At 45.6% G+C, this 288,358-nt stretch overlaps 5 protein-coding genes, 2 long non-coding RNA genes and 1 other non-coding gene across 11 annotated transcripts; 5 read left to right on the top strand and 3 right to left on the bottom strand.

Moving 5' to 3' along the window:
* Nucleotides 1-9,361: 9,361 nt before the first annotated feature.
* Nucleotides 9,362-31,265, bottom strand: LOC119397639 (glyoxylate reductase/hydroxypyruvate reductase). Its single transcript, XM_037665066.2, has 9 exons — nucleotides 30,984-31,265; nucleotides 30,786-30,916; nucleotides 30,638-30,710; nucleotides 30,450-30,566; nucleotides 26,320-26,414; nucleotides 21,013-21,090; nucleotides 18,498-18,657; nucleotides 14,372-14,502; nucleotides 9,362-9,535 (listed from the first exon to the last, which is right to left on the bottom strand). Exons 1-9 carry the CDS (start codon nucleotides 31,160-31,162, stop codon nucleotides 9,417-9,419), a joined length of 1,083 nt encoding a protein of 360 aa, XP_037520994.1. The 5' UTR covers nucleotides 31,163-31,265; the 3' UTR covers nucleotides 9,362-9,416.
* A 217-nt stretch (nucleotides 31,266-31,482) lies between these two features.
* LOC119397629 (ring canal kelch homolog) lies at nucleotides 31,483-69,174 on the top strand. Its single transcript, XM_037665059.2, has 10 exons — nucleotides 31,483-31,711; nucleotides 31,819-31,947; nucleotides 33,646-33,871; nucleotides 34,978-35,153; nucleotides 37,697-37,793; nucleotides 42,362-42,628; nucleotides 48,382-48,597; nucleotides 60,880-61,081; nucleotides 66,861-67,130; nucleotides 67,698-69,174. The coding sequence occupies exons 1-10, from the start codon at nucleotides 31,659-31,661 to the stop codon at nucleotides 67,868-67,870; spliced, it is 1,809 nt and encodes a 602-aa protein (XP_037520987.1). The 5' UTR covers nucleotides 31,483-31,658; the 3' UTR covers nucleotides 67,871-69,174.
* A 3,766-nt stretch (nucleotides 69,175-72,940) lies between these two features.
* Nucleotides 72,941-73,013, top strand: Trnac-gca (transfer RNA cysteine (anticodon GCA)). Its single transcript has one exon. It is a non-coding gene; the product is annotated as a tRNA-Cys (tRNA).
* A 1,593-nt stretch (nucleotides 73,014-74,606) lies between these two features.
* Nucleotides 74,607-104,969, bottom strand: LOC119397600 (uncharacterized). 3 transcript variants are annotated; one of them, XM_049416403.1, is made up of 7 exons: nucleotides 104,864-104,969; nucleotides 104,306-104,437; nucleotides 104,133-104,228; nucleotides 102,964-103,177; nucleotides 82,954-84,039; nucleotides 78,947-79,260; nucleotides 74,607-77,543 (listed from the first exon to the last, which is right to left on the bottom strand). In XM_049416403.1, the coding sequence occupies exons 1-6, from the start codon at nucleotides 104,879-104,881 to the stop codon at nucleotides 78,980-78,982; spliced, it is 1,827 nt and encodes a 608-aa protein (XP_049272360.1). In that variant the 5' UTR covers nucleotides 104,882-104,969; the 3' UTR covers nucleotides 74,607-77,543; nucleotides 78,947-78,979. The 3 variants fall into 3 exon arrangements, with proteins under 3 accessions (XP_049272360.1, XP_049272367.1, XP_037520978.1); XM_049416410.1 differs by having other exon boundaries at nucleotides 74,607-77,540; XM_037665050.2 differs by having other exon boundaries at nucleotides 74,607-79,260.
* Nucleotides 104,970-110,629: 5,660 nt separating this feature from the next.
* Nucleotides 110,630-265,192, top strand: LOC119397588 (maternal embryonic leucine zipper kinase). Its single transcript, XM_037665016.2, has 15 exons — nucleotides 110,630-110,925; nucleotides 111,035-111,120; nucleotides 111,191-111,307; nucleotides 113,143-113,286; nucleotides 121,550-121,618; nucleotides 130,548-130,640; nucleotides 132,283-132,381; nucleotides 132,897-133,064; nucleotides 141,072-141,158; nucleotides 149,760-149,864; nucleotides 157,714-158,017; nucleotides 180,076-180,148; nucleotides 213,064-213,328; nucleotides 217,157-217,263; nucleotides 263,388-265,192. The coding sequence occupies exons 1-15, from the start codon at nucleotides 110,859-110,861 to the stop codon at nucleotides 263,563-263,565; spliced, it is 1,962 nt and encodes a 653-aa protein (XP_037520944.1). The 5' UTR covers nucleotides 110,630-110,858; the 3' UTR covers nucleotides 263,566-265,192.
* On the top strand, nucleotides 143,925-149,409 carry LOC125758748 (uncharacterized). Of its 2 annotated transcripts, none has more exons than XR_007416385.1 (3): nucleotides 143,925-144,023; nucleotides 149,040-149,119; nucleotides 149,240-149,409. It is a non-coding gene; the product is annotated as an uncharacterized LOC125758748 (long non-coding RNA). The 2 variants fall into 2 exon arrangements; XR_007416384.1 differs by having other exon boundaries at nucleotides 149,040-149,159.
* A 2,365-nt stretch (nucleotides 265,193-267,557) lies between the features above and the next one.
* Nucleotides 267,558-268,497, bottom strand: LOC125757004 (uncharacterized). The gene is made up of 2 exons (XR_007414991.1): nucleotides 268,125-268,497; nucleotides 267,558-267,985 (listed from the first exon to the last, which is right to left on the bottom strand). It is a non-coding gene; the product is annotated as an uncharacterized LOC125757004 (long non-coding RNA).
* Nucleotides 268,498-273,512: 5,015 nt separating this feature from the next.
* LOC119379166 (uncharacterized) lies at nucleotides 273,513-274,534 on the top strand. Its single transcript, XM_037648371.1, has 3 exons — nucleotides 273,513-273,708; nucleotides 273,827-274,269; nucleotides 274,445-274,534. The coding sequence occupies exons 1-3, from the start codon at nucleotides 273,513-273,515 to the stop codon at nucleotides 274,532-274,534; spliced, it is 729 nt and encodes a 242-aa protein (XP_037504299.1).
* The last annotated feature ends 13,824 nt before the right edge of the window (nucleotides 274,535-288,358 follow it).

Raw genomic sequence — 288,358 nt, 5'->3', positions numbered from 1 at the left:
TAGGTTGAAGTGCCCGTCGCGTAAGTCTCACGCTCTCTTTGCGCGCTCATTGAAGACATAGATTTAGATTTATGTCTTCAATGAGTGTGCAAAGTGAACATGACAAATCTATCTGTCTCTATAGCAACTCGCGCCATCTGCAAGCGCTTTCTCTGCAATTACTCCACAAAAACTGCAGAAAAAAGAGCTTCAGTTGCTGTTCCTTTTTATTTTTTGCAATAAGATTCAGAAGAATTGGGCCAGAGAGCAAGCTATCTTTATACTTTGGTAAAAGTGAATTAGCCTGAGCAACAACATTAAAAAGTCATTATAGGGAATTTTATTGCAATCTAGGGTATTTTCGGGGGTCAATCTAGGGATGAAATGTTGAATTAGGTTGGCATCACTGGGCTCACAGTCTACTGTTGCTACTGCCTCGTATGTGCCAGTGCATCGTCTTGTTGCTTATTTTGCTCGTGTTCGTTTTTTGCCGCGCTGTTTCATCGTGTTGCCGCATGAACGCATCTCTCCTCACATTTGATAAACGTGTAGTATTCGTCGCCTGTAGTGTCAATCGCAACTTTCTTTGTATTTTATTCAACCCTCAGATTTTACTCGTTTCTTGTGTAAGTGCAGCACTGTAATATGCGCTGCTTATTTCCTGACTGGTTTTTAGTACCATTCTGTTTTACTCTTTAGCAAATAAATGTTGTTTACCAATGAAAGAGAGAGAGAATATATATTATAAGGCAGAGAGGGTGGCCTGAGCTAGTACGCCCCTGCCTGCTACTCTGCACCGAGGAAAACGCAACGGAGGAAAAAGAGTGATGAAGTACCATGATGGGGAGATGATTAGGTAATCCGTATATACATAACAAGACACGTTTGCTAGCGTAAAGAGGACAAGGATGCTAGCAATCATCTTTTATTATGCTGTATACCAACTAGCCCAACTGTCCGTATTATTGGGTATATACCATTTTCAGAATTGTTCAGCTATCTTTCCTGCGATGCAGTTAGCCCAATTAATGGCAGCTAGTCACCTCTTCAAACAGTGTTCAAGCGCGGTATGCTTGCGCTGCGACGCGGAAATGTAGACTCGGCTATCTTGACACGAACACTCATAATAGACAGCACGTGCAACTACGACCTCGTGTCCACTTGAAGCACGAAAGTTGCTGCCATTAGTTGAGAGAAAATGTAGCGCAGGAATACGCACTCGCGAATTGTGAAAAGGGTCTTATAGACTCTTTATGTAATCCGCAACTTTACGCGTCGGTTTACAGAACGTCCAGCATCCAGTGCATTACTATTGAAGAAGTGACCTTGTAGCATTTAGTAATACTGTGTGGTCGCATATTTAGGGAGAAATACAGCTTTCAGCTAGAGGCCCCCGTCTTCTGTTGTGACAAGAAAGGACACTCACGAAATTTATGTTCTAATGTCTGATACACTAGAAAGCGCTCACAGTTCAGGCTGTACGCACGATTGAAAAGGTGTGTGGCGCCGTGTGAAGGCAATGATCAGATGAAACCTGCGGAGTATACTGGCGCAGCCGCTGTTTATTCTAGCCGGGAGGCAGAAACTCATGTCACTATTTCCCGCAATTGCCTGTACCGATGGTCTGTTTCAGGCCAGTATGTTTCTGTGTAATCTCTGCATGGGTGACGTAAAGGAAAAGATGGCGTCCGTCCGCAATTATAGTATTATATAGGGCTTTCGCAATATCTAATCGACAAGCCGAGAAAAGTTGCCGTGCTTACGAGAGAAAGCGTATTATTTATTTCCTCTTTCTCCTCGTCTCTCTTTTACCTTTTTCGGGATTTTCTCACCCTCCGCCATATTGCATGTTTCAGCTGCGACTTTCCAATCAGTGTGGTCCCCGAACGCGTCTCCCGTTTTCCATGAGCTCGAGTAGGCAGGCTTGCGTTGACAAAATGCGTTGACTGCAGCTTTGTGGTAATATGTGCGCTCTTCATTCCCGAATTAATGCACGAAGCGCGCCGAACGTTACAATTACTTGTGAGAGAAGCGCATTCTGCCAACGAACGGTTTGCTCGCCTTCGGCGACAGCCGGTGTTTTCGCAATGGGTGACGTTTTCTTGTTGTTTTATTTGTACATGTTTAGCTTGTGTTCCACGAGCTACGCACTGCTGTATCGCGCGACTGAATTAACTATTTACTTCTTGTTCATTTGGATGCCCCTCAACAAAAAGAAAGCCCGTATTCCGGCACGATGAGTTGAAATAGCACTTTGTGCACTGCGTGCTCAAGTATTCATTCACATTTCTCATTCAGTTATCCATAAAATATACGACAGTTTATAGCTTTACTGAGGAAAGCTACGTGGCTGACAGCGCTTTAGCGCTACGGAGACGTTTAACACGCACACGCTTGTTTTTATTCCAGTAACAGTACACAAACGTAACTGTACAGCGCGGAAATTTCTTCGATTGATTACTTGCACAACAGTAATGGAACAAAGGCCTGGTTATTTCACGGGACCAAAGTACGCTTTTTCATACAACTAATGTCTGCTGCCTTCTGTCAATCTAAACAACGCAACACAAACGCTCAAGATAATTTAAAGAAAAAAAGATGTGGCTTCGCGTGAAATTACTACGACATAAATGTAAACTACGCCGTTTGGATTAATTTTGACCATCAGCGCTCTTTAAAGCGCACCTTAATCTAAGTACACGGGTGTTTTTGTATAAATTTCGCCACAAGTTAAAATTGCGCAAGGCAACTCAGTTTTGCGATTTCCGTGTCATTTCATTTTCTGTTCTTTTAGGGGACAATTTAAGTACCGAGACCCTACACAACTAAAACTCGTTGCGTAACGTATAAACAACATCTAACCACAACGCTCAAGTACATGCGAGCCTTTTTTACCACCGCGCCGCTAAAAGGCTATATTCACATGAGATTTAATACTTCTCATCTTTAGGGCAACGACAAGTGCACTTTGCAATGCTCTTGAACCACAGAGCGGCACCTACACTGATATGACTCTCGTGAACGGAGGGTACAACGACCACACACAACTCTCTAGACAAGTGCACTCTCTGATCTTATTACAGTACGTAAACAGCCGATCAAGGCCAAATGCTTATTTACATCATGTTAGGCATACGTACGAGCGGTTAAAGTTGTACTAAAGCAACGGAACAAACCGCCTTTTGAAGATCTGCATGACGTATGCGCACATGCAAACACAACGGGGCTAGCAGACGACGCACGGAGCAATCCACACTAGGCGCGGTTCAGCCAGAAGCCGCTAGGCGGCGACTCCACTCGATCTCGTGGCCATATTATAGGCCTCCCTGTCCCCACGTGGGAGCGGCCCGCGGTGCTTCTCAGGACCTCAGTAAAGTCAACAATGTCTGTCTGTCTTTCTAATGAACAGGAGCCAAACAGCCAGCTGTGGGGGCTGTTCTTACGACTTGGAGACATTTAATCAAGGCATGCCTTAAGAATCCATTTGCATTCGCTCCTATTCACAATTTGTCAATTCCCACAGAAACGAATACGTTACACCTGACATCCTGACATGACAGCCTTTTACCACCGTTGAACCTGCAGAATTTTTTGTGGAAAAAGATAGCTGCGTTACTTTCACGGGCATTGCTTAAAGGGGTCCTGAACCACTTTTCCCAATCATGCAAAGCCCTCAGTATTGAAGTTTATTGTCTCACGAATAGATTACCGCAAAAGTTTTTCGAATCCGTCAAGAACGAGCAGGGATTTGTCGCACGTTTTAAGCGCCCTCTCTCTTAATTCATCCCGACGAGCGCGCTGGAAGCTACACGGACAACGACGAGGTAGGGCCGACGCAGTCAGCTTCGAAGAGAGCGAGGGCGGGCCTCTACATGGCAGGGGCGTAGCCAGAAATTTTTTTCGGGGGGGGTTCAACCAAACTTTATGTATGTTCGTGCGTGCGTTTGTATGTGTGCATGCCTATATACGCAAGCAAAACTGAAAAATTTCGGGGGGGGTTTGAACCCCCCCCCCCCCCCCCCCCCCCCCTTGGCTACGCCCCTGCTACATGGAGAGGGTGCTCGAAAAAGTGGCAACTTCGCGCTCCGCTTGTAACTCTATGTGCCGCGTACGAGTACCAAATTTGCCTGGGCGTTTCATAGCAGTGACTGCTGTTCGTATGTTTGTATTTTTTTTTTCATCAGGCCCAGGGTCGGTTCAGGACCCCTTGGAAAAATTTGCCGTGGTTGAACGTCGAGCGATAGCTCGATTTTACTTGCTTTGGGAAAGGATGAGACCATTTGTTTGCAGCACGGTGTAAGAATATACTCAGGTGATGACACTCTTCCCCCAACGCATGGGAAACCGCAATCCGCGCGCGTCCAGATAATGTTCGGGTTCTTGACTTGCAGAGGGCGCTACGAAAAGCGGGGCAGTAGAGTTACTGTATATGCTACCTAAAGGTAGCATATACAGTAACTCTACGGGGCAGTAAAGCCCCTTGATGTTGCGGGGCAGTCGTCTCCATAGCAACGCGCATGCTGCTGATAACGTGCATCCGCCAAGCGGCGTCGAGGGGCGAAATCGAGAGAGCAACAAGAGAGGGAACGGCGAGAGCAGCGGCGATGACGCAGCACCACCGTGATTCGGCTACTCGCGGGCGCTCTCCGCCTCAAGCCATTAGATGGCGCACCGCTCAACGGACCGACGACCGAACATTTTCTGGCCGCTTAGGCGCGCGCAGTGTCAACACCTGAATATTCTTACACCGTGGTTTGCAGAGATATAGCTTCATTACACGTCTTCATTTAAGCAAGGACGACGAGAAGTTTACACGCTTTACTACACGTCGCGACAAGCGAGCGAACGTGTTGTACTACAACACACTGACAAGGCGCTGCTCGGCGCCGTCTGCGCTCTAGGCGCGAACGCGCAGTGAGCTTGGACCAGCGCCTCTGGGGGTCGCGGCACAACACTCACCTTGAGCCGCTGTTCGTTTTCGCAAACGCGCTGTACCATGCAGTGTTTCGCTGCAGCTTTATCGCAGGCGTGGACCTTGACTGAGTTTGAAGGCCAGATTCACGCAACGAGGAATTTTCTGGGTTGGAACCAGGTGGAGTAGGCCAAGGGCGTAGCCGTAAACCTTTCTTTCGAGAGGGGGGGGGGGGGGGGGGGGGAAGGCTCAATCATACTATATCTTCATGCGTGCGTTTGTACGTGTGCGTGTATATACACCCCCCCCCCCCCCCCGGCTACGCTAGTGAATAACCTTTAGAATAAAAGACTGTGTCATCAGAGCATACACCCAGACATGACCTTTCTTTTTCTCAAGACATCTTTTATTCTATTTTGCTTTTATTCATAGGAACATCACCTATGGAATTGTTGCTTCGGTAAGCACATACAGACATCAACCTCAACACAGCATGTTCAAGACCAGGCTATCCACATTGCCACTAGGACCTCTAAATAGGATGTGGACTACAGTCAACGTCAGATATTTCGGATTCCCAAGGGACCGCGAAATTGAATAAGAAATCGGGCAGCCCAAAAAAACAAATGCATGTTTCTTGCTTCTGTAGTTTTTTTTTTTAATCGCCACAGATATGTCCGGAACCAGGAAGACGTAAGGGTCTCTCTGGAGACAGGGCCGAGGATTGGTCGCAACCATGGTTGAACTATTAGCGAGTTCAAAACGGGTACTTATTAAACGGTTTTTACGGAGAGGAGACAGCAGGTGCACGCGTGTATTTTAACCCTTTGTTTCCCACATACAGTCTGCGCAGTGCCCGCAACCGAAAATGATATTTTCTGACAGCTTTCATTCAAAGTAATACCTGGAAAAAAACTTACAACAATACATATACATTTTATAAGATTTTAATTACTGCCACGTTTGTTGCAGTCAGGAATGAGGAGTTGAAAGTAGGGGACCATGCATTGAACTCTCAAGGGCTTTTAAGAGGCATGAGAGATATGAAAGTAGCTCATTTTTTTCTGTATAAACGCATAGGTAAGATGTGTTCTTCTCCACAGTCGATCTTGAGATTCTTCTTCACCAAGTGCCATTTTTTTTTTTTTGTTCATCTGAGTCAATGTAAGTTCACCTTCTTCATTCTCACTGTCTGTGGACCTTTCGCCATCCGTGCGTGGCAGTCTCTCCGGTGAAATATACTCTCCTTTGCAATCTGAGCCTTCCAAGTCTTCATCTTCGCTTCCGCTTGGATATTGAAAGAGAATTTCTTGTATTTGCTCGTCTGTCAGCTGTTGCCTCCATAAAGAAAATAACTTTTTAAAGCTTTGAGGTGCTCTAAAACTTCTTTTGCAGTAAATTAATGAAAAAGAAACAGAACTGCGACACGCTTTAAACTTCTGTACACTTTCTTGGCCTATCCAGAAGCTGGACTTCGTAGTCCTGAGTGCCACAAACGTGTATGCAAGCCTAAGCTGCACATACAGTAGACAATAACCAATGATATAAAAATACCACAAACTAAGCTCGTTCTGTAGGCTTCGGGAAAAAGAATATAGGCATTTATAACTAGATATTACAAGTAATAGGCAAAGAGGAGCATGAACAAGCCAGGAGCTCGCCGTCTTTCCCGGCCGCACATGATGTCCATGTTTGCAATTGAAGAAGCACTCAAGTGCGGTATCTGTAGCGGCATCTATCAAGCGTAAGTGAAAGCTTGGACTTCCAAGTTTGTGTCAGCAAGGAATCAGGGGCCCCTTAGTGAAATTTTGAGGCAAAAAAAATCAAACAAAACTGCCACAAATGTGGCACCTGGGATATAAAGAGTTAAGAAACGCACGCTATGTCTCGTGAAAGTCGGCCCTTCCGATTATTTATATGCTCTATTGCGTACCTCCTTTGCATTGCGACATTTGGGAACCGCTATGGCAATAAACCGAGAGAGAGAAAAAGGTCTTTACTGAAAGCAGAAAGATCAGCCAGCATATGTACCTGCGATCCTGAAGGGAGGAGGGGATCAGCACACAAGCGTGCTGGTTCGATGCCGCAAGATAATCAACCAAGCAGCAATGCTGTTTCGGACCTGCAATTGGAGCAGAAAGTCCGAAAGATCTGACGCCGAAGAGCCTCAGCGTCCAAAATTTCAGACTTCCTTATACAGTGACCTTATGGGGCATGTGGCGGTGCCGCAAAGCGTCCGAATTATTAGACATGTCCGAAAAATAGGTTATACATTGTACTTATACTGAAGATTTTCTCAATGTAGCAGGCCAGTTTACTTTTAGCTCTCTTTTTAAACAACTGAATATAACAGATCAGCTACACGATAAATTTACTGATGTTAAATTACAAACAAGAATCCTACAAGGTCTGCTATGAACAATTTTTACTATATACCTAGAGCTCAATATGCCAAACACCCTCTACCATATGGTCTGGAAATGAAACAAGAATACACAGACGACGATCATCCAATCACCAACAGAAGACCAATGGGAGGCCCAGCTGACAAGCCCACGTATTACGAACCAGCTACAGCTGGTGAACGGGGCTATGCCATCAGTCAATGTCCACAGCTACCTGGAATGACGTGGCTGTTAACCTCCGTGCATGCACAGCCTGGTCTACAAAATAATTTATCTCTCTACCTAGAGCACAGTAATCAGTCAAATGACATTGGCACACAAAAAAAAAACAACTGAAGTAATTTATCTAACCTTTTAAGGTATTCATGCCTTCCCTCCCTTAAATCAACCCTTAGAGCATTTTTTTTACAATAAATTTTTCTACACATATTTCCACTCAATTTTATAGTGCATTATGAGCAGCAATTGCACAGTTATGGAAACTTTTTTTGTGTCCTCATTTACAAGATTACCAATTACATTTCTACATTCTTACCGCGAAAGCATTATAGTATGCCCAATGAGGCAGAAAAACCAGCACCCATCAGGGGTCTGTTGGCGTTAATATCAGATTGCAAGAAAACTCGCATAACCAAGTGATGACATCGCAAGACTTTTAGCATCAACTTTGAAAAGTGAGTAGACCGATTTTCCAAACAAACTTGGCCTGCTCCCAAAATTGATTTGGCCCACCCTCAAAATTGTTTTTTCCCCAATTTATGCACATGACCAAGTGATTACACCATGTGACAATCATGTGACCAAGAAAGAAACTTAAGTTGCAAGGTCGCATGACTAGTGACGATGCCTTGCAACATGCGACGTAGAAATAGTCGACATGCCCAGACACGCCAGTTGTGCTGGAATGCTCAGTGTGTGTGTGTGCCCTGCACAGCTTTAACACTCAATACACATGAAGGTTTAAGTGCCTTGGTATCTTAGTACTTTCTGGACCTGTTCTGCTCAGTGATCTCCACTAATGCTAGTTTGCTGCTTCTATTGCACTAGGCATCTGTAATTTCTGCGAGGGGTACCAGTGCCATCTGATGCTGGGACCCTCTCCTGTATGGTAATGTGTGTATCACCAGTATTCTCTATTTCAAACACACAATTTTTTAATTAAAGAACAAACAGGACAGCCTTAGTGATAATATTGCAGATTAGTGTGCCATAGCAGGGAGCATGCAGGGTATTAAACCCACATAGATATGGAACCCACTGCAATGACATCCAAAAGCATAAAGTAGACTAGCAGAGCCATTTCACCTGCCTAGCAAGGAGGGAATCAATGCGAGTGTGTGTGTATGTAAGAATCATGACGTTAATTTGACACCATGCCATCATTTTCAAGAACCACTGTTCTGACAAGAGGACGTGTGTGCAGGAGTAGCAAAGTGAGCTTCAACTAGCAATGGAAGTGCCATAGTGGCAACCCAACCATATCTGCAAACATCATCCCAGATATGCCACGCATACTCCCTACAACGTTAGCCCAAGCAGGTAACTGCCATTGTTGACATTTGGCCTTAGCATCGAGAAGGTCCAGTTTCAGTGCAGCAGGTACGATTTTATTGGTGTCACCTTACATGGCCATGGCAGCATTCTTGGTTTAACATACCTATAGCTTAAGGTCACATGTCACTGCTGCAGTCTTTTCGTCAGTAATGGTCACAAGGGTCGAAGCATAACAAATTTTCAAAAATTAGCCAAATGGTACAAAAACCGGTTGGCCAGATCTGCCTGAGGACAGCAGAATTTACTAAGCTGTTTTGTTTCAATGAACCTAAAAATGTACATTTCATCAAATACCCTTAATTCTGTACCTTGCACTGTCCTCACTGCCGTATAGAAACTATCCTCGTGTTGTTCTTCACACTGCTAGGCGCACAAAATTGTGAGTACTAATACATCGCGTTTTTGCATTTTTGTTCCGCGCTCCTTGAAATAACAAGTTATAAAACCTTCCAGTGAAGTGCTGTAACATTTCAGGTGCCTTTGGCTAAAAGTTGTGGACCTTGCCATTTCATTTTCTTCTTAGACGGTCCAGAAATATACTTCCACGTTAACACGTTCTTGACAGTCTAGTTCACTGAAGCAGGCATTTGTAGACCATCAAGGGCGGCTAATATGTTCTGTGCTGTTAGAATGGCCATTGCAGTTCGGGTGTGAGTTGCTGCACTGCCAATGTGGGGTAGGATCACTGTAAATAAAGAAATTATACTGCAGTTTATTACAGCACCAATACATATAGCGTATTCAGCATGCGCACTGAATGCCAACACGAATAACACAGCTAAAGATATGCAATACGTGTATGACAGCTCTGCAGCTTGCAAGTTATTTTGCACGAACTAGGTACCGCATTTACCCGAATCTAACGTGCACCTGATTTTTGCGACCAAAAAACTTGAAGAATCCTTGAGCTTCGCTTTCAAGAGTAGAACGCAATAGCGCAATCGGACCCTGTTCACATAGCCTTCCCAATCGCTAGCCTGGCTTTGCTGCTCAGTGAAGACCTAAACCGTGCCGCAAGGAAAGTTAAAGTGCAGACGCCCTCTGGCTCTAATATCCCTGCATGCGGCATGATGAAACATGGCCACACGGTGGGGCAATGCCGTCTAAAAGTGTGCCCGTGGGCCTTTGCACCCTCTCGCGGGTGATAGTCAAGCCACTGAAGAACCACCAAAATGTGTGTACCACCAATGCTAAATGGTGTATATAAATAGCTTGGCGTTATAGAGTATGTATGCGTGGTAGCCGAGCAGCTAAACGCATCGCGCCATGGAGCGAGGGGTCGCAGGTTCGAATCCCCGGTCCCACTCGGACCAAAAATTTTTTATTATTTCTTTATTTGCAACTACCTCAAATTCTCACTCGCAGACAACGCAGATTTTTGGCTCACAACCAAAGACACCAACCCCGACACCCGAATTTCTGTGAAACAACCTCTATCACGTTAAAAAGAAAAGCTTCAAACCCTGATTCTAATGCACACATGACTTCAGTGAACAACCTTTTTATTAGGCCTGTACTTCATTCACTATCACTTTCAGATAGCTCCCATTCACTTTCGAATCACAGCATCTTGTCTTCAGTGCTGTCCATCACGTCTGAAACACAGTTCTTGAATGGCTTTACCAACATAGCCAATGGAAACCCAATCCAAGCTTCTGCCACCCACCTTGCCACTTCCTTGGTCGAGCCATGCTTTAGCCTGTTGCTGGCTGTGAACGTATGGCATCCATTCACCAGCGACTAATTAAAAAGCCCCCAAATCCTGTCCTTGACAAACTTATTTATACACACATCTGGTGGCTACAGCTGGAAAGTCATTCCGCCCAATATTACCACCAGGTAAGCTAAAAGCTTGTCTTTGACACACTGGTCCAAGTGGCACTTAAAGGCATCAAGGTAAACGCACCAAGAGGAGCCCTAAGCTAATGTCAGGCCTCTTGCACCACACACAGACTATCCAGTCAAGGACGAGACCGGTGCCTATCCAACTTTTCTCAATGGTGCACATTACAACACATCTGGGAAAGTTCACAGCCTTTGAGAGCGTCCAATTGTGGCCATCTGCTGTACAGGCCAGCATTGCCATTATGTGTGTCCTTTCGTGGTTGGCTGAAAGCACACGAGCTCATTAGGCCTTCGTCGACTTTACTGTTGCGGCAACTTCTGGCCCATGCCAGTCTGCCTTTGTGAAGCAAATCTCTTTAGCTTCATGAACCCGCTAATCCAATTGCGGCTGGCTTTAAACTGGCCTCTCAGAATGCCTCGACTCCTGGCGCGTTCAAAGAAGTATACATTCAGTGCCTCCGCGGTCATGGGCATGTGGTCCACCCGAAGCTTCCTGACAAAGTCAGCCAGCTCGCCTTTTCCTCCCCGTTCGCAGACCATGGTGGCCTTTACTGGATCTTTTACTGTCTGAAATAGACCATTTTAGTTTTTGCTAGATGCAATCGCAAGTCTCAGCTATGCCAAAATCATGAGCTGCAGCTTTGTTTTCACTCCCCTCTGTGCGCAAGATCACTTTCCACTTAAAGCTGTTCCCAAAGTGTAAACAGCACATCTTCATGGCCACTGCATCCACTTGCCTGGAAATTATCAAGCACGATAGCCTGCGAAGCGAATACACCGGTTGATGACATGGTAACAAAGGCAGCACTCTAAGCCACCAAATATTGCAGCTGCGGCTGCGAAAAATGAGGAGAAAATGTGCTACCACTGTAGAACATTCTTTCAAGAAAACCTAGCACTGCCCCTTGAAGCAAGAATTGCTTCCAGGAAAACCTAGCATACTGTGGTCTAACCTACAGTAATGCACTCACATTGAACATTGCACCGATCAGTTCTCATCACACCTCCCAATTTTTATAGTGTACCTCAAGGATCTAAATATGAGAACCATTCAAAACACGTAGGCACTTATGTGTCTAGTTGGCTGCTGCTTTTTGGCATTTGGAGGAATTGTGACGAGCCGGTACGTGGTTGTTGTTGCATTTCGCCCCCATCGAAATGCAGCCACCATGACCGGGAATCGAACCCGCGCCCTCGAGCTTAGCAGCGCGGCACGTTGCCAGCAACAAGTAAATTGCCACTGCTTTGTAGTGGCAATGCTGATGAGAATTTATGGTGTGGGTTTCGGTTTAGGTTTGTATTCGACTATAAAGTGCATGCTATTTTTGGACCTATTTTGCTGCAAAAAATGTGCACATTAGAACTGGGTAAATACGGCACATCACAATGGTTCTTCACAAATCTGGCTGCAAGGCAGGGCAATAAAACCTCCTTTGTTTTTTCTTTTGTCTGCTTAGCACATATGTGCGCATTTTAAAGTACCAGGCACTCTGTTGTACGTACACATACCGTATTTATTCAAATATAAGGTGAGGTTTTTTTTCGAAAACCATGGCCTCAAAGTCCACCCCTGCCTTATATTCAAGGTAAACATAAATAATTGCTTCAGTGCGGGGAAATGCATGCTATTATTTTCTTTACATGAAATATGTAAATAATTTCGAATATTTAACTTTGTAACACTATCACATGGAACTGGAACCAAATGGGTCATTGTCAGCAAAAAGGAAAAAAAAAAGGTGATCCGATGGCAGTTGCCTCCACAAAGTCAACAGCCAACAAGTCACAGGCTTAGAGATCAGCAACGGCACATCACACGATTTCATAAAAAAAGCCAAAAACAGCAAAAATCCAGTATGTTGCAATCCACAAGCCGAGTTCAATACAGCAGTCCCGCAGTTGCCGCAGTCGCTATCCGGCCACTTTCCCATATGCACTTGTCTTTTGTGTTTCCTTGCTGGTGTGCATGTAGACTCCCATGTCCTTTGTTCGGCGTGGCATTTGACTCCACTGGACTGTCTACGAGGACTTTTCCGTCATGACAGGTTACCATGGCAAGTTGTCATTACGATGCCGCATTCAAAAGAAAAGTGATTATCAAAGCCGAAGCTTTTGGCAACTGTACAGCAGGCTGGAAATATGGTGTCCCTGAAAACGATGTGTGTCGTTGGAGAAAGGAGAAGGAGGGCCTTTTTGCCTGCGCTGCGAAGCAAAAAGATTTCCGGGGACCGCGGAAGGGCATGTTTCTCGTAGTGGAGGCAAAACTGAGTGAATTTGTCAGAGAACCCATGAGCTGTGGCTTGGCTGTGACAACGTAAATGTTGTCACATGAGAGTTCACAGCAGATGGTGGCATCTCCAGATCACAGTTCAAGGCGAGCCAAGGTTGAGTTCAGAAACACATGAAGAGAGCCGGGTTCTCACTTAGATGGCGGACTTCTATTGCAAAAACTTCCCGCTGGCTACGAAGCAAAGCTGCTGTCTTTTCAACGCTACATCATTGGATTGCGAAGAGAGCGGAACTTCCTCCTCAGCCAGATCGGGAACATGGATGAAACCCCAATATTTTTTTACATGCCGTCAGCTCAAACGATGCACACAAAAGGTGATCGCAAAGTGCACATACGTAGCGCAGAGAGCGAAAAAGCGTGTATCACCGTTATGTTAGTATGCACCACCGACGGGCACAAGCTGCCGCCTCACGTAGTGCTAAAAAGAAAAACAATGCCCAAAAATGAAGATTTCCCCAAGGGTGTGCACATTTACTGTCAGGAAAGAGGCTGGATGGATGACTGAGGCACTCATCATCAATTGGATTAAGACTGTGTAGTGCCGCCATACCGGGGCACTGTTGACTCGTCAATGCTCATCCTCGATGCTTTTCGGGGACATCTGACTGAAGGGGTCGAGAAGAAGCTACACGAAGAAGCCACAGATCTGGATGTCATCCCTGGTGGCATGACAAGTCAGTTACAGCCACTGGATGTGTGTCTCAACAAGCCTTTCAAGGACCATTTGAGATGCCTCTACAATGAGTGGATAGCCTCCGATGATGCGGCCTTGACACCGTCAGGGCATTTGAAGCGTTCATTGCCGTCTGTGATGGATTGGTGGATAACTGACGCTTGGGCAGCTATACCCAAAGCAACGGTGGCAGCTTCTTTCAAGAAATGCTGCATTTCTAACTCACCGGACGGCACCGACAACAGTGAACTTTGGGCAGATGCATTTTGTGCACTTCAAAGGGGGGAATTCAAATTTTCTGGTGGGATCTTTCGCCTTATACAGTAAACTCTCAGTATGGAACTCCTATTAAATAGAACATATTTTCCTGGTCCATTCAGGTTCTGTTTAACGAGAGTCTACTCTATTAGTGTGCAAACTTTTTTTCTTTTTCGTGGGTCCTTCAACTCCCTCCTCGCCTTATACTAATCGTGACTGCCTTATATTCGAATAAATATGGTAATACAGCAGACTCTCACTAAATGGAACCTGAAGGGACAAAGAAAATGCGTTCTGTTTAACAGGAGTTCCGTTTACCGAGAGGTGAACAAGGGTGCAGAATTCAAGTACGAAACCAATCATATTACAGGAAGTTGTTCTATTTAAGCAGCAATTCGGTTTGTTTTCCATTTACTGAGAGTCTACTGTAATCTTGAGCAAAGCCATGCACTCACCACAATTTGGTAACTTTAACAGTGGATGATCTTTTGGGAGTGGCTCTGGTGTCATGACATCCAAGCCAGCAGATCGGATTATTCCAGAAGCCAGGGCTTCATAAAGTGCCTCCTGATCTACAACTTGGCCTCTTAAAAAATGGAAAAGAACATATGTCGTCACCAACACAAGTGAGCATATTCTACATGCACCAGCTTAAGGGACACTAAAGAGGAAAGTGATTTTTCTCATATTAGTACATAACAATTTCAGAATACCAAAAGCACCACTCTTACCACGAGAAGACACTTGGTAAGCAAGAAGACTCCCAGAAAGAAAATACAGGCCCTGACGTCGCTGCACCACCTCGCTGTGACATCATAGATTTTGACAGCCTCTGCTAGGGCCTATGAAGTCATTTTATAGGTGAAAAGTTGTCTACGCCGTGTTCCAAGGGACCCCAAGGTCTTAACATAGCTCAGAAAATTTCATTGAACCAATGTGGCCAAATTATGCAAAAGAATAGATTCGTGACATCACACTGACATTCACATGCTGAAGTTTCGGTGCGAAATTCAAAAACACAGCTTTGACCTTCATTTCCTCTGCTTTAACCTATGATAGAAAAATTAATGATAAGAGAGATCTGAAAGCATGATTCATCTGTATAAACGTTTCACTTTAGTGTCCCTTTAAGGCAGGTTAACACAGTTGCTCTGAAACATCTGTCATGTCCAAAACGTAAAATCCCTTATGTTACGTCACCTTAAAGGGGTACTGACACAAAATTTTGCGGCTGAGATAGCCTGCGGGATCGATTCTCGTGAACATGCATATATCATCTCCCAAATATGAATAGCAAACACAGCTTGGAAGGTAATTTATATGAATTTTGAAGTTTGCACTCCTGATCCAGCAATATAGTACGCCACATCTTGCAACACTGACATCATACAATGTGACCTGAAGGTGACCCCAAGCTTTCGCAACGTCACCACAGTGGCCGAGCTCCGAGATGCTCAGCTAAATCATGACATCACAGTTGCCACTGCGCTTTAGCTGTGCTTGCGTCAGCAGACTATTACTATTCGGCGGCTTCTCCAGAGTCCGTGCCCGCAGCGAACGTGTGGAAGCCTCAAGAAAGTCTTTACCACCAGGTGACGATGATGACAATGACGGCGAAGACATTGCGTTGCACATGCCGCATGCGAAAGAACGGGAGCAGACGATGCAGGCAGCGTAGAAGTGCGCCACATTTCTGTGTGCTTTTCACATGCTAGATAACGTTAGTTGCACACGGCGGCTTGTCGTTCTCGGAGCTCTCCCAAACCGAAACTGAGACTGGTCGGTAATAAAAACATGGCTGATCCCTCTGTCATAGGAATCGGTACATATAACACGAAAGTGAAACGTGTCTTCACTGATGTAGTTGAGCGTTTGTTGTGCATTCTTTTGCCCCAAGGGCGAAAGAATGAATGCTACAGCAACAAATTGTATTGTCACGCGAAGAACGGCAAGCAGCTCGAAACTTGCAACGCGCTGCTCAAGCAGAAAGGATGCACAGAACGAACATACACAGGATGAGAGCGAACTGTCACATTTGTAACTTATTTCTGCGTGAGCACCGCGCTCTTTTCGCAAAAGCGGCCGCTGCAGTGGGCCAAGTGACCTTCGTGCTCTCAACGCAAGACGTACGATTCACCGCGATCACGAGATAAGCGCACGCACGAGCGACCATGCCCTGTAAAGGCAGGCGCTCGTCGCAACGGCGGCGACTTTTAAAGCGCGCTCTTCGAGCCCTTCGCGCCATCTCGCTACTGATAACGAAAACACGCTGTAACACGGATCTCTGAGTATCGCCACCGGCAAATGGTGTATATAAATAGCTCGCCGTTAGCATTGCGAAGAGCGAGCCATCCGTGGCCGAATCGTTTCACGCTACGCGCTGCGGAGCGAGGGGTCGCAAGTTCGATTCCCAGTGATGGAACTTTTTCTTCTTGTTTTTTTCTTTGCCCACTGTTAGTCTTTATATTTTACAACGTCATATCCATGATGGAAATACGTCAGTGGAGCCGTGGTGGACCCCGGCATAAAACACTTTCGTGTTAAAAAAGACCATAATTAATTACCTGTCGCACACTGCAGCGAGCGGTGTGTCGTGTTATGACTAATAGGCCTCCAGCAACATATTGAAGCAAAAAAAAAAAAAACGACACGAAAATATTTGTGTCAGTACCCCTTTAAGTTTCAAGACTTCAGACTTTCAGTGAAAATCAAGAGACATTAAAAAATTTAAAGGAATTTGATGCCCCAAGCTGGTAATTTAGGGGCCACGAATATAAGTGGAGTCCTTCAACACTTCTTTACTGGTCGTGAAAGTCCCGCTGAGCTTCACCTTGGGGACAGATGCTGACACTAGTGGTGCAGACACTATTGACGGGATGTGGCTGTACAGGGGACATATGGAGATTGCAGGGGAACAAAATCGCACATTCTCTGTCGAGATAGTCAATGGCAAAGAGTCCAGTATAAGGAAGGTGAGGAACAAACAACCCACCATGGTAGCCGAGTAGCTGTGACACTGCACTGGTGAACGAGAGGTCGTCATGACCAGCATCAATTTTCCCGGCATTATTTGATAGGGGCAAAATGCAAAAACACTTAAGTACTACACTTGGGTACACTTTGAACAAACCCAAATGGTCAAATCTAATCCAGAGTTTGCCACTGCGGCATGCTTTATCCAGAGGGTGGTTCTGGCATGTAGATACCCTCCCCCCTCCATTAGAGATTTTAAAAGGTATTTAACTGTTAATAATGCAATACTACCGATGGCACACCAAATATTTAGTGTTGACCTTATATGGGCAGCTCATTAATGGGCAAAGTTTTACACATAGCAAGAGTGGCTCCATGCACAATTACGTGATCAGTTCAAATTAGAAAAAACTGAAGTTGTAGCAGTTGTACCGCTTCATACATAAAATTAGAAAAATAAATACCCCACACTTATATAAATTACCTACATGACTACCCACTGCAACGTTAGACACTGCAGCATTGTCCCTATATTCAAAACCCTTATAACTATTTTACATCTTCTATGAAACCATAATGAACATTGAAAAGTTTGTGAATAATGGGTTGCGCTAACTTTTTTTTTACTTTTCAGCAGCAGTAAAAGGGCTTTAATAAAAATGACACATCAGACCTGCATTAACACTGAAATGCACGTAACCTTTTTTTAACGTTAAGGTCTGAAGTAGAGCTGTGCGAGGCCACTGATGACGGTCTTACAAAATGCACATCTTGTTTTCACAATATCCCCATCAGACAAAGAAATAGCACCATTTATGTAACAGTAGATGTCAGATTGAAGATACCATAGTATGATTAGCCATGCTAGTGCTTTAACAAAAACTCAAGGAAATTATTTCATGAACAGTGCAGCATATTTTGCCAATCCTCCACATAAGGCAAATACACTGCACCCTTACTGGCACAGTAAGACTATAGCGTGGCTTACTAAAGCTTCCTTTACTTAAATTCTCATGAGAGAGTACAGAGTCTCACACAACTGAGAGAACTTGATTGTGTTGACTATATTAATGATTGTGTATGTGCATGCAATTAATTCAAAGATCTTCAAAATGCGCACTCAGAATGTGGCTGCTATATATCGGTCAAACGGGTGCAGAGCAAAGCTGATCTGCACCATATTAGGTACTTATGTAAATCATGATAATTGTTGGGTTTTTATGTGCTAAAACCATGATATCATTATGAGGCACACTGTAGATATGGGACTCCAGATTAATTTTGACAATCTGAGGTTCTTCAACATGGTCCTAAATCCAAACACACGGGTGTTTGGATCTAGGACCATGTTGCAATTTGCCCCCCCTTGAAAAGTGGATGTCATGGCCAGGAATGAAAACCGCACCCTCGAGATTAGCAGCACAATGACTTACATGCTAAGCTACCACGGCAGCTTACTTGCATAACTTAGCCAGACTGGGGAGCACGAGAGCAAGCATGCATTCCAGCTCCATTGTGCACATAGCAAACACTGTACATTGCAGCTACATGCTATAATAAGCTCATTGAACATAAAAATGGAGCCTATAATATTAAAACATGACATACCTGCTTATGTTGATAAATGAGGCTGTGCTCTTCATCATGCTGAAGGCCTCCTTGTGAAACATTCCTTTTGTTTCAGGTGTGAGGGCACAGCAGACTATTACATAGTCGGACTGTCTCAACAATTCCTCGAATGTTGTGAACTGAGCACCCATTGTCTCGGCTGCTCCAAAAGAGTGAGGGAAAAGGAAAGGGAAAAATTCTAACCAGACTGAGATGAAGTGTATTCATGAAATTTAATTGCTGTCAGAAGTGAAACACTACCACAGGAATGCCTTAACCCTTTGACACGCCTTGTACACAATTGTGTACACCACTCGTTTTTGCCATTTGTAATGACTAAGGGCTAAGAAAGAGCAAGATACATTGAGCTTTGGATGAAATGAACCTCCTGCATAATAAATTTGTCTTCATTGAACTTCATTTTGTAGTGTAATGTTGTATATGATCAGTTTGTTGAAGGCAGTACACTGTTCGACGTGCCCCTTCCGACGAGCCACGTCAAAAGTATATTTTTTCTTTTCTACAAAGGGACATACCCGAAAACGAATTTGCAACATATTTCTGGCGTATTATTCAGTCAATTAATGCGAAAACGGAGCACGAATGTCTTCACAATAAATAGATATTTAATTATAATTGAATTAGAATTAATTACTAAACACACATAAATGAACGCATTATGACATTTTTTTTTTGCAATAGAATATTGATTGCCTTGAAATAACGTTATGTCAATTTGACGCGTTGAGAGACAGTTCTTCATAGGTGGCGTCTGAAAGGGTTAAGATGAAGTGTGTTAACTAATATCCAATATCGTACCATAAAATTGCAGTGTTACATAGCACCTGCAATAACTACTGATATCCCAGCGGAAGTTCCCTTCAGATGAGATTGGCAAACACAGCAGATACACACCAAATTATAAGAGCATGGCAGCCGAACTGAGCATGACAGGTGTTGCACAACTCCAAGCAAACTACCGTACTCTTCAGCTAAACAGCAGCATCACTGTTAACCCTTTGAGGGTCGATTTTTTTCACAAAACACGTCCCTAAAATGTGTATTTGTTTTTACTGCTGAATTGAATTCTTCAGACGAATCTATTTAAGAAAAAAATTGTCTAAAATTATTTTCAGTGACCGTAAAGTGACAAAATATCATTTGGGTTGTTACAAGATAAATTCTAAACAAAAACCTATACAACTGTTAAAAAATTGTGGGTTGAAATAAACATCTGTGTAGTTCATAGGCGTACAGAAATAAGTGTGCGAAGTGGTGTTAAGTGGATACACAGGGGGAGAAAAGCCACTTTTGATCCAGTCAGTATCGTCTCACCGCGCACGCTTTTGAGATGTCACTTCCGCATCCACATCTGAGTTTTAACTCGTAACTCCCCATATGACGGGCTGACATTTACTGAATATGATTCTGATCCGGCAGTGGAACGGCGATTCGGAGGAATAGCCGCTAGACTCACTTGCGGCAAAGAAAGCGGCGCGCACTTCCATAGCGAAAGCAAACTGCGCAGGTGAGCGCACCAAAGGAAACTGTCTAGTTGTGAGCGCACCTGGAAAGCGAAAACAAGTAGGAAACCTATAATAATCCTTCATCTCATCACTAATGAGACGGAAGCGGATTTTGTGAGTCCCCAAAACAGAAAACACAACTACAGCGACACCGTTTGTGTCAGTCAGCGCCTGCGCGAAAACAGGCGCAATCGCGCCCCGGGGAGCAATAAACGAGAGAGTAACAAAATGGTCATCCTTTGAGAGATTCTAAAAAGGCGAGCCAACAGTCTTGCGGGCACAACAAGTGAGAACCAGCTGAAGAATGAAATCAAAACTAGCCGGCGCACCACTGCAATAAGGGAAAAAATTTCACGTATTCCCGCAGTGTGGCAGCACATGCCAAGCAAGAGAAATGATCAAAAAAGGCACACGTTTTAAACATACAGGCATGACATACATGTACGTCTTTGTGTTCTGGCTGTTAGCAGGTGATGTACATGTACGTCTTTGACCCTCAAAGGCTTAAGTGCTGTTAAACTCAACAGTAGCTAAAAGTAGCTGTGCAGCTGGAATATTAACTGCAGGTTCACTTGTTTCATGAAGGTTGCATGCATCAATGAATAAATTTTACTATCACACAAAGGCACATATATATACATGTTTGCGTATTTTGCACACATTACATGCCTCTACAGTCAACACCCCAGTACATCAACACCCAAAGCTTTACGCATATGTCAAAGAAAGAAAAAGAAAAAAATTTGCACTCAATTTTTTTTCTATTGTTAGTGCGAATTAAAAACAAAAAAATCTGCAGATATTTTATGTATTAAATTTCCACACAACGCTTTGCTACATACGAGCAAGAATGACAGATCCTACAAGCTGGGCGATAAGTGCAGCTTATTAAGAAGTATGTTAAACACCCTGAATTCAGAAATAAGTTGCGCCGTGAAAATCAAATTTTTAATATCTCACAAGCCTCACTGAACATTTGTTACACTTACCTGCTGCTTTGCGGGACCTTGAATAGTACAGAAACCGTGACACCTTAAATACCTTTAGCCTCTCGAGAATTCCAAGCCCTGAAACCAAAATTCCAACATTTATACAAATTTTCAGACCACAAAATGAAAAAGCTGTTTTAGAGAACGACATGTTGACATGAGCAGTTGTGACTAAGTGAAACATGCTGACATATTGCTTTGGCTCTACCTCCCTTACTGCCTTGTGTGTGCCATGAAAGACAACAAAATATGTGATACTGTTTGGTGCAGGCAGGGCTGCACCAAACAAGACATTGTTCAGGGAAGAAGCTACTCAAAAGCTACAGTACCTTCAAAAATTAAGTAATTTTTTCCTTTTTACTTGTTTTGTTAAATTAAGCTAGCCTAATTTATGAAAATAAATATAAAAGTTGAATTTAAACTGGCAAAAGCTTAAAATAGCATTTAAAGAGCACAAGGCGGCTGTTAGAAATGAGAGAGTGGGCAATGTCTCAAGTTCCCTGGCGGACACAAAGCAGCTGCTTGCCACTGCAGTTTTTGTGAGGAGTTCAGCAAAACTAACCTTGGGTGCACAAGCTCCCATGAAGCAAGAAATAACAAAAAAGCATGTCTTTGCTCTGCAAACAAACCTGTAATTTTAACTTTAAAATGTGTTTTTCTCAAGATGATACTCATAGCAACTTTACGAGTTTGGCCATCTTGTTCATGGTATTTCTGATGCTCGAATCTAGATAAAATATTTCCCGTATATTTTTTAAAGTATGAGAAGTGCCGCTATTTCCTTTAAATTTTGATATCACATATACTTACAACAAATTAAAAGTAACCGATTACTGGTGTCTGAGTATTATAAGACTTCCAAATTTTCCTTCATGAAAATGTTTTATATGCACTTTCCAGTAAGCTTTCGGAATTCTACAGTTGATGTGGAGGAACATGAGTTATTAAGGTGTGCAATTAAGGAAGTTTAGCGACATAAAAGGCTGAGCAAAACGACCTACATTTTGTACATTTACAGAATGAAAACTAGACAACTTACTACAAAACTGATTCAATTTTTTATATCAACATACAAAACTATGTAAACAGACAAGGGTTTTTTGCTCTAGATTATGTATTTTAAAAAAGTGTCTTCAAGTAGCATGGTTTTGTAGCACGAGTCATCAACAACTCCTCATGAAACCATGAGTATACAGTCAAATCTCGTTACAACGAACACCACATTAACGAACATTTCAAATTAACGAACTTTTAAGAAATCCCGTGCCGACTGCTTATAGTTTCAATGTAAAAATATTTCACTACTACGAACTTCAGAATAACGAACATTTCAGAATAACGATCGTTATTTAATTCCCGTGTAATCTTAACAACACCTCAGTACTGCGAACTTATATCCCGAAATGCGAGGATTCTTAGATTTCAGTGTATCGGTCATGGCAGTCGGAGCTGTAAGGTAGCAGACGACGCAGCGCGAAGAGCGGACGCCCTCGCGCTAAAACCTGAGATGGCACGGGAGGAGAAAGACGCGGGCGGAGAACTTTTTTTTTTTCCCCTTCGTTGCGGAGGCGACAACGCATCAGGTTTTGTAAAGGCCCAACCGCATGCATAGCACGCGAGTCGCGACTTTCGAGCGAAGGCGACTGCGACAAACGGGCTCCGTCGCGCTGCTCGATTGAAAACTATTGCGCGCACGCAGGCAAATTACGAAAAAGAATTACAGAGTAGATGAATGACAACATGCCAAATTTATTATTGTCTTGTTTGAGATAAAGATGCCATAAAAGCGTTTCGGGACTTCCTTTTTTCGCAATCTTATGTTTAACCGCGGCAGTAGTATCTGCTGTGATCCCATGGGGCGCCCGGAAGCGTACGCTGCCTACGCTACGTCGCACTTTGCAAACTGCATTATGTTGGGGTTAGTCCACGAGGCGCATCTCGACAACGTTTCCTCTTGCTGTCATAGAACGTTTAAGAAAAGCCGCAGCGCCTCACATCGTTGCTTCGCAGGGATAAGGGCTACCTCACACGACGGCGATGTTGACATTGCAGCAAGCTACCACCAATGCAGCAAGCTACCACCGAAACATCAAAACGAACCGTCGATCATAAATAACGACAAAATACGGCCGCTGCCTCGCTCTCCGCGTGAGATGGGGCTGTAAATAAGGTAGTCTATAACTTGCATTCCTTGAAGTACGCGCCGATTGGAAGCATCACGAGCAAATTGCAACCGAAGCAAGGGTCAGAGATGCTGCCATGTTGTTGGATATCGTCATGCTCACTTCCGGGCGACAAGCGATGTTTTCTGGCTTTCCAGAAACCTGGGATGCTATCGCGGAACGATTCTATTTCAGATTCCAATGCCTTTCGTGCTTTTCGCGCTTGGCCAGTGGTCAGAACGACGGTCCGTCCGCGTTATCAGCGCGATCAGCCAGCCGTGTGGAATCGGAAATAGCATCGTTTCGCGATTGCACCCCTGCGACAAGCGACGGCGATGGATGGCCCTCCGCGACAGCAAATCCTGTCGGCCGTCGCTAAAAACTCGCGTGCATGCAGTTGGGCCTTAAAGGATTGCAGCGATGACATGGACGACGATGTCACGGTAGCACCCGAAGATCGCGACGAGTCCGTGTCGGCCACAGATGCGTTGGACTACTTGAGGAAACTCCGCATATTCATAGAAAAAAGCGGAACAGCGACCGAAGCGGCGGATAAAAATGCGGACGGTCTAGAATCGTTGGTGACGCAGAGTTTGTGCTGCACCCGTCAAAAAAACGATCACGGACTATTTCAAATAAATGTGCCTTGTCTGACGTTCACGTGTGCATTGTTGTGAGAAACGAGTTCAAGGACGTACCGTTGCAAAGGTAGAACGTTTGCGTTACTGAAATTCTATTGTTATGGTAAATTTTTGGGCTTTCACTATAACGACCTTTCAGAATAACGAACATTTTTCCGCGGTCCCCTGAAGTTCGTTATACCGAGATTTCACTTATGAACACCAGTGAGATCTGTTTAATACAAGCTCTAAGCTAACATAGACGTCTCCCTATGGCCTCAAGAATACTATCCAACCATCTTGGGCATGGGAAATCTCATTTCTTATTACCTTCTACTTTAACTTGTATTCATTTTCACTCCACTGAACTGTTAGCGCATATGATATGACCAAAATAGGAGAGTTTTAATTTAAGGACCTCTGCTTCAAAAGATGCTAGCGTAGTAATTGTACTCAATACGAATGTTTCTTAACCCTTTGCGGTCCAAAACCTTTACCCACTTTCCGGCTCTAGCGGTCCGAAACTATTTCGCCAGTTTCTGGCGCCGCGAATAAAAACACAAGCTGTGGAAGAGAAACGCACAGGATATTTATTTTTGCTCCTGCATTCTGCAGGCAACTCTTTTAGTGATATTTGGGCAACGTATGATACCGCTCAAAGCATTCCCCTGTGTGCAGGCCAGGGTTATTACTGCAGGTTTCCACCGCCGCCGTCGTCGTCTTCGTCACTCACTTCTGTCGAATCACTGTCATCACTGTCTGGTGGAGGCACGTAATTCTCTTCCTCACTAAAGTCATCCTCGCTTTCGCTAAAAGCACCGCCGTAAAACGCACGCGGTGAAAACGTGGCCATGCTTCTCAGCGAACCGCGCGCGCGAGTGGGTACGCTCTAGGCCCCGTGCTGATCATAGTGCTGCACCCTAGTGTCAAAAAAGTAAAACCTCAACAAACAAAGCTCACGTATTCCTCAAGAGATGGCCCTTCATGTATACAAAAAATGCGCGCGACTCGCGGTGAGAAAACAGCAAAATTTAAACCACGAACACCCTTGTCGGGCGGGGCCCGACAGCGGACCGCAAAGGGTTAATATACCGTATTTTTTCACATATAACCCGCAACCAAAATTTCAACCCTACAAAAAGAAAAAAATTATGCATATAACCCACACTTCCACTTTTTAAGCACATATTGCAATTTTTTGATGTGGATTATATGCAAGAAAATACGGTATGTTGACACATTAGTTCGTTCCTCACACAGCTTCACTGAGGGGCAGGCAGAATTGGAGGTGTTTGCCTTGTAAATTCCAATCCCACCAATAGATCTCTATTTCGAATTTTCTCTAATAACATGTTGTACCTCTTTTCGGAGTTCTACAGAATACTTTATTGTAATGCTACAACAGTGTACATGGCCAGCGGGACTTGCACCAGATCAAGGCAACTACACTGTGCAATCAATTTTTTTCGTGCCACATTTATTTCATCACACCCCTCCAGTGGCTTCAAATCATAAATTGGGTTGTTGTAATGTTCTGCTATCTGAACAGTTGTTTCATATCTGTATATTGCTTACTGAATGGATTAACGTGTACAGTACTACAGAAGAAGACTTTATATACAATTATGCTGTTTAGTTCTTGCTTCTACGCATCAATACAAAGCAGTGCTCTTCTTGTGTTCTCTTGCATCCAACTGCACTGTTCGTTCCCCTTTGTTATGTGCTAACCAGCCCAGTCCAGCCCCCTTTGACATGGTACTAAACGTAGCTAACAATGTACAGGTACTTAAATATTTCAACACACTGAAAAGGTGGTGACATGAACAAAGGAGACGCTCATATCATCATCATCACAGTGACACAGGCATTGTGGGTTTGCAGTCATCCCTAGTGTGTGAATCAAATTAAGCAGTTGTAAGTTTGCTGAGATGGAAATTTGGGCTAGTTGGTCTTGCATGACAAGTGAACCACGGTGCAACTTCGAGAAGGGATGAACGAAGAAACCACACCGAACAGAAAAACAGCTATCCGAGTATTACGTTTCATTGTTTGTCCCTTGTCATAAATGCACTGTGGGTCACCTTTCACTCCCCATGTTCATGAAATGGTGCTGTAAAGTGTGCGGGTGTGAATTCGATTTCAGGCCACTGCAAATGCATTTTGATGGGGGCAAAATGCAAGAATGGCAGTACAGGACAAATAACCGATCATTAGTAAGAGTGACGGAATTGATACCAGGGGATGGGAAACACAGCCGATGACAGCAGAGAGTTAGGTGGTGCGATGAAATTAAGTAATTTGCAGGCGTAATGGAATCGGCTCACGCAGGACAGGGCAAGTCGGAGATCATTGGAAGGAGCCTTCGCCCTGCAGTGGTCGTAGGATAGATGATGACGATTCAATTACCTTCACACTTAATGTGAGCTATCCGGTTCATTACTTGCTAATAATTACTGACACTAACAGCTTATTGAAAATGTGCACCGGAAACAAACAAATGGCAGTAAACAGTGCACAAAACTTGCCTATGTTGCCCATGCCAACTATTCCAACAGTTGACCCTCTGATCTCCGAGCCACACATCCATGTTGGGCTCCATGCAGCCCTGCTCCACTCTCCACTACAAGGATAAAAAAAAAATTTGTTACACTACCATGTCAGTCAAAAGTGACAATAGCTACATGCTTTCACTGCCAATATGAATGAGCACATAAATATGTCAAAGAATTTTCTGCAGGTATGTATCACTTTATTTTAATGAAAGGATTCAATGAAGATGATAACATCCTATGAAAGTGAAATTGCAGACTGTCATAGATAATCGGTACATGGCATTAAAACTACTGCCTACAATCTAAATGTTCTTGCACATACTGTATCTGTACACAGGTCAGAGCTAAGCAGGCAGCAATAAATACAGAAATTTATGGTTATAATAATAATACAGGTGCCTAAGCTCAGACTATTTGGATCAAAGGTGGCAACACATTTCATGAAATAGGATTTCAGTGACCAAACTAAAATCACTGCTCTTAATATTGTTTAATGTGACATCCAGTTAATAGCTCGAAACTGAGTTTGCTCCTTTCCACTGTAACAGTGCAATGTCTTCTCCATTATCCCTTTAAAGCACAGTTATGTACTGTTGACAAATGCACCAAATTTCCAATGATTTATATAACAAGTCATTAGACATATTCTTGCAAAAAATTTGAAGTAGTACTATCTTGCTTTGTACGAATTCCAGTGAGCCATTATAATTATACAGTAATGACATATCTATTGTGCAGTAAATCATCTTGCGTTTTTGCGTAAAAAGAATCAAATCACTGACTCAAAGTGCGCGCACAATTTGCTTATCGGCTGCAAGCACTACGAGAGATGAGAAAGTTTTCCTTTCACCACTGCTGCTCTTAGAAGATATTCTCAGTGATGCTACCGAGGACTTCTGATTTGGAGCAATTTTTGGAGCTGCAAAATTTCCGTTTTGGAGCACTTTGGAGCAGCAAAATTTTCATCTTGGAGCACTTTGGAGCAGATAATTTTGCATCTGGGAGCACTTTGGAGCAGCGAATTTTACATCCTGGAGTGCAATACAGAAGCATATTGCATTAACATTCAAGCACCTGAGTATTATTATGGGGCTCTTATGAAGGCTAGAAATATTTCGATTCATTGCAAATCTCATGGAAAAAATCATCTCAGGAGCATAGGCGTGCGCACAGGGGGGGCAGCCCCCCCCCCCCAATCACCTAAGAGAGGGGGGGGGGGGGGCGCAAAATCTGCCCTGTACATTGACTCTTGCGATAGCAATTATATGGACACTCTCGGCGGATTTTTGCCGTCGCCGTTGCCGTAATTTTCCGTATAAAGTCCAAATTAATAACATCACCACGCGCATTCTAGCCGCGGGTGAAAGCTCGCGAGCGCTGGCGACGAACGCGGCTGAAGCGCAGATTAAACTAGCCGGCCGTCTGTCTTCGTCGCACGGACAGCGCATGAGATAACATCTTCCCGCGTGCGGGCCTGCCGTCGAGTGCTCATCGAACAGAGAGGAAACGCCCCGCCCGTCTTTCGTAAGGAGCATGAAGGGACACCAGGGGAGAGGAAGGGGGGAGGCGCATCGTTCGAAGGGCGCAGTCGCTTGCGCGCGCGCTATCTCGAGGCATCACAGGAGACGGCTCTTAAACTTGCTGTGCTCTCAACGCTTACTTCGCGTTTAGAGAACTCAGAGCAAGAAAACGCTTCGGTTCCTGGAGGGGACATATTCCCTTAAACCAGCGTTTTGTTGAGTTACGCGAGATCGGATCCAAATGAGTTAGCTGCTAGTCTTACTTCGTTTCACAACACAATTTTTTGGTATCGCATTCATTGCTTCGCTCTTAAGCGAAACTGAGTTTTTTTAACCGTTAGCTATTGACCCCCGAAAGCGAGGGGCGGTCGTGTAACATGGCGTAGCCGCTTCACTGTGGGCCGTCAGCGACGGGCGCCCGCTACTGACAGCTGCGCATTTGAGGCTGCTCCGACCAGGAGATATGATTTTACTAATGAGATGACATTTTTAAAAAAGCAAGCAAAAAATTCGAATTGGAACCCTAGCACGTGAGCTCGAAAGGGCAGGGCCTTTCGGGGGTATTTACCGCAGAGTGATTACAAACTCGGACGTGCTGGCGGAAGGAATTACGAAAAAGCTGTTCTCGATGAAGATCCATGGATAAAGTATATCTGAGGAAAAGTGTCAACGCGTTTCCACCGTTCGCGTGCTCTTCCATAAACGCGAAGCAAGGAAAATTCGATATTGTCCCATATATCTACTGCGAGCGATCCCAGATTTCATTCCGCGATGTCCGGAAACAGAAGTGCCAGACATTTTAGCGGCACTCATGTAGTTATTACTGAACATTGCTTTCCTGAACATTGCTTTCCTTACGTGCCGTGCGTCGCTTGAAACGAGCTATCAGCAGCGTTTCTGGAACTGACGACGTCCGCCGATGAATCGCCGTCGCACTTTCTCGCTACCGATAGGCCTAGACGTCACGAGCCCTTGCGGAGAGCGCGTTTTGCTGTCGAGCTGACTTGCAGAACAGCAGCTGCGTCGGCACCGTGCATGGCATCGTGGCTTACTCGGAACGCACGCGCGAGCGCCATTTATTCAGCGGAAGAATTCTTGGTCCATGATTGCGACTTTATTGGCAGCCCCAAGATCGAGCTGCACATGTTCTGACGCGCCGGCGGTGCGATTGCCGGTGACAGACGCCCCCAAACCCGAGACTTTGGCGCAGTTTGGCGCAAATTTCGTCGATATTATCAGGATGGCGCAGTAAATACAATTTGGCGCAGTTTGCGCAGGAGTGGAATCACTGTATTCTGGTAGAATATTCGACATGCCACTAAAATAACAATGGCAGAATACCAGTTTTTTTCATTTCCAGTCAACGACAATTCTTTTCCTGCAAGAATGCAATTTGAGCAGCCGTGCAATAAACATTTAACCCTTTAACTCCCAAGCCTGAGCTGTACTCATCATTGGAGGTTATACCAAAGTCGCCAATGAACAGTCACACTCCCTCGGCACAATGTGTACTCCTGTTAGTGCCAAAGACGAGTTATGGTCAGCAATTGGCTTCGGCTTCAATTTTGAACTCTAGAAGGTGGTAGAAGTCTGAAAAAAGAACATACTTTTGCACCTTTGCCGTGTGTTTAGCCTGGCGGCAGCAGTTTAAAACGGTGGCACGCATGAGGAGCTGTGGAGGTATCTCCAGATAAATAGCTGGTTCTTGGAGTAGTTCGATGGCAGCATTGCTAAATACATTAAATATGTCTCAGAGGGAGAGTCCGACTGCGAATACAAGACTGCTTCAGATGATGACAATGAACAGGGTCGTGTTTGTGACGGTACGAAGCAACATCTATGCACTTCACATTTTGTCACGGTCTGTCTGTACTAATATGGTGTATTTGCATACATTGTATGTAAATGGCATGCACTGAGAGAAAGCTCAACATAAAACAGTTTTATTTTAGTTATTCCTAACCAGTGAAGTCCTATTTCCAAAACCCGAATGAGAAAAAGGGTATGTCTACAGAAAAGATAGGGAAATATGGCACTTTTTGCTGTAAATACTTTCGGTGTTAAAACGGTTAAGTATTTCACAGTTATCATGGTCCACTAGAATGCATACTATTGCAATAAAAATAAATGCGAGCAGTGCAGCACCTACACGCTCTACTGTTCGAATTTCTTTTCACGCGCTCGTAACCCTGGCTGGTAATAAAAATACGCTAGAGTCATCTGTGGCTGTACTGTGGGCGATTCGAGCGTATTTTTATCACCAGCCAGGGTACAAGCGCTTCGAAAGAAATTCGAACAGTGAAGCGTGTAGGTGCCAAACTGTTGGCATTTCTTATTATTGCGACAAAGCAACATCCTATTACTTAAACTTTAAGGCAACAAAATGTCCAGCATCTTAAAATGAATTATGGAAATTTGATGCATTCATTGACAGTCCATAATAAATTGATCACGCCTGAGGGGATTATCTTGCACCCCTCATTTATTGGCTGTGTTTTAGCAACTGGCCCCTTCTTTAGTACCACTACATGCCTGCTGGCGCTACCTAGCAAAATTGGAACAGGAAAAAAAAAAATGTTGTACCTGCCTATTGCCTGATGAGCCTCGAACATTCGCCGAGCCGTTGCAAGCAAAAGACCGATTCCTAGCTCCGCTGTTGCGTCAGTTAACACATGAGGCGTGTTGCCGAGTGCGATTCGCCTGAAAGGAAGATACCCTTATGTCAGAAACTGCATACAACATAAAAACTGTGCGGGAATACTCAAGCCTACCTTTTTGTGCACTCAGCAACGTTGATGTGGTCATAACCAACTGACATTGTACCGATTGCCTTCAAGTTGGGGCCTGCGAGAAAAGTAATAGTTTAGCGCCGAAAGAGAATCAGGCAAGCACAAAATTTTAGCAAGCTGTGCATTTTACCAGCAGCATCCAACAATTCAGAGTCTACCTTCTCTGTAACCAAGCAAAACAGAGCGTCTTTGCCAGCAATCTTTCGCAGAAGAACCGGCCTAGGAATCGGCTGATCTTCATTCCACACCTCGACATCGCACCTGAAAGAAGATTTACTCGCAGTGTCAAATATGCAGTTAGAAATGCAGACAAAATCTGCAGCCTCACCTGTCAAAGAGAAGGTCCAGAGCTTCCTTGGCTACGTCGTGCCGTGTGACCAGCACAGCTGGCTTTTGCACGGGGCCCATACTTGATAGCCGCTGTCGGACCGCGTTGGTGAAAGTTGGAGGGTTGAAGGTCAAAAAGACACGCCGCACATTAAACAAGGGCTGGCAACGGTGCCACATTTGACGTCAAAAATGTCTCAAGGAAATGCGATAACTTCCCATATCATCGCAAACTGCACAAGTCACACGACTCACACGCTGCCTCTGGTCTGCTCTGGTTTCAACTCTACCATAAGCCGTGCGCGCTTCTCATTCCGCGACAAAAAATAGTAATGTAGCTACGATTTAGAATATAGTATGGAAAGACTTCGAATCAACAAAATTAACACATATATGTCGTAATTATAAGCTTAGAGCCTTGTAAGTGTTTTTATTGCCCCATAATGAATGAACATTTCTTTATTATTTACGCACGCGTATACATACAATTTTATGGACCGCGGTAACTTTTACGCCACCTACGTCGAAAGTTGCGGAACCTGACGCTAGACCACTCACCAAAACAAACTCTGCGTTCAGTTGCAGTCGGTTTTGCTTGTCAGCCGTCTTTGTAGCCTATTTGTGTATCGAACATGAACTTGAAACCTCTGTCGCTGGCACATTGAGTCTTCTCATCATGAACAATTCATCTTTCTATCAGGCATTGTCGTCTGAACTGGCTTCCGAAAGGTAAACGCTGGGACTCTCTTGTCAACCGCAGCTTCGTCACTTGACTGCTTGTTTTCTTGTGTTCGCTTACGAGGTGTGAACTGTGAGTATTCTTTCTTGCTTCACAGTACCATGCTGGAGTTCAAGCTCCAGAAGATTGACCTGGGCAGATCTCAGCATAGTTTGACGGAGCGACCCCCATACAGAAACCAGCACCACACTCAGAAGGCATTTGAGACCATGAATATATTGAGGAAGTAAGTCGTGCTACGACTGTAGTTCTCTTGTCGAGTCCTTTTCTTTTTTTTTCCTAGTATTTTCCCTCTTTATTATATTTTTGCCAACTTAATTGCATAGTTGAAAAAGAAAGAGGCCCGATTCTCGGTAATGGCTTCAAAGTTTATTGCCTATGCGCATGCAAAATTATGCAGCAGTGTTTAGTATAATTTAGGTAACTCTTTAGTGCTGTGCATGTGAACTGTCAGTTTCAGTGGAACGAAGCTTGAAAGTGCTATGCTACGTCTTTAAAAATGAGCTCTGTTACTGCAGTTGTTACTCCGTAAATAGTGTTTTGACGCATTAGACACGTGCTGTTGCATATTGCGTAGATAACCGAAATGATCTGTCGGTAGTTCTACACTATAAAGGAAAAGCTTCGTGTTCACTTTATGTCGTGGTTTCGAGCCAAGAACAAACAAAAGTAAAAACATATTATACAAGAGCGTTCTTTTTTTCGCTGATGACCACACCAAAACTGTGCAAGTACAGTACTATCTTAATTGCCTCGTAGTTAATGTGTTGAATGCGTCGTTTTTCTCACTCAACCAAAGTTAGCCTTGCTGATTGCTAGCAGACTTCTTGATTATTTGGGGTCACGTAAACATTTCTTATGTGCCACAGCTTTTGGATTACGTCAGTCTACATGTTTTACCAATAGACATCCCTCCGTCGAAGAGGAACTTCGCTAGCACCATTTTAACCCTGCTGCTCTAAAACGATGCACTAGAAATATAAAATTGAAGTGTTCAAAACCTGGAAAGAACAAAGTTTTCACTAAAACAAATTTTCTATTTATAAGCATAGATGGGTTTCACTGAACAGATTGCTTACATTGGTACCGTAATTTGGTCGAGTTGTCTGGCCTTTCCAAGCAGTGCTGTATTGCCTCGGATCTTAGCACTTTCCCAGTTTACGTAGCAGAGGTTGAAAAAAGGATTTTGCACGAGTTTAAGCACTCTCTGTATTCAATCATGGATGTTGGATGTTTCAGCTGATAATGTGTCAAGGTGTGCAAAAAGTGGGGCATTATCAAATAAGCCTGGTGGATCTGAAGATAAGTTATTGTGGGGCAACAGTGACAGCAGAAACAGAGACTTCAACAGTAGCACAAAGGGCTCCATATCAGGTGACATACTAAGAGAGTGGCTTTGAAAAGGACGTGGTAATGGCAAACAGTGATTTACCTTGTAAGCTAGCAACCTTTTGTTTGAAATGAATTGAGATTGTGTAGTTTTAAATTTCTCTTAGGAAAATATTTATTGTTGCATCATTATTGTACTTATTTAATTTGCTTTGATTTTAAATGCCATCTCACATAAGTTTTCATAAATGGAACAAAAAAAAGGGGGGGGAAAATGGGGCTTATATTCAAGGTAGCATGGCATGCATATAAAAAAAAATACACACTACACAGTTTGCAGTACATCATTGAATAGTAAATATTTACCTGTGGAAAAAAGCACTCACACACTTTTTGACTTTAGGCAGTCAAAAAAGTATTCCAGGATCAAATTGTCAACGTGAGAAAAAAACCATTTGTAAACATTTCCATGCTGCTACTAGCTGTAGCAGGCATTTTTTTAGCTGATTGTCTCATTTTAAATGTTGTAAAACTCTGTATCACTTCTTTCATTGATCCATGTCCTCACCATGTGTGCACTTTCTGGACTTCCCAGGCAGAACCTCCTGTGTGATGTAACTCTTGTGGCTGGTGCCACAGAGGTGTCTGCCCATAAGACGGTGCTAGCATCCTGCAGCCCCTATTTCTATGCCATGTTTACGGGCTTCACTGAGAGTAGAGCTAACAAGATCACGCTTCAGGGTCTGGATGGGACAGCACTGGCTCTGCTCATTGATTATGTCTACTCAGCCGAGATACAGGTCACTGAAGAGAATGTGCAGGTGAGTCTTTCCTGTCATGATCAAAGGTGCACTCTTTTATGGCTGTGTAGGAATCAGATGGTTGTCAATGAAGCTTGGAGTCAATTCCATGCTGTTGCAGCCACATTCCAATAAAGATGAAGTTCATAGTGAGGGTTTTGAGCATCTTTTGTAGCCTATGTGTTGCTATGAAATGTTGAAAGAGAACAGCAGCTAAATTTCAGTTTTAGTTGAATATTTCATGAATTAGTAGGATGTTCTTTTGCACTCAGTATGAGGTACAGTGTGCAAGCACTTTGGCTCATGCTAGCATCATAGTGAGTGCAACAGTAAACTGGTGAAGGAGGAGGGGGGTGGAGTGCCTACATCCTCACTACTTCCATTTTTTTTTCTTCTTCTTCTTTTAGTGTCAGAAACATTCAAACCAGGTGGCAGAATATTCACGACAAACCGTCACCGGTGAAATACAATAATCAATCAATCAAAATATTTATTTCTCCATGAGAAATATGAGGATGACGACAAAGAAGCCGCGACATTGCATCCTGACAAAACTCCTGAAACTTCATTTATTTACTCTGAAAGTACCTGCCTATGTAGTATATAAAAATGCAGCTCTGGTTTTTCTCTACACTGATATATTTTTTCTAGGTACACGCCTAGTTCTTGCTGTAGTAATTATCCCATGGCAGAGAGGTAATGGAGGTTTTAGTATGCTGTACCTTGTTCCTTGCTTTTTTTCCATCTGTGTGGTGTTTGTTCTCATGATATCAATGTACAAACTGCAGCTGCCTGTGATTTTCACAGCCCTTTAATTGATCGGCTGGGGTGATGGAACTTCTTTTCTAGTTTCGTTTACATTTGTTTACTTTTTACTGCAAAGGTGGCTCGTGGGCATTAAATTCTTTTATACATGGTTGCGTGTAAAGATTTGTACAATATTTTCCGTAATAGGCTTGAGGAAGCATCACCAGGTTTCAGAAATTTGTGTTTGCTGGTCTATGTGTTATATTTCAGATGTCACTTTATTTATTGAAATCTTACGTGTCTAGATGCGTCAATAAAATCATGCCTGACTAGCTTTGTAGAGTTAAAGCGTTAACTTGTGTTTTCATTTTTCTGGGCAGAGCCTGTTACCTGCTGCTAACTTGCTCCAGTTGAGCGATGTCCAAGAAGCCTGCTGCGAGTTTCTGCAAGCTCAGCTGCACCCATCGAACTGCCTCGGCATTCGGGCATTTGCAGACCTTCATGGGTGCCTTGACCTGCTGTCACACTGTGATTCCTATATTGAGCAGCACTTTGTGTAAGTTTGTAGGTTCCTGAATATATTGTTTTGAACTTACTGAGGCAGTAATCCTTGACGGCATATGTTTGTGCAGTTTGGGGTTTGAAAGTTGGAAGAAACAATGCACAAAATGCAGAACTGTTGCTGTTGTCCTTTCTTCATGCTGTTTCTTAGCCCATGCTAAGCTGGATTAGCTCACGTGTGCTTTGCTGGAGTTTGATAGGTTACTGCTGAGGACAAAAAGTCGAAGGTGCACTTAAGTCTCCTTGCGTGCATTGAATGTGAAAGCAGTGTGGAGCACATAAACTGAGCAGACTGGTGCATCTAGCGAGGCTGCGATGTGGTTGGGTGTGTCAACTAGTTTGACGACCATGTCACATTACGTCATCACTTGATCGTGTGACGACACAAAATTTCGATGGCAAGATAACTTGTAAGATAGATTTGTATAGATGCACGTACATAATCTACAAAATACCAATAATAAATATAGCCTAGAACATATTGAAAATCAATTTTAAAGTGTATGCCACGCAACTGAGCACAGAACAGAGCACCTTGTGATATCAGCATCAACCTGGTTGTAATGTAAACAACCAAAAACCACCTACATCACTAGTTTGTGTGGGCCACCATGCTCCTTGCTTTGGATGGGCGAATGGTAAATGTGAGGCTAGAAGCAAATTCGAAGCATATGGTGATTTAGTCGAATAATTTCGAATCAAATAGTTCAAATAGTATATGTCATATTTAAAGGAAAATGAGCATTTTTGTCATGACCCAACTTACACATTATTTTGAACACTTAGACCTAGGTTTGTGCGAATGTTACTTTTTTGGTTCAAAGCAAAATGGAAGCAACTTTGAATAGTAGCAGGATTTGAATATAGTAGTAGGGTTCAAGTTATAAGCGTTACAATGTGTTACGTTTTAAAATTTGCTATACTTATTGCATATAAGCCCATATAACATGCTTTTAAGCTTAAAAAAGAAATTATTCGAGGTGCAGGTACTATGTACATTTAACCTTGGAAGGTGGCCTCACGGCAGTGCTGATTTTCCCTGGGTAGGTGGTTTCACAGCATAACAGTGCCACGCTGCAGTGAAACCACCTTTTCAGGGGAGTTACATGCGGTAAAATTATGTCTATTCATTCATCTTGAATTCTAAGAAATTTCAAAAATTTTCTATTCGCGTCAAAGCGAATTCGAATACTGTAATATTATTAATAATATTCGTTCGAGTATTCGAAGCGCTCGAATATTCGCCCATGCCTACTTCTTGCATGTGGTCTCTGCCATAGTTGTCAACGTGGAGCTCACGCGCACAGTCACTGGGCACGGTTCATGTCACTATTTTGCGTGGTCACGTGGCCAGCAATGTTAAACAAAAAAAAAAGCTGGTCTCGCCTTTCTCAGCACTCCCTGAAAGCAAAAATGTGACTGGGCACTATAAAAACGCCTCCAAATAATTCACCATCACGCACTCAAGCAAATGGGGGTTTCCAGCCATCATAAGGGGCTCGTTAGCAACTTATTGCAACAGAAAAAAACGAGATGCAAAATTTTTGTGTCAGTGCTCTGGTCCTTACTTGGTCACGTTGCAGGTTGCACAGAAGCTGTTGCAGGCTGAGACTTGTAATTGGAAGCTGTGCTCTCAGGCTAAGGCTGCAGAATGGAAAGTTGGTCTAGTTGGAGTAATTGCATGATTGATGCAGTGCTAAAACACGAAGACTTAATAAAACAGAGTGCAGCGTCCCAGCGCTCGTCCTGTACACTCTGCTTTTTACGTCTTTGTGTTTTAGCACCGCATCTATCATCTCAGGCTAAGGTAGAATTCAGCTTTTTCAAAATCTGCAGTCTTGGGCACCTTTTTCACCAATGGCACTGTTCAAGAAAATTTTGTTTGTATTACAGCGCATATACTGTTGTTCTTTTCCCATGCCACTGGAGAAGATGGAAGCTTGCTTGCAAGATGTTTACAGTGTATATGTGCATGCACACACATGTTATGTTTGTTGAGCAGCCAGCCATCAGTGTTTAACTGGCAATTTTTTTTTACTTTATTTTTCCTTGGCCTTTGTATTCATTCGTAAATGACCTGTATAGAAGTACTAAGTGAAATGCATTGTGGTGTATCACATTCTGGTCTAGCACCTTGTTGGTGGAAGAGCTTGGTGCATTTAATTTACTATTGTGGATGCTCTCGGAGACACTCACAAACCCACCTTGAAGTAAGTAGGTGTCATTTTCTGGGAGCTGTAAGTTCTAGCAGAAGAACCTTATAATTAGCTAGTTGATTCATGATAAAGTAATTTGGGGTAAAGAAAATCTGGTTGGTAAAGGTTGTGTAAAGTTTGGTCGAAACCTGAGAACAGAACATGCTGATTTCACTTAAACAGAATATCACAAATATGAAAGCATGCGTATTAGATCATTCTGAATTGTGTGTTATGCATTTCGTGTCGTGAATATAAGACGTCAACTGTATAAGCCCTATCATTAATAAGATGCATGAAGTAGATAAAACTACAGCAACCTGCATGCCTTTTTATTTTACAGGGAAGTGACCGAGAATGAAGAATTTCTTGCCCTTCCTGCAAATCAAGTGGCTCATCTCATTTCTAGTGACAGGCTGTCAGTTCCTTCAGAGGAGCAGGTACGTGTTAGGTAGTTCAAGCGTCCCTGAAACATCTTACAAACACAAGACGACCTTAGTATTGTACTTTGTTGCCTTATGAATCTCCCGCTCAAAAACTGATTTTCAATTTGTCAAGTATAGGTGGAGATAGGTAGTTATTGCATGCAACGAGTGCTTCCTGGATCCCTCCTTTAGTCCACATGAGCACGCTGGAAGCTACACAGGAGAAGATGGCGAAGGGGCAAGGCTCTGCCCAAAGTTAAATTGTCGCATGTTATGGCTTTTGGCATTTTCTCTTGCTTTTTTCTTTGACAATGTTGGTTGCGATTTCTGGTCTATGCATATGCTGCGCTAGCATTTGGTAGCACCTTCTAGTGGCTCCAGTACCTACTCTACACAGCTGAAGAAGTGGCGCTCAGCTTTCATACTGGAATTTGAGCTCGCGCACTGCAGTTTGGCTGAGCTGCGTGCATACCTCATGCAGACCAGCTTTGTCCTGCCCTGGCTTCACTGACATTTAAGCACCAAATCCAGTTTGCGCATTTTGAAGCACTTTCAGTCAGCTAAATATGAAGAGGTGTCATCTAAGGTGTCTAGCTCATGAGGTGCACAGGAGAGATGTAGTGTGCACTGGCAAGCACATGTATAGTTTTGGTTTTGGAGGCAGCAGTAAGCATTAGTAAGCACTGTCATAGCAAGCTCAGTATGAAACAGGTAACCAAATCACACGCATAGTGTGAAAGAGCACACATATAGTGTGTCATGGTGCTGCCTCACGTGAGCTTAGGAGAAAATGAAATATAAAGCAGACAACTGTCATTCAAGAACACAAGAGCAAATGTGAAATACTTTTTCCGTCTTTTGGCATCTTTGTGTACTTTTCATTTTTCCAACTAAAAATGAGCAACAATGCTGTACTCAGAAGGTCCTCGCAATCGAGGAATCAGTCTAAACCTGTTGGCCTTGTTGCTGCGTAGCTGGTGATTAAGTTGCCAAGGAGAGAACATGTAATCTTTGGCCATTCTTTGCATGAAATGGTAAATTTCCTGCTCTATGAACTAAAATAATATTAGGCTCACATGTTCGCAGGTGCATCTATGAATAGGTAGCATTTGCTCAATGTGGTTTAAAAGTGTTGCAGGGCCCTTTTAAATGCAACATTTCATAGTGTTTTGTCATTGCATGATTTTTTTTTAAGTATCCAGAGGCTATGTTGGGTTTGGGTTACATATTATCCACCTTGGTGAATTATTGGTTAAAAGAGTTTTTGCTGTCCATGTTGATCAATTTAAAAGAGTTTTTGCTGTCCATGTTGATCAATTTAAAAGACCAAAGTTTCTCTTCCACTCGACCCTGTGGCCATAAGCAAATGCTGCAATCTATTGGCCTCAAAAATGCAGTGCTGCTGCTTATTTGTCATGAGTAGAGGCCCGATTTTTAGGCACTAAAAATTGCATTTTAGGCGCCAAAAATAGGCAGGCAAAACAACATTTTAGGCCTCCACCATCGTAAATAAAGGTACAATAAACTTTTATATAAATGCAAATAATTTCAAACAAAAATGTGCGCCATCTATGTCAACGACAGGAAAACAAAATAATGTTATTTTTTATGATGGCACAAAGCCGTCAGCAGTTGAACATAGCCGTGCAATTGTCCCATAAAACTGCTTGGCAAATGACGATCAATTTACTTAATTCTACAGGCACACTTTCACATTCATGTTAAAAAAAATTTGCTTACTCTTTGTGTTAGCGTTATACCGGGCTACCGTAGCCGTAAACTTGAGAGGCCAGATAGGTGGCTCCATCTGACAGGCATGAAAAATAATACTTGAAAGCTGGGAACATAACATTAATTTAAAGACAGGACTACTTTATGCCTGCCTTATGCAATTAAATTAAGACACAACAAGAACAGAAATAATAAATGTAACAGAGACAATGACTTATTAAGGGGGAACATGGGTCCTGAAATTTTTTTTTTAATTCTTTGTCGATTGAGATGAAACTTGCGGAGTTTATGCATATTTGTGTGCAGATTTCAAATATGCAATTATTTTTCTAGTATAACATGTAGTTTTTAAAATATCAAACATTTCATATGCTTTTTGGGAGCCCCAGTTTGCCTAAACTGAGAGAGTTACAAAGTAATTAGGCACATTAGAATCACTTGGAATGAGTACAGAGTGCAAGAAAACAAGAATGGATGTTCTAAGCCCATTTGAACAAAAGTTGTGGCATGTTGAATATTTGTGGCTGAAATCCCAGCTTGGAGTAGACTAATTTGGAATGTTCATCGTGCCATAACTTTTGTTCAAGTGGGTTTAGAACATCCATTCTTGTTTTCTTGCACTCTGTACTCATTGCAGGTCATTCTGGTGTGCTTAATTACTTTGTAACTCTCTCAGTTTAGGCAAACTGGGGCTCCCAAAATGGCACATGGAATTCAAAAACTACAGATTGTACTAGGAAACAAATTGCATATTTGAAATCAGCACACAAATATACATAAACTCAGCGAGTTTGATTGAAATTGGTAAAGAATTGTAAAAAAAGTTTTCAGGCGCAGTGTCCCCCCTTAAGGACTTAACATGTTCTTACATACGGACTTTAGGTATAACTCCGGCAGTTTTCGCATATACAATGACATTATCCGAATTGTACAGGCAAGACATCCTAATACTGCCAGATACACTTTCATCCATTTGAAATGGCCATGTGTGAAGAAATGCCATCTCTGTCCTGTCATTTCTTAAAATATGGGCCATGTTGTGGTTATCCAAGTATTCTCAGTTTATCTCTGTAATTGAGAGTAGAGTGGTTAGTACAGCTTAACACACACACTAACACATGCACCCAAAGACTGGCCTGTTGGTACAGTTAGATATAAAGTAGAAATCACTGTCACTTTGAACAAGTAAATGATTTTATGTGCTTGTAGGAGAGGTGATGGGGGTTCTGGCTCAGTGGCTAAGACTTTCTTGTGCTGAGTGCAAGGTCACAGGTTTCATTCTTGATAGAGGTGTGCGAATATTCGAAATTTCGAATATTTTTCGAATAGTGTTTGCTATTCTATTCGATTCGCACTGAAATTTTACTATTCGAACTATTCGAACTTCCCAAAAACAAATGCAGTCAACGTCCGGTTGAAAGTGACCCCTTCAGATTTTCAATATGCTTCACCTCATTACACTCTCGTACTGCGGCAAAGCTGCCTTTCAAGCTCCGTTACGGTCGAACTTAGCCAAGAGACAAAGTCCGGTAGGAACTTGGAAGTGGTCCCTAGATTTTCAATATGCTTCACCTCATCACACCCCCTATTGCGGCAAAGCTGCCTTTCAAGCTCTGTTACGGTCGAACTTAGGCAAGAGACAGTCAACGTCTGATTGGAAGTGGTCTTTAGATTTTCAATATGCTTCACCTCCTCACACCCCCGTATTGCGGCAAAGCTGCCTTTCAAGGTCCGTTACGGTCGAACTTAGCCAAGAGACGGTCAACGTCCGTTTGAAAGTGGTCCCTAAAATTTCAATATGCTTTACCTCATCACACCCCCGTATTGCAGCAAAGCTGCCTTTCAAGCTCCGCTACGGTCGCAAATGTATTAACTCAAGAAAACGCTGGTTCCAATATGGAGATGAAAGATGTGGCAGAGTTGGGGGCTCATTTAATGCTGTTTTGGACCTGAAATTTGGGCAGGAAGTCCGAAAAATCGGACGCCGAAGCTTTTTAGCATCCAAAATTTCAGATGTTCTTATATATCGACGTCTACGAGGCAGATTTGGAACTCCGGACTTGAAGGGAGCAGACCCTTGTCCGCCACATCAGTTGGCCTTCCACAGCAGTTGAAAGAGGAGGAGAGGCTGAGGAAATGGCATCTCTGCCTATCACGTGTAAAGTGTTGTCGGCAGCACTTTGGTTGCATCAAATCATGTACATAAATACAATTCGGCCTCTACATTGCCTCACTCTTGATAAGAAAGACAACTATGAAATATGACCCCACCAGCGCTTCATCAACCTAGCGAAAAGAAACACTTTCATGTTGCTATCTCACAAGAACATACTTAGGGATTCTCTGCAACTTTTTCTGTAATTTCACTTCGAATTATTCGAAAAATGTTTGAGAAATATTCGAAAATTATTTGAAATTATTCAGTTCGATTCGCACTCAATCTTTATTATTCGAATTCGCTTCGCACCCAAAATTTTGCTATTCGCACAGCTCTAATTCTTGACCATGGCAGCTAAATTTTGATGAGAATGAAGTGTAAAAATGCTTGTATACTTTGATAATGGTCAGTATTATTCCAGTGGCTTTTTTTTTAATGTATGAGAGGAGCACTTCTCATGGGAAGTTATGGTGAAACGAGAAAGGAGGTTTTCAAGTTGCATTATAGAGTACTTGAAGGAAAGAAGTGGAAATTTTAGAGCACTTGTAATTTAAGTTGTGAAATTTAAAGTCGGCCTTTTACAGCAGGTCAAGGAGGCAAAACCCGAATTCCCTTTACGTGTAGTGTTCTTTCCAGTGGGAGCACAATTTTCTCCACTATCAATACAGCTAGGCTTTTACTTTTACACTTCCAGGTCTTTGAGGCTGTGATGAACTGGGTGAACCAGGACTTGGCCAACCGAGAGTCACAGTTGGGCTCCCTGATGGAGCACGTGCGGCTCCCACTGCTATCTCAAGAGTATCTGGTGCAGCGTGTGGAGGAGGAGCCCTTACTGAAGGGAAACCTACCCTGCAAGGACTTTCTCATTGAGGCTATGAAGTACCATCTGTTGCGTGCTGATCAGAAAGCACTTTACGCTACACCACGTACCAAGCCTCGAACGCCTGTTGGACGGCCTAAGGTTACTACTGTCTTTTGCATGAATTTGATACTATGAGACCTGGGGAACAGTTTGAATGCTGTTAGATGAATCTGTCATTGTCAAATGTGCACAAATGTGGAATGTGATCAAAGAAGCCTGCAGCGTCTTTATGTTCCTTACAAAAATGTCGCTTGTAAACATGGAAAAACATCGTGAGTTGCCGTATGTACTTGTGCAATGAACTCATCCGCATAAAACCACACCCTCAATTTAGTTCTTCAATATTACCACTCTTAATGATTTCATCACCACTGGTCCCATGCAGTCAAGTGAACAAATGACCATGCTATAGTTTCTCAATTCATTTGCTCCAGCTGGTAATTAAAGTACAGTCGAACACGGATATATCGAACCCACATATATCGAATTTTCGGCTATATCGAACTCGTGAATTATCCCCTTGAAAATCCTTTGTAAAATTATAGAAATTCGCACGTTTATATCGAACGGTATTTTTACCCGCCATCGGATATATCGAACACCGCGTGAGCTGGAACGTGCGCTTCGGCACTCGCTGCACCCCGCGACCTTCGCGGCACCGCGCCTCCGCCGACACCCGAAACGCTCGAAAAACGCGACGGCTAGAGGGCTCGGACTGTACTCTTGTTGGGCGCGTTCTCCAACTTGAGGAACGACTTTTTTTTTTCTTTCTTTTTTTCTCTCTCTCTCTTTCTTATGGTTTCTCCGCGTTACCGTCGGCTCGGCGAGCAGGAACGAATGAGCCGGCAGCCTCCTCCTTTCGCCTTTTCTTTCTTTCTTTTTTGTTGCTGTTTTGGGAGTTTTGATCAGCCAACCACAGCCCGCGCCTTTCGTAATTGCTCAGCCAACCACAGCTCGCGCCTTTTGTACATCGCTGTCGCTGCTGCCCTCGCAGGTAGCCAGCCGGGTAGCCCGGATAGCCATTGCCGCCATCGCGACTGATTGTGAGCGCTTTGTTGGCGGAGTCCACTTCCGTGAGTTGTTGCATACCACCGCATTCCTCTTTTGCATGCGTGGTGTGCACGCTGTGCAAAGGCGCTGCGGACTGCTTGAATTGACGACTTCTCATGTAGCAATAGCCAGCGTCAAGAAGCACAAGAACCTTGACTTTGCGACGAAGTTGAATGCCATACAGCGTATTGAGGCGGGCGAAAAAAGTTCGACGGTGGCGGACGACATCGGGATACCACGGAGCACTATGAGCACCTTGTTGAAGAACAAGGTGGATATGAAGGCAAAGGCGGCGGAGCAGCGAACGCCGGGAGCCTGTCGTGTGCATGCTCCTGCCCACGGAAAAGTATAAAAGGCACTCTATGTCTGGTTTTTAGAAGTGCGCGCGAAGAACATTCCTGTGGATAGCCCAATGCTGATGGCAAAGGCCAACTAGTTTGCCGCCGCACTCGGTCAAGACGATTTCGCCGACAATACCGGGTGGCTTCACGGATTTAAGCAACGCTACAACATCGTCGGCAAAACCATCTCTGGCGAAAGCGAAACCGCAAGTAGCCAGGACATGAAGACGAACACAGTGGCCAACTGCTTCCGGAAGGCAGGCTTCGTGACGGCGGAACTTGCGGAAACCGGTGAAGACGGCGGCAACGAGCGCATAGACGACCCGTTTTGCAAGTTGTGGTCCCTCTTCCCTGCTGCCGTTCCACCCGAAGTGTCTGCGGACAATTTCGTGGAAGCGGACTGCTATGTTCAGGCTGTTGCGAGCCTCGCTGACGAGGACATGGTACCTGCGGTCACAGGGACCCAGGATGCCCAGGCCGACAGATCAAGTGACGAGGAAGATCGTCCGGACGAGGCGGCAGCTACACGCACGTACTCCGCCGCTGAAGTGGCGGCAGCGTTCGGCTTGATTCACCGTTGTTGCGGTGACGTGGAGGGAACCGGGCTATCGCACCTGGACAGCCTCGATAAGATCGAGGCCAGCGTCTTCATTTTCATTTCGAAGACGAAGAAGCAGGCCAAGATAAGCGATTTTTTTTCACGCAAATAAAACGTTCTGTTGCATCGTGTGTGCGGAATTAGTTGTCAATTCCTGAATGCCCCGATTGTAGGTGATCGTCCGCCACTGATAAGGTCTCGGGGCCTGTATTTTTTTATATCGAATTTTTCATATATCGAACTAATTCGCGATCCCCTTCGAGTTCGATATATCCGTGTTCGACTGTAGTGCATACCACCAAGAGGCTTTTCTCAACAGAAAAATGAATGCTGGCCGCTGCTATGCCATTGTGACAGCCACTTAGAACAACACGTAAATGGTTGCATCACAAAAAGTGACTGAACTGGTAAAGCGTATGTTAGCAAATCTTTCTATGCATACCTTTGCGCTATTAGGCGGTCGTACTGGTGGTCGTCATTATTCTAGGTTGTCTCACTCATTTGAAGTGATTGCTATTGGGGATACCATCACTTTAGGGAGTTTTCTTATGACTTGGCACCAAGCACTTGGGCATGTACAGCTGACAGCATTTCTGGCACGGTGTGAAAGTGTCTTGACACAGTGTCAAAAATGGTTTTGTCAGGTATTTTGACATGACCAGTACCAAGACAAATGAAATGACATGAAGGTGAATGTTGTGCCATAAGTGATCGCTTGAAAATGTCTTTGCTAAATAAATTTGCCCCTGCTCTTCAAGGTATGCCACAGCGGCAAAGTACACCAATCACATATGTTTAACACATTCACTGCATGTTTCTTATTGTGGTAGTGCTGTTTGTCTTCATGGCTCATCAAAGCATTAATTCCCGCTGTGCATGGGGTCTACCTAACCATGTGTTTCCAGTTTAACCATATCACAGTAGCCTGTTGCTTGCTTTCCTGCCTGCCTTTGCATTTCGCTCTGACTTATGTCAGCCAGTTTTAAGCCAAGGGCCATAGAGTGCAGGTGAGGATTGGGCTGTTAGAATGAATTTCAGTGTTGTCTGCAGTGCTGCTGATGTAAGGAGCAAGACAAGCTGCTTGCTGTGAATTGGATGCACGACACCTTTCGAGGACCTAAGATTGGAAGGCTGTCACTGTTTGCAAATACAGTATACTTCTGCAAATCGGTTCTGCGGAATCCTGCTAGGTGTCCAAAGGGTTATGAAAGGGATATTTGACAACCACCTGTTTGTAGCAGGAAGCCACAAGGAAATTCATATGGATTTCTCAGAAAGGAAGCTTCTTAGTTGCTGAAAAATTCATCCTGGTCCCCGGACCAGGACGAATTTTTCGGCACAGTAGCTTTGTCTTGGTTCGATGCATGTAGGCCGCATGCATGCCTTGAGAAATGCGTGGACACTATCTACGATTACATGACTAACGACCATGGTTTTATTGTGATAGCAATTATATGGACAGTCTCGGCTGATTTTTGCCGCCGCCGCCGTCATGCACTGCATATGTATATGTGTGTGTATATATATATATATATATATAAAAGCCACAAAGAAAAGGGAAGAAGGAGGCGGCCGGGGGAGTGGAGCGGGGGTTTGTATGTCTTGTGCTTTCCCCGCGATGTCCACACTGAAGTCACAGAACGTACGAAGGTCACTTTGCTCGCTGCAGCGGCCGCGTTTGCGAAAGGAGCGCGCTGTTTAAACAGAAATAAGTAACAACTGTGACAGTTTGTTCGCACTCATCCTGTGTGTACCTGTTCGTTCGCTTCGTGTGTCCTGCTTTATGTTTGAGCAGCACGCTTCAAGTGTCGAGCTGTGAAGCATGATAGTTCACGCTCGTCCTGTGTGCATTCTTTTCATGCATCCTTTGGGTTCGAGCGACGCGCTGGCAATTTCGAGCTGCTTTCCGTTCTTCGCATTACATTCCAATCTATTGCTATCACATTCATTGCTTCGCCGTTGCGGCGAAACTGTGACTTTTTTCCACAGCGATGCAGCACTTAGTAGTTTTGTTTTGATTTGGTGCAATGCGCACAGTGTCGCAAACATGGCAGAAGCTGTCGAGGATGAAGAGCAGTTCAACCATGGTCCGCACGCTGGCATCACATTCACTGGCTATATTCTCAAGGATGGACGATCTGCTGGCCAGCTCTCTGGCGAAAAAATTTTCACGTGCATGTGGGGGTTGTAGTAGTAATGAATGAATGAATAATAATATTTATCACAAAATAGCAATGAGGAGGAGTCCTCAGCCCAAGATGCCTTGAGCTAGCACATCTCTGATGAAGACACAGGCCCTCATCCTCGACCCATGGTGAAGAAAGCCATGACATGACAAAAAGTGCCGCTTGCATGCTGCTTTTATCCAAGATAAGAACAGTATGTGTGGATTCATTCAGTGAATAAAAGTGTTGATGTGTTTGGCATTTGTTTGTTTTCTTGATACCTTTGATAATTCGACATTCAGTTTTTCTGGTCCTGTAAAATTCAAATTAATGAGGTTTTGCAGTAGTACTTTATTTCAGGCAGTGTTGGTCTGTATTATTGTTTTGTGGAAGCATATTAATGGAATTCAGTGATAAGTTTTGGTATAATGGATGTACTGTTTCATGTATTATTTGTTTGAAAAGCAGGTTGTAGAAGTATTGGCCATAACGGCACACGATAAGCATATTCGTCAGTTTTTAAGCACTGCTTGCAGTGTGGTGTCAGTGTTGCACATGCTTCTGTTCAAGACATTAAAGTGGTTCAGTTTGGCGTTTTTACAGCCAACTCCGCTCCGAGTTGGCCCACTAAGATACAGTGGAGCAGCAGGCAATTTTCTCAGTATGCATTTTCTGTTGCATAGCAGACCTTTCACAGTTGCAGTGCCCATTGGCCAAGGCCAGCGTCGTGAAACAAAATAAGAAACCATTTTGTCACTCTTACAGATTAAAGGAAATGTGTATAAATAACTTGGTCATGAAGTATTTAGACGTGTCCTTATGATGCTTTACCGGTCGATTTCATTGAACGAAAAATAAAGCGTCAACTTGAAGATAGGCACGTGATGGTCGGTGAACATGCATTCCAAATCTATTCAAATCCAATTTGACACCAGCGCACTGGTGATGATTTTGTCAGCCATGCTGTCTTGTTTGTTTCACGTCGCTTTCCTTATGTGTGTGACACTTCACTGAGCACAAATCATCTATGCTAAAGCTTTTCATGGCTTCCGCTGTGCAGGTGATTGTGAAGCTGTGGTATAGCATGTGGGAAGCATGGTGCTTCTGGAGGCAACCATCTTAGAATAAGCGGAGTCTGTGCACGCATAAGAGGGGGCGCACGCATCAACCCCACCCTTGCTAGCGAAGACTGCAGCAACGCTCCGCTTAAACTGCATGGAATTGGAGCATGTCTCTCAGTCTGCTAGCCTGCTTCTGGCTAAGCAGAGGGCACATTTGTGCTCCCACTTCACTTAGCTGCTGAGTGAAGCGTAAAAATTCCAAACTAAAATACTCTTTTGTCTCATTAATCTTCACTGTCACAAAATGCCATTTCTGCAGCAGCAGTCACGCACGTCTGATGTGCTTTTAGCCATGAACCTCCAGGACTGGTCCGTGAAGTGGTAATACCAGTGGATTAGAAACTTATCGTTGCCTGTTAGCATTGCTGGTGGGCTTCATTGTGACCCACACTAAATGTCTGTACCTTAGAAAAAGTTAAACGAGGTCATTCACTTCAAGCGGTCAGTGTTATAACTCTTAAGGTGTTTTACCTGCATCAGCTTTCCATTTGTATACATGTCAAGCACTGTTGTGAATTCTCCGTGTGTTTGTCCGAAATGCTGTTCACAGTATTTTCCCTTTGGGTATTGTGTGCAGATGCTGCTTGTCGTGGGTGGCCAGGCACCCAAGGCCATTCGCAGTGTGGAGTGCCTGGACCTGCAGCGTGAGCGCTGGCTGCAGCTGGCTGAGCTCCCCAGCCGTCGATGCCGTGCAGGCCTAGCCCTTCTTGATGGACGTGTGTTCACAGTCGGTGGCTTTAATGGCTCACTACGTGTGCGCACAGTCGATATCTATGACCCTGCGAGAGATCAGGTGGGGACTCCTTCATCCACAGCATGTCACAAAGCAGTACAAACAAAGTGACCACGAGAAGAGCATTCAGGCCAGAGCAGGCACCTTAGTCAGTTGTCTTCAAAGGCCTTTTACCTGCTCCCGTACTCAGATGAAAACACACAAATGTGTGCATTCATCCACGCACATACCACACACAAACAGTTCTACGAATCCACTACCGACTTTCCTAATTATTACTGGACCTGCCACAGTGGCTTAGCAGCTATGGCGTTGCACTGTGAAGCACAAAGGCACAGGTTGGATTCTCAGCAACAGCGGGTACATTTCTGTAGGGGCAAAATGCAGAAACGCCCATGTACTTAAATTTAAATATTGCAGAGGCAGTTAAAACATAGCAAAACACTTTTGTCAGGTTAGTGGAAGCACAGCACATTGGGGAAAATGTCTTGGTTTCTGGCATGGAAATTGAAAGCTGACACCAAACTATTTAAGCGCACCTTGACCCTTACCCTACCTTGCTTTCTGGCCAGCAATGATACAAAAATGCAAACTTTTTTTTATTTGCCTAATTGAGTCTACGTATGTTCAAAGAACTGAAAAAAATAATGAGAGCACTTTATTAGCGAGATACACGGAAAAAAATTTTTTTAGAATATGCAAAGGATTGGCTACTCTGCATTGCACCATGGAGAGTGCGGAGGCTCTTTAGTCCTCTTTGCAGAAAGTGCCTCTTCAAAATTTAAATAATAATGCAAAGTGACGAGCGAGGCCATGAATAAAAAACCTTGGACGCCCTGGTGGCGTTTTGTTTACCTCCATAGGCGTCCACTGGTGATACGTCGGTCGAGGCACGGTCATGTTCTGAATCTGATGGTTCAGAGAAGATATACTGCTATGTGTAGTCGCAGCCACACTGAGAGTAGTGTTATGATCGGCCTGCCTGGCTTGGCGCCGCTTTGACGCATGAGACGTTGCAGTTAAGACTACCCTGATTTCTTCCGGGTCAGCGGTTCCAGAGATGCACCAAGAGCGGCGACAACACGAAAGTCGTTCGTCTAATTATCTCAGGTTGTCTGCGCCCCTCGTAAAACCCTTTGGGCACGCCTGACCGACTGACAGATTAGGAAGAGTTGTTGGCCGTCGAGGGGGGCTTGCTTTGTCGTCAAGGTGCCCCGGACAAAGGGCCCAGCATCTGGGAACCGTCTGCGGATGCATTTCCCACGTTCTCCGTGGCGCCTTGGTGCCGCTGTTTCCACAATTCGTGGTCTGCCTGGCGCCGCATACCCATCACTGCAACAGTCTACGAAATTGACTTCCACGTAAGACTCAACGTCTTCGTGCTGTGCCGTGTAGTGCGCGGTGGGCAGTGTTTTTCCCTCGCCATGGGATGAACGGGACGTGCCTCTTTCTCCTTTCGTGGGTTGGGAGGGAGGCGGCGTTTCACCTTCCCCTTTTGGGGGCGGAGGTGAAGATGGAAATTTTCATTGGACTGTCCTGGCCTCCATTGTTTTTTCCTACAGGGAACCCTGGGAAGGCCAGGACATAAAATGCGAGCGCTGATGCGCTCCCGACAAGCTCTCACAAGTTCTCTCAAGCTCTCACGAGCTCCGAGAAGCTCCCAGAAGCTCGAGAGCTTCTATGATGCTAACCCCATTATGTAGCAACACGCTACCTGTAAAATAATGTAATAAACGTTACTGTTAACAGCTCCGGGCTCCTCTCCTTGACATCTCCCCGGGTCTCTGGCTGGCTCCGGTCCTCTGGGCAGAACCCTGATTACATCAACTGGATGGCAGCGGTGTGATGCTGCTGACAACTGGAACACATCATCTGGTTAGCAGCAACGGGATGACCCATGCTTGACTCGGGCCTCAACGATATGGTGAGTGCTTGACTTTCTTTGAGTTTTGCCAGGTTTCAGCTTTTGAAGTTTTCTAAATCTGTGTGTAATCTTCTGTGCGTATAGGCTTCGTTGTACCGCTACCATACGTCACAGCTATTCACCATTTTAGTTTTCATGTTCTAAAACTGGCAGTGTTTTACCGTGCGTCTAGGCTTCGCTTGTTCGCTACCTAACGTCACGGCGGGTAGAAAGTCCTCACTCGTGAAGACCATGGAGTTGGTAAAGAAGCTAGAGAGACCAGACCTCTTACTACTGTGTGAAGAGCTGGGAATTAAGGTTGGGAGAGAAGAGAGAAAGCCGCAACTGATTAGGGCAATTCAGGAATGCGGTGCGGAGGATGACGAAATTGAGGAGTGCCGGGAAGAAGTAGAAAAAAGGCAAAAAGAGGCTGAGAAAACCAAAAAGTGGGCCGAGGAAAACGAAAAAAGGGCTGCGGAAGAACGTAGGAGGAGGTCGGTAAAGGCGGTAGACCTTTTGCAGCCGTTCGAAGTCTGCTTAGACATCGCACTTTTTCTTGTTAATTTTGAACGGGCATGCGAGTATGCCAGAATCCCCCTCGAAAGTTGGCCACGAGAATTGCTAACACTTCTCCCGCGCGAGGCCGCCGCTGTAATAGCTAGACTCAGCAGAAAGGATGCTGAAGCGTATGAGAAGGTCAAAGAGGCGCTGTGTGGCAATCGTCGCTTGTCACCAAAAGCATTCCGACAGCGTTTTAGGCATACGCGCAAAGCTAGGGAATCAGACGAGACCACAGCCGTAGCGAGTAGCTCAAAAGAAAAAGAAAAGCAGAAGGCGTTTGAGGCTAGAAAGCCGGTCATTTGCCGCTGTTGCCAGGAGCCTGGTCACCTTTCGTTCGCCTGCCGAAAGCCCAGGAACGTTCTCTCGTTGGTGGATAGCAGCGAAATTAAAGGAGCAGAGAGCGCTAAAGATCCACAGGTCGATAGCCAGGTAGAGATTGTGGGATCGTTCGGACTACCCGTTACTGAGGCTGCCGGGTCACAAAACCTGCCCAAGCATTATCCCTCTTCGAATGACTCGGATATGCTTCTGAGAAAGGGCCTTTGTTTTGGTGACCATACGGCTGAATCTCCAACGAGTCCCACAGCTTGTAAGTCTGCTCCGGAGATTAAGAGCAGCGAGATTCAGGAAATCTTAAATGCTGCTGATCCACGGGTAGAAAGCCACGACCAACGCTCGGGTGGCGGGAAAGAAGCGATAGTTGAAGAGGACAATGCAGTTACGAACAGCTCATTGGTATGCGAGTTGCCTTCTAAAGGAGTAAGTAGCGGCATTGTTCTAGAGAGCGTTGGGCTGTCCGCCAGTCTAGCGACTGTAGGAGAGGATGAATTGCAAGACAGTCATCAACATTGTGCACGCGAGGCAGCTGGCGAGGGTTGTGACGATGGCGATGTTTGTCAGAGGCGGACAAAAAGCTCCAGAATCGGCACCAAGAAGCGTGCCAAACGGAGAAAGCGTCCGAAGGACGGAAAAGCGCCAAAGGTCGTGACACGTTTGAAGAAAGGCTTCAAACGTCGGAGCGAAATCGCGAGAAAGGTGCCGTTGTCATCTCTGACAGGTGTGTATCGCATGCGTCCGACGGCTCGTAAGTCCACTCCTGAAAGGAAAAGCGCAGCGCATTGTACGCGGAAGCGGTCGGAGGATGCATTGATAGGCAAGCATCGAGACTGTGTGCGCGAGGCAGCTGACGAGCATGTTGATGCTGATGAACATCGGAGGGAGATGAAAGTCTCCAAAGTCGGCACCAAGAAGCGTGCAAAACGGAGAAAGCCTCCGAAAGACAGAAAGGCAGCGAAGATCGTGACGCGTTTGAGAAAGGGCTTCAAACGTCGGCGCAAAAAGGCGAGAAAGGTGCGATTGTCATCATTGACAGGTTTCTACCACATGTGTCCGAGCCGTCGAAAGAAAAAGAAAAGAGAAGCGCATGGTTCCCAGAAAGGGTCGGAGGGCAAAGGAGCTTCCCATTCTTCCTTTCACAGAACGTTGAAACAGGTGCGACACCCCGAGGTCGGTGACCTTCGCGAGGTGGCAGGAGGCGACAAAGACATGGAGGAATGTAGTGAGGTTCGACGCATGCGTATCGTACACCCCGCTTGACGAGAAAAGCCTTTTGGGGGCGACCACCGCAAGTGCCGCTTGAAAAGTTGTTGAGGACAGCTGTTAGTTTTCATGGAATGTCGGCTAAGGATTAGTCGAAAAGATTATTTTTGTTTGTTGATTTTAGTTAGGAATTAGTTTTCCTTGTAGTGTCCGCGACTCTTGACGCTTTAGTTCAGCTAGTATTGAACTTTGTTTTCTTTGGCGCTCTATGGTTGTTTTTTTTTTGTTAACCGATATGCATTCTGCAGTCAGCTATCCAAAGGTTAGTGACACGCATCAGAGCGAGTTAAGGGCTTAAGAGATGGGTGCCCTGAATAGGATTATGACAGCTGACTTCAAAGAGTGTTTCTGGCGTTTCCGTTCCTTGCCATGCGTGTAAGTCAGAGTGTCCCACGTGTTGGATAGCGGAACCATAGGAGTTAAGCTGGAAGCTTGCGAGAGGGATAGACTAAGCTAGGCTTTGTGCGAGTTTTTGCAGAGCCGCGCGAAAATTATTTTTGTTTGTTTATTGTTCTTTCCGCGTGCGTTCTGTGTAGGAGCGAATAGGGAAGCGTGAGTCGCTTGGTTATTTGTAAGAATTGTCGTCGCAAAAGCTGAGGTTTGTTGTTTGGACCACGATGTTGGGCAAGTGTCAGTAACGCTGTTGACCCGGCCGTGCCTTTCCAGTTTAACACCAAAGCTTTAGACACATTTTATTTGTATTTTGAGTTCGTGACATGTAATTAGTGTATTGTGTAAATCACTCCCTTTCGTTATTGTATCGCCCGTAGCACCTGCGTGCCTTAGAGGATGTGGCTTTCTCTGGAAACGATACAAATTGTTAGGCTATTGATTTTGTTCATGTTTAGTGTGTCTGTGTTTCTTATGGCTTTTGTTATTTGATCCATGATTTTCACGAGTGAGCGCACCAATTGTAAATTTCTAGGGAGTTTTACCAAAACTGTAACCTGGCATTTCTCGAGGTCAGTTGAGTGCTCTATGTTTGTTGTGCCTCGGGTCTTGCGTGGTTCGTTTCTGGCGTTTGCTGGCCATGGCTCAGGTCCAGAGATTGGTGCAGCCTGCGTCAACGTCTACAAGGGAGCAGATCTACAGTCTCTGCGGAGTGCTTTGGTGCTGCAACCCCTTCGAGACCTCCTGTGACGGTGGACGGGCTGTTATGATCGGCCTGCCTGGCTTGGCGCCGCTTTGACGCATGAGACGTTGCGGCTAAGACTACCCTGTTTTCTTCCGGGTCAGCGGTTCCAGAGATGCACCAAGAGCGGCGACAACACGAAAGTCGTTCGTCTAATTATCTCAGGTTGTCTGCGCCCCTCGTAAAACCCTTTGGGCACGCCTGACCGACTGACAGATTAGGAAGAGTTGTTGGCCGTCGAGGGGGGCTTGCTTTGTCGTCAAGGTGCCCCGGACAAAGGGCCCAGCATCTGGGAACCGTCTGCGGATGCATTTCCCACGTTCTCCGTGGCGCCTTGGTGCCGCTGTTTCCACAATTCGTGGTCTGCCTGGCGCCGCATACCCATCACTGCAACAGTCTACGAAATTGACTTCCACGTAAGACTCAACGTCTTCGTGCTGTGCCGTGTAGTGCGCGGTGGGCAGTGTTTTTCCCTCGCCATGGGACGAACGGGACGTGCCTCTTTCTCCTTTCGTGGGTTGGGAGGGAGGCGGCGTTTCACCTTCCCCTTTTGGGGGCGGAGGTGAAGATGGAAATTTTCATTGGACTGTCCTGGCCTCCATTGTTTTTTCCTACAGGGAACCCTGGGAAGGCCAGGACATAAAATGCGAGCGCTGATGCGCTCCCGACAAGCTCTCACAAGTTCTCTCAAGCTCTCACGAGCTCCGAGAAGCTCCCAGAAGCTCGAGAGCTTCCATGATGCTAACCCCATTATGTAGCAACACGCTACCTGTAAAATAATGTAATAAACGTTACTGTTAACAGCTCCGGGCTCCTCTCCTCGACATCTCCCCGGGACTCTGGCTGGCTCCGGTCCTCTGGGCAGACCCCCGACTACATCAGTAGAACAGAAATTATTCTTCACTCTCTGAGTCCGACATAACTTTGGCGGACAAGCATCTTTTTCTTCTTTTTTTCCGAGCGCAGCTGTTGGCGGTACGCGTGTGCACGCAGACACAGGAGGATGCCATTTTTAATTCCGTTTGCCAGAATGAAGTCGTTTCTCGACCGAAATGCATGCTTTAAGTGAGTTTATAAATTTTTTTACGGAGCCATCTGTCGAAGCAAAAGAGAACTCGGCAAAAGGGATCAGGGTAGCCTAATTGCTGTACCGCGAAACACTTGTTTCAGTGCGGGCGAGCCCAGCTTGTTTTTGGTGGGAGCAGTATAAACCGTGTGGATGAGCTCAGCTCGTCTTCAGTAGGGAAACGGTTAAAGAACTCTATTTGATAAAAATCCTCCAATATTGTGTGTCTCATAATCATGTTGTGGTTTCGCACATAAAATCCCAGAATAATAACTTCTGAAGGTTATTTGTTTACTATCATAAAGGCCCACTAAGGTAGACTTGAAGGTCACCGTAAATGTCAGTACTACTGTCTCATTAGCGCAGTTACGAAGCGCCCACTTAGGAAGCTTGATATTGCCTCAGTATAACTTCCAGCATGCTCATGGTGGCACAAGGAGAGAGAAAGTGCTTACTTTGTAAGATAAATAAGCCTATGTGGCGGACCACAAAATTTTTTTCTTCAGGGGATTCATGAGGCAACAGAGTCTAATAGCAGTTATTATGTAATAAAGCAGCAACGTGCTTCAGGGCCTCTTTAAGTCCTCCTGCATAATGCTTTACAGCCAATTTTTAACAACTGAAAGGTAATAGTATTTAATATGCAGATATCTCCATTCTCCTAAACATGTTAATTCCACTCAACTTTTGTGTGATTCTGTTTTCATTTAATGCACTTAAGTTTTGGGAGGACAAGTGATGATGTGGTAAGATACTGTTTAGCTACTGGAGAAGGAATGGCACAGCTACAGTGTTGAAATGCAATGGCACATAGGCCAGGATTGATTATACTTTGTCTCACAAGTAGCTTGCAGTAGTACTGAAGGTAGGAAATGTACACAGGCAATATCTTCACACAGAAGAATATAGATGAAGACTTGTAGGGGCATGGCAACACTTTTCTAAGTAATCATTGAATGACTTCATTAACGAAGTTCATAGCCTCACGAATGTACTGCTGCAAAAATGTTTAGAATCGGTTAAGTACGAGTGGAGTTACAGGGATTTGTCGCACGCTTTACATGCTTTCTCTCTTCTTTCATACCAGCAAGCATGCTGAAAGCTATACAGCGGGGGATGACAAGGGGGCAAGAAGGTACATCCATTCATCAGCGCGCGTTATGACTTGGGATGGGCGAATATTCGAACGTTTCGAATATTCGAACGAATATTAAAGTATTCGAATTCGCTTCGATAAGAATTTATATTATTCGAAATTTCGAAGTATTCGAAATGAACGAATATTGGGCGCGAGGACCACCACTGGAGACGCGGGCGCTGCAATCGCTATGACGTGCAGGGTTGGATCACGTGACCTCGCCTCGCTCTGGCGAAGGGAAGCGGACGGTTGAATGCGGTGTTTCTAACCGGGATTTCGCGGCGTTTTCGCTTTTGAACAGCGTTGTTTTGCTCTCACTTCTTGTGTGTGGACCCCTATAGACTACACAGTCCTGAAAAGTGAAGTAAAAGTTATCGGCGGCATGGTACTTTTCTGCTCCGTGCCCCAGTGCCCTACGTACGCGAAGGGGCCAGGCGTGAGTGTTCACTTTTACCGCTACCCTGCGTTTTACGAGCATGATGCCGCTGTCACCTGTCTTTTTTTATTGCTATTTCAAGCCTATGGTGTTAAAATGGATACCGACCACGAATATTCACATAAAAACAAGACGTCCCGGCTCCCGCACGAGAGCCTTCTTCACAGTGAAAAATGAATGCGCAAACAGTCCGGTTATGTATGTTTTAAAATATGACATAGGCAACGTGCGGACATGTGTGGAAAGTTGCCGTCATGACGATTAAGCGAGTGCGCCGTTATCTGGAGATTCAAGAAAGCGGAGAAGTCCAGTTCTTTTCTTTTTCCATTATCTTGTCCCAGTCTATTTTTGTGGTCAGTTGCTTCTGTGTGTTCGGCCAGCGTGTTCGATGAAAACTTTCTTACATCATACATTTTGCTAAAAGTTACCTGTCTCACCGACGTAACTTCCACCACGGTCTGCCCCCCCCCCCCCCCCCCCCCCCCCCCCCCCCCCCCCCCCCCGTGATCATTTTAATTGTCCTCGTGTCTTTTCCCGACCTCATGAGTTTCGTTAGACTCTCGACTTCAGTTCATGGGGTTCCTTGCTTATAGATTATTTCTGTAAAACGAGCACATAGCCAGTGTCACTTGTTCTTCTCTATCTTGTTTTATGCTACAGGCGAAAACGTGGCCAGCTTCAAACACTGATTCACCTTACAACAGCAACCGCGAAGGGTCATACTGCTTTTCAATAAGCTTTATAAATACTGGACGCTGGTATTTTCACTGCAACATAAAATTGTCATTTAGACCACGGTAAGTTACACCTTGCGGCATCGCCATTCAAGTGTGCAAGTAATACGTCCGCCTGGCACACAGTGCATTTGCTATTACAATCGAGCCCGAGCGGGACCGTATTTTTCAATCACGATTCGCCTCTTTGTGCAAGCTGGATAACGGATCAATCGTCGAAAATTTTCATCCCGATGTGGCTCGGTGGCGGTGGAAAATGCACCGTGTGACATAGAAAATTCGCTCAATGAGAAGCAACAGATAGATATTAAAATTGTGCCGCAGACAAACTCATGTGAAATGTTATCGAGCTACAACACTGAATGAGGCACGCGCGTGCATATGGCTCTGGTGTTTTTGCCTACAATCATATGAGAAAGGTTGCGGCTGCATGAATCTCTAAGCATGCTGGATTGCTTGCCACAAATCGGAGAAACCGCTTTCATCGTGCTTCATAGGAATGTAAACAGGAATGTAAGTTTCAGATCCTTGTCGTGTCAAGCGCAGCCCGTTTTTATATGCAAACCTACAATTAATGAAGTTGCACGGTTGCACGCATATCTTGCAGCAAAAATATGTTTCTTTGCCGAAAGTACGCGCTAAAGCCCATTCGACGCAAAACGATTCGTTACCTTTTACAAAAGCAGCGTGCTCGGCCCCCCTGGTTTCCATATCGGTGGCTATAGCAGACGACGCCGGCAGTCAGGGCGCTGTCTAAGACATTATGGGGAACGTAACATTTTTTTTCTGAGCAGTTATTTAGCATTTCGTACAGTCAGTGACGAAGCCGCAGCAGTAATTTACTGTCTTCGTCAAAGTGAAGTGCAACAATAATAATTAAAAAGCAGACGCGAAAGTGGCTGAGGGCTGGCGGAGCAATCCAACCTTGCACGTCACAGGGATGCCTCCGCATGGCGGCGCCACGGTATGTCCTCGCGCCCAATATGTATGTTTGACCGCGCATAACCCCCTGTAAAGGTGGTTTCGCTGCAGCATCAGGTTGCTGTACCGTGAAACCTCGCTGCCAGGGGAAATCTGCACTGCCGCGAAGCCACAGTTCAAGGTTAAGTGTACATATTTTTTTTTAATTTAACAGCGTGTTTATGGGCTTATATGCGCTAAGTATAGTAATTTTTAACTTGTAACGTATTGTACCCCTTATAACTCGCACCCTACTGCTATTCAAATTTTGATACCATTCAAGGTTTCTTCCACTTCATTTCAAACCAAAAAAGTGACATTCACTCATACCTAGTTCCAATTCTTGAAAATATTGTGCAAGGGTCATGAAGAAAATGCTCAATTTTTCTTAATAATATGTGGTGAGTACTATTCGAACTATTTGATTCGAAATTATTCGACCAAATCACTATTCGCTTCGGATTCGCTTCGAACCTCAAATTGACTATTCGCCCATCCCTAGTTATGACCTTGAGCAGTTTCTTTTCTTTTCTTTTTTTTTTCTTGCGGCTTGCACCTGTGTCAAGCTGGCAAGTTAGGTGTACTTATGGGGATTACACTTCAGTTAAAGTGCGCTTCACCGAATCTAAATGACGCAAGCGGAGTGTCACTTGCAGAAAAGTATACTTTGGTCGGAGTGCGTTCTATGAGTGCCCTTTGGTGAGTCTCGACTGCATCCGTCTCGTCCGGTATTGACTTGCAACGCTTGTATAGAAGACAGCTGCGTTTTTTGGTGAGAAAAAAAAAAATAACGCAACTTTAACTTTGTCTGTGTGTATGATTAAATGTAAAACAATCTCTCTCTCTTTTTTTTTTTGTAGTTTTCGTCTACATCTCCCAAAAACACACTCATATTCTGTTGCCATTTCCTCTTTGCTACAAGTGCTCTCTGTTTTCCCCTTTAGCACCGCATACCCTAAAGTGTCACTCATGGTTCCGAGGCGTACTCCCCATAAGTGCACTTAACTTGCCCACTTGGCAAAGATCTTACTTTCAGTGTGATCGCTAGCGCATTGATGCTGTGTGATGCAGCGCGGGCACATCGTGGCATCCCGTGGTGACACCGGTAACTATGCAGCTCACGATGCTCAAACGCTCAAGCTCAAGTAAATTCTCAAAAAGCCCACAAAACGTGGGCTTTTTGTTTATGACGCAGTCATGCTGGATTATGGCATCATTTATCGAGAGAATAGTGAGCGATTTCTAGGTGACTTTTAAAATTAATTATAAATTCCAGGCCTTGTACTGCGCTATAATGTTTGGCTCCCATGTTCTCAGGAGCCTCGACTACTAATCAGCGGCATTTTCTGACCATGGCCAAAAAGTGTTTCAGGGCCCCTTTGTCTGAATTGATGGGATTCTAAAGCTTTAGCGTTGCTTGGTACATGACACATACAAAGATAAGTGATAGGTTCGGTGCTCTGTACATACACATTGTATTTCATGAAATATTGTAGCAGCCAGTGCCAACAACCATGATTATGCAGCAGTATGGCACGATCTATACAGCCTGTACCACCCACTTGAATTCGAATTTATTCTTGTTACTTGCTCTCAACTCTGATAGCAAGAAATAACTGGTAAATGGTGAAATAAGCAATTAGTACGTATCTTCTGCTGAGTGTAAAGCATTAAGTATGTTTTGTCATTATTGAGATTTTTTTTTTTTTATGCTGTTAAGCGTAACAGAGCATTGAGCCATAAAAGTAGTTTGATTTCACTGAGTAGTTGGCACCACAGCATTAGCAGCTGTGATGTTTTGTTGATGTAGAGCACTCCAAATGCCTCAATATTCACTGCATCACTATTTTATTGCCCCACTCTAGTATATGTGATGACACTGGTGAGTAAACATCAACTACACGCCGAGCATACAGTGCACAGTGTGGCTGAAAATAGGTATTTGGAGTGGTTTCTGCCCCTACTGTTAGCTGAGGAAGCTGCAAAGCACGGCTGAGAAAGAGTATAAATGAAGTGAAACCCCATTGTTGCATTCATGTAAGCATTGCTTATGGCTCCTGTGCCAAAAGACTTGCATCAGTGCACCAGGGAGGTGTGTATTGACAAACGGTGAGCAGATGCTGAGCAGACAACATGATGCAGGTGAACACGTCAGTGAGTGGCTTCTGCTCTTCCTGTTGTTGATTGTACTGTTATATTTTAAAGTGCATGTTCCAGTTATTTTTTCTACTCTTTGAATTTTCCTTTTGTGCTTTTGTGTTCTTAAAAAAAAGAAAGAAATCTGTATTTTTATATTGCACTACATCTGAGCAAATGTATGGGTGGAGGGACCCTAGTCAGGCAGAGATAATCTGCCTTTAGTCTTTTCAACCTAGGCAAAAAAAAAAAATTTTTTTTTTTGTCTGAATAAACTGAATTGAATTGAATAAGACGTCTTTCATTTTCCACGGTGTTGCAAGGTTACCGATGTGGAGTATAGTTGTGCTGTGTTGTAAGTTGGCGGAAAGATTTATGTCATTATAGAGCGCACATGTGTAGATGAGAACTGCATTGCAGAGGTACATGTACACACTGGAAATTTAGGGGTTGTAATACAGTGCACCAGAAATTGAGGCAGGTGAGCCGGATGGTGCTGTAATTACATGTAGCCAAATCTTGTTTGATTTAAGCTTGTTGGCTGTGCTGCCAACAGAACACAAGGAGTTTATTATAAGTGCACATTGTCCCTTTATTGCTCACACCACATGCATTTCTTTGTAAAAGATCTCAGTTCTCTTTATTTGACGTTAATCGCATTCACCTACTATTTGCAGTGGAGCCAGGCCCCTAGTATGGAAGCTCGAAGAAGTACACTAGGTGTGGCAGTTCTAAACAACCAGATCTATGCTGTTGGTGGCTTTGATGGTTCCACGGGACTGAACAGTGCTGAACGATATGACCCACATACAGAAGAATGGTCAGCAATTGCATCTATGAGCACTCGTCGAAGCAGTGTTGGAGTAGGTGTTTTGAATGGTTAGTGTTGTTCAGTCTTAAGTGCTATTTAGTTTCACATTGTTGTCAGTATGTTAAATACTGTTTGTAAGAGCACATGTCAGCCACCAATACCGTATAAACGCGTGTAAGGGCCGCACTTTTTGTTCAAGAAATGAGGGCCAACTTTCAGGGTGCGGCCCATACACGCAACAGTTTTTTCTTTTTTTTTTAATTTAAAGTAAGAACATCACACCAGTTAGCGAACGAAGAGCGTTTATTGCAGTATACGACATACGTGCTCAATCGTCGTCACTCAGCGAGTCCTCAGACTCGTGGAGTCCGAGATGGTGTGCTGCGAAGCACAGTCACCCAACAAGCAGTCATCTTCAGCGCCATCCAAGCTGTTAGATATCCCGGTGACTTTAAAACTTTGGGACACAATGTCAGTCGACACCGAGCTCCACGCAGATAGGATCCACCCAAGTACAGTCGCAATCGGTGCCCTCTGCAGCCATCCAGTAGGTGTCTGCTCATGGCTGCCGCTTGCCATCTATTCCGTGCACTGCTTTCCTCGGAAAGCGTGCTTATTGCTGTTGGTGTTTTGCAAGGCTTCTTTTTGAGTGCACCAACGTCGAACACACTTCTCGTCAACGTTGAATTTTCTGCCGGCGGCATGTTTCCCATGCTCGAGAGCATACTCGATCACCCTCAACTAATAGCCAGCCGTGTAGCTATTCAGGTGCTTGCCCATCTTGCCAAAACGTGAACGCCGTGTAGAAAACAAGCTAGCACGAAGGTCATTGAACAGTGCGGAACAGCAAATGGCTGGCTGAACTGCACAAACCGAACAACACGAATGCCATCCCAAAGTTGGTGATGCTAATGCCGATGTGCATAGCGCCGATAGCGCGTTTGTATAGAAGTGTGAGAAGCTAAAGATAAAATCCAGCTTTAACCTTTAGTTGCCGGGTGTATGAACACTAATGAAAAAGTAAAAATTTTTAGCCCACTTCATGAACATCTTAACACGAAGAAATATATATATATATATATATATATATATATATATATATATATATATATATATATATATATAATATTCTAGTGATCATGATGATGGTTGCGTTCCCTTGCATCATCTATTGACTACGCCTAGAAGCTCTCACGCGCGCACGCATTTTGAATACATATTGGTTGAGGAAAGAAGTGACATTCACTCATACCTAGTTCCAATTCTTAAAAGCATTGTGCAAGGGTCATGACATAAACATTCATTTTTCATAATAATATGCGCTATATACTATTCGAACTATTCGATTCGAAATTATTCTACCAAATTACTATTCGCTTCGGATTCACTTCGAACCTCAAATTTACTATTCGCCCATCCCTAGTTTATTTGTGACACCAAGGACTAGCTAAGCACATTCAGTCATCTAGTTGTGTTTCTATCAAAGTTGTACGCAACGCGTTACAACTAATCGATTACTTGTAATCACTTACATTTTCTTGTAATTTTGTAACATAGTTGATTACCTTTTCCAAACTGTTATGTTCTGGGTAATTCAATTACATTTTATTGTAATTGATTACCGGTAATTACAAACTTTTTCTTTCCAAAATCAAGCTGCACTGTGAAACGTCGTTAATGCGCGTACTGCCGGGAATGCAGCATAACTACGTACTAAACAGTAGTACGCATTAACCATCAAGTACTAATTTACATCTCCTGACATGCGCCATCACCGCCAACAAAGAAATAAATACAGTGCCACGGCAAATGTCGCCTCAAGTATGTGACGCCTTCCTTTTTGCCAAAGTGCAGAAAAGATTCTGGCTCTCACACGACCATCATCCAATAGCACGTGGTGGTGATGTCAAGCAGCGTTTCAAACCTATTGCAGGGTCCGGGATATGCAGCGACTGACAGAGCGGACAGTGTCGGCTTTCCGCGTTACGTGTGTACGCATCCGCACTGCAATCTGCCAGTAAGCGAAAACTGACACAGTTTCATTTAAATACAGTACGGCCACATGGAGCCGATCGTCCCTGGCTAGTTGGGTGCAGCGCGTCGCCTACTCAGCTCACACAGTCACTGCGGGACGCGTGCGTTTGCCGTGTGAGTGTTCTTCGTACCGACTCCGCTCCAGACCGTGCACAGATGCGGTGATTAGCTAGTTGGGTTATCGCAGCGACAATGAGCTTTCTGCAAGCGATGTGCACTCCGCATCTCCGCGATGCCCTAGCAGTCCTGGTAGCAGATGGAGGTGCGTTTGGGTGGCCCTCTAACTAAATCGAGTGCACTATGCGTGCTGTACCATACGCGCGCACTTGGCATGACAATGTCAGTGCAGTGAGGTTCCTCGGTGCCCATGACGCTCAACTCGGCAACAGCAAGCTGCTTTCGTTTGTACAAAGTGGCGCGCACTTGAACACAGTCCTGCACAACGAGGCGACAGCAATCGGTGGCCCAGCACACTCAGGTTGTCGCCTGTCAAAAGCGTGCAGTAGGCTTAAAGTAGCACTACGCCACACACATGCCCGAGCAGATAGCTGAAAGTGATAAAAGTCGTCGGTGATAAGTCATATTGGCACGTTCAGCAGCGGCCACCATCACGCTTTCGTTCTTTTCCGATGCTTATCCGCAAAGGCGTCGCCGCAATCGCGCAAAAGTCAGAATCATTGATCAACCAATCTCTGCAATTATAGAAAACATGGAAGACCTTTTGTGGCACATTTGGGTGTCGGCAAGTTCAGCGGCGCTATAAACTTTTATGATAGAAAAAGTTATCGCGGTACGCAGGGTGCGCACTAACTGGTAGGCATAGGACGAACCAACACGACAGCGGATGCGTTAATCTCTATGAGACTCTGTCGGGGATTCGGTGCAACTATGTTTTAATCGCTAGTGTGTTTAAAGCGGGGACATATTAACGAGGTTTGACTGTAACCAGTCTTGTACTGCAGTTCTTGTTCCAAAAAATATGGGACCGCTCTGTAGGGACGTCCCATCCTGTTGGACGAGGGGGGGTTCCTACAGAGCCTATTTTTTTCACCTTTTCCTTGGCCTTACCTGTAACGCCTTACCCAAGTGCCAGCAACAGTGAAGTGCAATGCGTCATACAGGACATGGACACTGGCATTGAAGCACTGCGCAACTACAAGCTGGTGCGCAATGTGTTCCTATGTTATAATACCACCCTTCCCTCCAGTGCATGTATATTGAGAGAGTATTCAGTGTAGCAGCTGATATCTTAACGAGAAAACATGGAAGAATCAACATTGACATTTTTGAAAAACAACTGCTGTTGAAAGCTAAGAACGTGTAACACTATATCACAAAAACCACAGTAAGTCTCCCAGCCTTCACGTAAGCCTCCAGCCTTCTCTCTACCATGCAAGCCACAGTAGTTCGTTGTAGTTGAAGTAAGCTTGTGTTATTGTGTTACGGCAATAAAATTTTGAAGGAAAGTAATGCAAAAGTAATCGATTACATTTCTGTATTTGCTCAGTTATATTTCTGGTGCTGTAATTGACCACTTTAATCAATTACATTTTCAAGGAAGTAATTGTAATTATAATCGGTTACTTATTTTCTGTAACGTGTTCAAGTCTGGTTTTTATTGATAAGCGGCACCACACAAAATGGAACTCTGACCAAACTTATTTTTATTTTTCGCAACAACAAAAATGGCATTGTCTTTAGGCGGTGTCCCTTCCCAAGGTGGGAAGTTTTCTGAACAAGTCAGGACCTCATAGTGTGACTTCCCTGTTGTCACTTTCCGCAATATATTGCTGCCACATATACATGGCAAGAGCCTAAGGGATGCTCCCTCACATGTGCATAAAGATAAAAAGAGGCACAAGTAAAAGCAGAAAGGAACCTCGAATGTGATATCAACACAGACTCCATGCCAGACATTGCCTTGAAACCCAAGACCTTAGGACCCAGACGCGTTACCGTTGCCCTATTTTTTTTTCTTCACTGATTGGCTTTTCTCCTAATTTGCACTTTGGGTTGTGTTTAAAACCCCTTTTCATTTATGTTTATTGGCTTTAAACCTGGTATGCTTCGGCAGGAACAGGTATTTCCCATGACTTTATTTTGACTACACAGACAGCCATGACTACACAGTCAAGCCTTTCAAGTAACTCTTTGTCGTATACGACAGTCTAGAGCTCGATACCAAACCAAGAATGTGGAAATACATGAAGTTTTTGTAGCTGTTTTCCTTGAACAACATTCCATATATGCTGATGCAGCTCTACAGTGATTTTCTTGCATGAGAAGTTTTAGTGTTATTTCACAAAGAAAAACATTCACTTAAAGTAGTTTCTGGACATGCCTTTGTGTGCTGATTTTTTTGGGCACTTCAGTGAATTCAGCAACATTCTTTGAAAAATATATTGTTTTAGGCAATGGGTTAATCCGTTTTGACACCCATCTTGCTGGATACCATTGGGGAATAAATTGTTGATTAGTTCACGCAGTTTTGGAGCTACCGGAACGATGCTTAAGTAGTGCCCATTCTAATACCTGTGTCTGAGGCAAACAAGGCGCAAAAATAGCAGGAATGTGGAGGCTTGAATTTGTCAACAGTGCCCTCACAAAGACCGGTCTCTTTCACCGCCCGCAGTTGATCGATTTTTTTCTCAGCTATTGCGACAAAGTGTGCAAGTTATCTTAACATGTTTGAATACTAAAAGCTATATGTGCAACTTCGAGTAGTACAGTTGAACCCCCTTATAAGAGGCACTGACATAACAGACAGTTGGTTCTAAGAGACACCATTAACCCACATGGTTGGCTGCCCTCTCTCTCCCATTAACTGTATCTTTTATGTATGTAGAAGACAAATGGTTGTAAAGGACAAGTTGTTATTCACTTTGGGTCAACAATCTTGCTTGTAATAGATATTTTAATTTTAACTGTATGACCATAGGCTGCTAATTGCAGTTGCATCCATTGTGGAAATAAAAGGAAATGTGCACTCACTGTTTACTATAACTTAAGCAAACACAGACTGGCTCAGTCAGCTATAAAAAGAAGTTCCTGTAATGGAAATGGGTTGCAGCGAAGTACTTCAACCTTTCCAAAGGTACAAGTGCAACTGCACATGCAGGCGTCTGTCACACCAAAAATAACCAGGAATGTGTGGTGGACTCTTTTGTTAGTGCTATTCCTAATAAAGAAGCATTGCATATGTAGTGTTCGTAAGACTGAAGTATAGCCAGAGTGCATGCAGACACTGCCTCTTACACTGTGCTCCATTAAGGTAAATGTGAGCGAAGCAATCAGCTGCACCTTGGCTGGTGTGAACAAGCCATCATGCCAACTTCCAAGAAAGCGCGGCAGTAGCCAAGTAGTGTGAGAGAGTTGTGCTGAAGAAAACATGGGTACTGTTTTGTGTGCAGCAATCCACCAAGTAAATTGCATAGTATTGAAACAAATGGTATATAATAAAAAATTGCAAAAGGCTGTAGTCTTCTTTTGTGCCTATTTTAGCTGCAGTGTGCCTATATCAAAATAGGGGTTGATCAGACAATGAGAACATGGTACCCTGCTTATAAGAGACCCCTCATATATGGGACAAGAACTGCTTCCCGGTGCACGTCTCTCATAAGGGGGTTCAACTGTACTGTAATCTTTTTGCTTATTGAGTGCTGCTGTTTTTGCTGCAAATAGATCTGGTTGTCGTTCCCAGAAACATTATTTTTAAAGCTTCAAATATTGCTGAATTATTAAGGATGCCATGTATTTTTTTTCATAATTGTGTGCGCTTTTGTTTCTGTCTTTATCTTCATTGTGTGATAACAGGCCTCCTTTATGCTGTCGGTGGATATGATGGGGCATCACGACAGTGCTTAAGTTCAGTCGAGCGTTATGATCCCAAGGAAGAGGAGTGGTCCCTTGTAGCTGATATGTCTGCAAGGCGCAGTGGTGCTGGCGTTGGGGTCCTGGAAGGAGTGCTTTACGCTGTGGGTGGACATGATGGACCATTGGTGCGCAAAAGTGTTGAGTGTTACCATCCTGACACTAATTCTTGGTCCCATGTGCCAGACATGGCCCTGGCCAGGCGAAATGCAGGTCAGTGCAGCCTCTTCACAATTGTAATTTTTGTTTCTACTGCACGCCCATTTGAAAATTTTGATAGCATATTTTTGATAAATTCACTCATAATGAAGCCCCTTTACTCAACAAACTTTGTCCAAAAATTGCCCTCTGGGCTGTAATGCATATGCACCAGGTTTACCATTTGGTGTGTTGTTGCAGTGTGCTCTAGTTAATATTAATACAGGCCCAAAAGGTACCCCCAGGCCAGCGCCGAAAAGCACAGGTGGTGTTTTTCTATCTTTCACTTTGGCTAGTGAACAGCATGCGACATTGTGTTGGCTTAGAATTGTTATTTATCTGCTAGTACCGATTTCAAGAACTTCATGACATCTGGGCCTTTTCCTGTACTCTCTGTCCATCTTGTGATATGTTAAGCCAATTGCATGTATTTCACATTGTGCTCATCCTTGTACTAGCTATATATGATGTGTGCTGCCTCAACATTGACCTGGATGAATATGTGGGCATACATGCCAAGAAACACAGTTTGTTCTATGCCGATTGTTTTGTTTTAATTCTCAGCTTCTCTTTCTCTGCTAGGTGTCGTGGCAATGGACGGTTTACTGTATGTTGTAGGTGGGGATGATGGATCATCCAACCTTTCTTCTGTTGAAGTCTACAACCCGAAGACCAAAACCTGGAACATCCTGAGCACATTCATGACCATTGGTCGTAGCTATGCTGGTGTGACAATCATTGACAGGCCGCTTTAAATCCCAGATTATCGCCTGAAGTTGTGGTTAGACCACAGGAGGAGGTGTGAAGCTTGATGTGCAGCAACAGTCACTGTGCTGAAAAGGCTACCCTAAAGAGGGCTTTCTTTCCACGTGGTTCCAGTGATAAGTGGCCTAGACTCCTGAGCAAGAACTGTTCAGTGTGATTACTTACCTTTATTCCAGCAGCACAGAATGTGAATGCATAGGACAGTATGTACATTAATTAGCAGTGTATTGGAAAGCACTGTCATTTGCTTATGGCAATAGTCTTTCAAGACACTTTTCTATGTGCACCTTTCGGAGTTAGCTGAAATCAAATACTACTTTATCAAGCTATGTTCGATATTTCATGCATTCCAGATGGGAGCAATTTGCAAAACTTAAGGCGTGTAGGCTGGCTCTGCTAGACTTGTACGTTGTGCCAGAGGCGGCAGTGTGAACAGTCTCTAACAGTATGAAACATAACTGCGAATGTCGGTTCTACTTTTTTTATGGCCAAGTCCTTTTAAATTGATGTGTAATGCAAATATGGATGAATGCACTGGCTTTGCCAGGGAATAAATATGAACAGAGTAAATGGGGCACAGATTTGTAAAAAGCACTTTGGTTTTATCGAGGATCACCTTCACTTGCCACGTTTGCTTTGTTGAAGGGTAGCATAGGTGATATTCTGGAATGCAAGAGCTAATTGGCTAGGATATAAGTAAGTGAGCATCAGAATGCCATGCCTACCCCTTCGTGTTGAACCACTCTTTTTTCATACTGCACGTCTGCTTGGTCCCTTGCTGTGATCTTAACTTCAAGAGAACACTTTTACAAATACACACGGTGACTGCCAAATCACCTAGGTAAATTTTTTTTCATTTGACTCACAGCGAGACAGATTTTAATGTGCATTATTTTCTCTCTTTCAAAAGGCGATATGGATAGGCACCAAGACATGAAATTAGACATACTATAGCACAAACTGTAATTGTTTACAGAGCATGTGCAAAGGCTCAAGTATTTTACCTTGTATAGATTGATTTAGTGCACTGTCTTTTATCAGCATTCTTAAACCTTGTTACATATGAGGGAAAAAAAGACGTTTCAAATATGCTTGCGAAGATTGGTTTGCTGCGTTAAACAGACACAGCATAAAGGCCAGCTCATATTACTCATGAGATGCAGTTATTATGTCTTGCAGAGTTCTGTTTACAAGTCAGTAAAATTGACCCTGTGCTTTCATGTGTAAAAAAATTGTGTGTATGTATATATAAAAGTATGTATATGGTTTGATATAAAGATGGTTGCTGGTTGAATGTGTGTACTGTTCCATTTGTTTTGTTGGTATCAGGAAAATGAGATGGGGCATGTGCCATAATAGGTGCAAATCCCCCAGCCATTGCATATCATGCACTTGCTTTATATGCTAATAAACTTACAGGCTTGCTGTCGTTTATCCAGGCAACCTAGCTAAGTTAGCATCATTGCAATGAAAATGCACAAAAAGCAAGAACATTCAAATTATTTCTGCATATGTTGCCTGTTCCTTGGTGTCCTCTGCATAATGTGTCGAGTGCAATCATTCCTGTAAAACACTGAAAAATTTTCACAATAAAATGCCATTGTGTAATTTTGCACTTAACAATTGAAGCGCTTGTAGATAAGTTGAGCTGTTTGCACTACAGTATGGCCATATGTTCTTGAGTAGTGGCACGCTTGTATTCAAAGCACAGCTCATGAGTAGCAAGGTGGCCAAGAGATAGTGCAGGAACCCAAGAGTTGGCACATACTATATATTTGTGCAGTATTGGCATATTATTCGTTGACCACACAGGCATGTCCCAGTGAAGCATGTGTCAAACTTCTATGTAATGTCTAGCATTGGTAGGGACTCTGGCCTGCAAGCAGGTTTCGCAGTCCTCTCTCATAACCCTCAGCTACTCACAGAAGCCTTCAGAATGTATGCATGCACGTGATAGAAAAAAAAGAGTGATTTTGTTGACAGCATTTTCTCTTCTGTCACACGAGCCTGGTGATGTAAAGCTGAGGTCTTTTATTGTGTTCTTCAGGTAATGGACATAATACATATATAATGATCTTGCAGTCATAGTAACCTTTTCATGGCCAAAAGAAAAGAAAAATGTGCCAAAATTACTGAAAATTTTTTTTCGCTGAATTTGTAGACCGTGTTTTTCCTAATAAAACGGTACCGTTCTTTCAATTCAATGGGGTTGATTTATTTCACTAACCGCGTCGAAAAAGATAACTCAAAGGTGGCTTCACCGCATGGCAATACAATGAAAAATGGCAATGAAATGAAAGCCGAGACACAAATGTCCGAAGATGGACAAATGTGACCATATAGCGTCAAGAAACACAAGTATTGACGAGTATAGTCTTCGTTGATTCCGTGTGGGACCAATTTTTGTTGATGACGAGTATAGCCGTCATCGGTTATTTCGTTAGAAAATCTCATGACGACTATACTTGTCAACGGTCAGTACATACACAACGGGTAGTACATACACTGCTGAGGTGGTTTTTTTTTTCTTTTTGGAAGAACTGATTATTTACAGCATTCAAAGCAACATTCTAAGACATAACAAGTAGTAAGGCCTTCAAGTTTGGGGCAGGTGGTCTTTGAGTCAAGTTGCTGGCTCTGTACAGTATGTACAGGAACATTCTCAAATGACTTTGGTTACCACTGCATAACAAAGGAAAAAAAAAGAAACATTTGATCATTATTGGGAATAATGTCGAGGAGCAGTACAATAAGCTCTGGTTATTTCAACTCCAGTTAACTTCAATTTTTCAGTTAATTTATGCAGAGTTGACTCACGCTAAATTTGAACATTACTGCTCAGCATTCACATGCCCGAGCCCAGTGCATTAACTCAACGGCTGTAGCATCCCTTGGCCACACAAGCCAGTGAAATGCATAGAAGACATTATCTCCTAAAAACACAGATTTTCTTGTCTACTTTTGGCAAACTGCAGAGCAAGAACAGCAGCTCACAATCAATGAGCCCCGTGTCCCATACTTAAACACATGCCTTTTGTACAGGAAAATTGGTCCAAATACTGCCTGCGCATTACAATGCGCCGCTGCACTGCTGCATTTGTGGCAACAGCCTACCACTGTAGCTAGCGTAGTCTTGGGACACTGAACTGTTTACATCCTTGAGGGCATATTTTGCCCCCAATGTGCATTCCCTTTGAAAACTCGGCTGGTTATTCTCTACCAAGCATTCTATTTCATGCTGATAATGTACATGTTGCTCATGACCTGGAAGTACCATGCTCATGCATTGACGAAAGGTGCACAAGATGATTATTCTTTGTGGTTGCAAACTTTAGGTACACTCTAAAAACATTTTACACTCCTTGGAACTTGCTTTTGTCAAACAGCCATAGTAGTCATCTTGCATGTCTTTCCTTGCTTTAATGTCCTGCACACTGTACTTTATAAATGTAAAAAAGTCCATTCTTGATAGGAAAGTAGCAAGCGTAGCATTTTTCAAGAATATAAATGCAACTTAGCCAGATAACGATTGTTGTGTGACAAAGATATATGCCTTAAAAGGTGCCAATGTTTTTACAACGTAGAATCGCAGCCACTACTCGCTGCTTTCAGGCTTAGTGAAAACTCATTCAAAACATTTTTTATGCTAAGCTAGTGGCAACTGGTCCCATCATCTGCTTTTGTTGCTCTGGAGACTGATTTTATTTCCATGAAAGGCAGAAGGATTGACCTGAGCTGGTACACTTGTGATATTTCGCCTTCATCTCAGCTACTCCAAACTGTAAATAGGCAAGTGGGTGAAACTGCTTGCGTCAGCAGTTTCCAGGGCATCAAGCAATAGCGAGGCCAAACGGTTTGCTTGATTTTATAGTGGGTACAAGGCGATGTTGCATTGCAGAACATTTTCCTATTTTTGACATGTTAGAAGTGTAACAAGACTAACAGCGTCTTACAATGCAAAGTTCTGCAGCTGTAGATGAGTTGAAATTTAAATTTCCTGGCAATGCCAGATTCAGCCATAGTGGCAGGTGGTGTCTGTACCACCCGTGTTAGTCATTTCAGCAAGAAACACTGGGCTTCTTTGCAGCAGATATTTCATGCCTCAACAGTGGCCTGTGCACTGTCCAGGAGTGTATTTTGTGGATGATGGTGGCCTGTAATGGCATGACACGCAACTGCTGCTCTTCATAAACCCCTATTCTGGATTGGGTGATGAAATGCATTGCAGGATAAACTGCCGAAGTGATATGTATCGGCATGCTCAACCATCCCCTTTCCAATTGTAACAAAGTAGTTTGATAAATGATCGATATCAAACGAAGATAGCAACACAAAAAAGATTAATTGTGCAGCAAGCAGAAATAAATTTCCATGTTGTTATATTAAGGTCCAGAGGCCTTACACCATTTTTTACTGAAAAAAAAAAAATTTTTTCTTGCACATTATTGTGCTGTGGCAGTCCACACGCACTGGGCCTCCGGAGACTTGATAAACCACAGACCCGAATATGTAGTCGTGCGTGATCAGTTTGGCAGTAAAAAACTCCTCAGATCCCACGCATTGTGGGAATCGGTTTCATGTGAAGCAGTCAGCGAGTACTTCTATGCTGTATTTTATGGCTTTGAGCCAAGCATTACGAGGTGGATCGACATGTTTTTGTAAGTCTAGTAGCTGTGTACACATCGTGGGCTTACCAGGCACGTCAACAACACTGGCGATTAAAGGGTAACTTATGGTGCGACGTTACGTCAGCCCTCACGTTAGAGTATACGTCTGCATTATCGAAACTAAGTGCACTTTATGGTGCAATCGTGAATATCATACATAATTTTCGTTAATGTATTGTTCCGGGGTCGAGCAACGTTTCAATATAGCTTGCTGAATCATAGGAATACAAATGTAATGTTGACTGCTACAAAAGCGGAGCCAACACTGGAACCACTGACATTAATCTGATAGGACACCTGTATCGTAGGAGTACATATGTAGTGTTTATTGCTTTCTTGTAAAATGAGATAGCCAGCGCCCCAACCACAATCAATGTTGCACCGCCACGCCCCGCCACGGTAGTCTAGTGGTTATGGCGCTCGGCTGCAGAACCGAAGGTCGCGGGATCGAATCCCGGCCGTGGCGGCTGCATTCTCGATGGAAAATGTTTGTGGCCCGTGTACTTAGATTTAGGTGCACGTTAAAGAACCCCAGGTGGTCGAAATTTCCAGAGCCCTCCACTACGGCGTCCCTCATAACCATGTCGTTGTTTTGGGACGTTAAACCCCAGACATTACTATTAGTTGCACCGCCATTACGCCTGCATAGGCCGTTTTTCCAAACCAGTTTATAGACCTGGCGTGGCTCTGTGGTGAATACCCGATTGGCACGCAGAATGCTTGGATTCAATTCCTGCTGGGATCCCAACTTTTATTCTTTCCATTTGTCGGGTCAACACCGCCAATGTCGGTTTTTCTTAACGCTCTCGCATTTAAATGACCAGTGTCTGTTCTTGCCGTTCCAGGGCAGAAATAAACTGTCAATCACCTGTGGCGCATACCTATACGCTGCGGCCCGTGGAAACATGTATGTGCCACACGTGTCTGGAGGAAAGGGTTTGAAGAGTACGCGACAAGTTTTTTCACATTATTCATGTCATGATCTAACAGTCATATTCGTCAAATCCTCTTACCTTCCCATGCCAATTTTGGTCTACACCAAATTAAGGAGGCAATCATGAGAGCACACAGATGTACACGGCTATATATAGATAGATGGATAGATAGATATGTAGATAGAAATGCTCAAAGTGCCAAAGGTTCGCTAAGAAATGCTTTGCATTTAAAATAATAGAGCCCCCAAGTGGACACAGCAAAGGTGGTCTACTCAACTGTGCAAAAGAGCCTGGGCAGCATTCAGCCGTCAGATGGTGGACAGCAGTAACGCACGCACAATGCTTGATATGCCAACTATGTGTATATGGTCAATACAGTGGTCTGATCAAGTGAAACTGTCAGTGTAATCTTCAAGCAATGTTCAAGGAGCTTCAGCTCAACAATAAGGGAAGCTTTAATTCCTCCACCTCCAGCAAAGCTATTCATTTTACCGCCACTTTCAATGCTTCACCTTGTAAATGATACCCAACCCCTTCCTCACATATTTCAGGTTGGGATGCATCTTTTTCCACAACTTAAACTGGGCGTGCAGTCAAGTTAGCACTTCCCAATAAAGCAGTCCTCATTTCTGTCTGCCTTTTAATGCAACACATGAAGATTGAATAACTAACACTAACCATCAATTCCTTATCAGCGACTCCGACATGCTTTTGATGACCTGCTTTGCCTCGAGCACAACACAATGAAAAATAAAACATTGCAATGTTTCGAGTGTTGTCTAAAGGCTAGGTATATCACCACATTAAAAAGCTGTTACAGGGCAGTTAGAATTCAGGCATACCAAATTTTAACTTTGTTTAAAGAGTGCACTTACAAGCACTGGTCTCAACAATAACTTGAACTTTTAAAACTGTCAATGCCAACTAATCCATCACTGCATGTGTATTGTAACCCCTTGCTGACCATGGTTCGATTTATGGGCTCTCATTTCCCAAAGCAACACCAGGATTAACTTAGCAATAAGTCTTGCATAAGCTTCCAATATATATACAAATCCAGACGTATTTCATCCAGCTGATCATCTTGTTTCTGTATTCGTGCAGACTGAATAAACATGGCACAATTGTCAAAGCAATAAAAAATAGTTTTTATTCACTTTTTTTTTTCTCCCCACGTTCTGTACATGGCTATATACAAGAAATAATTACAGAGGATGATCTGAAAGCTCTTTTTCAACACAAGTTATTTTGTGTGAATTTATGATATTCTCCATGATGATCCTTTTGAGGAAAGTGAAAGGGGGTATGGGAAGTGGGATTGGAGGAGGTAGTCTTGTGGGAAAGGCTTTTATTCTTTCTTTTTTTTTTTTTGGCCTTTACACTGGGGCTTTCAGTTGAAGGTCGCTGAATATGAAGCACATGTGGTTTCTCTTAGTGAGAACACTGTGGCAGACATGCGGCTCCAGCCTCTTGATGGCTTTCTGTTGCCAGGTAACAATGGCCACCTTGCGCTGTTCCCAAGTTTCGTGGCAATGTGTACCGGGCCTAGTGAGAACGCTGACAATATACAAACATAAGCATGACCAAATAAAGATGGCAATAAACACCATCGCAGCCAGCTGCAACACAAAGGAAAATGTGGAATAGTCCAAAGATGTATACGAGCATCGCCAAAATGGTAGCAATAAACACTGCTAGCAAACTGAAACATAAACATGAACTGTCCAAAAGTGCTCATTTTCACTTGAAGGGAAAAACAGTTCGCAGCACAAGAGTTCAGCACCAGCTGAATTAGCCATGGGTGTGTTTTACACACATACACATGCACACACACAGGCATAAGATGCATACACTGGAGACACTGGAAAACAACATGGAAAAGGTGAGCTCGGAACTTGCTGACTAGAGAACTGTCACACCCTTTCAGCAGCAGCACAATAGCAGAAATAGATGCAAGAAAAGGAGATGTACAAGATAAAAGTATACTGCCTAATTATATTTTAAGCAGTAACACCTCGGAAAAAAAGTTATAATACATAGCCAAATATATTACACATAATACATGCAAAAGCATGCATTCCACCACAAACACCATGCTTTTTCTTTTCTTTTTCTAAGGACACCGCATATGTATACTAAGTTCACCAAGGTAATGTGGAAGCAACATTGTTCAAGAATTGTGAAGCATACCTTTAAAGAAGGCTGCTGGTTGTCTTTAAGGATGAATGTATTAGGTTATTGCCAATCAGGGTGCTAAGCATGCTATCAACGAACTGCATATGTTTACAAAGTTTTGAATTTTGGCAGATTTATCAAGTAATTGATTTTAATAGCCCTGCTTTACATTTGCTTTACTACTTTTTCAATTCTCACAGATATGAAACAAAGCAATAATAAAACAGCACATATCCAGAATAAATGAGATAATACAAAAATGCTAGTCTTCTGCATGCAATGAAATATAGTGACCTCCATTTTGAAAAAGAAAAATGCTATGTTAAAAAAGCCTCTCGCCTTTTAGTGCTGAGTTCTCTATACCTGCAATAAAATACAAAGGCAGCAAGAGACAACACAACGGCTTTAGGAGCAAAAAGAGACAAGAGAGAGCAAAAAAAAAAACACCACCACCATAGATGGCTTCCAAGGACAGCGGCACCTGCACAGTACATATACTACTTGCAAGGGAAACATTGCTGGCATATTTACCTAAAAGAAAAGCACGCACCCATCAATACTATTAACATGAGTTATAAAAAATCTAACCTAAAACAAAAAGCAAAGTTGGTGCAAAAGCAACAAAAACAGCGGCTTCACAGTGCAGTTTGAAACAGTTTACAGAGACCGTAGCCTGAGAAACAACTGACTGCCTGGATAACAAAAGCAACTATTCTAAAGTTAATCACAGCACAAGTCCTCAAGACATGGCTGAAGAATGCATTATTGTGTATAAGCGAAATAATAAATGTAAAAAAAAAACTAAAACAGCAGCTTGTAAAGGGGCTCATAACATAAAGAAAAAAAAAAGAAAGATAGGGCACTAGGGCAAGATAATATTTAAAAAAAAACTGAAGGCTTGGCAACTGACACAACATGTAAAAACACAGTGCAACCCATCAGATGCATGCATTATACAAATATCTAACAGCATAAAAAAAATTGAAACTAGTACATTCGTCATAGTGCTTGTGTATGTCTTTTCTAGTCCATGTTTTAAGTTTCTGCGCTAAACACTGTTACAATATGCCACACGAACAAAGCCAGAGCTCTACCCTTGGTAGCACATTCGTACAAGATCAGGAATCCTTTCTTGCGTGTAAGAAACAAGTTACTTAAAATTATACACAGAAGCAAAAGTAAACTACATTGCAAGCACTTTCTAAAACCAAGTTACTTTGTGACAGTACACAATCAGAACTTTTTAGGTATGTATGTCTGCATACTACAATGTACACAATTTTTCCTGAACATGGAAGAACATAGGGCGGAATTGGTTAGGCACCAATAAACAAAATGGCCCAACATACATCTGTCACAAGAAATTTCACCATGATATAACTTGATATGGTTAAGTAGCACTGCCATCTGACACCAGATGGTTGTCACAAGAAATGTGAAAAAATTAGTTTAGTAAGAAATAGTGGCATGAAGCAGTTTGCCTGGTATTAAAATAAGCCAGCTAGGTAAGTTTTCAAATAGAAAAAATTAGCAAAAACACACTTTGCACATTGTGCACTACAAAAAAGACTTTTGCAAGAAAGAAACAAAAAAAGCTTTAAAATGCTCTTTGCTGGATATCTCTTTCATACTGATCACACAGTGAATCAACGCTTTCAATACATTACACAAGATGAAATTACACTGCCATTTCACATCAAACACTAACAGCTTTGTACAGCGTAACAAGATCAAAAACAAGAGTCCAAGCAGGCAGCCACAGTGTGTTCGTCAGAGTCAGTTTCAGCTCAGGAATAGTTTTTTTTCATCACACAACAGTGCAAGACGAGTCATTGGGGGGGGTGAGCCAGACCTCTTAAGTACTTTAATCGGCGACACACAACCTGCTGTGAGAAAAAGATGTCATCAAGGGTGCTACTCTCCAATATACACTGTCCCTTTCCCTTTTGAAGCACGAAACAAAAAAGTGAACACATGCTCACATAAGGCATACTGTAAAACGGCATGCCAAATTTTTGTAAAAATCACAAAAGTAAAAACAGTGCACTTTGTAAAGAAGTGGCCCACATGGTAAATAACTTTCATGCTCTACTCTTCAAAGAATAAAAATATGTTGTCCCAAACGACTGCAACTTTTTTTTTTAATATGGGTATTTGATGGCTTATAATGACAACAGTAGACAGCACAAGTGCACATATGGGCGACGTAACTACACAGTATTTTGCCCCTTCTATGAGACAACACTCGGGCATTAATCTCCACTGCAAAACACAGAGCAACAATCTAGGGTCTTCAGCACTAAAAGGGCAGCTTGGCTGCCCCACACAACCCGTACATAGATCACATAAATTCTGAAGTCTACACTGTGCACATGGGTCAATTCAATCAACTGCCTAGGCACGTGATTTTCACTATGGCCTGTTTTTTAACAACTCAACTATGGCCAATTTGGTGTCTTATAATACCATGAAACACTTGGTGCTGTATAGGGGCACCAAACCTGCTAATATCAACACACTTTATTGGCACCAAAATTTCAGTACATAACAGTGACATTAAAGGAGTCATGCACCAAAATTTTCAAGCTTTAATTATACATCGCATGTTAAACCATACGGGCCCCCCAAGCAAGCTGGCAAAATTTGAACGCACTCAACTACAACCCTAACTGTTGAAATGAATAACAACCCCAGCAACAGAAGCTTCCTTGGAGTAATTAATGCCAATTGAGTACTGCAAGCACCAAAAGGAGCCAGAAATATGTATATGTCATGATCGTGGTGCATTTTGTTTTCACTGGCATCCTTTGGTTGGTGCTGCTTTTATTACTCATATAAGTGGGCACAAATCAATGGCTACACCCTTGCTGTGCTGGTGGGTGCCAGCGTGTGCAAGATAGACTCGATTTTGGACTGCTTTTAAGCAGTCAACGGAGCCCCACACCTCTCAACAACAAACAGTCCACTCCAAAATGGCCATCGCTGTTGGTGACAGAGGCTTTAGAAGCAGCGATTTCAAGTTGAAATTTTGGGTTAAAAAGGAGCGTGTCTTTACTAGTCCCTTTATTCTCTGTTACAATGGTAAACTGAGAATAGTTGGACAATAATGTAACGGTGTCTTTAAGACAAAAAATAAGGTGGGATGAGGTGGAGTGGGAAGGATAGGATTGCCATGGAAAGGTGAAAACGTACAATATGTCGAGTGTTCCCCTTAACACTACGCCGCACGTGCAGTACACTAAAAACAACTCGTGCAGAAAGCAAGCAATGCACGGAGAGGGCACTTTACCTGCATGGACAACTCCCTCTTCTCCTATGGGTGTCAGGGAGCACCATCACTGAGGCCAGATGGCATGCGCTTGCGACGGTTGCAGCGCTGGTCACGGCCCAGCCAGGCACGTCGCACCTCTGAGTCGAGGCCCCTTGCCCTGGCATGTTTCCGCTTGACACTGTATGCTGCTGAGTCATGCGAAGATCGTTTCCGTTTGCTCTTTTTCCTTCTTGTTGAGGAAGCTGTGCTGGCATCGCCAAGCCTTAGGTGGACAGGCAGTTTGCTGCCACTGCTATTGCCAACGCGCTCAGTTGCATCAGTGGACTCTTCACCTGTTAAAAGCAAGACAGTGCTGTGACTGTCCACAAAAGCTGAAGTATTCTTCACACTAATACAGAGGTATAGCGCAACATCAATTTGGGCTGCTACTCTAACCGATCACTCTTGAGAATACCGCCTTCATATTATGCTCAATGGATAAGTCAGCAGACAGGGCAATGAACACGAGGGTTGCACCACTTAATGTGTCAAAATGAGATTGAAAAAAAAAAAAATGCATTGAGAAAATAAAGAAGTCGAAACAGTGCAAAAAAACTAAAGAAAGATACTTAGCAGCTAGCTCAATTCAATTTTCAGCATTTAAAATTTTGCACATCCTTTTCACAAACATCGCAAGATTTTGCAAGATTTGCAATGGAATGAAATACTTATCCAAGAAGCATGGACACTTGAAAATTTTGATTAAGTCATGTAGGCCTAACTATACAATAAACTATGCAGTTTATTCAACTTTCTTGAATAAAGAAATTAAACAGACATCACTAAAGAGTCGTGTAATGTCCTAGCATAGAACATAACTTGTTAATAATTACTCCAGGATTAATTTGCTGCTCAGAGAATGAATATTTCATTACTATAACAATACACTTGAAATGCTTTTTTCTTGCAATAACGTGATCAAACACTGGCAATGCAAGATGCCACATCAGTGACTGCTACCGAAAGTCTGCATAATTATTTGGCATAACAAAAGATTGCTCAATGACTCTATTAGGAATGTATTCTGCTCTTGCGAGTAATGTAAGCTTGCAACACTAAAATAATCACCGTTGGTGCCTGTAAATGCTGCATAAAGAGTACCTTTGCCAAGTGAATACAATCTAGTGAATTTCTTCTACGAGTCTTCCACTACAAAAACAGGTTTCCAATGTATTCACCATCATCCAAATGTAAATGTATAAATAGTGATTTTGTCCCGATTCTGTATCATTAAGCCACTATTCAAATTTGTCCTATGCCAGCACAACCACCCAGAATGCTCTTCACGTTTTTCAATAGGAGGGGTGTCATCAATCTGTATTGAAAAGTTCGGTCGCCCATCATACCCACATGTAAAGCACAGCTCTATAAGGGGTATTCACATGGGGGAGAAGCGGGGACTGCGGATCATGGTACAACGTCACAGTTTTGCAAGTAGACGCGGCCCCTCTTTGCCTCCGCGGGGGAGACGGGCACCTTTTGACCAACAGGACAAACAATCCCCGTTTGGTGAGGGAGATGAGGGAAAAAAACTAGACGCCTAAAACACCAAAAGAAGGACGAAGAAGCACAGGGAAAGAGCGTCACTCGCAACTGGTTTATTCTGTGAGGGAGATCGCGGAATTTCAGGCTGGTGTTTCGCCACATTGTCGCAGCTGCTCCTACTGCAGCAACCGTTTTGCAATCACTTTGTGGGTGTATTGGCCACAGCCACAGTGGCCATTGACTGTAGCGATGGCAAAACATTGCAACAATGGCATTTTTTTTTTGTCTGTGCTTCCAAGGAGCTTGATGAATGCTGTGTGAGAGGCGATTTTCAAGCAGATGACACAGCGCTATCACCACTATGGCACATATACGAGTCACCAATATTTTTTTTTTTATGTGGAGATTTTGATTAGCATTTTGACATTGCCCGTTTTCTTGAGCCCGTTTAAGCCTGACGTCGCTCATTTTCCCAAAATAACAACTGAACGAGAAAAAAAGCATAACGCACGTTTGTAGTATACCTGATGATGAAAAGCAATAAACAAAACGTTCGAACGAATTTTCTAAATGTCTGATGCATGGAACTACTTGCTCTTGCAGACTATGTAGTTCTCATGCAGATGGCTACGCCTCATAATACATAAACTCCAGCGCTATGACGAGGAAACGTTTTGTAGCTAAAGTGAGCAAAACTGTCAGCACTGAACACAAACTTAGTGCCTACGTTAGTTTTGACTTATGTAAGCTATAAGAGGTCCTCGCGTTATGCATATACCTTATTCAAACAGGCCACCGGAAGCACGATTGATGCTTCAATTTGCCTAGTACGGCCGGGGAACAAGGATTTCGTTTTTTCCACTGCATTGCCTCACAGCCTGACCTAGCCTGGGCACATTAACTGCACAAGGCAGCCCATACCATCCCAACGAATCGAGCACATGCCACCCAGGCCAGGCCTAATTGGCATGCCTGCTGCTGGCCATGCAGTAGTAAGGTGTGCAATAACAGAGGGTGAGCATATTTATAGCAATAAGCAAACATGCTATCCCCACTGCTACTTTTTGCATGCTGATAACTTGGAGCAGAAAATTCTAAGAGTGCAGTTATTCACACATTGTTATGAAAAAACAAAACATTGTCTGCATCTAGATTGTTCAACGTGGCATTTTTGATAAATTTTTGCGCTATATAGTTTCAGCAACCCTCTTACAGCAGGGATACACAGTCTTGAGTGCTGTCAGTTTCCATCGCATATACTATAAGCAGAAATAAGTACTGGCAGTTGTTTTAATAACTATTGCTTGCCATGTTTAACAAAATACATGTTCGACCATATCAGCAGGTGCTGGTACACAATGCAACATGGCAGACATTTGCTACTTACTGGACAACCTATTGTGAGCAGCATGCCTGCTATACCACAACACAGCCTGCCTGATACCATCAACACCCCCCCCCCCTCCCTCCACCACTCTCAAATGTAGGGAAACCAAGTATGCCATGTCTCCCCCCCTCCCCCACTTCCTTTTAAATGTCAGAAGTATCGGCTGCGCAGTGCCAAGCCCAACAAAATAAACTGAAGACAAGTTTTCTTGGCTGTATTTAAGTTCACACAAATTTGCGAGAGTTTTTGTAGCAAATGGTTCTTTCACAAAAGCGTGCTAAAAACTAGTTACATAGTAACTATGCATATTACAGTGAAATATTGCAACAATGAAAGCAAGCTTCCTGCAAAACTTCATTCAGATCAGAGCAGCAGCATATGCCAAACCCTTTTTCTTTTCTTTTTTTTTATGAAGATATTTTGCGAAATATACATGTCCATGCAAGATGTGGGATCTTCTCAGCACAAGTATCTAAAAACTGATTAGTGGGTCATCATTCCCACTAAGTGGAGATGCCATGAGCAATGACCAGCATTATAAATCAAAAATATGCTAGTGCAACAAAAAATTAAGAAAATTAATGGTTAATCAGTAATAACTACACAATTCCCAATTTTCACAGTCAAGAAGAACTCTGATTAAACCCCGTACAGTGGCAATGGGTGAAAATTTGCCTTCAGTGTGCCTGCTCTGGAGATGCTACATTAAGGTAATACCAACAAGGCACTTTGACTTCTCTCTACTTTGCATAACATGAAGGTCCAAACCCCCTCTTGTTGGTAGGAACCGTCGAGTCGCTAGTGGCTCCTGATGACACCGTGAGTATAAGGGCACCAGAGAGAACAATCTAATACAAGTTCTGTAATCTCATCTTGACCTCATCCATCCAGTGCTCTCATCCAATGTTCCATCTTACTCACGTTCATGTTACGCTGTGGCCTTGAGAATACCATCTGACCACCTTGTGCACCCGTTTTTCTCTTACCTTCCACTTCAGCTAACAATAATTTTTGCTCCACTGATTGTTAAATTATTTCCAGTGAGCTTGCAGGGCCATTCTGTAGCTCGGAGATGTTTGCACACAAATTGCACCCAACAATGAGACCAACTTACCGACACTGTGTACTATGACCTCCACCGTCCTTCCAGATCTGTGCTTCTTAGATTCGACACATGCTGGCGAAACTTCGGATGGGCCACGCTTTACAACACTGAGCACAGAACGCAAGAGGGGTGGACTTGCACTCCTGCTGCGTGATCTCGTCCGAGCACACGGGGATGAGAGGGGGGAAGAGCCTTCACGGTGTGGGCTTTGGTCCTCAGTCCTGCCCTGTCTGAGCAACAGTATCTTGCCTCCCACAGGGTTCACTGGCACAGTGCACTCAAACTTTCGCCGCCGAGCTTCAAAAACGCTGCTTGCAGAACGATCTTGGCTGTCCACACTTCTCGTGCTCCCTGGTGTGCCCTCCCGGGAGCTGTGCCTTTCTCGTGGAGGTGGCACTAGTCTATCTTCCCTTGTGCTGTCCGGCGAAAGGTGGAGAGGTCTTCGACCATCAGTGCAGAGACCATTTATTAGTCTCCCCTCATCATATTTCTGCTGGTGCTCTTCTATAGCTGGGCTTTTCCTTGTTGCGTGCCTCACAGGACTGGCATTGCCACTGTTTTGTTGGCGCAAGCCTGAATAGTCAAAGAGCACCTCTGGAGCATTTTCATTTGGCACTACAGTAATCTTTTCGTGTCCAGCAGAAACACTTGCTTCCACTCTGTTTATCAACCCCGAATTATCCTCTGTGGCACATTTATCCGAACTGTTGCCACCTGCCCGTAACCGAGCACTGGCCATGGCATTAACAGTGACAACATTGCAACCATGCTCTACAGTATGCGCAGGGCTGCATTCATCACTGGATTTATGCACAGAGCTCACAGAGTTGGTAGCGCCAGCTTCCGAAGTCACTTCAGGCTGGAGGGACGAGAAAGCTGGCAAGTCAGACGTGGACTCACTTAGACAGCTGTCTAGGCAATCTTGCGTAAATCTACATGATGGCGATGCCGGAGTAGAGTTTTGCTCATCATCTGAGCTGCGCCCATCAACACTAGCATCACTGTGGGATGATGCAGAACCAGAGCGCAGCAGGTCGTCATCATCACTTTCCTCACTTTCAGAGCTGGACTCGAAGTGACTGAACTTGCCTGATGCTGAAAAGAGAGGGAGAGATTTGCAACTCAATGGCCATTCTCGTCACATTTTCAAGAATTATCAGTATACCTTGACATACTAGAAAAAAAATATCATCATTATCATACCTGCGAACCTGAAAACTATAAATGTATACACTTCTTTAACGATGCTTTACCTTTAGGCACTTCACACAGGCAGCTGCAAACTTCAAACAGTGCAGACACACTGTCTTTAGCGCCACCCGGAATTCTTTAATGTGCAAGTTAATCTAAGTACATAAGCCTCTAACATTTTCGCCTCCTTTGAAAATGTGACCACCCCGACCGGGAGCACCATAACCACCATACTGCCGCCGTGGCCGGCAGATATAAAACTATGCGCTCTTAAAAAGCATGTCTTATTATGCTCTCTTATCATTATAGTGAGCCCCACAATGTACAGGAGTGGTCAAAAGTTCCCAGGCCGCAACGCCCGGCCGAGGAGCGGCAGCTCGCTGCTATCGCGGCGCTGCTATCGCAATCACGCCTTGGCGCAGGCTGGCGTCGAGCGTGTGCGTGGAAAGGGGGGGGGGTGCATCCGGGTCCTCTCCCTTTCTTGCTCTCCTTGATAAGAAAGCGAGGTATAAACTTGGTTCGTCATGCTTTTCGCTCTTTGAATACTGTGCAGTGTGTAGTGGGGTGGCAGTGTTCCGGAAAATGACGCATCGTGCTTGCGGCCACATTTGCTAGACACCGTCCAGAAAATGTCTAGCAAACCCATTACAATGGTTTTCGGCTTCCTGGAGAACAATATCGTGCGCTCAACTTTCCATTGGCACTGCGGGAGCCCTCTCAGACGTCTGCACAGGCCAATTCGCTGCCTACGAACATGGTCGGAGCCCGAAACGCATTCAGAAGAGCTTGTGTTGGGGCTAGTTGGAACATCTTAGTGGAATAAGCAGCGCTGCACAGTAGTATTCGCAATGCCCACGAACTATAGGTGGCGCGCCGTGCTTTTCAAGATGGCGCCAGGAGGAGGGTCAACCCGTTTCTTAGCATAGGAACAGATAGTACGTGCGGACGTACGGCCGGTGCCGCTTTCACCGGATGAAGTCATCAGCTGTGATGAATTGGATATGAGACTAAACTACTTTCCCAAACCATGGAAGTGCTAAGTACTCGCCACCGAATTATTTGCTGTGGTGTGAAAGGTTATATTTCAGCTCCGTTACCGTGCACAACGATGCTTTGCGAAATCCTGTGCATGCTACATAAAACTGCATGAACTAAAATTGACGTATGAGCAGAACGGCACTCCGAGGTAGTACGTACCGAGCCAACGTTTATAGATACGTTGTACCGAGCCTGCCTTACGGATTTGCCGCAGTAGTAGGCCGCCAGCGAGTAGCGCCATCGCTGCTGCACGGGACCGCACGTTTAACGTGGTGATGGTTTGCAAACATAATACGCCGTCGTCATTACTTGTGCAGTCGGGAACGCGGAGTTACGTCTTCAACGGAACACAAGCATTTAACTTCCCATTCAGTAGCGCTGGTGTCACAGCCATGCTGAGACTCTAGCCGTGTGCAATTCACTTCACTCACATGTTGCAGGCTCGATCAGCACGATCGAAACATGAATATCGAAAAGAACGCACACGTATCCTTTTCGCAACGTCGAAGAAGTTAGCCGAGAGGCGTGTGGATTGTGGCTGTGACTGCACGTTCCAACGCTCTAAGCATTTCGCTTCTCTGGTCGAGCTCGAGCGTGTTGGCGGCATGCGGCGCTCCATAATATCCACAATAATTGATACATGCAATGCACAAGAGGAACTATGCTTTTATTTTGATCTCGCTCAAGGATATTATACATTAAATACAATCAAAGTGACTTACGAGCGAGAAAGAACATTAACGCACGAGGGGACGTGAAGTGCAACTCGCTCCTCGTGAGTTAGCAGCTGATCGTTCACCGTCGCTGTCACTCTCGGTGCCTTCACAGCTTCACAGTCTTCTACGTCCAGTGAAAAATCCTCGTCGTCAAGATGGCTTCTTTCAACATCACTGCTGAAAGCATTCTGAATAATTCCTCCGCCGAACAACTTCGACCACTACGCGTCACCACGTTTACAATTACAGAGACGTCTGGGTGCGGAGAACATTTCACTCTCAGATCGGTCAACGAGCAAATCGCTTGCAGTGTGCTGCCACCTATCAACAAACGTACAAAAACAAGCGGCGCAGCGCTGGCTATGAAACCAACACGGCGAAGGACGGCGTGGAAAGCGTTTGCTCCACGAAAGGCGTGGAGCAGACGCGTCCTCGAATGATTGAAACATCGCTCGCACGATTAGTAACAGCGCTTTGCTGACAAAGGATAGAGGCATATTTTAATGTATCGACAACTTGAGATCGCTCAGTTTTACAAGAGCACATCGCGAGCCGGCGCGACTTCCCGCGTACAGTGTTATGGGATTCATGCACTACAAGAAACACTGACCAATGCTATATACAAGTAAAACAGGGTGAGCTTCAACTGAATATGTCAGACGATAACATTTAACTAACCTACGTGGCTACAGAAAGCCTCGCGAAGCTGATAGTATGCGTACGCTGTGGGCTAGCATTGAAAACGCGAGTCGCCAGGTATTTTCACGAAACCTTCGCGCCTCGCAAGAACGAATCAGATTTCTCGTGTCACGGAGGGCCCGATTTGTTCATTGATGCAGGGAACATGCCAAGTCGTAGTGTTCCTTCCTTGCCAACGCGTTAACACTGAGGTTAGCACAGCCGAACAAGGGAGCGACTGCGTAGTGCTGCCATTTTGTCGTCTACTAACCCTCCTCGAGAGGACGCTCCTGAATTCCGCTTGGCGGCGCGACAGTCTATGGGCATTGCGAATACAATTCGAAGAGCGAACAGTGAACGAACAGGATGCACCATGTTTATTCCTCGATTTCTTATGAACGAGAGCAAGAAAGGGAGAGGGCTGCACACCCCCCTCCACACACACACTCGACGCCAGCGTGCGCCAAGGCGTGATTGCGATAACAGCGAGCTGCTGCTCCTCGGCCGGGCGTTGCGGCCTGGGAACTTTTGACCACCCCTGTACTTTATGCTATGGCCTGCAGACAACACTATCGGTTCTATTAGATATTTGGCTTCGATAGTTATGTCAGTGGCAATATATGGTACAAACAAGCAATACACGCACACCAAGGCAGGCCATCCTGACATTTACACTGCATGACCGACTATGCCTTTCAACATACCAGTTCATTAAATATGCAAGATATTTTATTTTGCTGCATCAATGCACTCGTAAGCAAACAAGGAAAGGGAACTAATGCAATCATATATAAATCAATTGTGATGCATCAGAAAAAAAAATCCAGATGTGCGGAGCAGATTGGCTAGTAACTCATCACTATGACAAAGCAGCAACAGCACCATGCTCGTTATTTTAGCCTACAAATTGCACACTATCACAGCATTTGCAATTTTAACTCCTGTTAATAAGAAATGTTAAGGAGTTGCCAAGAGAAATAATTTGTACAAGGGAAGTTAGATAGCAAGACAGCCACTTTTTCGCTCGCTCGCTCACATTTGTGTTGAACAACCTACCTTTTGCACTAGAATGCAAAACCCCCTAGCAGACACCACGAGAAACCAAACGCAGACATGCTAAGTTTCAAAGTTGAGAAGTACTTCAATTGAAAATAATAATAAATGAACATTCCACTCTGCATATGGATGCGTTGATGAGGTCTATTTTCATGAAACATTCACATCGTGGCTGCCAATATTTCCGTTTTCATTATGTCCAAACACTGTTCCACATCAAGGAAAAGTGGGACAACTTGTTGACATTTACGTCTAGCTGTGAAGAGCACATTTGTACAAAAGAGAGAGAGAAATGTTATTAGAGTTTAACAAGTTAGGGTGATACAAAGGTTGCTTTCAGAATCTTTTTAAATGCCTGGAATAAAAAAAGCAACAAAGTGATCAGCTCTCTGTATTATGGCTCGCATAAGAGTAAAATGCCAGGTTTTTGTCTTAGCTCTTTTTTTTTTACACTACAGCCCCTTGTCCTGCTAAATGGTGCAAGCATTGTTTGAATCTAGTGGACATCACTACTTTAAGAAAAATGGGCGAGGGCATTCTTTCATGGCAATGTTCCTGCACTCTTGCTACATCTGCTCCATATTAATCTCTGTGCTACTAAGTACACAGCCACCAAAAAATAAATTGAATGTGCTAGATTATTCAGGCTGCACCGCAGCACCACTACTGGCCCCATAGACAATTTTTCAAGTATGTGCAAAGGTAGAGAAAGAAAAAATGCTGCAGACCTCCTTATGCAAGGACATCACAGAAACAGCAGATATGCCTTCACACATTCCTTGTTTCTCAAGTGCAAGATCAAATCGTCTTACAAACAACATGAATTTCCCCAAGTCTCAATTAGGCAGAGATTTTTTCAGACGTTGGACTGAAGTTTCCAGACTATATACCCAACTTCACACCTTTAAAGACTCGTATATATTCTCTTCCCTTTTGCATCACTACAAGTTGTTTTCTGGTGAACACATCGAGTAGCAGTAGTCACACTTTACACAATTTACATACCACGACGCTACACGAATTGCAACAATGTTTGTGAAGGCCTCTACAACCTCCCACCATACATTCTTTTATGCTGTAGTCTTTTTCTTGCCTCATATGATGCAAATATACGAATCAATTGATTTCATCAATATTTAGAACCGATTTTTGGTTCATAAAATATTTACATTATTGCCTCAAAGCAATAGGAGACTCTACAGAAACACCAGAATAAAAGTTTTTCTATACACTATAGCCCCCGTTATATTTTTCCTTTACCTAATATACATAAAGGGGTGTCAGCATTCATATCCACTGAAGTGCAGCCACCGTGGCAGAAAGCTCAACCCAAAACAATGTGTTCCCTAGGAAAACACCTTATCTGGTCTGCCACTCACACCTTTGTATTTCTAATATACCGTACTTATTTGATACTAAGCCGATGTTTTTTTCGAAAAAACGATGTGCGAAAGTGGGGGGGATCGGCTTAGATTCGAGTACAATGATTAAGTTTTTTTTCTTTTCTGGCCTTGTGAATTTTGTGGGTCGGCTTAGAATCGGGGCCGGCCTAGATTCGAGTAAATACGGTAATGCCCCCAACCTAAGCTGAATACACTTGGATGTCTGCGCAGCACAATACCCTAGAAGATGGGCCATAGTTTGCTTAAGACTGCAGCATACACTTCATTATTCTCTGCTTTCCTTGGTACTCGAAACAAAATGACAAAACAGATTTTTTGCATATAACAGGTAACTGATGACAGTACATACTTCTGGGAAAGTTTGACCAAAATTTTGCGTGCAAAATGTGTCAAAGTTGACGTTTTCTGATTATACAAATTTTGCAGCAAAAACTTAACGTAGCGATACACTAGAGGTTAAAAACACTTTGCTGCAAGTTTAGTATGCAGCAGAGTATGCACAGAAAAAAAAAAACTCAAGAAAAAAGAAACACTGTAAAAATATACATCAAAAAAAAAAGCCAAGTGAGTGTATTATTCAGCCTCCTGCACAAAACCAGTTTGACATATTCAGGGATGCAACAGCCAAAATAGGATTTGGAGCAATTTTTGGAGCAGGAAAATCTCTCTTTTGGAGCAGGAAAATCCAAATTTGGAGCAGCTTCACAAACAAAGCTTGCTTTTGGAACAGTAACAAAAAAATATATGCAAACATTTCGATGTCACCACCACAATCATGTTTTCAGTGCATAACATGCTGAATAATGCCAGTGAATTCTCCGAAAACCAGTAAGGCCTTGTGCATTGGTGAATTTGCACCAAGGTCCTTTACACCTGGCCTACGCCACTGGCTGATCACGTCACTGTTGCAATCCACTTCATTCAGCACCGATGCGCTGAATTTTGTATTCCGCCCTGCTAAGAAGATCTTAAGGAGAAAGTCCATTTTAAAGAGAGCCGCCATATGTGTATATAGTTCAATAGAAAAGTCTAAGTTCGGTGTTTATATGCCATGCAACGTCTAAGACAAACCAGCCAATAAGTACAATCTTCATAAGCGCGTCCTCCCCCTTATCTTTATGATATATATATATATATATATATATATATATATATTATATATATATATATATATATATATATAGAGAGAGAGAGAGAGAGAGAGAGAGAAAGGGAGGGAGCTATGCACAGCGGAAGTCGGCATCGCTTCATTGAACGCAGTGCCTGTCGTCGCGTAGAGCCGAACCCTTCCTAGTTTCGTGCAGCGCGTCTCCAACAAAGCGGACGACATCACTCCCGGGTCGGTCGCGTGCTCTACCGTATTCCTACGCGCTCCGCTCGTGACCGCATGTAGGGATACGGCAAACATTTCGTTGGGTTAACAATGGTGAGCTGCTTTCGTTTCTGCAAGCGACACGCAATCTGCGTTTCCGCTCAGGTGGCGTCAGCCAACGGCATACTTGGGTTCGTCGCCTATATTATGCGTGCAATATATTAACAGTAAATTACCAATAGCGCTATGCCGCACGTGCTACCGAGCAGATATAAAGATCCTGATCGCGATAAGGTTGCTGGCGATAACTCGTACTGACGTGCTCGTTGGTATCTGCCATGAAACATTCGCGCCAGGAAAGCGGTGACCGCACTCGCCTCGACGTCAAAATGATTAGTCGACCAATGTCCACATTTCCAAAAAAACGGAAGGCCTTTTTCGGCACATTGTGGTGTCGGCCTCACCGCGAGTGGGGGGGGGGGAGCAAGTACCTTTATGAACTCTTTCGGCTAAGGCGGTCAGGGTTTTCGCGTGTAGTACTTCTCTAAACAAAACTTTACTCGTCAGTAGATTTAAAAAGACTTCACTGTATACAACCCGCGAATTCGTGCACGTGAGTACTGCTATTTGAACAAAGGCAGCGTTGAACCGGAATCCACCAAACAATAACGACATCCCCACAAAGATTTGCAGCACGTGTCAAACGGCTCGTTTGTCAGTTAACTTTCTTTATGCGGTACTTCCATATTAAATGGGCGTTCACCTTTGCTCATGCTGAATGACCCTGTAAAGCAGCGTTTGAACCAGCAGTAAAAACTTCATTTAGGCCCACCGGCCCACCAGCAAACACACAGGAACAGATTAACCTCCTGTTTGAATGAAACGCCACTGGGTCGAATTGGATTGGATGAAAGTGCCTCTGGTGCTTCTCCCAACATTAGGTCGCCAATACGGGCTTCGTTTTGCGTTAAAACGAGGCTAAAACTAGCGCAACCGAAAAATTTTGCGGTTACCGGGGGAGTTTTGGCGCAGCGTGGCGCAATTTCGAGAAATATCGCGGTTTTGGCGCAGCTCGGCGCAGAAAAACGAAATTGTATCAAAATGGAGCAATTGGCGCAGCCGTTGCATCCCTGCATATTTCATTTCCGAGGTGCACTTGCAGAGACAAATTAGTTTATTTTATTTGCATTACTGAAAGTAAGCAAAAAAAGTTCGAAATGTAGAAAAATTCCTTATTTTTAAATTCTCTCAAAGTTGAAACACTGCATAACTGCATATATACCACATTTTGCCCTCTTGTCTAAGTTAATGTTTTGCCATGCTGAAAAAAAAAAGTTACTAAGTTTGGGGGTTTTGTTACATAAATATTTTGTTGAAAAAAAATATTGACCGAAGAGGTTTTCCTTCATCCTTTCTGAAGAGCCATTTGATTCCATCGCTTGGTTGATAATAGAGACACAGAGCTTTAAAAAAAACACTGCAGCAGACAACAAACATGAGCACTATCATTGTTGAATGCCTGTTGTCCTGTTTCAGAGAGAGCTTTTTCACTAAAGTATGCACCGACCAGTTAAAACACGCTGCTGATACATGTTTGCTTGTTAGTTTCTAGCAGCAATAATATAAACAACTGTGAAAAAGCAGAGAGAGAGAGAGGGAGCAATCACTAATGTGCAAGCGCTCATCTCCCGTTTTGTGAGTCCTTCATTCATGGTTAGTAAGCTGCAAGTGCAAGCAAAAGCTGCATACCATATTGGTTGCCCATGAAAGTTTGACTCTCAAGTAGTTATGTACTGAGCTACCATGGTAAATGCATATGTTCATCCCACTGCTACAGTTAAATTATGCCAAAACAAAACTGATGGGATACACAAAAATTTGTCGCTAAAATTCGTTGCAGCAACATTTCATGTACAAACCATACATATAATTTGGAAAATCTGATTCTTCTCACTCATCCTGTGGTTCCAGAAAGCATGTGCATTATTTATTAGAACATAACTCTCCCTAATTTAGACGTGTTTGGCTGCACCTCTAGTAATTATTCAGATGACCCTAGGGACGCACAGAGCACTGCGAATGTACGACAAAAAAGCTGCAAAAAGACCAAAACAGAGCACGGATGTCCACACCCGTGTAGTTATCAGCAAACGAGGCAGGAAGGTAAAAAATGTTCCTTCCTGACTTTATTGCCTTTAATCTACTACCACATAGGTCGCGTGCCTTCATACTGTGGTTTCATCCAGAGTGGATCTGGTTAACGCAATTCCGGTTTGCCCCGATGTGCAATGGTCACGCACGTGCCTTCAGATTTGTGTTGCAGCCATTCAAGACCATCATCCGGAACTGTTATCCCTTATTGCATAGATTATGACCACAGTTTTGTCTACAGCTGTAGCAACAAGCAGCATCATTTCAACTCTGCCCACGTTCGCTGTGCACATACATTTGGAGCTTGAGGGCCACCATACCTGGTCGTGTCAACGGTGACCACAGTTTTATCTACAGTGGTCATGACAAATGATAGCTCCATTTTGACTCTGTATTTGATGGCTAGTATGTACTTCTGAGCAACATGGTTGCCATTCATGATTGCATGGACAGCTACCATGGTTTTGTATGCTGTGGTTACGGCAAGCAGTATTGCTTTGACTCTGGGCAAGTGTGCACACATACTTTCAGAGCTTGGTGGTCGCCACCTATGATGACATAAATAAGACTAATTTTGTTTGCCATGGGCAGCAATATGTAGTTTTGTTTGCTTCAGTGCGTGTTGGCTGCATGTGTGCCCTCAGAACAATGTGGTCTTCACCCATGGTCACAACAATAGTAGACAATTAGCCATAGTGTCGTTGTGACTCAGTGCAATGTGCATGCAATGTCCCAAACACGGTGAAGTTCTCAAGGACGAAAAGCTATTCTAGCATGGCTCACACATGCATTAGACCTGGCAAGTACCTAGTAATGAATGGATGATCTGCTCCAGACCGGCTCAACGGTGAAAAATTATCTGGATCTGCAAGAGGTAGCAGAAGGCACATCTCAGATGAAGACATGTGTCTTGCAAACCAGCTGCAGTGCAAAGGAAGACAAAAGCCCTTGCAATATTGTCAAGTTGCCATTGGAATTTTGGGGCAATCCTGAAAAAGTGTCCCTTCCCCATCCAAATGCACTCGCAGAAGCTTCGCTATAGCAGAAATACCCAGGAAAATTATTCGCTGTGAAGAGACCATTTTTCAATTTTCATCGCAAAGAGGGAGCACCTCCTTTCTGGACTGTTGTATGGGAGTAGAAAGGCTGGTGCCGCTGCCTTGGCCATACTTTTTTGGGGGTTCACAGATATTTACAATTGTATAGAGTGCAACATGATGGCCTCCAGGGAGCACTCATTGAGAAGGTTTATGGGTGGCTGATGAGGAACTTGAAAATTCGTCGTTTCACTGTATATCCATTTCACCGTACAGTAAAACCTCGGTGATACGATCACGGCTCGTACAAATTTCGGGGTGATACGAATTTTTCTGTGGTCCCAGCCAAGGACCATTAACCTCAATGTATTGGAGTGCTGGTGTTGCGAACAGATTTCACCCCATGATGTTTGATACGAACGTACGCTAGCGCACAGGTACGAACAGGTGCTGCCCGCGCTGTCACGAAAGACGCGGCAGTCTTGCGCAGGCGCAGGCATGCGCGCTGCGCGACCATCAACGGTCTGTGTTGTTTCCAAGATTGTGCGCGCGAATCTTGGAGGCCATTACGCGCCTTCGCGTTGTAGGTTACAGATGGTGTTGACGTCGCATTTCTTTTTTTTCCCCTATTTTTTCAGCACGCTGACGCATGCTGCTGTGCTCGATTCAGCAGCGTCTTTGTAGTGCGTTAACACGTGCCTGCCACGTAGATGCAAGCCACGTCCTCGCAATCAGACGTTCTATGAAACAAGACAGAAACTTTGGCTGCGGGTCCATCATGAAGTCCTATGAAAGGTGGACGAATACCCCAAGGGATGAAGCGGACAGTCTTGGCGAGAGAGCTAGGCTTCGCAATGTACGTGCACGCCTGCCTACTCGCCCATTTGCAACACTCCCAAATTTTGAGCAAACCTCCCAGTTGTGTGGGCACGGCCGTAAGTCTCCCGAAAAGCGGCCCCAACACCACCGCGATAAGAAAGTAACAGCAACAAAGGACCACGATTCTAAAATTTTCTGGCCATCTATCGCGTACAAAGCGCGTCTGTAGTTACTTTCGCCGCAGTACTTTGGTGTCATGCAGAAAAGCGCAGTAAGTTTAGGAAGGGGCTACTAGCGGTCACGGGTCACAACACATCTGGTTCATTAATTACACACGCTGCACGCACCGTATATTTACGAGTACAAGTATGATCACTGACATCTAAAAACTTTACTGGCAATCATTCAGAGCTGTTCATGACGTCGCTGTGGCCTTGAGAAACACTAAATCAAAACGTGTGCCGACTTTCTTTTGTCGCATACTAATTTTCCTTGTTTTCTGGTGATACGAATTTCGGATGATACGAATATTTTTGGTAACCCCGCGAGATTCGTATCACCGAGGTTTTACTGTATATCCATTTTTTTAAAGGAGTGCTGAACCACTTTTCCAAGTAATCATTAAATGACCTCAGTATCAGTTTATTACCTCATGAATCGATTGCCGCAGAAATTTCTTAGATCCGCCAAGAACAAGCGGACTTACAGGAAATTGTTGCATGCTTCAAGCACTTTAGTCCCAACGAGCGTACTGGAAGCTACACAAGGAGGGATGGCAGGGGGGAAAGAAGCTATGTTAACACACGTCATGACATGACCTTGAGCACATGTCATTAAGGGGGGACACTGGTCTTTCAAGATGTAAAATCATGAAAAAAATCAGTTTTTTTAAAACAGCATTTTTGTAACATACAGGCATTGCCGCAAGTACTGACCAAGTTTCTTACACCTTGGATTGATATTTCGGCCACAGCATCAATTTATACCACATAAACAGGCTATATTCTAAATGAAAAAAAAAAAGCACAAAGATGGAGCTCTTGATGCTGTGAGGCTGTTGAATGATGTATGCTGCAGCAGTACTCATGCAGGTTATACCCTGGTGGCTACTAATCATCTAACAAAAAAATTTTAACATTTTGTGTTGCATGAGGTTCAAAATCGGCATAATTTGCTTTTCTGCATTTTCTCAAAACCTGAATTTTTGACTCTTTGCAGCCTTTCGGTAGTGGTCTTTCAGTAATCAAAGCACCTAGAATTGTAATTCTTGTTGCACTACTGAGCTACGTGAGTATTGCCCACAGGGGTAGCAGCAGATTTTTGTATTTCAGTTTCAATGTTTTTTTAATTGTCTGTGCATTAAACAACTAACTAGCCACATCTTGAACAGAAAGCTTTGATATGCTATATAATTATTAATAGTTTGCACATCAAAAAAAAATTCGTACCCCTGTGAAGCTTATGTTTCCTAGTATCCGGCTATGTGCCTAAAGCAAGATTTCGATGAGTAGTTCTTGCTCCATTGTTCCCGGAAACAATGCTAATTAATTTTAATTAACTTCAGAACTAATGGACATATTTGAAGAATAATTGCATATTTGGAATCAGCAAAGAAAACTAAACAAGACTGTGCAGTTTCATTAAATTTGGTAAAGGGAATCTTGATGATTTTTAAAAACCCACTTCCCCCCTTAAACGCACTCGCTCTCTCCTACAGTGATTCCAGTGCGCGCTAGTGTTGCTTCGCTGGAACATGGCGACACCCCCAAGCAAGAAGCGCATCCAATCCAAACACCACTCCTGATTTCTGTCAGCTATTAGCCAATAGCAGCAATCAGTTGTTAGATGACATACAGCTGGCAGCCCCACTCATCGACGTGAGTGAAGACTAGGCCTCAGTATGAAGAGAGGGTATCTGAGAAAATGGCAATTTCACGCTCCCCTTGTAAGCTCTATGTGCCATGCACGGCCACAAAATCTTGCTGAAATGTTCGCGGCAGTGTTTGCTGTTCATAAAGTGTGCTTTTTCACCAAGCCCGAGGGGTGGTTCAGAACCCCTTAAGTGTGCGTGTGGTTAAAGGGGCCCTGCAACACTTTTTCAAGTAGCCATGGAATGGCTTCATCTAAAGGAGGTTATTGCCTCACAAATCGACCACCGCAAAAACTTTTAGAATCTGTCCAGTATGACCGGAGTTAAAAGATTTGTTGCATGCTGCAATTGCTTTCTCTCTTCTCTCGACCCGGCGAAAGCGCTGGAAGCTAAGCAGGGAGGGATAGCACGGGGGAAGAAGTACGTTACGCACACCTCGTGACCTTGAGCTCTCTCCTTTTTTTTTTCTTCGAACGTGCAGGCAAGTGGCAGCCACAGTAACTACCGAACGTGCCATGTTCAAATCCGCCAATGGCGTGGAACTTGAGTCAATGACGCAGTGATTTTGAGTAAATCACATCATTTGTCGAGAGAAGAGAAAGCGATTTTTAGCTGACTGAGAATTTTTTGTAAATCTCAGGCCGCATGCTGTGCTACAATGCTTGGCTCGCTTGTTCTCGGGAGCCTCGACTACCAATCAGTAGCGCTTTCTGACCATGCTGAAAGTGTTGCAGGGCAACTTTAAACATAGCCTTGCAATCATTAGGTTCCCATTTAACTTTTGCTGCTATGAGCATTTGTAGGGTGACTGCCTGCTGTACCTCGGCAGTTTGGGCGAGCGAGCAAGTCCATTTTAGTCATATAGCCTCCTTATGGTAATACACACGCTCGCTTATACACACTACAATTAATAATTGCTGGGTTTTTCGTCTCAAAGACACGATATGATTATGAAGGACACCGTAGTGGAGGGCTCCGGAAATTTAGACCGTGTGATGTTCCTTACCATGTACCTAAATCTAAGTGCATGGGCCTCTACCATTTCGCCTCCAACGAAATCCAGCTGCCACGGCCGGCATCGTACTATACTCCGTATCACGCATCACGTGCAACGCTGTGGAGGCTAGCGAGACTTCTAATAGATGCATTCGCATTAAGGAATAGTTCAATGTTTTTACCACCCAAAGTAGTCTTATTTTTTTTGGTGTTTAATTTGCGCACCTTCGCGACGCACGGAGGCTCGTGCAAGCGTTTACAACGACAAAAATCAACCACGAGACGCGCAGAGTTATACATTTTGCTGACCAAACTTCTTGCACAGCTTTCACAGCGTTGCACCTGATGTATGAAACTGAGTATACAATTGTTTGCTACCTACGCAAATATATTTTCACCACTTTACAAATGTATTGTAAAGTACGAGTCTTGGAACAGCACCATTTCAAAAATTGTCTTGGTACACACCATTGAACATCGTTCTTTTCTATTTTCCGATTAGTCTCATTTGCTGTAGATGCCCTTTACATTAATTCTAAAAGTTAATTGCCCTACACTTCCCTTAACATGTAATCTGTACTCTTGGAAAATGTTCTCCACGTAGGACCTAGTTCAAGTGTATGTTTTAGTGTCATGTTGATATTTTTGGACTTCCGCAGTATAACCATATTTTTTCAATATTTTTACTCACTTACATTTAGTAATATGCCAAGCAGTCCACAAGAAGCTGTGATAATTATTTAAAAGTCTTACGTTTTGTTCTATCCAGCAATAGAATGTAAAGAAGGTGCAATCAATACTACAACGACCATATGACAAAAACACGATTGTAAATGAATATACTACCCTAGAATTAATGAGATGAGTACAGGATAAGCCACATTAAGAGGCTTGGTAAACAGCTAAACCTTTAATGACAAGATAAGCCTTTAAGAGGCTTAGTAACGGGTCCCCTCACAAGGACTCCCCCCCCCCTGCAAATTTTATTTTATTGCTGAAGTTCTAAGGCGACACCTGAGAAGCATTTTACCGTAACAATTTCAAAGCGGTTAGTTGCAGGACATGTTGGAAGAAATTAAACTATCCATTACCGTGCCTCCAAAAGTTGAGCTTTCCTACCAACACAGACTCTATGCCTGTGCCTAAACTAGCGTTCGCAAGCACTTCGTATTCCACACTTTCAAGCCAAACGGGAGCATTCGGGGGGGAGGGGGGGGGGGGGGCTTTCTGCCACACAACAATAAGTCATCTGGCTTTCCTGCATTCCCTTTTGTGAAGCCATGCGCTTGCTACTTCACGATCAAGGGTGCTGTGACACGCTGATAGCCACATGCCCACGGGCAAAGAAACCCCACAAGAATGATGATTATTATTGTGTGACAGAAAGACCCCCCCCCCCCCAAGATACACCTTTTTTGGCTTAAAGTGCAACTGCCAGAAGTGAAAGAGTGCTTTTATGGCAATGTGACGATCCCCGCTATTAATTTGTATTTTATCTCTCAGAGTAGTTGCAGCGCGCTCCGCATTAGATTAATCGAATTCACATTTCATGGTCGGTGACATTCATGACCGGTCTGGCCGAGCACACACAACTCCACAGAAGGGACCAACAAGTGCACTACACCCACTTGAACCCCCTTGAAGCCATGCTTCAAGAATGTGCAAGCTAGCATGCATGCATCTACATCAGCATTAATGTAATTTTCAGGGGTGATCCACCCCCTCAAAGTTACATCGTCATGCATCATGGCCTCCATTTTCTGTTCTATCTTGGCCATACTGGCCGCTCTTTCTGGTTCAGTGTGCGGGGCACATGGCCTCGGAGATCGTCCATCGGTGCGAACCCATGGATGGGACGACAGTGCAAAGGAGAAAGAAAGCGATTTTTGGCGACTTATGGCATGCAGCTGCAAATTCCTTGGTGCATGCAGCGCAATGAAATCTTGGTCGCATGTTCACACCAGTCCTGCCTACAGATTAGCGCCATTTTCTGACCAAGTTCAAGAAAAGTCACAGGGCCTCTTGAAGACACACCCTTGCTAAGAGTAACCGCATTCTTATTGTTGAAGCAAAAAAGTTTTACTACGGTGTACAGACAAAAACTCCCATGGCAGACATAGTTCAAAAACTTTGTGCCAAATGGTAGTCAAGGCTTCCGTGAACATGTGAGCCAATTACATGGCACTGCATGCAGCAGGGAACTTGGAAGTCGTGTCAAAAACAGTAAAATACACTTGCTCCCTCCATTACAACGTCGTCCCAACTACGCATGCAGAAAGCGGGCGCGCGCACCAGTTGACAATGTCAGAGGCCACAGGATAATGACATGCAGGTACCGCAATCACCCATGTTGTACCTGATCCACAAATGTCTAAAACAGAGGTTGTGGCCTACACAATCATAGAAAAATGAAGCGAAAATGCTCCTGGTCACGACAAGCGGTAAAGAGTAACTTTTGGATCAAGTGCCACTCCCTTGCCATCCCTCCGTGTAGTTTTCCAGCATGCTTGTGGTGATGAAAGTAAAAAGAAAGCGCTTGTTTATTGAGAGCTTCTCTGTTTATAATTGATAATTTGAAAAATTTTTATGGTGGGGGGATTAACGGGACAATAGAAAGGTCATTCTATGATAAACTAGAAAGGAGTTGCAGGGTACCTTTAAGGTATGTCCCCACCTTCAAGAAAAGAAAAAGTATCGGACCTTTAGTCCAACAGTTAATTATATTTGTCTTGCAAAAGCATAGCCGTTTAGAGTATTTAGCAATATATTATTCAAACCATAGAAAAATTTTTATATTAATCAAAATCTGCAAACTGTGGGTATTATCTAAACATTCATAAGAAATGGTGAAGATTGAAAGTGACTTGGGAGGTATGTAATGAGGACAGTAAAATGTGCACTGTAGCACCGTAATTACCATATACATAAAGTTAGTTATCATGAAGATACCAAAAAGTTGACTCCCTGCACAATTATTTTTTGAAGAATTGCCCACTATACTCAGCGACAACTTTTCTTGACAGCACTGTGGAAGCTACACAACCGAAGTGCATGCCTGCTCCCACCCCAAAAAATAGTACTTAAGTATTGCAACACTAAAATGCACACTGAACAATCGAAATGTTTCTCCCATTCACATTTTTCGTGTATATAATTTTCTAAATGCATTAACAATGCGAGCGAGCAACCGAAATCAGTTGCAAGCTGCCATACTTCTTGCGGAGCAACACAAATGTGTGGAGGCCCCGCCTCCATAGCCTTCACTCCACTGTTAAGATAACTTGTCGCCGAGTATATATAAAAAATTACCATTGGTCTTCAGTTATACCACTTCACTAACAGATTCAAAGAAATGGCATGCCAAATGGCATGCAGAAATATATATTAGAAGAAAATTATCACTGTGTGCTTAACTGTAAAATGCTAAAAGAGAGAAATGTTTTGAGAAAAATCTGCATAAATATTTGAGGCATATGTCCAGGTGGTCAAAAATACACTTAATATGTCTGATATCCATAACCCTATAGCTTGGGCATTCCCAAGAACCTACACATTCTCCTTTTATTCAAGTGGAAGCAAGGATTTTCTTTTTTTCTCGCCCATTTAGTACTCCAAGTAGACTGAAGATCAGCCTTCCTGCAACTATTTGAGAGGCAGACCTTATTCGCGTGGCAGTCAGGTTCAACGTCTGCCTCGTTCAATATATCCAGTATACCACTGTTTCCATAACTAAACTGAGAGATTTCAGAACCCAAATGAAAAAATTGGAAGGCTGAAATACACATTTCTCAGAACAACAGAATTCTGGAACGCCTCTCATTTCTATGGCAGAAAGTTTTGCCTACTTCAAGAGCATTGGCTGTTCTCTAATACGTTTCTCTAAAATTTGATAAGGGACTGTCCTCTGATAATATTGATCTGTAATGGTTTTTCTTATGAGATGGTATTTATGAATCAGAAGCTTTCAATTTTGGTTTTAGATGTACAAAAGAGAAATTTTTGAACAGTTTGGAGTAAAACATTTTACCAAAATAATCTTGAATAAACAAAGAAACAAAGAAAAACAGTTTGATTTAGAAAGAAAGCACCTTTTGAAGGAGGTGACATACCGTAAAGTTTTGTATCATACTAAGTACATACATGGCAGTAAAGGACAATATGTTATATCCCTTTCGGCCCTGGCGTTGTCAATTGACACCACACAAAATATCCCCTAGAACCTCGGAAACAAAACCAAAACTGCTAATTCTTCGGGGGAGTATTTTTTCATTGATCTCCACTGTCCACTGCAATAGGCACCATTATTGTGGCATTTTTGCGGAGCTGAGAGCCACAAAGAAGAAGAAGCTTGACTGAAGTCATGGGCGACGCCAAGGCGGGTGGCTGAGGCGGTACGCACCATTTTCGAGAAGAAGTCCCGAAGTTGCTTCAAGGAGTTCCACACTGCCAAATATGACGTTGCTTAAGATTTTGTGTACTCTAGTGAGTAGCAGGAATAAAGAAGCCATTTTTCTCATTTCACGACCCCCGAGCCCTGACGACCATGTTTGTTAATCTATAAATACTTCCACCACTGGCTCAATTCTTTTTTGTTTGTGGTCTGCTGAGGTCCTAAATATTAGGAAAACACATAAGAAAACTCTCCGACAAAAATTTAAATTCCAGAGTTGAAAGGGATATACCGAAGTACTTTCGGCACCCCCTTCAACTACATAACTAGGCTCAATAAAATGACAAAAAAGGAAATTGCACACAAAAAGCCTGCAGAGTGTAAACATGTTTCATATGTAGTGTGTCAAACATATGTGCGGTTAAGTTTACCATGGAAATGCTTTCAAGCTGTTATTCCTTGATAAAACTTCACATTAATGTTGAAAAGGAAAATATTATAGGAACTCTTATGGCATTCTTATTATAGGCATTCTTACGTTACACATGAAATCAGTGCCTTCAGTTTGTTTCACAAACACTGAGTGGGGTAACAAGTTTCGCTAAACCTTTTAAAAAATAACAATTTTTGCTGAAAATGTCTTCAAATAAATCTCACGACTACTTAGGCAAAGCAAGTAAACCATTTCTTTAAAAAATGTTGTGTGTTAAGGTTATAGTCATATGTCAAGTACCATGGGATGACTAGGCTCCAAGACTGCAGAGAAGTTAATGATAAAACAGAATGGTTGCCAGGCACAGAAACCATTCTGCTTTATAACATTCCACACAAACATGAAACAACAAAACACTTGACATTGAAAAAAGCCCAACGCACTTTTTCTTTAAGTCAACCACACGACTAAACGGATTCCACACGAAAAGTGTACCATTTTTAGTACATTCTGGCATCAAGCAGTATTTGCTCAGCCTGCGCATTTATATACCCAATTCCTCTGCAGCTTGCCACACAAAAGCCACTTCATAAAAAATAAAAGGCAGTATTGTTTTGTGACCGTAAAGCACTCAAAGATGAAACAAGATGGCTCCTAATCAAGGAGAACCATTCTATTTTATCTATGTACACATAATATGAGAGGGAATAAAAACAGTCCATTCACATAATTCACGGTGGCACATAATACGATCACACGTAAGTGGGAAAAACCTGGCATGACATCTTGGTAAGCCGACTGTTTTTTTTGTTGTTTTTTTTTTCGGGTTTCCCCGGACACCTCTCACTTTTATGGCAACACACTAACTACACCAAGCAGCCAGCAATGAGATCGAGAGAAGTGCAGCAGAATGGTGCTGGGCAGCATACCCCTGCGCTTGGATTGGCCAGTGCCACTTGAGGCTGGACTTTCTTGGCCCTGCTTTGGGCACCACCGATCCTGGGGCAACACCAACTTTGTCGAGGGCTGTACAGTCTGGATGGAAGTCGCACTACACGGGGATGCCGCTTCGCTTCCTTCCAGTGGCACAGGCTGTATTACGATAAGGTTGGGTCGTGTGTGCTGGTTCCAGCTGAAAAGTGGCTGCAAGGTGATTGGAAGTCGCAAAATAAGAATCCCAGCAAGGCATGTAGAATGCCACATTTTTGCTTGTGCATAGGAGCTGTATTTTTATTTCTTTACAATCTGTCACAGCTTCCTTAAACACATGAAGGCAACTTATAATGTCACTCACTCCAGTTAGGTGTACTTATGCAGTGCAAATGCAGCCTTCTTTTGGAAGGCTGTTTCTAATGGCCAGATGATTTAAGGGCGAAATTATTATAAGCTAGTGTATGCGATAGCATATGGTCTGAGCCACACAGAGATGGCTGTCGAGCAAACGGGGTTCAGAAAAAGGCCTTGTACCACGGCCCACATCGCAAACTTGACATGGTCATTGGAAACTCGCAAAAGAATATCAAAAGACTGTGCATTTCTGTTTCATCTACAATAAATAAAACCCAAATGTTCATTCGAGGCAAAGGCCTCGATTACTGTCATTGGAAACTCGCAAAAGAATATCAAAAGCCTGTGCATTTCTGTTTCATCTACAATAGATAAAACCCAAATGTTCATTTGAAGCAAAGGCCTCGATTACTTTTGGTCATGTCATGAGGGCAGCCAGTTTCAATGAAGCATATATTAATGCTAACCAAAAAGCATGACATGGGGTTGCCAATACACGAGCTAGATGGGATTCGTCTAGGCATGGGTGGCAAATCAGTGGGCAAAGAACCAATGCTGACTAGATCTCACTGTTGTTCATATGCTCATGGTGTCACCTGGGGATGTTGGCTAGACGGTACATATCATGCCATCACTTGCAGACAAGTTGATGCTAACAATATGGGCGATTGCTGGATATTGAGCTGGCAAGGAGCAGATAAAAACAGAAAACAAAGCGCGACACAACCCCGAGCACCGATCTGCTTGGTTTACGATGAGCACAAGCTGTATCCCTAAACCTACGAAGTACTTATTTGGATATATAGCTTACCTTTCCAGGGGTGGTGGCTCTCTGGTTGGAATGGTGAAAGCGGCTGTAGTTGGAATACGAACCAGATCGCTCGCGCGCTTCAGAATTCAAGGCGCTCTGGAATTCGAAAAACAAATGGCGCGTGTCACGAGAAAGAAAAGTACAATACGCTTTACGTGTGTCAAAACACTCACCGATTTGCACTTTTCTCTGACTTTCATAGACAACAACGCCGCAGTGCGCAGCGCCTCCAATTCGTCGTCGTCATCATCCACTGTCGACTTCGGCACAGAACTGTCAGACTCTAATGACTTGAGCCCCGAGGTCTAATCGAGGAATAGGAGACAGGAAAGAAAAGAAAAAGAAAACGGTAGAAAACGATTAAAACAGGAAAGCCGTCGACACAAGCCAGCGCGCAACTACTACAACTGTTAATTTCCTGTCCAACTATTAATTTTGAATCTTTACACACATATTCACACATAAACAAGTTCGAAACCCTATAAACTAAAGCAGCACAAGAACAAGCAGCACGGTGTTTTCAAAAGGCCCGAAAGGACAAAATGGCGATGTAGCACTTCCCGCACGTTGCGTCGAGTCAATCATGAGAATAGCGTGAACAAATACTCGAAGCAGTTCTACTAACACTGGAACCCGGAGTTATACAAATGACGTCACGAATAATGTGAGCAGCAGAAACATTGCTCACGACTACAACACCAAGCGACAAAGTAGAAGACGACGACGCATACCTCGGCTACCGCCGCCATTACATTCGCAGTGACCCAGAATCCTGTGCGAGTTCAGGAAAGCCAATGACGAAACAAGGTCGTCGTGACGCGAGCCCATGCGCTTCTGTTTATTTGTGCCTCAGTTACAAATCGCAATCCTCAAACAGCTATAATTCTAATCTAAAGTTTTATACATTTGCTGAGGTATGAAGTGTTGCTTTCTGCTGTCACTTTCGAAACAGCGGAGATAAAGCCAGATAAAGCTATGGATAGATGTTATAAACATGGCGTCTATTACGTATTTTTTATGTTTGTTGTTGACATGAGAAAATGGTTGTTGACGTAGTATGTTATGTCACTGTCGTCGGTAGCGATGTCTGATTTGGGCACTGGGCTAGGGGGTTCAAAACCCCCCACATTTTATAAATTTTTGCTAGTGCATATCAACGTTTCTATAACCAGTTCAGTTTCGCAGCACCCCATAGACGCTTGCTCTTTGAAGTGGACGCGACGGCCGACGCGGGAACTAGCGGCGCTGCAGTTCCATCTTGCATCATGCTACTAATGCTACTCCACTGATGGAGGTCAGTGTGCTACTCTAGCCACTGTAATCATGCCTCACGCGTCGTCTGCTACAACACCCATGTGACCAATCGTCGTCGCTGCAGCTTTCGACGGCCGTGACAGCCGAGATTCCGACATTTAAACTTCTTCAATAACCTCGACTGTTTCAAAAAGCGGTCATTTCACGAGCTATTCTCCACAATCTCACACATCTAGCTGTCCTCTCGCACGAACATTCCATTGCCGTCAACCTGTGTTCAGCCGCCACGGTCAGCCGAGCACCGTCAGCCGAGCACGTGGTTACGGTACGTGCTCGGCTGCTGACCCGAAGGTTGCGGGATCGATCACGACTACGGAGGTCGAAATTTTTCTACGGAGGCGAAAATGACACTGGCTCATGTACTTAGATTTGTCATACTAAGCAAGTCGTAAAACACAGGACCGTTGTTAATTTTCGGGCGAATTAATTACAATTTCTTGAGAAAGGCGTACAACCCGAACTACGGTTGATCGAGGTACCTGATTTGTATTCCCTGAGCTCGGTTAGGCGACTTGTAGCGAAGTTAGTCTTCACGATTCTGGTGGGTTAGGCGTTCAGAAGATATTTCTTGCAAGTCCCGGCCTGCTCTGATTCGGAGAAGTGATATATATATATATATATATATATATATATATATATATATATATATATATATATATATATATATATATATATATATATATATATATATATATATATATATATATATGGTCTTCGTTTCCGAGCCGCTCGTGCAACACGAGCGGCTCGGAAACGGCTCAGCTTTGTCCCTTTCACACACGCTAAATCGAAAGAACTGCTTCCCAAGCGATCACCGTTCGCAAACAATCACGCACGGAGTACGGAGAAAGCGAGCACAGAGAAACGCGCAACGCGTCGCAAGCGGCTACTCACGCGTCTGAGATCGCTGCGGCAGGTGCGTCGCCTCCGCGATTAGCTTAAGCAACGCGCCATTGAGAGCAACGGTGCGTTGCCGTATCCGATCCCGGGGGCCACGGTAATGTGAAGCAAAATGGAACAGCAGCGCTGAAGTTCACGCGCGTATGCCGCGTGTGCCGGCACGGGAGCGGAGCTGCGAAATATTGGTTCTAAAAACGTTGGAGCATATATGTGCACGCACACACACGCACGAACATACGTAAAGGGGGGTTTATTTAAACCTCCTTGAGATGAACCATCCCCCCCCCCAAAAAAAAAAGTTAGCAATTTAATTTTTCATTACATATAGTGCAGTCACGTGTAATTTAGATTTTGTGAGACAATCCTCTTACGTAATAAAAAAAATTTCAGAACGAAGCATTAGCTATATTTCAAGCCAGAAATATTTCTAAAACGCACGAATCGCGGCAGATGCGTATCCCTATGCACATAGTCCATAGCATATCGGTCACACTGAATATGGTCGTACTCTAAGGAAAGCAGGTAGGGTGGCTATAGCCACCCTAAAGCAGGTATCAAGGTCTGAGCAGAGCGTCATCCCGACGTACACGCAAATGCACCGATTGAACTTTATGACACCGTCATTTGCATGAAACCGAATGAAAACGATCAAAGAACAGCTTTAGTTGCCGCAAATTGGGAGCAGCATTATTTCGCGTACTTTAACATCGTGGTTTAGCGCTAAAAAAAAGACAGACACATGTGAGAGACAGGCGCTAAACCACGATGTTAAGTACTCACCAACTCGCCCAACAACAAGTTCTTATTTCGTACTTTGTAGCTGGTACGCTATAGCGTAGCCAGAATTTTCATTCGGGAGGGTGGGTTAGTGCGCGTGCATTTGTGTGCGTGCCTGTAAAACCCTCAAAAATCCGGAAAATCCGATATTTGTTCGTCGTCTTCAGAATTGCTTTTTCTGTAGCGGCAGCCATCTTAAAACGGTTAAAACATTGTTTGGCCAGTAATTAAGAAAGTTAAATTAATTAACTTTTTTAATTATTGGAGTTAGGCGGTTATGTCAAATGAGAAAGTAGTTCATGCGAAGAACGCATCGCAGCTATTACATATAGAAAAAGCGGCCTCTAGCAATTATTGTGGCGTAAAGAAATTCAACTAAATTCAATTCGGCACAACCGAAGCACCGATCGATGAGCGCAACAATTAAGTGCGGGCGACCAGAATGCATGACATTGTTGTTCAAGACAACGATTACAGATGTAGCGCAGACCGCACACCCACATAAGTCGGTTTATGACGCTCACTCATACTTTCGCCGCTCAATTTGGTTGAATTTTATGACTAGAGAACTTCAATTCTGCTATTTGACATAACCGCTTAAAGGGGTCATGAAGCACCCCTTGGGCTTGTTGAAAAAACACATCCTGCGGAAAGCTGACACGGCTATGAACTGCTCTGCAAAATATTACAGTCGTGCGCGCCGCGTAAAGGCCACAAGCGGAGCGCGCGAGAGAGAGAGTTATTCGTGAAAGAAATGAAAAGGGGCGCTATTTTCTGCCTCCCGTCGTGGGGGCACGGCTCAGCGCCCAGAGCGCGAAGTTGCCGTTTCCTCAGGCGCCCTCTTTTCAAACAGAGGCCGGTTCTCACTCTCGTCGGTGGGAGGGGCGTCTGCACGTTGACGTCGCGGACCTGCCAGTTTACGTCGCAAGAGATATAGCATGCTTACTGGCCGATAGCCGCATGAGATGCGCTTCTTGCCACGGGGTGCCGCCACTAGCTTGCCCGCGCCGCACTCCTCAGTCTGCTAAATTTACACGGTAGCCGCACTCGCGCATGCGAATCACAGCGGGAGAGCAATCGCGTACATTTCATGACGCGCGCTGACGTAACTTCTTACCCCCGTGCCATCCCTCCCTGTCTAGCTTCCATGTGCGCTCGTCGGCACGAGAAAAGAGAGAAAGCGCTGAGAGTGTGCGAACAACCGTAACTCCGCTCATTCTTGACGGATTCGAGAAATTTTTGCGGCAATCGATTCGGGAGGCAGTAAACTACGATATTGAGGTCAGTATATCATTACTTGGAAAAGTGGTTCATGGCCCCTTTAACTCCACTAATTAAAATATTAATTAATTTAACTTTCTTAACTACTGTCACAAAATAATATGTCTTTAGCCGTCTTAATTAAGATGACTGCGGCACTGCGGCTACAGAAGAATTAATTGTGAAGGCATATATCGAACAAATATCGCATTTCCCTGATTTTTGAGGATTTTGGACAAAATTGAAGACTTTGGGGTAGGGGGAAGCTGAAACCGAAGCTCCCCCAGGCTAGGCCACGCCAGTGGTCGTGTGACCAGCTGGTTTTTTAAAACAAGACTGAGCTATATCGAAATTAACTAATAATACTTGATGAAGCACTAGTGCTAATTAATATTTCAATAGCCCTGTTTTCAATTACTCTTTTTATCGCTATAACATATGTCGATTTAAAAAAAAACAACTTCGTAAAGAAGCATTTATTTCGTGCTGAACACTTTATATGCACACTACGTTTATCGCCGCAGCACTTCTACAAGAATTGTGACGACGGAGCTAGGTTGGCAGGGTTCCATGTCGATCTTGCAGGGCTAGCTCTAGCAGTTGAAACAAATTAAACCAGTAGAAAATGCCTAATTGGGCGCATTCACCGCCCAATTATGAAATATATGCTTTTATGAATTCAGACCGGTTGTAGAGAAAAGTCAAGACACCACTAAATGTCTTCCCCGTGTTTGTACGCTCTTTCGCATGATTCCTAACTAGCTCTTGTTCTAAAATTTAACCTTAATTGTTCTTCTCAATATAACTAATAATGCCATCTGTAGAAATTTCCGAGTTGGACGCCGCCCCATGCACTCGTCCTAGTTTCGGAGAAGGAGGGGGGTTCCGACGTATCGTCCATTATGGTCGAATGTTCGTGCATATGTGTTGTATGTGTGCGTGCATATTGCAAACACAATGCAAAAAAATTACACCATCTCCCGCTAAAGGGGACCATGAGGCGATGCGAAGCCGCAGCACTTGCACGATCGCCTTCCGTTGGCGTTCGTTGGGCATGCTACCGACCTCGCGTCGTGGAACGCGAAGAGGGACGCTACGCGCGTCGTATCTTCCATCTATAGCCTGGCGTTAATTCTCACAGGGCCAGCGGGGAACGCGGTCGACAGGCGGGCGAGAGGGGGGCAGCGTAGGAGAGGAGAGAGAAGGGGAGGGGACGCGCATGCGCTCGAGCTCATCGCGGCGTTGCGCAGGAGAGAATTTCGGCATGTCTAGCCCGCGTTTCAGAGGAAGAGTGGAAAGGGGGAGGGGAGAGGGGAAGTGGAGAGGGGGTATGAGAGAGGGGAAGGGGAGTGGGTGAGTGGGTATGGGAGAGGGGGAGGGGAGAGGGGTAGAAGACATGGGGAATGGTGAAGGGGAGTGGAGAGGAGGTGTGTGGAGAGGGTATGCGCATGCGCAGTAAGGGTGGTCACGCCGCACACCACCACCACCACCACCGGATTGAGCTCCGCCTTAAGATACTTCGCATCTAAAATATCGGTGTTGTATGTGTGCGCGCATATTGCATACACAATGCGGGTGGTTGCCGACTCCCCCCCCCCCCCTTCATTTTATGTTGCAGGTGGGAAAGCCATCATTTTCTGGCTGTTTCTATGAGCGGTGCCTCAATTTCGACTCATGAAGGAAAATACATTCTTGGATTGTTCAGTCCGCATGCAATGCAGCGAGATTTTTTCATCCCCAAAAGTGGGCTCCAAAGCTCCCTCTTGATAAGAGCTCAATGCACTTCGTTACTGCACTTTGTAACCATCTCTTTTTCACTAATATCTTTGATTTGAAGAGGCTTGCAAGCATGCTTGCAAGCAACGAAAACTATGCGTACTTTGCAGTTGCCAAGTTTAACCACTCTCTCAGGCATATCGCTACCGACGTCAGCGCCTCGCCCTCGTTTGTTGACTCGTGCCTAAAATGCGAATACTCAGATCTCGGGCATCTCGAGGCCATTGTTCTACTGATTACATGCGGCGGAAGTGGTAACGGGAGCTGAAGGTTTGGAGACCACCTATCCAGAAAAAGTGGTCGCTGAGGCATGCTTTGGACCACGGCATAAAGTTTTTAATAGTACAAAACTCGGATTCTTGCCGGAATTTGGACTGGTGGTTCGTTGTTTGCCGCCGGGCGAACATCACTTCGTTGGCTTCGTTTTCATTGGTCGTGGCGTCACTTCCGCTTTATGAAGGCGAATTTTTTCGAATGGTTTAAAAATCTGTCCGTCAGCTACTGTAACAGTTAAAGGAATATATATCTTTCCCCTCCTGCTCTTGGTGGACTACTGAAGTCCGGTGTAAATGCAATAGTTTGTTTGTACCACACGTCATTTTGAAAAACGAGCGTTATTGTGCTTCCCGAAGAAAGGACTGTTTGGCGCGCGCGCACACAAGCGACTCGTTTTTGACGTGCTCGGGAACCCCAAGGACCATGCCAGAAAAACCGACCATGGAGGATTTAGACGAGCAGTATATTCTGCTCGAGACTATAGGCTCAGGTAGGCGGTGGGCTGCATGTTCTACCAAATATTAATTGATTTCGACGTGCTATAAGTGCGCTCGTGTGAACTTTCTCACAGGGTTTTACACAGGGTTTTTGCTTTGCAGGCGGTTTCGCCAAGGTGAAGCTTGGCATTCACATTTTGACAGGCGAGAAAGTCGCTGTAAAGATAATGGATAAGCACTCCCTTGGCGTAAGTATCCTTTAACAAGCGGCTATGTTTTTAGAGTACTCTTAAACGTGTGGTTTTCTCCATGATGCAGGATGACTTGCCACGAGTGAAGCTTGAGATAACAGCGTTGAAGGACCTCAGTCATCAAAACATCTGCAAGCTCTACCAGGTTATTGAGACAAGCACCAAGATATACCTTGTACTGGAGGTGAGGCTTTCCGCAAGGACCGTTTGTGGAAGTGGAAAAAGAGGGAAGGGGGGATCTGGAGGAATGCCGTTTAGGCCGGATGAAATATGCGATCCTGGTAATTCGATACGAAAGCGCAATATGAGCGTTGTCCTTTCGTTTCGCTTTTCTTCTACACCAGAGCGTATTCGAAAATTTCTGTAGGTGTCTTTCACTTTACAGCTTGGTGTGACAGCGTTTCCCCAATTTGTTGCTTTTTCTTCAGCGACGATTGTGCAATATACCTGCGGGCCGAAAATGCGCCTACTTCTCTGCATATGCATGTATGTGTTCACAAGATAACGCTTTTGTTTATTTGTTTCTCTGCTGCACACGCGTGTGCTTGCTAATGCCTTCAGGAAAAAAATAAATGCATAAATGTGCCATGCAGCGTTTTATAACATAACCACTTGGATGTCAAGGTATTTACAGCCTGCAGTAAGGTACTATACTCAGTTCAACAATATTCAAGGGTTGGTGTTACATGAACAAGAGCTTCTGCAAAAGTGATGACCATTATGAAATAGAAAATTGGCATCCACCTGTTTGTAGCACGAAGATGCAGGAAAATCCATATGGATTTCTTGGTATGGGGTGCAATGAATTTTTCGTCATCTAGAAAGCTTTCCTTTCTGAGAAGTCCGTATAAATTTCTTCATAGCTTCGTGCTACAAACAGGTGGGTGGCAATTTTTTATTTCATAACCCTTCCTCCACCTCATTGACTTCCTGAAACTGATTTGCCGCGATGAGGATTACTTCATTATGTATATTTCAAAAGCTTGTGTAGGATAAACCTCTATGTGTCGCAAGACAAATTCTTGGAAAATTTTTTCATGCTGCCTGCATTGCTTCTTTTTTTTCTCAGCTGAGGGGGAGACAATATCTTTGTTTGATGCTGTGTCAAGCAGACATGTATTTGTAGCAGTGTGTGAAGGCTTGCTTTGCTGTTCGACATGTGATCAAATTTTAGCACACAAAATAAAAAAAAGGGAAGAGGGGGAGTAGAACTTGAAGTGGAAATTTATCTAGAGCCCTAAATCAGCCGCATTGCCTTTTAAGCAGTGTGAACATGCAAGTGCATGGCTTTGCTCTGTACAGTTGCAGTGCAGCGAGCCAACATAGCTGTGCAAGTGGATTGGAACTTAGAAATGTGTTTTTTTTTGCCGGGCTGCTCAGTCCTGTTGAGCTTGCATTCTTGGGAAGCAGGCTTCACTTGCACGGGCATACGACCATGTCTGCAAAGCCAACCGTCACATGTATAGATGGATGGTGGTTTTGCTGCTTTCAGTAGAATGATCTGCATTGAGAACACAAAACTGCTTACCTTTGGCACAGAATGCTTTTACCATATTTAGTAACTGTTGGTGATAGCAATAAGAGGCAAACACTTTTTTCCTGACATAAGTGTATTGATGCAGTTCCTTGGGCAAAAAATGGTGATATTGCCTGCCTTTTACATAGCGTACGCAAACGTAATGCTGGCTTCCCATCTGCAGCTGGAGTTGGCTTAAAAAGTATAAAAAGATGGCAAGGTTTTATTCATGAGAATACAGGCTTGGTGCACTTGACCAGTTGTATAGCAGACTTGATGAAGCCACACCTCCAGGTGCCACTGAACTTGCACGGGTTCGCTTTGATGCACAGCTGTAGCGGATGCACTGTCACTCTGTTGAGTTTGGTCACATGCCTTCTTGTTCACCATAACTGTGGAGAAGCATGTACAATTGTTAGTTAAACGAATACACATGTCTTTTAAGTTATAACTCAAATTACTAAATCATTCAGCTGACACAGAATTTACATTTTTCTCCCAAGTATTGCCCCGGAGGTGAGCTTTTTGACTACATTGTTGAAAAGGAGCGGCTAAGTGAAGAAGAGGCGAGACATTTCTTCAGGCAGATAGTCTCTGCCGTGGCGTACATTCATTCCAAGGGATACGCTCACAGAGATCTCAAACCAGTGAGTATTTTTTTGTATCTTGTCAGGTTTCTCAGAAATAATAGCGGATGAATTGCTAGCATTTTTTTGCAGACTCTTAATGCACACGATGGCATTTTGTTAACAAACCTGACAACATTGCAGTCGTGTACTGCATTTGATATTTGAAAAACAATACCACGCTGTGGCTAGGTGACCGTGGTCAGTCATAGTGTCATAGCGTAATATTGTCTATGCATGTACCAAGCAGACTTGCTGGTACATGTAATGGAGTAAAGCATACTACCTGGAACCTATGTTTTATCGAATTACCAATATATCTAGAACTATTTTTTTTATCCTCTTCAGATACGATAAGTGTAGTTCGATCGTAATTTCATTTGAAATGAAAATTGGGATAATACTGGCAGGTTGTCTAAATTTTTTTTTTCTCCGTGTTCTGGAGACACTCAATATGTAACTGCTAAAAAAACGGACGGGAACACAAGAGGAGAGAAAAGCACAAACAGGCACAGTTACATAATGGATCATTACCTACTCGCCCAACTTACCACTGTTCTGCGAGAGGCACTCACCTGTACCGATATGACCATGTGATAACCCAAAGAGAAGATGCTTTATGTTCAAGGTTCTTAGCCCATTTTATATCAACTTAGTTTCAGTGACCGTAGTGGTATTCCAGGTAAGATTTGTGTGAAGCGGGGGTGCATTGCAGGCAAAAAAAAAAAGCGAATTGACAATAATGTACAAAACTGTAATATAAATCATAATTATTTTCTGCACCCTTGTCACAAGGTTGCAATTTGCAAACATAAGTTACAAGCAAAAAACACAAGAAAGCTCTTTCAACGTGACTTTTGGTGCTGAACATTCTTAGCCAACTCTCAAATATCTATATCAGTGATGCTCACTGAAAGACGCAGAAGTTCGTGGAGGTGTTTATCGGTTATTCAAGAATGCAAGCTTCAATCGATGAACTTCATTCGTGAGAAAGTTTGTTCGCAGACGTATGTACTGCCGAACACTTATCATGGCTGCTGCTAGTTTCTTAAAACTCGAAAACTTTGAGCCTGTGAGGCCAGCATAAAACTTCAGTGTCTTTTGCATCAAATGAGTCTTTGAGCTCATCGCCTGTCTGCAGTTCCAACTGTTACATATCATCATCATCATCAGCCTGTCTACGCCCACTGCAGGGCAAAGGCCTCTCCCATGTTCCGCCAATCAACCCGGTCCTGTGCTTTCTGCTGCCACGTAATACCTGCAAACTTCTTAATCTCATCTACCCATCTAATTTTCTGTCTCCCCCTCACGCGTTTGCCATCTCTTGCTTACTGTCGGTTGTCTAAGCTATTTACAAAAGTAATTGCTAACAGAATTAATACGACATTGGAGTTCAATCAACCAAGGGACCAGGCAGGATTTCGTACAGGATTCTCAACAATAGACCATATTCATACTATCAATCAGGTGATAGAGAAATGCGCGGAATACAACCAACCCCTATACATAGCCTTCATAGATTACGAGAAGGCATTTGATTCGGTGGAGACATCAGCAGTCATGCAGGCACTGCGGAATCAAGGCATCGACGAAGCCTATATAAACATAATGGAAGAAATCTACAGCGGATCCACAGCCACTATAGTCCTCCATAAAGAAAGCGACAGAATCCCAATAAAGAAGGGCGTACGGCAGGGAGACACGATCTCTCCAATGTTATTCACCGCGTGTTTACAGGAGGTTTTCAGGGCCCTAGATTGGGAAGAGCTAGGGATAAGAGTTAATGGAGAGTATCTCAGTAACCTACGATTCGCTGATGACATTGCATTGATGAGTAACGTGGGAGACGAATTGCAGCTCATGATTACTGAACTGGATACGGAAAGTAGAAGAGTAGGTCTGAAAATTAATATGCATAAAACTAAAGTAATGTGGAACAATCTTGGTAGAGAACAGCGCTTTGCGATAGGTGGCGAGACACTGGAAGTTGTAAAGGAGTACGTCTACCTAGGACAGGTAGTAACCGCGGAGCCGAACCATGAGAGTGAAATAACTAGAAGAATAAGGATGGGTTGGGGCTCATTCGGCAAGCATTATCAAATCATGAATGGTAATCTACCACTATCCCTCAAGAGGAAGGTATATAACAGCTGCATCTTACCGGTACTTACCTACGGAGCAGAAACCTGGAGACTTACAAAGAGGGTTCAACTTAAATTGAGGACGACGCAGCGAGCGATGGAAAGGAAAATGATAGGTGTAACCTTAAGAGACAGGAAGAGAGCAGAGTGGGTCAGGGAACAAACGGGGGTTAATGACATCATAGTTGAAATCAAGAAGAAGAAATGGATATGGGCCGGGCACGTAGCACGTCGGCAGGATAACCGGTGGTCATTAAGGGTAACTGTTACATATATTCCTACATTAAATGAATTCTGGAAGAATTGGATGCTACTTGAATGTTTTTGCAAATCAGAGAACCTAACTTCGAACTCCCTCTTTAAACTCTCTAAGATATGACAGGGTATTTCTGTGAGAAGTGGTCTGCTTGTACCATACCTTATGTACGTTCATGTGTGCGTGTGCGTTTGTATGTGTGCGTGTCCATACACACATGCAAAATGAACAATTTCAGGGGGGCGGGTTCGACCCCCCCCCCTTGGCTATGTACGCCCTGATGGCCACAACACTACTGCCCCCGCTTCCGCGCACGTGCAGAGCTCTCGGATGCACCTGTGGTGCGTCACGATGTAAGTATTGCATAGCAGTGCTCTGGGCCGAATGAGGAGCGCATGCGTGCACGTGTCCTTGCCGCCACCGCTGGCAAATCCGGCAACAAACTGCCTTCGCGGGCAGCGTCTGCCCCCAGAAACGCATCGCTCAGCCGCGTGAGCGTCGCGCCCAAACTTGTGCTTGGGTTCCCTATAAAAGTCGTCGGCCTTCGGTATTGTGATCATCGGCGGAACGCGTGGTCTTTTATACATCAGCGATCGAACCTTCCAGCGTTACCGCTGGTGCTCGCGTAAGCTCCCGAATGAACTAGAGTGTTGCTCCTGAATGAACCAGCGCATATTTTTGATAATTGTTGCGGTTTTACATCACAAAACCACGATATGATTATGATGGACGCCGTAACAGAGGGCTCCAGAAATTTCGACCACCTGGGGCTCTTTAACGTGCACCTATATTTAAGTACACCGGTCTCTAGCATTTCGCGTCGATCGAAATATGGCCGTCGCGGCTGGGATTCGCACGTAATCTTAACGGAACAATCTGAAACAATCGTGAAGATTTCTAAACCTCGCGGCGCGCCTTGAGCCTAGCGCTGCTAATATTTCTTTTGCGGTTTAAACCCGAACAAACCAAAATAAAGAAATAAGAGCGCGTGGCAGGACACCGCTGCTATTCACGCTATTGCCACCTATAGCTCCAATTACCTGGTGGTTAGTAATAGAAAAAAATTAGGGAGACCTCAAAAAGAAAAACAAATATACGTAAATAAAACAGAAAAGCCATTCTGTATCAAACATTCATGGTCAATAAGTATTGAAACACTATACTGGCGGCACCCCTAATAGCTATGGCAATTAAGCATGAAGTATCGTCAACTTACCTGTTAAGGTAAGGCAATAAAAAGATTTAGTGCCTATGAAAAATTGACTGAAACGGCTCGTTGGGACGCTCATGAGAAAAACGGATCATTTAATATAGCAATGTTTCTCGAATTCCTTTCCTAATGACTTTAAGATATGGCTCCTAATTATTTCCATTATTATAGTGCAAACTCAATTTCACTGTTTTACTAAGCAGTAAGCAGGATGTTTGGTTTTTCGAAATTGCCTTGGCAGAACAGTAAACTCAAGTGAAATATAAATGTGTAAACAGTAGCAGAAATAAAGTAGACAGTTCAATTAGTAAGAATAAAGGAGAAAGGGGTTATTTTGGCAGCATGTTACAAGAGAGATACTGCTGTGACCAGACCTGAAAATAACAGTTCAGAGCCCTAGGTGATGTACGGGATGCAAGAGAACAACAAGTGAGAAAGCACTTGTGCTAACAATCAAATTATGATTTGAAAAGTTCTTTGAATAAAGATAGCAGGAAGATAATAATAATTATTCTTAGGGTTTAACGTCCCAAAACCACGATAAGATTATGAGGGACGCCGTAGTGGAGGGCTCCGGAAATTTGGAGCACCTGGAGTTCTTTAACGTGCACCTAAATCGAAGTAGACGGGCCTCAAGTATTTTTGCCTCCATCGAAAATGCGACCGCCGCGGCCGGGACTCGATCGACAGCAGGCAGAAAAAGTTAGGGTACACGAAGATATCTTCTGTTAGGTAGACGCGTGCTCTATCAGATCTAGCATTGGTACTAGAGGTGCTATAGTTAGGATCTTATTTGCACGCAAGTCAATCGCAAGAAAATCGAACTTACATACACAAAATCCTTCAAATCGCTGATGTGTGAAAGCCACGAGACAAAGCAACCCTATGCTTCAGATTTCGTAACGAAGCACCACGCAGGAGAGCGGCATCAGAATTTGCGCGATAATCACCGCGGGCGTTGTGGTACGCGGCGCTGGACAGCGGATAAGGGCAAGTGTCATGGCACTGGCACAAGTAGAAAGAAAAAAAATGTACAAAACGAAAGGCACGTGAGCTAAGCATAGGCGTTTGGGTGCTTGTTCTGTCGAGACTGCGCGAGCGCTGTCATTTTCTTCTGTTCAACAAAAACGGACGCGCACACCTCATCGCCTGCCCTCACTGGTGGACTCTTCCAGAAAGATAAAAGTATGTCACTGCCTTTAGCTTTATTCAGGCGGTTTAGTGGCACCAGTACCAACTTGAGAAACGGAGTTGAGCCAGCAATTATTGTTTCGTAGGGTGGTGTTCCTATAGGAGTATCTGGTATATTAAGATACACGATACAATATTGAATGTATCGGAAATACAGATACAGATACTCATTTTGCGAGACGTATCACTCTACAGATACAAGATACCCAAAGAGTATTTAAGATAGTATCTAAGATACATGTATCTTCGATACTGCCCTGCACTGCATGTAAATAAATAAATAAAGCTAGGAAATAAGTTTTTGATGGTTTGATATAAACGTGCCTGGAACATGGAAACCCTGTACATTTTGCCATAGACGTATAACTTAGCAGGTGGTATAGACCGTTGCATCGGGCGAGGAGGACCGGACTGGCAACCAGCGCTTTCCTCCTTTCTGGCTCGTGCGCGACGGCGCGGAGTGTGCGGGCTTGTGCTTGGATGAGTGGCGTTTTCGAACAATTCTTGCGTGTTTTAAGTCGACCTGCGGATTTTGTTCACTTATATTGCGATGTGAGCCAGCGAAAGGTCAACGGGAAACCACTGTGCCGTTTTTTGTTGTTCTAACAACTATAAAAAGTAAACTGCTGCCAGAATAAGTATGCGACGTGCATCACCAAGCGCGGTGTGCTTGCGGTTGTGTGCACTCTTCAAGGTACATCGTTTGTGTTACGTTACATGTTATAAATTGGCAAGTGCCGCAATATATTCGGAATTCCCAGTGTTCCACGCAGTCAAATGTGAATCGATTTGCGAACAAACATAAGCGGTCAAGTACGGCCCTGTCCGGTAAAGTGCAGAACATCCAAGTACCACTCGAGCAGCCACCTGAGTTGTTTTCGCTTCGTTGTATTATTATATTTCAATATGATGTGTTTGGTCTAACAATTAGCTTCGTAGCTCGGCTCAACACTGATCGCTGCAGTTGATGTATAACGGTATTAGCACGGACGAGAAATCCCTCACTTCGCAGCGGGGTAACCGGCATCATACATTTAATTATTGCTGCGTACCAGCCTTGTAAAACCCGAACATTCAATGAACACTACATCAAAAGGACGTGGCGAGATCTTTGTAGTGAGGTTGCAACTTCCGTAAGACAGCGGGGTGTATCGTATACGATGAGCGATATGAAAGCCGAATAGCAAACAAAAAAAAAAAATGTCGCTCCGTGTGTGGAACAACTACCTCAGGAATACAAATTTTTTATGTGGTGAAGAGCCGTGTCTGACAAGTCGCGCAATGATATGCAACATAGTTAATTGTTTTCAAAGCGCGATACAAAAACCAAGTTGTTACGCCTGTCTAGTGTTTCTTGAACTGCCAATTTGGCTGCTTAGCCTTGAAAACGAGCAAGAATTTCGCAAGAACAGTATATCTGGTATACGAAGTTATCAAAAAAAAAAAAAAAACACGAATCACCTCCGATGCCGATCAAAGGCTCGAGCCCGGGCGCGCTTCGTGCCTTACCGGCAGAAGAAACTCTCTAACCATCTTCATCTTATCGCCGAGTAAATCCAATCAAATATCACTACTCTTAAAGTAAAAAAAAAAAAGAAGCGCGCCGGCATGTAAACATCAGCATCGTTTTTATGTACCAACACCTCCCTGTAAACAGCTCTAACTTCGTTCGCACCGGTGCGCAATAAACGAGCGAGTAATAAGCGGTCACTTAAAAGTTGACAAACAAGATAGCCAACTGTTTGTGAGCAACGAACAGATGCCGCGCCATGAAATCGAGACTGTGTGTTCACGCACAACCAAATGTACGAGCGGTAGTCGGTGCGACAGCATAAACATACCGTGAATGAAAAAAAAAACCTAACTAGAAGACTACAGTCCAAGAAAAAAAATTCATCGTATACCCTAAGAGTGGCGGAACTTGCTTGCCCTGCTAGAACGAGTCCAAATATTTGCGTGGCTTTCCAACAGATAGTGCCGAAAATATATGACATCGACCACTTGCGACACGTTCGCGCCGATGTATATTAACATCATTAACTCTCAACGAATCAAACCTTTCCAGGACGTCTCACAGCCTCATTTCCTACGTATACCGCATCTCTTGATACAAAATTCAGCGCGCCAGGACAAACAAACAAAAAAAAAAACTGACTGCAACTGCAACCGCACGTATACCTTCCATGCAAACGCGGAGCTTCGCACATGCCAGTGGGTTGCCAGACCAGAGACGGCGCCGCCCGCTAGGCAGTATGGCGGCGCCCACGAAAAAAAGGTCTATAGAACAGCGTTAAGAATTAACCGTTTGCAAACTAGCACATCGAAATGCTTGGCATGTTTTCCATGACGCTGACAGTTTCCCGTTATAGTCTCTTCTTGTTTACTATTCACATGCAGTACCTGCACCACTATTAGTTCATTCTTGATTGTACCAATGTTACGAGATGTCTTGTAGCTGCCAGGGTGCTCTTCCATCCATCAACCCAGCAGGAGCTTCCTTGCAAAATGCCACATCAGCATACGAAGAGGGGGAGTGTCTGGAAGACTGGCAGACTTTCAAAATGGTCAACCTGTTGGGCATCCTGATCTAGGAGGACCGCAGCTACAATCAACAACAAGTAGAAAGTGCAGTGACAAAAGCTCTTTAAAGGGAATGACAAGATATGAACCAACAAATCGCCCCATCTTACTGTGTGCTTCCTTGGTTCTCATTTTCCTGCTCGTGCTTTTTTGAAATTCTTTTACGTTGTAAACCTTCTCACCCTGATAGAGAGCGGTCTTATTCTCCTCACCATTATTATTTATTTGAGCTACAAGTAATACGAATCTTTGATGGGATCAACCCAGCCATTCACTATGCACCCGCTCTTTTGGAGGGATGTCAGATTTAATCCTCTCCTGATCTCTTTTCAACCATACTACTCCGAGGGAATCTCATCATACACTCAAATGTAGTTTGAATCTACAAAGGGAAATGAATGAGATTTCCTCACAAGGAAAATTTCGCAAAGAACACTTCACAATGGAAGCTTCATAAAATGTTGTCCTTCAGATTCGTGTGATGCATCTTTTCAGACAGTGCAGTGCTTCAGTCGGGACACATAATGGATATTAAATGTTTTGTACACTGCATGAATTGATGCTTCATGTCGGGATCAAGAGTCAACAGCAAGTTGTCAGGCAAAAAAAAATTAACAATTTTTTTAGCTGTTGTTTTTGCCATCCAAGATAATATATTACTAGTACTGCCTTGCCTAGTGGTTTCAGTGGGTATACCTTACTGCTGCTGTTAATGAGGGCTCTCAAGCAAGAGTGCATTTGAATTCCACTTGACTGTAGTGAAACTATTACTTTTTCGATTAGACATAATTAACTTCCTCTGTGCATTATCTGGTTTATTGTCGTGTCGTTTTGTATGGTTGTGACAAACTTCTGGAGTTTTTGAGTGTAGATCACATGTGTTTGTGGTTGTTCTTTTGCATATAGGAAAACCTTCTCCTGGATGAGAACCACAACCTAAAGCTGATTGATTTTGGACTTTGTGCAAAGCCCAAGGTACATGACATTTTCTCACAGCCAAGTGCATTGTTTTTCATTGCATTTTTCTGCATGCTGGATTTGCTGTCATTCTACTCATTTCAGTTTATCGTTGTAATGGAGAGCAGAGTGCCCAAAATGGTTAGTAACTGAAAAAACTGTGCTCCAGACCCACATTTAAACTTAAAACTTCACTTTGAGAGTACTGCCTCCAAACTCCTCCCTCTGACAATGAGCGCCATGTCTGCAGGCACTCTGTGACATTGCGAAATGACCACCACTGTGTTGCCTGCTTTGAAACACTGTTCAGATTGCTGCAAATGCTCTGCCTTCCAAAGACACACAAAGAGCATCGCAGTTCTATTGTGGCTGCAGTTTGTCAACTCGCATGATAAAATGCTGCGGCAAACCACCGAGATGCAAATGAAAGAAAAAATCTCTGCATTGCAGCCATGACTTATTTGTAACTCTTGCAGTCACTTCCCATTTTTGTTACTCAGGGAGTTGTTTCCAAAGGTGTCTTTTCATTTTGTCACTGCTTGTAGTGGTTACACTGCTGTACAGTTCAGCTGGGACATCAAAAGATGGAAATTTAATATTGCGCTGAATACACTCAAACTTTGCCAGCTTGTTGTGGGACGCATACGGGGCAGCATGCAATGCATAATAAAAGATAAAAACTTTCGTGTTGTGGCCCTTTCAGCTAACAGTGGCTCACTTGGCTGGAGCCTTCTGAACCATGCATGACACAACTTCTAACAGGATTGTCAGAAGAACAATGCAATGCACCAACTTAAAGGGGCCCTGCAACGCTTCTCCACGTACCGAATGATCTCACTGTAGGAGTTTGTCTCGCGAATCGATTGTTGCAAAAATTTTTTGATTCCGTCAAGTATGAGTGGAGTTAAAAGTGTTTTCTCTCTTCTTTCAACCCGAAAAGCACTAGCTGTCTTTGAAACCTAATTGCCCTTCCGCATGCAGCGCTATATTATTTGGCTTACTTCTTCACAGGGGCCTCGGCTACCAATTCGCAGCATTTTCTGGCCATGTTCGAAAAGTGTTGCGGGGTCCTTTTAACTTGCACATGCATTTATTGCCACACAATTCACAGTGTCCATACGTTTGCTCGTCAGATGTAGAGGAAATTAACTTCACCAATCCCATATTGTGGCTATGAGCCATCTTCACCGGGAAAACGGAACAAACAGTAATGAAATCATGTAGAGGGAAAGAGCTGTGCTGGCACATTGAGTTCAGAGTATAAGGAATCGCTGAATTCTGCTACCTGTCTTGGAGTGGATTGGGTGTGATTGTGAAAGAAAGCTGATGTAGCAATCCAGTGTCTGGAATAGTCTGCATGTCTTCTGGAAAAGCTCCCCAATATAGAACTTTGTGTGGCCATTGTATGAAAAAAACTATACTAGGGTTGTGCATGAAGTGTGGAATATATATCTGGTGGTTTGTGGTGTGGTACTAGTATTTATTTCTCCAGTCTATTTCGTTTGTGTCAGAGTTCACACTAACTTCAAGGTATTCATAGGAAGAGGTGGCAAAATTTGCACCGTTTGAACTGACTTGACCTGAAAATGTTCCCTTAATTTAGCATTGCAGCACAATTTGGGAAATTTCCTAATTAGGAATGAATATTGCAGATAACCAAGCTTTTCGTTATCAGTCCTTTTTTTTTGCATTTTTAAGAAAATGAAAATACAAAGTTTGTGTGGAGTACGTTTCCTAACACCAAGAAGTGCAGATCCTATGTGCTGTGGGAATTGTACATGGTGCGTTCATGAGCCAGCAAGACAGCAGAACACATTGCCAAGAGAAGTGTTTCAGATTTCACAAACCAATGCACCTTTCAATCACCATGGTAAGCTCTGTGGAGCAAGTGAAAATTTCATTCAGCATTAAAACTAGCCAAATTGCAAAAGACGATGTGCTATGTCTTGTTGTAGAGACCTGCCACTGAGCGTTCTAAAACCATGTTGTAGTGCTTTTCAATCATCTGTCAGTGTCACAAGGATAGTAGCAATGACAGCCGTTATGCTGGTTAATACTTACCACTTTTAATCCTGCATATTTGTCCTAAAAGGGAAAATTGGGACGTGCGCATCTTTTCTTGTACACCCAAGGCTACACGTTACTACATATCTGGCGATCTTCTCAAAGAGCTAGTTTGCAGTGAAACAGTGGTACATGTGAGATTGGGGCATGGCCGTTAGAGCATGCGGTTGCTGGGCTGGGGAACCAAGGCAGCCAGCATAACAGTCAGGAAAGTCTGGCATGTGTCACAAGTAAAGCTTTGCTTTAAATGCTTCTTTTTTTGTTTCGTTTGATACATTCATCTATGCTGTCTGCAGCAAAATGTTCAGTCATCTGAGGAGCTTGTAAATACAGACAGTGTATTTTGTAAATACCAACTCGTTCGCGAGTGGGGGGGCTGGCGTCGCTCACTCTGTTCGCCGTATATATATATATATATATAATGTGTATGTATACACACACACACACACACACACACACACACACACACACGCACGCACGCACGCGCACACACGCACACACACACACACACACACACACACAGGGTGTGTGTGTGTGTGTGTGTGTGTGTCACGCTGTGTGTGTGTGTCAGCTATCACGCAGCACGATTTAAAAAAAGACGAATGGCGTTACACGAAGCAAACTTACTGCATATTGTTCCGAGTACACTGGAGAAGCCACTGCCATTTTTTTTCGTTAATGAGCTTTAATTAATTAGTGCTAATTATATTTGTAACCTGACAAGTACTCGCCTAATTGTCAAAATGTCAATGAGGCGTATATAGGCATGTTCAAATGGCATCTAACTGCGCTGCTTTCAACAACGTGCTAATAGCGCACTCATCTTTTCCGCTTGATCAAGAAAGCCTGCGAAATATGAAACGCACCGCTGGTTTTACAGAGTCAGGCCGTTATCAGAACACCTGCCGCGTTATCAATGAGAACAGTTGGCCGTGAGATATGGATGATTGCGGCGTACTATTGAACGGAATGAATCCCAGCGAAATTGCATGCATATCGTTGGCACCCGACCTGTACCCTTGCCAAAATGCGGAACGCTGTCTCTCGCAAAGGACAACAGACAAAGCGGTTGTTTGCAGTAAGCTTATTTGAGGGCGCTGGTTTCTTTTGCGGGTGGGAGCGTAGTCACGTGTTATTTTTCATATTTCGCGGGCTTTCTTTATCAGCTGGAAAAAATGAGCACGTAATTAGTACGTTGTTAAAAATTGCGCAGTGAGATGTCCTTGGAACATGCCTACATATGCCTCATTGACATTTTGACAACTAGGTGAGTACTTTTGGAGTTAAAAATATGGTTATGACTAGAGCTGTGCGAATAGCAAAATTTTGGGTGCGAAGCGAATTCGAATAATAAAGATTGAGTGCGAATCGAATCGAATAATTTCGAATAATTTTCGAATATTTCTCAAACATTTTTCGAATAATTCGAAGTGAAATTACAGAAAAAGTTGCAGAGAATCCCTAAGTATGTTCTTATGAGATAGCAACATGAAAGTGTTTCTTTTCGCTAGGTTGATGAAGCGCTGGTGGGGTCATATTTCATAGTTGTCTTTCGTATCAAGAATGAGGCAATGTAGAGGCCGAATTGTATTAATGTACATGATTTGGTGCAACCAAAGTGTTGCTGACAACACTTTACGCGTGATAGGCAGAGATGCCATTTCCTCAGCCTCTCCTCCTCTTTCACCTGCTGTGGAAGGCCAACTGATGTGGCGGACAAGGGTGTGCTCCCTTCAAGTCCGGAGTTCCAAATCTGCCTCGTAGACGTCGATATATAAGAACATCTGAAATTTTGGATGCTAAAAAGCTTCGGCGTCCGATTTTTCGGACTTCCTGCCCAAATTTCTAGTCGAAAACAGCATTGATTGTGCCCCCACCTCTGCCACATCTTTGATCTCCATGTTGCAACCAGCGTTTTCTTGAGTTAATACATTTTCGACCGTAGCAGAGATTGAAAGGCAGCTTTGCCACAATACCGGGGTGTGATGAGGTCAAGCATATTGAAAATCTAGGAACCACTTCCAATCGGACGACGACTGTCTCTTGGCTAAGTTCGACCGTAACGGAGCTTGAAAGGCAGCTTTGCCGCAATATTGGGGTGTGATGAGGTGAAGCATATTGAAAATCTAGGGACCACTTTCAAACGGACGTTGACTGTCTCTTGGCTAAGTTCGATCGTAACGGACCTTGAAAGGCAGCTTTGCCGCAACACGGGGGTGTGAGGAGGTGAAGCATATTGAAAATCTAGGGACCACTTCCAATCAGACGTTGACCGTCTCTTGCCTAAGTTCGACCGTAACGGAGCTTGAAAGGCAGGTTTGCCGCAATACGGGGGTGTGATGAGGTGAAGCATATTGAAAATCTAGGGACCACTTCTAACCGGACTTTGTCTCTTGGCTAAGTTCGACCGTAACGGAGCTTGAAAGGCAGCTTTGCCACAATACGAGTGTAATGAGGTGAAGCATATTGAAAATCTGAAGGGGTCACTTTCAACCGGACGTTGACTGCATTTGTCTTTGGGAAGTTCGAATAGTTCGAATAGTAAAATTTCAGTGTGAATCGAATCAATTAGCAAACACTATTCGAAAAATATTCGAAATTTCGAATATTCGCACACCCCTAGTTATGACTAATTAATTAAACCTCATTAACAAAAAAATAGTAGTGGCTACTCCAGTGTACTAGGAGCAATATGCAGTACGTTTGCTTCGCGTAACGCTGTTGCTCTTTTTTTAAATTGTGCTGCGTGATAGCTGGGACACCCTGTGTATATATATATATATATATATATATTTGACTTGAGGTGGTTTTTTATATTCATAGACCTGATTAGGTGACTTGCTTTTCAAAACTGTTTGTTTTAAATCAAGGAAGAATCTGCACAAACTGATTGTGCAGGCTGGGCCGCCCTATGCCGCGGCAACACAACAGTGTTTAATCACATTTTGGAAATATTACCGTGAAGTTTAAAAAGTGCCCCCAAATTTAACCTGATCATCTGAACAGTGCATCAGCAAACTTCCCAGTCTTAGTTTGGTGTTGTAGATACGACGAGTATGAAGAACCTGTTCTGAACTCTAGTATATACCTTAAATTCTCACTTATTAAACAAAACATGCGGCTGACAAAGCAAGGTACTTTGTAGAAGTCTTCAGCATAAGCCGAGTGCCAATTTCTTTACTGTTAGAGCCCTCTAATATAAAGTCTTTCCTAAGAAGACCAAGGTCGATCGATTAATACTGAAGGAAACCACATTGAGCTGGTTAGTTGTAGTTATAAGATTATAAATGACTGCGAATTTATATGCTAGGTGCCGTTACTTGACCTCCTACTTTTCCCAGTTTGGGTGGGGGGTGGACGGAAAAGCGGTGAAGTGACCCTTTACGCCTCCCCTCCGGTTCCTCCAAGTAAATAGCCTACGTAAACTGTGTAAGCTCAAATTTTCCTTGAAAATATGTGCGATTATAACGTTAAACTACCCCGCATTTTTTGTCCTTCCGTATAGGTTGTTAGCTGTTAATGATTGGTCGAAATTTTCTGGGTCATGCTCACAGCACCTGCTCGTAAAACGACGCAACAAATGACGTGTATGTGATCAATTGCATAATTACTACTTACACATGACTGCGTAAAAAAATAATAATGATGAACCTTTTCAATATGGCGTATTGTTTATCATTGGTTCTTCGCTATTCGTCAAAAATTTTCAATGTGCCATAAAATCGCTTCCTTGTTATGCAACACCACAAGTCTGCGAAAACTCGCGGTGTGTGCACAATAAGCATCGAAGTGTGCACAATAACAAAGTGTGCACAATAAGCAGCACATTACTGTGCTGAACAATAACCCTTTCTTTTTCTGAACGTAATTTAAGAAGGCTGCCCACACATTGGCAGCGGCTGCTTATAGCAGTGGGCGAGATGGATTCATATGTGTAATTGTGTATAATAGATACTTTCAGATGTAGTATAACGATGTTGAGCTGTTTTTGTGCATTTACAGCTCTCTGTGAGCTCATCGTTGCTGACAGAGAGGTAGAGAGAGAAATAAACATTATTAGGAACAGACACAATCCTTTGCAGGTGGGCAGCCTTCTTAGTCCAGAAAACTGTGGACGCTGATCATCTCCCTGGTGAGGTAGATCAAGTAACAGTGCAAACTTGAAAGCTGGGCTTCTCAATGTGCTCGAGTCCACTGCCTTCTTACAAGCCGCCGCGATCACAGCAGGGTACCATATGATAAGCTAAGTGAAGCAGGCTAATCGGAGACTAAAGTGGGAATCTATTTTAGCTGTCCTGGCTAGGCAAAACTAAAATACTGGACACTTCTGCACACTCAACTCACAGCAGCTTGGATATGGAGCAGTGGTGATGCTATTCATTTTGAAAGAAACTGAGTTTCCTGAAAAATTAGAGCGTTTGATCGGGCTATAAAACGTTTACTGGTTCCCGCCATTGTTTGCGTCGCCGATTACTTAAATTTCAGGCCAGGCAGTACAACATAATATCATGACAGATTGCTGCAATGTTATAGAGCCCCTGCTGAGCGATAGCCTCCTCTGCAATGCTCGAGTGCAAGGCGCTCAAGCGTGGAATATGCAGCCCACACCGCAGGTAGCCTACAGTGCCTCGTCATGACGCACGGAGGACAGTCGTCACAGCCGAATCGTAGGACAAATTTTATTACATAATTAAGTTATTGCTGCGTTCAAGTAAAACTTTGCCTGACTTGTTAGTTTCCCAGTCTGCAGCCGACAATAACCATTGTGGAAAGTGGGGGTCTCCGTCCCACTTTCGCCGCACTGCTAGCCCCCCCATTTCTCAATGGGGGGGCTAGCACCCCTCTTGCCCCCCTGGTAGATACGCCTATGAATACAGAACTGTGTTCACTTATCATGTGCTTCATGACAATGGCACTAATGAAAAAAACATGGCTGATCCCTCTGTCATAGGAATCGGTATAACACAAAAGTGAAACGTGTCTTCACAGACGTAGTTGAGCGTTTGTTGCGAATTCTTTCGCTCCACGGGCGAAGGAATGAATGCTACAGCAACAAATTGTAATGTCACGCGAAGAATGGCAAGCAGCTCGTAACTTGCAACGCGCTGATCAAGCAGAGAGGACGCGCGGAACGAACATACACAGGATGAGAGCGAACTAACTGTCACATTTGTAACTTATTTCTCCGTGAGCACCGCGCTCCTTTCGCAAAAGCGTCCGCTGCAGTGAGCCAAGTGACCTTCGTGCTCTCAATGCGAGACGTACAAACCACCACGATCACGAGATAAGTGCACGCACGAGCGACCACACCTGTAGACGCGGGCGCTCGTTGCAATGGCGACGACCTTTAAAGCGCGCTCTTCGAGCCCTTCGCGCCACCTCGCTAGTGGTAACGAAAACACGGTGTAACACCAATCTCTGAGTACCGCCACCGGCAAATGGTGTATATAAATAGCTCGCCGTTAGCATTGCGAAGAACGTGCCGTCCGTGGCCGAATCGTTTCGCGCTGCGGAGCGAGGGGTCGTAAGTTCGATTCCCGGTGACAGAACTTTTTCTTCTGGTTTTTTTCTTTGCCCACTGTTAGTCTTTATATTTTACAATGTCATATCCGTGACGAAAATACGTCAGTGGAGCCGTGGTGGACCCTGGCATAAAACACTTTCGTGTTAACAAGAAAGCATGTAGAGTGTGTGTGTGTTCATTGAAGGAGATAAGCATGATGCCACACTGTACTAAATTTTGTTCTGAATACATTACAAGCATGATGATACAAGCACGATGAACTTAGTTGCTTTGTCCTAATTTAAGGCAACAGATTCATATATGGGTTACCAAAAAATGAGGCATTCTCATTGATTCAGTGACTGGAAATTACATTTAGCAAGTGTTGACTGCACCATTTGTTTTCTTGGGAACTGCTGCCTCTGAGCAATAATTGTGGCTCTCCTGAGGGAGAATTTCTAGGAAAGTTGCATGGAACCATTTATGATTGCACGTAGCTACTGAAAAAAACGCAATGCAATTTCGGGAACTATACTACACACTGAGCGAATTGCCTAAACACACTGTCCGATCTAATTTATTTATGTTGACCCATTTTTTTAACCATCCTTGTTTTCAGTTTACTACACTTTGAAATGTACTGCACCATTCTCATGTTAATTTCTTTTTCTGTTTCATTTCGTCAGCATTTTTCATTTGGCATATCAAATCTGTATTCTTGTTCTGAGTGTTTATTTTTGTACACATTTTGTATTTTATGTACTGCAAGTTTGTGTAGGCATTCTGTAATTGTCTAATATGTTATGCACTTTTTTTATCACGTAATTACCACTTGTGTTTAATTACTGTGAGGTTCTAATTCAAAATATGGTGTAGCTTGCATTTTTTAAAATCTCATTTACTCACTGTATATCAGACAAGTGTCATGATTGTGTTTTTTGTCATGTTTCACTCACTGTGTTATTATTTTCAATTTATTGTAATATCTTTCCCTATGTAATACCCTCTTTGAGGGCCTTTAGGAGTATTTTGAATAATAGCAACAGATCCCTCTTGTCTACCTTCCGTGAAATTTCAATAAGTGTATATGTGACTTGTTTTTGAACAGGAGTGGATATCCAATAATTTCAAATGGTGGATTCTCTAATGTATTAGGAATAAATAAAAAAGGACACTTTTCAATGGAAATTTTCAAATGTGAGCACTCCTCCAGAGTTTGAGCAGACTACATATGGGAAGAGGCATTGTAGCATGCATTACTACATATGCATGCTAGTTTTGAGGGACCCTTTAACTGTTGCAGAGTTTGGCTGATTTTTGCTGCTCCTGCATTTCGTGGGCTTCTTTAAAATCGCAACACATTTTTCTTTATTGTCACAGGGAGGAATGACCACAAACTTGGAGACATGCTGTGGGAGCCCTGCATATGCTGCGCCGGAGTTGGTTATGGGACAAGAGTACATTGGGTCCATGGTGAGCGTCTATTAATTGCATTATCAGGACAGGCAATTTTTTGTCAAAAAATTTTTTTTCGGTGCTTTCTCTAAAGCTTTAACTTCTCTTTTTCTGAAGGTGTAGATCTAGGCATCAGAGTAGTCTCCAAATGGTGTGTGAGCTCACCTTTTTGACTAACAGCACATTCTATTGGCTACTTTATAGTGTTCCGCAGTGTTCTGGCAATGCATTTTACATTTGTCAACTTTAAAGTGTGGTGTCTCAAGTGCCTTAGGTCAGAAAGGAGATGATTATAGTGTAGTGTTAGCACAAAATGGGAATATACTGTTACCTTTGTAAGAGAAAGCCAAAATATACCGTATACAAGGAATAGTTCCAAAGGAACAAAATCCAGGAAGTGTTCACTGTACAAATTTTTGCTAGCTGCCGTCTTTGTATAAAAGCAGTAAATACTCTTTTTGTGTGTCATGCTGTGGTGTTGCTTTTTTTCGTCTTACCAAAAGTACTTGAGACCTCACATTTGGCAGCAAATGTATGGTGCCAAGACAAGGACACCCTGCTCGGAGTTAGGGCAGAAGGCAAGCTTCTGTTTTGGCCCCAACCCATAGTGCAAGTAAATCAAGTGTACAGCTGGTTTGGGCAAATGAGACAAAAACCACAGTGCACACTCAAACAGTTAACATGAGCAGGTGCTGTGTCCCACTTGGTAGGAATCAGTTGAATGGGCCATAAGGGAAGGTAATTTGCACTACGGCATATTTGTACTTGGATAAACACGGCCCTGCTAGCATGACCAGGATGATTAATCCAACCTTGTCTTCCACCTTTCCTGTGAAACTCGGAAATAAATATAGCTGTTTGAGGAAACTGTTGGCACCAGTATAGTTTGAAATTAACTCTGCTGTAGCTGTGGAGCTTAGGAAATAATATTAAATAAACCACCGATGTTGTGTTTGCAAAACATGATTAAGATTAACCTAAGGTGTAGTCATCACTTTGGTTAGTTTGGGTCTGATTTCTGCTATTAATGTTTCGTGAGCCCACTTCTGCACAAATCAATGGGGTCAAGCTGCGGGTACGACGTCATTTAACCTGGAAGACGTGTGGACAAGAAGCATTTGCTTGCAAATCATGTTAGTCTCAAGAAATCGGACATTTTCTTTTTTGCTAATTAGATTGTTTATGCCAGCCAAGCCATCTATGCAGTGACACTTCAGAGCCTGTCATGCTGTGCTCAACTGCTGTGAAAGCAGGCTGCATATATTTGCAGTAAATAATATTCACTGCAAAAGTGAATCACTATGATTCACCTTTCAAGAAAGCCAACTACCAAAGAACATTTCAAGGTCTGCATCTCGTGTCTCACCATTTTATGCCGTACACCTTGTCACTGTGCTTCTGCTCTACACTTGAATATTTCAAAACCTTTCATCTGGACTACTCTCTTCCCGACTTGACCAAACCTACATCATTGCCAAACAATGCCTGTAAAATTGATTTCTAGCATGTGTGGGAAGCTGTAGTAACTTATTGCTCTTCTTCTTTTATTCTTTGATCCATCTTGCAGAGCTCTTCATATGCATCAATGGGAACTATTCATTTCCAACCTATGTGTTTTTTGTTGTGCTTCTTTGTAATGTTTTTTTTTTCTTTAATTAAGGTGGATATCTGGAGCATGGGAGTGCTTCTGTATGCACTGCTATGTGGATGCCTTCCCTTTGATGATGAGAATGTAGCTGTCCTGTACAGGAAAATTCAGGTAAAGTGAAATTGGCTTGATGCTTCCCTTTTCATTTTCATAGTGTCGCTGTGCAAACAAGAGAAAAGTTGTATTAAGTTGGTACTAGTCTCTGATTAAAGTTTGGCTATTACGTTACTTTTACATTTGTAATGGACTTATAAATTTATGATGATTACACATGGCAGTACCTTGGGCTCTCATCTGATTTTTTGCTTATGTTTCCTTTTTTTATTTCTTCTGAGGACGTGCTTTACTAATGCTTGCTCTACCATATTCTTGCATAGTGCCATTGATTTGAATACGAGACTCAGTGAAACAAATGTTTTCACCGGGAAGTTACGTGTGCTTGAAGGTAGTAGGCTCATCAGCAAAATAACTGCTCAGATGGAATGCTAGAATTGTGAAACAAAGCAGCCGTCCTTTGAAGCAAAGCAATTTGAATGCATTAATATTGCAAAGTCACATTCTCTCTTTCAGTGACATTGCATTGCTCTTTTCTTGCTGTTGCGATAAGATGCTCGGTGTACTTTCAGCAAGGGGAATATGACTGTCCGTCGTGGCTGTCCGACAGCAGTGTGGAGCTACTGTCTGAAATGATGACTGTGATCCCTGACAAGCGCATTGCAATCACTCAGCTGCTTAACCACCCATGGATGGTCAAAGGGTATGGGAACCCAGTGAGTGCCAAGAGCACATACCGGGTGAGAATCGTGTCTGCTTTCTTCTCCAGTTTTGCTATATATATGTATTTACCACAGAAGTGTGATCTGGGATGCTCACTGGAATCAAATTTCAACCTAAACTAGCAGCCTTTAAAACATGCTATAATATAGAGTAGAACCTTGTTTACACTGTCCCTTTAAATATGATTTCCCAGTGCCAATCCTCGCAACCAAGAATACAAAAATAGTGACCCAGCACCCGGAAAATGATTTTTCGGCAATAAGGTTCAGTACATTCAGTTCAGTTCAGTTAATTGCATTAAAGGCCCCCTTTTTGAGGGGGCATTGCGTAAGAGGTGGGGTTTTATTTACGATTCACAATAATCAGTGAAGATTGTTTTAGTGTTGAAGGTGATCAACAACATACAGTGATGGGAGTGCTGCTCCAATTGCTCCAAACTGCTCCAAAAGAGAAATGCTGCTCCATGCTGCTCCAAAGTGCAATTATTTGTTAGTAACTGCTCTGAACCTTCTCCGAAATGGCGTTGGAAAACTAAAAACAATGAACTTAAACCATGTGACCATCCAGCAAGCCTAAACGAAACTAAAAGCAAGCTGTATATACTATCATCCTAGTATGCTAGTGTGTAGCTTGCTTACTAGCTGCATACTAACTGCATACTACTAGCATACTGACAATGCCACAAGTACTGGCACTGTATATGTCTGGTTTAGCTCTATATTTGTACCTGACAAGCAGAATGTTTTGGTTAAACGTGCGAGATTAGTTCGATATCGTACTGATTACTAACTTCTGCTGTGACGACTTGGATGTGTGAGTGGTTACATTTACCATTTTATCAGCTTGGGCCTCATTTATGCCACAAGAACTGTCATTTTAAGTGTATAGCTGTTTTTTTTTAAAAAATTTTCGATGCTGGCTATTTTGGTGAAATATGAAAATAACATATTGCTTTGATCTCGTACAGATTATAAACTGCTGCTTTGGCAATAGTTACATGTAGGGGTGTGCGAATATATTCGAGTTTCGAATTCGAATCGAACATTACCTAATCGAATAATTCGATTCGACTTTCGAATAGCTAGTATTCGAAGTTTCGAATAATTCGGCAGGACGAATATCTAAAATGCGACAAAGGCCAACGGTGCAACTTGGTTAGGGTGGGGTGGCTAAAACTAACGCTAACGTTGTTACAGTAGGCCTTTCGTTAAAGCTTTCACCGACATCCTGGTTCGAAAGCGAGCCCATACTGACCTTAAACAAGATTATGTCATTTCTGCATGTAGAAAAACACACGAGAAAAATGACGAGCCCTTCACAACCTCGTTCCCAAAACGAAGACTCTTGCGTATAGTTCGGTTGCCTATGCAGCAAGCGTAGTAAAACGTCCTGACTTTGGCCTGCGAAACCCCCGGTCATTGGCTTTGCATGTAAAAAGTTGTTCACGTTGGGCCGTCACCACTGCCGCACCGAACCACTCGTTCCGAAACTCCCATCATTCCGGCACTCAGTTGAAACGCTGATGTGAACGGGCGTCCGAAGATTTTTGGGCCCGGAGCACCCATGGCGATGAAGCACATTACCGTTGTCAGATGAGCCGTATAGCGCGACCATGGGGAAAAAAGACTAGCTACCGTACCCCCCTCTGTTAACCGTTAGGAGGTTGGAAGTGGCGCTTGTGACTAGAACGGCGGTTCTTCTATCAACATGCCTGCGCGCCCATAAAAGCTGAAACAAAAGCCACTCCCGAACAAGTGCGTAATGAAACTGTCGGCACGACGTAGCATCCCTGATTTTTCCTCTGTCTTGCCGTAACTGGCAGTACACATTTCGTGTAAATATACTATTCGATATTCGATTCGACATTCGATATTTTTTGCCACTATTCGGCACTATTCGATTCGAATTCGATTTGAGGTGAAATTTCACTATTCGCACACCCCTAGTTACATGTGATTGTGGCTACTTTTATAATTTGATGCTCAGCTTTATTGCTTTTATATAATTTCTGCCACAAGTACTGTTATTTTAAATATATGTAGCTGATCTTAATTAGAGTTCAATGACCATCCATCTGCTTAATTATTTGTTTCTTGCGATTTGCAGTGATTATTATATGTGCAATATGTTCAATAATAAACATTAATATTTGAGATGCTTAAATGATGCTTTAGACTCCGGGAGTTGTTAAGAATATTTTGCCATCTGCTTCGAAAACACCAATAGCTGCTCCAAACTAGCATTTTTTCTGCTCCGAAGACACTTAAGGCTGCTCCAAAGAACCATTTTTTCTGCTTCAGAGTGCTGCAAAAAGCAAAATGTTGCTTCCATCACTGAACATTGTTTTGAAAAGCAGATGGAGTGATTTGAGCGATGCCCCGGGGCAGGCTGTTCCAGTCCATAGCTGCTCGAAAAAAGAACGAGGTAGTGAAAGTAGTAGTACGCGACGATAGGCGGGCAACCTAAATTGGATTACTGGTGTGGTGAGGTATGCGTGCTGTAGCTGTTATATAAGGTGGCTGATTGAGTGACGAATGAAAGAATTTATGATAGAGGACAAGGCTTGCAACGCGGTGATCAAAAGAAATGGGCAGCAGTCTGGATTTTGCTTTCAAAGATGAAATGGTGATGTCATGTGTAAGAAGGGGGAATGAATCTATCAGCACAATTTTGTACTGCTTCTAATGCATTGATTAAGTAAGCGTGATGTGGGCTTCATACAGCAGATGCACATTCTAATTTCGGTCTGATGAGTGATTTATACACAAGTAATTTTACATGTTGGGGGGGGGTGGGGATGCAAGGTGGAGATAGCGCCTGAGAAAACAGTGTTTTATTTGATGCTGAAATTGTTATCGATGTGAATATGCCATGATAAATCGCGAGACATGGTTATTCCAAGATATTTATAAGATGGTACTCATTCAATTGGGGTGTTAACGATGGAATACTGGAAACAATGTGTGCTGTGACAACGAGAGAAGGACACCATCTTGCATTTACGATTAAGGATCATTAGCCATCTGTTGTACCAATTAAGCATGCTGTTAAGGCATCGCGAAGCTGTGATTGTATGATATGTTTTCTGGCTGCTAAATGTCGCGTGAGTAGAAAGAAGTCTGTGCAATTGTGAAATTTGCCACTGTGGTAGGTTCCTGAATGAGCACACGTGGCCAATCACATATGCAATTCATGTGCTGTGTTTTGGAGACCACATGCAGATGCATGTAGTCTCAGTGCAGAAAACCAAGCAAAGCCAAAATCGGAACTGAAACCACTTTTGCAGCTTTCTCTCAGAGGCGAGCAATATCTTTTGTAATGTAGGTCCTCCCTAAGCCGCATTTTCTTATGTGGGTGCCTCAGAGTAATGGCATCGTTCACGAGGAAACTTGAGTGCTTGAGATGCTCAAGTAAGGGGCATTATTTTAGGAGCTATATTCATGCAATTCAAATAATTTAAATCATGCGAGCAAACTTATGTTCTCTTGAAACAATGTTGCGAAAAGGTAGCCTTTTTAATCAGAAGTTTGCTCGCAATGTGAGAATGTATTTTTGTCCAGTACACTGGACACTAGGATGCAAGTGTCGTGCATCGTGCTAAACATGGAGGAAAGAAAACAACTAGGAAGCGTCACGTGACAATCTTGAAGCCCAGCTATAATAAATGAAACAGGAGCATGCTGGGAATTCTACCAAGAGCATGGGACCACGAGGGGGGAGTGGCAGCGAAGGAGGTTGGCTTGTAGACACGAGAGGCGCTCTTCAATTTTATTTTTTTCCATGAGCCCAGCAAAACAGACATCTTTTTGTTCTTTTTCTTGGGTCAAAACAAACCGTTGTTGTGTTTTTGAAGACAATTACCTTCTGAAAAGACCAAAAGCAACATTAATTCAAGAAAGAGAGTCAAATGTATGGTACCCATGAGTGAAACAAAATAAACCCCAGTGTCCAGTATACTGGACATGGTTCTCCTGTGAAAACTATTGTACTTACCGTCTCCTTAATTTTTTTGGATGCTTTTCAACAGCCCCTAACTAGAAAATGACATCAAAAAATTTTTTCTACCCTACAAAAAACTCGGGATGGAAAGGGATATGGTAGTGTCTAATATTCTCGAAAGGTAACGAGATCTGCTGGCGACGCACAAGTGCACAAAGCACGCTGAACTGCGAGCGACGTCTGCTACACTGCTTACTTCAACATGTCTTTAAGTAATCTTTATTAAGTAAACAGCGCGGTCCAACAGAGCACATCGGAGAAATGGTCAAGAGTATGCGTATGCACACTATGTGCAGCCAAGCGCAAGTGTCCTTGGCTGTGCTGTTCTGCTTGGCACATTCGATACCTGTGCTTTCTGCTGTGTTATCAGTCCCTTTGTTTCCTCTTTTTTATGAATGCCATACTCCTCCACCTGGAAAGCGTGCGCGTCAAGGAGACCGAGACACACCCACTGATGTCGCTGTTTTTGGGCATCAGCATAGCAAACTCCGCACGCAGTTCAGTGTGCTTTGTGCGCTTCTGCATCGTTGGCAGATCTGCTACCTTTTGAGAATATTCACTGCCATATTCCGTGCTCAGCGTTCCCGCGATACTGTTAAAAAATTGCAAGGGTGTATATGTGCTTCCCTACTTTCCTGCACTTCACATCACGCCATTGTTGTGACGGCAAGTGTTCAGCGTCACTGAGAGAGTCTTTTGTCTTTATGCACGTTACTCTGTAGTTTAATTTAGTAAATGGATGTTTACTGCAATTTGCACTTCTAGTAACACTGTGAATGATACCTACTTCATTTAATAGTTTAGTACTTTGCTATCTCTATCAATGCTTTGCCTTGTGGCTGTAACTGCAGCTCTTTGACTGCAGATTGTGAGTTTACTTGACGGAACGTTTTTTCTTGCATTCTTTGTCGCAGTCATATTGTTGCCTTGCTCCACAGTTCTGCTATTTGGATGTGCCGTAATTGTAGAACTCCTAAGCATGAGGAGGAACTGTGGGGACAACTTCACGTTTGCCGTTGCTGATGTAGTTCCCCCTCACTTCTTCAAAATGATATAGTCCAATTTCTTGACAAAACTCTACCTTTCACCTTCTTCTATCATCATTGTTTCATCTTTCCATTGGTCATTAGTGCGTTATATAAAAATCTTTATTTTCGGTATCAGTGTCGATAGAACAATGTTTTCCTTTTGCTTGTATTACAATTTTTCCAATCTTATCGTTCTGATCACCCCTCAAGCAGACACAAGTATGCTCTGAAATGCTTGGGTTCTAACACAAAGGGTTTGGTTGAGGTACCCTGTCACTGACAGTTGGTGCAGTGAAATGCACAGAGAAAGTGCCTGCAGGGGCATTAAAGGCCAACTCCGGCGATTTTTCGAGGTCGATGGATCTCAATGAAATTCGCTGGGTACGTTACTTTGCATGTTTCCGTCATTTATGCCAAATTACAGGCTTGAGACATGCACAGATTGTTTGCAAATGAATTTTAAAGATTGTCTGCAAACGCCCTCCTGGCTTCCCACAATTATTGGCAACATTGCGTCTGTGACGTCTGTGTTGGGAAGGCGGCGGAAGTGACGCAGCCGAGGGCACCGCTAACTTCGGCGCTTCGGCCGCTACAGCGAGCGTCTGCTGTGCACAAGGCGACAGACAGCGTTGGTTTGGCCGGCGCTTCGCTGGTCGTCCCGGCTGTCACAGTTTTCATACTCCACGCTGGCGTGGCCGACATGCCTTGCCCGACTTCCGGTTCGTTCGTAACAACGTCTACGTCATACGTAGACAGTAAACTCGGTTGGGTTTTGGTTTCGGTGTTGCGCTTTTTTGATTATTTAAAATTATTCTCCAATTTGCCGAGTATTCCTGCTATCGGGCCCGTAACAGGAGCGTCTCAGGAACATAAAAGCACCATTACTTTGACATGGCCAAAAAATCGCCGGAGTTGGCCTTTAACATACAAAGTGCACTTGGCTAACTGCATGTGAATAATTGAGAACGATTTTCTGACTTATACTCCTTTCACATGAGAATCTTTAATGTCATTTGTACCTAATGACCCTTACATTTAATGCGGTTACTTGACTGTCACACGGGCACATCAAATGTCATTAAGTGAAAATGACTCATGCAAATGAATGAGTTTGCTGAACTCATTCGAATGCGTTCCTGTTGCGAATGAGTACTCATGCCAAAGAGGGGCCACGTATAAATACAGAATAAAATGTGAATAACTCATTATAACAATTAATGTTTTTATTTTCAAGTGTATTGTTTTATTTTTTGTCAACCAATTCAACTCATTCGTTCTCAAAAGCTATCCTCGTTACCACGACACTGCCTAGAATTTTGTCTGCCATGTCAGGCCATGTGCTCAGTGCACAACGCATGGCATGGCATGGAATCAACGCAGTCTGACAGACATCTGTTGTTAACAATTTTTATCAAGACTTGATATACATAATATTTTTTTTAAACACGCTGTGAATTTTTTGTTTGTTCCAGTCTCCGCTGCATCATATGCGAAGGACATTATATCCTCTCTTGTGGCAGTGCACGGCGTCTGTCATTTGATGTATAGAATATCATTGGATACAAATGGCATTCAACCTTCTCATGTGACGGGTTTAAGTTGGGTGCCAGCAACAAGGTGGTGAAGAATCCTTGAACTAATTTTCCTGGTGTGACAAGCTGTCTGTCAACTGTTACCAAACAGGTTGTCGGTGCTTATTGGCAGGGGTCATCAGCAAAATATTCCTACCATATTGGGAACAGAGGTGGCTAACTGTTTTTGCAGTGCGAAAAGCCATTCATATACAAAATCCTGGGAAGGTTTCTGGCTACGGTGATTGCCTTTCTTAGTGGGCGTAATCGCTTGATGAAATGTCGGGGGATGGTTGTGCTAGGAGTACAGAAAGCAGGTCACTGCTTTTGTGAAATTAATTTGGCTGCAGTCTATAGGGATGAACAGAAAGTGTACCCTGTGCTCACTTCTCACAAAGCCACACAGAAAATGTTAATTTTATGCACCATTTTAATTTTCTTACAGCGGACTTTGTTTCCCCCTTGTGCATTTTTTTCAGGCTTGTGCAGTTTCTATTGTGATAGAAAACATGCACAGCTTTCCTTGAAATGAAAGATCTGCTGTCCCAGTTCCTGCGTGAAAACAATTGTTACTTTGACTCGTCTATGAACTTGATCAAGTTCAATAAAGTCTAAACTGTGGCTTTATTGATTTACGAGATTTAATGTCATGCAGCTATGTTGGGGCTATGAGGAATGCTGTTGGGATGAGTTCCAGATTAATTTTGACTGTCCACCATATCAGAACAGTGATGTGCATGTAGCCACACATGCAGCAAAAGCATGGAGCACTAAAGGAGATACAAATCAGTTCATATAGTACCAGCAAAAGATGGACATCAAAACCTTTTGTCTCACCGCAGAAATTACAGGACCTTCTAAATAGCATCTGGTTTCAAAGCACTGCAAATTTTCAGACACTACATACATCATGCATGTGCAGCAGCAACAATTTTTAGTTATTTGTGCCACCCAACATCTGTGACATAAACTGTTGTGATGTTAAGCGTAGACTTAAAATGAACACCTGGAAAAAAGAAAGTTACCTGATTCTTTTTTGTTAACTGGTGTGCAAATTATGCCCTCACATTCAAAAGCTGACCAGTAGATAAGAGTGCAACAATTGTACTCAAATTGCACAAGCAGTAAATGAGGAGTTCTGGTAAAAATGGAAGCTTGGAAGTGATAAATTGTTGGACAAGGAATGCCGTTGGAGTCAACGTTACAGGCAGGGGTTCTTTTGATCGGGTCAGCAACTGCTTTCCTTAGCAGCATTTTTATGTTGCCTTGCCCACTCCCTTCCACCATCAATGGGTTGGGAGGAGAGTAAGCTTGTGCACACACAAGTTGTAACAGAACCCTGATTTATACACCATGCATTGTATCTTTTCTTCTTCTTAAAATTCCTATTTCATTGCCACTGTTTTCTTTTACTTTTTATTTGCAGTTGTCTGTTCTTGATGATGAAGTGGTTACAGAGCTGGCTGTCAGTTGTGGTCGTTCCAAAAGTTCTGTTGTTGTGGAGCTTTCTCAGGTTCGTAAAGCCCTGTATCCTTAGAGGTTGGAAATGTACGCAGCTTTTTTTGCAAGTAGGAGACGTGCAGCAAGGCACTTAACCAGTGTTTTGTGTTTTCGACTAATTGTTTAAGTCCTAATGCTTTGAGTGAATGCAGTAGTGTGTCTTACTATACCAAATGTACTATGATGCATTTCTTGTTGTTTTAAGTAAGGTCTATGAAATTTGCAAGGTGAAGGAAGATTTGTGAGACTGAAAATTATTATCCAACTAATGGCAGCATAAAGCTGAAAAGGAAACAGTGCAAGTTTCTGTGAATAAAAGCTTCCGAGTGTAAAAAAAGAATCTGTCCCTAATCCCTATTTAAGGCAGTTGGCCTGAGAGGAAAAGCTGAGGCAGTAGTGTGACCAATGGTGGCGTGACCAACACCTTTTGCCTGTAGTTGCTCCACAAGGCTGTTGGTCTGTTGATAACAATGCATAGACGATTCCTTTCTAGTTGCCATTCTTCAGGCATAGCCGAGTGCTGTGTTTGCTCCCTCATTCAGTTTTAGTTGTACATCACACTCCTATATTAGTAGTTTGAGTTTAGGCTCAGAAGATCGTTTTGGAACCCCTCCACTTCATTTCTTAGAACGACACTCAAGAAATATGGCTTGATACCTGAGAAGCCTCGTGTTAAAGGGGTACTGACACCATTTTTCGAAGGCGAGTTTACTCTGCCATACAAATCGCCTGTATGCAAAGATGGCTCTGAGCAAGTGTGAAGCTCAGCAAATGCTGATAAGATATTTTAATTTAATATTAAAGTCAATTTTTCCATGTCGCACCTACTGACATCAACACTAGCTTGACGTCAGGCTACAGTACAAATTCTGGTGACTTCACGCAGCAGTCTGGCTAGTTGTGATGACGTTAGGTACCAAAACTTCCAAGATGGCCGCTTGTGCGTCACCAACGGAACCACGGTGCGGAGTGGCCGTGGAAACGTCATATATTGTGCGAACACGTGACGAGAAGCTCATACCGTGTTATGACGTCAGGCTACAGTAGGAACCGAAACTAGCTTTTAAAAACATACTTTAATTAGTACCTTTTCAGGGCGCACTCGCGCTTAACTACCTTTTCTAGGCTCTTGAGGGCTTGACCTTTCATTTGATGCAAAAAAACAACTGAAAATATTCGTGTCAGTACCCCTTTAACAGCGAACTCTCAAAACCATGTGGCGATTCGTCACAATTCTATCACTACATACATGCATAATAGGAACGTCATGTGTGGAACGTCTTTAGCTGGAAGTTTGTTTTGTAACTCTGCTTTCCTAACCATTGTGGAGTGTTTCTGTATTGTAAAAGAAAGGGACCTGTCAACTAGAACACCACTGATACCACATGTGGTAGTATCATTTATTCTGACACATTTCTCACTTTATAATTCCACAGCCAAGCAAATAATGTGACAAGTTTTTCCAAGTCGCATCAGTGCATGTCAAAACACTTGATTAAAGTCTTGAAAGAAATCGAATATGGCATTTTTTGAAGAATAATTTTAAAATGAAGCCAATTTACTAACGTGCCAGAAATCGTGCAGTTCTGGCAGATTTCTCCTGACAGTGAGGGCAAAATTTAAAAGCTCTGCTTCCTATGGTGTTAAGAAAAAATTTTGAGTGTTGGCCAACACTGTGATATGTGCCGATTTTGGACCTTTTTTTTCTTTTCATTGTTATAGCAGTGATACTCCAGAAGTTCATATCAATGCCCAGTCTATCACTAAATATTTTTTGAGGGCTAAAAAAAATGCTTATTCAGAGGAATTTGCAAAAAGTGTTCAAAACCCTCTGTTTTGGCTGGTTCATACAAGATTGAAGTTTAAGAAAGAATTTAATCAGATTTTCCCTTTCACAATAAATAAAACATAGACGTGAAGGACAGCATGGCGCATGTCCTGTCCTTCATCTCCGTCTTAATTGCTGTGCATGGCAGCTCAAATAATAATAAAAAAAAACCCAATCGAGAATATTATGGAGACTCAACTGCATTTTTGCTTTAGCTTTTTTTCATGTTTAGGGGAAGAATGAGGTGCAGTCTTGGCGAGATGACGCATCATGCTGTCGGCAAACCAAGACGCCTTTCCAATAGCATTTCAGTAATAATAATTGTTGGGGTTTAACATCCCAATACCATGATATGATTATGAGGGGCACCATAGTGGAGGGCTCAAGAAATTTCGACCACCTGGGGTTCTTTAACGTGCACCTAAATCTAAGTACTGTTACGACTGGGGTAGGGCCCTTCGGGTGCGCGGCGTAGGATCCGAGGTCGTTGCATCCCACCGCTGCCACCACTGTTAGGAATGAGGTTGCGTGGCCCATCGCTATCGTGCTCGGAGTAGTCAGTAATGGCAAGGTGAAGAAGGAAAAGATTTTATGTACACTATTTACATATTTTTGCTACCAGGCAACATGACTGCCAGCCCGACCACGTCGGCTGGTTCGACTCCGTTCGAGTCGTTCTCCTTCTCCGATCTCCCTCTTCGACGGACCGGCACGGCCTTAAATCCTCTAGCCATCCATTGTCCAGTTGACGGTCCGCCGGTCGCAGGTGTTGGGCTCCTATTCCAGTTCTTCAAATTGCGGCGCGCTGCTAGAAGTCTCAATTGCGACGCGCTGCCAGAAGCCGCACGCAGGTGTTGGCTCCTTCTAACTTGACGATCCGCCGGCCGCAGGTGTTGGCTGTCTTCTAACTTGACGATCCGCCGGCCGCAGGTGTTGGCTGTCTTCTAACTTGACGATCCGCCGGCCGCAGGTGTTGGCTGTCTTCTAACTTGACGATCCGCCGGCCGCAGGTGTTGGCTGTCTTCTAACTTGACGATCCGCCGGCCGCAGGTGTTGACGGTCTTCTAACCTGACGATCCGCCGGCCGCAGGTGTTGAACCTCCTTTACACCGCAGGAGTTGAGCAGCCTTTCCATAGCTGGGCAGCTTTGAAGAACGACTGGCGTCAGTTGACGGGGCCGGCCGGGTGAAGACGCCTTTTTACCCGGATTGCAGACAAAGCATGCAGGGGTTGATCCCTGCTTCGACGTTCGGTCACCTGCTCCGGCACAACAGCACCCCCGCCGCCAAACAATGCATCAGGAGGACGAGCTGCTCCACGTAGCTCGGCTGAATTGATGCGGCCGGACACCAGGCTCATCCACGGCTCGAGGCGAAGCTCCCAAGATCACCGCTCTCGTGACATTCCACACGAACACTCGGCTGGCACGGACTCGAGGTTCCTGTGGATAACACGAACTCGACAAGGCAACCATTGTCAAACTACACCCAACGCTGCAAGTGCCCTCCGCACTCCCTCGAATTGCCAGACATGAATGAAACAAATCTTACTGACAACTAACGTTCCCGCTTTAAATAAAATGAGGAGAAGTGCGTATCGCATGACGACGAGTTCAACCACAGACCTCAATTTCAGGTGTTGTTAAAGAAACAACTCCGAGGTAATTCAAGAATTGTAATTGTACTAAAGCTGCTTAGGCATAGAAGGTAAACAACCAAGGAAGCCAACGGAAGCTCAAAGGCTTCGCTAAATTCTACACTGAACGCTCTCAGCGTAAGCGTAACACAGTAAGAACACAACATGGTTCTACTAACTAGGAACTGAAATTGAAAATAAAGCTTACACGCTTCACATAAAACAATGTTAAACTACCTTTCGCACTAAATGCTCTTGCTAACTAGTACAAAAACAAAACTAAAACTCAACCTACAGCTAGCTCTGTTGAAACAAGTTTCAACTACAACGCTAGAAGATTACCCTCCAAAATATAGACACTACATAGGTCAAAATTACTGCCTCTACAGTAAACACAAACAAGTAAAATTCGGTCACGCTCGCCAAACACCACTCTTTCACAATTAGCGGTCGTAAAATCTTTACTTACGGCTAACGTGCCTCATTTTACGCCGTCCGCTCACTCTCGTGCGGGTTACTGCTTCCGCATGTTATTCTTAATATTGCGCCACTAAAGCTAGACATGTTCCCGTGAGCACTCTGTCACGCTGCACCCACATCAGGAACTGAATCCGCAAGCGACATCCGTAATTGCACGTACTAGTGCCACTGCGAGCTTCTACTCCGCGGATGTACGACTCACCTAGCTCTACTCTTGCGGTCACAATTTTTACAAACAACCGAGCGACTCGCTATAACCTTTCCTCATTCGCTCCTACACAGAACGCACGCCAAAAGAACAAAAAACAAACAAAAATAAATTTTTGCGTGGCTCTACCAAAACTCGCACAAAGCCTAGCCTTGCCTATCCTTCTCGCAAGCTCTCAGCTTAACGCCTAAGGTTCCGCTAACAACTCGTGGGACACCTTGACTTACTAGGGAGCTCCCGAACGGCGCACACAAAGCCCTGCGCCGGCCTTTCGTGTAACTGCGCACGTGTCATACGCCAACCGCTTGCGGGCTCCCGCCAAGTGACGGAAACAGCAGGCCTCAAACGCCAACGCTAACTCAGCGCACGCCACCCGAAAACTGCCCAATTTTCCTTGCGTCCACGCATGACACGCAACGCCACAAACTCTTTTCATAGTCAGCTGACGTAACCCTATTCAAGGCGCTCGTCTCTTAAAGCCCTCGACTCGCTCTGATGCGTGTCACTAACCTTCCGATAGCTAACTACACAACGCATATCGGCTAACAAACAAAAACCACAGAGCGCTAAAAGAAAACAAAGTTCAATAACAGTTAACTAAGCTATCAACACTCGCGGAAATAACAAGGAATACCAAATACTAACTAAAATTAACAGTCAAAATTCCTTCCAACAAATCCGGAGTCGATATTCCAGGAAAAGCTAACAGTTGTCCTCAACAACTTTTCAGGCGCACTCGCGGTGGTCGCGCCCAGAAGGCTTTTCTCGTCAAGCGGGGTGTACGATACGCATGAAAGTTAATCACCCCCTCGTCGAGCCTCACTACTTTCCCTGTAGCGGACTTTTCTTTGTCGCCTCCTGCCACCTCGCGAAGGTCACCGACCTCGCGGTGTCGCATCTGTTTCAACGTTCCTCGAAAGGAACAACAGGGAGTTCTTTTACCCACTGACCCTTTCCGCGAATCATGCGCTTCTCTTTTCTTTTTCTTTCGGCTGCTTGGACGCCTGCGATCTCGCACCTGATCCGACGCTCTTCGAAAAGAACAACGGGAAGTTCCTTTGCCCGCCGACTCTTTCCGCGAATCATGCGCTTCTCTTTTCTTTCTCTTTCGGCGGTACGGGCGCATGCGGTAGAAACCTGTCCCTGACGGCAATCGCACTTGTCTTGCAATTTCGCGCCGACTTTTGAACTTCTTTCTCAACCGCGTCACGACCTTTGTCGCATTTCTATCTTTCTGACGCTTTCTCCCTTTCGCACGCTTCTTGGTGCAGACTTTGGAGCATTCCGTCCGCCTCCGATGCTCATCAGCATTAACATGCTCCTCAGCTGTCTCGCGCTTACTGTCTTGATGATTGCGCATCAATTCATCCTCTGACAGATTCCGCGTACAATGCGCGGCGCACTTCTTTTCTTTCTGGCCTCTCGGACGCATGCGATACAGACCTGTCAGAGATGACAACGGCACTTTTCTCGCCTTTTCGTTGCGACGTTTGAAGCCTTTCTTCAAACGCATCGCGATCTCTGCCGCGTTTTTGTCCTTCGGACGCTTTCTCCGCTTTGCACGCTTCTTGGTGCCGCCTTTGGAGCCTTTAGTCCGCCTCTGACACTCATCGACATCGTCAAAACCCTCGCCAGCTTCTTCGCGCGCACTGTCTTGATGATAGTCTAGCAATTCATCCTCTCGCTCAGTCGCTCGACTGGCGGACAGCTCAACTTTCTCTAGACCAATGCCGCTACTTACATCTTTACAAGGCCGCTCGCGTACCAATGAGCTATTCGTAACAGCATTGTCTCCTCCACTCAGTTCCTCTGTTAGCCCTTGTGGCCCTTGGTCTCTCAGAGTGGGATCTCTTTCATTTTCGGCAATCCGAACGGCAGGACTTACGTCTAGGAGCTCTCCTGTGCACTCTGCTCCGCGATTTACTCGAGAACCCTCCGAACTCCCGACTCCTTCCTTAGCTGGCGCGCCTTCCTTGCTATCGTCTGTAGTGCTGTAAGGTTTACTTTTGGTGGAACACTTTTCCACCGACCCTTCACACCCTGACGTGGCCGCGAGCTCTCTTTCCTTGGAACGGGTTAGGGTCTCTGCTATGCCTTCACCTGCACTAGCCTTTTCTTCGGCTGTAAGCGGCACCGCCGCTACATCGCACCGTTTGTGCTCTACATCTACAGATGTCAGGCCTCTTTTCTGCTGTGCCTCATGCTCTAATGCCTGCTTCTTCCTCCTATGTTCTTCCTGCCGGCGCTTACTTTCTATATCCTTATCAACTTCGGTAAGCTGCTGCCAACTGTCTGACGTGGGGGTTAAAACTGACCCTTCCTCACGTTCTAGGCATTCCTCTATCTGGCCTTTCCATTCGGCCGAACCTACACTACCACAGTGGCTGAACAACGTATTCTTAACCTCAGTTACTACCTGCAAGCCGTCTGACACTAAGGCTAAAACTGAGCCTGTCCCACGTCTGAGGCACTCTGCGTGCCTGTTGGCCATCTTTCCCCTTCCCCCATGCGTGCCCTCCTCCGATGTCCTAGCTTTGCGCGTATGACTCAAACGCTGTTGGAATCCTTTTGCTGACAAGCGACATTTGCGCAACAGCGCCTCTTTGACCTTGTCATACGATACAGCGTCCTTCCTATTGAGTCTAGCTATTACATCGGCGGCCGCGCACGGAAGAAGAGTTAGCAACTCTTGCGGCCAACTTTCGAGGGGAAATCCGGCCTTCTCGCACGTTCGCTCAAAATTAACAAGAAAGAGCGCGATGTCCTGGCCAATTTCGAACGGCTGCAAAAGGTCTTCCATCTTTACCGCCTCCCTCACTATGGGAACCTGTCTTGCGGCGGATATACGAAGTTCCAGCTCCCTTAGGTTCAACTCATGTTCCTGCTCGGCAGCTTTCTCTTTATCCCTTTCCTCCTTTCTAGCTCGAATCTCCTCATGAGCTTCCTGGGCCTCCTCGACAGTCACCTTCTCTGCCTCCATAATCGGGAGGATCTGTCGTTTCCGCTTGGCCGAGCCAACCGAAATGCCCAACTCCTTGCAAATTTCAAGGAGGTCCTGCACACTGAACTTGTCCATACTGACACTACACTCCGCCTCGCTTACCCTCTACTGAAACTAAGCGGTCAGACCATCCAATTATTGGCTGACCAAACAAAGTTACAAGTCTGCAACAAAACCTGCTAACAAAGACTTAGGCTAGCTAGGTCTGGCAATAAGAGAGGTAAACTTCAAGCACTCACCACACCAGGGTAGCTGACGCTGGCCGATCCCACCGAGCTGCCATCCACTGTTACGACTGGGGTAGGGCCCTTCGGGTGCGCGGCGTAGGATCCGAGGTCATTGCATCCCACCGCTGCCACCACTGTTAGGAATGAGGTTGCGTGGCCCATCGCTATCGTGCTCGGAGTAGTCAGTAATGGCAAGGTGAAGAAGGAAAAGATTTTATGTACACTATTTACATATTTTTGCTACCAGGCAACATGACTGCCAGCCCGACCACGTCGGCTGGTTCGACTCCGTTCGAGTCGTTCTCCTTCTCCGATCTCCCTCTTCGACGGACCGGCACGGCCTTAAATCCTCTAGCCATCCATTGTCCAGTTGACGGTCCGCCGGTCGCAGGTGTTGGGCTCCTATTCCAGTTCTTCAAATTGCGGCGCGCTGCTAGAAGTCTCAATTGCGACGCGCTGCCAGAAGCCGCACGCAGGTGTTGGCTCCTTCTAACTTGACGATCCGCCGGCCGCAGGTGTTGGCTGTCTTCTAACTTGACGATCCGCCGGCCGCAGGTGTTGGCTGTCTTCTAACTTGACGATCCGCCGGCCGCAGGTGTTGGCTGTCTTCTAACTTGACGATCCGCCGGCCGCAGGTGTTGGCTGTCTTCTAACTTGACGATCCGCCGGCCGCAGGTGTTGACGGTCTTCTAACCTGACGATCCGCCGGCCGCAGGTGTTGAACCTCCTTTACACCGCAGGAGTTGAGCAGCCTTTCCATAGCTGGGCAGCTTTGAAGAACGACTGGCGTCAGTTGACGGGGCCGGCCGGGTGAAGACGCCTTTTTACCCGGATTGCAGACAAAGCATGCAGGGGTTGATCCCTGCTTCGACGTTCGGTCACCTGCTCCGGCACAACAGTACACAGGCCACAAGCATTTTCACCTCCATCGAAAATGCAGCTGCTGCACCCAGGATTTGATCCCGCGACCTTCGGGTCAGTCCAATAGTATTTCAATTGTAAACAAACAGGCAACCATATGGGCTTTAAGTTGGGCTAAATTAAGCAAAAGGTAAATTTATCTGTCAAAAGTGTGCAATATTCATTTAGTTGTGAATGTATTGCGTGTTCTTTTCATTGTGGGGGTGCAGACCACATGTGCACGCTGCTGAGCCTATAAATTCTGCCGGAAGTTACATTGCCTACAGTGTTGCTAACTTTTTTTACTTGTTCCAATAAAATTCTTGATTTTTCAGTGGAGGTACGACTACATGACTGCCACTTACCTGCTACTAGTCTTGAAGAAAAGTCAGGGCAAGGTCTTGAGGCTTGCGTTTCCAGACTCCCACCCCAAGCAAAGGGTATGATAGTACTGTCACCATTGCTGTGCTCTTTTGTGCAAGTGATGTAGAGTAAATTACTTAGTAGTAGAGTTGCTTGCAGATTCTGTGCTACTCCATGTTTTGTCACAAAAAAAACAACAAAAAACTGGCATTAAACCATGTTTGCTAATGAATGATTCAGTGCTCTGGAAGGAGAAAAAAAGTGTTCCAAAAGTATTCAGGGCTGCAGTTTTGTAGCAGTGCCTTCTGCTATTCTGTGCTGCTTTTAACATCAGCCATTCATTGCCAGCTGATCCCATTGATAACGCAGGCAGAGTGACAGCCTGACCTATACAATGGTGGCCCAAGTCATTGTCAGCTGTGTCATGTGTGAGCCACTTGGTCTGGCTGCTGCGCAGTGTTCTCACATACGTGCCTGCCGGGGAGGCGTTGAGGGCCTCTTATATTTCCATTTTTGCTGGGTCTGACCAGCAGTTTTCCACCTCATTGTTGGCACTGCCAGAGATGTTTACATCCACAGGAGTACTGGCTGCTCGTTGTGAAGCAAGCAGTGCTTTATAAAATCTGCTAATCCAGGCCGTCATGTTCAGTTGTTTAGTGGGTGTCACTAGTGGCTCGTGTCGTTCATGAGAATTAGTGTTTTGCGTTAAGCAGACTTCTTTCTTCTTTTTTTTTCCATGTAAGGTTCATAAGAAACCAACCAAACTCGCGTTTGAAAAATTGGCTTGAGTGAATTCATCTTAATGTGAGTGTATTTAGCAGTTGCCAAGAAGCTTTAAACAATTGCTGCTAGGGAGCTGAAAGTTAGATTAGAATGAAGCTTTGAAGGAATACAGTGGCGTACACTGTAGAACGTGCTGGAGTAATAGCCAAGATATGTTGGTAATCGGTGAAACTGCAAGAAATAAAATTAGTACTTGCTAGAGTGTAGCACAGAGATCATAGACACACCAAAAGGACTGTCATACGAAAGCCATCATAAGTTTGGTTCAGCTGAAAGCATGCCGAAATATGGGGGACATTGAACAGCATGTACGAAGAAATTGTGTGTGTATAAATTAAGAGAGGCAAGAAATTAAAGTATTATTGGTGCTGCCAAACTGCTTTACACAGGGTTTCAAATAATCAAGGTTGGGCAAAGATACTTTGAAATGGTATCGCGATACAAGATACTCGGGCAAGAAGTACCTATTTGCGATACAGATACAAGATACTACTGCAACTAATGTATTCGATACAATACTTTCCAATTGTATCTTAAGATACTTTGATACATTCGCAAATTTGTTATTATAGATCTATACCGGGTGATCAAAATTAAGCTTTACGATTTTCTCAAAATTAGGCACTGAAAGATACGTGAAGGCCAGCTCTGTAAATAAGTTCTGTGGTCAGGGGGCACAAAGTGAGATGGTAATTATCACTGTCAGCCGCCCAGTTAACCAAGATATAATAATGAACTTTTTATTGGCTGCACTGAGCGGGCATGTTTGTATGGAAAAGTTAGTGGCAGTCGCTTTTCGACACAGTTCCACTTGAAAAGCTCTCCTAGCATGTCTGTGCCCTGAGATATCAGCTACAAAGTTTCATTACAGTTTGCATGAATGCGCATGCAAGGCAGTGAGGGATCAGTGCAAAGTTTCCCCTGATGTGACGTGCAGTCCTTCGTTGATATCGCCAGGTGGTAGTAGAAGGGTAACCGTTATCATCTTTGCCTAAACGCCGCACGCAAGTGCCGCAGCACATCAGGGCGGTGATTTGCGCCAGTCTTTACTGTCTTGCATGCGTGATCATGTGAACTGCTATTAAACTTTGCACCTGTATATCTAGGAGCACGGAAATGCTAGAAGAATGCCACCAAGTGGAACTGTGTAGAAACATGACTGCCTCTAACTTTTCAATACAAACATGCCTGGTTACTGCAGTCACTAAGAAGTTAATTATTCAGTCTTACTTAATTGGGTGGGTATTACAACTCCGTTAATGGGAGGCAGTCGCCGGGTGGATTCCAAGGGCTGACATATTGCCCCCAACAATACAACTTGGATGGTTTTAACAGCAATGGGGTAAACAATTAATCGATTGCGCTCAAATACAAACACTCAAGAATATCCAAGAACACTTAAAGTCCTTTCATATTCACCGGCTTGATGAGTCCCTCCACATAGATTGTAGTATTGACCAATGGTTCGCCTTCGGCAGTTGTTGATCACGTCTCCACTCAGCGACACTGTCTTCAAAACTGTTCTTCACTGCTCACACGGCGTCATCTCCCAGCACTTCCTTAAAGACCGACTGATGGCACTACGTCATAAAACAACACATCTTCTCGGGCCGACCAAACCACACTCACTTCTACATCATAACTTCTTCCTTCTCTACCCCCCGAACTACCGTCGCCGCACGCTTATATTTGGTTGTGCCCGGGTTTGCGAATCTTCGACGTGACGCATCTGCTCATAGTGCAGTGGAGGCTTGGGAAAGAGCGAGTTCCTTCTCGCACCTTCTTCTTGTGACGGCGTCGCTCTGCGTGTCATCGTGTCTGGATTTCTAAAGCTTTCCCGAGCTTGTGCAGGAGCTGGCTGTCTCAGCGGGCGTCTTCTCTGGAGGGGGTGAGAGGGGTGTGCTTTGGAGGGGCGAACATTGTTGGCGCCTTGTGTCACGGCATGCGTCCGATTGGCGCCGTGGTTTGATGCGCTTTAGAATGCGGTTTAAACGCTCGTTTGTGAGAGCGGGGAAAGTGATAATTATCATCTCACTTTGTGTCCCCCGGGATACATAACTATTTGGAAAGGTGGTCTTCATGTACCTCCCAGTGCTGAATTTTAAGAAAATCATCAAGCCTAATCCTTACCACCCTGCATATTGTAGCATGCAATGGGTATGCACAAAAATGTTTGCTTGAAAATTTCTGAGCTGTGACCAGCTTTGTTTCATTCAAGTGAAATGTCTGTTAGTATCTCAAAAGCTTTGTATTTCTTCCTCAAAGTATATTAGTTTCAGTTTGAAACAACTTATTCGGGTTGCTTTAGCTGCTTAATAGGACAGCTCTTTCTATACTGTGCTGTGAGCATAGGTCGGCAAACTCTCATGAGTCGACTCACTCAGACTCAGATCGAGCCGTGAGTCTGAGTGAGTCTGGGTGAGTAATATTTTGCTGAGCTTGAGTCCGAGTGAGTCTGACTGAGAAAATTTTAAGTGAGTCTGGTCGAGGAAAACTTTGGTGAGTCTGAGTCCGAGTGAGCCCTAAGCACAAAATATATTTCTTGAGCGAGCCTGAGTGAGCTCCGCACCTTTTTGCCAACCTATCATTCTATCTACACCACTTCAGCATTACTATCAGCCTTATGTCGGCTCACGTTTGTACTCCCGTCGACTCACACATACTTCAAAGCCCTAGAGTTCATACGACAGCTCAATATTTATTGATCAGCGGCGTGAGTTACAGAAGTGGGAGGGGGGGTTGCCATGACGTGCCCCCGAAAACTCTTTCAAAGGAAGTTCTTGTTAAAAATATTTCGTCTGAGTTATCCTTTTCAATAAAAATGTCCTTACTGGATTGCAACCATTGATAACTCATATTTGAAGGTACGAGATTAAAAGGCGCCAAGTAGAGCACCAATTATGCGAGACATTGGTGTGGAAGAGCATTGACACCATAGTCGATTAAACCAATTATACGCTAACGGACTCATGAGTCGACTCACTCAGACTCAGATAGAGCCATGAGTCTGAGTCTGAGTGAGTGCGAGTGAGTAATAATTTGGTGAGTTTGAGTCCGAGTGAGTCCGGCTGAGAAAAATTTCAGTGAGTCTGAGTCCGAGTGAGTCCGGTTGAGGAAAATTTTCGTGAGTCTGAGTGAGCTCTAAGGGCAGAATATATTTCATGACTAAGTCTGAGTGAGCTCCACATGTTTTGCCGACCTATGGCTGTGAGCGGTTTTTGCTTGTTGCTTTTTTCATTCGTGGGAGTCGCTGCTCTGCTTGTCAACCAGCTAGCGGGTTGTCATCTAATTACAAGCACTTCAATAAGAAGCCTCCGCATGATGGTGCAAATACCGATGTAGAGTTCTACCTTGTCCATAAATGTATTATTGTATCTGCAATACCGGATTACCGGACAGGTGTACAGCCACAACAACGCTGGTAGTGACATTTTTAGTGACTCATTGTTTACACGTAAAGGACATAAAACTGCAACGACTTTTCATAGTCTAATTACCAGCTGGCGTAAAGCAATCTTTTAACAATTACTCTTCTATGAGATAACATGTGCAGCCCAGAAATGTCTCATACGTATTCTATAGTTGCACAAGGTGTTGCAGCACACCCCCACCATTCACACTATTACCACTTATAGCTCTGATTACCTAGCAATTAGTAACCACAAAAAAATTTGGGGGTGCCTTAAAAAGGAAAACAAATATATAAGTAAAATATAAAGGTGTTTATATAACAATTGCAGTGAATAAGTACAGAAACACGATACAGGCAGCAGGCCTAATAGCTGTGAGAATTAGGATGATGGTCAGCTTACCTGTTAAGGTAAGACAATAGAAAATTCAGTGACTACGGAAAATGGCATAATACAGCTTATTGGGGCGCTCATGAAAAAAAAAGAAAAGGTGCATTTGGAATAATAATGTTTTTCGAATCTCCTTCCTAACATCTTTAAGATGGTTCATAATGATTTCCATTATTATAATCAAAACTCAATTTCGCTATTTTGCAAAGTAGTAAGCAGAAGTTTTGTTGCTATATACTCCAGGCACTCCTGGATTATTATATGCAGTAATCCCTTATTATAATGAAGTCAGCAGGACGACGAAAAAATTCGTAATAAGCGATATTTCGATATAAGCGACCACTCGAGAAAAGCTGAAGCAGTCGAGCTTTGATTGCGCCACAACTGTGAGGAAGTCTAAACGCAATGTATTCAGTGAAGCAAAACTTTATTCAGGTGCAAAAAGAGGCAGTGAGCTTTGGTTGTTTGAAGTTCTTACCGGATGCGAGCAACCCCTGCTCTAATTTGCCCAAGCATTGCATGAGGCCGTGGTTGCTGCCCATGCATTCAATTTTATTTCGCAGCAGGCGTAGGCACTCCCGCATCTGCACCACAGTTGGCACGTCACGTGGCTCTTCGTTTTCGTCGGGGCCACCAACAGTGTCAATTATCTCCGCCTTTTTCCACTTCTTTTATAACAGAACTTTCTACTCCAAAGTCAGACACTTTTGCTCGGAGCCTGGTGGAGCCATTTATATGACTATAGATCACAAAAACACACGTGAGGCACGCCCATAGGTCGGCAAAAAAATTAGAGCTCACTCAGGCTCACTAAACAAATATATTCTGCTCTGAGGGCTCACTTGAACTCAAACTCACCAAAATTTTCCTCAACCGGACTCACTTGGACTCAGATTCATTAAATTTATTCTGAACCGGACTCACTCGAGCTCAAACTCACCAACATATTGCTCAGCTGGACTCACTCAGACTCACGGCTTGACCTGAGTCTGAATGAGCCTGAGTGAGTCAACTCATGAGCCCATGAGCGTAAAAATAGCCTTTTCAATCTTGGTGCCAATGCTCTTTAACGCGAATATTTCACATAATCGGTGCTCTGCGGTACGCCTTTTGATCTTATACTTTGCAATATGAGTTATCAGTGGTTGAAATTAAGTAAAGACATTTTTATGAAATACCCGACTCACACGAGATACTTTTATCAAGAACTTCCTGTGAAAGAGTCCGGGGGGGGGGGGGGGGGGTCATGGCACACTCCCTCCCCCAATTCATGCTTCTGATCAATAAATATTGAACTGGCGCATGAATGCAAGTGTGTTGAGATATGTGTGAATAGACTTGAGTATAAATGTAAGCCGATATAACGCTGATAGTAATGCTGAATATGAGTAGATAGGGCCACAGGTCGGCAGTAAAAGGTGGAGCTCACTCAGACTCACTCAAGAAATATATCTTGCGCTTAGGGTTTGCTCGAACTCAGACTCACCAGTATTTTCCTCAACCGGACTCACTCGGCCTCAAACTCGCCAAAATATTACCCGGACTCACTCAGACACACTCATGGGCCAATCTTGGTCTGAATGAGTCGACTCATGAGTGAGTTTGCCGACCTATGGGCACGCCTAACGAAGCACTCTGAATAACACAATCACATGGCCTACAGCACGGATCCAAAGGCACGTGCCGTCGGTGCCAAAGTGACCGAACGCGGCGGGCAACGCTGAAGCTTCAAAATGTCAAGGCATCTCGCTTTCCTCGTGCGCGCTGGTGATGGCGACGGTTGCAATGGCGGGCTTGGCTTTGGCTTCATGTGTTGCAGAAGAAAGGTGATCAGAGTCGTGCAAGAAGCAGAAATCGCGGAAGGGTACCTGTTGGTGGAAGTTTGTGCTCAGGAGGGCAGCTTTGGAGAAGCAGCGATGTTTAAACTAGCAGCAAGGAGGCGAGGAGTTAACATGAAGGCGAGCAAGAGCAGTGACTGGTGTCCGAATGGCTCGCAGACTGGAAAGTGAATGGGGAGGCGAAGGCAGTGGCCGCTTTTGTAGGGGGGATGTGGACGTCACAGAACGCTATGAAAGTTTCACGCTGGAAAGCGCCACAAATTAACAGACATTAGTGATAAGGATGACAAAGCTGCAGATTTTTTTCGGAATGCTTGAAAATTTGGATGCTTTTACGGCACTGCCACAAGCCCCATAGAGTCAATGCATGAGATAGTCTTAAGTTTTGGACGCTCAGACTTTTCCAAGTTTCTATTTTGTACTCAAAATTGCATGTCCAAAACTGCATTAACTGAAGCCGCCGCTGCTCCCGCGCCGCAGTGAATTTCAAAAGTCAGCTTTGCTGCAATGCCATAATGCTATGCGGTGTAGCATACCGTGAATCCAAAGGGGTGCGCATGCCTGACAATGCCGAGAAGGCCACAAAACAAGTCGTAGGGTATGAGCACACTGTTGGGGTTGTGGGCAGTGGTTCAGCAGCTTGAATTTCTCGTTTTCTTCTTTCTTTGAAGGATTTCGCGTTCCATTATCTTCTGGCACGGACACACAGCAGCCAGAATTCATTGTTAAAACCGATAATGCGGCATGTGGGCAATGTTGTAAGTGGATTATTCCACCATAGAAAACATACAAAAGTTGAAGGTGCAGCAGCTTCTCGTTGTTATGACCGATATATTGTTGAAACCGGTATTGTTATAAGTGGGTTCGACTGTAAAGCATTAACAGGCAAACAAGGATTTCAAGCTGAAACATTGCACACGTGTTGTTTGAAAAAATGATGCATGGGAGCATTGAAAACTGTTCTGCGAAGATTGAAGTCCTTTAATTGAACTCTTTAGCCAGAGTGATATGCACGTAGTGGTGGCACAGGAGATTTGTAACAGTTATGAAATGCAGTAGTGTAAATAGGGCACAACACATCTTGGTAGCATGATCCCCTTTAGCATGACAGTATGGTAGCTTCACTTGTTTTTAATTAATGATTCTGAGGTCTGCTTAATTAAAATTTTAGTGTAACTATCATAGTAATGTGTCCATCAAACGTGATGCACCAGATCCTATGCCAGGTATATTTACCTTACCAAATTAGTGGTCATGATCTTAGGGTGCCGGTTTTTCAGGCTTGATAAATGTTGTGGGCAAAGCTTGCTGTCAGTTGAAACTTGAAGGTATGTGAGGTTGTCTCCGATGTTTAGATGTGTTGCACATTGCAGAATACCTTTAATTATATATTCAAGGACATCGTGGGATATGATTTTGTACAATCGCAAATGGGGTATAAATGAAAAACCAAGTTTAAAAAATATATCTTTGCTACAAATTATGTATGCATCTCCACGCTACAGATGTCATGCTCACGCAAGCTGGCCCTGGAAGAGCCTGTGAAGATTGCGCTTCCCACGTCACCTCTTCGCAACTCCCTGGAAAATGGGTTGGACAATGCCCAACTGTTGTCACTGGGCAGTCCCCCGCTGCGAAGTATTGACAATGATCTCAGCAATTATGATCTAGAAGCATCAGCTGTGGAAGAGCAGCTCATGCAGTCCAGTGTGCCAATGGATGTGGACAGCAGTGACAAGGAGAACTTTGCCCAGCCACGTGTTCCAACTCCAAAGCGAAGAACTAACAAGGCTGTACAGGAGGCAGCAGGTATGTAAGGCCCTCTTTTTGCTCTCTTTCAGTTTCAGCTGTTCCAGGTGAGAGGGCCCCCAAGTTTCACTTTACAGTATTACTCTGCGCTGATAATGTGGCTTCTTATGGCCTGCGCATCATTGCATAAGAATACTTGGAACAAAGATCAGTTTGCTTGCACCAGCACATTTAAAATTATACTGCAGTCTGCGTAAAACCACTGCATAATAGTAAATTACGTTCTGCGCTATTCCTATTCTAACATTCCAGCCACTTTCACAAGCATGTCTCAAGATGGGGTAGAATGTGGCACACTGTTTCATACATTAATTTGCAGCCCTCTGCAATTGCACAAATCAAGATGAATTCGATTGCTTCAGAGTTCAAGGCCCCAGTTTAACAGCAATATGAAGGGGCTGTGCAACACCTTACCAAAGAGTCATTGAACGTCCAAGATCTAGGATTTTATTGCCTCATGAATCTCCTGCAGCTAAAATTTTTCAAATCCGTCAAGTACATAGGTGGGGTTACTTGGATTTGTCACAGGTTCGGAGTATTCCCGGTCTTTCATCCCGACAAGTGCATTGGAAGCTACATGGGGATGGATGACAAGGGGGCAAGAGCTATGTCGACGTGCTTCATGGCCTTGAGCATTTCAGACTAACGCTGCACCACCATGTGGTGGCACCCCGTGGCGATTGCGGTACCTATGCAGCACAAAATGCATGACTGTCATGCTACAGTCTACACAAAACCTGTGCACACCGGTTTTGTCCTGTGTCAATTTGACTCAAGGATAATAGCCAAATCCAGATACAACATTTTGAAAGCGGTTTCAATTGGCTAAACACCAAGTGATGCCTGTCAAGATGTCTACTAACTGGTGAGGCATGTAGGAGAGAGCACGCGTGCGATGGTAAGAACTGTCGTAGCAGTCTCAGTGTGAGACAAGCGACTGACTTCAGTACGTAGTGTTTGAAATATCGTGTGTGTAGTATGCTGGTGCTGGCTCGCTTGAACCTAGGTGAAAAAAAAAAAAACATCAAGTAGACAGTCATCGATTGAGACCGGAAGTATAAAGATCACATACTTTTTTGGTGTTCTTGAAGATAGAGACATGCATATTCTTTATTTATTAAACTCAAAGCAAACAATAGAAGTATTACAAAGGATGTTTTTGCAATCATGAAATCAGTCGATAGCCATGTCCTTTCCATTGACTACATAGTTGAGCTCTTCTACATAGTTTGCTGATAGGAGGGCGAGCGATTTTTGGCTGTCTTTGAAATTCCCTACTGCGTCTTGTGCTGTAATATTTGGCTCGCATATTCACAGGAGCTTTGACTTTTCTGTCTATGTTCAAAAAGTGTTGCAGGACCTTTAACAGTCACTGGCTGATTTCTTGGACAGTGAGGGGACCTTAAAGAGTTCTTTAATAACTGTACAGTTCTAAAAACGAATTTTGTATTGTTTACAATGACACAGGTACATAAAATTTGTTCGGAGGTGTTTGCATTGTATGTAAGTGAACTACGTACCTACTAGAAATTTTGTGACAGGTGAAGTTGTGGGTATGTGTAGCTTACGTGTCGCAAAGCCCATTGTGCATGTTCCCTTCACTTCCCGACAGGGCAATAGAGGAGAAGTACAGTAGAACCCGGATATGTAGAATCCCGAGGGGATCACAAAAGAGTTCTATATCTAAGTAATTCGATACTATATGAAATATTTTATATATCTAACATATATTCAAGGCGATTTTGCAACTGTTCGATATACACAATATTTCGTTATATGTGCATTCGATATATGTAGGTTTGACTGTAGTTGGTAGTTGCTGGTCAATTGGCCGTATACCAAGTTGGCATGTCTCGTCAGTTTAGCCTCTATGTGCACTGTCTTGGCCTGATGACAGTATGCACGCCATTACCGTTGAGGGCTACTTGTACAGATACAGTCGAATGCCTCTACAGTAAATGCTTCTAGACTGAAATGTCCTGTACATTGAAAGATATGTTCTGGCCGAATATTTCATGTGTATTGAGAACACCTTTACAGTGAAGACCAATAGAATGAATTTCCCCATACAATGAATGAATTTATTCATCCAAGAGCACTGATTCGTTGCTTTGCAATGAATGCGTGCGGCCCTGACACTGCCCTCTGCAGTCATCTCCTGGTGGTGGCGCGCTTAGAGGGTGCAGGTCAACAGTGAAAGACTGTTGGCATAGCCTTTTGCTAGCCTGCATGAGATTAGACTTTTCACAGTGGCATTACTGTGCACTGTGCATGTACCTTCATGCCACTTGACCTGTGTGGGCTCTGGTGCCTTGTAGAAATTTTCACTTGACTTCTTTTTGGGGGAAACTTTTTGCTGCAACACCTTGGTGCCGCCTTGGTAAACCAAACAGTGCTCGGGACATTGAAGTGCCAGAAGATTTCCCTTGGTGAAAAGTTTTAAATCATCTTTGCAATCGCATCGGAAGTGGCTGCAAAAAAGAAAAAAAAAATTGCAGGGTGATTGGTGCATTTAGACTCACTGTGGCAGAGACAGTATAGGAGCACAACTGACACAACGTGAGGTGGAGCCATCACGGAAGCAATTCATGCTGCCACTTTCCAGGACAAGTGCAGTGCAACACACTTAACAAGTGCTTGGATGACAGCCAGAACTCCAGTGTTGTTGCACAGCTCCAGGAGCCACTCAACTCGTTGTGGCAACACAGCACCGTATATGACTTTTCGGAAAACATTTCACGGATGATGATCATGTAATAATTGTTAGGAACTGACTGCTAAATACACCGTCATAGTTAGCATTCAAGGACCGGGAGGAGGGAAAGGTTGAAGACTAAAATGGCAGTGACTAAAGTGCCTAGAGACAAACTGGCAATCTTCTGGACAAGGGATGCAACAGTGGCGTTTGACAGCCTACATCTACTTCTTCTCTTTTCGATTTGCGAAGTTTTCCACCCCATTCAAACTAAATATATTGCTAGACATAGAGTACAATACCATTTTAGGCGGGGAGGTCAATGGAAGCAAAGTTCTGACCCCTGTAAAGAAATACATCAGTGCTTATACATACTCCTGAGGATAACAGGGTCCTGCACTGTATTGTACCTATTTAAATGTACCACTCTGTTACTGCTGCCTCAAAAAAATGCAATTGTCTTAGTACGTGGCAGCACCGCGCTACAATTTGTCTATGGGCTGCCATTTCTATATCATTGCTAGATGGCGTACATGTTGGTGGAGCAGCAACATTGGCTGTCAGACCAGTTTGCAGTTATTTTGGTTGGAATTAGTTTTTTTTTTTTCCATATCACTAATGGAATGTGGGAGGGTATAATGTGCATATTATTTTTGGGACAATTAGTCACAATTGAGTCAGCCGTAGACGACAGCACTAGGAATATTTAGTGAACGACAGCACTAGGAATATTTAGTGAATGCGACAGCAGTAATCAAGTTTTTGTGATCGTTCAGCACCTGAAACCCTCTGAAAAAGACATTATATAATCACATATGCCTCAAATGACAAGCATCAAAATGCAACGAAAAGTTGGCATTTCGTAAGGGAAAGCCCGTATATCAAATCGTATTTTGGCAGCATTGTAGGTGTGATAACATTCTTTGCACTTGTACAGAATTATGTGGGGGCGTCACCGACACGTGCGGTCACAGTGTGATTGCAGTTATGAAGATGTTGTTTATATGACTCGTAGTTTTGGGAATAAGCCCCCATATTATACGTCGTTTCCAAAGCTGCCGAGGCTCTTATCCACTTGCTTGCCGTGGTGTTCGCGTTTTTACAGAGGAGTTTTCAACACCATGTGCCTAATCCATTGAGTAACATTTCTGAGTCTCAAGATTACGTCCCCTGCGCCACCGCGATGGTTGATATATAGACGATTCATCAAGGTTGTTGTTGACTTGTTATAATGCTAGAATTAATAGAACTTACACTTGAAAAAAATGCGCGTGATAATTGAAGAGCGCCGTACTACGCTAGGAAACAGTGACACTACGACAAACTTAAAGTGCAACTATTCTTGCCGGAGCGTAGCAGATGACAAAAGGCGAATCTCTCAGTTGACGTCACAGAAGAGTGCCGTTCTCAGCGCCATCATTGGTGATGGACGAAGCCCACATGGAGTATTCACGTGGCGTCAACGCACGCCATTTTGTTGTGCAATTTGCAGCATTTTGTCATTCTTGCCCTGCAACAAAATGGCAGCGTCGTTGACGTTGGTGCATATCCCCTACATGACTGTAGCATTCGTCAACGTTTTTATGGAAGCTCTAGAAACGTTGGTATACGCGAAATTGGATGTGTAGATGTCTACTCGCATTCATAATAGTGCTGCGGAACTACTGCGGCCACCAACCTGCGACCGGGCTGTTTTTTGTAGCGTTAGCTACACTGGCCTAGCCGAGCCAGTTTCGCGTGGCTCCTCACGAGCCGTGCTGCGCATGCGCGAGGATCAGTGATGTCACACAGCTGGCGCATCGGAGCCGTCACCTCCCGCGCACTCCGCGGCTGCCGCCGGTCTGCGCTTTCCAGAGGAGTGACGTCGTAGCCGAGGTAAACGTACTGGCGCCGGCGCGCGCGCAGCTATTCGCCTTCGCTGTGCAGTCGCCGTCTGACACTGCGCTAGAGCCGCTTGATAGCGCCTCTGACTGGCGTTTGCCAGTGTGATTTAGCCATGGAGAAGGAGAGCGCAAATGCTGCTCAACGGCGCAGAAGAGCGAGCGGAGAAGCTTAACTCATCGGATCCCGAAGTAGTTGCCTGGCAAAATAAATATACATATGCCACATAATATGTATACCATGTGTGTGTCATTGGAGCAGCAGTAAGCATGATAATCAAGCTAATCCTAGACAATCAGGAAAGCTCAGAACAATCAGCTGAACCTTTGCTAACGCTACGTTATCCTGGCATAGCCGAGCTAAACCACTGCATCGTTTTTTGTTTGCACCTGTTCTGTCCCGTGTGTGGCTCCTGGCGTAGTAGCGCGCTGCAAGCTTGATACACCGAGCGAAATACCGTTTCATTTCACTTGAGTTGGGCCGAGGCACGCGCCGCCCTGTCTTCAACGCGTAATCGATGGAGCTCAAGAAGTGACACGGAGATGAAGTGATATCCTCTAGACTTGCTCGTGACGTTGTAATCGTTGCGCGAATTTGCTGTTCGTTAGCCTCAAGTGTAATCCTTGCAATGTTTGCCATCTCTGTAAACGCACGCAGGCTGAAAAAAAAGGGAAAAAAAAAAGAACGTGACCGGTGGTTCTAAGAATAACGCGCGCACGTTATCTTAACTGAAGGAGCTGAACGTTCCGGCCCATATAATTGCTTAATTTTGCTTTCCGCGCTGGCGGAATGACGAATTGTTCCTGCCACGCCGTCGCGCGAGCAGTGAGGAAGCGTCTTCATCAACCCACCGAATCTCGCTCGCTTCCTGAATGCTCGCCCGACGCCAAGGCGGGAACAGTCACGTCACTCGCGGCCATCTTTCTGGGGGCGTGTTGCAGTTGCGCTATCTTCGGCGGTTCTCTTTCGGTTTTCTAGGTGAAACTGGTCGACATTCATTATTACTCCGGCAGAAATTAATTGCGTCAACTTTTTTTGCTGGTCTGGAAGCATGGTTATTAAACAATGGGCCGCGAGTCTCGTATTAGGATTGATCGTCTGACTCTTTCGGTTAAAAGTTAATTAGTCAAATTTTTATAATAGCCTCTGGAATCAATTTGAAGCCCGTTTAGGCAGCTGTGGTAGAAGCGATGCCGATGTCGCTTGTGGCGTTTCGGATGCATTCCTAAAACGCTACAAAATCACTATGTTTAGTTTCTTTGCGTGAATAACCTAGTCAGTGTTAGCACCAGTTAGCATATAACTAGCCCAGCATTTGTCGTGCGACGTTCTTTTGTGCTGGTCATTACTACGCAAGGTGTTTGAGAAGGGTTTGAATTTGTCTTAGTTGGTATTTACTACGGGGCATGTCTACCGCTACTAAAGGACGACGATAAAAGAAAAACGTGAACCACCCGGGTCGTTGTTCGTGTTCCTTCTCCTCCGTTCCCGTCTCTCATTAGCGGTAAACATCTTAAGCACGCAAAGTTTGTTCACTTTTAACTTTTTCTTACTCACTTGTAAGCTGCGTATAATATAATGACTCTGCAAATAATCTGCATGGACTGCATGGTAGGGCACCGACTCAGAATCGGCTCAGCGTCGTCTCCCTCCACGATGTAGGGAAAAAAAAAGTTCCCGCATTCTTTCCGGTCGCAAGTTTTCACTTTCCTGACACCACTATGCGTAATGCCGCCTATAATAAGTTCTTATGCGCGCTGTTTAAGCGCATAACTCATTTGTCAGTGGAACTCGGAACCACCCCTGTTTATGAGTGAGGTGGGCGCGTGTTGAGTAAACAGGAGCTTGCGCGAGTCTGAGTGAATCCAAGCAAGTTGGAACGGAATAGGTGGTTACATTTTGTTATTATTACTTTTCTAAAGCCACGAGAGTGAGCCTGAATCGGCTCTTTACATCCACGAGCGAGTTCTGCAGAACGATTAAGCCTCGATGAAGACATGCGAATAAATGGCTGCGCAACGACAGCTACAGCTTCCCACGCCATCTAGGAATAGTGTATATATGTCAGTTTCTTACCGAGCTTAAAGTTTAAATACAGCGTAACTTAAAGGGACACTAAAGGCAAATAATTTATGTCAGAGTGAAAGCCCAATGTATGACAACTTCTAAAACGGCAATATTATCAACAGCAGTGCCCTACTTACCGAGAAATTAAGCTAAATGTATCACATGATGAGCGCAACGGGTGGGACATTTTCGAAGTGATCCCGATGACGTATGGAAGTCGGCCTACAATAAATCACTAGTAATCAAACTAGCAGCAGTAAAAAAAGAACCTTTCGAGCATCAAAAGACGTAATAAAATGCTGTTTGTTCGTTTCCGCTTGATTCACGGAAAAAAAGAACCTCCGTGGCGTTGCCATATGGGGAACGGCGCGCGTGGTTCAAAGGTTCCGTTGTCGCCGAACTGCGCCTCGTCCGGTGCCCTGCATGCTTCGCTCACGCGGTCGCGTCTCAGTGGTAGTTTCGGGATCGCGTACTGCCGCGTGTGTTTTGCGCGCTCGTGAAAGTCGCTCTGACCGAAAGTTCGACAAAATGCCGCATGTATGTGATATTGCCGGATGCCCGAATGGTGCACAACGCCAGTGCTGCAGCAAGGAAACCGGTGTGTCTTTTCACTGGGTGCCCCGGAATGAACCCTTACGCTCGATGTGGCTTAGTGTTATGCCATTGCGCCAGTGTGCTGAACAGTCAAAGCCTCTGCGTGTGTGCTCGCTGCGGGACTGCGGCAAGCTTCGATGGCTTCGATGGCCGTTGTTGCTACTGTGGGTCCCGCTACTTCCGCTCTGCTGCTACTAGTGTTGGCGGCCGCGCAGTAAAAGCGGGCAACGTTGGGCACGGCAGCAGTGACGTATGAAAGTCGTATTTTCAGGCGGGAGATTTGAAGCGCGCTAACGCGATGCGGACCACTAAAAACGTGATTTTATTTCAAAATAAGCACTTCCTTGGCATAAAAGTAGCACTATACGAGGTTTCTGGACTGCTATTTCAACAATCAACGTCGACTTAATATTTGCCTTTAGTGTCCCTTTAAGACCGCATAAAAAGCTTATAGTTTCAGACGATGTTCACATGCAGAAAATAATTTGTGCAAAATCTTAGCGGAAGAAAACAGCGGAAGCGTCAAGAAACCAGCGGAAGCGGTAACAAGAACCAGCGGTAACAAGAAACCAGCGGAAGCGTCAAGGAAAGCTCGGAAAAATAACTATTCTTCACCTATGAAAGTGGCCGCCGGAGCACTGTTGGGTGGGGCAAAGTCCGACTCCCTTGCAAAGTTTGCTGTGGAACCATGTACAACTATCGAGTGCGAAACAACTATTAAGGTTATTATTGCGTGTGTTTGCGCATATAACACTCCGAAAGAAACCTATGAATTTCTTTCCTCTAGTCGGACGCGCTACCGAACCGCCATGAAGTACCGTGAAGTGCTTGCTGGATCACTCGCAAGAAATGCGGCGAAAACAAAAGCAGATGCGACAGCTCCGCGCGCTGCAAAGAAACGCCGCACTCGACGCTACTGTTGCGTTGTGAATTGCCACGGACGTAAAGGACTGAATAACGGTGTTCAGTTTTGCCCATTTCCATAGCTGTCGTACGGAGCAGAAAGGCGAGGGCACTGTATACGTGCCGTTGCGAGCGTGTTGGGTAAGCGAATTACTGGCATTCTCCGCAGCCGGTCGCATGAGAAAGTGTGATAATGTGACTCTGCTGTGATTGTTTTGCGTAGTCCGCGGTGCGCGCCGTGTAACACAGTGAGCTGCAGACTTGTGATGCGCACTCCGCGACCTCCCATAATCAGAAATGCTTGTCACCACATGGCATCGCGCACGCACGTTTTGAAGGCTCAGAGTTCCGGTTTTAACTAGGAGATGCTAAGACGATCGCAAAATGCTGGTCGTGACCACCTCCAGATTTGTTTTGCCCGTGGCCTCCGCGATAGCCGGAGCTAATCTCGGAGGCCACGGTTTTGCCTTCGGTTAACCCGCGAAAGTGGACGAAGTGGACGCGCACGTATCCCCATTGGCAGTATATACAAACGCAAGACAACCATCAAGATAACATTCGAGGATACGTGATAAAACAGTCCAAAGCGCAGGAAGCGAGAGATGAAGGGATAATGCAATTGAAAAGGCGAAAATTGTCGGGGCCATTCGTCCCTGTTAAAGCGAGCTTTGTACCACTGATCGTAATTAAGATACATAGCGAACTAACTTGATCGTGTATGTGCTTCACCGCTTTGACATTATGTATATATACCCAAATTTAACGCATTTAGGTGCTATAGAGAGCGGACGTCGGAGGGCTTTCCTCGAACACGATGTCGGGCGATGCTCGTTTGTACTTGCGAGTGGCAGCGCACCGAAATAACTGAAACTTCTTTTGCATTGCACCCGCAGTTCGCTTTGATAAGCTTCCTACTTTTTTGAAGCGTGGATTGGTGGAAGAAGCTTTCCAGGTCCTTGATTCTCAGGAAACCGCGCCTCGACACCAATGAAAGAGTGGGAGGGGGGGGGGGGTTCTATTGTGGCCTATGCACATTCGCTTGCGCATAGCTCTCTTTGCACTACCCAGTTAGCGCCAGGGCTGCGATGACTGCGCTGGTGGCGGTATTTTTCGCAGCGCCGCCTGGGCAGAGTCTAACGTCTATATCCAAGCAATGCGAGTACCTAGTGCTCACCGGTGTCGTACTGCGTCAGGTTGACTGATGGATAGTAGCGAAACCCAGATAGCGCATTTTGCAGCAGTTTCAATTAACTGAGCACCAAGCGATATCTGCGATAGCGTCTAGCTTGCGAGGCACGTAAAAGAGAAAGCTTGCACTGGCCAACGTGCCGGCGGATTTAGAACTGACGATATGAATCGGTAAGTACTGTGGTAGTGTGAATTCACTGCGAGGCAAGCGACCAACTCAGGTCCGTATAGAGTTCGAAATAGCACGGGCCTTACTAAGCGGCGTGCCGCCTCATATGAGCACGGGAAGAAACAAAATAAGCAGATGACCATTGATCGAAACGGGAAGTACTAAGAGGGCGTACTACGGTGTTTTTGAAGTGAGGTAAACTTATATCTGTTGTTTATTGAACTCGAAACTGCCAATATAAACTTCACCGAGGATGCGTTCGCGATCATGAAAGCAGCCATTGGTCGTGTCCGTTTCAGTTTCCCGAGAGGAGAGCGAGCCATTTTCGGCTGTCCATGAAATGAAAGTGCAAATTCCGTGCGCCGTGCAGTGCTATATTTGTCTCGCACGTTCACAAGAGCCTCGACTACTGATCTGCACTGAATTCTGGGTATTTTCAAAAAGTGTTGCAGAACCCCTTTGAAGTGACCATTTGAGATAAACGACATTTTTTTTTTTTTTGTACGTTCGAAAAGTGTTGCCGGGCCCCTTTGAAGTGGCCATTTGAGCTAAGGATAACGTTATTGACCGATCACAGGCGTCGCCTGAAACATTTGTTTCTTGGGTTCCGGAAATCTTGACTATCAGATGTTCTTTAACATGCACGAAAATCTAAGTACACGGGCCTCTAGCATTTCGCCTCCATCGAAATGCGGCCTCCGCGGCCGGGATTCGATCCCGCGATCTTCGGCTCAGCAGACTAGAACACCGTGGCGGGTACCTGTGTCACCACTCGCAAACGTCATCCGGAGTGAAATCCGACAGGCGGCGCATCCAGCTGCACCACTCGCACCACCAAAATCGTAGGTCCCGGTCCTAACATATGCGGCGGTACTCGGTGCTCCTGCAGCAGCAGTTACGGATCCTATCATGCCGACGGTGTACGTACAGGCTGCTCATCGGTTCCCGGACATTCAGCTGCACCAGCTCTTGCAATGTCATTTATAGCACCGCAGTGGTATACACCGCAGCGCTGTGCATTTGCGTCGCTTTGCAGAGTTGGGGCGTCGAGGCCGTGCTCTGACGCCTGTAATTTGCCCGGCACCTTTTCGTACGCATTCTGTGCAGCTTTGTTGCGAGCCGTGTTTTGCAACGAGCAGTGATGCGCCGCCGCTCTGCGCGCGCAGCACTCGTCAGTTCACTTTTCGCTTGACTGCCCGCTTGTGTACACCCCGCACTCCCTATTCTGAATGCTCTGCCAAGCTGCTGCTCTTGATTTCCTCCTTCTCTCACTTCTTTTTTTGTAATCCCGACTTCTCCCGACCGCGGTCGTTAGTGTGCAGTCGAGGGACCACAGCCGATGCTAATTGAACAAACTCCGTGCACTCGAGAGAAAGCGGCCCGGCGTTAAAGGGCAAAGCGCGCTTCGGAGGCACGAACAGCCCAGTGCAATGGCGGAAAAGGGCGAGCATCCAGCAATGCAGGACGCCGCGAGTGATTTCCCTATCCCGCGGAGAGAAGGGCTGCTGCCTCCGTTGTTTGGCTAAGTGGCTGCCGAGCTAACGAGCCATGGGTCTCTCTTCTTCAAGGAGCCGCGCTGCTGGATGCGCCGCAACAAACACGAGTTGTGGCCGGGGTCCGACGCATTGTTTGCTTCGCGAGGTTCGGCAGAGACTAGCTGCGGCGCACCCCCCCCTACCCTTTTTGCTCCTTCCTCGGTGCTCGTGCGGAGACGAACGGCTGCGTTCGAGCGTATATCGCGCCCACCATCCATCCATTTGGCTTCGAGAACGGCGTTGTGTAATGTCTCCTTTTTGCTTGCCTCTCCTCTCATCGCGCCATCGCTTCGTAGCATTTCTTTGTTTCCCGTTTCACTCGCGCATTATACAAGAAACAAGTTGTTTGCGGGGCAGGTCGGTGCCTATCATCTTGTACGCAGCAGTCGTCGCGATTTTTCCTTCTAACCTCGTGCACTTCCATAATGACTGCAGTCGGTATACCATCCGTGTGTTTTGCATGCTCGGTCACAGCATGTACAGCGACGAATCAAGTAACGTTAAGAACCAGACTCTGGGATTATAATTGTTTTTTTTTTTTTCAGCGTAAGGCACAAATATCAGCTTCGACTGAATGCTCTCTATATATGGTATAACACACGTCCGCGGGTTGTTCTTTACTGTCGCTAAGTAATGCCGACCCTCCTGTTGTTCCGACGTAGTATACTTCGGAATTGCGACTTCGTTAAACGCACAATCAATTGTAGTCTGCTATAGCATTAAACGATATTTCTGAAAGTTCTGTTTCTGGCAGTTTTGTTACGTGCTTTGTTGAACGAGTGACGCCGAGTTCAGCTTTCATAAATAGCGGTAATGCGAGGGTAAACGTTGCCACGTTAGACAAAATGGAGCAGACGAATATGCCAATTCTACTGTGCGGGTGATAAGGAGACTCGGCGTACTTTTTAAACCTATTTACAACGAAAAAAAAATAATAATATTACATAGGCAAGAAAGAGAGACGCAGTTTGCAAAATTTTATTTTAAATGGTTCCACAAGTACAAGGAAAAAAAAAAACAGTGCAACAAAAATTTCATTTTCGAAGGGTAAGAATGGGTGTCTACAAACGGGGACATTATAGTTGCAAAAGTGGAAAATACCCCAGATAAGCGCGAATTCTGGATTCCAGTAAATGGCACTCTGGGCGATGAAGGCGCAGGTTTTCAATGACCCTGAGCTGTTTGCTGTTGTGTAGTTTGCTTAATTAATAAGGACGCAGGTAGTGAAGAGGTTAAACTCCTGATAAGTTTACCCTTCTTACCGGAAACGCCGCACACTGGCAGATGTGGGCGTAACTCCACTTTCTCACGTCTTTTTGCACTTCGATGCTCTGCCGAAAAGAAAGTGATCGAGTAAGAAAGAGAAAGCTGGAATACAGATAATGGCCGCGGCGGTCTCATTATGATGGATCGAGGTGGAATAAAAGAACGCTTGCGTACCGTGCAATCGGTGCACGTTACAGTACTCCAGGTAGGTGGTCAAAACTTGGCCAACTATACGGCTCGCCTCATAATGATATCGTGATAATGACACGTAAACGCATTCTATTTGATGCACTCTGGGGAGGGTGGGAGAGGAGTTGCTTTTTAACTACTTAAATGTTTACGGTGCCGCGTGGTTTCTCATCTCAATGGCTGAAGTGTGAATATTGTGAGGTGATGTCAGAAACCAGACGTCCGCGCCCCAATACACATTCCTGTTGGGGATTAAATGCGAGATTATCCCGCGTGTTGTTATCTTGACGCACGTAAACGTGAAACAGGGGGCCGTATAGTCAATGTGAACACCTCTTTACACCGCGGAGGAGTGCCTCGCATCTCGGAGGTTGTATAATTTCGTGGCTGGCCGCATTAGTTAAAACGTAATGTGCTCAGTGCACGACTGTTGTTTTGGGGGCGTCCCCTCCCAAGTTTCTTCGCTCTTGTTTCTGGTGCTTAGCCAAGTTTCGTTTGCTGCGTTTCGTCACACCTGGGTGGGTTGTGCACTATACGCTCAAATGTTTGTGCGATGTTCTTCACTCGCGTGAAGTTATTTCGTTTCTCCATAGACATTCGCATTGACGTCCGGGCGCTAAGTATCACAGCCCGGGCACTGAGCATCATAACCAATGGTTAGTCGTCCTGCGCTTTGCGTACAAGCTTGGTCTTGACGTGCGATAACGATCGACAGCGATATAGCCATTCGGCGGCCACCGTAAAGTCGTGCGTGGTTATCGCGTTTAATATGGCTGCCTGTTATAATGCGGCGTTCGCACATTAGCTCCGTCGCGCGTCTTTTTATGTTCTGTGCGAGCACCGCGCGTCGTGCGTATACTGTTTTGTTCGTGTGAGCTGCACGGCTATACGATGTTCGCCGCGCGCGCATCTTGGCTCACCGAGGCGGGCGCTCTCTTTGATGACCGTTAGCTGCGGTATTCCGCGACGCGCATCCAACTTCTTGGATCAAAAAACAGCCTCACAACAGCCCCGAGGAAAAAAAAGAAGGAAAATGAGGGAAAAAGACGAGAGGAAGAGAGAAGGGAAAACAAAAAAATGTTCGGGCCTCTGCAGCGAAACGAAGGGCTTGTTTGCGCTGGTCGTGGGTTGTTGGCCTGGCGCTGTGGATTGCGCGCGCGCCTGAACTCGTTGAGAAATGGTTCCTTGGAGTCACGCGTAATTCGGGCGCTATTAATAACCTGTGTATACGCGCGGCTGCCCGTGTACGGATGCCCCCGTCTCGTCTCGTTTCTTCTTCTTCTTCAGTTTACTGCCTTTTTCGAGGATTCTTTTTCTCTTCGGCCGCTTTTTTCTCTCGGCGCAGCCGCTGGAACCTCGCGGCGCCGGGATCTTCCTCTCCCGCTGCGAGGTTCTTGTTTTGCTGCCTTCATTGTCTCGAGAGTGATTGAAACGATCACGATTGTTCTTATTTCGTTCGAGATAGGGGAAAAAAAAAGATACGTAGCAAAAGAAAGTTGCGGTGGGATTTTAGGGCCTCGCTTTCTTTGTACTGCTCAAACAGGGCTTAGATTTATTTATCTTTTTCTTGCTACTATTTAAGAGGTTGAGGAGGGAGAGGATCGCTTTTTGTTTTTCTCTCGATGCCGCCGTTGTTGTCTATACGCTACAATTTTTTATCTTGCGTTCCAGTCTTGGTTATAGTCATGAATGCTGTTCACTTCGGGCTGGCCTGATAAGTTGGCTTTTGGTGCGTGTTGGGCATCTCGCGGAAGTCATTGGTTCGAAACGCTCACGGTGAATAAGCTCTTCGAGCGTCTGACGAAGGATAAATTGGGGGGTGGGGGGGTTGCTTTCTCGAACTTCAGAGCAGTCAGTTTTTGCCCAAGAAAGTGGCCCGCTTCGTGGATTCTCATCTTCTATGTCATTGTTTCACCACACAAGCAAGTTCGTCACGAGCCGCGTAGCAATGTTTCGGTATATTGCTTTGCTTCGCTCTAACGCGAGCGATATTCAAGGCTCCGCGCCTGCCACTGCCAGATGCGCTTTTATAATGAACTAAATATGCAGGCTCGCCGCGCTCTGTGGAGAGCTTGGGTTTGCTTGTGTTACGATGAAGGCAAATGCGGGGTGGTGTAGGAGGTTTTGAGGTGCTTATGGTTACGGACCCAGCATGTTCAAGGGAAGAAGAGACTTGGGCGTTACGCAATTGAGCATCCCGCTGAATAATACAAAAATAAAAATGCATTGCCTTACTTTGGAATTGTTTCCCTACTCCGGTTCGTTACGCCAATTTGATTTTGCGAGGATTTCAACGAAAGATTGCGTAACGCATGCGTGGGAAATCTTTTCGTGTGAGAGTGGCTGACGCAAGACCGGATAAATTGGATATCGCCGGAAGTCCTTCGTCCTGCAGTAGCCATGAGAGGCTGGTGATGAGATTGCGAGCGTGAAATATTTCAGTAGGGGGCTTTCTCTCCGCCGCGCTTTCCGTTGAATTGAGAAAGTCTATACTCGTAGGGTGCGACAGGTCCTTGAAGCCTTTCAAAACCCTTGAAATAGAAAAGTACATTTTCAAGGCCCTTGAAGGTCGTGGAATTGTTTTCTTTAAAGGAGTACTGACATGAATTTTAAAATTTTTCTGGTTGTTGCTCTAAATGAAAGCACGGGTGTGGAGAACCCTAAAAAGAGTGTCGTGGTGCCTGGGGATGCATTGCATATATTTTTAATACCGCTTCTTTCAACCAGCAGTTTCGGTTTCGGTTTCGAGAGGGCGGCTTCATAGTGACGTGTCAAGTCGGCCTGTGACGTCACGGGCAGACTGCAACCCACGAAATATGCACCTGCTGTCCTTTGCTGTCAGTCGAACGTGGTGCATGATGAGTGAACTGTCGTCCAGTGCCTCCGACAGCGATTTCTGTGATTTAGGCTGCATGCAAAACCCAGATTTCGCAAACCAAGTGAGCTGACTTGAAACGTCATAGGGCTCTCCATGCGGTGAAGCTGCCTTGCAGATGCTGGGAGATGAAAACTTTAAAATCAAACTTAAATATTTATACGTGTTTCCCGGATGCGGTGTGGGGAGAGCGTTAACACTACATGCCAAGGAAACCAAAAACGTCCGTTTTGCTGCACTTCAAAATCGTGTCAGTACTCCTTTAATTGAAAACGTTTGATTTTCTTGGTGTTACCAAGAATTTTTTTGAGAATTCGCTTCAAGAATTCAAGATTTCGCTTGAATTTCTTGGTGGCATACGGTGTCTAATATTGACAATGTAAACGTTCATCAGGCCAACTCCGAGGGCACATGCCGCGCTCAGTGATGGCTGCCCTCCTGTGTTTAACCTGCCTTCATCGCACCTTATCCTAACATTCATTTCCTTTCCCCACCTGTCGGTCCACCTTTTCCCACTTTCTCTCAGCTTACCTCAAGGCGAGCGGCGCACTGAGTGAAACAATACATCTTCTAGCTCAAGGAATATCCACTGACCTTATGCAGCCAAAGCTTAAAGAGAGGAAACTAAAGTGAAATGGTGAATTCGTTTAGATTCATAAATTGTACTGTGAGAACTCTATTGTGATTAATTTCACCATCATAGGTTTATTAATAGAGTAGAAAATCAAGGTCGAAGTTTCATTTTTAAAGGGACACTAAAGGCAAATATTAAGTCGACGTTGATTGTTGAAATAGCGGTCCAGAAACCTCGTAGTACTGCTTTTGTGCCAAGGAAGTGCTTATTTTGAAATAAAATCACGTTTTTAGTGGTCCGCATCGCGTTAGCGCGCTTCAAATCTTCCGCCTGAAAATACGACTTTCATACGTCACTGCTGCCGTGTCCAACGTTACCCGCTTATACTGCGCGGCCGCCGACGCTAGTAGCAGCCGAGCGGAAGTAGCGGGACCCACAGTAGCAACAACGGCGCTGCGGCAAAGACTTGCTCGGGTGGGCACATTCAAAGCCTTCACCAAGTTGCGGTTGGTCTCGTAATCCTCAGTACGAAAGTGCAGCGAGCACACACGCAGAGGTTTTGACTGTTGAGCACACTGGTGCAATGGCATGACACTAAGCCACTTCGAGCGTAAGGGTTCATTCCGCGGCACCCAGTGAAAAGACACACCGGTTTCCTTGCTGCAGCACTGGCGTTGTGCACCATTCGGGCATCCGGCAATATCACACGCATGCGGAATTTTGTCGAACTTTCTGTCAGAGCGACTTTCACGAGCGCGCAAAACACGCACGGCAGTACGCGATCCCGAAACTCCCACTGAGACGGGCGAGGCGCAGTTCGGCGAAAACGGAACCTTTGAACCACGCGCGCCGTTCCCCATGGCAACGCCACGGAGGTTTTGTTTTCCATGAATCAAGCGGATACGAACAAACAGCATTTTATTACGTCTTTTGATGCTCGGAGTGTTCTTTTTTTAGCGCTGCTAGTTTGATTACTAGTGATTTATTGTAGGCCGACTTCCATACGTCATCGGGATCACTTCGAAAATGTCCCACTCGTGGCGCTCATCATGTGATACATTTAGCTTAATTTCTCGGTAAGTAGGGCACTGCTGTTGATAATATTGCCGTTTTAGAAGTTGTCATACATTGGGCTTTCACTCTGACATAAATTGTTCTTTGCCTTTAGTGTCCCTTTAAGCGTGAAACAGCGTGCCGAGACGGGACAGAAGACGAAAAGAAGCTCACATACACAGAACTGAGTTTATCACTAGACAAGCAATGAATAGGAAAACATATGTGACGTCACAGCACCAGCAAAGCGAAACGCCCCCACTATCAGGTTTCTCACCGGTACACTTGCACTCAACCCTCCAGGAAACAGATTTCTTTTTGTGAAAGGGCAACGGAAGGAGAGCTCACACGTTCTTGATTTCTTTTATGAATCTCGAAGGCTTCCCGAAGTTCTCGTTTCAGCCTATCCGCATACCGCCCTATCACTCTGCATTCTTCGATTGAAGGTCGGCATGCGCAGTCTGCCTCATGCGCGGCAAGAGTGCTCACTGTAGAATTTCGGACGTCGCACGCGTGTTCACGGGGGCGATCATTAGACAGGTATAGTTTAGCGTTAGCGTGATAGCGGAGGTTAAGGGAATAGCGTTACCGTGCCGCAAACGTTCGTTGCGGACAGCGTGTTTTAGTTTAGCGGGTTAGCGTTTACGCGCCCAAGCTGGGACGGTGGCGCCACCTAGCGAAGGGTGACTACGGTAAAAAAAAGTGAAAAGAAAAAACTGAAAATGCTTGCCTCTATCCCCGAACGCAGCAATATTACTACTTTTATTTAGTGACAATAAAAGTAAATAAATATGAATTACGCACCAAAAGCGAAAATTTTCATGTTGCAGACTTGTTTACACCCAAGGAGGTTGTTTACACCGATATTCCAGTTAGGCCTAGGGACGTTCGAAACGGGAAGCGATCTCAAAAACTACGCCAAGTTATCCGTAATACTTGGTCGTCGAAGCTACCTGAAGGCAAGCGAAGCCATTTTACACAGTCGTTTGCTACGGAAGAAGTTGATCCATCCACATCGATGCCAAATTCAGTTCGAAGCGGGCGTCCAAAACCGCCGCTATGTTTTACGTACACTGCGTTAACCACGCAAACACGGTAACGCTAAATCTGAAAAATAGCGTGGGTACGGTAAACGCTATGAGTCGTTTAGCGTACTGCGCATGCGCATTTCAATCCCGCTATTGCGCTAAGCCCGCTAAACTATCATCGTCCCGTCTGTCCTACGTACGAGCGTCCACGAGACAGACTGACCGTGCTGCTGACGCCCAGTGAATGGCTCCCTCGCATTCTTTTTTATTGATCTTTTGTATATACAAAGGCATTGACTGTATAGGGAGCTTGCACGAACGGCGGCGACGCTATGCACTCTGGGTAGGCAGCCATTTTTTTGTCAGAGCGGACCGCGGAGTGCAGTGGCGCAGTCGTGTTTGCGAGCGTTGGCGTAGCTAGCAGGTGTGATCAAGAGCGAGCGCGACGCAAATTCAACTCCAAGAAGCGTCGTCAGCTACACTGGAAGACTACACCCAAACGCTGTGCCGAAAAGACCGCGAGCGGTACGAAGAAAAGACGAGACTCTACGGGCTGCACCCATTCACGCTCCGTCGGACGACTGTGTAAGCGATGTGGACTTGTGGCCGCGCGTCGACATCGCCGATATTCACGAATTTCTCGTTTTGAGGACGAGTTTTATTACCGGGGAACAGCTGAAATCGAGAAAGGCCTGGAAAGGCCCTCGAGGGCCGTTACGAGTGGCTGGGAGCCGTGGGCGAAGAAAGTCGCCGCCGACACCGTGATCGTCGTCACTCAGGTAAGACGTGTTAATTATTTGACTTTTTCGTAGGTGCTGATGTTTATTTCTCTGCGCTGACTTGCGTCGGCTTTACGACAGATCCGCATTAACCCCTACTCACCAAGAGCTTAAGGGAAGGTGCCGTAAAATTTATGCTACACTTGGCGTAAATGAGAAAGCTCAGAGGAGCATCGAGGCAAGAACAAGGAAGTAAAACATGTGTGTAAAATGGTACGCTTATTGAACTGGTCGAATCACAGCATTAGCACCTACGAAAAAGTCAAATAATTAACACGTCTTACTTGAGTGACGACGATCACGGTGTCGGCGGCGACTTTCTTCGCCCACGGCTCCCAGCGACTCGTAAAGTGGCCCTCGAGGGCCTTTCTCGACTTCAGCTGTTCCCCGGTAATAAATCTCGTCCTCAAAACGAGAAATTCGTGAACATCGGAGATGTCGACGCGCGGCCACAAGTTCACATCGCTTACACAGTCGTCCGACGGAGCGTGTATGAGTGCAGCCCGCAGAGTCTCGTCTTTTCTTCCTACCGCTCGCGGTCTTCTTGGCACAACGTTGCGGTGTAGTCTTCCAGTGTAGTTGGCATCGTGCACGACGCTCCTTGGAGTTGAATTAGCGTCGCGCTCGCTCTTGATCACACCTGCAAGCTACGCCAACGTTCGCAAACACGACTGCGCCACTGCACTCCGCGGTCGGCTCTGACAAAAAAATGGCTGCCTACCCAGAGTGCATAGCGTCGCCGCCGTTCGTGCAAGCTCCCTATTGGATATTTGCTAATTTGCTTGGCGCACTGATGTGAATCCAATTCATATTTAATTCAATACATATCAAAGCTCAAAAACAGGAGAAACGTGATGACTATAGGCCACTGGTTCTCAAATGGGGGTCCACGAAGCCATTTTTTGGGGGTCCGCGAAGCCCATCCCCCCCTCTCCCCCCCCCCCCCAAAAAAAAGAAAAAACAAAATCAAAAATGAAAACACGTTTTTTTTTCTTTTTTTTTTCTTTTTTTTTTTTGGAGTCACGGCACACTACGTCCCGTGACAGCGGCCCCTTCGGATCTTTGATATGCTTCACAGCGTAACCCCTTTGCCTTGCGGCGGAGCTGACATATGTTTCCCCTTCTCTATGAGATGGCCATAAAGCTTTTGTTTCAGTTTTCTACGACATATGCATGCGAGCATACTTTTTCCAGGCTTGCATGTTTGAAGCGAAAACATAGCTAGAAACAGGTTGAATGTGGCTGCAGACCGCACAGCTTATTGACAGACTGTTGAGATGGAATTGATGTGGAATTTTAGTTTGACCATTATTTGCCAGCGAAAAACAAAAGGCACCTATTTCACGCTGCATGTCGTGTTGATTTATGATCCCCCTCCCCATTTTCGCTCACTGCAAGGGGTCCTTTATCACTTCCACCAGTTCACAAGGGGTCCCTGGAACATCCATGGCTGTGAACCACTGCTCTAGGCTGTCAAAAATGTATTCAGTCATCAAATTCTGAACATGACGGGGGCAAAAAGTCTGGAGCAGTCATTCGCATTTTGCTGCTTCAGGAGATCAGTATACAGTGGAACCTCGTTGATGAGTTTTTCACGGGAACCGAGAAACAAAACTTATTATGCAAAAATCGTATTAACCAAATAGTTTTTTTTTTACAAAAAGGAGAAAAACATGCATACTCCGTCAGCAACTCACTTTTATTGAGCAACATTGAAGTAGCTGGTCAATTCGCTCTGCGCTTTCCTCTTTTCAACGTCTAGGAGTGAGTTCTTCTGAAAAGTAAAAAAAAGAAAAGAAGCTGCCGTTTGTTCACTCAGCTCTGCATTCGCGACGAAGCTACCAAGTGCGTCCAGGTGTTCGAGTGCGTCGCTTGCTGTTGAACACCGGTCGCCATGACTCTCTACGGACGATGTGTCGTCGTCGTCAGCACCATCGTCCGCAACTGCCGCCAAACTGCAGGACTCCGCTGATATTTTTCACGGTGCGCAACTCGTAGTTTACGTTTCGCCAAATGTCGCGGTGCATTGCGGGGTGCATCATCATCATTGGACGCAGCGGTCGCGATTGGCAGAACACTTGCCAGTTCCGCTTATAATAAGCGAATTTGGGCTGCTTCTTTCGCCGAGTCGCTTGTCACGTTTTTTGGGCTTATTTGTATTTTCTCCAGCAAATATAGTTATTTCAGTGATCATCGCGTTCACCAATAGCGCGTTTGTCGATGACATTGAGTAGTTGAGCGTTGGAATCAAACATATGTTGGGGGAATCAACAAGTAACGTTACTCACGCACTGGCAAACGTGCGTTCGACCGAATGGAGACTACCCTGGAGACAATGTTAAAAATTAAGTATGTGCTTTCATTCATAGTTGCGCATATTTTGGCTGTACGAAATAACGTGATTTTCTCAACTTCCCATGGTATTTGAGTGATACTGGAAAGTTCATTTAAATTTCCGCTTCTTTCGGGCTTCCTCGCTAAAGCCGCGCCGCCTTTTTTTTTTTTTTTGGGGGGGGGGGGGCTTCTTTTGGGATGATTTTTTGCTTGTTAGCGCGGTAGCTTCTGGCTACTCTGCCTGGCAGCGACCTTTTCGCCGCAAAACAGACGCTGCTGCGGCCTCAGCTGCTCTGCAGTGCGCAGATCGTGGCTTGTTGGAACGCGGTTTGAGCTAGTATACCGAAGAATAAACGTAGGATTTCTAGATATATCGGTCAAGATCCACTTTCGCGGTCGTATTATCCAATTTCGGGCAGTAATGTGATAGAAATAATGCACTTTCATGCGTTTAATACAAAGGGATGTTGGCCGGGAATAAAAGGAAAAAAAAAAACGTATTATGCAAAATCGTATCAACGAGATTCCACTGTATTCGGAAAAGGCGGAAGCCTCATTCGTACATCACGAAACTGAACGGCTTCGCAAGGACTGAAGAAAAGTAAAACAGGAGAACTGAAAAAAGAAATGATCTAATGCAAGAGACGTCCGTGGAGTTTTGTGCATGTTAGGAACCCTAATGTGATCAAGATATGACATCTCTAAGCCAACTTTTGTATTCTTAATTCATAAAGCTATCCACACTGTTATGGAAGCATAGCAAAACGTTTCTATTTGGGTGCTGCTTTGCTTCCTTGAGAAACATTCGACGGGGACTTGACAGAACCATTGAATTCGGGCTGTCGAAACCTGTACGAACCCTGTACTTAGCCAGGTTTTCACAGCTCTCATGTTGCGTTGGCCGTGGTGCCTTTTCCTGTCTTTGCAGTTCCCGCACAGCGGTTACAGGTCTCGCACAACGGTGCAAACGTTTCCGGCCAGAGCACACCGGTTACCAAAAGGTAAGTCCCGTGAGAACACTAATTTCGGTTCTTGCTCTCTCCGCGTATGTCAAGCCTCCGGGACCGCTAGTTGAGTTGTGCGTTAGAGTTTGGGCTGCCCTATACCGCGGCGCATACGAGTGTAGCGTTCGATTCGCCTGCACTTCCCGAACTCGTCCAAGAGGTGCTACTGACCTCGTGCTTCGTTACACAAGAGTAGCAGGCGTCCTTCAAGTTTTCTTTTTTCTTGCGGTGCACGCGCGAGGAAAACTAGACATTTGAGCTCATCGATTTGTATTTAATGGGGCGACTGCTTGGTTACACGGGCAAGTCGTCTCGTTGTGCGTCGGCGCGAGTTGCATTTGTCTCAAATCGCAGTTTCTATTCGCGCGAGTGGTTACTGCATAGTTAGACGTATATCGGTAAAGAAGGAACTGCACGGGCTGCATTTTATTTGAACCGACATCTCCGCGTAGAAATTTTCGCGAATATTACGTGCGGCAAAATTGGCCGAGGGGGTAAATTCGTGATGCGGGCTCTTATGTTTTCGTAACGAATTTCACGAAGCGCAAATTTTGAGTACGTTTCCTCCCCGATGTAGTAAAGTACCACTTGAACGAACGTCGATTAAACGAACTAATCACTTGTACGAACTTTTTTTATATCCCCCGCCAAAGCGCCATTGGGCCCAATGCTAACGCATTTCAGTTTAACGAAATAAAGTGCACGGCACATTTCAGTTCTACGAACATATTTTGTGACACCGTCCAATGCCTCCCACGTCATATTGATCACAAGTAGAACCGCACTTTCTGCAGCATAGCTTTACAATTTTTACATAGAACAGAAGAGATTGCTGCGAGCGTCCTACTTCAGGAAGAAGGGGAGGAAGGAAGAAGTAACCCTTGTAGAGGAAGTACCGAGAATTTCAGCTAAAGAAGCACTGATGCACCTGGGAAGAGTGAAGTGCTTCGCTGCCCAGTGATTTGCCGGAGAGGGTTTATGAGAGCCTGGGCACGGTGACTCAATTAATGACCACTGCAGACCTAAGTGCTGAAGCGCAGCAACAGATTACTGAATTCTTCCAAACCTGCTAAATAAGAAGTTAAAATTAACATTCCAATAAGCAGCATTGCAAATAAAATGGTTCAAATTTCATTTCAACAACGGATATTTCTTTATCTCCTGATAGCAAGTTGGCGCATAGCTATTTGAGTTCAGCGAACTTTCACTTTAACGAACTTTTTCCTGGGATCCCTTGAAGTTAGTTCAAGTGAAGTTTCACTATAGTTGTATCAGCCGTTTTACCGCGAAATTATAATTAAGATAATTTTCGAACGAATGATTGACCAGTCAGCGTCCCAACGGCGTGGTTGCGACACCCTGTACACACAACACTGTCTGTAGTGGCGCAGTGTACGTTATGGACAATTGTTATTAGTTTGTCTTGTGCTGTGCTCGATCGCGCGCGTTAAAATTTTCGAGCGTGCGCTACGAGTGACATTTCGAAAGCTGTTCGGAAGTCTCGATTTGAAAATTGGCGCGACCTGTGTTATGCAAGACACACAGTGTTCTTGCGTGGGTTATTTCATCGCGCATTTGTATCATTTTTTAAATGAATATTGCACGCATGACGTGTTTCTGAAAACGACCTTTTTAGTAGATCCATAACATCTAGGAGCACAGGCTGTACCGATGGGCACCTTTATATGTAAACAAGTTATGGACCTATATTTGTATGACTCGCAGTTTGCGCATATTCGCGTGCTACAACGCAGCGCCGTGATCTTTAATTCAACATAATAATAGAAACGATGTAGTTTATATAAACGTCGTATTAATCCTTTCTAGGTTTGTCTATATTTTTGACACGATGATGTAAAAACCGGCTGGGGTATATTGATATAAGCTACAAAGAAATAGTATAAATCAAATTTCATCAAAATGAAGCCCGTAGTTTACTGAAAAAAAAAAGTGGGACATATATGTCGCATTGACTCATGAGTGTCTTCAAAACGTGGGAAAACATTGTCCCACTGTCTCATGAAGGCACCCATCTCGCGATTTCATCAACGGGTATTTGGGATGGAAACGGCCGAAGCTAGTGGCACAGGGCATCACTTCTCAAGTTGTGCTAAGGAAAGTTGTGCGGGCTTCATTTCCAGCTGTAGAACACCACCTGCGCTTCTTGTGAGCATTCATAGCGTCGTGGTCTGTACCTGTAAAGCTTACTTCACCGCATGTACCTACCATTTTTAAATGCGAAGCATTTCTTAGCGAACCTCTGGCACTTTGAGCGTTTCTATCTATCTATCTATCTGTCTGTCTGTCGTCTGTCTATCTATCTATCTATCTATCTATCTATCTATCTATCTATCTATCTATCTATCTATCTATCTATCTATCTATCTATCTATCTATCTATCTATCTATCTATCTATCTATCTATCTATCTATCTATCTATCTATCTATCTATCTATCTATCTATCTATCTATCTATCTATCTTCTATTATCTATCTATCTATCTATCTATCTATCTATCTATCTATCTATCTATCTATCTATCTATCTATCTATCTATCTATCTATCTATCTATCTATCTATCTATCTATCTATCTATCTATCTATCTATCTATCTATCTATCTATCTATCTATCTATCTATCTATCTATCTATCTATCTATCTATCTATCTATCTATCTATCTATCTATCTATCTATCTATCTATCTATCTATCCGCCTACGTCTGGGTGCTGTCATGATCGCCTCCTTTACTTGGTGTAGACCAAAATTTGCATGGGAGGGTAAGAGGATTTGACGAATATGATTGCCGGGTCATGACATGAATAACATTAAAATCTTGTCGCGTACGTCGTCAAACCCTCTCCACTAGACACGTGTGGCACATACCCGTTTACCACGGGCCACCGTGTACGGGTATGCGCCACAGGTGATTGACGGTTTATGTCTACCCAGGAACGGCGAGAACAGACATTGGTACCTTAAATTGTAGAGCGTTAAGGAAAACCAACATAGGCAGCGTTGACTCAATGAATGGAAAGAATACAAATTAGAATCCCAGCAGGAATCGAACCCAAACATTCTGCGTGGCAATCAGGTATTCTACCACAGAGCCACGCCAGGTCTATAAACTGGTTTGGAAAAACAGCCTATGCAGGTGTATTGTCGGTGCAACATCAGTTGTGGTTGTGGTGCTGGCTATCTAATTTTACAAGAAAGCAATAAACACTATACATGATACTCCTACGATGCATATACTCCTACGATACAGGCGTCATATCAGATTAACATCTGTGGTTCCAGTGTTGGCTCCGCTTTTATAGCAGTCTAATAAACATTACGTTTGTATTCCTATGATTCAGCAAGCTATATTGAAGCATTGCTCGACCCCGGAGGAATACAATAACGAAAGTTACCTGTGATATCCACATCACCGCACCGTAAGTGCACTTCGTCCACCAGAACGATGCAGTGTCCTCTTCATTTCCTACGAGGCTGGGCGATGGCCTCATGCTGACCGAGGATGATGCCAGATTGATTGACAGCCGCTTTGTAGACTAGGCTACGTAAGCCACATACGCCCAGATAGTCTACGAATACGACAAACAGCATCCACTGATGTTGGTCTACGTACCACTATCAGGCAAACAGCAGTGGATGCTGTTTGCCTACCAGCCTCGACGACCTATACCTCACCAACGCGAGGGGTGGCTTCAAGTTCCGACATGTCGCCGGCTCTGTCGAGCGACAATTTGTCGACGAAATGGACAAGGCATCCACGAATTCCAACAGCTCTAACTTCAGTACACATGGACCCCTCGTCACCACGATCACGACCGGATCCTATAACAAGTCATGACCAGCTGCTGGTGCTCACTGATATCGGTGATGATGCCCTTGTTCAAGAACTCTCAAGAACTTCTTGCACACATGCACACGGGTTCGTGAAACGTGCGTGCGTTCTCGGGACCCGTATAAGCACTACATATCAGTTTACCGCTTGTGGTGTTGGTAATACCCACGTTGCCATTGGCAGCGTTACCCAACCGTAAACAGCTGGTTATATACAACATATGCGGCTCTTCAACATATATAAGTGTGCGTATAAAATTTATACAAATGTTTAGCGTCATTTTGTAACGTGTCGCTCAGTAAAAAAAGTTACGCCACAGTCACCTACCCGCCACATGCTTCGCATAACATCGACTCCCACGGTACGTGGGATCTGCCGAATTTTTTTGTCCATTTGCCTGTCCTTGCTTTGGCTGCCGAAATTTTCGAGAGCGGCTGTTGTCCCTGTATATGTGCCTACTTTTCAAGAGTTATATGATACAAAGAAAAAATGTTTCCACGCACCAAAATCCGCAATTACGCTGAAGGATGAGCGTGGCAACTTCGCAGGGGATCGTGTTCCGATGCATTTATCGGTCGAGTTATTACGCGAACTTACAAAAAACACGTGATGACTGGAATCTAAAATGGCCTATCTGAAAAACCAGAAAAAGAGGAAATTATCCGGCATTTAGATTGGTAGGTTCTTTCTATCTGAAGAAGTGGAAAATTCAGAACCTGTCATAAAAAATTGTCGAAATTCACTGGCATTTTAACTCTAGTTCCGCACTTTGAAAGCGGGGTAAAAGAATTTTCGTCGGGATTACGAAGACTTTGGTAAGATATAAGTGACTTAGCGTTGCGCTTATTGCAGCGGGTGATGTGGGAGAAAATTTTTCCTGCAGACGGAAAAGTGGGACGTATGTGTCCCACTGTCGCACAAAGGGTTAAGACTGCATTTGACTACACATCATGATAGACCACATGTGAGAAAAGGTACCGTTTGCTAACTCATCTGTGAAAGCTGTATATGAGAGAGAGAGAGAGAGAAGGAAAGACAGGGAGGTTAACAGACTTAACCCAGTTTGCTGCCCTGTACATCTGTATACTAAGCAGTACTCTACAGTAACTGCTTTGTAAAGGCAGCATTTACCGAGTCTGAATTATCGAATGTAGTAAACAGCTTGAAAAGAGGAATAGTGGTTGGTCGTGAAGTTAGTAACTGCACCCGTTACTTTTTTTTTCTTGTAATCTCCGCACGTCACCCGATCTGTGTGCTCCAACTTGCCTGCACATCGGGAGGCACGGAGTGACTTTGCGACTCTGATGTTCAGTTGTTGCCACAATCTGTGGTCGATGAATGTTTGATATCTGAGCGGGCTAATCGACTGCTCAGCATGTATACTCGTGTAGTTTACTCGTTGGACATGGTAGTTTTATGTTAGACAGGAATGTGGGTGTGTGTGCAACGAACAAAAGCACAGAAACCGCGGCGGCGGGGTGCTGAACAGCGACAGAAAAGAATTTCTGGCTTTGTTGTTTGAAAACGGCCACGGACAGTTTTTTTTTTTTTTTCCGACCGCGACCACGAGATGATCGTCGGAGCTTTCTCACCTCCAGTGTCTGCTGCACGGAATTCGGCTCTGGGGCAAGCGTATCGCAGCGTTCTGGTGTCACATCCGCTCGGGCTTTTTCGGGCGTGCCAGCCGCAGGCTCGGTTGCTAACCTCCTCCATAGCCGCCACCGTTCTTTTCCGGCCGCCTTTCGTCGTTTGTGGGGAGCTCAGGCGCTTAGTACAGGGCTGAGCCTTTTTTTCTCTCCCTCACCTTCTCCTTTCTTATCCCGGGCGGCTTTTCGCCGACCGCCCTCCGTGTGCCGAGCCAGGGAGGAAATTTCTTCCCCTCGGGTGCGTTTAATTTCTCAGGCCGGTGGTCGCGCAGATTGAGGCTGCCGCTTCGTCGGCTCCGGTTTTTTCCGATTGGTCAACGTCGTCGCCTTTCTCGTGCAGGGTGTGCGCGCATTCAGGAGTCGCCGCCGCAAAAACCTCTCGCGGTGTGTCTCCGAGGCTCGCGGCGGTGTGCAGCTTTAACGCCTCTCTGGTCGCGGTTAGAGCTCTGCTTCAAATTTTGTTTCCTGACCCGCCTGAATAAGTGCACCCCCGTCGAGGCAGTTTCGAGAACCTGCGGCACTCTTTACGTTCTCTTTCACCCACCTTTATCTTTTTTGTTTTGACATCTTTGTGTGACTGGTTTTTGCTACGTATGCTCGGTGGCTGGTTCGCAACTTTTCGCCCCTCACTCTATGGGCTCCGCGCGATTCTGAGCCAAATGCGCTTTAATGCGCCTTGTTTAAAGCTGGCTTCAAACTTTCCACTGCTGTGGTGTGTAGTTTTGTTTTTCGTGCGATGTAATAAGCTGCGTAGGTTTCTTCCACCGAAAAGACAACCCGCTGCATCGGTGTCGAAAGAGCGCCCGGGTTATTTCGCGTGCGGTTTGTGTGTTGCGCGGCGGGTTATTTCGCATGCTGTGTATGTGCTGCGCGGCCTTTCCGCGCTGCTTTTCTTTCTGCATTTGTTGGGTCTTACTTGTGGAAGTCGCGGCGCGCGTTTTTGCTATTGTGGTTGTGACTGCTGAATAGCTCTGAATCCTTTTTTTTTTGTTTTTCCCAGAGGTACGTTCGTTCGGTTATCTCTCGTATATGCAAATGTGCAGCAACTACTGTGGAAGATAATGTATGCCGTTGAACAAAAACGGGCAAGTGTTCTCGAAGCCCAAGGTAAGCGATTAAGTAACGCTCAGATTAGCGTTACATATTCCGTTCGTTAGTTGATTGGAATAGAACAAACCCTCGGGATCTTCTGTCCGATAGCTATTCAGCTTGACTTTGGTCAGTCACGTGGAGCGGAAGTTTAGTACGCCATGAACGTAGCGTTTCCCGCGCAACTGCTAAACATACTTGAAACAATGTTTTAGCGGCGTTGGTAGCATTTCATTCGAGTGCAGTGGTTCTGTCGTATAGTTCGCAGGTCCATGTTATACATGTATACTGTCCACGCGAGTTCTATTGTGTTGTTTTATTGCTATAGCAAGTATATGGACACTACAGGCGCATTTTTGCCGTCTCAGTCGGCGTCGGCGCCGCTGTGGGGTTCAGTATAAAATTCAAAGGCGATAACATCGCTCCGCACATCGTATGTTCTACGTGCGAGTGAGAGCGTGCGAGGGCAGCCGACGACCGCGGCTCAAGCGGTGGTGAAATGCGCCGGCCGTCGCGATCGATGTCCCATGGGGAGCCCCGGAGGGATTGCTGCGGAAAGCCAGCCCCTTTAGTGCTGCGTGGCTCCGGCGGCAACTGCGTACCTTGATCAGTCGGGCGCGGTCTCGCGCGCCCTATCTCGACAAGGATCAGCAGATCAGCTCATACCTTTGTACGTGCTGTTTGCGTTGAAGCGATAGAGAGCACGAAGGCTGTTTCGCTCGCTACAAGGGGCGCGTTTCCTTAGCCGGCGTTTCGTTGAGTTACGCCTAGTTGAATGCTAAAGGAGGTAGCTGCTAGCCTTATACTTCGTACAACATTGCAATTTGTTTCTATCGCATTCACTGCTTCGCCCTTGCGGCGAACTCTGACTTTTTAAATTATGAGCCCTAAGTCTTTCTCATAGGAACACGCGTGGTTATGGAAGCGTCGTTTCATTGTGTGCGCTGTAGAGCTGCTTCAATCACTGCATGGGGCGAAGGCTATAGCTACACTCTTTTGGTGTTTGCGCGCATGCTGGGCCAAACCACATGGCCGCCGCCGTCCCATTCGAACTTCATTCCGTCCTTCAACGTGGCCTCTGCAGGAGAGGGGATCGGAAGAATAGTGCCGACGTCTAATCGAATGCTGAGCCCAAGGAGGTTTTACTAAAGGCTGAGCCCCACCTCCTGTTCGTCTGGCTTGTCTCGTGTTTTGACTCAAGATGGCGTCGAGACCCCCACAGCTATTTCAAATTCAAATTATTCTTTTTTTTTTTTTTCAAATACATTTGGAATGGTTTTCAGGGCTAAAAGCTGTGGTCTGCAGCTTGACAATTTCCCGTATTCATCTAGCTCTTTTGCATATTGCGAAATCTGCTGGTCGCACCCGTGCGCCGACAGCTCCAATGATTCGCGGTGAATGTCGTTAGCACCATCAGTTGACAAAAATTATAGCTCGTCGTTCACATGTATGATACATTCGTCTTCTCTTCGTCACGCCGAGTAGTAGCGCAAAGCCACAAACACGACACACAGTGAAGTATTTTTTATTTATTTATTTATTTATTTATTTATTTATTTATTTATTTATTTATTTATTTATTTATTTATTTATTTATTTATTTATTTAAGGCCCGGACTAAAGGCACTGTATACCTGGCGGGTTCAACTGCGGGCCTCAGTCGGGAAGCGGACAGCAGGTATACAAGGCGGACGGGACGGTACTGTAATGCGAATAGGCGTTCATGCTCATGCTTGCGTAAAGGCTTTCAGTGCAACAAATAAATGCGGAAGAAGACTCATTTGAAATCGCTCCGCCGAGAAATGTGTAAGATAAGAAATTGCGAATACGCAGCAATACTGCCGCTGCGGCCACGTTTCGGCGCGCGCGGTGCTATCAGCAGCTAGAAGGCTTTGGCGTACACTTATCGCTTATACCCTTGCTGGAATTGCCAGGCGCATCAGCGTCTGCGCTGCCTAATCCCCGCCACAAGTACAGTGCTCAGCAATGCAATTCAAAATTCAAACGCGATAGTCGGCACGCATGGCGGCCGACACACACACACACACACACAAACACACACACACACACACACAAACACACACACACACACACACGCACACGCACACACACACACACACACACACACACACACACACACACACACACACACACACACACACACACACACACACACACACACACACACACACACACACACACACACACACACACACGAGGGCTATTCAAAAAGTAAGGGCCGTTTGCTAATATTTAAATATATTTACACGTCAGAATAAAGGATGGATGGATGGATGCTATGAGCGTCCCCTTTATAACGGGGCGGTGACATGTCTGCCACCAGGCTCGAAGGAAAAAAAACTTCCTTGTTTCATGTTGGCCTAATACCTTATCTACATTGATTAAATCTATGTTATTATACCAAAAATATATAAATTCACGGTCCATCTCTCTGCCTCTTAAGGCAGAATGACCTTATTTTTCCCCCATTATTTATTTTTGTTCTTTATCTCTACTTTTCTGCCACCAATACTCTAACCGTTTCTTACTTATTTCTATCGCGGACGTGTGCAGCTTTCCATTGTTGTCCCTAAAACCCAAGGCTTCATGTAGACTTGTGCCCACACGTATACCTGGGTGAATATCGCCACATTCAATCAGTACATGTTCCATCGTTTCCTTAGTTCCCCCGCAGCATGTACATTGTTCTTCTTCGTTACTAAATCTCGCTTTATAACTACGCGTTCTAAGGCAGCCCGACCTTGCTTCAAACAGTAAAGCGCTTCCCCTTGAATTATCATAAAACCTTTCCCTCCTTATTTCGTTTTTTCCCTTTCGGTAGTTACTCAGAGCCGGCTTCTTTTCCATCGCTGCCATCCAATAAGTCCTCTCCGCCTCTCTGACCTTCCGCTTAATGCTCCTTGTTGCCATATCGCCCGCACTGCCAGCCGTATATTTACTGGTGAGCCTCCTAGTTCTTTTTCTCCACTGCGTGTCAACACTTTTTCTATACAAATACCTGAAAACCTTCTCTGCCCATCTACTGTTCTTCATTTTCCTCAGCCTCTCTTCGAATCTCATTTTGCTCTGAGCTTCCCTCACTTCAAAGCCCGTCCATCCCATATCACCCTTTACAGCCTCATTTGTCGTCTTCCCGTGAGCGCCCAACGCGAGGCGGCCCACCGTCCTTTGATTTACATCCATTCTTGATTGTACCTCTGACTTCATGCACACTACTGAGTTCCCAAATGTAAGCCCCGGGACCATCACACCCTTCCACAGCCCTCGAAGCACCTCGTACCTATTGTATCCCCATAAAGCTCTGTGCTTCATAATTGCAGCATTCCTCTTTCCCTTTGCTACCGATGCTTTCTCTTGTACCTCCATATATCTATCCCCCTCATTTACCCATACTCCGAGGTACTTGTACTCGCTTACCCTCGGTATTTTTTGGCCCTGTATAAAGACCACATGGTCTTCGTGATCATTGAATACCATCAATCCACATTTTGTTGCACTAAATCCTAGTCCCAGAGCCTCACATTCCCTTCCGCATATATCTGCCAGTCGCTGTATATCATCTTGACTGTCCGCCAATAAGACAATATCATCAGCATAAAATAGACCTGGAAGCTTCTGCTCAACCATCGTGCCGACCTGCTTGTGTGACAAATTAAATCCAATGTTGCTACCTTCTAGCGCTTTTTCCATCCTCACCATGTACAGCATGAATAACAGCGGGGACAAAGGACATCCCTGTCTCAGCCCCTTGCTAATTTCAACGCTGTCCTTGCTACTTATTCCTTCCCATTCTATACAAACTGTATTTTCTCGGTATATTTCCCTCAAAAGCTGTATACACTCGTCACCTATGCCCACTTCTTTCAGTATATCCCACAAAATTTCCTGATTAACGTTGTCATACGCCCCGGTAATATCTAGATAAGCTTAAGGGCCTGTTTTCTATTTTCGATATTTCTATACACTGGGTAAGAACAAACAGATTATCGTCTAACCGCCTGTCAATTCGAAATCCATTCTGAAGTTCTCCCAAAATATCATTTTGTTCTACCCACGCTTCTATTTTTAATTTTACTGCCTGCATCGCCAACCTGTATAGCACCGATGTAATGGTTAGCGGTCTATACGAGCGAATGTTATCCTTTTCTCCCTTGCCTTTATAGATTAAGTTCATTCTACTTTTTCGCCAACTGTCTGGTATTTCCCTCTCCTGTAAGCACTTTTCTACGGCTTTCAGCAGTGCTTCTTTAGTTTTATGTCCGAGTTCGTTAATGAGGCTGACGGGAACCCCATCTAAGCCCGGAGTAGTGCGCTTAGGAATTTTTCCTTCGGCCTTCTTCCAATTGAAATTCTCTAGTACTACATCTTCGTCGGTTGCACTCCTTTGCGTACTTTTACTCACTGGGGGAATCCCCGGGGCGACCTTTTTAAACGAATCAGCTGTTATCTTTCGGATGTAACCTAGCGCTTCATACCCTTCCAATTGATTTCCTCCTTCATCTACCATATGTTGTTGCATTGTGACAGACTTCCTACCCAGCGCTTTTAGGTGGCTCCAAAATATCCTAGGCGCGGCCTTCTTCTTTTTGCGAATCTCTGTCATCCAGCGTTCACTTTCACCTTTAATTTTTGCCTCGACTAATTTCTTTTAAACATTTATTTGTGCAGCGCGCCATCTGTTATTTCACTTAAGGTACGAAGTTATTCTCACTAAGCAGTCGTCTGCTTGTCGGGGACTGCAAACGACAATGTCTGCGAAATTCTTCGCTCCCGCCCGTTGTAAAGTGCGAGCTGTAATTCGATTTTTTGCATGCAAAATGATCATCAGCTTCTCAAAGTTATGCGGAGTTGTGCTTAGTTTATGGACCTGAAGAGATGAGTGAAGGAAAGGTCAGAAGATGGTGTCGAGAATACACAAATGGCCGCACAAATGTGCACGACGAAGAGCGGAGTGGAAGGGCCAGAATCCAGACCCATGAAATTGTTCAACAAGTGGACCAGAAATTGCGATTAGATCGACGACTGAGTGTTAATGGTTTGTCGGATGAATGTCCTCTTGTTAACTGCACTACAATTTGCACGATTGTAACTGAGAAGCCCGGATATCGCAGTGTGTGCAAGGGGGGTACTGAAAATGCTTACCGACCAACTCAAACGTACAGCAAAGAATTTCCAGGCGACGAACTTCTATGCAGAGAGACTAAAGAAACTGGTTCAGCGGTACGAAAAGTGCTTAGAAGTTAACGGTGATTATGTATAAAAGTGAAGCAGTTTTGTACTAAACTAAACCAGCCAATAAGAACATTTACTGACGAACATTTATTTTGTTTCGGGCCAGACGGCCCTTACTTTTTGAATAACCCTCGTATATGTTTGTGCCGCCGGTGTCTTCTGGGCGGTAGTGCACGTGGTGGTAAAATACTGTCTCAATTCATGGACAGGGTTGTCGCTTTAATTCTGTATACCACAATGAGCAGCGCTCGCCCGAGGCGCTAAGAAGCAACTGACGTCAAGCCGGCCGATTATTACAACTGACGTGGTAACACTAACTGTAAAGCCACGCTGAAACGTTTTAATAGGGTGTTTTTACATTTAGCTAAGACCCCAAGCTGGTTAGTGTCTTAGTGTAACGATAAGACGCTAACCAGCTTAGTCTTAGTGAATCCTGCTCCACCTGCTCCTTTTTTATTGTAAACCGCCTAATATATATATATATATATATATACTTTTTTTCACGCACGTATAATAGCCGTCACTTGCCCTTCGCGACGCCTCAGTGCCTATGACGTTTTGCTACTGCAGCGCATGGTCGTGGGTTCGACCTTCCGGCCGCGGCTGCCGGTGGCGACGCAACGAAACGCGTTTGTGTATACACTCACAGCGGCAAGAGAGTGCTAGCAACTCTCTTTGCGAGAGTAAACGCTTGTCCCATATTTCACTCCCTTTTCAGGAGTGCTGGGAACTCTGCTGCACAGAGTAGGCATGCTCTCTCGACAGAGTTCTGGTACTCTGGCTGAACCAGAGTGAACAAGCTCCCTCGCCAGAGTAAAGTCACGCTTTTGAAATGGAGTACATAGACTCTCGGCTGGAATTGCGCTACTCCCTCGCAGAGTTTTACAATCCTGGTTGGGCTAGAGTGCATGAACTCCCTCCAAGAGTAGAATCACTCTTGCTGCTAGGACTAACGTTTAAAAAAAAAAAGGGGAAAAAAAAAGAAATCATTCGTACGTTTTCTACAATGTAACAGTGAACCTGGCTGAAATGCCTCAAGCTTACCTCAAACATACACAGAACTCACATCCGCACACTCAATCATACACAACACAGCAACACTGAACATATGCACTACTGGCGCTGCACACAACCATACACCTGGTAACCGGTATATATATCCATGATGTCTGGCCCCCCTTCCAGTGCCAGTGGCAACAGCTCTGCTGTGCGTATTTACACAGCAAATATACATGGAACACGTGTAAATATCTAATGATCTATTGTGATACTGTTGGCACATCGATCTTTTACTATAAAACAGCATAATATTCAACACTGTTTTCATTCGTAAATTCCAAATATCAGCTGGGACTCTATGATATCGGCTCAATGCCGTACAGCCGCTCATGCCCAAATCTGAGAGTTGTAGTCACGCGCTTACAAATACACTTGCGGCGATCTTTTACCAGGAATGGCTGATGAATACTTTACGACGTTACGATCTGGCGTCCGCTCGGACATGCGGTGCCGCGGCAGGCGCGGCACGTACGCCAGAAAAGCAACGACGGTCAACATCACCATAATGCAAGCGCATCTCTGGCGATTCTCGCACTGTCGCTCAACCTCGGTTGCATTTTAATGCATTCAAAGCTTTCGACGATAAAATGCGCATTCTTCAACCTTCGTCAGCCACTTGCGCCGAGATCGGTCGCACTCAATATGACCCGTACGACTCCCAGCGAAGGTAGGCCTAGCGCACCTGCCGAGTCTGTGTGTACATGCTGTCGGCGCTTCTGTGTTTAAGGATACGCAATTCCGACGTGTAAAAATGAGTGTACAGTAGAGCTTTAGTATCGGTTAACCTGAATGAACCATTTTTTCTTGCGTACGGTGTTCGTACAAGAAGCGATGGGCATCGTTACGACGCCGCTTTCAGCAAACGCACCCCGGCAGCCACCGAAAGCCGCCGGGCGCACTCGCCGGCACTTCGCAGACACAGACTTGTCAATTAGTACGCCTTGTTGAACTAACATGATGGCATACTTTCTTGCACGTTCAATTTGGTGTTTGGCGATCGGTTATGTATGTATAGTTGCACCTATCGATTCAGATGCAAATCAGTACATTGACACGGGCGCTGTACGGGTGTATCGTCGATAGCGCGAGAAAATACAGGTTATTGAATGTCATTCGTGGTCGTCAGCTGTTTTGTGTGTTATGAAGGCGCGACTTTTATTTGAAAAGGAAGATCGCGTCTATCTTCAGTATGCGACCCGTAAAGATGAAGTCGAGCGGTGAGCTCTGTCTTGAATAGTCTTTTTACGGCAAGAGTGCTGCGTTGGGGCGTGGCGTAGTGGTAGAGACCTCGGCTTGAGAATCTTATGGTGGCAAGTTCGATTCCTCCTGCCGGACGTTTTTTTTTTCTTTTTTTCTCACGACTCTTCTTTTATTGTAATAATGCTTTAGTGTCTACCTTATTCCAGTGGCAACTAGTTTGTGTCGTAAACTAAGTTGGCGATGCGTTAGAATTTGCCGATGTTCGAGGCTTCGAAGCATGCCTCTGTTGGCGTTTCAGAAACCAAAGGTTTACGATCACAAAACTTTCTTTTGTTATTACTGAAAGCTATCCTATTAACTTGCACAATAAAGTGACATCTCTGGCGTCTACGCTCGGAGGATTATGGTTAAGAGACAGTTATATATCGCTGTGCGGCGTCGGCCAGAAGCTAGCGTTAGTTTGTACTCCGTCTGCTTAGGAGGGAGTTACCGACCCTGTTCACGCTACGTCGGGACGGGAGTTCCGTGAATTGGGAACTCTATCTGAGTAGCAGAGAGTTCGCGGCCTCTTTTACTCTGCCTTCAAGGAAAGAGCAAGTTCCGCAGCTGACTCTCCGCTACTCCCCCACGGCGTTAAAGAACTCTGGCGAGAGTAACACAGTCGCTCTACCCTCGCAGTACTCCCTCTACATCTGTGAGTGTATACTGTACTTTGGGCGCTCGCTAAAATTACCTCACGTGGTCAAAGTATTAGCGGAGACGCATATTGCTTCGGCCAGTTGGGAGGTGGCCCTCCGCAGCTCCCTCCTGGCCAACCAACCGTCCAGCAGGCTCGCGGAGCGGCCTACAGGCTTGGCCTGACGGTCCCGACGTGGGAGTCGCCCGCTGCGCGCATCGCGGGACCTCGATAAAGTTTCGCATCCAACCAACCAACCCTCCATTACTGCACCCTCTGTTCTTGTATAACAAGGGAGATGTTTAAACCCCCCCCCTCCCCAGGCACGTAGGCAAGGGGGGGCAGCCCCCCCCCCCCCCCGGAATTTGTCCAGCCTTTTAGATTCCCGGGCAACATTTTTGTCATTTTGCCATGGAAGGACTTGCGAACAATTTGGCCTGCCCCCCCCCCCCCCCCCCCCCCCGAAAAACAAAACCTGGCTGCGTGCCTGCTCTTCCCTATTTCTTCATCTTGACGTCACCATCTCTAAGCTGCTTTCTTTTTTACGCTTTTCTGTAGATATAACTGTGTTTGTTTGCACCCTCTTAGCAAGGTGTTTTTCGCCTTGCTATTATCGCGAAGACCTGTCTAACGCACTAACGCACTTGCTTCGGCGTCGTACTGCGTTGTCGATTTCTGGCGTTGCAATTCTACAACGTCTTAGTTCCTATGCTCGGTGTTGGTATTCGTGCCGCTCTTATGCCTCTTCTGAAGCCCGATAATAGTTTCCTTCTTTTGGTTTTTGTGAATGCAAGCTTATATCGAGTGCGAAGGAAGACGTCCATATATGGAGTTTGGCCGCCATGCGTATTTGCCGTGCTTAGGTGCATGCGGGCGTGTGGAGCGTTTGCGTATGTATATAGTTTTCGGCGAACGGTATATAAGACTCTGGAGGTCCGAACATATTCGGGGACTGTGCCCTCTGCGATATCCTCGGTTTTTCTTCCCCCCCCCCCTTTTTTTTTCATTTTCATTGCTTCTCTCGCTCTCTCCACTAGTAGGCACGGTCGTTCCTCTTCGACATGTTTATTGAAGCGCGCACCGACGGCAAGCGTGTCGGGCATCACGCGCCAGCTTGCGACTGCCGTCGTTCGAAGACCGTCCCGTCGGGTTCGCAGTGCGCTCGTTTACGTGGCTTCGGCCCATGCATTATTACCCGGAATCTAGAAGAAAAAAAAAAGCAATAGTAAAGTCGGAGGGAAAGAAACACAAAATGAAGGAATGAAAACGTGTGGGTGATTTGGTGGATATAGCGAGCCGCATCCGGCAGTGCGTGGCGGCGCCTGCACGCCACTCTCGCGACTTGGCTGCCGTGTCCTCTTCGAACGCATGCTGCTCTATATGTAGTCGTGCTTATGCGCATGTGCGTATATATACACACGCACCGAGGTTCGGCGAAGATGCCATGTCGCCAAATGAAACGGCGAAGCGCGGAGTGGTGATCGCCCGTGTCACGGTGTCTGCGGTTCGCGAAGATGGCTATGCGTCAGCCACCTTATTTCTTGCCCTCCTTTTGCTTGCCCATTTTATGTCTTGCTTGCCGTGTCCTCGCGTAGTCTTTTTTTTTTTTTTACTTTTGAAGATAGGCGGCCCACGCAGTTTCTCGTTCGATGACCGTTATACCGTCGGCGCACTTGCACGTGGTGGAGTCTTGGAATATTACATAGCCGATGAAACGGGCGCCTCCCCCTCATTGACGTTCTGGGTTCCATCCCTTAGTGCGTGTAGGCGTTGTGGTTGTTGTATAGATGGGTGTAGTGAGGGGGCCAAGAGGAAAGAAGGCCGGTCGTGGTGTCGGTTTTACATGTAGGTGAGGTGTGGAAGACATCATGGTGCTAATATAAACGTGTATGTATATACAAAAGACTTAATTAGAAGCGTTCGTAGAGAGCGACAGAAGAAGAAAAAAAAATAACATAAACGCTGAGGAATATGTGTCTGTTCTCGCGAAGAACTATTTATAGTATACATAAGCGCGACATGGCTTGCATCCGAAGGTCGCGGGTTCGATCCCGGCCGCGGCGGTCGCATTTCGATGGAGGCGAAATGGTAGAGGCCCGTGTACTTAGATTTAGGTGCACGTTAAAGAACACCAGATGGTCGAAATTTCCGGAGCCCTCCACTACGGCGTCTCTCATAATCATAGCGTGGTTTTGGGACGTTAAACCCCAGATATTATTATTATTATTACATGGCTTGCATGACTCGTAAGTCTGCTCAGACGACGCGTGTTTCTTCGGTTTTCGACATCCACGAACGTGTGTTATCACACGGACGTGGGATTTTCAGTATGTTGTAGGTTGTCCCACGTAACTTCAGCCGAAACTTTAAAAATGACAGGCACGTCGCAAGCGAAGTGAACCGAGCGCATACCATTTGCACTAAAATCAAGGCTTCGACGGACGCCCGTCTGGTCGGGAAGAATCATTGAATAAAAAAGACGAAGACGCCGACCACAAGAGAATAAAAATGTAATGACGTTTCGGCACCCAGAACGGGAGCCTTGTTCACAATCCAGATTGTGAACAAGCCTTGTTCACAATCCAGATTGTGAAAAAGGTTCCCGTTCTGGGTGCCGAAACGTCATTACATTTTTATTCTCTTGTGGTCGGCGTCTTCGTCATTTTATTCAACCATTTGCACTAGTGTATATAGTTACTCAGGCTCTTACTTCCCCTTATATAACTTATGTTTAATTACCAACTTTATAATTATTGGTTGAAGACCCGAAGTATGATCGCAGAGTTGTCGAACACCTTCAGAAACCACCGACTAAATTGTTTTCTGTACTATGCGTCTGACGTGGTGCTTTTTTCCGCGTTGCAGAAAAAAAAAATCCGCGGAATGTGAAAAAAAAAAAAAAAAACCATGGCTGATCCCTTTGTCATAGGAGTCGGTACGTATAACACGAAAGTGAAACGGGTCTTCACAGACGTAGTTCAGCGTTTGTTCTACACTGTTTCGCCCCAGGGCGAAGGAGTGAATGCTATTGCAACATATTGTAATGTCACGCGAAGAAAGGCAAGCAGCTTGAAACTTGCATAGCGCTGCTCAAGCAGAAAGGACGCACGGAACGAACATACGCATGATGAGCGCGAACTAACAAATGTCACAGCTCGACAGTTAAAGCGCGTTGCTCAAACACGAAGGAGGACGCACGAAATGAACGCACAAGTATACACAGGATGAGTGCGTACTGTCACAGTTGTAATTTATTTGTGTTAGCAGCGTGCTCCTTTCGCAAAAGCGGCCGCTGCAGTGAGCGAAGTGACATTCGTGCTCTCTGTAACTTCAACGCAAACTTGCGGTGAGAGCACAAGACGTACAAACCACCGCCATCAGGAGATAAGCGCACGCGCACGAGCGACCGTATGCCCAGTAGAGGCGCGCGCTGTTCGCAACGCGTGGGGCGACGACCTTTAAAGCGCGAAAACACGCTGAAGTGCCACCGATCTGTGAGTACTGCCACAGGCAAATGGTGTATATAAATAGCTCGCTGTTAGTATGGTGAAGAACGTGCGGTGTGTGGCCGAGTCGTTTCGCGCCGCGCGCTGCGGAGCGAGAGGATTAAGTTCGACTCCCGGTGATGGAACTTTTTCTTCTACTTTTTTTTCTTTGCCATCTGTTAGTCTGTACATTTTACAGCGTCATATCAGTGACGGAAATACGTCAGTGGAGCCTTGGTGGACCCCGGCATAGAACACTTTCGTGTTAAAAAAAAACGAACCACGTGACGAAGCGCTTGGGCACTGCTGTCGTGCTGCTCTCAAGCGTGCAATAGGCGAGCCGGTTCTTTAAGTTTGATTTTGAGTTTGAGTTTATTCAACCACGTGACAAGTACACGAAAATACACTGTATACGTAGTTTGGTGCGAAGGGAAACAAGCTGCATTTCACAGCTTGACTGGCCCCTTCACCCAGAAAAAATCTAAACTACAAATTTACAAAAATTACAAAAATTACAGGCAGCGGAAAGCGACAATACAAAAAGAAACACGCATGTGGCCCATGACAGCAAATAATAGAATGAGAACTCTGAAATACATACAAAAATATTCATAACAAAGCAATGTATGAAAGAATAAAACTGAATAACCATTACAGAAATCACCCAACATTCATTTACAACACAATCAGCACATCCGATTTAACATTTCAGTTTGTTAGTTTCCATTTGTTCATCACACTTGGAAGGCGGTAACGTAGTGTTTCAAATCCATAGTTTGTGCGAGGACAAGGTACATGCCAAGTCTCCGTATACCGAGTAACGCGACTGGCAGGATTTGGTTGCAAGGTGGCCAAGGTGCGTAAAAAGATACTTCCTCTGCGTATTTCTGATTTAAAAGCTGACAGAAGCTGGTATTCGTAATAACAGGTAATTCTTAAAATTCTACATTTTGCAAATATTGAAGCAGTGTGTGCGTTATAGGATACACCTTCAATGCACCGCAAGGCGTTTTTTGTAACACGACCAGGTTCTTTAAAGATGCTTTAGAGCCTGTAGACCAGACCAGATGACAATAGTGTAAATGTGAAGAAAAAAGAGCATTGTACACTAATATTTTTTGTTTTCACAGGGTAGTATGTTCTGGCATCGACGCAACACACCTAAAACTTTACAAAGTTTGTGACTAATGTGTTCGGCATGGTTCGTGTCAGAACCCGAGCAGGGTTGCCAGGTTTGGCTAAATTGCACCAATTTGGTACTTTTCGAGGTCGATGGCGGCATAAAAAACGTCTTCGCTACTTTGTCTAGTTTTTGGCTACATTGCGTTATTTAGATTTTCGTTCAAAATGTAGATAACGCATAACGTCGCAGTCACTGGCGTTGGAGTATGTGGTGTCAAAACATGGCAGTTATTGTGCGTTCCTAGCTTCCAACATTGAATTTGACGCACAGTACACAAAGGCATTCGGACACGTGGCTGACACTAAGGAAACACTGTCGCCTGTGGCCTGAGTTTGCAACTTGAAGTAAAAAAGGCAATTCGGGACGCTCCGCTTCATGGGTGCTCTGCGTCGATTCTTAGGATTAAGTTCGGACTGCGACTAAAGGTCATTAACTTGGTCCTTCCACGAGAAAAGATTGTGAAAGTGTAGACTACAATTTATGCTTGTAGACCGCGGCAATCGTGATTTTGGGTGTAGTAAGCCGCATTCATTTTTTTGTCGTCGCCAAAAACGCTTTTGGTAGTTTTAAGAAGTCACGCAAAATGCGTGACTAATCTCATTTTTGCAAACAGCCCAAGAGACTTCGTCACTCCGCACGATATGATTGGTAAAAATCAACAGTTTATAAGCGGGCAGTTCTGATTTAAAACTGTTCAAATACTGTACTTATTTACATTTTCGCTAAAAGCCTGTTACATGTAGCTGTTTAATGAAAACGTCACAGGTGTTTTCAAAGGAGCATCGCTACTTCTGGCTACTTTTACTGCTCTTGACTCAAGTTGGCTACTTCTTAGCTAGTTTTTAATGCCTTTTTGGCTACATACTGTCTTTTCAACCTGGTAATTATACCCTGCACCTTAGCACCGTAACCACTGGACCACCGCTGTGGACGTATAAGTGGAATAACCTCCGGGGGCGGATTCTCAGTATTTCCCTAACATTTAAAAAACATGTCTTAACATATATTCTCGCTTTTGTTACCACCACTGCTTATGCCAAGCTCGATTGTCCGGCGTACTTAGTTCGTACTGTGCTATAGTTGTAGCAGCGCAAGTGTTCTGTATGATGTCATTGATGTATATTAAGGCGAAGACTCGTAGATGCCTCATCAAACGCGCAATTTGACCGTCGGCGTCCCGCGGCGTCGGGAACGAGTGATGCAAAAAATCATCACGTGATTACTTCACCATATGACGTTGCGATGACGTCACAGATCGCAAAAACTTGGGAAGTCATCATGACGTCACTGTGGCGTAGCGTTACATGATTGCGTTACCTTTCACGTCGTAGCTTGGTCAAAGGTGGTCCGATCACGAAGGCAATGAAAAAAAAATAACCAGGTGACGTGCCTCCGATCTTGAAGGCAATGCAAAACCACATTAGGTGCAGAAAGCTTTAATACAGGGTTTTTTTTTTTAGGCAATACAGATCTTTTATAAAAATACTGTGAGAGGTAAGGCTCCTGTCGTTTTCGCACACGAACTCTACGTCGAGGCGGAAAGGCTTTGCCTCAGATGGAATGACACTGCCGCGACTAATTAACAAAACTTCGTTAATTACCTTTTTAATTGTTGACTTGAGGGCAGTGTTTATATTAAAAAGTTGTAGTGCATAACAATTTATGGCATACCCTTACTTTAGAAATCGCGAAAGTTTCACGTAATTCGAGATATTCATAATCGAATTTTCAGGGCGATATCGCGCCCGGCGCGCACGAAACGCGACCACTTGTTACGTCGGACCGAAACTTATGGTGCGGTCATTTGGGTGTATGGCATCATTTGTCGAGAGAAGAGCGAGCGATTTCTAGCTGATTTTGAGAACTAATTGTAAATTCCAGGCCGCGTGCTGCGCTATAATGTTTGGCTCGCATGTTGTCAGGAGCCTCGACCGATCGGCAGCTACTGTACTGCTGTCAGCGCCACGAGCGGCTGGTCGGACCGGTAATGACTTCAAGATGTGGGACGAAAATGGCCATAAATAAATAAAACAAATATTTTTTTTTCCGGTGCGGGGTTTGAGTCCACGCCCTCATGCTCCGAAAGCGAGTGTCTGTACCACTGGGCTACACGCACATGCTTGATGAACGTGAATACGTGTATACCTAAACCATATGAATGCGTTATGCCCACGATGCAAAAGAAACGTAGAAAGAGAACACATTCTATGTAGGATTTACTGAATTTTGGGGTGGCGCATTAAACGTCCTTTGCAGGACACTATGTAGAGCCGACATAGAGAAAATTTCTTTTTGCAAAAATTTTATGCCAAACTCGCGTTCCGGTGGTCCTCCTGAGGCGGCTGTTAAAGGTGCTGACTAACGAGTGGAAGCGCGCATAGTTACGCCACCTGGCGTGTGTTCAGACCCTTGCTTGCTTGGCCGCAAAACAGCTCGAGGGGCCGCTCTTTACTAAAGTATATTTTTCTATGCAGTGTCTGTTTAATGCTCATCTGATCAATTGGAGCACGTAATGCTACAAGATTAGGACGATAAGAAAGAAAAAATACTTGGACCGTGGAATTCACGTTTTATTTTTTTGTCTTCTACTTAACTGTTCCAACTGGCCCAAGAACGACCGTAATTGACAGTGAACATAGATATTTTTTTTTATTTTTTTTTTTGCTGTCACCATGTCTCAGCGACTAAACCATATATTGTAAGGGTACGCTCGGCGCAATACAACGTATTAGTATCATTTTTTCCACCCGATAAGTACGCTTAATAACATTGCGTGATACCATGTCTATCACCAGAGTTTCATGCGCAATCTGTAAGTCATGCTTCACTTTTGCGCAAGGGCAACTCATCATGTTATAGTAAGACTTTGATCTGGGCGAGTTGGTTCATAGTGATAGGAAGGCACAGCGCAACTGAGACAATGGACAAGAACACGCAACACACACGAGCGCTGAGCGCAACACACACGAGCGACGCGAGCGCTACACACACAAGCGACAGCGCTCGTGTGTGTTGCGTGTTCTTGTCCATTGTCTCAGTTGCGCTGTGCCTTCCCATCACTCATCATGCCACAGTTGCCGTCAAGGTCTACCAGTAAACCGTTATTTTAACAAATAATCGAGTTCTCTCTCGTGCGTGGTACGTTTACTCGAAATGCATGCACAACAGATACGTAGAGATACAAAGATCCGAGCAAATTAAAAGGTGTGTAGAACGTATAGTTTTCGATATCGCTGTGCAGAGAGAACTGAAAAGGTGAAGTATCCTTTCGCATGAGAGCTTTTCCAGCAAATTTCGCGTAGGTCAGTGCGGAAACGAGTGTTCTTCGAAAGGGCGAATTCTTTGCGACCATGCAGCCAATGTAGAACATGGTCCTTTGACTTTTTGCCCGCTGGGAATGCAAAAATGAACGAGATTCCTAGATTACGTTCGGTTGCTGCTAAGGTATACTTCCTCGCATCTTCATGACACGTTAGGAAAGCGACGAAGTACTAGGGACTGCGGTGCTGCTAAATATCCGGTCACGCCCTGCGTTCAACGCGCGCGCACCCAAAGCGTTTGGAAGGGGTATGGCGGGGAGAGGTCACGTGACGCGAGCAAGCCAATCGCATCGGCGCGCGGAAAACATGCGATGCTCTGAAAATCGTGCAGTGGCTCTAATGTTTAAATGAAAAAAAAAAAAAGTAACCGTTCCTTTCAGTTTTTACCGGACCTCCAGAAAGAGCGAATGCAGCAATGAACCGTTTTACGTTAGAAAAAAACATGCAGAAGCGTGAACAATGAAAATAACCATACTATGCCAAAAGACATGGCATTCTTCTGAGAACGAGTGTAATGATGAAATGCGTCACTGTAATGTATACCTACACATGGCTCACGCACGCAGTTCTACATAAATCGAGCGTTTCTTGGGTTTTTTTTTTTTATCCCTCGTGATATTTTGTTCCAGGACGGACGCGTGTCACCGCATTACGTGTACGTACATGGAAAAGAATCTCGCGTGTCATCGTAGTCGAGTCGGCGGGGTTGGTTGGTTTCGTTTCGCGTCGACCCCGGGATGCAAATCGAGCGCACGTCCGCGCGATGCCGGCGCGTGCCGCGTGCGTGTTCAAGGCGCGCGTGCCGGCGCGCTGCTCCTCTAGAGCGTCCATTTGCATGGCCGGCCGGCAAAGCGCGCTTTGGCATGCAAATGCGGCGCCTACGGTCGCGCGCGGACGTCGCCGGAGGCCTGTGACTGTCGCCCTCGAGGGCCGTTGACGTCCCGCAAAGCTAGAAGGCGAGGAAGTCGCCCGCGCGACTCTGCGCAGCCCCGTCGGTCGCGCTCCGTGGTGCGCGCGCTCTGAGCGGTCCCTTAAACCGCTGTTCTTGCTATATGCGGACGCGTGTATGATGCATGTACGATCGACCGGCGGCGGCCCGTCACGTCCGGTTCGCAGTGTATGGTAACGCGCCCGAGTATAACTTCGAATCTCGAGCAAGACACTGGTTTATTTTGATGGAAAGCGGCTTTGAGTTCCATCGAAGCTAATAGGTCAGTTGTTAACGTTGTCTGTCTGTGTCAGTGTGCGTGCGTTTTGGTGTAAGCCGCCAAATGATGGCACGCGTCATTCACCATTGGGACGCTCGACGCTCTTTTCGACTTATATATGTACGTAAAACCAAGCAGCGAGAACGTGCCTTGTTCATTGTAAGGTTTTACCTTTAATACCCTATATATAGGCTTTCGTGCGACGCTGTGTGCGCGTACGATAGGAAAATAGGAGCGCTGCTGTGATTCGCTTACCCCCCCCCCCCCTTCTTTCTTTCTTTTTTATTGTGTTACATTGTAAACTTGACGTGAAAGACTAATCGCAGTATATGCAGTATTATACACGTTTTTAGCATACTATCGCGGCGCTGCACGTTTGAGCTGCCTTAGGAAAGCAGCCGTGGATGATGTTTGGAGTGTTTTGTTTCAGTGCAACAGAGTTTATTTTTGTTCACATTTTCCGCGCACTTATTAGGGTCATTTGGAAGTCGGGGATGGATTCACATGCGTAACGTCTCATCTGAAAACGAACGCAGGTAGCTTTAGGCAACTCTTTTTCCCATATCCGCTGGTACCTTATAGGCGTTATAGTTGCACTGTTTGTTTGCCACTTGATGAAATAAAACGTTCCGAAACTAAGTGCCATTTCTCTAACCTGAGAGGAAACGTGGAATCGACAAGAGCTGTTTGCGCTTATTGGTGCGTAACGATGGAGTAATGACGCAAAATTGAGACAAGGACAGAAGGCACCCAAGATTGTGTATCTCGCCTACTCTGTCCTTGTTTCGCTTTGACGCTGTTATGCTCTGTAATTACCTTTAATCATATGGTCTTTTGAAATTGGGGCCTGCAGCTTGTCGCCTACGAAACAATATATGTTCTAGTTTCATGCGCTTTCATGTTTCGAAGTTTGGCTGCTGATCGCCAGTTGTTATAGCGCACATCTATATCTCGAAGCATTGTCCAAACCGTTTGTTTTTTTTTTTTCTTTCTCGGTTGACTTATGCGGCCCGTTTGTTTGGTCTTACGGCGTGTCCCAATTAATGAAGGTGCCGTGAAGGCCCCGCAAATTTGCGCCAGTCATTTCTCACGGTGATTTCGAGTGTCCATAGCTCTGCGTAGCTTATGGGCGTACCCGTATATATAAAGAGCCGCGCGCCGAATTAAGCTGGCGAATAAGGGATTGTGAGTTGGAAAGGTGTATGAGGGAAAGGGGGGGGGGAGGCGTGATTAATGTAACTGCGTTTCTCGGTTCGAGCCAGAATCAAGCGCCGGATGAATGCGAGTCGCGCAAGTCGACTTTCTGCTTTCCACGGCCGCTTTCGGTGGTCGGTTTTCCGAACTTTGATTCGTCCCGCTGTCGGTGGTGACACAGCCGAGGTGTGGATGCACGGGTCCTCTACAGCGCGTGCCTGTTCGCAATTAATCCGGCCTATCCTCGCGGCGATCTATCTCCATTTGCCAGCGACTGGGAAGAGCGCGCGTAAGCACCTCGTTTCTTTGGGAGGGCACGCGGTCAGATAGAGAGAGCGGAGTCTCTTGCATCAGGGGCGCAATATGCGCCGGATTTCATATCGCCGTCGAAGACAAGCGACCTCGCTGGTGTCGGCGACGTCGACGCGGAAAGAAGACACCCTTCCCCCCTCCCCGTCCGCCCTCCCGTGTGCCCGCAGGATCACTTATTCCTGCTGGCGGGGGTCAAGAGGTGGCTCGCGATCTCATTTCACGGTCCGCCGGCTCCCTGGAAAGAACTGATCGGCACCGCGCTGGTGGTGGCCGTGCACCCACGAGTCGCCATTGTTGTGGTGGCCACTTCTCTCGCTCCCGCCGCTGCAGCCGCCTTGAAACAACAGGGCCGCGCCGATCGGGCGCGGAGAAGTCGCGGCCGCGGAGGAAAGCCCGCTCGGTCGACCCGGCAGAGAGACGGACTCCGAGCGCCGTGGCTTCGTGCATACGTTGGCCTTTCTCCCTTAAGAGTCCATCGACGTTGTCAGGCGTGGTACATCAGTGAAACCTCACGAAAGAGAAAACTGCCGGACTAAGCTATTCGAAAAAAAAAGAAAGAAAAACAATGGGAATTTCTGGCGAACCTTTTTCCTCCACCTTGCTGGTTTCCGCGCGATAGAATTCCCACTAATGAAACGTTGGCGTCGAATGTTGTTTTCACCGGCGGCACTTTTCTGCAAGCGAGTTCTACAATCGCGGAGTGCGACGAGGGTAGTCATATGATGACTATAGCCCGCGTCGAAAGAAAGAACAAGGCGTTGCTAGTTGTTTGCAAGTTCGCCTCTCCAAAAATGCGCCGTTTTTGATCCCCTGATAAGCTGCCCCTTTCCGCCGAGAAAACACACAAAAAAGTTCACGCATATAACTTGACACTACCCCGCCTCGCCACGGTACCTACTGGTTATGGAGCTCGGCTGCTGACCCGAAAGTCGCGGGATCGAATCCCGGCCGCGGCGGCTGCAGTTTCGATAGAGGCGAAAATGTTGGAGACCCGTGTACTTAAATTTAGGCGCACGGGTGGAGCCCTCCACTACGGCGTCTCTCATAATCATATCGTGGTTTTGGGACGTTAAACCCCATATATTATTATTAACTTGACACTACCCTTCCTTTGGCGCCCATGCTTAATTTAAAGGAACTTATGAGAAACACTAAACAAGCGCGTCAGAGTGACTTAGCGTATCTAGAGTGCATAGTCGCACAGCGTATATGGATGTAAAAATGCCAGGTGACGTGTCTCGAAAAAGTAGCGCTGTCTGCGATATATTACAGTTCGCGGTTCACAGTTCGCGGCTTACAGTTCGCGTTTCAGTGAGAACAGTCGCATTTCTTTACATCGTCTTAGTGTGCCATTGCTGTGACTCTAACAGTTTGACTAAACGATATCTCGTTTATTGCGCTGTCACTGTTTCGTATCCTCGGTTTTCGCCAGAAAACTAAAGTGTCGGCTATTACTGGAGATCACAAAAGTCGAATGAAGAACTGCCCGTGTGGTGCCCGCGAAAAGTCTGATTTTAACCGTTTACTCGATGGTGTAATCACGGGGCTCAGAAGATGGACGCTGTATTCCCGAAGCACGCAGTGCTGGGCGCATCAACCTTTTTCTGCCATGTGTAATGTACCGCATACATGGCTTAAGATGTGAAATTTTTTGTTAAGGGACGTATGAGAGAGACAATGAATCGACTTTGTTTAATATGAGCAGACGAAAGTTGTTGGTCGTCCCCACTTGGGTGGCTTTCTCATTCGGGTAGGCCACGGTCCCATGCCGCCAATACAGACTGGTCTACTTAGCTGAAACTGGTTATTATTATTGTTGTTATTAACGCCATAGCGTTAAAGAGCTCGTTTTGCAGAAATTCTAGTGTCGGCGTCGTAGGTTGAGAGCGAAAAATCGAGAAAGATGCAAATAAAATAAATAATAAAAAACTTTGGTTCGAGTGCGAATCGAACTTAGGCTGTGTGGCAAGCAGGTGTTCTACCACAGAGCTATGCTATTGCTTGAAACTGCTTCGGGGAAAAAAAAAAACGCTATATGAATGTCATATATGGGAAGGAATCTCCTTAACACATGTAATAATTCGTGGCAGAAGCGTAGAAACACGCCAGGCGTCAAAACACGTGAATTGCGCAACGAGTGGGTGTTTTAAAGGCCCACCCATTACAAAGCGCTCAGACATACTTAATCATCATCAGCTGCAACAGCATCAACAAAATGAGCAGCTGCATAGGTTCGCGTGTTGCCTTACGGACGCTTAGTGGGCCCTTCGCTGATTTGCAAAATCAAGGATTACGGCGTAGTGGGCACTTAACAACTGTACTTGCAGTAGGCATTCTAGGATTGAAACGACCAATGTTAAGCGCACAGTCGTTCGCACAGTACTCACAGATCGGTGGCACTTCAGCGTGTTTTCGTGATCGCTAGCGAGATGGCGCGAAGAGCTCGAAGGGCGTAAAGTCACTGGAACGGGAAAAGTACCGCGACCGTCTTGCGCGCCGCCATGTTTGGTCCAGCGCGGCCGAAGCGGCGGCGGTGCGGTCTTGATTTCACGTGGAGTAACGCATGTTTTACGCATTGCGTGGGCTTTTGCAGCCCCGAATGAAGTATACCGTTGTTCTCTGACTAATTAGTAAAGAAATAGCGGCAGTTTTCACTTGCCTACATGCGCACGCACGCGTACTAACGCGATAAAGAAATGCGAACTGCGCGGCATTTACGCGCTCGGCTGTCTGCATTTACTAAATCATTTCTTAGCGAATTTCTGCGACTTTGTACGTATCTATCTATCTATCTATCTATCTATCTATCTATCTATCTATCTATCTATCTATCTATCTATCTATCTATCTATCTATCTATCTATCTATCTATCTATCTATCTATCTATCTATCCGTTTCGTTTATGGGGTATATACCAAAATTTGTATGACATAACATGACTGTATTACGAACAGAAATGACTGGTCATAACATGAAAATCATGACATGTATGTCATGTACAGCATGATTTACATGCCACAGTCTTGATGCTCTTGCGGCCGTTTCGTTAATTTGATATATACCAAAATTGGTATGGCTTGACAAGAGTGTATGGCGAACATAAGTAACAGGAGTTTATATGAAAATCATGACACGCATGTCATGTACAGCATGACTTACGTGCCACGCTCATGGTGCGCTGGCGGACGTTTCGCTAGCTTGATATACACCAAATTGGTATTGCGCGACGTCACTGTGTGACGAACATAAATAGCAGCAGTTAATATGAAAATCATGACACACATGTCATGTACAACATGATTTACATGCCACGCTCATGGTGCGCTGGCGGCCGTTTCGCTAGGTTGATATACATCAAAATTGATATCTTGTGACGTCAATGTGTGACGAACATAAATGACACGAGTTTACATGAAAATCATGACACGCATGTCATGTACAGCATGACTTACGTGCCACGCTCATGGTGCGCTGGCGGGCGTTTCGCTACATTTATATACACCAATATTGGTATCTTGAGATGTGACTGTGTAACGAACATAAATACCAGGAGTTAACATGAAAATCATGACACGCATGTCATATACAGCATGACTTACGTGCCCCGCTCATGGTGCGCTGGCGGCCGTTTCGCTAGCTTGATCTACCCCGAAATTGGTATTGCGTGACGTAACTGTGTAACGAACATAAATACCACGAGTTAACATGAAAATCATGACACGCATGTCATGTACAGCATGACTTACGTGCCCCGCTCATGGTGCGCTGGCGGCCGTTTCGCTAGCTTGATATACACCACAATTGGTATCTTCCGATGTGACTGTGCGACGAATATTAATAACAGGAGTTAACATGAAAATCATGACACGCATGTCATGTACAGCATGACTTACGTGCCACGCTCATGGGGCGCTTGCGGCCATTTCGCTAGCTTGATGTATCCCGAAATTGGTATTGCGCGACGTGACTGTGTGGCGAACAAAAAACACGAGTTAACATGAAAACCATGACACGCATGTCATGTACAGTATGACTTACGTGCCACGCTCATGGGGCGCTTGCGGCCATTTCGCTAGCTTGATGTATCCCGAAATTGGTATTGCGCGACGTGACTGTGCGACGAATATAAATAACACGAGTTCACATGAAAGTCATGACACACATGTCATGTACAGCATGTACCACGCTCATGGTGCGCTGGCGGCCGTTTCGCTAGCTTGATCTACCCGGAAGTTGTTATTGCGCGGCGTTACTGTCTGACGAACATAAATAATATTAGTTAACATGAAAACCATGACACGCATTTTCCTTAGTGACATACAAGACGATGTATGCAGCTCTTTTCTGGCTGTTTCGCATTACATCGATTCCCACAATGCGTGGGATCTGCCGTCTTCTTTTATTATTATTATTATTATTATTATTATCATTATTATTATTATTATTATTATTATCATCATCATCTGGGGCATGTCTGCTCTTCATAACATTTAGCCTGCTATTGGCCTCGAGGTCCACCACTGGAAACGCCGGCGCCACCGTCGGCGTGACGTGCTTGGCAGGATCACGTGGTGTCAGCGGCCGCGTCGGCTGCTTGTGGCGCACTGCCGCGTGCTTTGAAAACGAGTTTCAAGTCCCACATGCGCTGCGGTCTGTTCAAATTCGGAAGTTTTCTCTCATTTTCTACTCAATTGAAACCATTGTAATAGAGTGGCTGCCTCCGAAGGCGACGAACATGGGGCTCTACCGCTCGGTGCCGCAGTGCCGCGCTTACGCAAAGGAGCCCAGTGTCAGCCTGCACTGGTAACCGCGGGACAAGAAACAGCGTGAAGCATGGGTTGTAAAGCTGAGAACGGGCCAGTAGCCATCCGCTACGAGTCTTGTGTGCAACAAGCACTGCGTCGAAGACTTTTGTTACTGCGTCGGGCCAGTGATGTTCATTGAGTAGCAGACAGCATGCACTGAGACGATGGCTCGCGCGCGCTTCCCGCCGGCAAATGATGCTTATCTGCCACAGGATGGTAAAAGCGCTAGCTACCTCTTGATCGTCGGCCCCGTGCTCAGCGTCCACAAAATCGGCTGCAGATGCGCAAGTCATTGTTTAGATACGTTGAATCAAAAAACGCACAGGGTCCCTTATGCATTCGTTAAAGATGACTAGAAGGCGAAAGCAATCTTCTTCTCCCGCACCCCCCTCCAAAAGCGTTCTGCACCTAATGCGGTTTTGCACGGCGTCCGTGACCGATCACGGAGGCAATGCAAAGCGACCATGACGTGTGAATACGTCATCACGTGACGTCATAATGACGCTATATATTTCGGCGATCTGTGACGTCATGATGACGTCATATGGTGACACCATCACGTGACGATTATTTTTTGCATCACTCGTGTTGACGCCGCCGACGCGGGACGCCGACGGGCAACCTTCCCATTTGATGAGGCATGTATTGCTTCATAAGCTACATAAATTTTGCATTGCCTCCGTGATCGCCCACCGATTATCGGCCCACCGGCCAACCCCATGTATTTTCTTGGAGCCTCATTTATTTACGTGGGAAAGATGCCACCCTGTTGGCGTTAGACACGACACTGCTGCCAAAATTGCTGGGGTACACGCCAAATATTTACTATCCTGTTTTGCGGCTGCTGGTTGCTACAATACCTTCTATTTTATTCACCGCTATTTCAAGTTCATGTGGGTCCTAGTTCACAGCCGACGTTTGCAGAACAAGTCCGGCAAACGTTACTGTATTTTCTTTCTTTTCCTAGGCGTCGCATGCTACTACATGCTTGGTCTCGTAGACTGGTTCTCCTTCCACCAGCAATCTCGAAGTGGTGAAGCTTTGGTCTATGAATTTGTTGATCACAGAGAGCGGCAAGTTCACTGAAATGCAAACGGAACGATAATTAAGGTGCATTAAAAAAAGGCGTCGCATTTGCTCACGTTTTGTGTGAGCACCAAACGAAACGAATGCAGTGAATAAAGAAACCGAAGCAGCGGCATTTGCCCGCTGAGAAGACCGATCAATACGCACTGCGAGACAACTTGTCAAATGACATTGAAACGTAGCCTAATTTAGACCGAAAAAGAAAGAAAAAAAAAAACACTGAATCGTCGGGACGGCAGATCACGAAGTTGCCATGCGCACCGAAGCCGCAGTTGTAAGGAAATTGTTTTTGAACTGCTCTGATAGCGTCCACGCAACAGTAGTTGTTTGTCTACTCACAAATTCTCATATTTTGCGGCCTAAAGTTCACAGCGCGGTGCCAAAACGCGCTCGTAGCAAAAGCGAAACCGTCAGTACGAACATACATGCAGACGCTCATACATGCAGAGGCACCGTCAGTCGTCGCGAACCCGTGCGATCGCTGGCTTGGGGCTTCTTTCTGTTATGCTCCGTTTGGTTATATAGGCAGTCTACTCTAACGAGATATTTCACATAGTTTGCACTCAGCGAGTGACTTCCCTTCACGCAAGAGGCCGGTTCAGCGGTCTCCAGTGCGGTGACGGCGTGAAGCGGGTGCTCGGTTTTCTGCAAAGAGACAGCGACTGTAGACTATCTTGCGCTTTCAGTTCGTCGGAAATGATTATCTTGACAGTAAAGAACACAGTTCACTTCGAAAGTACTTACAGAAATGCCCTGGAGGGCTTCCGCGAGGTGTTTTTATGAGCGCCGACAGCAAAACCTATGGGGAGCGCGACGGCGGTATCCTGCCTAGCACGCAATCGAGGCGCGTCCGATAGAGGGCGACTCCGTAACTCCTCGAGGCCAATACTTGTACGTAGAGCCTTTGTCAACGAAGCACAAAGCCATAGAATCAGTGCATGCACCCTGGCATCGTTTATTCTGACAAAGGCTACCCAGGCATGTTGTTTACCGTGCTACAGTCGGGATTGGTGGTCGCGTTTTGTGAGGCTATTGTGGAACTAAATGAAACGCTTTACTGCTGTGATCGACTGTGTTGTTCTGGCTATGAATAGTCGCGCATGGCCTGAGTACACGAAGTGCATGCATAGGTTCGACCCAGAGCTGCGGAGGCTGCAGTCCAAAAGCGCTCGTGTTGCTGTTGTGTGTGTGTGTGTGCCGGGGGGGGAGGGGGGGCGTGGTGGTACAGACCCGAAGGATGCGGGTTCGGCCGCGGCGGTCGCATTTCGATGGAGGCGAAATCATAAAGGCTCGTGTACCTAGATTTAGTTGCACATCAAAGAATCCCAGGTGGCAAAAATTTCCGGAGCCCTCCACTACGGCGGCGCTCCTAATCATATCGAGGTTTTGGCACGTAAAACCACAGAATTTATTATTAACACGTGTGTGCATGCATGCGTCGGTTTTGGGGTAATGCGTGGGTCGCGCTATAAGGTTATTGTGTCGGTCGTGGTGAATGGCCCTCTGTCTTCAGCGACGCCGTGTTCCTGTTCGCGTTTTCAGCCGACCTCCATCGGCTGACGCGGAGTTTCGACAGAGCCCGCTACGAACTCCTGATGGCGGCCGATCGGCGGTGGCGGCATCGGTGGTGCGGACACCCGATGTGACCAGGCTGGCCGAAGCAGCGTCCTTCTCGCACCGCGGCAGCTCGGCCAAGCGCGTGTTTGGCTCCATCGAAAAAGGCTTGGACAGGATGCGCCTGATGCTGACACCTCGCCGGAGGCTGGGTTCGGCCGCCGGCTCCCACGAGGCACCCAGGAAGGTCAAGGTGAGCCCCCACTCACTGATCGAAAGAACTTTGAGGCTTTTCGCAAAAATCGGGACACCTTGGGAAAGGATGAGTGGAAGTAAGCTGGGGAAGGCCTAAGAAGGAGCATTGTCACTCATTCATTCATGGAAGATGGAATAAAGCTATACTTGGTGACAACTTACCTTGGCAGTGGAGCGAAGGCTATGGAGGCGGGGCACCCGCACATTTGTGTTACTACGCAAGTATTCCGGCAGCTTGCAGTCGATTTCAGTTCCGGTTTTGCTTGCTCGCAGCTCGGCAACAGTCCGGCGCACATCATTCGTCGACAATTCATGCTGACGGCGCCTTACCACGGCATAGACGTTGCAGATAACTTGCTTGGTCTGTTTTGACAGCCACATTCTGTAAGATTTCTAGTATATCTTTCTCGGAGAACGAAACTGGCGAGTTTCCAGCCGGCATCGGGGACGCCATATGTTTACTGCGAGGACAGGCGTACGGAAAACGTAGTGCTGTCGAAAAAAATGAAAAAAAAAAAGAAGAAGAAAGGTTAACTTTTTTCCACCAACGGCTTCCCGTACTTGTATTTTTATAATGAAGAAAGCTTCATTTATTCAAGCTGGGTAACTCTGAAAAGGCGAAAATAAATATAGGTATTGGCGCGCGCGCAGGCGAGCGTTTCGGTTCTGTATAGCTTCCACAGCGCTGCCAAGAAAAGTTGTCATACAGTGCTGCAGTAGTGTTACTGAGACGTCCATGATGTGGCTGCGTTGTATAATTCTCAGTGTAGAGGCGACCAATTTTCCACCGAATGTAGAAGCTTTTCATCTTTCATAAACGGGCCATTTTTGCTCTTTTCGATGAGCTAATGGAAATGGCTATTTTTCTTACTTATGTACACCTTTAGTTTCAGCGCCTAAGTGTTTTACTGCACTGCGTGATGCGACGAATCAGTCTCATTTTTCCCATAACCGTGTAGTAAGCATTAGGTCCGTGTACACGGCAATAGGCTGGATACATTTAGCGCAGGAAGTCCTTTTGTTCTAGATGATTTGTCCATTGTGGTGCGTCAGCCCCATCGCTAAACCCTGCCCACGTGTCTCAAGAACAGGGAGAACAGTTCCTTCTGGCGGAGAGCTTGCTAATAGAATCGTAATTTCCCCATGTGGTCGAAATTTCCGGAGCCCTGCACCACGGTGTCTCTCATAATCGTATCGTGGTTTTGGGATGTAAAGGCCCAGCAATTATTATTAGAATCGTAATTTATCCGCTGACTTGGTCATCGCGAGTAGCGTAAATATGGCCCGCTCTCGGTCACACTGCCGAGGATCATTTTAGCCAAAGAGCATTAAACTCCGCTAGCCCTATTGATTCCGTTACGGGAGCTCATGGAAGAGAACCAATCTGACTTGCGATTATAAATGGTCTTATGTACAAATGCTCAATAAAAGTGTGGTTATAGAATGGCGAAAACTGCACGCGAAGCTATGCGACTTCTTGGTTCAAACAGAGTTGTAATTGTGTATGGCACCCGTAGGCATGTGCAATAACGGTAGGCTCAGAGCGCAATGAGCGCCACGCAGCCGGCGGGTTTATCCTGTAGGTACGGAGTGAATTCCTTTGGCGCACTGACGGATGTACATCGGGCAATTTGCGTATAACATCCGAGCGATACGCGAGTGGCGTTCAATGGTGAACGGTCGATCGGGCGCGTTCCTTGACGCAGCAGCTCGTGATGGCGCACGGACGTCGGTCCGTCTTCCAGGGACGTTATCGACTGTAAAAGAAAACTATAGATATTAATAGGTGAACCAGAATTCCTGCCCAGCGGCGGAACAAGGCTCAACCTCTCCTCTCCACAAGCGCTGTTCGTCGTCCACCACCACACCAAGAGCCATTGTTCGCGCTCGAGCTCTCCTCACGCATGTGCCTGCTCCCGCGTCGGCGCCCCAAATCCGATTATCGTTTCAAAGACGTCGACGACTTCTTTTTTTCTTTTTTTTTTTTTTTTTGTTCCGCCGATGTGAGCCCGTGGCAGTGCTTTCGTCCTTCTTTACTCGAGTGGAGGGTAATGTGGGTGGATTCGACAAAACACGCGAACAAAACAGCGCGAGCGCCGTGCTATCCCTTCTCCGGGGTAAATAAAGAGCTCGACTCGCGGCGAGGCAGCTAGTTAAGCGCTAACCCGATTATGCTGTGCGCCGATTGGGCGCCCGGCACGGGTCGCATTGCGCATGTGCCGGTGTAATTGTTTCATAATTGCGTCAGGGAGCGCCCGCCTTTTTGTAAAAGAGCGCGACTGCGAGCCGCCGGGATTCTCTCATCGTCGGGGCCATCTCCGCCTCCTTGCGCCGCTTTTGCGCCGTGTAATGAAAACTAAGTGACGCCTTCGTGCGGTGTGTGTGTGTGTGTGTGCGACAATGGACGGTGCGCACCAGCTATCCATCCCCCCCCCCCCCCCCTCGTCCTCTGCAGAAGGTCTTTGTGTTCCGCTCGAGCTTCCCCTCCGGTCTCCTCCGTGTCCGGAGCGACAAGACGCGTGCAGCCGCGGCGGCGAAACGCTATGTTTCTTCCCGAGCAGGCGTCCCCGTCGAGCTTTGTCGCGCTGCGGCGAAGCACGCATTGCCAGGCAGCGGTAACGCGGACGCCTCGCGCACGTGCGCTTGAGGAGCCGTCCGACCCTTTCACTCGTTACAAAGACATGATAACGGAAGACGGAATACGTCATTATAGTGAAACGCTTAACGGCCGATAATTTCAGCTTTTCATGCGCGCTTAATGAAGCGGGTGCTTAAGGGAGGATCGAGAAGAGGATTGCATCGCAAGTGGAACTGGTCTCGCTAATTCGCTAGGGCCTCAGAGTACTTCATTTGTACACGGACGCAAACGTCGCTTCTCTCTGCATTGTTTGCGCGTTCATTACGAGCGGCGAAGGCGGTGTAACTATGAATACGGCCTGAAGCCAGGATAAATTATGTTGTCGCAAACTAAAAATGAGTCGCTTTCTCTTAAAAATACATGACGTACAAGATATTCTAGCGAGAACTAGAGATTGAGTTTGGCAGTGCACTAGCTGCCACATTCGGCCAGGTAAACTGTGATGCGTGCCTCGTTTGTTTACTCTTGTCTCACTGGAGTGCTATAAAGGGTGCAAAAAAAAAAAGAAAGCTATTAAACTCTCTTTTCATACCATCAGATTCATTGGCAGCTGCCTAGAAATAAATTTATGGGTCCTGATTTTCAGCGTTCGTAGCTGAAAGGCGACCTGTTTCAGATGATTTCCTCCTTCGAAAGACGACAACACAACGCACAATCGAAAATTGCTTTAAGGCACAATGCTCAGCGCAGTGCAGGCGGTGTTAGCAGTCGTGTAGGTGCGGAGCGATTTGCTTCGAGTGCCGACGGGGGCTCTTGGTTCATTCTGCGTAATTCTTCGGAGTGGTAATAAGTGACCTCGAACTATCTTCGGCAGCTCAGCGTCTCATTTAAGAACAAACTATGGGGCGGGTTTCGTACCCTGGAAGAAATTACGTCGCCGAATTCCCGGCCAGTATAGGCCCGAGCAGCCCCGGCTTGAACATTATCCCTTTGGTAGTTCACATCCGTTATCACTCTGTCCTGATGCGGTGTTCTGGCGCTTAGCTTTCACGATACTTTAATGTAGCAAAAGGCAAACGACAGACTAGCTAAACAGCCGGTATCCATGGCACGGAGGTTACCATCTGGCGGCTTTTGCTGCTTTGATGTCCCATGGCATGGTTAAATGAAACGCAGGTTTGTCGTTTCATTTTATTCATCGACATCCCCCAACGCAACGCTCGGACCGCCTCTTTTCCTCATCTTCAGGTGATGCAGAACGTCTCTACCATGCCGGCGGTGTTGACCCCCGACCAGGTTCTGGATTCCCTGCGCACAGCTCTGCTCCGCAAAGGCATCATCTGCAAGCAGAACAGGTATGCGCGCATGCTGGGCTCTTCTCCTGACGTTTTCTGGCTTTGCGCTTTTGCGAAATGTACTTGTGTTTAAGACGCAACTGAACGCTTCGTCGCTTCTTAGTTGCCAGTCTCAACGTGCCTCAATATTTGGGGACTTTTACCTTGAAGTTACCTTGAGCTTTGACTGCGCAGTGCTCCTGGAACTGCTCGCTGTTCAGCCTGCGCGAACGTCATACCGGCTTGATGTAAAATGATATTTTTTTTTAGCGTCGTATGCACACTACGTTATGCATACACAGCGGTGTGTGAGAAATAATTTGGTACGAATTGGCAGGATTTTCGGTGTGGTTTACGTCATTTTAGAGGTTTCTCTTCGGCGTCATTTCAATGCCGATTCTCACACAACTTTAGGCTACCAGCGAACGTCATGTAGAAGCATGCATGTTTGGTTACAGGGAAAATATCGAAGTGCCGTTTCTTCTTTCTCTCTTTTTTTTCTTTTTTTTTTATAAAGCACGCAAAGAATACCCCGTATGTGCATTCGGGGACTCTTATACTTTGCAATATATCGTTGAGGAAATGTAATGGCATGTCCGTATTGGTTTATACATGTCAGCTTTTCTTTAGTTGTTGGTAAAGATTAAAAAAATACCGTGTCTCGACCGTCGTCGCAACTTTTCGACTCTAGTGCCTTGTCTGCACGAAGAAAGCGTTAAGATATAACTTGTGTACAGTCACAACTTAGCTCTGAACTGTGGCTGGTACCGTTTATTCATGGCTTATGTTAGTGTATGATTATCTTAAATATATGTGCATGTCGTGTCGAAGCACATATGTTCCGCGCGCGCGCGCGCGCGCGTGTGTGTGTGTGTGTGTGTGTGTGTGTGTGTGTGTGTGTGTGTGTGTGTGTGTGTGTGTGTGTGTGTGTGTGTGTGTGTGTGTGTGTGTGTGTGTGTGTGTGTGTGTGCGCGCGTGTGTGCGCGTGTCGAATCCGTTTTTGTTTCTGCATCACTGTCCAGCACCGGATATCGTGCATTTTCCGACTCACTATATGCCTTTCTTGGGAGTATGTGGTGTCTTGCCGATGGAATTGAACCGTTCGCTAGGTCGGGGACCCCGTGGGCTTGTTTTCATTATTTTATCGTTGCAATTTGTGATTTAACGACAAAGTACTTAGGCGTAAAAATAATGGCTCCCGGGAAGATCAGACCGGCACATATTCGCACATATGCGCACCGTCGACATACTCGTTGGCTGGTACATGAAGCTCGGCGCTGCTAGGCGTGTTAGCTGTAGTGTATATAGTCCGATCGACAGTCGCGGCACCCACGTCGATTGCGCGGGCGGCAGTGGGTGGGGCCGCCTTCTCCCAGGCCAAGAAGAGAGGTCCCGGAGAAGGAATACGTGGGGTAGGGGGGGGGGGGGTTCCTGCGCGGAAGGAGGCCCGAAGCGGAAGCGGAAATAGCACGGCTGTCCGGATATGGACGCATCGGAAACGGAGGGACAGCAGCCGGACGGCGGGCCGGACCCCGGCCTAATGGTTCCACATCGACCCGAGCCTATCGCCGGGATGCACTCCGGCATCACCTTCCCTTGCTGGCGGCCGCAGTCGAATTTCTTCCATGATATCGGGAGCCGAATCCGTTGCATTAAGTCTACGTGGGTTATATAGGCGAATGTTTTGTGTGGTTGCCGACTTGCCGCTATATATATATTTTTAAATTGCTGCATTGCGTGCGGAAAGACAGTCATGGTGTTGAAGAGGAGCGTACGACATTGATTTCACTGCTGGAATTTTTTTCTTCATTTTGTTCTTTCGATATACTTGAAACATGGTGCCGGGAAAACAGAAGCCCGTCTCATATTTGGCGCTTCCTTATTTGTGGAACATCTTTCCGCGCGTGCGTGCGTAAAATTTATATTTTGGCAAGACGAACGTCAGCGGTAGATGACAAACTCAGCTTGAATCTGGGACGTGGTCTTATAACGGTTCGTAAAGCGAACCGCTTGCTTGCGCCCACGTGATTTTTCTCTGCTGCAGAAAGCGCGATCCCGGCCAATCGTTTAATGGCAATCAATTTCCGAACAGATGTGATGTTGCGCCCCTAAATTTTTTCGCCTAGTCCGGTGCTTCGTAACCTAGTTTTAATTGCGTGAGACCCTTTCCTAGGACATTCACAAATGTTTTCCAGTGTTTTGTAGCGATTGTCAGGTGCTCCATTCTCTCTCTCGCTCTCTCCCTCTTCCAAGACTCAAATGCCCATCGCCATTACCACGATGGACCTATACGTTGCCTTAGCAATTTACGGGGGCGTTCTGTGGACAGTTTTTGGCGGACCGATTCTACTAATTTTCACGGTCGTTGTACCTCAAGTCCTTCGTAGCGAGGCAATGACCTACAACGCTCAAGTGCCTTCCTTACCGCTCTCGGCAAACACGTTTTTGCTTGTAAATAAGAGTCAGTGTACTCTCATTTCTCGAGGTGTCTGCGCGCTCATTTCTTGCCTCTGCTAAACCGAGTCCTTGCTAAGCCCAGCTTAACAGGTCTCCTTTTCGTGCAACCAATTTATGGTATTACGAGTACGACGTAGTCGCGTTGCCGGAAAGTGAAATCTTGTTTAGTTGTCTAAGGCTGTTAGCGTTGATCGAAACATGTTTTATGTCGAAAATGTTTCGTGCCATATAAAACAGGGTTTTTCTTTGCTTCCAACGCAAAGCGAGTAGCAATCGGAGATGTTGTTCGTGCGGCATATTTTTCTTAGTGCATAAAGTCCCGCGACGGGGGTAATCTTGTAAATTCCATGCGGCCATTATCTAAAGTGCGACGCGTCAAGTAGCACTGGGGTATTTTTTTTTTTATTTGGTTTTAAGACGAACTAGGAGCGCAGAAAACAGAACTCCGCTAATCACTCCGTTCCTTTTCAAGTGACACTGAGAGCTGACACCTGGACATCGTTCAGAGAAGAGTATATAGGTAACGTGCTTTATGGGGACAACATTGTAGAGAGAAGATAGAGAGGGGGAAAGGGTAAAGAGGAGCGAGAAAGGGATACTTACCGTACATTTACAAAGGCTGTGGAAATAGGCGCGCTGTTGGGGGCGGGTGCGAAATGTGGTAAAGCTGCACGTTGGACGTGTTGGCATATGTGTGTATGTATATGTAGGTTATTGAGTAACAGACTCAGACACCCCACATAGCAATATATATATATATATATATATATATATATATATATATATTGCTATGTGGGGTGTCGCGCGAAGTGTGCCGTTCTCGCCGATCGCCATGCTGTGCTCCTGCGCCAACTGCGCCAAAGTGCGCCAAATTGTATTTACTGCGCCATCCTGATAATATCGTCGAAAATTGCGCCAAACTGCGCCAAAGTCTCGGGTTTGGGGGCGTCTATCACCGGCAATCGCACGGCCGGCGCGTCAGAACATGTGCAGCTTGATCTTGGGGCTGCCAAAGTCGCAACCATGGACCAAGAATTATTCCGCTGAATAAATTGCGCTCGCGCGTGCGTCCCGAATAAGGCACGATGCCATGCACGGTGCCGACGCAGCTTCTGTTCTGCAAGTCGCCTCGACAGCAAAACGCGCTCTCCGCAGAGGCTCGTGACCTCTCGGTAGCGAGAAAGTGCGACGGCGATTCATCGGCGGACGTCGTCTCTTTTAGAAGCGCTGCTGGTAGCTCGTCTCAAGCGTCGCACGGCACGTAAGGAAAGCAATGTTCAGTAATAACTACATGTGTGCCGATAAAATGTCTGTCACTTCTGTTTCCGGACATCGCGGAATGAAATCTGGGATCGCTAGCAGTATATATATGGAACAATATCGAATTTTCCTTGCTTCGCGTTTATGGAAGAGCATGCGAACGGTGGAAACGCGTTCACACTTTTCCTCAGATATACTTTATCCATGGATCTTCATTCGGAAGAGCTTTTTCGTAATTGCTTGTACCAGCACGTCCGAGTTTAATCACTCTGCGGTAAATACCCCCTAAAAGGCCCTACCTTTTCGAGCTTACGTGCTAGGGTTCCAATTCGAATTTTTTGCTTGCTTTTTAAAAATGTCATCTCATTAATAAAAGCATATATCCTGGTCGGAGCAGCCGCAAATACGCAGCTGTCAGTAGCGGGCCCGTCGCTGACGGCCCACAGTGAAGCGGCTACCCCACGTTACACGTCCGCCCCTCGCTTTCGGGGGTCAATAGCTGACGGGTAAAAAACTCAGTTTCGCTTAAGGGCGAAACAATGAATGCGATACCAACAAATTGCATTGTTAAACGAAGTAAGGCTAACAGCTAACTCTCTTGGATTCGATCTCGCGTAACTCAACAAAACACTAGTTTAAGGGAATATGGCCGCTCCAGGAACCGAAGCGTTTTCTTGCTCTGAGCTCTCTAAACACGAAGTAAGCGTTGAGAGCACAGCAAGTTTACGAGCCGTCTCCTGATGCCTCGAGATGGCGCGCGCACAAGCGACTGCGCCCTTCGGACGATGCGGTCCGCCCCCCCCACCCCCCGCTCCCCTGGCGTCCTTTCATCTTATCGAAGAATTTTGCGCAAACTTTACAAAAAAGTGAGTGGGAACAGAGTAAGAGCACACAAACGGCACATATGAGCGGCACATATTGCGCTCATATGTGCCGTTTGTGTGCTCTTACTCTGTTCCCAGTCACTTTTTTGTAAAGTTTGCGCAAAATTCTTCGATAATGTTTAACCAACTAGCCCACTGCCAAGTTTTTCTTAAGTCCTTTCATCATCATCAGCCTGTCTAGGCGCACTGCAGGGCAAAGGCCTCTACCATGTTTCGCCAATCAACCCGGTTCTGTGCTTTCTGCTGCCACGTTATACCTACCAACTTCTTCCTGCTCCTTACGAAAGACGGGAGGAGGGCGTTTCCTCTCTGATGAGCAATCGACGGCAGGCCCGCACGCGGGAAGATGTTATCTCATGCGCTGTCCGTGCGACGGAGACAGACGGCCGGCTAGCTTAATCTGCGCTTCAGCCGCGTTCGTCGCCAGCGCTCGCGAGCTTTTACCCGTGGCTAGAATGCGCGTGGTGATGTTATTAATTTGGTCTTGATACAGAAAATTACGGCAATGGCGACGGCAAAAATCCGCGGAGAGCGTCCATATAATTGTTATCACAATAAACACTAAAAAAAAGTTGAGGAACCATTTCACTCTGTGAAGTGGATGATAAGCGAAGCTGTTTTGCGCATGGCAAGGAGGCGACATGGTGGAGGACAGTTTGGTATGTACGGCCAGGTTGTTAGCGTTCAATACGCAATATTAGTGCGAAAGCATCAGATGCGTTATTAAACACGAAAATTGACCGTCGGCGGCGTCAATCGATTGATGCAAAAATAATCATATGATGACGCCATCACGACGTCATAGATCGTCGAAACTTGTGACGTCATCATGGCGTCATATATCGTGATGTCACGTGATGACGCCATCACGACATCGTCGCTTTACACTGCTTCCGTAATCGGTGCGCCGATCATGGAGCTAGCGCAAAACCAGGTGAGGTGCAGATAGCTTGCAGGAAGGAGGGGGAGGATCAACCCGTCGATCGAGAAGAACCTGGCTTTCGCCTTGGGGTTTTCTTAGGGGAATGCATTAGGGACAGTGTGGCTCTTTGGCATTGAGGCACTGCTGTACATCACGGCGTTTGTCTACAATGTCTGCTGATAACCACATAGATGTATTTAGAGTGTTATTTCATAAAGTGCAATTTTATTGATCTGGTATTCTGTTTATTTGCTAGTGTCGAAAATAATCGCCGAAGAGGTTAATTCAGAACAGTCAACTGCATGAGCCCTTATTTTTTAATTAGCGAGTGAAGTATGGAGTTCTCCTGCGATGATTTTTTCCATGAGATTTGCAATGAATCGAATATTTCTATCCTTCATAAGAGCCCCATAGTAATATTCCGGTGCTTGAATGTTATTGCAATATGCTTCTGTAGTGCACTCCAGGATGTAAAATTCGCTGCTCCAGAGTGCTCCCAGATGCAAAATTATCTGCTCCAAAGTGCTCCAAGATGAAAATTTTGCTGCTCCAAAGTGCTCCAAAACGAAAATTTTGCTGCTCCAAAAATTGCTCCAAATTAGAAGTCCTCGGTAGCATCACTGCGTGAGGCTGCTGAGCGGTGCTAAGATGAAATGACGGTATCTCTCGCGAAACGCAGTCTGTCACGGCGATACGTAGGTTCGAAGGCGGTTGTGCTTGTGGCCGTCGATTCATTTTCTATATGAGCCGGTTTAACACGGTCGATGGACGCGTAGTCTTCGCGCCCGTTGATCATGACTGTAAAGTGCTTAGGTGTACGCGGTGGAGTACCCTGAAGGGACCATCGTATGGTGGTTGGAGTGGAGCACGGACTGCGTCACGTCGTATGAAGACGTGTGTGCAGTCGCTGAGCTGCGGGCTGACAAACGTGTTCTGACGAGTCCGGCGAACAGATGGAGGAACAATGAAGTCCATCATTACATGAAGCCTACTTGCGTTGGTTGGTGATTTCAAGGTTTACTGGTGATGACTTTGTACAAAAGAACTCTCCGGGCACGCGGAGTGTTGTGCCAAAGACAAGTTCTGCCGTGGAGCACTGCATGTCGCTCTTCACTGCTGTTCGGAGGAGGACAAGTGGAAGTCGTTGCGTCCATGGTATGTCCTCCGTCTTTTGTGCGCGCTAAAAAAGTTTCAACATGAATTCATACCAACTCGCCCAGCTCTCAATTTTACTGCAATGGTATGCTGTTGTCGGAGCACATTAGGGCAGCCTTTAACTGTCTGGGAAAACGGTCTACCATTCCGTTTGATGCTGGATGGTAGGTAGTTGCCCTAATATGCGTGATGCCTAGTGTTTTCGAGATGTTGCGGAAAAGCGCCTACTCAAACTGACGACCGCGGTCGGTTGTTATAGTAGACGGCATGCCATGTAGTCCGAGATGGCTGCATCGTACTGGGCTGTATGGAGGAACCCTGTGCACATCACGTGAAAGTTAATGTATCGCAAAACGCACGCACGCACGCACGCACGCAAGCACACACACACACACACACGCACACACACACACACACACACACACACACACACACACACACACACACACATGCACGCACGCACGCACGCACGCGCACACAGAGAGAGAGAGAGAGAGAGAGAAAAGAGAGGACACCACGGGCGCTAACTCACAAGTCACAACTGAATAATTTGTCCCAGGCAAACAAGAACAACTATATACTCAGTAAAACGCATGTGCAATCTCTTCAGAGCAAAGAAAAAGAAAATTCAACAACTCGTTTCCCAGACTTATTCTAAAAGAGAATAAGCTGGAGATCGCGAAGATATCCAGGAGAACGTAATAGATATGCACGTATAGTAAATGGCTAGCTCATGCTTACGCGTTTGCACCTTTCGTATCTTTATTTTATTTCGTGCGTTCGATTTGTTTTACAAGACTGCCTCCCGCAATCTGCTGCTTTCTTATTAAGGGGGAAGCCTTCACTGGCTCATGCGAAGCGGAATGTGTCCGTCGGCGTGGCCGTGGTACAAAAAAAAAAAAAAAAACTTATGTAGCGATTGGTGTAGTTCTAAATCCTGCGCTAAATGCAACTCCACTACTGTGAAATCTGAGGAAGTACCTAGCACGGGCACCCAGCGATTCCTATTCCTAGAGTTCACGCTGCTCCGTTTACAAAACCGTCGATGACGTCAATGTTTGAGGTAAGCATGTAGGATTTCCCCGGCACGAGTAGAAACTTGTTGGGGAGATTCGCAAACTCGGTGTGCGACATGCGCGCCACCTTTTTCTGCGCTTTATCGACTTCCTGCTTGTTACGGCAGTTGAGATACGTGTCGTCTGCAGCGAGTTCCGTCAAGTTGTTTCCCGCTGCATATGTAGCGACGAAGGCGCCGGAGAAGCGCAGGTGTGAGGAGCAATCGCGCGCTTGGCGACGCAGTGGTGCCCTCTCTTGCGCGGCGCGGGTGTCAGCCAGATGTTTCCGAAGCGTTTTTAGCAATTATAAGTTTATTACTGCGATTACTTGGTTATTCCTGTTAATCATATTATTTTAGACCTTGTTCGTTTACTTTGACCCGGTTTTGAGCATCGCTAGTCTTGTTTTAGGCCTGTATTGACCAATTGATTTTGAGCGTGATGAAGCCACATGAAATGTACGGATGGACGACAAGCCGGGCCTCTAACGTGCTACGCACTTGAAAGGTGCACAGACCGAACTAGCGATTGAACGCTGTTAGCTAGCATCCTGTTCACGCGACAGCAACTCGGAGCGCTTGGAGGTGTCTGCTGTTCCCGGCTTGGCGCTCGGTATTGTGGGCACTCATTTCTCGAGAAGGTGGTCTCTCCTTTACGCTCTCTTCTTTCACCCCCCCCCTCTCCCAACGACGTTGCGCCGTGCACTACTCGTCTAACTATAGGTAACCGGCGGTGTCGGCTGCGCTAAGGTGCGGTGCGGGCAAAGGCCGGTGACTTCATGTGCCCATCTTCCCATTAGCCTATATTGTGTTTTGAAGGTTGCGTTATCTCAAAGTTTCGGAGACGCGTTGAAGCGAGAGGCAACGCGAAGGATTTTTCTCGCCTCTGCATTTACTGCTCATAATGCTAGCGTTGTGACAGCGAATGTTCGCCATCATAGCATATTTTCATGTTTGCCTGTACGGGCATAGGACGAGCCATGTGTGCTAATTTAATTAGTCGGCGCACTTATGCTGCATTTGCGCGGCCGATAAAAGTGCGAAGCTTACTTCGTACAATTATACGTATAATACCTTGCTATGGCTATCAGTACTACGCCTTTTGGGCAAAACTGTGACATTTGTTTTTCCCCTAGCGAAAGAAGCTTCAGCTGTATCGTCATGTATCCGTGAAAGACTTAAGACATCGCACTGGTTTCACAAAAAAGTTCCGCTAACCCTATGCTTAGAGAAAATTCTTTCCTGGCCACAGTGGCTGCTCGTGGACCGCGCCCTGAGCGAGCGCACATTGGAAAGCATCCGCAGTGCCAAGTTCGCACGTCAACTTATTAAGGACACGACGGCAGGCCGCCGCAGTTGGCACTCCATTGAAGGGGAGCAGTGACTCTCCCGACTTTTCTCTGCTCCGACACGTGGCTGCCTTGCTTTCGGGCGAGTCTCCAGAGCGCATGCATCCGGCCGCGTGTTTCCGCATGCGAAACGGCGAGCCGCTCGCCGCTCATGCAGGCGCGCGACTCCGGCGCGACGCAAAGAGGGGGAGGGACACTTCCGAAGTCTCCATTGTGTCTGCGCGGGCCCACAAAAGGCTGCGCCGAGCAGCGGCCGCCGCTGGTGCGGGGGTGACGACTTCATCGCCGCTGACGGTCGTGGATAGTACGGGGGTTGGCAGGGCCCCGCTGTTGTGTGCCGTGTTCGCCTCTTGGCCGTCGGAAGACAGATTCATCCCGGTCTCCCTTTCTGGACGCGCGCTCGTGGGGGTGGCTGGAAGCCCTCGCTACACGCGTTGGTTTGCCGTGTCAAATTTTTTTTTTCCTATGTTCTTCGCTCCTGGTTGCAGTGACCGGCCGGCTTGTTTACTGGCCGACACCGTTGCCGAATGTTTGTTTGATTGCGCGCCTCTATGGCTGGCGCCTCTCGGCCGCCCTTTGTGGGCCGCTTTGGCCCGAGTCGCGGGAGTGGCGCGGCTGTGAAAGAACGGTTGCGGTCGCCCCGTGTACGGCTCGCCGCTCGCGATGGGTCAAGTCCTTTCCGTTTTGCTGGTCACCCGACGCGTCTTTTTCTCATCTCCGTTCGTTTCTTTATTATGACGCGCGCGTCCGGTTGCCAGTTGTTTTGTTCCTCGCGCCTGTTTTCCCCCTGTGTGTTGGGTGGCGAGGCGTATGGGTTTGTTGCTCGTGACGCGCCTCGCCCGATGCCTGCTTGCCGATTTCGTTCTCATTCGAGAAGTATATCGCTCGTGATAAGGCAGCGTGTCAGATGCCAGTCGGTTTGGCGCTTTGTTGCATCGGCATGGACAATGAGCCGGCGTGCGATACATCGCGTGTTCCGTTGTTTTTTTTCTTTTTCTCTTGCCGCTATCTGATGTCGGGCACTTGCGGTCCAGTTCTCGCTCATGTGTAGGGTGTTACTTCGCGGGCTCCCCGAAGCGCGAAAAAAGAACAAAAAAAAAAGTATGCCTGGCCTCTTTTTTTTTTTTAGCACCCCGTCTCGGGTGCTAAGCAAGCGCGGTTATAGCGTAGCATTCATCCAATAATCAATTACGCGTTATTAGGCTCTGATCTGCCGCCTCTAATCGTGCATGACTGTGGGAATCGATTCGAGATGTACTTTTGCAGCGCGAACATTAACGCCTTTCCAGCCATGATCAAACATACGTTGGGGATGACGAGGGCGCATGTGTGCAGCGTGTACATTTTTTTCTTCCTTTGCCCATCGGCGCAGATGGGCTGCACGTTTTTTCAACACGGTTACGTTCTATTTAGGATGCAGTACGTATACGTAGTGTTTTCAGTTATTGATCATGTGCAGTTCTGGCCGCACCCTAGTTTTCGTGTCCCCGGCTGGAGCCTGGGACACGGAAACTCAGGTGCGGCGAGAACTGCACATGATCAGTAATTGAAAACTCTACGTACACGTTACACAAAACCTTTGCCTAAGAATATGCATCCGATTCATCATGAGAAACGCAGGCAGGCAAGAGCCAGAGCTTTACATGTTGAATACGGGGAGTACAAAGGGGCAGTCTATACAGACGTCGCGGAATACAAGGACAAGGACGCATTTGCGATTGTGGTTGTGGACGGGCGGGACGCTTGGTCGCCTCTGGATCGGTCAAAACCCGCTCCTCAGAAACTGCAGAGGAAGTGGTGATAGATATAAATAATTCTCAATCTGACCTGATTCTTAGTGATAAAACAGCCATCCGAAATCTGTCGAGGGGCAGAATATCGCTTCCGGCAGCACGATTGCTAAATTGAGCCGCAGGATGAGAAATTCGGGAGCTGGAAATTGTCTGGCTACCAGCACACTCTGGGAACCCTGGCAACGTGGCGGCTCACACGAATACCCGAGCTTTCGTCAGCCGTGCAGGTGAGCCTCCCGTTCCGGGGCGGTCCGTGAGAGATGGGCTGGTGCCCTTTCGCGACATCACAAATCATTATAAACTAGAGCGGAGGCTTTATCCGCCAGCGCACAAGCCGTTGACATAGGCGCAGGAATGCGTCTAGAGAAATTTGCAGACGAGATCTTTTCCCGACTCATACGTGTTGAGTAAGATATACCGGGAGGAGATTAAGCCGGAATGCAAATGGTGCCAGGCAGTGGCAACCTATGACCATACCACGTGGGACTGTAGCATGGTGCGACCGCCCGCGGATATTATACGTGATCCCTCTCTCCAGCAGTGGGAGGCCCTGTTGGCCAGCTCAGACCCAGTCGTCCAGACTAGGTTCGTGGAGTGGGCCACACAGGTCGCCGTCAGCCTTGGGTTGATGGCCATCTAACACGGAATCGTCCGCGCCTGCTTTCTGACGAAATAAATTCATCATCCATCATCAATTATTGATCGAGCAGCTCGTGTAGTTGCTACGAGTGCCGCTGGCTAACACTTGCAGGAATACGGGGGCGCCAACGGCAGGTTGTATTTTTTTGTTGTTGTTGATACATCCACGCTGTGTTTCGCAGGCACGTGCTGTCCTCTTAACTAACGTAATGCCGCGCATCTGTGACTTCATGCTATAGCATTCGATATAAAGCTGAAATATAAAAATAAAGCTGAAATGCGTGCCTGGCCATGTAGCTCAGTGACTCGGAACACACCATTACAGCAGGGCGCGACCTTGGTGTTCAGTGCAATCTGCTGCGTATAGGAAAAAACGGGACGAGCCTAGCGTATATGTTAGTCCCTGCTTCCCTGTTCCGTTTCCACGCTTATATTTTGCCTACCGAAGTGTCATGTGCATGCTGATCGACTCGCGGCGCACAGAGTCGTCCTTCACGTGCAAGGATCCAGAAATGGATCGTGTATGAAAGTACACAACTGCGTATACGCCGCATTAATTAGGCACCCTGCTCATATTCAGAAGATCTATTCTGACGCTATTTAGCGCTAAAAACGCTGCGGGACTTCTCGCGGTGACTGCGAAGTCAGATGCCTGCAGTGTGGAGCCTGGTCTATGGGAATGCGAGTCTATGGGAATGCGAATGAACAGCCTCCGACGACGATGACTCGCAAAGGAGTCGCAAGAGTTATACTCCAGCTGCTTCCACGGCGTTGCCACCTAATTTCCGGCGCTGCAAAACAACGATACCCCACTGTTTTAAAGCAAATAGCGTGCATTGTACAGAGCAGTGCTGGGCAGTATCGAAGATACATGCATCTTAGATACTATCTTAGATACTGTTTGGGTATCTTGTATCTGTATCGCGATACGTCTGGCAAGACGAGTATCTGTATCTGTATTTCCGATACATTCAATAATGTATCGTGTATCTTAAGATACAAGATACTCCTGCAGGAACACCCCCGTACGAAAGAATAATCGCTGGCTCAACTCCGCTTCTCAAGCTGGTACTGGTGCTATTAACCGCCCGAATAAAACTAATCGCAGTGATATAATTTTATTTTTCCGCCAGAGTCCACCAGTGAGGGCAGGCGATGAGGTGTGCGCGTCCGTTTTGGTGGGGCAGAGCAACATTACAGCGCTCGCGTAGTCTCGACAGAACAAGCGCGCGAACGTCTATGCTTGGCTCACGTGCCGTTCGTTTTCTCAATTTTTTTTTTCTTTTTACTTGTGCCAGTGCCATGACACTTACCCTTATCCACTGTCCAGCGCCGCGTACCGCAATGCGTGCGGCGATTATCGCGCAAATTCTGATGCCGCTCCCTGCGTAGTGCAGCGTTACGAAATCTGAGGCATAGGGTTCCTTTGCGTCTTGCGGCTTTCACACGTAAGTGATTTGAAGGATCTGGATGTAAGTTCGACTTGCCTGCGATTGACTTATGTGCAAATAAGGCCCTAATTAAAGCACCACTAGTACCGATGCTAGATCTAATAGATGACGCGCTTGTCTAACAGAAGACATGTTCGTGTACCGTATCTTTTTTTTTTCTGCTGTCGATCGAATCACGGCCGCGGCGGTCAGTTTTTCGATGGAGGCGAAAATACTTGAGGCCCATGTACGTACTTCGATTTAGGTGCATGTTAAAGGGACACTAAAGAGAAACAATGAATTGGTTTAGATTGATAAAGTGTGCTCGGAGAACTCTTGTGTAGTTTATTTCACCACCATAGGTTTATTATTAGAGGAGAAAACCAAGTTCAAAGTTTCATTTTTAGATTTTGCGCCTAACTTTGTAATTCATGACGTAAAAGATTTCAAAGAGCATTTAACGCATTTTAGCGCCACTGGCTCGACGAAATTTCCACAAACTCGTTATGTCAAGTCTCTGGCCCCCTCAGAGGACAATGTACTTCGATTTAACCGATTAGGAACTACTTAAGACAAAGCAGGCGCCGTCAAAAATATGTGACGTCACGGCAAATGGTGCGGGAACTCCAAGGTGGCGTCGCCACCTGTATTTTCTTTTTGCACGTTTTCTCGCTTATTAGGCGTCTTCTCGCAGCAAGCGTGGTGTTTTGGGTATCGTGGAAGACTACTTTACTAATGCGATAAAAATCGTTTTGCTCTTTAGTGTCCCTTTAAAGAACTTCAGGTGGTAGAAATTTCCGTAGCCCTCCACTGCGGCGTCCTTCATAATCGTATCGTGGTTATGGGACGTTAAACCCTAACAATTATTATTATTATTTTCTTCCTGCTATCTTTATTCAAAGAGTTTTTGAAATCATAATTTGATTGTTAGCACAAATGCTTTCTTAGCTGTCCTTCTCTTGCATTCCGTACATTGCCTAGGGTCTAAACTTTTTTTTTTTTTTCGGTCTGGTCACAACAATATCTCTTGTAATGTCCTGCCAAAATAAGCTGTCTGCTTTATTCTTACTTTGAACTGTCTGCTTTATTTCTGCTGCTGTTTACACATTTATATTTCACTTTAGCTTACTGTTCTGCGAAGGCGATTTTCAAAACAAATATGTAATTATGTGGGCGCGCACTGAGTATACAGTACCAAACATCCTGCTTACTGCTTAGCAAAACAGCGAAATGGAGTATGCATTATAATTAAGGAAACAATTAGGAGCCATCCTAAAGTTAAGATAGATTTACCAGCGCAAAAAAGACCGGACATTTAGGAAGGACACACACATAGCAGCGCTATGTGTGTGTGTGTTCTTCCTAAATCTCCTGTCTTTTTTGCGCTGGTAAATCTATCTTAATCATGAACCAACTCGCCCAAGCAGCCGTTTTAGCAAAGTTTAATCCTAAAGTTGTTAGGAAGCGGATTCGAGAAACATTGCTATACCAAATGATCCGTTTTTCTCATGAGCGTCCCAACGAGCCGTTTCAGTCAATTCTTCATAGACGCTAAATATTTTTATTGACTTACATTAACAGGTAAGTTAACGATAATTCATGCTTAATTGCCATAGCTATTAAGGGTGCCGCCTGTGTCGTGTTTCAATACTTATCCACGATTAATGTTTGTTGCAGAATGGCTTTTCTATTTTATTTACATATAGTTGTTTTCCTTTTTTAGGCCTCCCTAATTTTTTTACTATTACTAATCGCCAGGTAATCGTAGCTGCAGGTGGCAATAGCGTGAATAGCAGCGGTGTGCTGCGATTTGTGCGACTATACTGCCATGCGCTGTTATTTCTTTATTTTGGTGTGATCTAGTTTAAACCGCAAAAACATTATTAGCAGCGCTCGGCTCAAGCCGCACCGCGATGTTTCGATTGTTTCAGATCGCTCTGTTAGAATTACGCGCGAATCCCAGCCGCGGCGGCCACATTTCGATGGAGGCGAAATGTTCGAGGCCTGTGTACTTAGATTTAGGTGCACGTTAAAGCACCCCAGCTGATCTAAATTTACGAAGCCCTCCACTAAGGCGTCCATCATAATCATATCGTGGTTTTGGGATGTAAAACCGCAACAATTAATAATAAAATTATACGCAGGACGCGAGCACTGTAGTTCATTCCGGAGCTTACGCGAGCACCAGCGGTGACGCTGGAAGGTTCGATCGCTAATGTGACCACGCGTTCCGCCGATGATCAGAATACCGAAGGCCAACGACATATATTGCCGCTATCAGCGTGCAGTGTGCTTCGCTTGTACTTTGACTTACTTAGTTTTCAGGGTATAAGTTTGCCCAAAGAGCAGTTTCATCTCTACCATAATGACTGCCGCCTTCTTCATCGTCACCACCACGTGACAATACAATAGGTAGTAGGCATTTCTGGGGCGCACCTGTTCTATCGTTGAAGCAAAATTGTTGAAAGATTGCACGTTAATGCGTATATTGATAACGAACGCTTTACGCCAGCAGATAAGTAGAACATGAAAAGTCACTGCAGTTTTATGAGCTATACGTATACACAATGCGTCACGAAAAATGTCGCTAGCAACGTTGTTGCTGCTGTACCCCGGTGATTCGGTATTGCGTAAACGGTCCTTTACGGAAAAGGTAAAACTTCACATCGGTATTTACGCCATCGTGCGAAGGCTTCTTATTGAAGTTCTTGTTATTAGATGGCGACCCGCTAGCTGGTCGGTAAGCTGAGCAGCGACTCTCATCAAATAAAAAATGACAAACAAAGCAGCTGTCAGTGAAGAGCTGTCCTGTTAAGCAGCCAAAAGAAACCCCAATAAGTTCTGTCGCAAGTAAACTAATGCACTTTTGAGCAAGAAGGACAAAACTGTTGAGATACTCAGACATTTCATTAAAATGAAACAAAATTAGTCACATTAAAGAAATTTTCAAGCAAACCTTTTCGTGCATGGGCGTTCGCTACGACATTACGGGGTCTACAATAACAAATTTGCGAATGTATTGAAGTATCTTAAGATACAATTGGCAAGTATCGTATCGGATACAATTATGCCGGTAGTATCTTGTATGTGTATTTCCAATACTTCTTGCCTGAGTATCTTGTATCGTATCGCGATACAATTTCAAAGTATATTTGCCCAGCCCTGGTACAGAGCAGCCTCTATAATAGCGCACGACTCTTTGCAGGGCAAATTTTAATTGTCTGTCCCATTTTTGTGTTCTTGCATCGCCGCGCTACTTTGCGGTGTCCTTTTTCATAGTCATTTGGTAATTTTGCCTATTCGCTCTTTAGGACAACGAAATGGGCCTCTTTTTTTTTTTCGCGAACTCGGTAACACCTTAACCTCCATTGTCGCTTATAATAATCGATTCCATGTTAGCATATAGAAATCGCAGGCTGGTTTTGGCATACTATGGTGTGTAGGTGTGAAAGTCAAAGCGCACTCTGAATATCTTTTCAGAGTCCGAAAGTAAATCTAGCATCAAGTGGTTAAGCAGGTAATTAATCAGCTTTTACCTATTCAACACATGTTGTAAGAAACTGGAGTTTAGCAACTAACTTGCCGGATCGACCACGCTGCTTAAGGGGGCCCTGTAACACTTTTTCAGCATGGTCAGGCAATGCTGCCGATCGTTCGTCGAGGCTCCTGAAAACACGTGAGCCAAACATTATAGCGCAGCACGCGGCCTGGAATTTACAATTGGTTCTCAAAGTCAGCTAAAAATCGCTCTCGACAAATGATGCGATAAACCCAAATGACCGCGCTAATAGCCCAATGTCCACGGCCGTTGGCTGGCTGATTTGAGCATCGTGAGCTGCATAGTTACCGCGGCCGCCGCGGGATACCGCCACGTGTCCGCGCTCGTGATCACACTCAAAGTAAGCCGCGCGTTCGAAAAAAAAAAGTGCTCAAGGTCATGACACGCGCTTACAGACGGACGTAGCTTCTTGCCCCCTTGTCATCACCCCCCCCCCCTCGCGTAGCTTTCAGCGCGCTCGCGGGTAAGAAAGGAGAGAGAAAGCGCTTAAAGCGTGCGATAAATCCCTGTAACTGCGCTCGTACTTGACGGATTACAAAATTTTTGCGGCAGTCGATTCGTGAGGCAATACAATCCTTTAATGAATCCATTCGGTGATTACTCCGAAAAGTGTTGCAGGGCCCCTTTAAAGGCCAACTGCAACGAAATTTGACTTGTGCGGAATCGGCTGGGGATGCATAGTATATAATAGGCAAGTATTGCAGTCGCGTATTTAATTTATAATCAGTGCTCTAAGTGCGAGCTAGCCGACGACGCGGATCTCTAGCGGTGTGTCTGAGCAAATCGGGCAGAACCGGAAATGAGGTAAATCCCGGCCCTCCGCCCCTCGAGCAGAATTCTCTGCCACCGCATCCCTTCCTCTTCTGCGTGACACCCCTCTACGAGCGGCTGATTCAGAAAGGCTTCAACTTTTTTTTTGTAGTATACGATGCCAACGAAATGCGCGGCCGTGTGCTGCTTGAACACGTATGCCACGGCCGGGGACCAGGTTTCATGTTTTTTCCGAAAAGCATAAAGCTCCGAAAGATGTGGGTTATCGCAATCAGGCGAAATAATTGGAAGCCATCGAAGAATGCAGTGTTTTGCTCGACGTTGAAAATGAAAAGAACGTTGAAACCTGACACAGTACCCTCAATGCTCAGCCACTGCAAACCCAACAGCGGGAAGCCCCGACCAGATTTCGAGAAGCACCGGTGACAAGTATGTGATACTGGTATGTACGGAGCAAGCCTTAGATCGGAAGGAATGCACTGGCGAGTGCCGAAGCTGTCCACGTTTCGGACGGACAGTGCACGCCGTCGACAAGTACCGAGGTGTTTGATGGCAACCAGGCTGACAACGAGGGGGTGGGTGCTTGCTGACGACGAATGCTAAAGTGACGGAGCTGACGAACAGCAGCACGAGCGAGACCAGGCGGGAGACAATACTTTAGGGCGCAGCAGCGATGCACATGCTTGCGCTGCGAAGAGCAGACGATTCGCCTGCAACGGTCGGTCTGTCGGGCTTGGATCTGCGTCACTTCCGGTCAGCTGCAATGGCGTCATTTTTTCTAGTTCTGGTATAAAAAATAGCGTTGTAAGCAAGCTTTTTTTTTTTTTTCTGAGGTAACCACTTGCATTTCCAAGGCCACAATTCGCAGGCAGCATTATCTCCACCTAAACTGCTTATCAGTCGGCTTTTTGCAGAGTGCAATATTTTGTTGCAGTTGGCCTTTAAGCTTAGTATAGCAAAGCAATGTCGGTGCGCATCCGAGATGTGGGCATGTGGCAATCCATGCTTCTTTCAAACCGGCCGGTGATCAGGGATACTGGTACGTAATGGTAAATCGCGAAGTCCATTCTCTCCCTCTCTCTCTCTCTCACACACATGCGCACCTTCCCTCCCTTCCTCCCTGATTTCGAACCAGTCGCCATTGTGCATTGCGCGCTTGGACCTCGTATAACGCGCAACTCTTGGGTTGAAAGGGGTGAAGCATTGTGTCTACGGACGGCGCATCAGGGATACACAAAGGCATTTTCTGAAAACCGCCACGTGTAGAAACATTTTTACCGAGCATGGGACGCGAACTAATTAACCGTAAACCAGGATTAAACAAATCACCGCTGACACCTATTACGCTAGCCAACACCTTCCAAGAAATTCAGGTCCTTTTCAGATAACACACAAGGCTTAGTTACGCATGCGCAGTCGTCCTGCTTCATTTGTGGCGCTTCGAGAGAGCACTTGTCCGCGTTTCTTTTCGTCCTGTTAGACTGTGGACTAGCCCAAACTGTCAACTGTTTGTTTTTCTCGTTCCATACCTAATTTTGGCATTACGAAACATGCGCACGTCTGGTCACCGAGCCCGCTGTCCCGAAAAGTATAGTGTCTCCGCAAAATACTGGCGCCAATCTCCGGTCCCCAACTCTGGCAGCTGCCGGCGCTTTGCGGCCTCCCACGAGTCTGACGACGGCGGCGAACCATTGACCGCGGTAGCGCCGACGTCCCGAGGCCCCCCCCCCCCAGCCAGCGCGGGGCTCTTCCTCGGTTGTTCCCGATATTGGCTTCCGCGCGCATCGTGCGGTGGCCCTCGCAAGTGCCCCCGCGGGAGCGTGGAGCGAGTCTTGTCTACTATGCTGCCACTGCTGGCCGAGAGATGAAGTGTTGTAAGCGTTATCCGGCTCGGCCAGATGGGCGCGCCGTGGACGCCGTTGTGTGTGTGTGTGTGTGAGCCCCGTTCCCGGCCGGAAAGGGGTCGCCGTTAGTCCTGCCTCCCCGCGGGGGCTGTTGCTGCCTCTAATCAGGGCCTCTTGCGGGGGGCGATCTCCTGGACTATAGTACTCAACCGACCTTGCTCGCCTGACCGCCCCCGTTTGTGTCGAGTATCGTTCGCACTGCGCGACGAGTGCTTCGCGGCAGTGATTGGCAGCGTGCGCGACCTTTTTTGTGCGCATGATGACGGGTGTTTCCTCTCCCCACACTGTCGTCGAGCTCCCTAGCGGGAGAGGGCGAGACCGTAGGTCGGTGGGAAACGGCATAGAAACGGCACTCGTGTACACTCAAATTGCCGATCATCGCCCGGTGCTCGCTTGGAAGGAGGCAATTTCCACGAAGCTCGAGTTATTCTGGATTATACGTAGTACCGTCTTACTGTAATCGCGGCGCGGGTCGTTGTGTCTAGCGTGCTTAGCCACGTTGTTTTGCGTAGGATTGATGGACCTAGTGATTATTGTCGTGTACGCGCACTTCAACCGACGCACGGCCACTCCAGAGGTTGTGCCTCGCTTGCCGCTGCTGCCCGACGCGCTCACGCGCATGGCGCCTTCCTCAGACTCTCGTCCCCAGCTCCTGCATATCGTGTTACGTCTTCTGCCCGCGCTGTAACTTCCTCTGCCTCCTCTCGTCCGCTTCTAAAAGAAAGCAATAAAACAGTCTCCTGCTAGCCGCTGTCTCGTGTGGTTCCTGTGCTGCGGGGCTCCGAACCCCCAACCTAACACTGGCGACGAGAAGTGGAATTTTATAAGTGCGCAGCTCTCTAGGTTACGCCCATGGCTACTGGAGGAATGCAGGCCGCCATCGAGCCTTTTAGCGGCAAGAACTGGTCATCCTGGATCCAGCGCCTGACCTTCTACTTCGTGGCAAACGACGTCTGCGACGAACAAAAGAAGCGCGCGCTCCTCCTGACGCTATGCGGAGCCGACACCTTTGAAACTGCCTGCGCTCTGGTCGCGCCGAAGACTCCTGGAGAGGTGGGCTATGCCGACATAGTTGCCCTTCTGCAGAAACACTTCGATCCACGACCGTCTGAGTTGTACAGCCGGTACGTGTTCCAGCGACGCGACCAGCGGCCGGAAGAGTCGATCAGCAACTACGTTGCAGCCCTCAGAAGCTTGTCAGCTGACTGTAACTTCGGAGTGCCAGCGACAACGTCTGCTACATCGACGCCACCGGCAGAAGGCCACGCAGCCGTTCTGGCGAACCCCACCATGCTGCCCCAAGATGTGATGCTTCGCGACAGGTTCGTGTGCGGCATCCGCGACGAGCATCTGCAGCAGCGATTGTTCGCGGAGAAAGACTTGACTTTTCTACGCGCGTTGGACTTGGCACTGTCGTCCGAAAGTGCGTCGAAGCAGCAACGAGGACTTAAGGGAGCGACGAGCTCCGCGGAGGTGCACAAGACTTCGCAGTCTAAAAAGGAAAGCAAACATTCGGCTCAGCAGCGGCGCTGCTACCGATGCGACGGCTGGCACGAGGCTGACACCTGCAAATTCAGGACAGCGCAATGCCGTTTTTGTTCCAAAAAGGGCCACATCGAGAACGCCTGCATCTCCAGAAAGAAGAAAAACAAAGAAGGCAACCTCAACGCCCGGCAAGGAACTCACATGGTTAACGCCCAACCTGTGTGCTACGACCTCGAGGACACCGATTGGTGCTACGACCTACATGCCGTGAGTGGGCGACAACCCTGCCCTAAATTCCTCGTTGACGTGAAAGTCGAGGGAAGGCCCCTGAAATTCGAAGTGGACACGGGCGCCGCATGTTCTCTCATCAGTGAGGCTACCTACCACCAAACGTGGCCATCGAACGCCCCAAAGCTTTCGAGAGAACCCCTAGACTTACGCACCTGGTCAGGGGAAGAAACTTGACACCGTCGGTTCGGCACAGGTTCGTGTGCGTTTCAAATCAAAGGACTACGTGCTGCCCCTGCTGATAATCAAAGGGACTGGGTGCAACCTGCTCGGACGTGACTGGTTCTCAGCACTGAACATCCGTGTTCACGGAATAAACCAGGTCGCCGAACCAAGTCAAGAGATCCAGGAGGTTCTCGCACGCCATCCTGATGTATTTAAGGAAGCTATCGACGGCTACGTGGGTCCATTGGTTCACTTGGACTTAGAAGAAGGTGCCACACCCAAGTTTTGCAAAGCACGTCCAGTGCCCCTAGCTTACCAAGAGCCTATGGAGGAAGAGCTCGACCGCCTGCAAAAACAAGGCATCCTGGAGCCGACGCAAACACGCCGAAATGGCCACACCTTTGGTGTGGGTGCGCAAAAAGGATGGAACATTTCGCGTTTGTGGAGATTACAGGAGCACAGTTAACGCGGTGGTCAAGAAGACGGCGTACCCACTGCCGACAACTGCGGAGGTGTTCGCAAAGTTGCGCGGTGGACGACATTTTCGACGCTAGACCTGTACCAGGCCTATCAGCAGCTAAGAGTGGACGACGAGACAGCCGCATTGCTCACCGTCAACACCACCAAAGGACTGTTCAAGGGAATCGCCTCCCTTTTGGAGTATCCGCTGCACCAGCAATCTTCCAGCGGATGATGGAGACGACACTGGCCGGAATTCAGGGGGTGAGTGTCTACCTTGACGACATTATTGTCAGCGGGAAGGACGTTAAAGAGCATGCGCAACGTCTAGAGGAAGTCCTGACGAGGCTAAGCGACAAAGGTCTGCGACTCAAACAAGAGAAATGCCGCTTCGGCATCAGCTCAGTCCAGTTTCTCGGTCATAAAATCGATGCTCAGGGTGTCCACACGACCGAAGAAAAGGTAAAGGCAATTCTCGAGGCGCCAAAACCGACTGACAAGACCTCTCTGCAGGCTTTCTTGGGGCTTCTCGCCTTTACGATCGTTTTTTGGAGAACAGAGCGACGGTAGCTGCAGAGTTGTATGTGCTTCTCGAGAAGAACACGCCCTGGAAGTGGGAGAAAAAACATCAGGATGCGTTCGAGATGCTTAAGAAGATGATTCGGTCTTCGACAGTCCTTGCGCATTATGACGAAAAAAGGCCTCTTATTCTGTCTGTGGATGCGTCACCATACGGCATCGGCGCAATTCTCGCTCAAAAGGATGCGTTCGGCCGAGAGGCTCCCATTGCATTCGCGTCACGAACTTTGGGAACCGCTGAGAAAAACTACTCGCAGCTCGATAAAGAGGGCCTTGCGGTAGTTTATGGCGTCAGCCACTTTCACCAATATGTCGCTGGCCGGCACGTGACCGTATTAACGGATCACCAACCGCTCCTAGGCATCATGGGGGAAAAGAAGCAAATTCCTCAGATATTGTCACCGAGGATGACTCGATGGTGTCTGAAATTGGCCACATACGACTACGACTTGGTGTACAGGCCTGGACGCCTGCACCAAAATGCTGACGCACTCAGCAGGCTGCCACTGCCCGCGCAGGTAGATGAGCCATGCTCCCCGGGAGATGTGCTTATGCTTGCGTCCGCGCCACGTTTCGAGCTGTCACCGCGTCAACTGGCTGAGCTGACCCGGAATGACCCACTGTTATCCCGCGTGATGACAGCCGTCTCAAACGGAGAGCTACGCCGGTTGCCCAAGCAGGAATTTTCGGCGTTCACAAAGCTTGGACACGAGCTTTCGCTACAGGAAGGCTGCGTGATCCGTGGTGCCAGACTGGTCGTTCCAGAGAAAGCAAGGAAAGACGTGCTCGACTTAGCACATGCAGGTCACAGGGGCGTGGTAGCTATGAAGGCGTGCGCTCGAGGCTATTTTGGTGGCCCGGTGTCGACAACGACATAGAGCGGGTGGTCAAGAGTTGTGCAACTTGCTGCCAGCACCAGAAAACTCCAACTAAAGCACCAGCTCCCGAGTGGAAACGTGCGACAACACCATGGCACACAATCCACGCGGATTTCGCTGGGCCTGTGGAGGGAAGGATGCTCCTAATTGTAGTGGACGCATACAGCAAGTGGCTCGAAGTGCGCACCATGCGGAACATACAGTCGCCGACACTGATCGAGGAACTGCGAAACCTGTTCGCAATTTTCGGCATTCCCGAAAGGGTGGTAACGGATACGGCCCGTCCTTTGTTTCTGCGGAAATGGAAGAATTTCTGAAGAAGAATCGGGTGACGCACATCACAAGTGCACCCTATCATCCGGCCACGAATGGGCAAGCCGAAAGAATGGTGTATGAAACGAAACAGGCACTTGCAAAGGATCAGTCAGGTACATTTGCGTGCAGGCTGGCTCGTTTTCAGCTGAAACAGCACACCACCGTTTCAGTAACGACGGGCAAAACGCCAGCTGCACTCATGTTCGGCCGCGAGCTCTCAACGGCACTGACACGCATTCAGCCGCGACCAGCTGAGAGGGTGACCACTGACCACAGCGTTGCTGAGTTGCCAAGAAAGATAGAAATCGGGCAATCGGTCTTTTTCCGCAACTTTGCAGGAAGTCCTGCTTGGGTTGGCGGAACCGTGTTAAAGAGACTCGGACATCGATCTTGGCTAATCAAGTCAAGAAGCGGAACGGTTCGTCGGCACCTTGATCACATAAAGCCAGGTGCAGAGGCCTACCCGACAGAAGATTCGCCGCGGAACGATCAAACGAACGGACCAGTAGCAAGTGATCAACAAGACACAGTGCCGGCTCCGTACGTGATCTCGCTCCCAGCGGAAGCACCGCCGCCGCATGAACTGCCCACAACGCCCGACTCCGAACATAGCGAAGCTGAGGCCAGGCTGGACACTTGTGCGACGCAAGCTCGCGATGACCAACCCAGCGGGTCCGCGCAGCACCAAACTGCACCGAGGCCCCAACGTGATCGGCGTCCACCTGACCGATACGGTGACCCCGTCTAAGGGGTAAGGGATGTCGTGTACGCGCACTTCAACCGACGCACGGCCACTCCAGAGGTTGTGCCTCGCTTGCCGCTGCTGCCCGACGCGCTCACGCGCATGGCGCCTTCCTCAGACTCTCGTCCCCAGCTCCTGCATATCGTGTTACGTCTTCTGCCCGCGCTGTAACTTCCTCTGCCTCCTCTCGTCCGCTTCTAAAAGAAAGCAATAAAACAGTCTCCTGCTAGCCGCTGTCTCGTGTGGTTCCTGTGCTGCGGGGCTCCGAACCCCCAACATAACAATTATAATGTAGGTATGCGCACGAATCTGATCGCCGCGAACCACCTGCGTTGGGTACACGTTGCTGTTTTCTCTATCTTCCTCCTCTCTCGTTCATTTGCAGCACGTTTGCTTTTAGCGTGCATTAATCTCGCCTCTATCGCTGCGGATGCTTTCTGTTAATGTTATATTCGATTCTTACCCGTGTTTGGTCTGGACAGCAGATGTCACCACAATGTCACCCACTTTGTTTTTCATTGAACCCCGTAGCCTTAGTTGTGCTCGTCCTCTGCTCCGACATATTCAAGTATCTACGCGTATACACGGTGCCGCTGCGTAACTACATAACAGCAACTGTCGACACTCACTCACCGCCTACCACGAAGGGACATGAATTAATAAGCGTCTTGCTTGCTGCCGTCGAACTCGCCAATTATGATCGACGACTTTCGGTTGCAGCATAGACTTCTCCATAGCTACGCTTTTGTAGTGTGCATAATGACCGCCAGGAGCCGTAGGCTACCACTCGAATTTATTTAGCTACCCCACACTGGGAGTGTTCAGCTCTGAAGGAGAGTTTTCTTTTTTTGTTTTCCCTTATACTAAGCTGCTTCAAGTATGGAATTTGCAGTTCCAGAATTGACCTTACCTGAACCGCGGAAAATTTTGTGTTCCAGAACGAATGTTGAATTATATAGGGATTTCGCAGGCTATATAATATAGTATTGAGTATTTTGGCCGGTTGTGAATCCTCTCATGTGGAGAATCGCTAACGTTGTGAAGGAGAATGAATGACAAGTATATAGCGCAAGCCAATCGTGCAAGAAAGCGTTTATCCTCTGCGATGTACGTATCCCAGTAGCGGTGATCTTGTTCATATATACGCACACATACATTGCTGAACCGCTTCGGGACTACAGTAACACGGCGCAAAGACGCTCTTGGCGGGAAACAAGTCGGCCTATAGCGGTGGCCGTTGAGCCATAAGCTCCGGGTTGTTTATTCCGGGAAGCAGACATTTGCCAAGAGTCACTGAGTCAGAATGCGTTTGTTCGCCAGCCCCGTTTCGCTTAATATACAGTGGCTATGAAGGTGAAACCAGCTCTCTTTCCTGAGCCGCACAACGTGACGATGGTCTATTAAGCCAAGAGCGCTAACACCGTATGCGAACTATAGTATTCGAAAAATCGCGTCATGGTAACCGCCGCATTCAGACTCGAAATAACGAATTGTGGCTCGTGCGCTAAATATAATTCACCAAAGTCCAACTTAAAACACTTACAACGAGTTCTTTATGCGCTTGTAGAACAGAGCTGCATATCGGTGCAGCAGCATTTGTAAGTGACGCAGCAACCGCACATGATATACCTTCGATAACGAGAATTTGAAGGAAATCCCTCTGATCGCGAAGTATGCATGGTAAGTAGTTCAACGTTACGTTTTTACCACACAAAATAAGACATTTCAAATTATTCGCAATGGTGGCAACTTTCCATGCGTGTATACGTATACGGTGTTTACGTTACCTTAAATCGTACCGAAATTTCAAATTTATCTTTATTGTAAAGAAATCGTTGGTGCAGGAACGGCTTCTGATTGATTTTTTGTGTCCGGCATCCAAGTTTCATACTTGCCATGATCTAGCTCTCCTGTGAGTTTTCGGGTCGTATTACACTGTACTCTGTTACGAGTGTCCTAACGTAAATAAATAAATAAATAAATAAATAAATAAATAAATAAATAAATACTAGTGCTGGAAAAACATACTCGATGAGTAAGCAAAAGCGTTGCGCGGCGCCCGTGGTTCGACACGATCGATTATCAGCTCGTTTTTGAGGGACGTTTTTTGCACAACGAATCTCGCTAAATAAGTTTCAGGTGTTCGGTATGGAGCACAATTAGCTTTACTTCGGTTCATTATATTAGGATTCGGGTGTTGTTTCATGCCGTTGCCACAGACATGGTGCTTCGGGAGCTCCATACTTCATCGACGACGCATTAGCGGACGCCATTATACCCGTGAAACCTCCAACCTCACGTTTGGCTGTATTGTCAATAGAACACCAGTGTTTAACCACAAGTGTCTGTGGCGTTCACATTTTGATGTCGCTGCTTCTTTTTGCTTAGAAGTATTCTGATGGCGTCGAACTGCTGAAGCACATGGTATGCCTATTGCCACGCGGCGCTTCTTTTGTTATTTTTATGTAACTAGTCCGTTGCACGCGTAGCCGCTGCCGTGCGCAAGCCGCGCCCTAGAACCTTCCAGATTATGTTAGAATCTTCTTATAGACTTGAGCGCGAAAACGCGAACAGCTGAGATTATTCTGGATCTAACGTGGCCACCAGCGATAAGGCTCGAATGTTCGATGCCGCATGTATGAATGCCGACGCGCGTTCCTGCAGATCAGTTTTTTCGACGGCCGCCGCTTTGTTCGCCGCTGTCAGTGCATACAGTGTGTATTGCTGTAGTTTGACTTTCCGTTTCCCGGCCACAAGTTCGGCCAAATAAAGAGTTTCATTTTGGACACGCCGACTGCTGCCTTCGTCGTCGTCACGACCCCGTGACAATATATTAACCGATACGTGCACGTTAAGGACCCTGCCGATGAAAAAAAAAAATTAATCCGGATAAATTGTATTGGGCATGCACGTTACCTTAGTGCGCGGGTACGTAGGACAAATATCATCACTTCCTCATTTGGAGGAAAGAAGGTGACTTTTAAGGGCTTGTTTTTCTTTGTTAGACACAATATTAATGAGAACTAACAGACAATAATGTCAAGGAAAGTATAGGGGGTGTTATTTGTAGTAATTAGAATATAAATGTGAAGAAAGTAAAGTGGACGAAAAGATAACTTGCCGCCGGCAGGGACCGAACCTGCGACCTTCGAATAACGCCTCCGATGCTCTACCACTGAGCTACGGCGGCGGTCATCCTCTCGTCCACTTTATGGGGTATATATGTGCATTTAAACCCTAGTAGTGTTGAGGCAAAAACCAGTCAAAAAGACGCCGGACAAGGGGAAGAAGTGACACACACAAGGACTGGCTCGTGCGCTAAATACAGTTCACCAAAGTCCAGCTTAACGCACTTTTATGGCGGAAGTCGTAAAGTTACGCATCACACATGTGCATGCAAATAATTTGCTCGGCTCAGATTTGTAACAATTGCTTTATGACAGAAGTAATAGGTCTTATTTCTTAATTCAACTAAAATCGCGTTGGCGTCCGCTAGTGCCTATAAAAGCTGTACGAGTTCTTGTTTTAAAAAATTAGGCTCCAATCCACGCTGTGAAAGTGGTTGGCCAGCGAAGCTGTGGCGTCACCTGACCCGATAGACCATTCCGGTAGCCTTGAACGATTGACCAATGCACTGCTTGGGATGACTGACAGCAAGGAGACTGAATGCACTGTACCAAATCTTTATTTCTTTGAGACGATATTGAAAACTGCTTTGTGATCGCTGTGGTGAACACTGGGGTTTTCCGTTGCTACTTTAGAGAGACTCTTAGCTAAAGTTAAATCTGTACACGGCCTGTGCATAAGCTACAGTTGCCGCTTCCCTGTAACTGCAGCTTATGCAAGCGTAATCTTTACCGGCAAACGCATGCGGGGAACGCTCTGTGATTCGCATTTTTCGAACGCGTGTTGTCTATCATGTGGTTTTGACACCTGTTTTGTGCTTTTCTTTATCGAAACGAATATTAGCTGGGGTGTGTCTTGCATGCGTAATCCCAAAAGGAGATACGCACTTTTCGTTTCAATTCGTGTAATGGTTTTCTGTTGACGGCGACGAAGAAATCCCGGGCTCCGACTCATATAAAGCTTTGCTGTAAAATATTTTCGTCATTGACTCGCAAGTAGCTCCGGAGCACTGCCGTTTTCTTTTCTTTTTGTCGGTTAATTACGATATTAGGCACTCGGAACGCATTACGGTGTACATCATCTGTCCCCCCACGGGCTTTGCGTATGTGGACTCGCTAAATAGAAATGCCCCTCAGGCGTTTGGCCTGTTAGGTCGCTGGCAATGACTCTGCATTTTTCCCCTTCCCTGATTACTTTGTTTTCGAAGGGGGAGTCTTTATTTGTACTATTTCCGGGTGAGTACCGCATCAAGAGAGGAAAACAGAGGCGCGAGTACTTTTTTTTTCTTTTATCGCGCACTTTCTGTGTCGTCTCTTGGCTGGGGCAACCCAATAAAAGTCTCGAGAGTGTAATGCATCACCGGTGGTGGGTCGGGGGATGACGATGGAATGGGAAAGAGACCTGCTCTGCAACGAGCACTCGTCCGTCGGCGCGCCACTGTCATTTCTCTCGGCGGCGTGTCGTTTCTCGTGCGCGCCGACGGCGAATGATCGCAAACTCGCGCTCGCGGGTGGGCGCGCGCGTTTCATTATATTTTGTTCCCGCGTCCTCGGCTTCTTTTGCTGGGTCCCTACCCCCCCTCCCTTCTTGGACGAAGAAAACCCTGGGGCCACCCGCTTTTGCTTCCTACTTTCGTTTTTTTTTTTCCCCTCATCCGTCGAGACTCCTCTTTGCGAAGTTCTCTCTTCGCGCTCCGCTCTGGGAGGGAAACGAAAATGAGGACCGAGGAGCGGCGGCGCCCCGACAACGCAAACAAGGCTCATCTCTTCCTTTTGGCCGCCGCCTTGTTTTTGTTTTTGCACCGACGATGGCGAGCCTCGAGCAGCGAAGCCACCGGAAACACGGCCCCACGAACACGGCTCCTTCCAGCGCGCGCGGCGGCGGCCCACATGACATTGCGTTCAGCCAGGTACTTACCAGTCCTGCCTCGTGCGTGCGTGCGTGTGGCGGCAGGCGCTACTCGGCGGTCTGGACCGCACGAATGCCTATTATTCGGGAGCGGAGTCCTACTGCTATATACCACCTCCGTCCTTGTGCTTCCTTCCGTTCACCGTTTTTATTGGGCACATCGTACGTTGGCCAATGGCGTGCCGTTGTCTTAGCGGCGATGTATATTCAGAGGCGGCGGCGACGAACGTCGGGGAGGGGGGGGGGGTGCTCGCCCCGATCTGTGCCTATTCGCTACGTCGTCCGTCTCGTTGTCAGGCTTTGGGGGGGGGGGGGGGGGGGATCGGCTGCGACACTTCCCACCCCCCTCACCGCTGCTTCCCCACCGCCTCCCCCGCTTATAGAGCGTGTGCCAGCTGCTTCGGAATGCGCGTGTCGGAACCTTTTGATCCACGGACTCCCAGCGAGACAATTGTCGGTTTGGTTGTTGTCGCCGAGATTCCTTAGCGCTTCCTGTTCGCCTGTCACGTATGCTCTTTTTTTTTATCTCGCTTCCTTTTATCTCGCTTTTTTTTTTCTGTTCCTCAGTGTCTGCTTCGGGATTCCCGTTTTGTTCGTGTTCCTACGGGAATACTTTTCAAATTCGTTCTCATATTGGAAAGCGGCGCGCTTAGACTCTTTTTCTCGGAACACTCTGTCCGCCTCCTGTTCTCCGTAATGTGAAGCACGGTGATGTGGCATCAAGGAATCTCCAGTGACCAGCAGCCCGGATCGAAATATTTGGACATATGTTCAAAGTCGTGTTCGCCTTCACGCCTGCTGCCTCCGTGTGCCTCGATTTCTTTTGTCTTTTTTTTTTCGCCGTGCGGGTCGCCGCTCGGAGAGCTTGTGAAGCTTTAGAGTACGTCAGTTGTGTGCGCCGTCTTTGTCATTGTTCTATTTCTGTCTGCGGCACGTGGCTGTACTGACGTGAAGATGTAGAAGTTGGGGCTCGAGAAAATGTCGAAATCGTCGCACTGAATCTTTGGATGCGCGCATACACTGGTGTTTATTATTTCTTAGCGCTCCATATCGATGAAGTTGCATGAATCGGGTCCACTGCGCGGCCGTGGTACTCTCGTGTAGCTCGCGGTACGCTTGAAAAGTACGCTCTTTTATGGAAGTGGGTTGTACTAGTATTTCTGCGAGTGTGTATGTTGATTGCAGACTGCATTTACTTTTTCAGTATAGCCCTCTTACACTGAACCAATCCGTGCATTTCCGCGCTCTCAAGGTTGCCGAGAGAGTCGTTTTTAAGGAGGCAAGACTTAATTACAGAAGCCTTATACAGTGATTCCACTCTTGCGCCAAAGCGCGCCAAATTGGATTTACTGCGCCATCCTGATAATATCCACGGAAGTTGCGCCAAACTGCGCCAGTGTTTCGGGGCCTCTATCACCGGCAATCGCACTGCCGGCGCGTCAAAACATGTGCAGCTTGATCTCGGGGACGTCGAAGACACAACCACGGACCAAGAATTATTCCGCTGAATAAACAGCGCTAGCGGGTGCGTCCCGAGTAAGTCACGATGCCGTGCACGATGCTGACGCAGGCCGCGCACCTTCTGTTGTGCAAGTCGGCTCGACGGCAAGACGCGCTCTCCGCAGAAGCTCGTGACGTCAAGGCCAATCGGTAGCGAGATAGTGTGGTGGCGATTCATTGGCGGACGTCGTGTGTACCAGAAACGCTGCTGATCGCTCGTTTCAAGCGTCGCGCGACACGTAATTAAAGCATTCTGCACTAATAACTGCACACGTGCCGCTAAAGCTTCTGTCACTTCTGTTTCTGGACATCGGGGAATGAAATCTGGGAACGCTAGCAATAGATATATGGAACAATATAGAATTTTCTGTGCTTCGCGTTCATGGAAGAGCACGTGATGGTGGGAACGCGTTCACACTTTTCCTCAAATATACTTTATCCATGGATCTTCATTCAGAAGCGCTTTTTCGCAATTCCTTCCACCAGCACATCCGGGTTTGTAATCGCTCTTGCTAAAACTACAACCTAAAGGCCCTGCCCTTTCGAACTCGTGAGTGCTAAGGTCCCAATTCGATTTTTTGCTTGCTTTTTTAAAAATGTCCTCATTAATAAGAGCATGCACCCTGGTCAGAGCAGCCGCAATTCGATTTTAATATGCGCAGCTGTCAGTATAGCGGGCTCGTCGCTGACGGCCCTGACGTCGGAAGGCCCACTCTGAAGCGGCGACGCCATGTTACACGTCAGCCCCTCGCTTTCCAATGTCAATGGCTGCCGGTTTAAAAAAAAATCACTTTCGCTTGAGGGCGAAGCAATGAATGCGATACCACCAAATTGTATTGTTATACGAAGTAAGGCTAGTAATAATAATATCTGGGGTTTAACGTCCCAAAACCACTATATGATTATGAAGGACGCCGTAGTGGAGGGCTCCGGAAATTTCGACCACCTGGGGTTCTTTAACGTGCTCCTAAATCTAAGTACACGGGCCTCAGACATTTTTGCCTCCATCGAAAATGCAGCCGCCGCGGCCGGGATTCGATCGCGCGATCTTCGGGTCCGCAATCGAGTGCCATAACCAGACCACCGTGGCGGGGCGTACGAAGTAAGGCTAGCAGCTAACTCTTTTGGACCCGATCTCGCGTAGCTCAACAAAACGCTGGTTTGAGGGGATATGGTCGCTCCAGGGACCGAATGGGATTCATGATGTCAGTTCTCTAAACGCGAAGTAAGCATTGAGAGCACAGCAACTTTACGAGCCTTCTCCTGATGCCTCTTGATAGCTGGCGCCCCGACTGCGCCCTTTGATCGACGCAGCCCCCCCCCCCCCTTCCTTGGCGTCCCTTCATGCTCCTTACGAAAGACGGGCGGGGCGCATCCTCTGTCTGTTTGATAAACAATCGACGGCAGGCCTGGCATGTGGGGTGATGTTAACGCATGCGCCCTCCGCGCGACAGAAACGCGGTCGGCTCGTTTCATCTCCGCTTCAGCCTCGTTCGTCGCCAGCGCTCGCGAGCTTTTACTTGCGGGTAGAACATACAATGCGCGGGGTGATGTTATCAATTTGGACTTTATACGGAAAGGGACGGCGACGGCAAAAACCCGACGAGAGTGTCCATATAATTGCTATCGCAATAAAAGTAAAAGTTGAGGAGCAATTCCACTTTGTGAGGTGGATGACCAGCAAAGCTGTTTAGCGCTCAGCACAGAGGTAACATGGTGGAGGCCAGTTTGGTATGTAAGGCCAGGTTGTTGACAGCCAGGCTGTTAACATACAGTAGTAGTTATTTTTTGCACTGCTCCCTAGAGGGCACTAGGGTGTTTTCGACGTACAAACGGAATGTTCTAGTCAGGTACAGCTTCGCTGTAAAAGGAAAACCAAGTTCGTTATATCATGTAGTGTCCCGTTGAACGCACTCTCGGACACTTTCGCGGAAGCTCGACTTGAAGCGGATCTCCATCTTCCAGGCAACCCGGCGCATCCACAAACGATAGTCTGGAAGCACTGTGAGAATGGTCTTGCTTCAGCACAGAAAGGCCTCAGAAAGAGGGAAGGGAGTGTCGGAGGAGGTTGGCTTTTTGAGGCTAGCTAAGTGACGTCATGTTGCGCCCAGCAATGCAGTCGATCGAGAAGAAAAAGTTCCTGGCTTTCTCCTTGGAGTCGTCACAGAGGAATGCAATAGGGACATTGGGACTATTTGGCATTGAGGCACTGTTGTACGTCGCGGCGTTTGTCTACTAACCACATAGATGTACTTAGAGTGTTATTTCATAAAGTACAATTTTATTGATCCAGTATTCTGTTTATTTGCTATAATGTCGAAAGTAATCGCTGAAGAGGTTATTCCAGAACGCTTAACTGCATGACGCCCTTATTTTTGCATTAGCGAGTGAAATAAGGAGTGCTCCTGAGGTGATCTTCTCCATAAGATTTGCAATGAATCGAAATATTCGTAGCTCTTCATAAGAGCCCCACAATAGTTATTCAGGTGCTTGAATGTAAATGCAACTTGCTTCTCTAGTGCACTTCAGGATGTGAAATTAGCTGCTCCAGAGTGCTTCAATATGGAATTTTTTGCTGCTCCAAACTGCTCCAAAATGAAAATTTTCCTGCTCCAAAAATTGCTCCATATCAGAAGTCCTCGGTAGCATCACTGCTTATAGCGACTGAGCTTTCTGATAATCTGCGCCATAACAAGGACAATGTCTGCCGTTCTCGGATTCGTGGAGCTTCTGTGCCCCAAAGCAGCAGCACTCTTTAACGTGCTCCCAAAGCGTTTTCGTGACGCGCCTTTATTGGCGTGCAGCTGCTGCGGCCGAGAATCGAACCCTCGACTTCTTGTAGAGCGCCGCATATATAGAAACTGCTTGATCCACTGAGGCTGGTTGCATTGAGAAGCTGGACATCACGGTTCAGGGTAGATGGCGGCATACGCCCTTTTGCTTGGGATACTTTTCACGCGAACGAAAATTAAACGTGTTTCTGATTTAATCGGGCAGTCAAGCCTTTCTATATTCGCATGCGTGAGATAGGTAACCATGAAGCGCGTGCTTCGCCGCAACTTGTGAAGAGAAATGTCGGTATTCTCTCAGTACTGGACTCGTAGGATGCGGTAATTGGCGTTTCTTGTATTGTTATACGACAGTAATTGACTCCGGTTATTTCAGAAAACTGCGGATTACAAAGGGGGAGCCATGTACATTCAATCACAAACGTTTACGGATCACGCGAGCGCGTGGCCTGTAGCCTCTTCGCGACATTTCCGCTACGTAAGCGGCGATCGACAGCAGCACTATACGCCCAAGACACATCCATCCCTTAATCGACGGCCTGGCGATTTTCTCAGTGTGGACGAATATTTTCCACCTTTCACGTTTTAACACGACGCGCTCTACGGCAGCCGCGGCTTCGTGTTACTGTCTCGAGAGCAGTCTTTCAGCATAACTGTTATCAGTCGCAATCTTCCTCAGAAAACTGGCTCCGCTAGCCCGATTACGGCTAAGCGGAGGACGCATGCGCACTCGCACCCCCGCTCCGCTTAGCTGCTGAGCGGAGCGTAAAAACGTCAAACTAAAATACTCTAATAACACGAACCGTTTCTGGCCCAGCGCTGCGTTTGACGGTAGATGGCGCACCGCTAGGTGGCGCGGAGAGGCAGCGTGGCACTGGCTCGCGTGGTCCGTAAACTTCTGTGGTTGACTGTACCTGAAGTATTCGTGTTGGGTGAAGTGCAGCAATAATTTATTGTTTACGGAGCGCAGTTGAACACCCCTCTCCCCCCCTACATTTACCCCTATGTTTTGTTTGTTTCATTTTGCCTCTGGGCGAATGGCGCATGCACGTTAGACGTCGCAAAGCTCGAAAAAAAGATATAGTTGAAGAAATAAAAACTTACTGATAAAAAAACTCAGACTCTGCAAAAAAAAATAACAATTGTCTAATGTTAAGGAAAATAGGCAACAGTCGGAACTCTAATCGCTTCGACACGGTTAATTTTAAGCACTCGCTTTTCTTTGTTATACACAATAATAATGAGCACTAACAGACAATGATGCCAAGGAAAGTATAGGGGATGTCTTTAGTAGTAAATGTAAGGTAAGTGTGAAGAAAGAAAAGTGGATAGCTTGCCGCGAGCAGGGACCGAACCTGCGACCTTCTAATAACGCGTCCGATGCTCTACCAACTGAGCTACCGCGGCGGCCATCCCCCCGTCCACTTTATAGGGTATATATGTAGTACATTTTAAACGTGGGATCGTCAGTCAGCGCCGCCAGTAGCCATGACGGGGAGTGTGGAACACTCTTTTTTTCTGCCTGTTGGCGTCACGTAGCTCAGTTGGTAGAGCATCGGACGCGTTATTCGAAGGTCGCAGGTTCGGTCCCTGGCCGCGGCAAGCTATCTTTTCGTCCACTTTTCTTTCTTCACATTTACCTTACATTTACTACTAAAGACATCCCCTATACTTTCCTTGGCATCACTGTCTGTTAGTGCTCATTAATATTCGACACGGTTGTTTTTTATTAATAGCCTACTCGATGATCTTTAACTAACCAACGTGAAGCGTGTACGCAAGTATCGTCACCTCCGCGTGGCAGCTACATAGTAACTCCTCCGATTCATCCCGTCATTAAACACGCGCCTGTCGTGTTTCGCGCTGGGAAGCCGTACGCGCACACTATCGGGTTACGTGCGCAGGCACATGCGAGAGTGTGTGTATCGTAGTGTATGTCTAGGCTGACTGACCGGGCGTGTTTCTTTCCTGTCCCTCCGCTGTCGGTCCCTCATCCTTCCCTTCCTCTTAATTTCAGCCATCGCCTCCCTCGTGGCGCTCGTCTCTGCAGCAACCGTTGTGATTTATGGATTCTGGCTCCGCGCGCGTGCGTATATGCGGCTAAAGGGTGAAGAGTGTGGGAGATGCGTGTGTACGCACGTTGGCGGCGGGTCGCAATCAATATCAGCCCGTTGTTTCCACCCCCTCCCCCCTTTCTGGCGCCTGTGCAAGCTTCTGCGAGTCTTTGTTGCAGCTGCTGTGAGGAAACTGTGCGCGTGCAGCCAATCGGCGGCCCGGTCTCCTCCTCCATTGCCCCGGTCCCGACTCGCGCCATTGGTAGATATGCGCGCTCCTCTGACGAGCCCAGAAAGAGTACGCTCTTTTTTACCTCTTTTCCTGTTGCGCAAAAGCGGCTGTGTGGAAAAGACTGCACTGCATTCCGCTATGCGAGCCTGTACGGTAACGACGTATGCGCGCTCGTCATGTATATATGGATACGCAGTTCGGCATTCGGAAGTGCACGGCGCCGGTGTTTCGTTTCTGCTCATACCTTTTGATTTCGCGAGAAAACGCTATTTCGTGCGCGGAGGCCTGTATAGTTTGTTTCCGCTGTAGGCAGCGGCGTTGAACCAAAGCGACACGCGATGTAGTGCGCCTTTCGCTTGCGAACGTGAAAATCCCCCGTAGACTGTTCTTCCAATGTTTGTGACACCTTGTTGCACTCTGATAAGGTGCCTAATTACCAATAAATCATGAAGTCGGGATTTGCTAGTTTAAAGCTTCGTAGTGAGCTACATCGGCATTCTCTCTCTGTCTATATATATAATGTGTGTGTGTTGAGGAACACGTACTATGCCCGGTGACAATGGTCCCTTTCCACAATTGTGTCGCCACAATATTTTACGATGCTTCACCGTATACCACTACTATATTGCGGCTAAGACCTACGAGAATCGGTCATTACGCGCCACATATTGGAACTTTACCTCACGCGCACTCAACGTATGTCTCGATTTGAAGCGAACCGGGTTAGGCCTATACACATAACTTGCTTGGGCATAAGTGCACGCGCTGTCTCTCACTCATCAATTTATTTCGAGTCTTGCCGAGGCGATAGAGGCTCAAGGCTGGAATCCCCTGTGGGAGGCCGCTGCCTCTTTCACTTCGCAAGTACGATACAAAAAAAGCATAAGGATAATGTCTAGACCTACACATTTGACTATGTAAGAAGACTGTTATCTTGTAGAGAGGAGTGTGTTCAGTGTACCAAAAATATGAATCGTCTCTCTAAGTTTAACTTGGTTCATGTTACATGCATATAAATCTTACTTTGTTCATGTTACATGTATATAAACTAAAGTTTAATCCGTAATGGTAGCACCACAGTGAAAAACGTTATGTGAAAGCGGTGACAAGGCAACCCGCGTCGATTATATCGTCTCGATGTCATAAAACAGACTGCAGACATTTAGTTTTTTTCTTCCCCTTCTGCATCGGCGAGAAGACTGCTCATGGCAGCACTGCTGTTCCTTTACATTCTGCTTTTCAACGACGCCGCGCTCATGTAACTTCTGGGGCTCAACTTCACTTTCATAGTATACCATTGTGTACGGACAGGCTTTCAGGGCTGCATGGGCCTTTAGGTTTACACTTGCTGATTGAAATGCCGGGCGCGCGTAGCGCGGTGCTCGTATATGTGCTATACCATGGGTTATACGCTAAGTCGTGTTGTTTTCCGGGGCACTTTTTTTCTCTGTCAATTGAATTTCATCGGGTGCCCCTCCAATGCTGTTATACGCCGTATCGACGAAATACACCGCGACACGGTATTGCGTGGGTGTGTGACGATATTGTGGCCAGCGTCTCACCCTCCCCCTTGTTCTCTCATAAGCGTCGAGCGGTCGTTTGTGCGTGGTCGCTCCTGTGCCGCTTTCTTAGCTTGGTCGTAAAAAGCGCCGAGAACGGGAACAATCGGGAATCGAGTTTCGGGCCAAGCTTACTTTGCTTTGTTTTCGTCGTCCTCTTATATTTGATTTTATTTGTTCGCCTCTCGCGCTCGGGTGTCTCTTGGCGAAGTTTTCGTTGACGCCGGCGTGCCAACTGGGTCGTAAACGCCGCACACACTGGCCTTTGCCGCGAGGAACCACTTGGCAGCGCTGTGAAGTTTCTCCGCCGCGAATCTCCCGAAATCGCAGGTATATATAACTCGCTAGTCTCATTCTGTTCCGAATCGTTTTCTTTCTTTTTTTCATCTCCTTTTTTCTTCCGTTTCCTTCTCGTTCTGCCTTGATAACGCTTTAAATCGAAATTTACGCTTGGCGCCACCCTGAGAGTTTTATTTTTTTTTAACCTCTAGAATCGGTAGAGTTCTAATCGTATACATTACTTGAACCGTTGAGTTTTTACAACTCGGCTTAGTGCAGCGACGTATTGCAGTTTCGCGTCAGTCCTGTTTCTTCGGCGTGATTGCGGTGCGTATACAGGATGAGAGAGCGAAAAAAAAAAAAAGTGGTGTGTACGCTCTATTGGTCCTGATAGCGAGGGATATAATGGAAAAACCCGAGCGTTGAAGGCAGGGGGTACTTCTATCCTCCCCTTTATTACTATTGCATCCTCTACTACTACTGTCACCAAAAGTACACCGATGCCGTTACACTTCTTTTCATAGTGCTACTGCCTCTTTTTTTTTTTTTTGTATCCTGCATGCTTCTTTTTTCTTCTGTTATTCGTTTTACAGCAGAGTTGTCATGGTCGAGGTTTGCTGTTTCGTAGATAGAAAGTTATCATCATGATGAACTGGCTCGCGCTCTTTTCGTCCTCTTCTTCATCGTCGTCCTCTTCTTCCTCTTCTGCTTCGCTCCCAGAACACGTGCGCCGATTTTACCGGCGTGTAGTGCGATAACTCTGATGGGCGAGAGAACGAGCACAGAGAGGGAGAAAGAAAGAGAGAAATTCTTGGCGAAAAAAAATTTCTTGGTGAGGCGGGATTCGAACCCGCACACCCACGATCGGATCCGAAGGCGAGCGTCCTAACCACTCGGCTATCCAGGCACGCTAGCAGCACATTAGTATAGCACGGTGGTGGTAAAGGGAATTGAGGGTGAGGAGGGGAGAACGAGTAAAGAGAGAGAGAGACGAAAGAGAAACAGATAAAAAGAAAGGGTAGGAAGAGAGAAAATGATAGAAGGCGAGAGAACGACTACAGAGAGGTAGAGAGACAGAGAAATTGATTTGAAGACGCAGACACGCAAAAAAAAAGATAGAAAGAAAAAGAGCCAGCGTAGCCATGCACAGTATAGTATAGCAGGGGGTGGGAAAGAGAGGTGAGAGGGTAAAAGCGTAGACAAGCTAGAACCTTGCGCGACTTGGTGCAAGCTGCGCTAATCTTTTTAGTTCTGCTCCTGTTACATTTATTGGGCGACTCCTGATATCGACTGGATCGGTTTCCTTAGCGCGCACCTAAATATACACGGGCGTTTTTTGCATTTTGCCGCTATCGAAATGCGACTGCCGAGGCGGGGATCGAACCCGCAAGCTCTTCTCTGCTCTTCACCATTACTTCGCTTCGGCGTCTACTGCGGAGCTCATTATTATACTTATTTTTTATTACTGCTTTTCTTTCCTTTTTTTTTTTTCCTGCCTTCATTACCGCTGTTCGTGTAACAGAACGCTTGCTGTAGTGTTGATTCTTTCGTCCTTTGTGTTCATGACATCTGCTTAGAATGTCTGTCGGTCATTTCTTACTTCCCCGAGAAAATTACTTCCCTTACAGACTGCCTAAGTCTACGAAAGTGATATTTGTACTACACGAATGTGGTCGCTGGTAATGTTTCGGACCTGTATGCTTAGACACCAGCCTCAATCTGCGGATTATGTCGCCGTCTTAAAGAAGTGTCTTGGTCACTGTTCTAAGAATTATCGGCGAGAGGTTACGGTGAGGCGGCACCGCATACACCGACGGTGATTTCACGTAGTGATGTCGGCGGTCGAAAAGGAAAATGCTAAAATATTGGCAACTATAGCGCGCAGTCAGATGTCATGCTTTCTTCATCGCTTGTGTGCATGGTCAAGTCGTTGAAATTCGCGAGAACGTGGCTCCTAAAGTGACTCGTCGAAATTTCTTCTGGTGCGCTTGTGTCGGGTGCTAATCGGTGCACTGGGACATCGCCATATACTAGCGCAGTGTTTTCCTTTCCGTTGCACCTCTACAGTGACGTTGTATATGGCTAGGCTCTGGCGGATCGCGCCCGCGGTCAAAACGACACGTAGAACAATTTTAGCGAGGAGGCGGGTGCCCCTCGCCAAACACTATATTTACCTTGGTATTATGCTCTGTTCTTTTCGTTTTTAGTTATCTTTTATTATTATTTTATCTGTCGTGCACATTTTGCGTGAACTTTTCTCTGTCCGTCACACTCGGGCCTTTTAACTTCTGCATTCTTACTTCATTGGCATTGCTTTTACATGTGTCGCTTACGACGGCTTGCATCATTTCAGTGCTTCTAAAGATCCCACGCATCCCTTTTATAAGCAGAGATGGGGACGATAAGTGATGCTTCAGTCGAGGCTAAAAGCGAAACAAGGGCTCCGAAGCGACTGCGGAGCCGGGATGCAGGATCATCCGTTTCTGCAGCCTCGTGTCTCTTCCGAAAGCGTTGCCCCCTGCATGTTTACCTGCTGCCACTGTTCTCTTCAGTCCTTCTGTAGAATGATTTCCAGGTCGCGCGACACCGACTTGCTGCTGTTACTGCTTCGCGTTCATTGTATACGGGCTTCACCGAGCGGCGGTGGCGCTGCATAAAATGGTAGCGCAGCCTTTGACGACGACGATGCGGGAGAACGGAACAAAAGGTATAGGAACCGAGCAGCCGCAGGTGTTATAAATGAAACGCTTTTTTTCCTCAAATGGGAGCCGAAGAAGAAAGGGACGGTGGGTGAAGTAGCCCCCCACTTCCTTTCCCGTAACGACGGCGGTGCGCGCGTCCCGCTTCGGAGGAGCTGTCTCTGAGCGCGACGCTGCATCGATCAGAGTCGCGCCTGACGGATGTAGCGTTACCTGGATCCCGACACCCGGGCTCCGAGGCAAATGATTTCCGCCCCCTGGCTTTTCGGGAGCGCCGCCGCCGACCGCGCCGCGTCGCGCGTGAGGAAAAACAGAAAAAAAAAGACACCGGCGCGCGCCCATTGTCTCAGAAATCGCGGCACGGCCTTACGTCGAGAGGCCAAGTTGTGTGTACCCGCGCGCTGCTCCTCCGGTGTTTGGTGCGCGTGCTCGGGACCGGTGCAATACGTTCGCGTGCATGTATGTCTATCGCCTTTACACGGGACTTTGTGTTCAGGTACATGTGCAGACGCCCGACCGAGATTCTCTCCTTGAGAAGCGCACTCTTCGGCTGTCGCTCGCTCGCGGTGGCGAACTCACCCGTGACAGGCTGCGCTGTCACTTTCAGCGACACGAGTCTATAGACCACCGGTAGCCGAAGGCAGCGGCAGCTGAGCACTTCCTTTAGGCCATTCCAGAAGATAGTTGAGACCGGTGTTTGTTTTCTTTTTCGTATTGCTTTAGTCGGTCGTTGTCAGTGTACTTCATTTAATATATAAGGTAGTCAAGTGATTTAACGTTCGTCCCTCTCTATCTTTTTTTCTTCTTTTTAACCAGAACTCTTACCAAATGATTGCCGTCCCAACGCGTCATTTTTCCCAGAAAGGTTCCTATAGTGCGATCTATTCCGTAAGGGAAGATATACATGCTTGTCTAAGGTTTGACTGTAGTCGATGTTATTCTGTACTACATTCGCGGTGGTACAGAGAGCACCCATTTCAGAGTTGTTCTGTTCTCTATATCTCTTTTTATCCTTTTTTCCCCTTATCCTGTTCTGCAATACCTTGTGATTTATGCCGACGCCAAGGAATACTGATGCATGGTACCGTTGTGCTCAAGGCTAATGTCCGTTGCTATCAATTGAAATTTGGGCCATCAGCGGTAAGGAATTTACACTGGTGCAACCGACCTACCAACAAACACCAGATGACCTTGTAACCCCGGTATAGTCATGAAAATCAATTTTCTTTCTTCACGACCTTCGTTTAGTTCGTGGGGTGTGTTTATTCCGTAAAACGCATTTTTGAGAGTAGACGGGATGGATAGTAATATTTCCACACGTTACTCTCACGGTCATAGCGAAGCTACAGATCACGGGATCAATTTCAATGCCGTAAATGAGACTAAGAGAAAAACTGCCTGCGACTCATAACAGCGCCTTAAAAGTGCGTTCGCATGCATTATTCACCTTTGGCCGCGTGTTGCGAAGTACGCTGCATGCACTCTCCAGTGATGTCATCGCGCAGCGGTAAGTAAGTGTAGCGCTTGCAGAGTGCTCTCCTTAGGGGCCGTAATCGTCGCTGTGCCCTTGTACCGGTGATGAACGAGCGCGCATGGGGACCCTATTTATCGGTGAGCAGGGGAGTCACGTGATGCGCGACTGATGCGACTGGTGCGCTCGGAGGGTGAATGGAGAGGTGGCGGCAGTACGCAGTCTTGTCTAGCGGTGCATGTGCAAAATGCAAATGGCCTCTATGGGTCGGACACCCCGGGTTCTTTCTGCGGCACTGTTTTGCGTCCCCACACATGAGGACGGCCATCCGACGGTTTGGGCTACTTCATCCACCTTTATTTGGTGGCTTGTTGACAATCACCACGCCGACATTTGCCTGCAGGACCCTTAACGCTTGCGGCTCTTTTTCTGTTCCTCACTGTTATTACGTCAAGTGCGGAGCGACCCTATAAAGAATGGCGCGGTCGCGAAGAGAGCAGGAGGACCTGCGTTGTTGACCTTCAGTATGCGGACATGCGGCTTGCAACTTTCCCTCGGAAAGTCATGGTTTGCGACTTTGTTGAAGAGCTGAAGCAAGCACCCCATGTTTGAATCGCGCCAGTTCGATTGGGTCAGAGAAGAACGTGGAAGCACCATTTTTGCCACAGTTTTTACTCGTGTGCACAACAAGGGAAATGCGCGAGCGAGGCACTGGTGGTGGTGGGGAGTAAGTAAGCCTTGCCGATTCACTCGATTCACCAGATCCCCAGGAGCTAATTTCGCGCTGCTGAGCAGCGAAGGAATGACGGGTGCACGAGCTCCCGATTGTGGCCCGATTGTTCCAGCACACATCGCTACTCGGGAGGCCCTAACGGAAGGGCAAACATCGGAGAGGCTAGAAACCGCGGAGCCGTGCGAAGGGCAATCTGCGCACGAACTGGGCCGGCCCGCTTTAGAGCGCGTATATATGCCAGCCTAGCAGCAGCAGCAGTGCCGCGGAGATACCTCGGTTCCAAACAAACCTCCCGCGGCAACGGCTGATAACGCGGAGCCTTGTTTCCCTCTTGGAGCAAATCTTCGCCGTCGCCGCGTGGCTGGGCTGCCTTCTGCGATGCAAGGATGTTGGGGGGTTTGGGAGCTCGGCGCGGGCGTATTTCTTCGAGCGTGTCGCCTTGATAATGGCACGCGCACGGCCGCCGCGTGGCTTCTGCGTGCGACTCCATCTGCCGCCGCGTTGGATGGAGTCGATTCGCTAATGCGCGTTCCCAACCCCTCCTCCACCCTTCATCCCTGGGCGCTTGAATTTGAGAAGAATTTGATGAAGCGCATTTTCTTTTCTCCCTCTCAGCCAAGTCTGTTTTGCTGGCAACGCGTTCTCCTATTACGCGGATCTTTTGTTAAATGCAGTCCCCGGTTTTCTTCTTTACCTGTTCGTAGAAGTGCGCGCACCTGTCTTGCCCGATTTCGCGCGAGCTGCCGAGGCCCCCCCGCCTGTCGCTGTGATTAGGGGCTGGCCAGCGGGTAAATGGGATTGGCGCCTGCGCGCACCTGCTTGCGGTTTGGGCCCTTCACGTGAGCCGTTTAAGGTGGCGCAGAAGCAGTGCCTGTCTGTGCAGCCTTTGTTTTGTTTTTCCCGCTGAAACTGCGTTCTTGGGTTTCATTTCGCTCTTTGCGTGTGTGGGACTGAATATGATGTCTGTTCAGAGTCCGTGTTGCTGGCTTCCGGTTACGCCTTTGCGAACACAAGGAGCGATAAAAAAACGTCGCTGGTCATCAGCCTGCTTCTGAACGAACGGATGGTACGACGGTGGCGCAGTTGCGCGGGGAGAAACGGAGGTGTCTCTCATAAATGTTGTTGTTAGACGGTGTATTGTGAAGCACCGTGCGAGCTTAAGTCGCCGCTTGGTAACTTGCCAACTGTTGCGTTATTGACAGCTAGCATATGTGTTTTAAACCTCAGGCGTAACTTTTATTTCATGTTTTTTTTTTTTTTTCCTATATCGACGCGGTCCAGCTTACGAGCTTTCTTGCTATACTGAGCGGTGGATATGCATCGTGTGCCGCGTGAAGTGCACGTTTGTTGACATCTTATATAGCGACCGAGTGTTGGTTCGCTTCTATCCTCTCTTGCATTTAATGCAATTTACATTTCATGAGTTCAATTTATTTCGACTGTGCTTCAATCTCCTGTAGGTCTCGCTTGACCTTCGCGTTCCATACGTCTGCGCGTGTCACTTACGTTTGTGGCTTCCACTCTTTCTGTCTCCTTTCTAACAACCCAAAGTGTTTCGCCAAATGCTTTCCCGGTGTGCTTTACCAAACCAAAGGGTTGGTAACGCACATTGGTCGATATGGGACCAACGCACGGAGGAATTCAATGAGCCTCCTGCTTTCTTTTTTCCTTTAACTTTTGGCGTGTTGCTATCCTTTTCTGTGTTAACAGCCGGTGTGATTCTAAGTACTGACGGGAAAAACGCATTCCTGACGCATTCGCACAAGTTGATGCGCGAAGTATAAGTGTTGGTACGAGCAGCAAAAGTGCGTGATAGGTGCGACAGCTCTGTGCTAGTTAGCTCGGACACGTATACGTGTCGAAATTGGCTGTTTATGGGATTGTGGATCCATACAGCTCAGGAGAACCAACACTGTTCCGTATTCACATTAACGTAGACGGCAGAAGGCGGTTATAGAAATCGGGTCCTGACAGCGTAAACTGTTGACATCGCTGGCGGCTTCACGCTCGACAGCTGGCTTTCGCGATCACTCTTGCACATGGAAAAGGTGCCCGCGTCACCGAAGTTGACGCCGGTGCCTTTTCATATTTGAAGACACTCGTTGCAGCGCTGTGTGTGTTTCATCTCTTCTTAGTCTTCGTTTTCTTCTGTGCGCTGATTTTCTTCAAATATGAATACGCACCAACTCGCCCAACTTGCTATCTTGTTACGGTACCTTTTGGGCCCACTTCATCGAGGTTTGAATCCCTGAAGAACCCTTCCATGAACACATGATGAAACCTTTTTATTGCAACACTGAGCATAGGCTGGCATGGGGTAACTTGCAAGAGTACATGCATGCATGCGATGCACTGGGAAGGCTGCACAACGCGTAAAGCCGGCGCGTGCCATAGAGGTGCTGGGTTCGTCCCCCCTCTCCCTCTTTAGGGGCCGTACGCGTTCTCATGCTGGATTTTGCTCAATATTGCAGCCCAAGACTGAAAACGGAATTCCTTTCTTTTTGTTGGTGTTATCGTAAAAGCTATCGTATCTTTTCTTTTTTTCGTTTTTTTTTTGTGTGTGTGTGGAGATTCTTCATGGACTTTTGAGGGGATTCACTTCTTTGTGAATCCGTTCACAAATACGCCTCACTTTACATAGACCTTAACGCTATAGGGAATGAATCGCATTGCTGCTGCAAATCCAAAGAAAAGAAAGAAAGCTCATTCGGCATTCCCTGCGCACAGCCATTCGCAGACTTTTGGGGAACGACTCGAGCTATTATCTATTCTAATAGTGTTCGGTGTGGGTCTTGACGCCCCCCGAGTGACCTCGACTGTGTTACTATAAGGCAGGTCGTCCGTCTATCCCACTCACGCGAACAGTTGGAACCAGTCGAAAACGCATTTAACCCAGCAGGATAAGCTTCCGCTAAATCGTACCCTTATGAAGAGAGGTAAAATGGAAGTTTGACATCATTAAGCTTTGTTACCGAGCTTTTGAATTATGCAATTACCTATAGTTAACTTATGAGCGACGGACCGTTTACGCATACCTCGCTCGCTGTAGTCCTAGCCGTTAGTCGTAAGCTCACTCGCTTCATGCTCGCCCGAGGGTGGGGCACCGCTCGTATGGTTGTCTGCTCATAGTCCGGTGACATCTATAGTTGCGCTCTTCGGCAACTCAGCGCCCGTTTGCGTTTACTCCACGATTGTTCGTAAGACCAAATCTGATCCATTGGCATTCGAAGTGCACTCGCGAACGAAAAAGCTTGGTGAGTGCGGTTTCGTTTCCCTGGGTGAAATTGGCAGAAGTACTTCCTGCTGCAAAAACAAGGCAGCGTCGACATATTTGCGTGTATGGAAACGGTTATGAACTCATCGGATTGCGGGCTTCAGGCCTTTCTCGTAGTGTCAGTCGTCTTGCTGTTTCGAGTTAAAATTAATTAGCGTTATTTGCGTTGTTAGTTTAATTGGTACATTGAGCCATCATTAATTGTATGTCCTTGTGATAAAAACGGTCTTTTAGAAATACCTCAATTATTGCATCTTCCTTATAAGAAACGTCGAACGCATTTTTCTGAAACTCGCTGCGGACCGCTGGGTGGTGTCCTGATATTAACCGGTTGATAATAGAAGTGATCCTTGTTTGAATCAGTGCATTGCGCTAAGTTATGACCTAAATTAGAATGCTGACGCTGACCCTCGTTTTTTCCCTATCGTTACAGGTACACCCTCCGGGGCAAAGTTCGTGACGACTGGGGCAAGGTACAGCTGACGTTCGAGCTGGAGGTGGTTCAAGTGCAGCAGCCCGAATTGCTGGGCATTCGGCGCAAGCGGCTCACCGGCGACGCCTGGCATTACAAGCGGGTCTGCGAGGAAGTGCTCAAGATCAGGGCGGCTTGAGCGGAAACGCGTCTCGTGTTACTGCGGGCCACCGTCTACGTCACGCTTCCCTCGTTGGCATCCATCGGCTTTGATTTTTTTTTGGTCAACTCGCTTTGCCTTTGTGGCTTTCTCCATTTGCACACTATCTGCACTTCCTTTCGGTGGAGATGCCGCACTGGCCTTGCCTGGCTGGTTCCTAGTAAATAAAGCTGAAAGCCGGCATGCCGATCCACCACAACCTCTTCGCTGTTTCGCTCGAAACGAGCTGTCAATATATAGAGGGTTCAACAACTGGCGTGGTGTATCGCGGCAACCTGGCGGGGCAGGTAGAGCGTAAACTCACTGCCATTGTTATCCTTCTTCCATAAGGGGACCAATGCTCTATTCCATGCAAACGAGATACGAAGTAAAATATTCATATGTGATCTCATATCTACCTTAATAAGAAGTTGACAGTGTTCGTGCCTTCTCGGTCGCGTTTGAATATTTCCAGTTTGCGTTTCGATTGCCTGTGACTGTCTGATTAAAGATGTGTTTCGATAGTTGCACCGACAGATGCAGTTCGCCACTTGTGTTGCGTGCATGATTACGTGCATCGGTGGTCAGGTGTGCAGTTAAACCGGGAAACCGAGTTTCGCCTACAGCTCAGTGGGAGGAGCGTGCCACGTCACGAATGGATTCCAAAATATGTAATTTAGCGAGTGCGGCTGACGAGAAAATTGCTCGCACAGTTTCTCATTTAGTGGTGCGTGCTAGGCTAAATGCTACAAGTATACGTGAAGCGATATGCTTTAAAGCTCATATTTCTATGTATACATTTACTGTTTTTTCAACTGCAGCACTCTTTTTTTAGGCTTTTTACTGTATCGAATATTTACCGCGGACATGTTATATCTGTCATCACGACGCAAGATATTGTTAGTTTGTGCTTATTATTTATGTATTGCGAGAGAAAAAAAAAGAGAGATAACTTTGTTATTTCTCATGTATACTTTTTAGAGCCCATTGTATTTCTACCTCTGCCCCAAAGCAGCATATGTATTTTTTGTTGGAACTGTTAGTGCATGGGGATTCCGCTCGAGTTATTATTCGCCCGCCAGTGTTCATGTTTTCGACGTGAATTGATGCTATCAGCGTACAGTGTTCTAAGACGGCCATTTCACGTGCTGTCCTACGTTTCGTGTCAATCAACGTCTGTATGCGTATGTATGCATGCGGTTCCGTGTATATGCGTGTTTTGACCGAGTAAGAGGTGCGTTCTTTGTAATATATAAACTGTTGTTTTTGTAGCTTGCCTTCTAATGCGGCCTTGTATGCGCGGTGGCGTGGACGGGTCGAGATAATTGCTCTTGAGGGCGAATCGTGTCACTCGTTGCCTAATATTGTTAGCCTTATAGCCACGTTTCGTGTGTGACACGGTATCGCGGAAAGGCGCGGTGTGAATTAAAGCTGGTTTTTGAGGCCGTCCCTTCCTATCCTGCTTTGAGCCACTGAAAGCCAGTATGCATTTTTTTTTTAAGTTTTTACCTCGCTCATTTCTCTTATCGCCACTGTGCGAGTATTAATCCTAGTCTTAAAATATGAGACTCAATCTTGTTCTAGGAACTTTCTGCCAGCGTTCTTTTTTTATTTGAATAAACTTTTTTGTGTAATCTCTTTCGTTGCATGCGTCTTCATGAAATGGTGTGATGCCTAGCGTGCTCTAAATATGGCAGTAAATTTGGATCGCTCTGGTTATACTAGTAGCTGCCGGAGAGAAGGGATTTATGCGGGTGTTACACTTTTCGGGGCAGTAGTAACGCTGTCGAACCATTCCCGCACGTACACGGCATCACTGTGCCGATTATTTGGTGGGGATCCGTTAACTCCCCGTTAACAGCCTGAGTTAGCGCTAGCCGCCGCAATCATCAACGAGGCACCGCAAGATAAGCATCTGGAAGCGGACCAATCGGAGACGCCGGTACTTCCCTCCTCCACCGGTGACCCCTTTTCGCTTCGCGAGCTCGCCCAACACCGCAGCGGTGGTCGAGAGTTAAGAGCGTCTGTCTCCGATACGGAAGCGGTACCGGGTTCGATTCCTACAGGGCACCCACCGGTTTTTCTAACGGGGAGAAAGGTACCCGGCCTGGCGCTAGGTGGTGGACACATATCTCTCGCACGAGGCCTCTCCTGTCCGCTCACTTCTTTTCACTCCCTTTCCCACTTCCTCCAACGGCGTCACAGCACTGCTGCCAGGACGTCACGGGGTGGCGGGGAACGCGCGCTGATTTAACGGCGTGCTGGAGGAACTACATGGATTTGCGGTCGCAGTTAGTTTGATTCGGGAAGCATATTCATGTGATTTGCATTTACTGATGTGAGCAAATTCGTGTATTTTACACATAGCCACAGCCGTCGCTGGGAGAGGGGTGATCTAGAATAGAGAACTGAGCTAGTCTGCATGGATTCATGCTATAGAACTGTGCAGCGCTAAGAGCGTTTTCAGCAAGCAAAATGTTCATTTCTTCTCTTTCTCTCACTTTCTGTACCTTTCGATTGTGCTCTTGGAAGTTTACTCTCGGGCACCTCACTTGCCAGTCCTCTGTCTGCTCTCGCTCGTCTGCTCCCGACGTTAACCGTCGGGTGCATGTTCTTGTGGATTGGGACCACGTGTATGTTCTCCCTGTTTGCTTTGTGTATTAAGGCGAAAGCCTTAAATGCCTCGTTACGCTGCTCGTTGAACGAAACACAGCTGGCGAACGATGTGGCACAAGAACCCACGTGACCTACGTCGTTAATGGCGTCATGCCGTGGCGTCACAGATCGCATGAATTTGTGACGTCATTATGATGTCACATGATGACGTCGTCACGTGAGATCGTGGCTTGGTCAAAGGTGGGCCGACCTCAGAAATAGTACAACGCCAAGTGAAGTGCAGAAAGCTTCGGGGTAGGAACAGTGCAATCGACTGAGAACATCAAGGTGATTTAAGCGTTTCTCTCACACTGCGGCTTGCGTCTTGCAAGAAGTCTAGTCCCCGATTGTATAACGATACATTACCGAGTGTACAGCAGGCTTTCGTCTTTAAGCGTTAGGGTGTAACATGCTGCCGTACATTTTGATGCGTCTCCTCCCCGCATAATTGGGGTGTCGAAGGTGAAATGGCTGTAATAATGAGAGAAAACCAAGCGATCACTTCGGCTACGATCCGTACAAAGGGCACGGCCGTGGCAGAAGCGGCAGCCACAGCACTAGCCATCCGAACAGTTAAGGGCAAGAGACAATCTGTGCACGTTCTCACAGTTTCGGAAGAAGTTTGCCTCGCCGACTGTTTCTCTGGGGTGTCCCAACACCTCCTAAAATTCTTCAGGCCTGCGCCTCACGTGACATGACGTCAGCTACGTCATCACTCGCCGTCCGACCGGTCCTGCGGGGGCGCGCCGCTTCTGGCACTCCTCTCGCAGTGAAGCAGTTGTATCGCGATATCGTACGCGGTTACGCGAATAGTTATTCTCAGCAATATTGTTTTTTGTTTAATTGTTTTTTGTTTTTGTTTAAATTGTTTAAATCTGTGTTTTATGTACCTGAGAAAATTTTGACTCGCTGACTCGATGTCAGGTGACAAGTGAAACGAGGAGCAGACATTTCGGCAAGTACTGGGATGCGGCATGGCAAAAAAACCTGATCCCCTCAGAAATTTGTAGGCGTGTGGAGATATGGTATGCAGTATGCAAGCAACCACCATACTTTCGGAGGAATACTGCAACCGCTGTTTTCCAAGCAACGCCACTTGTTCTCGCAAGAACCGAATGATCCGTTTCTTACTGTCAATGGCATCTCGTTCAAGTTGCTCAAGAAGGCTAACGACTACGTCACAAAGACCTTCTGAGGAGCATTTTTCACCGAGGATGCTTTGAAGCTTACTTAAGATGGCAGACAGGACATTCACATTCCCAATGCTTCCTGGCACGACATAATCACCTATACGGCTTAATTTGGTACCATGAAAACATACACTGATACTCAGGTCGCTGAAAACAGTAACAGACGACCGCAACATCGGCATGCTCTCATCGACAATATTTAAAAACAGGGAACAGTTTGGGCGGTGAATTACAATCCACTCATTTGGCACAGGTGCGCTTTTCAAACATTCCATAAGCTCAAGAAGCGGAGAAAAACAACATTTCGCTTCTTCATCGCGATAAGTAGCCTCCGATTCTGCGATGGCACGAGCGAGGTCAGCCGCTTCTCGGCGCATTTTTTTCGTTTCCGGGCATTCTCTCGGAGAGGGGTCATCCTTCGACAAGTACGAAGGACATCCTGGGAACAGTGTGGGCACTGATCCTGAACGCAGGCGCGGTACTTTCAGTGAAACCTCTAGCACTCTTCCTGTCATAGGATCCGTGTAGGACGACTTGTTCTCGAGGCATGACTCGGTGAAATGCAATGCGCATACCTGCATACCAACAGCAGTCGCAGAGTGTCAGCGAACCTCGCAATGCGTCTAAACATTGCACAAGCGCATCGCGAACTGTTACAATGAGTATGATTTCACCATCAGTGTGATGCAATGGTGACATCCAGTTTGCTCTTACCTTGTTGTTTTCCGTCGGGAAGAAATCCTTTCTTGGAATAGCACTGAGCCACTTCTTCCTTTGCACTTCATCCTTGGGGAATGAAAATACTTGAACTTTCTTCCCCGTCTTGTAATTACTTGAACATGCCGGCACACAACACTTGTTGGGCATGTCAGAAGCTTCGTGCAATAAAATTCCGGATGCAAAATTCACTGCAAACACAACGCAAAGAAAATGGCTCGGCAGACTCGCGAAAAACACACGTGCAGCCCGGCCGTCACCACTGAAGCGAGAGGGAATTCGGGAATGCATGACGGGACCGGTCAGAAGGTGTTGGACCGGTAGGACGGCCGGTGGTGACGTCACGGCGGAGGGCGCAGGCCTGAAGAATTTTAGGAGGTGTTGGGTGTCCTCCCCTAGAGCGTCCGAAGTATACTAAAAACCTGTCTTCAAGAAGAACCCGGCATCAAATAGTGCTCCGCTCACGAAGGCGTACAGGGAAAGGAACGGGAGGACCACCTGGCTCGAGGACTAATTTTCCGAGCCGCACACAAACCGACCCGAGAGCAATAACCCACGCCTTTGGCTTTTATATCCTCGAGAGCCAAAGACGTGCCATACAGACAGTGGCGCCATCCAACCCTAAAATTACGCGCTGGCAGCCGAGGAAATGGGGACGCGTACAAACGAACACCTATCCCAACATACACACATTCAGCAAAATACGCCCGACCCAACACGATGTCGGCTGCCCTTGGTGCCGTGACCAGGGTTGCCAATGGTGGCGACTTTTCGCCAAATTGGCGAATTTGAGAGGCCCGTGGCGACCTAAAATTATGAATGGCGACATGGCGAATTTTTGGCGATTTTCGGCTTAGGTCTCCACCGAGTTTTGAATCCTAAGCTCAGTGTCCTCCCAACGAATGAGCGGCAACATTCTCAGTATTTTTCTTGGTTTTAGACCCACGAGTAGAATGTGTACATTAGGCGTCATTCGGTATGTCCGTCCTGTAACTCGTGTGTACCTCCTCAATTCATCTAGAGAGATAATAAAACGTTTATTTGATGTTCTGTGAAAATAAGATCAGTGAGTGGGATCCTTAGTTCGGGATGCCATCTAGATGCAGGAGGTACTAGAACGTCCCCCAGCGACATTCTAGCAAAATGTAAGTCAGCAGACTGCCTTGCAAACCGCGAGGGGGCAGTGATTGACTATAGGTTTATGGCTTTAGGTGCTTTAAGCTTATCTGAAGTTTCGCATCTGAAGGGGCAAGACGACGGTTGGCCGCGTGTTCCGACCATTTGTTCCGCCAAAGCTCCAACTGCTCTGAATAGCTTGGCGACATTTTTTTTTCTTGCAGTACCCCCAGTTCAGCTCGCAAGGACTGTTTGGGAATAGCGAAGAGAGGCGGATACGCGGCTATTTCTGCAATAAAAATTATTTATTGAGGCATTTTTCACTGTTCTCGGTGAGCGTGTGCAATAAAAACAATTGCTATATAACATTTTACATTGTTATACAGCAATAACGCATCGGATTGACGCGTGTAGATGTAAGTAACTATAAGAAAGGGTCGGTGATGTCCGGTATCATATTAGTTCACACTGAAAAGGTGTAAGACTCACTAATGATCGGTTCCTGTAAGAATTCTGTCGTGTTACCTTCAATAAACCTTTTAATCCTTTTAATTCATATAAGGGCACATAAAGCTGTCTACAAATAATGCTTTCACGGTTTTCGCCCAAGGTTTATACCACACTTTTAGCTTTGAAACGAGAGGACAGGGATGGAAGGATATCATGAGCGTTCCGTTCATTCACCCTTGCGCCATCACGCACATCTTGCGGCTAGTCGGAGAAGCAGCACCGTATACACTCCCATGGTGAAGCGGGCGATACGACTGGGATCGAGAAACGTCAATATAATTTAAGGGTCTTGGATGGTACTGTATTCTACGGGGCTACACGTGAGTGTAAATTTTTATTACTGGGTATGCCGCACATATCTAGAATGGCTACTTTTTTGGCGAAATTTGTAAAAAAATGGCGACTTTTGGTGACTTTTTGCTCGTCGTTTGGCGACATTTACTCGAAAGTCAGTGGCAATCCTGACCGTGACACACCAACCCTCAAATACATCACATGACATTGCCGATAAAAACAAACAAGGTAAACAAACTTGAATGGTCCTGGGAGGCATGACCTGGGAAGTCAGCAGGCAACCTTGGACCAGGCTGAATAAGTCACTCGAGCCAGTGGGACTCTGGAATAGGGGCTCCACCAGCAAGAGCCTCAGTTTGCTATTTCAGTAAAATGTTTTATTCCTCCTTATGCGTGTGCTTTCGCTCTCTGCGCTCCATCCAGCGTAAAATGGAAATATTATATTAAAAGAAAAGAACGCAGGTAAATCTGTCGGCCTTTCATTGCGTGATTATACGTCCCAATTTTCCCCCGTTTTAAGTGTTTCAGTTAGTTAATCGATCACGTACACGCATATTCAAGCTTCTTAACGTTCTTGGTTTTTAAATACGGTATTTGCACGATTGTAAGTCGACTCGAATGTAGGTCGACCCTCCTAAATACCCACGGCAAAAAAAAAAAGAAAAGAAAAATGCGCGAGCGCATTTCATAAAGGAAGTTTATTTACTTAGCCGCTGGTCTGACTACACGAGCTCACCCGTAATCCCTCTTCAAGAACTTTGACGCGCAAGCCCTGCTGGCCTTTAATGCGTCCTCGGCAATCCCGTTCCCGATGCGAAGACGCGGGTTCCTTGCGTGACAATTTCGCGTACCATCAGAACTGGACAGGAGAGAGAACTGCATGACGGGACGGGTACTGACTCCATAGTTCGGATCAGCGCCCATCCCGTCACGCACTTCTCCCCGCTGTCCTCGTAAAAGGTAGCGCTGTAATATTTGAAGCAAGAAAGTATCACCAACTGGCCCCGCAACGTGTTTTGTAAAAGAATTCCGGTGTGCAAAGGTGGCTTCACGGCAGTGTTTCACAGCTATGCAGGGAAGCTAGTTTTGCGGCAATACGCGGGGATCATTATTATGTACTACGCGTACGCGTCCGCGCATTTGTTTGCATGTGTTAGTGCATATGTGTTCGTGTATACACTTTTAAATAAAATTTAGGACACTTCGGACACCCCCTTCTCCTCCCCCACCCCGCCTCTTGCTGCGCCAATGTTCTCGCGTTTTTCTTTTCTTCTCTTTTTGTTTGTTTCAAGGAAAGAAGATGATTGATTCTTAAGGGCTCGTTTTCTTTGTTAGACACAATATTAATGAGACCTAACAGACAATAACGCCAAGGAAAGTATAGGGGGTGTTATCTGTAGTATTTAGAATATAAACGTGAAGAAAGTAAAGTGGACGAAAAGATAACTTGCCGCCGGCAGGGACCGAACCTGCGACCTTCGAATAACGCGTCCGATGCTCTCTTTGTTTCGTGATATAGCACTAGTCCTCGTCGTTTGAAGGACCTCGTAAGCGAAATATGCCCGCTACCCTAGACAGGTGCAAACAAATAGGAGTCGGATTACTAAGAACATGTAGGGGCCAGCTGAGTCGTGGGCCAAACGATCAAGTTTAATTATTTTGCTAGTACTACTGCACAAGACTGGGTCGCTTTATCTGGTTATCCGCAAATTTTGCCCGCACTTCTAGCAGACGTTCCAGGTGTTTTTGATAACCACCTGAAACCTGTGCATGGGCACATGTAGACAAAATGTAGGCGGTAGTGTTTCGATGTTGGTTGGGTCAACTTTTTGGTATTGAAACAAACGCGCCAAGATCAGTTATCTGATCGCTATCTCTCAGGACACCACTTCCTCTTAAGGGGTGAAACGGCCTATTTGTAAGTGGAAGGTACACAAGATGCCAGGTAGATCTTAGACCTGATACGGTGTAAGAGAAATTGTTTTCGCAATTTCTTCGCGCTTTCTGACCAGGTTCGGCTAGCATCGGGCTAGACCACGTAAAACACGTATAGTAAATAATGCGAGACGGCCATAATTGATCAGGATTCTACCAGCACCGACGTCATGCACTCATAACCCACTGCGCAGTTTCACAACGCTAAACCTTGCAAGTTATCCTGCACCGGAAAGAAAAAATTAGAGAATTTTTTTTTTTACTAAGCATCCCCACTCTGAATGTAATACCATGCAGGCGGTACACGTAGGCATTTTAGTGCCAGGACGCAGACAATGTAACGATCCCTTTAATTTTCAAGCTTATTTCTGTAGCCCTAGTCAGTGAGCGATTCTATAGTCGGGTACAACTTTAGAAAAAAGGAGAGGCCCCGCCCATATGACCGAAGCGCGGCAGCCGATTGCCTCCGCGGCAAAGAAATAGTCCCGCTTAAAAAAAATTGTGGTTCTAAATCGCGTAATTCCCGGTACGTATAATACTTTCGTACTTTGATGACTGGTTTGATAGAGCTGTCGTGATGGGAATGCAACAGCACATGCCGGATCGCGAGAGAAAAATAACCCCGTGCCTTCTACAACGCTGCGCGTCGTCTGCTCTCTAAATTCGTTGCAAGGGACAAAAGTAGAAAGGGCAGCGCTGCATGGTTTTTGCGCTTGTTTACATGTACACGGATAATTTACTACTCGTTTCCCGAGCCTAAAATTAATCAGTTGCTGTTTAACAAATACTTAAAGGCACAATGCACTTATCGAAACCATTACAAACCTGGGGCGAGAAGACGACCGAGGCAGGAAAGGTAAAAGAAAGCTTCGTTCATCGTTTTAAATAAATACATGGATGCTTTTCTCCTGGTTTTAAATAGCAAAATATTTCTGCTTTTTTTTTAGTTTTATGCTTTCACAAACTTATTTTCAAGAATGTGATGCATCTTATTTTCTTTTTCTTTCACGTTTTTTTTTCTTTTTGCAAACCTGCGATCTCGCGAGATTTCGCACGGCGTTCAGCGCGAGTTTTCCGCCATGGAGCCCAGCGAGGTGACATCGGAAAGCGATTCTTTGTTGCCGAACGAGCCTTGTGTTGCCTCGATGTCCACACCACCAAGGAGCGTCGGCAAGAACAAGAGCGGCCACATCCTCAACAGCGATTCACGGAGCATGATCTTCCACTGCTACACGTACTGGCGCAACAGGGAGCCCGAACGCAGCGTGGAGGACACGAGCAAGTTTGTCGCCGAGATGCTCGGTGTCAGCGAAAGCACAGTCTTCAAGGTGAGGAGAGAGGCCAAGGCTTCGTCTTCTTCGGGCGGCAATCTCTCGACGCCCTCGCGAAAGCACCCACGAAATGCGGAGAAGACGCAGCACGAAATATGACAGCTTCACGTTGTGCGCGCTGAGGTCATGTGTGCACGATTTCTTTCGCCGCAACGAGATACCGACGGTCGAGAAGATAACCAACGAGTTCTCGAACCGTATGGATCTCCCGTCACTGAAGCGCTGTACTGTGCGGCGCCTGCTTGCCGAGATCGGCTTCAAGTACGAGAAGAGGTGCCGCAACTCGCTGCTTATCGACCGCGACGACATCGTCGAGTGGCGGAATCGCTACCTTCGTGACGTGGAGCGCTACCCGGGCGGAAGGCCGAAAGATCTTCTTCCTGGACGAGACATGGGTGACGGCGGGACACACTCAGTTGACCGTATGGACAGACACCGTGGTGCAGAAGCGCGGACGCCTGTACGCTCGCGCAAATGGCCTTTCAACGGGTCTGAAACAACCCTCTGGGAAAGGCCAGCGCCTGATCGTCACGCACATCGGCAGTGAAGATGGGTTCGTAGACGGCTGCTTGGATGTATTCCGAGGGCGAAAAACAGGCGATTACCACGAAGAAATGGACGGCAATCGCTTCGAGGGATGGTTCGGCGACGTGCTGCAGAAGTTGCCAGCTGGTAGTGTCATTGTTTTGGACAATGCACCTTACCACTCCAGGCGAGAAGAGAAATTGCCGACGACGTCCTGGAAGAAGGAAAACATACAAGAGTGGCTGAATAGCAAGGACATCGCCTACAGCGCGACGTTAGTGAAGAGGCAGCTGCTTGAGTTGGTGGCATCTGTGAAGCCACGCTTTCTCAGCTACATCATAGACAACGCAGCTGCAAGGGCCGGTTGCGTTGTGCTCAGGCTGCCGCCGTACCACTGCGAATTCAATCCCATTGAGCTCGTGTGGGCAAAGGTGAAAAATGGTATCGCTGCGGACAACCGAGACTTTAAGCTGTGCACTGTTGAAGACATCTTGAGGGAAAAAAATCAAGAACGTAACGGCGGAAGACTGGAGGAATAACATCCGGCATGTGATGGAACTGGAGGCTAAGTTCCGAGTTGACACGTCTGGAAGTGACCATGTCCAGCCCATCGTCATCCAACTGGGGGAAGATGACACTGAAGAAAGCGACTCTGACTGCGAGCTGTCCGGCATTGAGCCCCTCGAGGAAGCTTAACGGCTACCTATTAATTAAATAACAGCCCTTATCAGGGCTACCTAAATGTTGCCGGTGGGGATGTTGTGTTCAGTCATCCACCCCGTGACCCCTCAAATAAGTAGGCAGTTCATTTGATGGCGTATTCCTTTTAATGGAAGTTCAATTCTGAAAGAGCAACGTCCTGCACACATTTTGCTCAATTTAACTACTGGCATGGAAACATGCTGAAATGCTGGCAAATCGAAATGCAAACATAATTATTAACCCTGAAAAACCATGTGGCGCCCAAGATCCTCATCCAGGCAGCCACTGTCCAGCTTGACAGGCCCGTTGATGAGATAGCTGCAGTCAACGCGAAATTGACGACCACTGTTAACAGCTTGCACGCCACAGCACATTAATGGGGTTTCATTGTTTGGGTATCTAGCTCATGCAAGTAAGGAACAATTATAAAACATTATTACTTTAGTGAAGCCCAAACTGCTCATTCGTGCAGCCATTGCCATGTTGTGGCGCCCTATGGTGAAGTAGCAGCAGCCGAGGCGAAGTTGACTGCCAATGTTGGCAGGGCGTATGTTGAAACGAAAACAAAAGTGTAGCCACCGAGAAGCTTTACATGCCCCTAAAGGCCAATCAATGCAGCCAAGCAATAACAGGGACACACCGTCGGCCCAGTTTACTCCATAGCATAGTCACTGTTAATTTCACTAAGCCGCTTCAAAAAATAATATCAAAGCAAGCCCAGTGCCGTGCCCCTGTTGCCCATTTCCAGGTAGTTGTGCCACCCTTGGTGTTCTTTATAGCCTGTTCAAATGAATAATGCCAATGCAAGCACTGCGAGAAGCAATTGTAAGCTTCAGGTCTGCCGAGGCAGTCATGTTGGAGCCATCGACAAGCTTTACATGCCCCTAAAGGCCAATAAATGCAGCCAAGCAATAACAGGAACACACCGTCCGCTCAGTTTACTCTACAGCACAGTCACTGTTAATTTCACTAAGCCACTTCAAAAAATAACATCAAAGCAAGCCCAGTGGCGTGCCCGTTGCCCATTTCCAGGTAGTTGTGCCACCCTTAGTGTTCTTTATAGCCTGTTCAGATGAATAATGCCAATGCAAGCACTGCGAGAAGCAATTGTAAGCTTCAGGTCTGCCGAGGCAGTCATGTTGGAGCCATCGACAAGCTTTACATGCCCCTAAAGGCCAATAAATGCAGCCAAGCAATAACAGGAACACACCGTCCGCTCAGTTTACTCTACAGCGCAGTCACGTTGCTACACAACACAGGAACAACGCAGCCATACCCTCGGCTATCTTATAACACTGCTGCTAACAATCGTTCGCGCTGAGCTGGCAGAAACGAATTTTTGCGTGGGAGGTCGCTTCCACAAATGTATTCCGTTGATGAACTCGTAGGTTTGTTCCATCCGCGTACACTTTTCTCATTTCTCCTGAGAATGCTTCTGCTCGATCACCTCACCACGTCCGACGGAAAACACAGCGACACGGTACACGAGCACACCCACCGCTCACAGTAGGCACCACACAGCGCACTTTGGCAAACTTCCTTCGTCATAACTTCACTTCGGAGCGAAACAAAACACCATGGAACGAACACACACTATGTTTGCTTGCAGCGATGTGTCGCCGCCGCGTCCCGTTTTTCAGACGAAGCGAAGCGCAGCGTCACCGATGCTCGGTGCAGTCTTCCTTCGCCGGATAATGGCTCAGAACAAACACACGCAGTACAAATGGTGCATCGTAAGCTCGCAATAATCTTTCCGGCATGACAGGTCACCAAAAACAGCTTAGGAATTCACTCTGACGAGGCATGCTCACAGCTGACGCGACTCGGCCGAGTTCGAAGCGCGGGCGGCCATCTTCTCCTTGAGCGGAGTCACCGGCCGTCCGGCTCGTGACGTCAGTCTAGAGCGCGCGCCCATTGGTGGAAGCGCGTGTGCATCCGCCTTTGAGGTGCAAATGCCGCTTTTTTCTAAAGTTGTACCCGACTATAGTGGCCTACATTATATCACTAAGATCAGCCTGTACTGAGCGGTGGATGACAACAAGGGTTACTTTTTGTTTTTTTAATGATGATAGAGATTATAATCTGTTATCTCTTTATAGCCCCATGTCCTGTTTGCTATAATTACATGTTATTTCACATATTGCTGCTTAGCCCTCTGGATACCATTTTGGAATTTTAACGCGATAGCGCTGAAGAGCTCGTTTCGCAGAAATTTCGCAGAAAGGTGTCGACGTCGGTGTCGTTGGTTGTGAGTGAAAAATCAGCGTTGTCCGTGAGCGAGAAATCGAGAGAGACGCAAATAAATAAATAAAAATGCTCGGTCCGAGTGGAAATTGAACCCAGGCCTTCTGCATGGCAAGCAGGAGCTTTGCCACATGGCCACGCCAGCGCTTGAAGCGGCTTCGAAAAAAAAAAAAAAAAAAACCTAGATACGAATGTCATGTAGTGGGACGAGTCCCCTTAGTGCATGTCATACTCCGTGGCAGAAGCGTAGAATCGCACCAGGCGTCAGTCAAAACACGTGAATTGCGCAACGAGTGGGTGTTTTAAATCCCCGCCCATTACAACCTGCTCCGGCATAATTATTCATTCTTAATAGCAACAGCATCAACAAAATGTGCAGCGGCGCAGGTGCGCGTGGCACTTTACGGACGCGTGGTTGTTACTTCGCCGATTCGCCAAAGGAATAATCATGGCACTTGGCAACTGTGTGCTTGCAGTAGGTATTCTCGGATAGTTTGAAACGGCCAGTGTTACGCGCACAGACGTTCGTTTCCTTGCAACACCGTTGAGGAGTATACACCGAGAAGCGAAGCTATAGGGCAGCGATTGAGAAGGCGATGAGCGCGGAGCCCGATTACGCTGTCACGTTCTACTCTTGAAGGCGAAGCTCAAGCGTCCTCCATATTTTTTCACACACTTTAAATCCTAGCGCGCCTGAAATGTGCACGCCTTCTATGGGCCTTGTAGGCTGAATATTCTGGCATTCCATTACAATTTGTTGAGTTCATTAGTGTGCTTCTTGATTTTCTTTTTTTTTTCTTTTTTTTTTGCAGCAGGCGTGTGCCGTGTCCTGGTGTGAATATTTGCAACAAAATGTGTTTGGTTTCAGGCAGCCAGCTCGCTGCCTCAAATAGTAAAGCACTGCCCTTCGCGTTATCAGATGCAGCTTATACCTTGTGATTTTAACGCAATAGCGTTAAGGTGGTATGGCATGGTAGATCGACCAAAAGGAATCGATTATTTTTTATTTCATTACTAAAACATAATACACACTCTGAGGAGCAAGACCATGCGTCGGCGAGCGCGTAAGAGTGCTCAAAGGCATTTACAAATGACGTCAAACACCGCGCCTCCTAGCGGATTTGAGGGTTTGTTGACACGTTCTTTTCCATGACTGTTTCTGCGTTTATGTATTGTTATAGTGAATATGGCTAGCTCGATTAAATATATTAATTTTCTACCATTTTCATAAGATTTGATTGCAAATTTTCCCATCAGGGATGCTTTTGCAGCATGGTCATTTGCATTTGCAGCATAGTCACTCTTGAGGTGAAGCTCAAGCGTCCTTGAAGTTTTTTTTTTTTTTGTCCTATTTGTAAATATGCATGGCATTTTTAATTCTTTTATTACCTTAACATCGATCTTATTTTGTCTCACTTTCATTATGATGGCTCGTAGAAGTCTATTTAATGAGTATGATGGATCGTAGAAGTCGTAGAAGTTGACCACCAGTGCTTTGGTGGCCAACTTTCTTGAAAACGAAGCGAAGACGGCGTTTCTCATGGCAGCTTGTGCAAACATGAAACAGACTGACTGGCCGCGTTGTGCTGGCAAAGTTTTGTCGTGCGTTTTCTTGCTTAGAGCAAGAAATAAAATTGCTTAATTTTGGCTCTACAACTTCGATGCAGTAGCAAAATCAAATTTTTTCCTGTGGAATCTGCCTTAAAGTAGAAAATGTCTCACTCTGCTCGAGGGGATGCTCGCGGCGTGAATGTTGCCGATGCTCGTGCATGAAGTAATGAGGTTTCTAGTAGTGGAACCGCACCTACTGTTGCACCTCACCTCACAATTTTTCGCTATGATTTGGCTTTGCATTTCAGTAGAGTATGCAGACACGACTTGACTCGGTATTCGAGTAGCTTCCTCTTTCATGGCACTTTCAGTCCCGAATATCCGGCTCACTTTTGTCCGCTCACATGCATACGCCGCTTCTTGAGCTGATGCGTGGAGATAATCAATTGTGCTTGGAATGTATAAGGTAATGTAACAGTTAAATAAACTGCAACAATTGAGTTTACATTTTGCTGTAATGTGGTATGTAAGGAATTACATTTGTGGGCTATTAAAATCCTTGGAACACGGGCTGTCGCTGCAGCCAACGCTTCGACACGCGGAATTGTCTTCTTCAAGGCTGCAACTGTGGGCTAGTAATTGTGGGCTAGTAATTTAGTAATGTAATGAATTACTCCTAGGGAGTAGTTTCAAGGAGATTACTCATTACTTGCCCAATTTTGACGAAAAAATAGCATGTCTCCTCCCTTTATGGCATAAAAAATTGACCAACAAAAGGAAAGACAACCAACAGACAAGTTAATAATTATTGAGATTTAACATCCCAAAACCAGGATATGGTTATCATATCATGGTTTTGGGAACGCTACGAGGAACGCTAGCAGAAAAGAGGTTAATAATAATAATTATTAGGGTCTAACGTCCCAAAACCATGATATGGTTATGAGGGACGCTAACAGACAGGTTATGTGTGATGTTTGAGGCCCGTGTACTCAGATTTAGGTGCACGTTAAAGAACCCCAGGTGGTCGAAATTTCCGGAGCCCTCCACTATAGCGTCTCTCATAATCATATCGTGATTTTGGGACGTTAAACCCCAGATATTATTTTTATCAGGTTATGTGTGAGTGCGAAACCTCAAGCGTGGAAACGATGCAACAAAGATAGCTGAGAATTCAATCTTTGTGTGTTGTAAATAAAGCATATATGAGTGAGTACACGAATGATGAACTTTTGGTAAAGTAATTTCAAAGTAACTTCATTACTTTTCAAATGTAGCACAAATGTAATGCCATTACTTTCGGCCAGCTGTAATTTATAATGTAATTTAATTACATTTTAGAACGTCCCAGAAAAGTAATTAACAGTGCAATTTAATTACTTTTAGGAGTAATTTTGCAATCTCTGAATTTTAACGCATTTTGACGTTTCACGGTCTGAGGCATATGTTTGCCATTTGCCCTGAGTTGAAGGCGATGGCAGCTGGGCAAACTGTACTGTATACATTGATAGAGTGCGCTACATGAAATAAATGTGGCATTGACTTGTGATCAAGTTTTTGAAAGCTGTTTGTGCCAAGTTCGTTCCAGCCTTACACTGCATGTCTAGAATAAAACGCAGCCGCTAATTATGGCTACTAATGTATGCGGCCCGAGGTGGGGCGGAATCAGGCTTTGACTGAAGAGAAATGCCAAATTGAGACCTTGGGACTCGTTAAATTCACACTAATCTGTAATCTTGCACTACAGCCAACATCGGACTTGTGGCGCACTATTATTAGGTAATAAAGCTCTATATCGCAAGTCGGTATCACGTTCCGACTATAGCCAGGTCACCGTTAATAAAGTAAAAATACCATCGCGCACAAAAAAGAAGAAAAAAAAAGAGACTGTTCGCGCTCTTTTTGTTTACGGCAGATTTTTCCAGAAACGTTTCCTCTCGTTTATGCAAACCATCGAGTATAATGTGTTTGAGTCTGGTCAGCTTTGAAGCTTTTTTTCTTTTTTTCTGCAGCTGAATAATGACCAACCGTACTCTAAAAGGTCCAACATTAGCTGCAAATACGGAGCGTCGTAAAACATTAAACAGTGCACAGACGCTGCGGTCTGCGTGTACTAAAATGAAGACCAATCATCCATGTCGCGATCGCAACGCTTTCGGTGTCACAACAGAAAACAAACATGATTCATCCGTAGCAATTCATTTCTTGCTGCACTGTTCTTCCCGTTGCAGGCCAAAATACCTATGTCGGTGACTAGGTACCCCCCATCGCGAACGTGGAAGCAAGTGTACCGGGATCCCTGCGCATTACCTGGCGGCATTTTTTTTTCTCGATGCCTCTCACATCTGTAACCGCAAAAGTTAAACCACAGAAGGTTGAGCCGCACGACACATGTTATCGCGTTTCTAAATTATTCGTACTGATATTGTACAATGAAGGTGGCGTTACATTGAGCGGGAAGGTTTCAAAGCTGCCGACATCGCCGTTTCAAATGGTGCTCGTTTACCCGTCCGCGCCAGAGTTCTGTTTCGCTTTCTGCGCGACAGATGGCGCGGCGGCATTCGCCGGCAAACTGAAGAGAAGCGCAGAACAAACTGAGTTTTGAAGGAAAACTCAGAAACACGGATGAAAAAAAAAATTCACGGCTAAAATGCACTAGCCTCTGTACCTCAAACGTTTGGACGCGCAAATAAGGGAGAGGTTGATAAAGCTGTTAAGCAACTCGCATTATTTTTAGCAGCGCAAATAAGAAAAACACATACACAAAAGAGAACTACGTCTTCTTTTTTTGTACTATGGTTTTTTTCTAATTTGCGCTGTTAAAATGAATGCGAGTTGCAGCAACCAACTATTGCCCGTATTCTTCGCTTTGATTGTTAAGCAAGTTTTCTGAGCCCACAAATTTTCTTGAGCTTGTAATTGAGCGTGGGGTGTCTATTCCTTCCTTCCTTTTCTTTTTTTTTCTTTTTCGCAAGTAACGAACAGGGGTCGAATTCAGAAAGCTTTTCGTTCGCAAGTCATTTTTTTTATTGGCCAACCAGCTTCGTTAAAAAATATGTCCATCGTGAGCCTTGTCTGAAGTTTTTGTCTTAGGTTCAATTCTAGCGTAGGACGTTTTTTTTTTTTTTTTATGCATGCGGGCCCACTCAATCTCGAAATATTCAATGTATGTAGAGTGACCCATCAAATATGGGTTAAATATTTGTTTCTCGCATGTTGCGTATATATATAAAATCTTTGTGTAAAGAGTGCAGTTTTCCTGGAAAGAACGCTGGAAGCGATAGTGAGTGTTTAGCACTAAAAAACAGGTGATAAGAACGATATCAGAAAATGCAGACCTATATCTACACTACCCGTATTTTCCTAAGGGATAGAAGAAACAATACACCGTCAACCGTGCCTCAAAAAGCATAATGTTATCTCACATAGGCTCACAAATGTGGATCTACAGAAATGGCAGTATTGGAACAGGAAGAATTCATTTAATCCCGCGTTTAAAGGAAATAGCTCGTACTTGGTAAGTCTACAGATTTTAGTCAAGTTTTTTATAATATTCAGTATACTACTTTGTTACAGAAATTAGAATGTTGCGGAATTCGCCGCCATTCTTAAGATTTTAGGAAATATTGCCTGTACTTTCGGAAACGGTAGGTTGTATTGTCGTAGTCAGAGGGGGGTTTATATACGTATATATACAGGGTAACAGAATGCAGTTTTTTAATAAAAACGTTATGAGGGTCAGGCCCCTGTCGTGTTCGCAAACGAACTCTACGCCGAGGCGGGAGACTTTGCCGCACCTAAAGTTTTATTCAAATGAATGATTAACAAATATTTCTTAATTAACTTCTTAATTATTCACTTTAGGGCCGTTGTTTATATGGAAGAGTTGCGGGGCTTGACAATTTATGACATGCCTATTGTTTGAAAATCGCAAAAAAACGCACGTAATTTGAGATAATAATAACCGAAATTCAAGACCCCGATCGAGGTGATACCGAAACTGAGCGTACCTGGCGCGCAGGAAACCCGTCAGCCCGGTTACGTCAGACCGGAAGCTCACGTGACAATTAAAAAAAAAAAGACGTGTCGCAGCAGAATATGGTCTGCAAAAACGGCAAGTCGTCCCAAATACCCAAGTGGACCGCTTAATCTTTGCGTTTGGTGTGTTGGGCTAATCCGTTTCTTTGTTAAACTCGAGAGAAGTGCAAAGAACTCGTGCGCTTGTCTGCGAGAAGTAGCGCTGCAGTGGCTGCCGCCTAATTTTATGCTCTACAGTGAAAAAAAAAAGTGTAAATTGCGGTTCTCTTAGGTACAGCTCGAAAGAAACGGATAAGCACTATAGCTGCACTACACACCAAACGCAAATAATAAGTGATCCATTTGGGTATTTGGGACGACTTCCCGTTTTTGTAGACCATATTCTGCTGCGACTCGCTTTTTCTTTTTTTTCAAAAAAGTTTCGCGTGAGCTTCCGGTCTGACGTAAGCGGGCTCACGGATTTCCTCCGTGCTACGGCTCCGCGTGACGGCGCCGCGAAATTTATTCCGCGTGCGCCAGGAAATTGCATGCTTTTCGTTTTTTTTAAACAGCGGTACTGTTTAAGCTCGGGTTATCCCCGATAGTCGCGAACAAAAATTATCATCATCATGAACCGACACGTGCTCTCTTCGTCCTCTTCTTCATCTTCTGCTTCGCTACCAGAACACTTGCCTCAATTTGTACGGCGTGGGATGCAATAACTCTGATGGGAGAGGGAATGGGTAGAGAGAGAGAGAAAGAAAGAAAGAAAGAAAGAAAGAAAGAAAGAAAGAAAGAAAGAAAGAAAGAAAGAAAGAAAGAAAGAAAGAAAGAAAGAAAGAAAGAAAGAAAGAAAGAAAGGAGAACTAAACATAGAAAAAACAGAGAGAAGAGAAAACGAGCGAGAAAAATAAAGACCAACGAGGAACACAGCCCAGCTCCGCACTTCCTTCAGGCTTCGCACCACTAGTACGAAGCTGCCTTCACGCGTGGCTTACTTTCAGTGTGATCGTGAGCGCGCTAGAGTGCCTCGATGCGCTCGTTCGCCTAGAGCGCGCGGGCACGTCGTGGCACCCCGCGACGGCCGCGGTAACTAAGCAGCTCATGACGCTCAAGTCAGCCAATGGCCATGGACTTGGTGTTTATGGCGCGGTCATTCGGGTTCATGGCATCATCTGTCGAGAGAACAGTGAGCGAGTTCTAGCTGACTTTGAGAGAATTAATTGTAAATTCCAGGCCACGTGTTGTGCTATATTCTTTGGCTCGCATGTTCTCAGGAGCTTCGACTACCGATCGGCAGCGTTTTCTGACCATGCTGTAAAAGTGTTGCAGGGCCCCTTTAGCAATGTGCATTCAGTGACCCGTACATAGTGTAGAGGTGATCGACTTCAATCTAATCCATTGAAAACAATGTGCGTACTATTCCATACATCACAACTTGCGAGTGCGTCTTCCATAACTAGCCCGTTCAATTTTTATGCAATACCGACATCTTATACTGTTAAGTTCTTCAGAGTTACTCTCGGTACAATAATCCCGCCACCACTTTAATGAAAAAAAAAAAGGTGCTACTTGGAATCGTACGTATTATCATTAAAACATGCACATTTTTCAACCTCGTGCGATGCATCAAGCTTACAATAGCCATTTATCATGCTGTTTATCTTCATGGGGCAACACCTAAGCAATAGACCTAAAACAACTTCAGCACTTTCAAAATCAGGCACTCAAATTTATGTCATTTACCTCATTTCCTTATTCTTTACCTACCTATGAACATATTCGTATCTTTTCCGTACAACAGTAGTTTTTCATAAGTTGTCACGCATTAAGCCTCTTAACAACCTTCCTTTTGACAACGTCGTTAACAAAAATAACGTCGTATTTTGTGAGCGCACTAATATTTTTTTACCTAAAATCTGATCCACCTACGGGAAATTTACCCTTCGTTTCAATGGTATCGCAATTTGTAATAGAATACCCGCTAATATTAGGTCGTCTGTGTCATTACAATTTCCCAAACAGAACATGAAAAAAAGTGTTGCTAGAAGAGTCATCTTTTTTCACGTTTATTTTAGGGTGTACGTTTTCATAAATTACTGCATGGATTTTTTGTCTTTATTTATTCCGTTCTGCTGTTATTACTGAGCCCGTAGGTTATACATATGTTTTCTTTTGTAAAATAAGTTGTAGTTTGTTGTTTTTATTAGTATGTGAGAGATCGTAATTTTTTTTTCTGAGTAATCAGTTTTCTCAGTTTTTTGAGTACGTTTCTGAGTAATTTTTGTTGTATTATTTGTACAATGGTGCTTTAAAAGTTGTCTAATCGTTTTCGGTTTATCTTAACTTGTTTCTGAACGTACTTTTGTCGCTTTTAATTAGTTCGAACTATTAATTCTTGCTGCTCCTATACTCTCTTATAAGCACTAAGAATAAGTCTCTGAGGAATTTTCTTACTTTGGGACTTCTGTTACTTTGGGATGCTGTATATAACATATGAGCATGTTTCTGTACATAGGCCAGCAACAATAAACTTGAGCGGAAAGAAGGCAAGCAGTTTTCACTTGAACATGAGAGTGTTAATAACAAAATATAGTTCATGTTTCACAGGGAAAAAATGGTGCGATTCACTTGAGCTTTGGAGATAAGCAATATACGTTTAAAGTAATGGTTGACAGGAAGAGACTGGTAGAAGGGTTACAGGGCGTAGACTATTAACAATATAGAAATAGAGCCTTTCATGCAGAAAGAAAAGGCCAGAAGGCGATCCTAATCGGAAGCGTTGAATGTTGGGCCAGCTGGCGCATCATTGTAAAGTCTTTGAGATAAAAAAAGTCACAGTTTCGCCGCAACGGCGAAGCAGTGAATGCGATAGCAACAAATTGGAATGTAACACGAAGAACGGAAAGCAGCTCGAAATTGCCAGCGCGTCGCTCGAGCCCAAAGGACGCACGAAAAGAACGCACACACGACGAGCGCGAACTATACGTCACAGCTCGTTACTTGAAGCGCACTGCTGAAACATAAAGCAGGACGCACGAAACGAAAGAACAGGTACACACAGGACGAGCGCGAACTAAATGTCGCAGTTGTTACTTATATGTGTTTAAACAGCGCGCTCCTTTCGCAAACGCGGCGGCTACTGCGAGCGAAGTGACCTTAGTACGCTCTGTGACTTCAGCGCGGACATCACGGGGAAAGCACAAGACATACGACCCCCCGCTCCACAACCCACCCGCCCCCTTCTTTCCTTAAGATAAGCGCACGAAGGCGACTACGCCCTGTAGTGCGAAGAGCCTCGGCGTTCGCAGGAGCGGGGCGACGACCTTTAAAGCGCGCCCAGCGCCCAGCGCGCATATCGCGCCATCTCGCTGGTGAGTAAGAAAGCACACTGAAGTAAATGGTGTATATAATTAGCTCGCCGTTAGCATGCTGAAAGCCGCTACTCTCCGTGGCTTAGCCGTCTAACGCCGCGCGCTTCGGAGCGAGAGGTCGGCCGTTTGATTCCGCGCGTCGGAAAGTATTTCTGAATTACTTTTCTTCGTCACTTTTCTGTATATATATACACATATACATATACGGTATATACAGGTATATACATATACGGTATTTTTGCCGTCGCCGTCGTATATATACATATACGACGGCGATGGCAAAAATCAGCCTAAACTGTCCTTATAATTGCTATCGCAATAAAACTGTTGATGTTGCTGACTGCTCACAACACTTCTTCCCGTACTATTTCCACTCAATGACTTTACAACAATCCTAATCGCTAGACTTACGTACATCCATAGTAAAGCCTGTTGAGAACAAAAAAGCTGTAGGTGTCCATTTGTCCCCATTGCATTTTAAGAGGGTCACTGGTAAAAATTCATCAGCTCCATTCTCAAGAACATTGTTTACGTAGTACTTTGGAAATGCCTCGGGTGATAGGCAACTTCTAGATTAAAACCAGTACTAAGGGAATTCAAATGCTCATCAAAACACCCTTACAATGTACTAGCACAAACTTTTGTCAAGCTCCTGATTAAAATTTCATGTGTATATCTTTGGCTCACATTTATCGCATGCACTTTAGCATTCGAGTATTCCATCGAAAAGGCCATGAGATAACTGGATGAGGTGCTTTATCGGGAAGCCTTAGCAACAATGGCAAATAAAGTCGTCAGCGACATTACTTACACCGTGTAATTCACTGTCCTCGACAGTCCTATCAATAATAAGCTCTGGAAATGCAGCACGCATTTTTTTTCTCTGCCTGGAAATTTGAAAGCATATGCAGCTTTTGTGGACACATAACAACCAACGCCCTTGGCGGCCGCGGCGCGAAGCTAGCGCGTTTTCAATGGAACGAGCGAGATTTTCGCGAATAATTAAGCGCAGAGGGCGAATGTTGAAAAACGTACACGACAGAGCGCTTCTGGGAGCAGAAACGCTCGAGAAGACTGCAGCGATCATGTTGTAGTAAGCTTCAATTTTGTTCCCAGAGCAGTTAAAGATCGTGCAATGGGAGTCTATGGAAATGACAAAAATATTGGCCTGTTTTTTGAGACAAAAACGCTCACTGTGATGAAACTAAGGTAGTTATAGTAATGGTCAGGAAATCACATGTAGTCCTGACACTCAGCTTTCGTTTGAAGCCATTCTCAACTTGCCGCAATTGGGGTAACATTGTTCCCTAACTCGTTTTCTGAAACATGGTCCTTCAAATGCGCGTGGTATATTGATAAATCCTTGCGTATCACTAATAAAGCGTCAGCGATTGTGGCCGAGTGGGTCAAACACCCAGGCTCGGCGCGCGGCGTCGTCGCGCCTTCATCGGTTTGAATCCAGCATTTCTTTTCGACCGCTTGTGACTTAGATCCACAGCATCCCACAAGAGGTCACCGCCGAAACAAAACAGAGTTTTCGTTTCGGTTTTGTTTTCTCGCTTTAAATGTGTACCATCGTATTGTTTTTTTTAATTAAATGTGTTTAAGGAGAGGTTTGTGCCTATACATGGCTCCGGCTGCTCCTCTTCCCTTACTTATTAATTTGCGTCACGAACTTATAAATAAAAGTAGACTCACTCGCGGCAATGTCCTTTTAAAAGGAATGTTCTCACGTCATGCATAATGTACACGTGACGACAACAATGTTCACACACAAGACACACAAGAAACGTTCGCACTTTGCCAAAGAGTTCATGTCACAGTCCTTTGTATAGTGCGATCACATCATACAACAGTCACTGGGCATTGCCCACACTTTAAACACATCTGTCTTGAATCACAAGAGGCACCGCGAAACATGTGACCAGAAGTATCTGAATGTAAAGAATAATTACAAATCTGAATCAATATCTTTTTGATATTCCCGACTCTTATAAAAACTGTAATAGGGCGCGTGCAGCAATGTTTTGGAAAGTTTCTGTTGGCCATGGACCCAACATTTTTGCTAATGATAGCGGCCGTCTGTCCAATCTGTTTAGTTTTTGTAAGAATTTTTTTAAGGGGAACAGCATAATTTTTGCAGTGTAGAAGGAGGTGTTCTGTGTCTTCTTCTGCCTCTTCACATGTACATGTAGCGCAGTTAGTGTTTCTTATCCTATATATTAAGCTCTTAGTGTAGGCAGTGCCGAGACGAAGTCTGTGAATTACTGTTTCTACAGAACGGCTAATTTTAATCGGAATTTGAAATTCCATTCCAGCATCGATTGTAAATAACTGAGAGTTTTGAGCTCCGTTCGCGAACCAAGTCTCTTTGGACAATCGACCGCAGAGTTTGTTCAAGAAACACCGTGCATCACTCGCCGCGAGAGGTAATAGAGATAAATCGTGATCTTGATGCGCTGCATGTGCCAAACAATCAGCTGTGACATTTCCGGCCATTTCACAGTGACTTGGGATCCACTGGAAAACGATATCATGATGTAAATATTTTGCTATGGCGTATGTCTTCCGAATTTCATATGTTAATTTGTTATATGTTTTGCCTAAGTTGATGTCTTTAATACACACTAAT

This window comes from Rhipicephalus sanguineus, chromosome 1 (assembly GCF_013339695.2).
Source record: "Rhipicephalus sanguineus isolate Rsan-2018 chromosome 1, BIME_Rsan_1.4, whole genome shotgun sequence".
In the NCBI taxonomy this organism is placed as follows: domain Eukaryota; kingdom Metazoa; phylum Arthropoda; class Arachnida; order Ixodida; family Ixodidae; genus Rhipicephalus; species Rhipicephalus sanguineus.
The sequence above is the reverse complement of the archived record's forward strand: the minus strand, read 5'-3'. Positions and strand labels throughout refer to the sequence as shown.

What these genes read in the sequence shown, in the direction of transcription:
- LOC119397629 (XM_037665059.2), top strand. Translation starts at nt 31,659, where the DNA reads ATGAACAATTCATCTTTCTATCAGGCATTGTCGTCTGAACTGGCTTCC. An exon ending in TCACTGAAGAGAATGTGCAG is followed by an intron (nt 33,872 to 34,977) that starts GTGAGTCTTTCC and finishes TTTTCTGGGCAG; the next exon opens with AGCCTGTTACCTGCTGCTAA. An exon ending in CGCCTGTTGGACGGCCTAAG is followed by an intron (nt 42,629 to 48,381) that starts GTTACTACTGTC and finishes TATTGTGTGCAG; the next exon opens with ATGCTGCTTGTCGTGGGTGG.
- LOC119379166 (XM_037648371.1), top strand. Translation starts at nt 273,513, where the DNA reads ATGGATCTCCCGTCACTGAAGCGCTGTACTGTGCGGCGCCTGCTTGCC. An exon ending in TCTTCCTGGACGAGACATGG is followed by an intron (nt 273,709 to 273,826) that starts GTGACGGCGGGA and finishes CCTCTGGGAAAG; the next exon opens with GCCAGCGCCTGATCGTCACG. An exon ending in TTGAGCTCGTGTGGGCAAAG is followed by an intron (nt 274,270 to 274,444) that starts GTGAAAAATGGT and finishes GACCATGTCCAG; the next exon opens with CCCATCGTCATCCAACTGGG.
- LOC119397600 (XM_037665050.2), bottom strand. An exon ending in GAGCCACCACCCCTGGAAAG is followed by an intron (nt 103,178 to 104,132) that starts GTAAGCTATATA and finishes ATCACCTTGCAG; the next exon opens with CCACTTTTCAGCTGGAACCA. An exon ending in TGGCCAATCCAAGCGCAGGG is followed by an intron (nt 84,040 to 102,963) that starts GTATGCTGCCCA and finishes CTCTCTTTTCAG; the next exon opens with CATCAGGCAAGTTCAGTCAC.
- LOC119397588 (XM_037665016.2), top strand. Translation starts at nt 110,859, where the DNA reads ATGCCAGAAAAACCGACCATGGAGGATTTAGACGAGCAGTATATTCTG. An exon ending in TCCTGTACAGGAAAATTCAG is followed by an intron (nt 132,382 to 132,896) that starts GTAAAGTGAAAT and finishes GTGTACTTTCAG; the next exon opens with CAAGGGGAATATGACTGTCC. An exon ending in ATCATCTGCAAGCAGAACAG is followed by an intron (nt 217,264 to 263,387) that starts GTATGCGCGCAT and finishes CTATCGTTACAG; the next exon opens with GTACACCCTCCGGGGCAAAG.
- LOC119397639 (XM_037665066.2), bottom strand. Translation starts at nt 31,162, where the DNA reads ATGTGGCACCGTTGCCAGCCCTTGTTTAATGTGCGGCGTGTCTTTTTG. An exon ending in GTTGCTGAGTGCACAAAAAG is followed by an intron (nt 30,567 to 30,637) that starts GTAGGCTTGAGT and finishes TCTTCCTTTCAG; the next exon opens with GCGAATCGCACTCGGCAACA. An exon ending in GTTAAAGTTACCAAATTGTG is followed by an intron (nt 9,536 to 14,371) that starts GTGAGTGCATGG and finishes CTTTATTTACAG; the next exon opens with TGATCCTACCCCACATTGGC.